This window comes from Lissotriton vulgaris, unplaced genomic scaffold (assembly GCF_964263255.1).
Source record: "Lissotriton vulgaris unplaced genomic scaffold, aLisVul1.2 SCAFFOLD_437, whole genome shotgun sequence".
Taxonomy (NCBI): Eukaryota; Metazoa; Chordata; class Amphibia; order Caudata; family Salamandridae; genus Lissotriton; species Lissotriton vulgaris.
Window position 1 is genome coordinate 873132 of NW_028242853.1, and position 288358 is coordinate 1161489.

At 45.2% G+C, this 288358-nt stretch overlaps 1 protein-coding gene across 1 annotated transcript; it reads left to right on the top strand.

Annotated features, from left to right (window-relative positions):
- Positions 1 to 8581: 8581 nt before the first annotated feature.
- On the top strand, positions 8582 to 241690 carry LOC147668822 (semaphorin-3B-like). The gene is made up of 18 exons (XM_086948429.1): positions 8582 to 8717; positions 95665 to 95850; positions 117060 to 117217; positions 122847 to 122909; positions 159143 to 159262; positions 180824 to 180917; positions 181020 to 181139; positions 195647 to 195789; positions 204908 to 205025; positions 205994 to 206063; positions 216782 to 216926; positions 221415 to 221634; positions 222644 to 222735; positions 224736 to 224777; positions 225695 to 225852; positions 229935 to 229990; positions 230881 to 231020; positions 240965 to 241690. Exons 2-18 carry the CDS (start codon positions 95751 to 95753, stop codon positions 241439 to 241441), a joined length of 2316 nt encoding a protein of 771 aa, XP_086804555.1. The 5' UTR covers positions 8582 to 8717; positions 95665 to 95750; the 3' UTR covers positions 241442 to 241690.
- Positions 241691 to 288358: the final 46668 nt, after the last annotated feature.

Genomic DNA, 288358 nt, shown 5'->3' on the forward strand with positions numbered 1-288358 from the left:
CGGGGGTGACAAGAAATGTTCGCACCGGGTACCACCTGACCTTACTACGCCACTGGGCGTGGGAGGTGTAAGGTGGACATAGGGGAAGTGACGCATATTTACAATTACTGGCGCATCCCTGCAAATTAGCAGGGATGCGCCAGTAATAGTGCGCCATGCCTCCGCCACCCATGATGCGCCGCATTTACAATGCGGCGCACCTTGGGCTAAAACGGCAGAGATGCGTCACGCATCTGTGCCGTAAAGGTGTCGCATTGTTGGAGTTGCGTCGCATGCGCGGCGCAGCTCCAGCAATGCTCTGGGGGGCCCATTCTACTAATGCTACGCCAAGCCTTACGCCTGCTTCAAGCCAGGCGCAAGGTTTTGACGTAGCATTGGCCTAAAAGTGACTGAGTGAAATCTTGTAGATTTCACTCAGCCACTTTTAGGAGGCGTTCCTGCGCAGGAACGCCCCCCCCCTGCGCCGGAACGCCTCCTTAAGGCCTAGGGCTTTACAGCTTGACGCATCTCCCTGATGCGTCACGTTGTAAATAGCCCGCACCATTGCGCATTTTTTGGGCCGACGCTGCATCACGAAAGTGATGCAACGGCGGCGCAAAAGAGGTGCAAGGTGCTTATAAATCTGCCCCATAGTGGTTAAGTTGTACCTGGAATAAATCCCGACTTTCCCACTTGACCAAACTGTGTGATCCTAGGCTACTGTTGTATTATTCTTTGCCTCCTTTTTCTTCATTTTCACATATAAGAAGACCTCGAAATACAGGACTTTAGGACGTGTGTCGAACAAAACCTTCTTGTGTTTGATTTAATAAACTATAATGTTGTTCATGTATAATGGCAACCCAGGACCGACAGAAGGTGCACATAATACTGGCATGCCTCTTGGTTCACAATTGGCATAGTTGTCAGTGTGACAGGAGGCAAGAATCTTTCTAAATTCATGTTTGAAAACTGCACTTTTTTTGTGTTACAGAGTTTTATATAGCGCGAACTTGACCCGAATCGTGTATCAGAGCGCTGTACATAGCACCAGGTACATTAAATGACACATTCATTTTTGTTAGGCACAGGGAGATTAAGTGATTTGCCCAGAATCAAAGGATGTTCAGCATCATTGCCGAGACTCTGACCCAGTTCCCCAGATTCAAGGTCGACTTTAAAAAGATTTACTGTAATGTGTCTGCATGTTAATGAAATAAACTATTTTGAAAGGATTTTTTACACTTTGTTGCAAGATGTCTCCAGAATTGAAGGTGTTCCTAAAGTTGAGTGGTGATGACACCTTCTGTTCATCTTTTTTTCACTTCATTTCAACTGTAAATACATGCTTGCTGTTTATTTTATATATTTATGAATATTAGTGCTTTGTAAACCAAACAGCAGCCTAGTGCTGCTGTTCAACAGGTTGCTTCATGTAAAGGTTAGGGTGTACTATGAGTATCGAAGGATTACATTGAGTGGGAAAATCATGCTGATGTTTCGCGCCACACGTGCCTTCTTAATTTCTTTCCCCACCCACTATCCCTGAAGTTAAGGAGTTTGTTAGGAATTAATTTTATTAGGCATTGTTGCTAGGGTCAATGTGGTCCGAATCTGGGCAGGTTGTCTTGAAACAAATGGCATTTGCTAATGGGGAATGTTGTGTGTGATTTATTTTTTCCTTTCACAGCAAAAATGTTAACATTAATTGACGTTTTTGTAAAGTATTTTATTGATTGTCGTATTTATGTCTGAGTATCCTTGGTCTGCGGTAAGGTCCTGATTAAATCGACTCATTTTACATCTCTTAGTAGGCATCCCATTGGTTAACGGGGACGCCTGGGGGGGACAGTGGTTCCTCACCACACTCCAGGGGGCGCTCGCTGCCGTTTGGCTGAAGGGTGCAGGGGGTAGGCAGTTCCGCTTCCAGTAGGCAACTTGGGCTTACCCCTGTGGAAGCGCATTGGGCGCCAACATGGCATAACATCAGCCCCTGAGGGGTTAGGTTGGAAGGGCGTAGGGGGTGCCCTCGAAAGAATCGGTTGGGCACAAAGGCCTCCTGCGCAAGGTCACTCTGGTAATTAGTGGGGAGCAATCAGGACCTTGCATGTCATGTAATGTAATTTGCATTTATAGAGCGCGTTATCACCGTCAGGTCTCTAAGCGCTGTCAGAAGAGAGAGGCACGTCCTGGCCTGGGGATGTAGTAGATTTAGGGAAGGTCCCAAGCTTCTGAAAAGAGAACTGTTTTTAACTTCTTCCTAAAAGGGAGAAGGGCATGCTCCTTGCGCAGTTTCTCCGGCATTTTGTTCCAGAGTGGGGGATAGAGGTAGAGAAAGCTCTTCCCCCTTTAGAGGTGAGGCTGAAACGAGGACATACCAACAGGCAGGCCTCTGAGGATCGTAGTACGCTGTTGAGGTATAAAGGTTTAAACGATCTTTAATGTAGGTGGGGGCTCGGCCATAAATGGCTTTGTGTGCAATACAGAGGCCCTTGAACTTAGTTCTCTGCTTGACTGGGAGCCAGTGCAGCTGACGTAGGAGAGGGGCGGCATGGGCCCTTCTAGACAGTCTGAAGATTAGTCGGGCAGCATCATTCATGATGACCTGAAGTCTAGCTAGTAGCTTTTCCGAGAGGCCGATGTACAGGGCGTTTCCGTAGACGATACGTGACACTATCATGACCGACACGGCCAGTTAGAGAGTGGCAAAAGTCAGGAGAGGGGCAAGCTTCCGTAGCTGTCTCATCAGGCCAACACATGTTCCCACTACTGCAGACACTTGCTGGGTCATAGGTAGTTTGGCATCAGCTTTGATGCCTAGGCTCTTTACAACCACGGCCGGTTCCGGGTCGGTGCCCAATTCCCGAGGTCAGAAAAGGTTGCTCCAGGGATTAGAGTTGGTGGTGATGGCCAGTACCTCAGTCTTATCGGGGTTGATTTTGAGGGAATTGGCCGTCATCCAGTTGGTGATAAATTTCAGGAAGTTTTGTATTCTTGTGTGGGAGGCTGGGGAGCTGTCGATCTGGATGATGAGTGGAGGCTCATACAGGACACGTAGAAAACGAACGTGCATGTTCCAGTTAGGTATGGTTATGTATTAGATTCATATTAAGGATAGCCATAAATCATGTCAAAATTTGCATGACAAATGTGAGTGAACATGTTGGTGTTTTCTTCTTAATTAATTTTTTAAAAATCATTTTGAATTATGTTTTTTATTAATTTTAATAAATACGGCCGGGGTTTCCTACCCCTGATCCAAAACATAATTGTGTTGGATGTTTTATGAGTGATCACATGAGGGCAGTCACTACTGACGGTATGTTACTGTTAGCACGCAACTTTTAGCACGAAGTACCGTTACCACGGATCCATTACCACGCAGGATCCATTACCACGGATACCTTTACAACGCATTATTGTACAACGCAGGTACTATTACAACGCATACCATTACAACGTAAGTTTAGGTAAGTTTATAGGTAAGTTTATCTTTTTTAAATAAAAATTTTTAGGGGTATTGGGTTTGGGTTTTGGGGTACAGGGGTATTTTTAGGTTTCAGGGCTGGGTTTGGGTTTTGGGGTACAGGGGTATTTTTAGGTTTCAGGGCTGGGTTTGGGTTTTGGGGTACAGGGGTATTTTTAGGTTTCAGGATTGGGTTTGGGTTTTTGGGGTACAGGGGTATTTTTAGGTTTCAGGGCTGGGTTTGGGTTTTGGGGTACAGGGGTATTTTTAGGTTTCAGGGTTGGGTTTGGGTTTTGGGGTACAGGGGTATTTTTAGGTTTCAGGGCTGGGTTTGGGTTTTGGGGTACAGGGGTATTTTTAGGTTTCAGGGCTGGGTTTGGGTTTTGGGGTACAGGGGTATTTTTAGGTTTCAGGGCTGGGTTTGGGGTTTGGGGTACAGGGGTATTTTTAGGTTTCAGGGTTGGGTTTGGGTTTGGGGGTACAGGGGTATTTTTAGGTTTCAGGGTTGGGTTTGGGTTTTGGGGTACAGGGGTATTTTTAGGTTTCAGGGTTGGGTTTGGGTTTTGGGGTACAGGGGTATTTTTAGGTTTCAGGGCTGGGTTTGGGTTTTGGGGTACAGGGGTATTTTTAGGTTTCAGGGTTGGGTTTGGGTTTTGGGGTACAGGGGTATTTTTAGGTTTCAGGGTTGGGTTTGGGTTTTGGGGTACAGGGGTATTTTTAGGTTTCAGGGTTGGGTTTGGGTTTTGGGGTACACGGGTATTTTTAGGTTTCAGGGTTGGGTTTGGGTTTTGGGGTACAGGGGTATTTTTAGGTTTCAGGGCTGGGTTTGGGTTTTGGGGTACAGGGGTATTTTTAGGTTTCAGGGTTGGGTTTGGGTTTTGGGGTACAGGGGTATTTTTAGGTTTCAGGGCTGGGTTTGGGTTTTGGGGTACAGGGGTATTTCATATATATATATATTTAAAAAATAATAAATAAAAATTAATATAATTAATTAAAATATTTAATAATAAAATAATTATTATTTCATTAAAATATTTAAATTATTATTAATTACATTATTTTAAAATATTATATACTTACGTTGTAATGGTATGCGTTGTAATAGTACCTGCGTTGTAGTGTAATGCGTTGTAAAGGTATCCGTGGTAATGGGTTCTGCGTTTTAAAAAATGCGTGGTAATGGTATGCGTGCTAAAAGTATGAGTGGTATCAACATACATCCCTACTGACCATTACTTTTTGAGGGGACTCTGCAATACCAGGCCATATGTAAGAAAGGGGTTTTGCAAACATGTGATTGCATGTGCAGTGACTTGTGTATGAAACTGGTGTTTTATTGACTCCAATGGTCGGCTGGCTCTGTCCAAATGACCAGAAATGTTAACACATAAATGCAGACTTAACATACAAAAAACAGTAAACAAGCGTAACCAAGCTAGAGTGGTAAAAGGAGACTTGACCACGATAACAGATGGAGCCATGTCAGTGCTTCATTTGTTAAAAAAAAAATGCCAGGGCACTTTTCAGGAGGCCACTGCAGCTTTTTCCACCCTTTGCCCCTGCCAGTAATGCAAATGACAGTACTAACTCATTATGTACTGGAAATTATAACGTTATCTATTTATTTATTGTAATATGTTTCCTTTCTTTGTACTTTTATGGTCTATTTTGATTGATCGAATAAAGTTTGTTATGATGATGATGATGACAGTACGAACCATCCCCCTCCTACAAGTGTGACACTTCAGACTATTCCAGGCCCCCAAAGCTTATAAGAGTGGGTTGGGGGTGGGTGGAGAAGGTATTAGTTATTTTGTATGTACATTGTATTAATAATAAACCATTATTGCGCTAATTTAGGAAGACACTGCCACCATGTGGCAGACTGCCATAAGTACCGGTGTTGACAATCAATTGCTGGTGCCGAGCTCCAGTAACCCCGGCTCAAATTAAGCACATGCATGGGGACAGTGTCGAATTGGGAAGGCGGGCAGTGGCCAATGGGCTGGCCCCGTAAGTGTAATCTGTGGGCCGTTTTTTATTACGCCGTGTGTCACCTGACCCACACAGCCTTGCAATCTTTGGCAGCCGCCCCAGCCAGGACGCTGTATTGTAAGGCAGGCTGACTATCAGGGCAGGGACTTGTGTCACTAGACCTCAGTTTAGCCCCTGGGGGCTGCACACACCCAGAAGCAGTGCTCCTTCTCCCCTGCAGAGGCGGGGAAGGAAGAGTAAAACAGCCTTGCAGGGGTTACATTGTCAGGTGATAACGGCCGACGGCCCCTCTTCACTTCAGCCCCCATTGCCCCCCACCTCCAAGCCTGGCCCAGAAGCTTTGTTCTTTGCTTCTTTCCACCTCTGCCAGGCCATTGCCTTGAGGCTATAGTGGGCTGGGGAGGATGCGAGCAGGGCCGGACTGGGAACCAGAACCGGCCCTGGCAAAGTGCTCGGCCGGCCCCCTTCCCCCCCTCCGGGAGGAGAGGGGAGGGGGAGAGGTGCGACCGCGCTCTGTGACAGGGCCGGTTTTGGCCGTTTTTGTTACAGGGCCGTTTTTGCAGCATAACGGCCCTGTAACAAAAACAGCCCCAGGGGCCCAAAACCGGCCCCCAACTATGCGGCCCACCGGGGAATTGCCCGGTGCCCTCAACGGCCAGTCCGGGCCTGGATGCGAGTGTGATGCGGCCAGAGGCCTCCCTGGGGGCCAGTTGTTCTTCTGGCTGTTTTTTTCAACTCACCCCCTTAGGTTCCACCCAGCCCAAAATCACTGTCTTTCCCCTGGCCCCTTCCCCACTGGGCCAACTCAAAACATTGAGTCCTTGATGGATGGGGAGGGAGAGAGTATTCAGGGGCTTTGCTGTGGGCCAGGTGTTGTCTTCTCCGCCCCAGTGTATTTCAGTGTGGATTGCAAGGTGTGTGTGTGTGCCTGTGTGTGAGTGGGGGGGGGGGGGGGGTTTGAGGGGGTGTTTGCATAATAATCAAAGACAAATCTTTATGTAGAATAAAAACCTTTTTTTAAATGGCTTTTCTGCTTTTGTTAATTTGGCGATCCGTCACAGATCATGAAGGCAGCATTCTTAGAAATCAATATAAAGTGCACTTGCCTTACGTTACATGTTTAAAATACATACTGATTAGGCTGAAAAATACCGGATTTTGGTGATTATTGTCATTTTCATACAGACCAGGATTTTAAAACTCAATTCAGAGCAGGTGTTGTGGCCATTGGACCATTATATTTCACCTGGCCAAAACTCAGTGCTCCTAGTTTTTACCCATTCTACTGGCTCTTTAAGCTATACAATGTTAAAATTACCAAACATTTCTATAAACATACGCCCAATGAGACTAATCAATTGGTGTTTAATGAAAAGGCACGTTACGGGAAAGTGGGCCACTTTTTTGGGAGTGCCCAGGCCGAATTGTGATCCCAATCCGACCCTGCATGGGGACCAGGACATAAATCAAGGAAGTGGTGGCAAAAAGACACGATCTTTGACTGAGGGAGACATGAATTATGGAGCCAATAGAAAAGCTTCCTTTTTATACTCGGGGTGAGTTATGGTATGTTATACAATGTCTTAAGTGCAACAAATACCTCGAGAGGTGTACCGGTGCTAAGCAGAACTCAGAATGACAGGAAAGGGACTTTGCTCTTAAAAAAGCCAGGTAGGTTTTCGAGGCTTTCCTGAAATGTAGCAATAAGGAAATCTAATGAAGAGCACAAAGAAACTCTTCTAAAGTTTGGCAGCCCTGGCAGAGAATAATTTACCGCCAAAGCGAGGCCGCCTGGTGGCACCTGCGATGTGAGGAGACAGAGGGCGGGGGTGTTGCATCATCCCGTGGCGACGCGGACAAGAAGCCTGAAGTAGGGGTCGCGAGGATCGAATGTGTGCGCGCGAGGGGCACACTTTGCCATTGCCATGTGAAGTGCACACATCAGCTGGAATCTTTCGATGTGACTATCCCTCTTTTCACGTCCACTTGTTTGAGACACAAGAGGGGGGGGGGGTTGGGTTGCTAGAGCGCGATGGGGGCGGGAGAGTGCAGTAGAAGATTGAAGACATAGATAATCGACGTGCAGAAGTAAATTTTGGCAGGGGCGATGCAGGGCAGTTATACGATGAGAGAGAGGGGCACGAGTTGAGGGTAGAAGCATTAGGAAATGCTTGGTTGGAAAGAAGGGTGCCAGTGAGAGATGGGGTGAGTAATGACGACACAGGAACGGGAAAAGAGACAAAGTTGAAAGAAAGCAGGAAAGGAGAAAGGACGGGAATGGTTGCAAGATCGTAGGACGAATAAAAGGAAAAAGCAAATATGGTGGAAGGTGGAGCAAGTGAAAAAAGTTAGTTGAGTCAGGGAGCGACATGGGTGAGAGAGAAAGTCAGGGAGGTAAAGATAGGCCAACTGGACGCGGGTCAGGGACAGAGAGAGAGCCTGGGAGGAAAATCAGTCTGATTGAAAGATAGATTAAATCTCCTGGCGGGGAAGCTATTCAGCTCCTGGAAAAAGAAAAAGCATTCCGGTCTCCTCCCCTCTCCTCCTGTGTGAAAGTAACTATTTCTCCTCCCTCCCTCCCCCTCCTCCGGTCCCCGGATGCCACTCAACCCCAGCCTCGTTCAGGAGCAGGCCCGCCGCTCACCTTGCACGCTGCCTTTATTTTTATTTCACTTTCTGCCCCTGCTCTCGCTTTTCTTGGGCGGGGGCGGGAGGTTTGCCCTCTCCGCCCTACACGTAGGCCCCGCCCCCGTGCACCTCCCTCCCCTGGGCTTTCACTTGCCATCTCTGTGGCTCGCTGTGCCCGGGCTGTGGCATCCACAGTGCTGAGGAGACGGTGGTCCGTGCTGTGCAGAGACTAAACTCCTTTCTGGGTGCCATGCTCCGGTGTCGCGCCCCACCTTCCGGAGAGACTGGACCCTGACACTAACAGGATTCACTTAACTTGTTCGGGATTTCTTTGCACGCCGCTGAGTGGCTTTGGTTTGATCTCGGGTGTACTTTTATTATTTATTCTTATTCTTCCATTTTTGTGCCTTGGAGGAGGGGCCGACGGGACAGGTGCAGCGCCCCCGCAGGGCTACAGCGCCTCGCGGCGCTCCCGTGGGCGCGGACCTTACAAGCGCCCATCACCTGCCCGGGGAAGAGGGCATCTCGGCGGAGAGAACAGGCGTGTGGCTGGATGAGCCGGGAGTGTGAGAGGGGTGCTGAGGAGACCCGGCGCAGCCTCTGAGCTGGGAAAGAGAGGCCCTCACGGAGGCAGGAGCGGCGGACTCAGGTGAGGCTTCCTCGGTATAGGGATGTGGCAAAGAGGCGCTGTCACCTCGATCCGCATAGCCAGATGATGCAGGACGTAGTTGAGGGCGGCGTAGTTGGGGACAGCTCCGCAGTCTCCAGCTTTATTAAACTTTCTCTTTTATCCCGATATCCTCTTTCTTCGTCTCACTCCATCTTCCCTCACACTTATACACATTTCTCCTCTTTTCTTCTCTTCATCTCTACGTTCTGTAGTCCATCTTCCTGACTCCTGTTTTCTTTCCTTGTTTCTCCCTCTCTCTCTGAATTGCATCTCTCTCTCCACCTTCTGTGTCCTCTTTCCTTCCAAATTCCACACCTCTCTTCTTTTCAGGTCTACTACTCTCTCGTCTCTGTACTCCACTCATCTCCAGATTTTTCTCTTCCTCCTTTTTTTCTTCTCTCCAACCCGCCTTCCTTTTAAAATCTCCCTTTTCCTCCCCATGCCTCACCTCCTCTTCTCTCTTTCAGTTACCCATAGCAACACTTTCCTCTCCCTCGTTTTACCCCCTCTGTATCTCCTTCCTACCCATATGTTCTCTATCGCCACCGTAGCCCCTTTCGCCTGCTCTGTGCATGCATCCACCACCCTTGACTTACTTCGGCATTTGTTATCCCGGGAGTAGAGGGTGTGGGTTACAGACAGAGCTGCCGACTTTGCAACTGGGAAAACCAGCTCCAAGTCCCGGCGTCGGCGCGGCATCCTTTGACTCTGGGCAAATGACTCAACATCCCCGTGTTTGATGTAACTAGTGCACCTGTAAAGTAAATCAATACGCCATATAAAACTGCGAAAAATAATAAATGCCTGTTCTCGTCTCTCCGTTCTTTTCTTAGGTCTCTCTCCCTTAAGTCTCTTTACTCCTTTCCCTATGTTTCTTGAGTTGATATAGTTTTTATGTCCCCTTCTGTCTGCACCTCTCCCATTTGCTTGCTTTTTTTAATTATATTTTTTCACCGTTTAAACAGCATTCGCTTTTTTTGTAGCAAGGTGGATCAGTAGTTTAAGCAGTGAGGGCTGATACCTGCTTGTGAACTATAGGACACAAGTTCGAATCTTGATAGGGCCACTTCAGTCTTTTATGCTTCCCAGGTCGACACTTTGAGGGCCATTACATTGGGTAATAATCCTAACAGTGTTTTATAGCACATTGAAACGACAAAACCTGTGGTACTGAGTTCCGTATAAAACAAGTTAATTTAGGATGGCATTTGATTTTATTTCTTGGCACTGCTTCTGTGTCCTCTCTGCACTGCTTTGCCCCGTTCTTCTCTCCCCTGTCTTGCACAATCTCACTTTTCAGTGACCAATCTTTCATTTTCACTTTCACTGTTCATCCCACTCACATTTCTTCACCACCCCGCTTTCTCCCGCCTTCAGACTGATCCGCTCCTCTCCCACTCATCGGACTCTGACCTGCGCGTTTCTTTTCTCCCTCTCCCCTCACGCACTCACCTCGCACTCTTAGCTGTGCTACATATTTCGTGGTATTGTGTGAAAAGAAACAGGGCTGTGTTGTATTGGAACATTTACATAGCGCTTACTACCCCATGTGGGGCGTCGAGGCGCTTATTACATGGGTAGCTGCACTCTGCACCATGTAGTTTGAATTTTGTTCTGTGCTGCCGTAGAAGAGCCAGTCAGTAACTCCTCATAACCGCCCCCTCAATTCTGAGCCACGCAACCCCGGCTCCAGTTAACCCTCTATAACAGACTGACTGCGTCTCTGCGAACCCCGAAGGGGCGGGCCCCAGGCTCCACCCTTTCATTGGAGAAGCTAATTACAGGGCACGAGTCACATTAAAAGCCCTGGAAGTGCTGTTTTCCCCACAAGGGGCGGTTTAGTTGAGTTGTGAGCCGCATACATAAGCACATCACTTTATTTCCAGAAGCGGTTCTTTTTTCTGACCTAGAACTTGCGGTGGGTCAGAGCGTCCTGGCTCAGGTGCCTAGAGACGTCCCCCCGCAGCGCTATCCTGACTACATCACACCTGAGTTCTTTTTGCCTCTCGCTCCCCTCTGTCCTTATCTTCCCAGTCCCAATTGAAGACAGTTACTTTCAGCTCAGTGCACGGACCCTGAAGTACTGTTTCTTAACCAAGGTTGTAGCACGCTCTCTGTTAAGTAGGAACCCACGGGCCTAACCATCTACTGTCAAGGCTTCCCCTCAGTGAAGGTGGCATTTTGGTGCCCTACCCCACATCACTTTCTAGTCCTGAAGAAGACCCCACAGTAAGATTCAACTCATCCTACAATAACCAGGGGTCGAAACGTCGACTTTCTTTCGCAAGACCTACCCACAAACAACAGATCATTGTCACTGTGTTTTATTATATGGGATAGGATTATACAAATGTTAAATATGTATGGGGTTATAACAAAATGCCCATGTGATGTCAATCAAAAAATGTTTTGTGTGACCGCATCTGACTTCTGAAACTACTTTACACAACCCAGATCCTCACAAATCACCGACCACTCCCCTTCCCCCAACCCTTTTTTTCGCCTCACTTAGGGCACAACGTTTATCTATATAGAGTATATGTATACATAAAATGTATATGAATGAGGATGTGAATAAATAACATCACTCATTAAAATCGTGTTACTAGTTATATGTACATGAGTTTCAAGTATTTTTGTATGCATTGAGAAACACATAGACTGGGACCCCTACCTATGCACCATTGAATACCCAGGTCCCAGTACCATTGCGTCAACCCTATTTTGTAATGTTATCCCGAATATGAGCATCGAATTTTGAACCACTCACTGAATACAAATTAACTTTCTTAACATTGAGAATGTACAAACTGTGATGCTTTAATCTGTGTAATTTGATTTTATATTTGTTTAAAGACTAAGGTCTAAATAAACATTGATTTGACAGTAGAGTCAGGTGTGGCGGGAATACCTCCTGGAATTCAATGTCTAATTCCATGTGGGTCGGTTTTTCAATTCCTTTCCCCATTATAGACTTTGCCCCTTCCCTCCTCCCCACCCCACCCCACCCCACCCCACCCAATCAAGAGGCACCAGGGTGAATTGCCATCTGTTCAGGGTTAATGGTAAATGTATGTTTAAACCCCACAGTGTGGTTTCATGACAAGAAAATTCAATCTCAAAGGGTAATTCCGCATGTCGTAAAATTAACCTGTAATTGCATGTTACTGGTTTGGATTTACCGACTGGTAACAGTAAAATCCCATGTGCTTTTACCGTGCCCCCCTGGAATCGTAACACCCAGAGTGAACGCCATGGTGTTCTGCATTGGTTGGTCAATGTCCTTGTCTACTATCGTCTATTTGTCTCAGGTTTCCCTGTATTGCCCAATGTTTGTAGTTGTTTGATATTGTCATCTGATCTCTGGTTGTCTCGTAAAGTCTGTTGCTTTGGTCTAATGTGTTGTTGTGTCTCTGGATGACTGGTATACTCATTTGGATCTGTTTGTCCCTAGTATTCATTAGTCTTAAAATGTCTGAAGCCATACCTTGGTCTCTAAATGTCTTGTAGTTTATCTTCTTGTATCCAAGAGTGTGCGCCAGGCTGGTTGGTGTCTCGTAGTGTCCATTGGTCTTTGGGTGTCTGATTGTGTCTGTTAGTATTTGACTTTATTGTAGTGCCAATAGGTCTCTACAGTCCGTTTCTTGAATTACCCGTTGGCCTCTTCTGATCTGTCTTGTAAAGTTTGTTGATCTCTGTTTGTTTGGCATTTTCTTTTGTCCTTCATTGTTTAGTGAAATCCTTTAGGTTTAGTCTGTTACTGTATGTTTGTTTGGTAGTGTCTTGTTTGGTCTCTGGATATTTGGTATAGTTGCTTATTTGCTAGCTGTCTAGTCTTTGCTTTTGGTCTTTCGTTGCCTGATAAAGTCCATTGGTCCCTTGTTCTTTTGCGGTGTCCGTGCTTTTTGGCATTATTCTTTGGTCTCTGGTTGTCTGTGAACACACATTTGGATCTCTGGGTTTTTCTTAAAGCCTATTTGTCTCTGATTGGCTGGTACTGGACATTAGTCTCAGGTGTCTAGTAGTTCCAGTTGTCGCAGTGTCTAAAATTATTGTTCTCCAGTTGTCAGGCATAGTCTGTTGCCTGTTTGTCTTGTTGTTGATATCTGGTCTTTGGCATGGTCCATTAGTCTCTGGTTATTTGATATTGTTGATTGGCCCCTGTGGACTGTCATTCTACATTGGTATCTTTCTGGTATTGCACACCTGTCTATGATTGTCTAGAAAAGTGTCTCCATCCCAAGTAATTTGAATCTCAGTTGATTTAGGATTTTATGGCATGACACAGAATTGTCCATTGGTTCTCTGGTGTTGTGCTTTACTGCAAGGGTTTTACTGCTCTTTGGTTGTGCCAGTGTCCATTGTTCTCTGCTTGTCTGGTAGCATCTGCCTGTATTTGGTTGTCTGATATTACCCATTTGTTGAAGTTCTCAGCTAGTGTGTGTGCTTGTTTCTGATTGTCTGGTATTATCCATTGGTCTCTGAATGTCTGTGGTCATATGTCTCTGGGTTTCTTATGCCATCTACAGGAGCATGGTTACCTAGAAGTACCTAAAATTTAATGTGGGTTAAAGTTTGCCCATGCTTGTCTGTATTTCCTTTTGTGGTGTCTGATAGCTCATTGCTCGTTTTGCCCGGTCTGGTAGCTTAGTGGACTAACGTGCCCACTTCAGGGGCCTGTGTTTGACCTCATGGTCACAGGTTCAAATCCTAGCAGGTCCACTCAGCCTTTCATCCTTCTGGGGTAGATAAAATGAGTACTGTTGTGTAACAATAAACATCTGTTATTCACCACCAAGATACCCACGGGTGAAAGTGTGCTTTACAAATACGTATGTTATTGTTCTCTTGGGTCAGTGAAAGTGTTCAGTGGTCTCCTTTTGAATGCTAGTGTCAATTGGCCTTTAGCTGTTTAAAAATGTCTGCTGGTCTTGTTGCTTCTATGTTGTAATAGCCACTGATTACCAACTAGTGCCATTTGGTTTTAATTTTCCTAATAGGGCTGCAGTGTCTGGTTTTCTAGTTGGGTTAATTAATCTCTGTTTGTCTGGTCGTACCTTACAGCCTGGTGCGTTTCTGCTAATTTCCTATTTAATGTGACATCTCATTTCAAGTTTCTGAATATCTGCTAGTGTTCATTGTTCTCTGGTTGTCAAGTAATGTTTAGTCATCAACACCTGGATGTCTTGTGGTATTAGAGTGTTGGTTGTTCTCTGTCACACTGGTAGTATCAGTGTCTGTAGTTCTAGGGTTTTGTTGATCTCTGGTTGTCAGAAAGGGCTTCTTGCTTCATATCTGATGATGTCTACTGATCTTAAGTATGCTGCTAATTTCCATTATTTCATGGCTGTCTGGTATTTCTCATTGGTCTTTGAACACCTGACAATGTAATTTACTCTAATTTTTTATAGTGTCCTTTACTCTCTGATCGTTTTGTAGTTCTAATCATATTTGTAAAAGGGCTTAGTGGTTTAAAGATGTTGTTTTCTGGTTTGCATCCTTCTGCTCTTAGTTTTCTGGATGCTTACAATATGATTATACATTGTGGTCTTTGACTGAAAACGTGTGTTTGGCTCATTGGTTATCTAATACCTCTAGCTAGTTTTTGGTTTATTGGTTGCTTTATTTGAGTGTCTGATTGTATAAGATGTTCATTGGATGGATGCCTGAGTTCTGAACTGTGTTGCTCCTTGAGTGTTTAGAAGTGCTGAAGTATTTCACTATCTGGTAGTTTTGAATGTCATTTTCTGAAATTGTCTGTGGTCTGTGAGTTTGTGATTGTGTCTGTTTTTTAACTGTCTTATAGCTTCTTTTGGTCTTTGAGTGAACGGTAGCAGGTTGATATTTGATGGTCAAAAAGCATCTGCTGATTTTTGAGTCTACGGTGATGTTAGAGAATTGTCTAATATTTAAAATGACCGTTGAGTGGTCTCATCTAAAGCTTTAACCTTTTAACGTGTTTACATTTCCAATATCTGATAGTATCTTTTGGCCTTTGAGTGTCTCATAGTTTGTTAGACATTTGATGTCTTTTTAAAAGTTGTTCTTGGAGCATTTCATTGTGTCTGGTGTTACTGTTTGATGGTGTATTGATTTAGAAGTGTACAACAGAGTTAGGGGGGTTTTATATCAGTATATTGTTATCGAACTATTGACCCACATAAATCTTACCCCCACAAGATCTACTTTGTCTATATAGACTTAGTATGTATACGGCGTTAAAAATAGATTTGCTACTCTTAACTCTACATCTACATACCGTAACAATATAGCGTCAGCTGATATTCTGGATGCAATGTTTTTGCAGGTGGATATTTCGACAATTATATAGCGGTATTACACTGTGTAGTGGCATGCCGCATATTCTACTTCTTTTTCAGCCGCCTTATTTTTTGTAATAGGAGATAACTCACTTATTTTGTATATATTTTATAACATGCTGCATCTATTTTGAATCTTCGTGCTTCTATATGATGTTGGCAATCCACTGAGGAAATTTCCCTAGATGCTCAGTTCAGGATACTTCATATTGGACCTGGGCATCAGGTCGTGGATCAGCACACATTTCTGAAAAGTCTAATCTTTCAGCTTTCTGTATGCACCTTCTCCAGGATGATGCAATCTCTGCCTGGAGATCTTTCCCCTTCATTAGTGCTTTTTTTGCACCCTTTGGCCATATAATTCCAATAGTCTGTCATGCTTGTCTAGCAGCGTAACAGTTCACTTTTTTACTATGGGTCTCTTGTTGTTTTTCTTGTTTCCCTTCCTCCAGCAGCACTGTTCCTATTGTTTCTCTTTCTTATTGTTTCTTTCTCTTACTTTCCACTACTTTGTTTCTCTACCTCTCTCAACCTCAACTCTCACCATGGTACTCAACCAACCTCTCATCCTTACTTCTCTTACATTATATGCTGTTTTGATTATTTTTTTCTTTCTGTCTACGTTTTTAAAGTTTTCCTTTCTTATTTCTGTCTGTAATGTTCTACTTACTTGGTTGTACATCCAAAGAGGGAGCGGAGGACTGCATTTTTGGCAAAGTTCAGAAACTAGATTTATGTCCTATCATTTTTGGGAGGATTCATTGCTCTTGGAAAGTGCCTTGGCCAGGGACCAGGACTTGTGTGTGCAGGTAATGAGCTGATTTATAGGACACCCTTTCACTCCAACCCTTCCCAGCTAGCCCCTCAAGACTGAAAGGACCCATAGGATTGGTCCTAGCACAGATACATGCAGCCCTTCGCTTGCAGGCTTTTATTTATTTAATGAGTTTTATATAGCGCTGGCTAGACCTGTAGGTATCAGAGCACATTTACATAAGGTTCCACAAAAAAACACAGTACATTAGATTCGGGTAACATCAGTTACTAGAAAAACATTTAAAGAGCATGGAAGCGAAGAAGGGTAAGGGGGCAGGGAAGTGGGGGTAGGGGATGTTAGGACACAGAGATGAAGGAATATCTGCCCGACGAACAGCTGGGTAGGGGGGGTTGGGGGGGGAGTCCAAAGCCCATCTCCTCTTTAGCTATCGGGTAGCTCCACCGAGCAATGGCCAGAACGCTAGGTCTCTGTGGGAAAACATTAAAAGAGGACGGGGTAAAAGGAGAGTAGAGGGGAAAGGGTAGGGTCAAGGGGTATGAGGGAGAGAACAACGGAGAGACGAGGGAAAGTCTGCCCAAAGTCCGGCTAGGTAGGAGAGGGCAGAGGGGAAGTCTGCGGCTCATCTCCTCTATAGCTATCATGTAGCTCCACCGGGCATCGGCCAAAAAGCAAGGTCTTCACAGTCGTTCGCAGGTTCAGTGACTAGATGGGTAGGCCAGATGGGGGCCATGATTCGAGTTCTGTTCGAAGTCCAGATTTAGTCCTCGAGTAGTAGTACAGGGCGGACGGGACCACTGAGGCAGCCATCTTGAGGTCAAGTAAAGGGTTATGTCCATGGTGTTACATACTGCCAGTCCCCACTTAATCATTTTCTAGGAGAGGGGAGTGCTTGTTGTGCAATGGGGCATTGGTGCTCTACTTTTCTTATTATCCTCTGCAAAAGTCACTTTATTTAGGGGCTTGCCTCAACCCGCTTACTGCAGGCATCACGTGTGGTGTGTGCAGGAATGCACTTGTGGCTGTATCGAAGGCGCTTTCTCCCCTGTGCCCCTCAACCGCTCGCTATACAAGACAATGTGCTCCCGGGTCACCTTGTTGCTGCCGGGGGCTGCTAGGAAGATGTCAATAGTCTAGCAAGATCAGACTTCCGTACCTGCAGCCGCCGCGTCCATAGTCGCTGCATATCGTATCGCAGAGGTATGCTCGAGCTGAGACTCCAGTCAAGGGCCGGTCTCATGAGACGCTGCGAGTCAGGCTCATGTGCCCCTCCCCCTGCAACCATAACTCAGAAGCAGCCGCGGGTGCAGGTTGCAATAAAAGTCCGGTCTCGTGGGACGCTGCAGGTCGGGCTCGTGTGCCCCGCCTCCTCCAGTCGCGACGGGTTCGGGCCCCGGTGGAAGTCCGGTCTTTTGGGATGCAGCAGGTCAGGTTCATGCGCCCCTCCCCCTCCAGCCGCACCCGTAACTCAGTGGCAGTGCGGGCAAACGAGTGGCACAATGCGCAGTAATCTCCCCGGGGGTCAGCCCGCAAGTCGGGATGTGGGCCGAGTATAGGGGGCGTTTCTAGATGGAAAGAGACTGAGGTCATAGGCATCCTGGAGCACTTCTTTCGGCCTCTGGAGCGTTCTTAAAGCTCCCCGAGCACCGGGCGCCATCTTTGCATCTTCATTGGCACGGAAAGTCACGGCTCATTTCTCAGCAAAGCCGGAACGGAGAAAGGCGATATTGATCTTCAAATGATGAGCCTGCAATCCGGTAGCTGAATCGTTGTTCCGGGAGGAATAACAGTGCGGCGGAATGCAGATCCGGAGGCTGGTAAGATGGTTCACCGAGGAGCATCAGCTTCAAGCAGCCATGATTGGCTTGGCATTAATATCTCAGATTCTAGAACCAGGGGTCAAAAGGCTTTCAGTTAAAGACGGTCTGGATTTACAGGATTAGAACAAAGGAACGAAGAACTTTCACCTAAAGGAATTTCCTGGCCCAGAGACCTGGTAAGGAGATAATACATCTGCATCTACAGGATCGTTTCGGAAACTTGGTACCTGTGATATACAGCTCTTCAACTGCAGAAAATAATGGGCCTTATGAACCCTTCGCCTGCATTAATATGTAAGTTCTAAGGCTAGGAACAGGGATTCAGCACACTTTGCCTAAAGGAAATTCTCGGTCCCAGGGATACGGATAAAGAGAACTTTGTCTATAAGAGGTAATGGGCTTAGATGTTTCCTTTAGGTACAGAGATGCAGAGCCTTTCATTTACTGAAATTGATGGGATCCAAGACTTGACACGGAGATCCAAAGATCTTCACCAGCTGGACTTTATGGACTCAAAGGCTTATCATAGCGGAATGGATACTTTTGCGTATAGAAATAAAAAACTGATGGACTCAGGTGCTTGGACTCTTATATATGAAGGGCAAGATGTACAGATAATTTCAGGTGTAAGTCCCCATCAAGGACAACTCATTGAAGTCTTACCACTATCGGATTAGCCTGAGATCCATTCTCATGTCCTCACATCAACCTCACGCTCGGCACCCTTGAGGAAGTGTTTCGAACCTTCTTCATAGATGTCTGTGGTTTAATGGGCAAGCTGTCCCAGGCCCTAGCTAAGGAACACAAGCATGGTGTGCTTGTGCACACACTGCAATGTACTTCAATGGCCACTGGTCCTAGCTCTATTGTGTTTGCCCCCTGGATGCCTTCCAACATCAGGAATCCCTTTCTGGTATTGCCGCCTCACCAGGTGAATCTATTGTTTTTGACCCTGCATCTCTTCCCTAGAATAGGTGGATGACTAATAATTCAAAAGCAGAGATGTATTGGTCTTGTAAGGTAGTCATGGTGTTAGTGTGATGTATCAGGCTTTCTGGAGTAGGTTGGTATTAGATTTCGTCTTTTCTGCCTTTGGCCATGGGGGAATAGTTGTTTGCAAGGGGGTGGGATTGCCTAGTTCTATGTAAAGAAGATTTTGGGGGATTTTACATTTTACAAATGATCACATAAAATATTTGCCTTCATCACCCACCGGGTAAGGGTCTCAGATTAAGTAGTCTAATGTTGGCATAGGTCATAGGTCACATGCTCTTGATCCTTCCTGTCAGCTCCCTTCAGGTCTATGGTGTGGGGGGGGGGGGTGGCAAGGTGCATACATAGTTTGCCTGGAACATTCCCCCATAGATAGCTTCATGAGGGCATTTTGGGCACTTGAACGCAATCTATTTTCCCAGAAGCCTGTGTAGAGTCAGCTCGGCGGTTTTGTCTGGTAGGACGTTGTTGTGTTTGATGCAAGTCCAATTCAGTGGTGATGCTGACTTCTAAGGTTCATGTTTGCTTTGTGTGTGTTTTTGTTGTGCTATTTAAACTCGGTTCGTGAATTTTGAGTAGCTGTGAGTGGTATGGCCTAATGTTTTCGTATAATGCTTTGTGGTCGAGTTCCTTTCAGGCAGGAAGTGGGTCCGTGTTCTTACCAGTTTTCCAGCTCTCTCAAAAAGAGCGTGCAAAACCTCCCTGGGTATATGCTCCAATTCCCCCTGCCCTGAAACCATTGTTAATGATCTCCACAGAGAGGCCAAGCAATGAAAGGGAATCACTTCACTGAAAGAGGAGGTGCCCCTGTTTGACACAGAGCTAGATGGCTGCTTGGAAAAATGGGCATGCCACTCTAGCTTCTGAAATTGGCAAAGGTTGGTTAGATCATTCGTTGGGCGGACTGGACTGTAAGGCATATCTCCGATTTAAATACGGTCCTGGGCGGCTCAGACCTTTATCCTATTTATAGCGTGCTGCTTTTACAGTATTTTATTGCATGAATGAATGAATGATTACATACTTATATAGCGCATGGCTACCCGGAGGCATCCCAGCGCTTTTAGACCAGAACAGGTAGCCACCACTCAACGAAACAGAAAGGTCTTCAATCGTTTCCTAAAGGCAAGATGGTTGGGTTCGAGCCGAATGTTCACGGGGAGTTAGTTCCAGAATTTAGCTGCATGAAGTGCGAAACGTCGGCCGCCCATGCGTGTCCGCTTGACCCTAGGGACTGTCAGCAGATTGTGGATGTTAGATCTTAATACTCTAGGAGCTTGGTAGTGGCGAAACAATGGACGAAGGATGGCCGGGCCATTGTCAGTTGTTGACTTGTGGACCATACACATGGCTTTAAACCAGACCCTTTCCTGCACCGGAAGCCAGTGAAGGGATCGCAGTGCAGCCTTCGCAGAACTATGTCTAGGCACATCCAGGAGCAGACGAGCTGCACAGTTCTGAACGGACTGTAATATTTTGATGGTGCCCAAGGGTGCGCCCAGATAGACCGCATTAACATAGTCCAGGCGGGATAGAATAAGAGACTGGACAAGGAGGCGTCTAGCTTCAAATGGTAGGAGGGCCAGAACCTTCCTTAAGAGCCTAAGCATGCCATAGCATGTCGAGGCAACCCTGCGCGCCTGCACGCGAACACCCAGGGTCGGATCAAGCCAGACCCCCAGACTCTTAATTTGATTCTTCGGAGTGGGGGTGGGGCCAAGACACTTAGGCCACCAAGGATCAAGATTGATAGGGGCCGTGTAGCCTAATAATATGATTTCGGTTTTTGAACCGTTAAGCTTTAGGAAAGAGGATTCCATCCAATCCAGAACCTTGGTAAGACAGGGGGACAGATTGTTATTGTTGCATGATAATTAGAGTGGGGAAACGCATATAAACATTTTTCTATACACATTGAACACTATTGAGTAAGATAGTGTGTGATTTCATATATGTTTATAAAGCATCTCATAATGTTGGCAAATTGCACACATTTGCCCAGCACAGCGGCATTGATCCAAGTGGTGGAAGGCGGTATTATGAGTCTCACTGTGCCAGAGTTCAAGATGAATCACTGCCGCGTGGGAGGGAGGGGGGGATTTATCTTTTTTTTTTTTGCTATGTTCCTGTTTTTCAACCTTCGGTTGCCTGGTTGTCGTTGAAGTCCTCGTCAATGATGGTCGTGTACCACCCACCCACTTTAGGGAAATATGTAAAGGTCGCATCAGGGTATAGGGCAATCTGGCAGTGCCCTGGTCTCTATCGAGCTCTGTTTTGTGCCCCGGCACAGGCTGTCCGTTTTTTCCGGACTGTAGTGTAGTGATGCGCGCGTGCTCACACTGCTCACTTCTCACTAGTGAAGAAGTTACGGCATGACGTCACGCCAGCTGAGTGTTGTAGGAGAAGGGAAATCCTTTAAAGAGTTATTTTCTCTCTGGGTGTCCTTTCTCTTTTTGAAACTCGGGGGCAGCAACATTGTCGTGCTGTCACCAGGGCTTTAAGTGGAAGCTTTTTTAATATTATACCCAGGCCACAGTTGCTGCTTATTTATCTTAAGGCAAAGCCAATAGTCTTGACGTGTTGTGGGTATGATGTATCAGATATCTGGACGCAATGACAGAAACAGCAAAATACAAGTGGGAGGCACACTATGCTAAGCACAGACTTTTAAGCATATGTGTTTTTAAGCCACGCCCTTCATTACATTGGCAACACCCTTTTGAGATGAGACCCCTCAGCTTTTTTCATTCCACGTAAAGCCCTGAGTATGGGAGACATTTTACCCACTACATCAGTGTACTGATTTCCAACCTCGAGAATATCCCCAACAGAGCTAATTTATGTTAAATAAGTTGCATTAAAATTCACGATTTTCACCTGAGAAACTCTGTACATTGCCTGAAGTTGCACCATCCCATTGACCTTTGCTCAAGATGAAATTAACGTTTCCCGCCCCTTCCGCTAAGTCACATTTCTCCTGGCGTTTGCGCAGATTGTAAAATACAGCATGATTACACCTGCCTGCGGCAATGAATGGTAGATTCCCAGAGTGCCGCCGCCTGCCGGAGGGAAGGGGCACTGACGTCATTTCGCATTCCATTCCATTCTTGAGCAGTGCGCGCTCAGACAGTCCTAAAGGTCAGCAGATGCGCGCGCTTATCTCGCCCCCTTACCTCAGAGTAACTTTTACTGCCGTGGGAAGCCGGGCGTTTACCTTCCTGTGGGGGCAGATATGCGAAGGATGAAGGGCACGTCCACGTGAGAGGGCCGGCCAACGCGAGCTTTCCAAAGAGCACCAAGCGGCGAACTGAGCACGTTGGTTACAGTAGCACGAGGGCTTTAAGTGGGCCGGGTCTGAGCACCGACAGTTTTTTAAGGGGGCCTCGAAACGGGTCTCTATACCGCTCTGTTTTGTGCCCTGGCACAGGCGGTCCTTTTTTTTCGGACTGCATTGACAGCAGGCACTGCATGTGCGTGTGTGGTGAGCCTTGTAGGGGATGGGAAATCATTTAAAGAGTCATTTTCTCTCTGGATTTCCCTTCTCTTTTTGAAACTCATGAGAAGCAACATTGTCGTGGTGTCACCAGGGCTTTAAGTGGTAGATTTTTTCAATATTATATACAAGCCATAGTTGCTGCTTATTTATCTTATGCAACTAGCAACCACTGACAAAGCCAATAGCTCTGACTTGTAGATATGATGTGACTTGTATCATATATCTGGACGCAATGACAGGAACAGCAAAATATAAGTCGGGCGGCACACTGTGCTTAACATAGATTTTTAGCTTTGGTGTTTTTAAGCCACACCCTTAATTATGACCACGCCCCTTTGAGATACCCCCAGTTTTTTCATCCCACTAAAAGACCTGAGTAGCACCCTGGCTAGCACAGTGCTGAGCCAGGGCAGGTGCGCGTCTGTCCACGTGGTAACACTAAAGTTCCTTACAAATAGCGCCAACCTACTCCTGTGTGAACAAGAGCTCTACCAATAGGCTTCTTATGTCATGGTAGCACAGACTATTTTCTGAGCCAGAGGTAGGGCCTACGTCCATGAGCGGCACAATCAATAGTGCATCAGGTGCAGTGGCACCAGTGCCCAGTGGTGAAAGGGTGCCTCTGCAACCTACTTGTCGCTGTTTTTTCTACACCATGGGGATGGGACCGATTTTTTTGTTTGCATTATGACCCATGGCACTCCTACTACACTGCTGCCCACTTTTCCTCTAGTGACCATTCTGTGCACTTACGTTCTTAAGTCACTGTCAGGTGTAACATACTGCATAAGATGATAGGTGCCTCTCTAACCATGGGTCCCACGCTGCAACTCTGGACAATAGCTTGCTTAATCTCCACAACGGCCCCCTCGCTGCTGGGGATGCCTGGCTTCACCTTGGGGATGCCCAATAGGGACCATCTCACAGGGAAAGCCAGGACGGGTTCCCCAGCGGTACACAGCGCCAGGAAACCCTGGGGTGAACGTGCGCTCTACAAATCCATACTAACATAACATAACATAGGTGAAGGTCGGGGCGCAACTAGAGCCAAAATTCGGGGGGGTGGGGGTGGGGGGCAGGTGTAATACTTCCAGCAATGTGTCCTTGTATAATGTAATTTGTACTCGTGCAAAAGTGCCTCACTACCTTCGGGTGGAGTTCGAGCTGTATAAAACTGCAAAAAAAGAAAGCCTTAGGCTACTTTTCAGGAAATGCATTCTTACACTGTGGCAGCAAAAGTAATTTGCAACTTTGAGGAATAGGCAGAGTGGAGATGCAGGGGCTCTAGGAAGGGGTGAAAAAACAAGGAAGCCTGGTTATCAAGTAAATGCTCTTTTAAAGACCTGTGAAATACCTGGGTGTGGCTGTGATAAGATGCCAGCCCACAGCAGCTCAAGAACTGTCTGTGTGTCTGTCCGGGAAGCTGTCTCAGCACACAGTCGGATGCAGGATCCGGCATGAGTTAATGAGCTGGATCCACTTTGCCCAGGAGCAGTTTCCCAACACAGGGACACATCCAGCAGCGCCAGTGCTTTAAATGGGCCGGTGCAGAGTATGGGCACTTTTTTATTTTGAGAGGGAGAATACTGGCCCTTCTCAAGAGTGACGTAATACTTTTAATGGGAGAGTACCTGCACTTCTCAGAAACAAGCATGTACTCTGGTACAGGGTACTTGCACTTCTATATCCCCATTTCAAGCACCGAGCAGCACCCATACTGTACTTAGAGTTGAGAGCAACAACCTGCGGGGGGGAAAGGGTGGGGGGAGATCTCTTACGTTTCAGATCCAGCTAAGACCAAATTAATGCCTCACTTAAAGGACCATCAACACTCCTTTTGTTTGCATCTAATCCTGGTGCTGAGCTCGTTGGAGCTTAACTTGATGCCAGTGCTATCTAGGGAAACAGACACACTCAGCTTGTCACGTCACACATGCTTAAGAGATAATCTATTGTTTGGGGCTTGTTGTTCATGTTTCCAAGCAGAGTATGCAAGAGATACGCATGCACTGTTAGAAAGTCAGATGTATCTGTTTTAATGAGCAACTTCAATAATAACAATTTATTTAGCAGTTGCCAATATTTATTACTTTTTAACACCATCGCTGCTGCAGCAATTCCCCTCCTGTGCTGCATGATGTCTATTCCCATTGTTCATGACGAGCTCAGCTCGTCATCAGCACAGCTCAACCGTGCCATGAGCATCCTGGATTAAGGGAAGACTGGAGAAAAAAAGGGCATGATTGTAAACTTAAACTCTTCAATTTTCTTACAGCTGCATGGTACCGCTTCATAACTCATTCGGCGACATTACCAGGAATGAACCTTGTGACCCACAAGGATCTTGTCAGCTCTGAGAGCCATGCATAACAAAAGGAGCAACCTCTTGAGTTTTCGAAATGACATTCAGATCCATTACCTCTAGGTGCTATCTGATGAGGAATCAGACCTGCAACAAGACAGTGTGCACACAGATCACTCCAGCAAGTGCATTAACCACTAGAGCTCTCTTACAGCTATAGTACCCTGGAACTAGAAAGGTACACAAAGATCTCGCATCCCATATAATCTTTCAACCAATGGTATGGGGAACAGCCATGACAACGCGGGGATTACCCCGCAATGCCATTACAACGCTGGGATTACAACGAAATTCGTTACAACGATTTTCGCTTGAGGGCGCTGTTGGATAGGGAATAGTTTAATTTTCTATCCAACACCTTCCCTACTGTCATCGTGGGCTGGAGTTGGAATAGAAAATTAAACTATTCCACTTTCCAGCGCCCTCCAGCGAAAGTCGTTGTAACGAATTTTGTTGTAATCCCCGCGTTGTAATGGCATGCGGGGTAAAAGCCGGCGTTGTAACGTCATACAACCAATGGTATTTTAAAACGCAGCCTTTTTTTGGCATCCAAGGAAGCCACACTAGATCTACAAACACATTTCCTTTTTGCCAATGTCTCTGGGGCTATGTTTTTACTAAATAAATGTATGAGTTGAATGTCAGACTCTGTTCTACATCTCCATGCGACTCCACTCCCCTTTATTACGACATCTTCCCTCCCATTTTTTATGGGATCCTAGTGTAATTTTCCATTTCCTGCACTGAGTGGCAGACATTTTTTGATTCTGATTGTCTGAGTCACTTCCAGCTTCGAAGTGGACTTGTGTTTATTTAAGCTGTGTTTAATCATGAGAAGCTGAACATCAAAGTTAAGATATGCAGCGCAGAATCTTGTCGCCTCCAAAAATCCACACCGTGATCACTCAATGATACTGTTAAATATTCTCTGCCGGTGTAGTTTAGTATAAGATACCGGTAACTCTGGGCTCTACCGACACTTATTTTTGGAAACTGAGGCCTTGTTTCAGTTGAATGCGGCGCTTAGGCATGTAAGACACTGTATGCATCCAATGCGAGAGGCTAAAAAGAGCTTCAGCCCCAGTGCAGACCCACCTGCACCATCCAAGCATCTCCCATTTGCTTTATTTGAGCTGGAATGGGGGGATTATGTCATGTCCAAATCAGACCAGCACATGCTCAGTCTTTCACTGGTAATGGTTCTTAGTGGGAAGACTGTATTTATAGTAACATTTATTCAGAGCTTACTACCCCACTTTGGGGTGCCGAAGCACTTACTGACATGGGTCGCACACTGCACTATGTAGAGTGTGTGCTTCTAGGGTGTTCTTGTTTTAACTAGGCACTGGAAGTGTTTACAGCGGTGTGTATGAGAAAGTGTAAGATATATGGTTGGCAGTACGGTGGCAGGTTTGATCCGCTCTGCAGGCCCCTGTACGGTATTTTTTGTGTTCACAGTTCACTATGCTGGTTACCACACAGGGTTGTCTATACTGAGATTTTATGGCCCTGAACACAATTGGGAGGGGGAGATGATCAGCAATTTGTCAGGGTGGACGCTGGTATTCCTCTGTGTGAGGAGGTGGGTGTATTATATGGTATGGATGTGCGGCCTTAGCGTGTGATACTCTTGCCAAAGCTGTCTTGGGTTCAATCAGGCTCATTTGTAAAACCTTAACCTCAACCGTGGGTATCTATCAGCCGCGATCGGTAGTGGGAGTACATGCCGGGCGGTGACGTGGGGAGTGGAGGGGCAGAGTGGGGGGTAGTAATCTATGGATTACGGAGCTTTACAGGTAAGTAAAAATATAAATAAATGAAACGACTTTCGTTGCGCGCGCTGCATCACATTTGGGGATGTCGTTCACGCAACAAAATTCGTTGTGTGCTCCCACTACCGACCGCAGCTGGTATCTATGGCTGCGAGCAGCAAGGCTTTAACAAAGAAACTAGTGTAAAGCATTTAACAGTACCAAACAAAGAAATAAGGAAGCCACCCGACACGAAAGAAAGCCAACACCAATTTATAAAAATTTATCATATTTTTATGAATGTTTAAGAGTCTCAGATTAGCAAAATCCACCACGTTCCGGAGATATAGGTTTTAAAATAAAACTTAAACCTCAATTCAACCACAAACAAGCATTGGTAGCCGTAAAGCTTGCAAACTTTTTTAGTTGTATAAAAGTTGGGTTTGTCTACTTCGACCCGGCTTGGGTGACCAAATCCACCAGGGAGAAGTTCTAGGGGGCAAAAATGTGTATTTTGACAGTTACCTGGCCACCAATGTGTTTTTCAGTCCAGTTCAAAACTATACAGCACGATCACCGTAGACTGCACTAGAGTGGCAGTGATGCTGCGGATTCATGAGATAGAAGACGCTCAAGGATGCTCTGGATGCTATGCGGTCGATGGGGGTAACTTTGGCTGTCGAGGATTGGTCCCTAGGAGTGCCTAACGTCCCTCAGTGGCGATTCTTGCCAAGTGACTACTAACTTGCTGAGTTTGTCTACTTCAACATTTTCTGGCCTTGGTGATGGTTCCAGCGGGGTCAACCGACTGACCTTTGGAGTCACTTCTTTGGTCTGGGGCTTGGAAACAACTTTCCCCAAGGCAGGAGCCACAGGCACAGTCCTCTCTTCACTAGCTCAACATGCAGCAGGTGCAGTCCAGCAGACTGTGTAGCCTCTCTTTGCAAAGTCCAGAGGTCAGCACGGCAATACTTCTTCAGTCCTCTTGACAGTTTTGGTGTGAATTCAGGGTCAAGGTGCAAGGGGTACCATATTTGTTCCCAGAAAGTGCCCTGGGGGATGATGCGTCATTAGGGAATGGGCTACCAGGTCCCCTCACTCTTAGTGATGACTTTCTGGCTATGTGTGACATCTAGCAATCCCAGACTGCACTATTCTGTCCACTCTTTGTTACCGCCACCAGCCTCTCTACCTGAACAAAGGGCAGCCCCTCAAGAGTGTGATAGCCATTTGCCCACCAAAGGAGGCTTTGCCTTATTAAGCTCACTTTTTGGGCTGACATCCTGAGTGTTTTCCCCTGAAGTGGTGGTAACATCTTGCCCTGTAGCTGACTACTTCGTTCCTAAGCCTGGGAGTTGTTCATACTACTCCCCAGGAGGGTGGACAGCTGTCTGTTGGCCAGTGACCATGTGAGGCCACTGGACAAACTTTGTCACAGAGCGGCGACTTTCTAAAAGATGCATTTTGGTAATAGTCACATTAAATTTGACTTGGGCATCAAGTCCGGTTTAATGCCCAATGATACCTTATAGCACTCACTCAGAAGTTATCCAGTAACTCTCTGTTATCCAATGGGGCTACTAAATCCACCACAGCAAAACGACAATTTGGGAAGTGTTGCTGTCAGGACATACATATAAAGAATGAAATGCATGCCCCACTTAATAATATACACATCCCTGCCTTAGGTTTTGCTGGGTCTCCCTTAGGGGGACTTACATAAATTGCTATGGGAAGTGGGTCTTTGCCATTGAATAAAATGGCAAAGTCAAACTGGCAGCGTTACCACTGCAGTAGCAGGCTGGGAGCCATTTTGTAGTCTGTCACACACAGGGTGGCACAATCGGTGCTGTAGCCCTGGGTGGACAGTCTGCCTTACATGCCCTGGGTACCATATCTCTACCAATTAGGGGTAGTAAATTCAACATAAAGTTTGTAAGGGGTTAGAACACTGGCAGGAAGGTCTGGTTAGCAGGCCTCAGTGCACTCAGAGTCAAAAAACCAGCAGCAACAGTCCAAAAATGTGGGGGTAAACACGCAAAAAGAGGCATTTGCTTACACTCTGTCTAACTGTAGGTGAGTTGATGAATGAGAGAGAGGGAGGATTTTACTATTAGGACAGAGAAATGCCTGATAACTAAACACCCTTAATATGACCTCCATGTCCGATTAGACATATCACTCGTACACTGACTTAATTTGAGGCAGCCATCCCTCTGGTATTCACTGTATGCCCACTGTCAGGTCACGTACAGTGACACTGTCCTACTAGTGAGGTCAGGCATCCTTCCGTCTGTCATATGTATACCTTCACCAGGCGTGCTATGCCCATAGGGCTCAAACGGCTTCAGCCCCCTCTCCCCGGTCGTGTGTGTCAGCCCGGCACACAGAGCTGAATGCCACGAAAGACAAAGTTTGGAGAAAGAACAACAACGTTGTGTGTCCTTCCACAAAACAGAGTACACTGCACTGTTGCTGTTCTGACAATGCACTTCTGGGTCCAATGGTTTGTAGGAGTTATTGTTCTCATTGGGTGTTTATTTACTGTATTTAATATTGCTTTTTTAAGATGAAAGTACTGCAGTATTATTTTTAAATCTTACGCAACAGGTATGTACCTCTAGATTTTGTCCAAATTTCTCCAGTTGAAAGATGCATGGATTTTTTGAGCTCCAGGAAAATCACACTTTGTTGTTTAGGTGCTCCCTTTCCCTTAGCAACAAAGGATTTTAAGAGCATTAGGTTAAAGGGGAAATGAGGTCAAAAACTGAGTTATTTAAGTCAATTTTTATCAAAATGAAACTATTATCGAACATGTTCTTGTGTAACTATACAATCATTCCATGAGGACAGTGTTGCACATGTACACATTCTGGCCATCAATGAATGATTTTTCCAAAATGAAAAAAAAAGTCTTTCCAAGATGCTGCCATGTGAACACATGCATGCATGATAGGTTTTTTTCAAATATTTTTTCCCATTCGGGAAAAAGCAAGGGTTTGCAAATACAATAGATATCACGGTCAAGACCTCTTGAAATTCCAATGCTTTTTTTTTATTACAGGGACCCTGGCATGAAAAAGCCAGATGTCCATAATTTTGAAGGTATTAGCTGCAGGAGCCGTATTTTAGGCCCTTCACCTACAGTTAGTGTGTTATACTTGTCTCTGCTAAGCCAAGGTTCCACCAGTTGGATGATCATGTGTGAATCCCAGTGAGAGACATTTTGCATCCATGTATCCATACATGGGCACAGCTGTCAGCAGTCTCTAACTGTGGACGGCGGCTAAAGTGGGCGAAGTTGGCACTTTCAGAGGAGAAAACTTCTGCCATTAGGCAGCTTCTTGCCTCAGCCCTAGTCAATCTTGACCCCCAAGAGGATGGGTTGCTGGAGGTGGCCTCTAGGTTCTGCATCATAACCCAGGCTATCAGTGACCTCTTTGCAGTTCCAGCTAATATGAATAGAAGGAAACCAAGTTCACGAGCGAGACAGGGCTGGTACAATCAGAAGTGCAGGGAGGCGAAGTCGCTTCTTATTGAAGCAGTCAAGTCCAAATTACCATCTAGGACTAGGGTGGCCAGGAGGCACTACGCACTCTGCCAAAAAAAAGCCAAGATGGAGTGGGAGGATAACTTCTGGCAGGACCTCCTGGCTGCCAGTCGTGGGAAAGACGCCAAAGGTTTTTGGGATTTGGTGGGCAATAGGAACCGTCCCGACGACACTCTGAGGACCTGTACCATCAATGCCCAGATATGGTTCTCCCACTTCCAAAAACTCTATTCTGCCGACTAAACGACCCCTTCAACCTCCCTCCCTATACCTTAGTTCAAGACCTGGAACTTTTTTCTGTTTTGGATGTCACAAAGCAGATTAAAACCTTGGTACCATTAAAAGCAGCTGGTCCGGATGGCCTACCAGGCGATATCCTCCGAGCCTATCCTGAAGAATGGGGGGTATTAATCTCTGCACTTCTTAATGCAATCGTTGAGGGAGGCCCTGTGCCAGATTCCTGGAGAGGTGCTGAGGTAGTCCCCATCTACAAAAAGGGCAGCCGGGATCTACCTGGGAACTATAGGCCCATAAGCCTAATAGACTCGAGCCAGAAATTGGCGGGGAAAGCCATTTTGGGGAGGATCTCACAATGGGTGGATGAAAACCACATCCTGTCCGATATGCAAGCCGGGTTCCGTTCAGGCACCGGAACTATCGAACAGGTCTTTAGGCTCCTGCTATTGCATTGGAAGGTGGTGGAGCTAGGCAAAGGCAGTCTTTACTTGGCCTTTATTGACCTAAAGACTGCCTTTGACCTGGTTCCTAGGGAGGAACTTTGGAGGGTGCTACACGGACTAGGGATGCCCCCGTATTTACTAAACCTCCTTATCAAACTGCATAACAACACCTATGCCCAGGTTAGATGGGGGTTGAATGGGGAAAAGACCGACAAGATCAGGGTCGAGAGGGGAGTAATGCAGGGTTGCGTCCTGGCCCCCACCCTATTCTCCCTCTATATCAATGGGGTGGTAGATCATCTACTCGGCGAACCAGCAGACGCTCCCACTCTGGGAGGCGTAAAAATTCCAACTTTGCTGTTCGCCGATGACACCCTCCTCATCTCTAAAACCCCCCAAGGTCTCCAGACACTACTGAATCGCTTCCAGGACTTTTGCACCACCAGGGGACTTGTCATCAACGTGGAAAAAACCAAGTACTTAGTTATGCACCCACCCCGCAAACTTGGCCGTCCTCCCATTTTGAACTCTATACCCCTTGAAAGAGTGGCAGAATTCGACTACTTGGGAATTCGACTTAACGATGCGATGAGCTGGACCGCCCACATCAATAAAATGACAATGGCTCACAAAAGGGTGGGGGGGGCCCTCCTCAACAAAACATTGTGTCGCCCCTTTATTAGATATATATAAAGCACGTGCGGTTTCTGCGTCACTTTATGGAGCTGAACTGTGGGGCCTAGGCAAAGTGGATTTACTGAGCAAGGCTGAAAACAAATTCATTAAAGGTCTCCTTGCCATTCCATCGAGTAGTCCGACTATCCCAGTCCTCATGGATGCTGGCTGTAAAGCAATAGGGGATCAGGCCCGTCTTCGACCCCTCTTGCTCTGGGCTCGCCTGTGGAGGGTACCGGAGCTAAAACCTTATGCTGATGGCCTAGCTGAGGTGATGCACTCCAACGGTTGGCACAGCATCAAATGGCTGAAGGATATTAAACATCTTCTAGGGGACCTTGGCCTGGACTCCTGCTGGCATAGCCACTCCGCTCCTCCGAAGGAGTCCTTAAAAAAACTTTTTTGGGAGTGGGTTCGTGTGAAGCGCATCAGTAATCAGCAGCACTGCAAAACCACCGCAGCCTTCCTGCTGATAAAAGATGTTGTCGCCTACGAGCCGTACATGGACATAATAACAATCGCCATGGACCGGTCCCTGTATATCAAATTCCGGTTAGGAACCCTACCCTTGGCCGACCTCTGTTCCAGGTGGAATAAATCCCAGCCCTCATCACGCTATTGTGCCCTTTGTCTTGATAAACCAGAGACGGTGCCACACTTTCTCTTCGAATGCCCGGACTATGGTCGCCCCAGATCACGTTGGCTTGGACCTATCTGCAGAGAATTGGGTACCCGCCAGTACTCTGTTGCCCTTCGGATTCTTTTAACCAATACAGCCCCTCCTATTGTCTGTGCCGTTGCCAAGTTTTTAAAATGGGCTTGGTTGATTAGACTTAGAAGACTGTCCATATCAATTTAATCCTTCTTTTAATTAATTTATGCTGACCAAATGTGTTTTACTCTTTTATCTAATGTTCAGTCACACTTTTTTCGACATGCTGTTTTTATCTTTTGTACTGCTTTTATGATATATGCATATCGAAATAAAGCAATCAACCAACCAGAATTTTCACAAGGCAGACACAGCTTGGCACACAAGGTAAGACCTTTATGTCCTGCACTGCACTTCCCCATAGTGGTGCCAGACCTGAATAGGGGAGTTAATGCCTGGCTATTTTCATGTTCACCGCTGCCCCTCCACCTCTAGCACCCATGTTGTCATCATATGTTTTTGTGCAAATTTAGTGATGGTAAATATAATCTAACAATAAGGAAGGGAAAGGTGGTGCCCAACTGAAAAAATATTATTTCGCCTGAAGGTCCGAAAATCTGTGCACTGGAGCTGGCCCAATGCCAGTAATGGGGATAGTAGGAAGAAATATCCTTTGAGCGGCCTAAATCAAACCCAAGTGCATTGTTCCAGCCATGCTCAGAAGCTCTGTTCAATAGCCTCCAGCAAAGGGTTTTCATAGTCGTTCCACAAACTGGCTTGGGATTAGGGTGACAAAGGTTATCCTATAGATACATGTCCCATGGTCCAATGGAAGAGGTCAGGGGTCAGATGGTGTGCCTGTTTGAAGTTTTTAGATGGATTTGATCAAGCGAGAGAGGTCCTATGCATGATGTGTACAGAAATGTTTGGGAAGAGTATCCAAGTATCATTCCCAACAAAAATAGGTAGTTTCAGACACTGATTTTTTTTTCATGAAAGCTCTACCACTGAACCTATTTGATTTTGCTTTATTGTACCTTGTACACAAGGTTCACACCAGCTACAGGCCCATCAAAAACATCAATAATTGCGAAGCGTAGGTTCAAGTTTTGTGTCCCAGTGTTGCATCAGCATATAACGCTGCCTGGGTGGGCTGCGGTGTCAAGGCGCGATCACAGGGTTATTTTCATACCATGTTTTTCTATTCACAATGTTGTACCTGTCATATCTTTCAGATTGTTTCACAATTATTCGGAGCAGCATGAGTTCCAACGCCCTTTAAATACACCAAGAATTGCAAAACACATCTCCGATGATAGGTCATTTTTTAGCAACGCCTGCCCCTGGCTCTTAAATTCTAATTTAAGCCGATGCTGTTTTTAGATTATGACTATTTCGACCTTTTAAGTAGATGCAGTGGTGCAAAATCGGTGTTTCAATGGAATTTATTCAGACAGATTCTGCTTGTTCCTTTACTTTACTAAGATATGAAATTGCTTAATAACAGGCTAGTGGATAGGGGTGTTATTGGCAATACTGTTTTCCACTGCACCCAATAGTGCATATTTATTTTTATAATATTCACATAATATGAAAATTACTAATGCACCACTTATGTTTTTTCTAGCCGCTACAAAATAAGATAAAACGTTGAACAGGAATTTAACATTTCTGTACAGGATAAAGATTATGTCTTCAATGGTCTGGAATTCGTTCTGTTTAGGAAATAAGACAGAGGGATAGATAGACACCAGTTTTAGACTTAAAGCCAACAATTGCATTTCAGAGTGGGTCAGTTGACAAGTAGATTAATTATAGGCTTCTCAAATCAGGCTGGAAGCATTAAACTAATCCTTCCTGTCCACAAAATCGGCTCTCCCTAAATCTGGTTACAGATATGGATGAGCTTGTGTCAATCACCCGCTGATAACACATCGAAAGAGAAACACCCTAGATGGTGTAATCGTGCAGAGCACCGATATACTCGGCCACCTTCTATATGCACATGGATGGCCAAGACAAAAATAAAATGGCTTCTTCTAATAAAGGAAGTCTGCACTGTGACCAGGGTCAAACATCTCTTCAGCACTGGTGAAAGTATGCTGCCAAGACCACTGAGAACACATCGGAAGAGAAACACCCTAGAAGGTGTAATCGTGCATAGCACCGATATATGCCGCCACCTCCTATATGCACGTTAATGGCCCAGACAAAAATAAAATGGCTTCTTCTAATAAAGGAAGTCTGCACTGTGACCAGGGTTAAACATCTCTACACTAGCGAAAGTATGCTACCATGAAAAGCAAGGTGACAAGATTATAAAACTTTGACTAAGGCGTTGTTGCCCATATCACGACATATGAATGTGGACTGTAGTGTGCTGGGAGCATAACAAGCAAGCTGGCCCAGAGAATGGGAGAAAATTATCCCTTGTTTCTTGCGTGTTGTTTGCAAATTATCCAGTTCTATAACTTTTCTTCGTATTTCACAATTCAATAGCTGAACCTCCCTGTCATTCTTAACCTTATAGTGATATTATTGCGTGATTGTAATCCAGTTCGTTCTGCGAGTTATGCAAAAAGATTTATACTTATTGATGGTGCTAAAGGTAGATGAGGTTTTATGCTGACAATACGAGTCAGGAGTAGAGTCCTGTGCTCTTTGCCTTCCCATACAGATTTAATAAAGCGAATGATGATAAATAAAATCCACTTAAGATAAACTGCAGTCTGAGGAGTTTCGCCCTACTGCTCACTGAGTGAGCAATTAACGACGGAAAAATAAAATTATAATAGCTTAACATTATTATAATTGTATTTAAGCGTACTGGCTCTGTCGTTTGGGGGCAGGGCTGTTTAGCGACTTGGAGAGGAGTGGGGGCACCCTCCTAAGTGCGCATGAATGAGAGCCGGTCAAACATTCATGCGCACTTTGCATGTTCTTCACCCAGGCCGCATTACAGCCTGGGTGGAGAATATGCCCAAGGTCCCATTCTCTGTTTGAGCGCCAAAATATGGCGCTCAAACCAATCACAATGCGGCATTGCAGCGTTGTGATTGGCTCAGAGGAGCCTGGGTTCTTTCTGTTCCTACAGAAGCCAGGAAGAGGGCTAGAGGGCGGAGGAAAGGCAGCGGCCATCCGCATTCAGGTAAGTGTTTTTTTTTAATTGATATTTTAATTCCCTCCCTCCGCCTACCTCCACCCCCCCTACGACCGTTTAATAGCAACCGCTGCTACTAAACTGTCTCTAGTATAGTGTATAGAAGTGTGGCTCAATGAGCGGAGAAGTGTGGCTCAATGATTAGAGCGGCAGACCCTGATGCAGAGGTCTAGCCCGGGACCAGGGTTCAATTCCCCGCCTCGGCGGGTCTTGGGCTCAAAATTCCACGGACCAGATAATTCTCGCCTCGGTGCCTATTCCAATCATGGAGTCCCACTCTGCAACTCTGGGAAATAGCTTGCTTAATCTCCACAACGGCCCCCACAACGCTAAGGATGCCTGGCCTCCACCTTGGGGGTGCCCAGGAGTGGACGCCCTACAGGGAAAGCCAGGATGGGTTTCACAGCAGTATTCGTACAAGCACCTTGAGACCCTTGCGGATGAGTAGTGAGCTATACAAGTATCAATTTACAGTGATATGCAGAGCATACATTGTAAACATAAATAAATATATAACGTGGCCCAATGTTATTGTTGAGAGCACATCGCTAAAACAGCTCTATGCCGGGGTTGCCCAACATTACTCTGCCTAGTTTTGATTGAACCTCATGCCTCTTGCCTCTTCCTTCCAGCACCATACACTTCTATAATCTTTATCTCACTCTTCCTAGTTCCTTTTCATCCCTGCTTTTTTTTCTGTGACACTTTTCCTATTTTTCCCTATCGCTGTCTTTCTTTCCTCCTTCTTACTGTCTTGGGTTGGGTCAGTCTGAAGATGAAGAATAACTCCCGGTGCCTGTCACCTGCAAATCGCAGGACACATTCACACCGGTTTAAGGCTCTGGAAGAAATACTTCTAAACCAGTAAAAATATAGCAGGGTCATGAGGTGAATAAAGAGAGGAAATGAAGATCAGGGAAGAAAAAAAGGGAGAAAATGGCAAGTACAAGAAATATGAGGTTAGGTAGCAGTGAAGGTAGAACTATTCAGGAGTCAGAAGACGGAAAATATGTTAAATATGCACTTGGACTAATTAAGAGTAGACGCTCAATTAAAGATAAAAACAGACTCTCCCTTTCTTTGTTGTTTGGGTGTGACACGGAAAGTGTTTATGATATCACATAAGTTTGGTGTGCCCAGTCATTGCTTCTGGGAAGCAAGAGGGCTTAATGACTTTAGTACTCTGCATGAAATATTTCAGTTGAAATCCCACCCGGTCCCAGAAGTGCAATATATATATATATATATGTACGTACACACACGTACACACACGTACACACACACACACACACCCACCCACACACACACACACACACACACACATACACACACACACACACACACACACACACACACACACACACACACACACACACACACACTCACACTCACACTCACACTCACACTCTCTCTTGGGTACAAGATGGACGCCTGAGCCCTGCTTCCAGCACATGGAAACTTTGTCTATATTCATCATTGGCAGCTTTGGGTCCAGCATGGGCACTGCACTTAGCAAGGCTATGGAGACCATATTCCAAGATCTAGCTTTGAATTCAAGACAAGCGCCATATGCGTGTATCCTAAGCAGCGTTCTTTGTTCTTGGATATTACATGGTGGCTGTATGAATATGCCCAGCCCCGGGTATGCATGGCAAGTTCCAAGACCGGCCTTGAGTGTTAGGACCCGATCAGTGTGCTGCAGGTTTGGACCCAAGTTGGGCACTATATGTCTGAATCTAAGATGGCCCTTTGTGTCTCAGTACAAAATAGAAACCGTATGTCTGTGTGCAGCATGGCCATTGCATATCTGGGCCTAGCATGGGTAATTCCAGATGTCCATGGGTGTCTTTGAGGTCTCTCATATAGAAATGAGTGACCATCCTTCCCAGAACACAGAAGCTTTGTCGCATAGGCCATACGTGACCATCAACCTCTAAGGTACCGTATAAGCTTGGCTCACACCATATAACAAACAGTCTGCAGGAGGCGACCACTTAAGTCTATCACAAAGGCCTCCCCACTGTAAGTGACGTGGTCTCCTCAGGTTTCCATGCCTCCTACCTCCAGGGGCAAGGACCCCGCTGTGACCCAGGGATCCTGAAACGGGATTTGATTACCTGGGGACCCCACTGCACGTGTCACCCGATCCGAGCAATAACTATTTACTATCAATACAGCTGCCAGTCCAGCCGGGGACATAAATCCCCCCTGGCGGCGGTGTTAATGCACAGTGACAGCAGTGGGATTTGTGCTACTGGCTGTTGGAATGACTTGAGGCCAGTGGTCCCTCAGTAACTGGCTGGGAGAGAACTTTGTAATTGGATATGGTGATGTGCTCCACAGGGTCTTGTCTTTTTTTAGGTCTATTTCTGATCTGTTTACCTATGCATGTCTTCTGTTACGTGGTGGTAATTTTCATTGCTCCCAGTTTAAAAAAAAGCATTTGCAATGCAATAGGTCTCCCATTTGCAAGAGTTTAAGACATCGGCATTTTAAATGACAATGCCTTTTATTTATCTGTTTTGCTAACCAACATGAATAAAAGGCATTGTCATTTACAATGCCAATAGCTCAAACTCTTGTAAATGCGAGACCTATTCAAAGAAGGGGCCGCCATTTTCCCGGGCTGCTCAGAAAGTGAAAGCACACATGGCGTGCTTAATGTTGCAGGAAAGCATTTAGTTCCTGCAGTTGGAGTGCTTACAGACTAAAAAAGAGGTACTGTGTAACAACTGAAGTAAAAGGCCAGTCCTCATCGAAGGTTACACATGAAGACAAGGAGGGACTAACAAGCCTATTAACGAATCAGAAGCCATCATTTATGAAAGATAATAACACAAGTCAATAACAAATATGGGCAGAGAGTATGGGGGGCTTTAATTCCATACTCCAATACAGCATGCCACAGAGCAGCTCAGCGCTGCTCAGGCGCGACCTAAGAAGCCCCACTTACTCCTTAATCCAAGCTGTGTTCACATGAAAATAAGCCTATGGGGTGCATATGTTTTTATATGCTACTATTTTTGGGAGACCTCCCACTTCTCTGATGTATCAGTGCCCCCTCCCAGCACCACATTCTATCATGTACCATGCCAAAGGTGTTTGTAAATATTGGAAGTCTGGGTGGGAGGGCTGTGATGAGGCAAGCCTCAATTATGCATGCCCCTGTTTTAACATCCCTGCACAAAACTTGTTTGTGCAGCGATCACTATTACAAGTGGTCAGAGTTTACCACTCCTGATAATTCTGCACTCGAACTGCGGCCTTAGATTCACACCATCAGCAAAAGGATCCTCAGTTTGTGCGTCTGATGAACAGCTCACTGATGGAAACTTGATTGGAGGAACTCTCTTCGCAATTCCATTTCCCTGATTTATTAAAACAAACAGCTTTCCCAAGGTGACAAATCCAACCTGGAGAATACCTTTCATTTCGAAAAACTCCACTACAGTTACTTTACTTCCAGGATCAGGAAGCTTCTTTGTTCACAGTTACTTGTACCACCCATCTTTTTTACGTCTCGCTAAGTCAGTGCATGTGCTGTCTCTTGTAAGATCTTTTGTTACCTTACAGTGGGCTTAGAGGCTGACATTTGCTTATCATTGGTTGGCCTAGTTGTCACTCTTAATGCTTGCTTCTTATTTGTCAGCTTCCGTCGACTTTCCTTCCTCTTCTTGTGTTTGCCCCTCCCCTGGAGCCTAGACGCATTACTGTGTTCCTCCGCTGCTCGCTTTTTCAGGCAGTTTTTTTTTCGTTTTGTTTTAGCACTCTACGAGAGTGTGTGTATTCCAGCTGTCTCCCTCATGTACTTCTCATCTATTAGTGTTCCTCTCCCATTACCATCCCCCTCCCTCCTTTGTCTGTGTGCTTGCCAACCCTCCCACCCACCCTCTATCTTCTGGCTATCTTAAGTCGGATGTTAGCCATGCCCTTTTAATTTTACTAAAATTATATTAAAATGCACTTACTAATATGGGCTTTCAGACAGCGCTTTTCTCCCACTCGCCTGTTATGTAATTCAGACTTTTCTTCCATCATCTAAATCATATGGCATGAAACAAGCAGTCCTTCCGCTTCCGCCATGGGCTAACTTGATTGCGAGTGATGCCATTCTGCTCTTTCAAAAGGAGCACATCTGCACACATAGTACTTCCCTTCACTGTCAGGGGCTACTATGGAAATGTGCACTATTGCAACTGCTGTTCGAGCAATGAAAGCAAGAGATAGCTTTTCAGATCTTCTGAGCTGTTGACTGAAATGAACTACATGTATCTGAATAAAGCCATTTATAGCAGTTTGTTCAGTATTTGGTGTGGCTGTAGCGCTTCACGCTAACCCAGGAATCTCTCTGCATGTTACAACATGGGCTATAGCTATTTTTGAGATTCACTTCCACTAAGCTGCATATAACAGATTTTGTAACATACTATAGCTGTATGTTGGTGCATTTAATTTCATACTACATGTATAGCAATCCTCATTCATATGAAGGGATCAAGGATGTACGCTTTCTGAAGGAAATGCAATAACATGACCATGGTCAGGAATAAAATACAATAAGGGATAAAATACCCTCTGCTGTTGTTAAAAACGAATTCAAGTCACTTAGGGATTCTATTTCTATAACAAAGAACTCAGCCATTGATGCTGTTCCTCAATATGGTCATGGAACTGGACTAGCACAATCCTTATGATGTAAGGCATAGGGTAGTTCATCCAAATATCTCAGTATAACCCCTTTTATAAGGTGCTATTTCTGTTTTGTGTGTCTTTTTCTCCGCCTAACTTGCATCAAGCTTTATATCTATTGCTACACCTACCATTTCCTCAATTGCATGTCTACCACCTCTACCTACTGACTGCACACAGTGTTCCCTACAGACTAAATTCTACCCCTCCCCGTAACCCGCCCTGCCACGTTAGACCAATCTATCTTCACTGTCCCCTGTCATTACAGTAATGCACTGTAACTGCAAAACCACGTGTATGTGGTTACTGACGCTATGCAATTGCATGTAATTTGCACCAGATATGTACCTTGCCTTGTGCTAATCCCGTTTTCTTCTCTGTAGTTAGCTATGTCTGTTTCTATCTCGTTTGCTTAAGTTTTGTCTCTGCGCCTTGTCTTAAAGTGAACTGTGTCTCTATGCACAGGTCTTTACATTGCTCTTGATCACTACTTATGATCTCAGAAAGCACAGGGGTCTCCAAACAGGTCCTGGAGGGCCGGATCCAAGCCAGATTTTTAAAATTACTACATGTATCTCAATGGGGATATCTAAAAAATCTGGCATGGATCCGGCCCTCCAGGACCGGTTTGGAGACCCTGGTGTAGAAGAACCTTTCATTTTTGTGCATTGACCTTCACTCAAGGCCAAGGGTGGCAGTGGCCACCAGTGGAGCAGGGGCAAGAGGCGAGCAGAGAGTTACAGCAAAAGACATATTCTCTTTCACTAGGGAGTCAAGCTGAAGATGTTGCAAACACCTCTGCAATGGAAAAAAGATGATGCCAGCTCACACAGTTCAATCGTGTGACACACACTATCTGCTCCCATCACACGGTCACCCAGTGAGGAGCCGATATCACACTGTGGCAAGGAAAACAAGCTGAAAACCACTGCAAACAGTGGATTTTCAGCTCCTTATCGGGGGCTTTGAACTGCCCACGTCCATTAAGGGGTGTGAAAAAGAAAACAGGACATCGGCACCAGCCTCAGCAAGCTTTTTTTAGGCTGTGGGGGCAAACGGGGGCAAAAGTGTCTCTTGGGTACTTCTCAGCGCAAGGACCCCACGCTCTCCATGGCACCACTCCCTTCTCACCTGGGCATTTTATTGTTTTAGTTGGCAGGTCTGCTTATGTAGGTCAAGGAGGCACTCATCCTGTGGGGATCCTGTGAGATCAGCAAAACCCACCCAGGCAGTAAAGTAAGCGGACAAATCCAGGTGGTGGCCTGAAAAGTGAGTGTTGGACAATGGACTATTCCAGGAGCCCTCTTCCATACCGCTCCTCAAGAGCTACAAAGCTTTCCTATCCCATCCCCTACCTTGCTTGCCGTGGATTGGGGAGACAGTTCTGACCTGGCGTACTCCATAGGGACACTCCATGTTTTTCTCTGCCAGATGTGTGACCGATCCAGATGGCCTGAGCAGCTTTGTGAGAAGTGCCGAAGTTCACAGCCAACTGCCTTACTGACAGGAGCAATGGAGAGATGCTTTAGAGATCCCGGCATGGCGGGAGGATTATATTTGAGGTAAACGACCCCCCGCTGAGGGAGCAGAGGCAGTAACCTCCTCTGACCAGGCTGTTCAGTGTTTTCTCAATTGCCAGTCTGCTGACATGGCCATTCTCTGCATTTCCAGTCTTTTATCTGAAAGTATTCTAAAAACAGAAATTGATATGAAAAACCCATTTTATGTTGGGACAGGAATATGTTGGGTGAGGAAGGAATTTAAGTTTCACACTCAATGGGTGGTGTAGCAGATTGAACCATTTTGTGGTGGGGGGTGGAATAGCCGGGTCACAGAATAAAAAATGGCTAAAGGCTGAGCTCAGAAAATATGTTGGGTGCTGGATAACTTGTCACGTCCCGAATTAGAGGGAAGTGCTATTCGCTGCAGATCGCGTGGTTTTGAGTAATTGGAGGTTTGGATTCCCTGACATGGAGTTGTAGAGCCCGCAGCCTGTTGGCACGTGCCGGCGCGAGCGGGCGCCAAACCTTCTTCCGGGAGTGACATCATGAAAGGGCCGCTTCATTCACAGGGCGAGATGAGGCTTTTGCCCAAAGAGCCCTGCAGTTCGAAGTGTGCCAGAGAAGTAATAGAAACACATCCGGCTGAGGAGTGTGCCAGGGGATGAAGTGAAAAGGTGTCTGATAATTCAAAAAGTGAATGATGCAAGGATTTTATTGGTTTTGGCTTCAGCTCACCTTTCTGCTTATTTGCATTATCCTTTCGGTAGACCACATCAAAGGGCCCACCATGGCTTAACACCACCTCACCTAATACATCTTTCCTATCCTAAAAAATAAACTTAATTAGTCATTATTCAGAGTTTATGGCATGTAATTTATTTAGCCTAGGAGACAGATCGCTGGAAGCGAAGGGTAACTCTCATGTTTAGTCATTCATATAATTAATATAATATTCCCACCATGTGTGTGCGTGTGTGTATGTTTATATATATATACATATATAAACCTACATGTGTAAGCATATACATATGTGAACATATACCGTATTTTCTGGCGTATGAGATAACTTTTTAACCCTTGAAAATCTTTTTAAAAGTAGGGGGTCGTCTTATACGCCGGGGTCATTTTACAAGCAAGCGAATATATCCCAAACCCTATATTTTAAAAGGAAAGTAGGGGGTCGTCTTATACGCCCAGTCGTCTTATACACCAGAAAATACGGTATATACAATCACACACCACATCTACACTAAATAGTATGACATGCCACATCTGATATTCCACTCACTTCCTTTTTTGCAACCCATTATATGGTGCTTCAGACTAAACATTCTCTGGAGTGACAGAGCATCAGCTACCCCTGAGGATGGGGCCAACACTGTTTATTCAATCTATGCAAGGATAGTTGTGATTCTCTCGGCGGCGATTTTCACGTAATTATAGATTTGCCGCATTTATCACATAATCCATATCTGCAGCTAAATCTGCAGATTTTAACAAAAATGTGTTTCAGTCACAAACCATTCAAAAGTTACTAAACACGCAGCAACACGTGTTGTGTGCAGTGGAAGGCCCTTTGCAAAGTTTGACTATATTTGCATGTTAAACTGGTACTAATGAGTTGCCTCAAATGCCCAGACTGTGTTAATAAGTTTAAAAATGACAAAATAACTATGTAATACTATCACGAAATTTGCTGCATTGCACCGCATACTTTGTCTTTTCTTGCCACACAATTTACTCAAACCTGCTTTATAATTTGGCCCTCCGCTGGTGCAAAATTCCAGTGGCCCTACTATTAGCTTAGTAAATCTACCCAGGCTGACATACCTGAACGCAGCGAATGAGGCAGAGCAGTACCTACGCATAGAGGGTGGGCATCTTCAAACAGTAGCCCAACCAGGACCATAAGGTATTGCGTACAATTTTGTTGTGGGCAGTCTCTCCCACAATCCTTCTAAGAGAACAGCCGTTGGGAACAGGCCTGGGAGTAGACTACAGAGTCTTGGGTGCTGTTTAAATGCTAGTGCCTTAAGGCAAACAGACCTCAGAATTATTCAAATTCTTCATCCGAAATTGTCTTTTGAAGCTCAGGTTGACATGGGTTTTGTAAGATTCATGTGTCCTGTGCAGGTTACATCCTGGGTAGTCATGGCAACCATGTTGAACTCCAGTCTAGTGAAATGCGTCATCTCAAGCCTTGGTAAAGCATCAGGTAGTGTTCCATGATGTAGAGTGACATTTAGAATGCACTTATTCACAGATGGAAATGCATCCACAGCAGCCCAGAAGCACCGAAAAGAACGCGGTAGGCTAGATCCATGGAGAGAAAAGTCACTCTCAAGCTGAACTTATACATTGTCTACAATTCAGAGATTTGAGACGGTGGGCATGGCGTCTGCTTCAAATCTTTAGGAGTGAAGCAGGCAGTGGCGGCTCTTCCGCAAAGGCGGAGGAGCGCCGCCCCACTGCTTTTTTGCGGTGACACAAAGGGAAAATAAAATGATAATAACTTGCATTATTATCATTTTGTTTTGTCCTACTTCCGCCTGCTTTGCGTTGGTGACGGGGGTAGGGGAGGAGTGGTAGCACCCTCCAAAAGTGCGCAGCTACTTCTTGGCCGGCCCTCTCGGGCCGCCCAAAAGAGTGTTGGATATATAAGCTAAATGTCCAGGTAGGAATCATTCAAAACAACCACTTTGCATTTATATATGTCACGTGAGTGATCACACAAATCAATAGGGTAACCAAAGGGCTTATATCAAAAATATATTTAATTTATTTTTGATTCTCAATTTTCGTTTTTTTAAATACATGAAAGAAATTTCAGAACTGGCAACAGACAGACTACCATAACATGTAAACTGATTGATAGTCTACATACACCTTCAGCATAACATGTGGCTACGATCTACGGACCACATAAAGTAAATATTTACACATAAAAATTCACAAATCAAATTATACAGTGAATTATACAGTGTATTGCATGTCAGGTGTTAAGCGTCGACGTTTCGGTCCATGCTGGTCAAGTCGATGCGTCGGACCATCTTCAGGACAGAGACGTTGCACAGCAATGTCTAATACAAACATAATAACAACAATAATAAACCCTGAGGCACACAGAGACCAATATCCAGCTCAACACAAAAAACCAACAAAGTGATACCAAAACTAGTGATCCAAAAAACCAATTCCAGTGTTAGTTAAAAAAGTTAACATGCCAATATGTAACTCTCACCACATGCAACCAAAGGTGAACATGCGGGGTCAAACTCGTAAGGTGGTGTATCTATATCGCATGCTCCAGAGAATATCAGCGCAAGAATAACTGGGTAATACTCACGATAACTCAAACGCCACACAGGTCGTTCTGCCTTTAAACCAAAACATAACATAAATTACAGGGGGACGTTCCTAAATCATGCCTAAGACTGCGTAACCTTACACCAATACACCCAATAGCCAAAGAAACCAACTTACAGTTAGGACTGTCGCCACGGGGTCTAAAAAAGTACAAAGTAAAGCATTAACGTAATCGCCTGCACAAACAGACGTGTTACAGTCTGAAAAACGGAACAAGCCCCAGAAACGGAGCGGGTGCATATGACTTACTGGAACAACAGCAATGCGCCGGCTCTAAAGAGTCCGTGCTCGATCCCCGGTGAATACTCGGGACGCCAAGAGATCTCCACCCATAGCGTGGTTAAGTAAACTAGAGTGATGACATCATCGCGGCCCGCGAGAGCGGCGGACATCTTAACCTAGTCAACTAATGTAGTGAGCGTGTACATAACTACAAATTAAAACTAATAACAAAAAATAAAAACGGTTAAATAAGTGCAAAGTTCACCACACATACTAGACGTACAACCACCATAGTGTCTGTATGGCAAATGTCGGAAACAACAACAGTAGCCAACTCAGGCTAATCATTCCTACATAGTATTCAAATAGTGAGGCGAACAAATAAGTAGTGTCAAGATAACCAATGTAATAACAATCATCTTCAAAAATCATCTTCAAACATGTATTTCAGGCGTGAAGCCAGTCATGTAAGAGTGGCTAGAGTATGCCATTCAATAAGGCTATTCAGCCCATTTTCAATTGTATCGCACAACCAAATCAGTTTGTTTTCCCTTTGTGTCAGTAATTTTTCGACATTGGGTCTTCTCCTTGTGCCTCTTACAGACTCAATTACATACCATTTCATATCAGACGGAGCATGAGACATGTTGTTATAATGCTCTACTAGTGGTGCAGTGTTGACTTTACATCTGATGCGGGATTGGTGTTGGGTAATACGTTTTCTTATTTCCTGCGTTGTTTTTCCAATGTAATAGAGGTCACATGGGCATTGGATACAATAGACCACATTTTTGGTCAGACAGTTTGAATGATGTTTAAAAGTCAATGTTTTTCCGTTGATACAGCATGTTTTGGTAGCTTGGGTGGTAGCGCACGCCGTGCAGCTACCGCAAGGAAAGTGTCCAACAATAGGAGCCAGACCCCAAATGTTTGGAAGGGTGTTAGGTTTAGGTTCAGTATAAGCCTTAACCAGGTGATCCCTTAAGTTTCTTCCCCTTTTAAACGCAAATCTTGGCATAGCCAATTGGGGTTCAACTTTTTTAATCAGATGCCAATTGCTTCTGATAATTTTGGTTATTGCTGTAGATTCTGTACCAAAGGTCAAAACACACGTAGTCTGCTCAGTGTTGGACTCAGAAACTCTCAACTGATTTTTCTGCAGTAAAGCTTGTCGGTCATAAAACCAGGCACGCTTCATTGCGTGTTTAACCAGCCGGTAGGGATATGCACGCATCACAAGTTTCTCTTGTAATATTTTGGCTTCCCGGAAATAATCCTCCCTTCTGGTGCAGTTCCTCCGGATGCGGAGAAACTGGCCAAAAGGGAGGTTATCTCGTAAACTGCGGGGGTGATGGCTGCTGTATTTTAAGAGCGTGTTTCGAGCCGTAGGTTTGGTGTATAAACAGACGGCCAGTGTCCCATCCACATGCATGATATTCAAATCAAGAAAACTGATGCTATTAGCGTTACTTTCCAAGGTAAACTGTAAGTTCATATCTTTTGTATTCAGCCACCGGTGAAAATCTTCCAATTTAGCTTGTGTGCCATCCCAAACTATACAGACATCATCGATGTACCTTAAATAGTTGGACAGGTGTATTTGGAAAGGATTGTTGTTAAAAACTACTTGCTCCTCAAAGTTTGCAACAAACAAATTCGCTATTGTGGGAGCAAAAACTGCCCCCATGGCCACGCCCTTCAATTGCACAAAAAAATCACTATTGAAAAGAAAATAATTTTCCTTTAATGCAATCCTTGCACACTCGGTAATGAACCAGGTGGGTACTTGGTGGGGCCGTGTGCGAGTCTCTAAGATGTTATGAATCATTTCTACTGCTTCAGCCTGATGTATATTAGTGTATAGACTTTCGATGTCCATTGTAGCCAGGATGTTATGTACTGGGCTATAATGGACACCTTCAAGTTTAACAATAACGTCCCTACTGTCTTGAGTGAATGACCTAGTTTTTGGGACAAAGGGCTTCAGAAAATGATCAACATATTCTGCCAGCGGTTGCAACACCGACTGGCAGCCAGCCACTATAGGTCTTCCAGGCGGCTGTTGGCTATTCTTATGGATCTTAGGAAGAGTATAAAACGCTGGAATACTAAAATCATCTTTGTTGAAGTATTCGAATTCTTTTTTACTGATCCATAATCCCTCGTAGCCTTTGGTGGTCAGGGTCAAGATAAGTTTTCTGATTCTGGTAGTGGGGTCACAAGGGAGCTTTTTATAGTGGTCAGGATTGGCAAGTTGTCTCAAAGCCTCTTGATCATATGAAGTTTTATCCTGTAAGATGATCCCACCGCCTTTATCGGCCGGCTTGACCACTAGGTCTTCCCGCTCGGCCAATGTTTTAATGGTAGACATATCATCCTTGGACAGATTGAACCTAACAAACTTTCTGTTTTGGAAGAGCTGTTCAATTTCAGTCAAAACCACATTCTCGAAAGTGATCATTTCTTTTGGAACCAAATTGTTGGCTGGAAAGAATGTTGAAGGACACTTCAGACCACTGATATTAGCGGGCGTGTTGCTAATTGTTTTGTGAAAAAAGTGTTTTAATCTTAAGGTTCTGAAAAATCTATGTGTCTCAACCAAAATAGAAAAGAGATCATTACGATTCGTAGGTACAAATGAAAGACCATGGCTCAACACTTCAACTTCCCTAGTACTTAATTGGTACGAGGACAGATTAAAGATGGGTACAACCTCCATATTCGAGTGGTTAGTGATGATGGTGTTTGTCCTTTCACTAGGTGCCGTGCTTACCACTCGTAATAGTTGTTGCGGGTCTGTCTGAACCCCGGAGTATACTGGTTCCGAAACCAGCCTCGTCTGGGGTTCCGAGCTCGTCCCCTGTGTGGCGCCTGACCTCTTCCTAAAAAAGGAGTAGAATTATTACCTCTATTCGATCTGAATGAGGAAGTAGATCTATTCAAATTATCCTCAGAATTAGAGGAGCCTGAATCCGAAAAAGTGGTGTGCTTGGGTCCTTGGTACCCTTGATTGTTTGTTTGCTGGAAAAAGTCTTTTTTTAAGTACGGATAAGTACGTTCACGGCTATAATTTCTCAGATCTTTTTGTAGTTTTTCTGTTTTCTTAAGGATATTAATCCGTTGAAACTCAGCTATAGTAAGATCAAGTTTACTTAAGAAATCATTCGCATCAGTAATCGCTGGATCTTCACGTATTTGTTTCTCTAAGTCAGCGATTTCAGTCTTAAGTTTATCAATAAGCCGTGTAGCTGTCTCTATACTTAGCACCATCCAACTTATGGAACATTTGTTAGAAACAAAACTGAATCCGGTCTTATATTCCTCGTCTTCTACAAAGATATAAGGTATATTTCTAACTTGAAAGCCTATGGGGATAATGTTATTCGCAAGGCAGTCTCTTAGAAATTTTGCGTGTAATTCAGTACGAATTAATTTTTTGTGCAATCTTTCTAAATTATTGCGTAGTGTACTCTGTGGTGGTGTTGCAACCGCTGGCAGAATATGTTGATCATTTTCTGAAGCCCTTTGTCCCAAAAACTAGGTCATTCACTCAAGACAGTAGGGATGTTATTGTTAAACTTGAAGGTGTCCATTATAGCCCAGTACATAACATCCTGGCTACAATGGACATCGAAAGTCTATACACTAATATACATCAGGCTGAAGCAGTAGAAATGATTCATAACATCTTAGAGACTCGCACACGGCCCCACCAAGTACCCACCTGGTTCATTACCGAGTGTGCAAGGATTGCATTAAAGGAAAATTATTTTCTTTTCAATAGTGATTTTTTTGTGCAATTGAAGGGCGTGGCCATGGGGGCAGTTTTTGCCCCCACAATAGCGAATTTGTGTGTTGCAAACTTTGAGGAGCAAGTAGTTTTTAACAACAATCCTTTCCAAATACACCTGTCCAACTATTTAAGGTACATCGATGATGTCTGTATAGTTTGGGATGGCACACAAGCTAAATTGGAAGATTTTCACCGGTGGCTGAATACAAAAGATATGAACTTACAGTTTACCTTGGAAAGTAACGCTAATAGCATCAGTTTTCTTGATTTGAATATCATGCATGTGGATGGGACACTGGCCGTCTGTTTATACACCAAACCTACGGCTCGAAACACGCTCTTAAAATACAGCAGCCATCACCCCCGCAGTTTACGAGATAACCTCCCTTTTGGCCAGTTTCTCCGCATCCGGAGGAACTGTACCAGAAGGGAGGATTATTTCCGGGAAGCCAAAATATTACAAGAGAAACTTGTGATGCGTGCATATCCCTACCGGCTGGTTAAACACGCAATGAAGCGTGCCTGGTTTTATGACCGACAAGCTTTACTGCAGAAAAATCAGTTGAGAGTTTCTGAGTCCAACACTGAGCAGACTACGTGTGTTTTGACCTTTGGTACAGAATCTACAGCAATAACCAAAATTATCAGAAGCAATTGGCATCTGATTAAAAAAGTTGAACCCCAATTGGCTATGCCAAGATTTGCGTTTAAAAGGGGAAGAAACTTAAGGGATCACCTGGTTAAGGCTTATACTGAACCTAAACCTAACACCCTTCCAAACATTTGGGGTCTGGCTCCTATTGTTGGACACTTTCCTTGCGGTAGCTGCACGGCGTGCGCTACCACCCAAGCTACCAAAACATGCTGTATCAACGGAAAAACATTGACTTTTAAACATCATTCAAACTGTCTGACCAAAAATGTGGTCTATTGTATCCAATGCCCATGTGACCTCTATTACATTGGAAAAACAACGCAGGAAATAAGAAAACGTATTACCCAACACCAATCCCGCATCAGATGTAAAGTCAACACTGCACCACTAGTAGAGCATTATAACAACATGTCTCATGCTCCGTCTGATATGAAATGGTATGTAATTGAGTCTGTAAGAGGCACAAGGAGAAGACCCAATGTCGAAAAATTACTGACACAAAGGGAAAACAAACTGATTTGGTTGTGTCATACAGTTGAAAATGGGCTGAATAGCCTTATTGAATGGCATACTCTAGCCACTCTTACATGACTCGCTTCACGCCTGAAATACATGTTTGAAGATGATTTTTGAAGATGATTGTTATTACATTGGTTATCTTGACACTACTTGTTTGTTCGCCTCACTATTTGAATACTATGTAGGAATGATTAGCCTGAGTTGGCTACTGTTGTTGTTTCCGACATTTGCCATACAGACACTATGGTGGTTGTACGTCTAGTATGTGTGGTGAACTTTGCACTTATTTAACCGTTTTTATTTTTTGTTATTAGTTTTAATTTGTAGTTATGTACACGCTCACTACATTAGTTGACTAGGTTAAGATGTCCGCCGCTCTCGCGGGCCGCGATGATGTCATCACTCTAGTTTACTTAACCACGCTATGGGTGGAGATCTCTTGGCATCCCGAGTATTCACCGGGGATCGAGCACGGACTCTTTAGAGCCGGCGCATTGCTGTTGTTCCAGTAAGTCATATGCACCCGCTCCGTTTCTGGGGCTTGTTCCGTTTTTCAGACTGTAACACGTCTGTTTGTGCAGGCGATTACGTTAATGCTTTACTTTGTACTTTTTTAGACCCCGTGGCGACAGTCCTAACTGTAAGTTGGTTTCTTTGGCTATTGGGTGTATTGGTGTAAGGTTACGCAGTCTTAGGCATGATTTAGGAACGTCCCCCTGTAATTTATGTTATGTTTTGGTTTAAAGGCAGAACGACCTGTGTGGCGTTTGAGTTATCGTAAGTATTACCCAGTTATTCTTGCGCTGATATTCTCTGGAGCATGCGATATAGATACACCACCTTACGAGTTTGACCCCGCATGTTCACCTTTGGTTGCATGTGGTGAGAGTTACATATTGGCATGTTAACTTTTTTAACTAACACTGGAATTGGTTTTTTGGATCACTAGTTTTGGTATCACTTTGTTGGTTTTTTGTGTTGAGCTGGATATTGGTCTCCGTGTGCCTCAGGGTTTATTATTGTTGTTATTATGTTTGTATTAGACATTGCTGTGCAACGTCTCTGTCCTGAAGATGGTCCGACGGATCGACTTGACCAGCATGGACCGAAACGTCGACGCTTAACACCTGACATGCAATACACTGTATAATTCACTGTATAATTTGATTTGTGAATTTTTATGTGTAAATATTTACTTTATGTGGTCCGTAGATCGTAGCCACATGTTATGCTGAAGGTGTATGTAGACTATCAATCAGTTTACATGTTATGGTAGTCTGTCTGTTGCCAGTTCTGAAATTTCTTTCATGTATTTAAAAAAACGAAAATTGAGAATCAAAAATAAATTTAATATATTTTTGATATAAGCCCTTTGGTTACCCTATTGATTTGTGTGATCACTCACGTGACATATATAAATGCAAAGTGGTTGTTTTGAATGATTCCTACCTGGACATTTAGCTTATATATCTGATATTACCCAGTCCCGGTGGGATTATTGGGTGGCTCTATTCTAAAACTGTTACAAAAGAGTGTTGAGCACTTCACATGTTTTCATGCAGGCTGTGGAGAGCATGCCAAGGCCTCCGGTCAGCATCTGAGCGCTGAAACACAGCGCTCAGACCAATCATATCGCTGCAAAGGCAGCATTGTGATTGGCTGACTGGTATGTTTTTTTTTTTAATTCCCGCTTGCCCCACGCCTCTACCTCCCGCGTCCTTCCCCCCCTCCCCCTCTCCGGCTCACCTAAATCCGCTCAGTGCCAGCCGCTGCTGGAAGCAGGAGGACAGTCACTTTTGGCCAGGGGCCGGCTCTCTTTCAGAGACCCCACAATGCAAATGTTCGGTGAAAGTGGAGGAGCTTTAGGGGCTGTATAAGTCGACACAAATTAGTCTGTGAATGAATATAAGACCCCCTTAAGGTCATAAAGAAGAGGATTGCAGCAGGTAAAGCAAAATTAGCATGTTTGCCTCTGAGTGCCTACCGCTAGCGTGCTCTTGGAGCAAAAGATTCCTCTTCAGCAATGGTGCAGCGAATACAGTGGTACCAAGGCCCAGGGGCGTGTGGGGTCCTTTGCACCGAAAATATAGCTCCCTTTTACTACACAACCAGGTGCGGGGGTCAATTTTCCTTACTTGCATGAGGGCCCATAATACCATTGCTACAGCACTGTGAACGCCTATAATACTTACATTATGACTTGCCACTGTGTGCTTGTATTGTGGATACTGACAACATGTGCCTAAATGGTGCTTTGGTAAAAACTGGCAATGTGTATTTATTGAGAAGTTAAAAAAAAAATTCAATGCCCATATGTGTATTCATCAGACATTTCTGATACTGACAGCATGTGCTGACTTGTTTTAAATGTCAATATGTAAATGTTACGACATTTGTGGAAATAAGGCAATGCCTATGCTATCCAGCCAATGTCGAAAAGTGTTTTGTGTATAACTGATGATACTTTTGGAAATGGGCACTGTATTTTGCTGTATTGTGATTCTTGTTTTTTGGAGTCCTGATGAAATTGAAATTGTGGTTCTTTGAGCGTTGTGGGGAATAGGACCGTTACAACGCAAACATTTACAACGTATGCTTTTACAACACAGTTTTTTACATCACAACACCCATTGCATTGCATGATTTTACAAAGCATGCCATCATAACTCATTTTTAGAAACTACATTTACAACGCATAATACTTTTAGGTCAACAGTAGGGTAAGTGTTGGATAGTGTAGGGGTAAAAATTACTATTCCCCATCCAGTGAGTGCAACAGTAGGGTAAGTGTTGGATAGTGTAGGGGTAAAAATTACTATTCCCATGTACCCAAAAAACCCATACCCACCCGAAAACTTAAAAAATCCTCATTACTTACCTTATAATGCATTGTTGTGACTTGCGTTGTAATGGCATACATCGTAGTAACATGCGTTGTAATGACTGCGTTGTAATGGCATGCAATGTAAAGGCTGCTGCATTGTAACAGCTGCGTTCTAAAGATAGTGCGTTGTAATGACTGCGTTGTAATGGATGTTTCCCGTTGTGGGTAGTGGAGGCGTCTGTTTATTAGAACTTTAAGCCTCAAATGTATATTTATGGGGGCGTTGTAGAAATTGGTGAAGTGTGTTGTGAGCCAATATGCAGTCCTGGCAACACTATGCTGATTTAGGAATTTTGTTTAAAAAAAATAGATATATAATTGTTATTGATTTTCACACGTATTGTACAGTACATCAGCATCTGATGCATTTTGACATACATACATGTGCAGGATCAGATTGAAATTGTACATATATATGTAGAAACTTCCCAGCTGTTCCTCCCCCCAAAGCTACTCACTTGAGGATGCAATAAACATTCTTACCACTTCAAGTCACTATATCAATAAGTATGTTGTACATTTGTCTCTCCCACATTGGAATTCCACACCTGCAACTTCAGTGTTCTTACTTATTAATTGACTGTGGACTGACATTTGTACTAGAACCCAACAGCATTTCTTCCTTACTGCTTTGATGATTCATCCTACACACCCCATGTGTTTATCTCTATGGCTCACTACCAGTTCAATTTTCAGCTGCCACATCACCTTGAAGATCTACCAACTTCTGCCTACATGCTGCCAAACCTACATGCTGCAAAATCTTCGTCCAATCGATCGCTTATTGTGTCTCACTTGTTTCATTCTGACTTCCTCCGCTGCTGCCCGCTTGAACATATCACACAACCATTCAGTATATCTGAGGGGGGTGTGCTCCCATCCATTTGAAGGCGATCTGTTGTTTCTACTAAGCCCAACATCAAAAACTTGCAGCTCAGCTTATTTTTCAAAGGGGCCGGGATCATCCCCAGTATTAACGCCTGTGGGTCATATGGAATTTACCATCCAGTTTCTCCATTTAAACATCGCAAGACGTCTCCCCAGTAAGACACTATTAGGGGGAAAATCCACACCATATGCTCGAAACACGCAGCAGGATCTCCGCAGCGCAAACATCAGTCAGACCACGAAGGGTAGATGTCTTGTAGGGTCTTGGGTGAGGGATATGCTCGATAAGTGTAGTTATATTGTATAACCTCATAGCATGCATTAGAACTCACAGTGCGCACCCCCATATGGACTTTTTCTCAGTCTCGTGTAGTGAGGACCTCACCCAATATCTCTTCCCATTTTTCATGCATCTTAGGCACTATTTTGGCCTGATCTTCTCAGAGTGCATGGTATAAATGCGTGAACCAGGAACTTTAGATAGGGATTGTATGCTTTTTTTAAGGGCATACATAGGATTAATCGCTTTGGGGGAACGGTGTGTTGCTGTTGGATTTGTTATATTGCTGATAAGGTGCGAAAAATATTAATAGCCTTAAGGACAATATTCCATTGAAGCACATGATAGCCTCAAAGCTGCACTCTGCCCCATCAACACATTATAATGTGTAATGTTATAATGTGTAATGTAAATGCATAATGTGCTATCACCCCAACAGTACCACACAAATACCTGAAGATAATATGAGGTGTTGGGCTAATATATGCAACAATTGAGTCTATGGGATGATTTAGCCAATTGTGATGAGTGTATAAACAGCTTACAAAGATAGCCGACTCACCAACCTGAAACCATGGTAAACCCCCAAAAAAGCCCATAGGACCTGGAGATTCCCCGTCTGGACCACTCCCTTCCCAAACGGAAAAGAATCAATGACGAGGGAACTGGGTCATGTTCATTACAGTGAAGGCAAAAACACACAACACAATGAAGTGTCAAGCAAAATGTAAACATCACATCAATACATTATATCAAAACATTCAAATATAAAGTGCTAGAGAAGGTGTAGTTTGACCATCTACCTACTCTTCTGTGCTCACAAAATTCTATTTTACTTCTTTGATCCTACTTCTAGAAACAAGCTTTTGTTCACAAACATGTGACAGGTGTCAGGCTTTGGGTTGTTATTCCCGAAAAGACTGTATTAATATCATCGACACCTTTCCATCTGTAATCACCAATGTCATGTCAGCATGTTACAGAATTCCTCTAATAAAATAATAGAATAAGTATTATGTACTAACGAGGAACATTGCATTGCAGACCAATAATTTTGGTCATGGAGCAGTGGCGTACGGGGTGGGGCGTAACGAGTTTTGAAGGCCGCCCCCTTGCTCTTACTTGCGGGCAGCAAGGGTAGGAATCGGCAGCAGCACCCCCTCCCCGCCTCTTACATGCACCCATGGGCGCAAGCTCAGAAACCGCCAGGGGCGGCAATAGGTCTTGGTACGCCACTGTCATGGAGGAGAGTCTTGGTACCGATTATGGACATTGCTGGTTTATTTGACGTTCACTGACCAACTGCAGGGACTTGAGGTGTCTATGACTCCACTGAATGAGACACCACAGAATTGGATGGAAAGGGAACTCCGATTCCTTTAATGTTGTAAGACCACTGTGTACGTTCACAATTCTAATAACTTAACATTAATTGCAGTTATTGGTCAATATGGGGATTTGGAGGACATATTGATGATTACCTTTGGTACTAACACTGGTTAAAACTCATTGAAAGTGCTGGCACCTTTGTGTCCCTGAATAGCAATAATGAAAAATAAATATTAATAACAAACACCCACAACAATTAATATTAATAAATATTATTTGACTTTCAAATGTAAATGTGGTAGTACTTGTATAGCGCACAAATCGACCCATGAGGGTATCTCGGCGCTTGTACGCATACCGTTGTGGAACCCTTCCTGGCTTTTCCCTGTGAAATGTCCACTCCTGGGCACCCCCAAAGTGAAGCCAGGCATCCTAACGTTGTTGGGGCTGTTGTGGAGATTAAGCAAGCTATTGCCCAGAGTTGCAGAGTGGACCCATGATTAGAATAGGCACTGAGGCGAGATTTATCAGGTCCAAGGAAATTGAGCCCAAGACCCACTGAGGCGGGAATTGAAACTTGGTCCCGGGCCAGACCTCTGCATCAGGGTCTGCCGCTCTAACCATTGAGCCACACTTCTCCTCAAGCTCAAGGCATGTGTAGAACTACCTTAGAATTCCATCCAGTTGTTGATGGTTTTTGTCAAATGCATTTCAAAACTCAGTTTTTGCTACTAATATATCCTTACTTTCTTTAGGGACAAACCCAATATACCATCTTTAAATCTTTCCAATTTTCCACTAATGTAACAGGCCCAATTCACAGATGTCGACTCATTGCTGCAGAATTCTCAACCTTTCTGTGGCATATTCTTTAAATCTGGTTATTTGTTACCAATATAATGAACCCAAGATGCTTTAAAATGCACCACTTGTCACTGCTTCCCCAACATCTCAATGAGGGAGAGTTCCATGCGCCTCTCTCACTTAAGTTATCTTTAAATCCAGCTCATTTTTACTTATGTTCTGAATCGAGTGTTGTTTCAGAGGTACAATTTGTCACTTTTTCGCCAGGAAAAGGTTGTCTTTAAGTCCAATGTTACAGGCTTACTGTGTTTTAAAATTTCCGATTTGCCTCAAATGTTCCCTAAGATTCCTTAAAGAGATCCATAAGAACTCTCTGAAAAGTAATCCTTAAATCTTCCCTCGTTTTAACCAATACACCCAATAAGCTGTAAAATGTCCCATTTGGCCCTATTTTCCTAATGTACCTTTACTTCCAAGAAATGACTTTTAGAACGTAGAGAGGTAATCTTGCTGACGAAGTAGAACTACATTTCCCAGAATGCATTATGCTAGAGTTTGACATTGCAGACTAGCACTCCTTGTTATCGCTCGGACCAAGAGTAAATTCTCAATGTGATTGGTAGTTTCCTCAGTGCCTGTGGGAACCCACAGACAAAAAGTCATTCAGAGAGAATCGTTATTTGTGTTTGGAATGAAACAAGTGATTTAAGGAATGCGGCGGTGGCCTGTGAGAGCATGGAAAGCCAATGCTGGTGCATTGTGTGATACTGTACACTGCGAGGGGGTGGGAGACAAGAGGGCTCTTTGTATTCCTGTCACAAAGCTGAAAAGGGTGCGCAGCCCCTCGGGCCCCTCGCACGTTGCCTGATCCCTCGGGAATGTTCATCCGCCAGAGCTGCAGTGATTATGGCGGGTTCTTAGGCCAGTGAAACGTCACTTGGAGGCACTTTGGGTCGTGCTTGCACTAATTCCCCTGAGACCCACTGAAACTTCCCCCAAGCATGCAGTCCTGCTAAACAGGCTAAAACCGGTCACAGTGTAGCCTGCAGGAAGTTGGATGGATGGGTTGGATGGATGGATGGATGGATGGATGGGTGGATGGATGGGTGGGTGGATGGATAGGTGGGTGGCCGGGTGTGTGGGTAGATAGATGGATGACTGGATGGGTGGATGGATGGATGGCTGGGTGGACGGGTGTGTGAGTGGATGGATGACTGGATGGCTGGATGGATGGCTGGATGGATGCATGAATGGATGGCTTATGTCACATGAAGAATTTATCAAATTATGATTGTGTGAGGACCCACTGCTAGAATAGAGGCTTAACACATCTAGCTGGGGTCCCAGAACCCTGTGATCCAGCTACTTGCAAACAGAGGCACGCAAAGTATTCGCTAAAGTGCTGTTGTTTGGTCACTTTTCCTGTCTCCAAACCCAACCCTGCAAGAGCTGCCATGGTACGCAGAAAACCAGAAGGGTAAAACAGTTCAAGTATAAAGAGCTTAACGTCCAGAGTCAGGCAGATCTAAATACTTCAGATGTATTAACTAAATGCCGCTGCCCTTAATAGATGCTTAATTTAAGCTCGGTGTTACTCACTATAGAGGGGTGGTTGTTGGAAAATATCAGCCGGGCTTCCAGGCACATTGGAAAGTCCTAAAACAAGAGATTCACTCCTCAGGCAGAACCTGTTGCTCACTTCCGGAGGTTGGGATGATTTCAACAGGTGGGCTATCAGGAATACAGCATTACCTCCTGAAATCAGCACTCTGTTTATAGTGATATGGGACTCGGTGGTGTTGTATGGTGCCTTTGGGGGGTGCACTTTGAAGTGCAGTTGCATGCTCTGATGTGATGCTGTTGTATAATGTGATATGGTGTTATACTATGTTGATTGGAGAGATATTCTGCGGTGTGGTTTTATATAGCGTGTTCCATGGTTGGGCGATGTTTTGTGGTATAGTATGCGGCTATATGTTGCATTATGGTGTTTTGTGGTGTTTTGCCGTTCTTGTCTCCTGCCCAGTGTAGTGAGCCATTGAAGACTGTGGAGAAGTGTGGCTCAATTGGTTGGAGCGGCAGACCCTGATGCAGAGGTCTGGCCCGGACCAGGGTTCAATTCCCCGCCTTGGCGGGTCTTGGGCTCAAATTTCCCCCGGACCTGACAATTCTCGCCTTGGTGCCTATTCCAATCATGGAGTCCCACTCTGTAACTCTGGGCAATAGCTTGCTTAGTCTCCACGATGGCCCCTTGCAGCGGGATGCCTGGCTTTCACCTTGTGGAGGCCCAGTAATGGGTTATCTCACAGGGGAATACCAGGACCGGTTCCCTAAGCAAGCGCTTAGAAACCGGTTGGTGATACAGCGCTATATAAATCAACTACATTTACAAGACTGCTTCTTCCTGCGTCTTTATGTGGGGGTGGAGGACGGGGGTTGGGAGAGCACAGTGATTTGGTATTGCATGGTTTGATGTGATGCTTTTGTATAGGGTATTATGGTGTTATATTAATGTATCATGCGTGGTGTGGTATGTTGCAGGGTCGTGTTATATGGTATCTATCACTCAGGGTTGGGTTGTGTGTTGTGTTAACGTATGCCGTTATATGTTGAAGTGTAGTGTTTGGTAGTGTTGGGATGTTTTTGTCTACTGTCAATTCAGTGACAAATAGGACAAGCACAGGCCCAGTTTAAGGATCCCTACAGCACTTGCCCACTTGTTGTTGGTTCAGGCATCATTACCTAAAAACTGCAATGAACATGTTTTTGTGAATTACTAAAACCTTTGTGCAAAACCATGAATAAACAGTGAGGGTGTGAGGTCAGACTTAGCAGCAGTTGTAGTTACAACTTTTTTAACCAATTTTCCTCACTACCGCGTTTTTTTGGATCATAACTGAGGCTCCCGGTTTTCTGTTTTTACTGATTTTTACAGGTAAATACAGACCGAAAACAATGCGTTTCCTGTATGTATTTACTTTTGAAAGCGGAAAAAATACTGAAAATTGTGCTTTATGTGAAAGACTCTCCATGCTGTCTTTCATGAATTCCATGCAACAGCTGAGCAGATAGACAGCATGGAGTGTTAAAAAACAAGATGAGATTTCCTTAAATGCAGGCATATGTTAATATTTTTTTGTAGTTTAACACTAATATGTACCTGTGTGTGTATTGCTTTGTTCTATGTTGCTACTTAATCTGCTAAAACATGACAGGCATCCATGTATGAGACACATCGAAGAGTTTAATAAATGTGGAAATATACCATTTTACAACTCCATTTATTCTCGAAACACAAAATAAATATAGATAAATACCAACAACATGGCCCAAAAATAAATATTGATAAATACAGATGGAAATGTTAAGAAAATAAATACCATAAAACCGGAAGCCCTAATCATAATTTACCTATCGATTTATTTCTGCTTATTCAACAGTAATTACCTTTTGGTCCTTTACCCGAGTAGGACGATAACACAGCAATAGGGGGCCTTGTTTCCCTGCCGATTCACCATGGTGTAAGGGAATGGATCAATATACGGAAGCTGGAAGTGTGATGTACAAAGTGAGGAGATGCACCCAGAACTTTTGGAAAATCTGTGTGTCTTGGCAGAAATACTATGGATGGTTGAACCTGCTGTATGAGACTTATCTAGACTTTGGTGGTGCAGGGCACACTGAGAGTTTTTGACCACATGCCCCTTATAACATAGGGGGATATTTTCAAAGAAGTGGCGTTGAGAGGCGTTAGCCTCCTTAGATTAACGCCTCTCACCGCCACTTTGTAAACGCCAGTCTGGACCCTATTCACAAGAATGTGGTGCAGACTGAAAACAGGCACCCTTGCACCAGAGCGCAAGGGTGTCTGCGAGCAGGGGGGTTTGTTAATGCACAGGAAAGTGTCCCTTCCTGTAAATTAACAAACCGAAAATGCCAGTTTGCTTTTTCCATGTGTGCTGCTACATGCAGGACATGGAAAAAGCAAAAACGAGGAGAAATAAAGGTTTTCTCCTCGTTTAGCCACCTTAGGATGGGAAATTTACCGGTCTTAAGTTTGGCGCTACCTCATATTATTGCCGCCCTTGACAATAGGCAGTAGTGTCAAACTCAATGGTTATTTCGTTGGTACGCCCACTGAAACACCCACTGCACGCCCCCTTTTACGCAAAGTTTAGCGTTAAAGGGGCCCTATTCTCAAGGCAGCGTTAAGCCACTTAACATGGCTTTTAGCCACGTTAGGTGGGTTAACGCTGCCTTGAGAATAGGGCTCTGGCCCTATCGCCACGGGAACGTCAATAAAAGTGACGTTCCCATGGCAATATCACCTTGAGAATATGCCCCATAGCATTTAACACCTTCATGGTCTCGATCCGCAGACCCCTCGAAATGTAAAAGGTTGCAAAGATGACAGGAAACTGGACCAAAAAGCCTCTGTCCTTTATTACACGTCTCCTCTCTCCACCATCACCTCTTCTCTCACTCTCTTCACAGGTTAGAACCTTTGATCATTTAACATTCTTAGGCAGACAACATTTCTAGCTGTGGGAATGCACAAACAGGAAACATAGGAAAGGGGGAACATAATATGGCACCAGGAATGTGCTACGCTAATGATAACAGGGGATGAATAAATCCTAGTGATAGGAATAACATTATAAAGAAAACCCATTTCCCAAAGACACCACTGATAGAACTTGTGATGATATTGTAGTTTCATGTACTGGAAAAACATTTTAAAAGATTTCACTGACCTTTTGTAGCTTCTTTACTGAGGTAGTATATGCTCTGTAGGTGTATCTGGGGTTGTATGGATTGCACTTCCATACTCATGTCGTGGTGACCCTGTTGTCCATGGTTTCAAAGGTTTGGAAAGCAGCTATAGGAACAGAAAGCAGTGAGTTGAGTATACTTCCTGTAGGAACCTCAGATGCCTTTATCCTAGCCCTAACCAGCAGCAGAAGTTAAGCAACAGGAGCTAAAGGGTTAACGATGGATAAGGGATCAAATGCCATCGAGGTAAAAGTCCACGTGGTGTCACTTTTACTAGCCCTGGTATTTTGTTGACTTGGTGTTGATGGCGCCATTTTACATCGTTTTAGAGAGAGAAAGGCATAACAGATTATTTGATATGAAAGAGAATTGTACTGACTGAACACAACAGAAACCCCTCAATAGATGGTTCAAATTAGTAGAATAGAAGTTCACAGCCCTGAGTGCTTGGTCACTGCGTTATACGTCTTCTTCACTGCCATAAGAACACGCTGGTGGATACTAAATTTGGAACAGAAGAATGCCTACCTTGTCAGAATGAGATTATGAAAGTCAAGAAATGATGCCAGGAGCATCAGAGGAGCCAAAAAACCGCCAAGTAATAAAAAAGCGGAAATACAGCAACAAAGCACTGGAAATATTCCAACATGTTGGCATTAAACACTGGAAGGAAAGTAAACAAGCGACTGAGGGAAGGCGAGAGAAGGCAAAGGCAAGCTTCGGGAGCACACCTGAGGACCTGTTCATCAGTTGAGGAAACCATTCCCTTAGGAGAGCCTCAGAATGGGGTGCTCAGCATAGAGAGTGAGAACACCTGACCTTGCATGTGTAGGAACCAGGCCGCGGATCAGTATAGCATGGGAGGAATGGCGGACATGGGCAAAAAAATGTAGAATGGCGATCACAGGCAGCGAGAAAATTCCTTGCATGGCGGAGTCATTTATTGCCTGCTGTGCGAACCTTTGCTGCTGTAAAGGGAGTTGCCGCCACAGTGGCTCCCTTAATGACACACAGACTTCGCCAGGCATCAGGGGAGTTCTAAATAGGTGGAAGGTTCTCCAGCGGGGTAACTCCGCCCCTTTACAGATGTCCGCCATAGTTGATTTGAGACCCTTTGGATTTTGGATTTCATGCACTTTTTAGATTTTGTCAGTGAGGTCTCAATGTGTCACCATCCTGGGTCAAATATTTCCAGTACTTCATAGAGTTGGATGCTCAGAGGACATACGACATACCATTTGGCCATCTGCAATTTTTTTATTTTGAAATTCCAACTTCCCAAGCCTGCAGTGAAAATTTCAAACTCAAACCCATGTAGTCTCCTCCACTGGAATTTTTCATTTGAGTCCACATTTGAGGAGGTCAAATTGTGCATATTGCCTGAAAATACTCATCACAGGTTTATGTTAGCTCTTCCAAGCTTTTTTGAGTCGTGTACTCTTCCCAGTGCTTCTCAACTGGGCACAAAGTCTGCCACCACCACATCACCCCCTCCATGCCCCCTTGATCGGCTCCTGCGTCTGCAGCTTGGCATGTGCTACGGTATCCTCTGGGTCCCTCATCCACTAAAACCAACTTTGATCCTAGCTCTCTAAAGACCTAAATATGATACGTGTTTTGAGCTAATGACAGGCCTCGGGCTTTCTTTGGCAGACACTAATTTACGGAAAATATTCCAAGCCACTTCACAGAGACGGGCACATCCGAACAAGAAGTGCTTGCCTTGCATCTACTCTTCGGGTGTATATATACCCTCTTTGTGAAGTGGTTTGGCATTTTTTACGAGGACAACCGAGGACGTTTTCATAAATCAGTGTGAAACCAAGCACGCTATTAGTGCAGTTAACAAGAAAAGTGGAGGATGATATTACATCACAGGGGACATGAGGGAGTTGAGGAACAGTTGAAGCCGGCAGCATGTGCGCGGGAGCTTCTCCAAAGGGCTGAACGTTGACTTCATGGATTCAGGGAGCTATGAACCTCCTTAAGGGTGGCCCTAGACTAGCCACCAGCAACTTGAGCCCTAGGCATTAATGCAGTTGGCATCTCACATTTTTTTTTCATTTTCTTTTTCTACGTTTTTATTTAATCTTTGTGGTTCTCACTTATCATGGCATGCAGGGCAACCGTCTAGTAAACTAACATGCTTCGGGCAAACACAGGGGAGAGGATGTGGTCTGTCGGCTAGACTGCCGACTTTGGTGCTGGAAACCAGGATTTGAGCCTCTGGGTCGCGTCCACATCCTGTGATTCTGGGCAAATCAGTTAATCTCCCCGTGCCTGAATGTGTAATGTAAATATGGTGCACATGTAAAGCTCTCCAATACCTTCGGGTCGAGTTCGCCCTATATAAATAGGCAATAAATAAATAAATAAATAAAACCAAGATAACAACATTTAGCAGAGGGATCGATCAGCTAACAAAGGGTTTACTGTGACCTAACCTTAACCCCTTCGGAGCTGATGACGAGCTGGGCTCGTCATCGCGTAGCCCGCTCGCACGCTGATGCCGAGCCCAGCTCGTCACGCAAAGTGCGATTTTCGAATTCTCAGCGCGCGAGCGGAATTCCGCTAGCGCGCATGAGGTTAACATATGCTTTATCTTCCAATTGCTTGGGAGTATGGGTACACATTTCAGAGTCCCTTCCTTCCATCTTTCCACATTGAAAACAAGCATTTGCAATGCGATGAGTTTAAGCTACTGGCATTGTAAATTACAATGCCTTTTATTTACCTGTTTTGATAATTAACACATAAATAAAAGGCGTTGTCATTTACAATGCCAATAGCTCAAACTCTTATAAATATGAGACCTATTGCACTTCAAAGAAGTAGCCGCAATTGTACCAGGCTCCTTGGAAAGTGAAAGCGTGCATAGCACGCTGAATGTTGTAGGAAAGCATGCCATGCCTGAGGTAGGAGAAACTCATTAAAGAAAATAGTGCTTAAAGACTAAATAAGACATATCGTGTAACAACAGAAGTAAAAGGGCCAGTCCTCCTGGGAGGTTACAAATGGAGACAAGGCGGTACTAAGGAAGAACTAACAAGCCTATTAACACATCAGAAGCCAGCATTACAAAGGACAATGACACAAGACAATGACAAATATGGGCGGGGAGTGGGCAGGGCTTCAATTCCATACTCGAATACAGCATGCCTCGCAGAGTAGAGCATGCGCTGCCCAGGCTCAACCTAAAATGAGGAACATCCTTAACATTTGCATTGGGCAGAATATATGAAAGTTAAAAGTCCATCAATAGATCAAATACTGAACGTAGCTGAGTCTAAATTATTTCCTTCTCTAGTTTATGGTCAAGAGGCTTTACCAGCCTTGATGCAATTGGCTGCCAGATTCATGAAATCCGAAATCTGTGAATTCTAAATTGCGATTAATACCGAATCGCAATTTAGAATTTGCATAATGGGAATCATGTAAAACTGCGAGAAAATATAGCGAATCGCATCCGGCCGCAAAAGCCGATAGCGATTGTCCGAAATCGCAGTAAAATCGCAAAATCCGTCCATTTGCGTGTTGGAATTGCGATCTCGCAATCAGCGAGATCGCAAATTGCGATCTCGCTAATAGCGAGATCGCAAAAACGGGAAGGCGCATTTCGAGCACAGTGATGACATCACAACCAGGAAGCAGGCAGTTCCCTCCCCCATTGAGAACAATGAGGCAGACATTGAAGCAGCACCACTCAGAGCTCCTCTCAAACCACCTCCAGTCTTGGAATTTTGGATACTGCAGACTGCAGCTATGGCACAGGAAGCAGCAGCAGGACCCAGTGACACCGGGCGAAAGCGCAAGATCAAGTTCTCAGAGCAGGAGCTGGAGCATCTAATCGATGGAGTCTGCAAAGACCACGATAAACTTTTCGGCTAGGACTCCAGGAGGGTGCCTGAGGCCGAGAAACAGCGACTGTGGCTGCACATCCGCGCCAGAGTGAACGCAGTAGGAGTCACACAGAGGTCCATAGACGACCTCAAAAAGAGGTGGTACAACCTCCGAGGTCGTGCCACGGAGAGGGTGTCTGAGAGGCTGGGTGAGCGCCTTGCAACTGGAGGGGGAGAGCCTACAGTCCCTCCCAACACCCCCTTGGAGGATCGTGTGGAGGACACACTGCAGCCTGAGGCATGTGTTGGGGTTATCCATCTTGACTCATCCCGACCCACCCAAGACAGCCAAGGTAAGTGCCATGCGACTGCGACCCTGTCCCCTAACAATGGCCATGACCCTATAGCCTCCCCAGTCATGCAGCCCATGCACATCAGAACATACCTATTGCATTGTGGGACATGTAATCTGACCACAATGTACAAAAACTCCCATGCAGCCAGACATGTCCCAATGTACGCAATGCAACAGCCAGTCAGGAAATGGTAGCCAGCATGCATGTAGCAACTGCACATGTCAAAGATACATGTATTTAATCTACATCCACTTTCCATCACAGGTGGCGCAGATAACACCAGCAGTGACAGCGAGAGGCTGCAGATAGGTGACGCGCCAGAGAAGCCTGAAGGTGAGGAAGAGGGAACATCCACACAACCAGCTCCATCTGGCCAAGCACCAGTGCCACCATGCGTACCACCACCTGCAACGCCAGCTACATCAGGCACACCACCATTGCCAGCTGCAAGACCCATTCCAGTGGCACCATCAACATCCGGTGCTGCTAGACCTGCGACACAGCGCACATCCACTGTGCCCAGCCAGCACAGCAGGCATGTCAGGGAGCGGCGGCAGAGTACACCACGCACCGGCAGGAGGGGGATGGCTGTGTGTGTGCCAGAGCTCACTATGGAGCGCTGCATGCTGCGCGGGCACCAATTGCAGGCACGACACCTAGGTGCTATACACCTGCAGCTGCACAACACAGGCAGGAATGTCGCTAATCTGTCTGATCGCATTGACCGGATGTCCACTGCCATGGAGGCAAACACTGCAGCCATGATCAGCCAGCGCAACCTCACCCGCCGCCGCCACTGCCAGCTACTCACACGCCTCTCGGCGTACACGCGTTCAAATTACGTGATAGGAAATGCCACCTCCCAGCTGTCCCGTAGGTCTCTGGCAATGCAGCTGCAGATGGTACAATGCTGTGAGGACGTGGCACGTGCACTCGAGCAGGTGACCACTGCTGTCCAGGCTCTACAACCAACTGGCCAAGCCAATGCTGGAGGGGATGACACAAGCGAGGGGACATCAAGTATCAGCAGACTGTCTGCGACACAGGTCGGTGTCCTACGCCGCAGCAGCAGGCCCAGTGCGGGATCACGTGCCCTGCCGGAGGAGGAGCCTGAGAGGCGACTGGGAGCCGCGCGCCGGAGGCGCCAATGACATTTCAGTACATGGGCAGGGACATGCTGCTGACATAAGCATGTCCAGTTTGAAATATTGAGCAGTATGGCGCAATACTCCTCATATGTAACTGATACAAAGTATTCCTTATTATTGTGCAACCAACAATAATATTTATTCAAGAATTGAACATCGGACTCATGTAATTATTTCCATTGTCATGCATGAGTGAAGTGTTGGGTGAGGGGAGTGGGTGCACTAGAAACAGTTCATTGTGATGTGGTTGCGCCGTCTGTGTCCTTCAGCAGGATTTTCCCTGCGTGCATGACGCGCATGTGCAGGTGGCCGGTGGTCCCCTTCCGACTCACTGCCAGATATCTCTACAGGTATCCGGCGCTTGGTAGCAATGTTGTGTAGTATTGCACACACAGCCACAATGCGGCAGCAGACATCAGGATCGTATTTCATGGCCCCACCAGTCTTGTGAAGTATGCGGAATCTGCTCTTCAGAAGCCCAAATGTCCTCTCAATGCATTCCTTGTGCGTATGTGTGCTACATTGTAACGCCGTTGCTGTGGTGTTGCAGGGTTGATGTATGGGGTGAGGAGTTACTCACGGAGAGCGTAGCCACTGTCACCTGAATGAGAGGCAATTGCAAAACAACAAGTGATGGACCGAATGTGGATCAATGTCACACATTCCCCCAGTCAAAAGATCTGGGCCCAAATCCATCGTTTTTTTGCACTCCACACCACCCTGGGTTAGACAATGGTGATATGCAAATCAGCTCTGATCCTGTTGCCCCATGGGAACAGTCCAGTCCGAACTACAAAAGCCATGTCCTTCCCAGAACGGAATCAAGCATCCGAGGACCGGACCGGTTTCGAGGTAACACCTCTCATCAGCCCGGCTAGCTTGACTCCAAGTGGTGTGGAGTGCCTGGGACCCACGTCTGGGCATCCCCAGCGCACTTAGGGCGGCAATTGCAAAACAACAAGTGATGGACCGAATGTGGATCAATGTCACACATTCCCCCAGTCAAAAGATCTGGGCCCAAATCCATCGTTTTTTTGCACTCCACACCACCCTGGGTTAGACAATGGCGATATGCAAATCGGCTCTGATCCTGTTGCCCCATGGGAACAGTCCAGTCCGAACTACAAAAGCCATGTCCTTCCCAGAACGGAATCAAGCATCCGAGGACCGGACCGGTTTCGAGGTAACACCTCTCATCAGCCCGGCTAGCTTGACTCCAAGTGGTGTGGAGTGCCTGGGACCCACGTCTGGGCATCCCCAGCGCACTTAGGGCGGCAATTGCAAAACAACAAGTGATGGACCGAATGTGGATCAATGTCACACATTCCCCCAGTCAAAAGATCTGGGCCCAAATCCATCGTTTTTTTGCACTCCACACCACCCTGGGTTAGACAATGGCGATATGCAAATCAGCTCTGATCCTGTTGCCCCATGGGAACAGTCCAGTCCGAACTACAAAAGCCATGTCCTTCCCAGAACGGAATCAAGCATCCGAGGACCGGACCGGTTTCGAGGTAACACCTCTCATCAGCCCGGCTAGCTTGACTCCAAGTGGTGTGGAGTGCCTGGGACCCACGTCTGGGCATCCCCAGCGCACTTAGGGCGGAAATTGCAAAACAACAAGTGATGGACCGAATGTGGATCAATGTCACACATTCCCCCAGTCAAAAGATCTGGGCCCAAATCCATCGTTTTTTTGCACTCCACACCACCCTGGGTTAGACAATGGCGATATGCAAATCAGCTCTGATCCTGTTGCCCCATGGGAACAGTCCAGTCCGAACTACAAAAGCCATGTCCTTCCCAGAACGGAATCAAGCATCCGAGGACCGGACCGGTTTCGAGGTAACACCTCTCATCAGCCCGGCTAGCTTGACTCCAAGTGGTGTGGAGTGCCTGGGACCCACGTCTGGGCATCCCCAGCGCACTTAGGGCGGCAATTGCAAAACAACAAGTGATGGACCGAATGTGGATCAATGTCACACATTCCCCCAGTCAAAAGATCTGGGCCCAAATCCATCGTTTTTTTGCACTCCACACCACCCTGGGTTAGACAATGGGCCCAGATCTTTTGACTGGGGGAGTGTGTGACATTGATCCACATTCAGTCCATCACTTGTTGTTTTTGCAATTGCCGCCCTAAGTGCGCTGGGGATGCCCAGACGTGGGTCCCAGGCACTCCACACCACTGGAGTCAAGCTAGCCGGGCTGATGAGAGGTGTTACCTCGAAACCGGTCCGGTCCTCGGATGCTTGATTCCGTTCTGGGAAGGACATGGCTTTTGTAGTTCGGACTGGACTGTTCCCATGGGGCAACAGGGTCAGAGCTGATTTGCATATCGCCATTGTCTAACCCAGGGTGGTGTGGAGTGCAAAAAAACGATGGATTTGGGCCCAGATCTTTTGACTGGGGGAGTGTGTGACATTGATCCACATTCAGTCCATCACTTGTTGTTTTTGCAATTGCCGCCCTAAGTGCGCTGGGGATGCCCAGACGTGGGTCCCAGGCACTCCACACCACTGGAGTCAAGCTAGCCGGGCTGATGAGAGGTGTTACCTCGAAACCGGTCCGGTCCTCGGATGCTTGATTCCGTTCTGGGAAGGACATGGCTTTTGTAGTTCGGACTGGACTGTTCCCATGGGGCAACAGGGTCAGAGCTGATTTGCATATCGCCATTGTCTAACCCAGGGTGGTGTGGAGTGCAAAAAAACGATGGATTTGGGCCCCAGATCTTTTGACTGGGGGAGTGTGTGACATTGATCCACATTCAGTCCATCACTTGTTGTTTTTGCAATTGCCGCCCTAAGTGCGCTGGGGATGCCCAGACGTGGGTCCCAGGCACTCCACACCACTGGAGTCAAGCTAGCCGGGCTGATGAGAGGTGTTACCTCGAAACCGGTCCGGTCCTCGGATGCTTGATTCCGTTCTGGGAAGGACATGGCTTTTGTAGTTCGGACTGGACTGTTCCCATGGGGCAACAGGGTCAGAGCTGATTTGCATATCGCCATTGTCTAACCCAGGGTGGTGTGGAGTGCAAAAAAACGATGGATTTGGGCCCAGATCTTTTGACTGGGGGAGTGTGTGACATTGATCCACATTCAGTCCATCACTTGTTGTTTTTGCAATTGCCGCCCTAAGTGCGCTGGGGATGCCCAGACGTGGGTCCCAGGCACTCCACACCACTGGAGTCAAGCTAGCCGGGCTGATGAGAGGTGTTACCTCGAAACCGGTCCGGTCCTCGGATGCTTGATTCCGTTCTGGGAAGGACATGGCTTTTGTAGTTCGGACTGGACTGTTCCCATGGGGCAACAGGGTCAGAGCTGATTTGCATATCGCCATTGTCTAACCCAGGGTGGTGTGGAGTGCAAAAAAACGATGGATTTGGGCCCAGATCTTTTGACTGGGGGAGTGTGTGACATTGATCCACATTCAGTCCATCACTTGTTGTTTTTGCAATTGCCGCCCTAAGTGCGCTGGGGATGCCCAGACGTGGGTCCCAGGCACTCCACACCACTGGAGTCAAGCTAGCCGGGCTGATGAGAGGTGTTACCTCGAAACCGGTCCGGTCCTCGGATGCTTGATTCCGTTCTGGGAAGGACATGGCTTTTGTAGTTCGGACTGGACTGTTCCCATGGGGCAACAGGGTCAGAGCTGATTTGCATATCGCCATTGTCTAACCCAGGGTGGTGTGGAGTGCAAAAAAACGATGGATTTGGGCCCCAGATCTTTTGACTGGGGGAGTGTGTGACATTGATCCACATTCAGTCCATCACTTGTTGTTTTTGCAATTGCCGCCCTAAGTGCGCTGGGGATGCCCAGACGTGGGTCCCAGGCACTCCACACCACTGGAGTCAAGCTAGCCGGGCTGATGAGAGGTGTTACCTCGAAACCGGTCCGGTCCTCGGATGCTTGATTCCGTTCTGGGAAGGACATGGCTTTTGTAGTTCGGACTGGACTGTTCCCATGGGGCAACAGGGTCAGAGCTGATTTGCATATCGCCATTGTCTAACCCAGGGTGGTGTGGAGTGCAAAAAAACGATGGATTTGGGCCCAGATCTTTTGACTGGGGGAGTGTGTGACATTGATCCACATTCAGTCCATCACTTGTTGTTTTTGCAATTGCCGCCCTAAGTGCGCTGGGGATGCCCAGACGTGGGTCCCAGGCACTCCACACCACTGGAGTCAAGCTAGCCGGGCTGATGAGAGGTGTTACCTCGAAACCGGTCCGGTCCTCGGATGCTTGATTCCGTTCTGGGAAGGACATGGCTTTTGTAGTTCGGACTGGACTGTTCCCATGGGGCAACAGGGTCAGAGCTGATTTGCATATCGCCATTGTCTAACCCAGGGTGGTGTGGAGTGCAAAAAAACGATGGATTTGGGCCCAGATCTTTTGACTGGGGGAGTGTGTGACATTGATCCACATTCAGTCCATCACTTGTTGTTTTTGCAATTGCCGCCCTAAGTGCGCTGGGGATGCCCAGACGTGGGTCCCAGGCACTCCACACCACTGGAGTCAAGCTAGCCGGGCTGATGAGAGGTGTTACCTCGAAACCGGTCCGGTCCTCGGATGCTTGATTCCGTTCTGGGAAGGACATGGCTTTTGTAGTTCGGACTGGACTGTTCCCATGGGGCAACAGGGTCAGAGCTGATTTGCATATCGCCATTGTCTAACCCAGGGTGGTGTGGAGTGCAAAAAAACGATGGATTTGGGCCCAGATCTTTTGACTGGGGGAGTGTGTGACATTGATCCACATTCAGTCCATCACTTGTTGTTTTTGCACCTGAATGAGAGGAGCAGAGGGTGAGTGCCTGTGCTGCGCAGCTACATCATCACAGTGTAACATTGTGGGGCAAGTGTACTTACCGATTAGGTGTCCTTCACCAAAGTCTCCCCTGGCCAGTCGTGTGTGGAGGCCGCTGTGCCGGAATATGAAGGAGTCATGTGTGCTCCCCAGGTACTGTGCCACTATGTCCGTGATGTATGTCTTAGCATTGCACACCATCTGGATGTTGAGGGAGTGGTAGGACTTGCGGTTGCGGTACATGTATTCCGTTTGTGCTGGTGGGCAGATGTGGATGTGGGTACAGTCAATGCATCCTATCACATGTGGAAATTGCGCAACATTGTAAAATTGATGCTGGTCTCATCCAAGTCCTGTTGGCTGGTGGGGAATGAGATGTGGTGGTGTAGCTGGGTCAGCATTGCATCTAGGAAACTCCTTAGGCAGCGGGACATGGTGGGCTGGGATATCCCTCCAGCAACGGCAACTATCCCCTGGAAGCTTCCGGAGGCCAGAAGGTGCAGGCTGCACAATACCTGGACATGTGTGGACACGGCATTGGTCCGCCTTGTTGAGTGCTGCATCAGGGGGTCCAGGTCCTGGATAAGCTTGGTGATCATTGGCCCATTCAGGCGGTACTTAGCGTATATTTGCTCTCTGTGTTGGCCCAGCAGGGTGACCCGCTGGCGGAATATCCTCTCCTGGATCCTACGTCTGTTCCGTGCTGCTCGCTGTAGCCTTCGCCGCCTGACCACCATGTAGAGTCCTGGCATTGTGAGTGTCCTAATGCTGCAGCTGCATCTCCTTAAGTGTGTTTGGTCAGGCCAGCACTTGTTGCTGATTAGGAAACGGTTTAAAAAAAAAAAATGTCATTACTGGTTACCACCTGGTTTGGGTTCTCCTTAAATTTCACCTCGCAAAAAGCGATTTTCGGGTTATTCGCAAATTGCGATATTTCTTGAATAGTGATTGGGATTTATTTGCGATATCGCTGATTTATTCGCAGAATCCGTAATTTTGTCACATTTACAGAATCGCTAATGGGCTACTACCAGGATTCTGCGAATTCAATTGCGATATCGCAAATCTATGTTAGCGAACTCGCAATTTTGGTTCTTGAATACCTTTTCATCAAATTGTGATCGCAATTGCTTTTTTGCAGCTATTGCGATCGCAATTTGCCTTCATGAATCTGGCTGTTTCAGTTCTCTGCGTTTAGAAAGAGCTTTAATTTGCAGAAAATCTCCAATCAGAAAGTGATCCAGCTAGAATTCGGTTTCATTTGGCAGGATCTGACTTGTGAGACTTCTTTGATGAAGTTAAGCTTGTGGGAATGATGAGCAATGTTCACTGAAATGATCTATATGGGAATTTTGTTAGATGGAAGAAGGTACCAATTAGATATCTTTGGTGCAGTGGTTAATCAACCTTACCTAGGACATGCAAAAACAGATGAACAGGCAGAACCTTATGAAAATGCATTTGATCAAACTCATATTATAGATAATGTGATTAAAAGAATGAGCCTTTTCGGGCGATTATCTGTTGTGCTAAACAAGAGGAACCCATTTATACAGCCAGAGAGTGTCCTAAGAACTCCCACAAAATATGGGGAAAATGGTGGGGATACTACTGACTGTTCAACTAACTGTGCCATGAACGTAGAGTTGTGATGGGTCTGCACACAGAGGATTGCGAAGTGGGGGGCAGGATGGATGCAATGTTATTTTGTTGAGTTATGTTTGATGTATACGCTTACAAGAAAACAAATAAAATTTGACTAGAAAAAGAATAAGCCTTTAACACATATTCTTTGCTTCCGTAAAAGCCTTCTTGCCGGAAGAGATTGCTTTGAAATAATTTTTATAAAAGGTGGGGTAAGGCAATGTGGCAAGGCAGTCTGATTTATGTAGTGAGGCAGTCCGATTTTGCTTCAACAGTTGAAACATCCCAACACTTTCCCATGCTGGCAGTTTCCTTTATTTAGCACTAGCAGCCCGTCCCGACCTTGTCCGGGAGCAACAGGCTTCCCCGACCCCCGCCCGCCCTGACATTGTCCAGCAGCCCGGGCCGCCGCCCGGCCCGTCCCCCGCCTGCCCCGACCTCCGCCTGCCCCGACCCCCGCCTGCATTCTCTTTTCTCCTGCAGCCCGGGCCCCCGCCCAGCCCGTCCCCCGGCTGCCCCGACATGGGTCCTCTTACCTCAGCCGCCGCTCCTCCCGCCTGTCCGCTGCTCGCACCGCCGCTGGCCTGTCCACTGCTCCTCACTTCACCGCTCCTCCCCCGCACCATGTCCGCCGCTCCTCCTCGCGCTCCTGGACCCCGCTCCTCCCCGCGCTCCTGACGTGAGCACGCACGTCGCGGCCGGCGCTACTTCGGAGGGACTACTTTTTTTTACTGTAAATTTTTTAAATAACGTTTTGTTTTTTACATTTATATAGCCTATAACCATCTACACACCCTGACGATTCCAACGGTGTATCGGGTGTGTGGATTGGCGCTGTGGTTCCCGAGTTTACCCGCCTCAAAGGCTGAAAGTTCTTCCTTTATTATAGTAGTATAGATAAAAGAAATTAATTAAGGAAAAGTAATCAAAGCGCTACATGCCTGGTTGAGTAAGGTACAAGGAACTATACAGGCAAAATGTGGTTTTTGTGTTTATTATTTTGCTGTTGTGTTGCTTGTGTGTGTTTCTTCGCATAGCTTTAACGAAATTAGAGCATGAAAGTAGATAGTATCCAAAGTGCAATATGTGTTGTGAGTTGCAAAAAGAAAGCATACACCCTTAATATATTGTTTGGTCATGTTATGTTTTATGGCCCTTTGATTTATATCTGAAGTATTGTTTTCAGTCCGTGAAATTACTGTCTAGCCTGATGTGACTAACTCTTTTTTAGGTTGAGCCTGGACAGCACATGTGCTGCTCTGCGAGACATGCTGTATTCGGAATATGGAGGTGACGCTCCGCCCATATTGTTCATTGCCTTGTGTCATTGTCCTTGGCAAATGCTAGCTTCTGATTCGTTAATAGGCTTGGTAGTCCCTCCTTGGTACTGCCTTGTCTTCATTTGTTACCTCACATGGCGACACCCTCTGTTACCTGTGTTATTACTCGGTAGGCTTTAGTTACAGCCTCCGAGCACTATTTTGTTTAATGCTTTTCCCTGCATGTTTGTGGGACATGTTCTTTCATTGGGCTGCATTTATGTATTCCAAAGCACATCACGCCCAGTGACGGCCTCGCATTTGGTTTATTTGCGTCCCAGCCGCATGTTTTTTCAATTATTTTACTTTTCTGTGGCAAAGCGAACCATTTGACGCTTTCACTTTAATGGCGGCCATGCCCCTTTTTTTAGACAAGCCGCGTCTAAGGAAAGGGACACGGCAGCCATTAAAGTGAAAGCGTTGCATGGCGCCCTTTTGCAAACAACCATTTGCAAGGCAATAGTTCTCGCATTTTCGAGAGTTTAGTAAATGCGAGACCTATTGCATTGCAAATGCTTGTTTTCTTCTGTATACAAGGCTCTCAGGTTTTTAGGCATGAGATGAGAAGGATGTGAGGTAGTGGCTATCTCTTGTGGAGGCAGAGGGGTGGTGGTGGGCTTTTGAGGACCAGGTTACAGAGCGAATGTGAGCACAAGTAGAATAGCTTGTCGAGAGATGTTTTCCAAGAAATCTTGATATTTATGGCTGCTTGACAAAGAGCTGAATGTGGTTGGCAGGGAACTGTAGGCTTGGGAGCAAATGTAGTGCATTCTTCTGTATTTTTTCTTTACTAGTGCTGCAACAATGTTTTTTTGAATATCTGGCAATAAAGCCATGGAAAAGAACAGAGGAGCAGAGTTCCACTCCCAGAAAATATCCTCTAATACTGTTGTTTAATTCACTGTTATTATTACTGTTCTCGCTCTTATTCTCAGATGCGTATGCTATGAAAAATGGCTAAAGAAAGAAATCTTGCTGCAGGCCCACACCAGGTCCACTTCCTGAAATATGTTGTTTCTTGAGGGAGCCATATGACAGGGATTGTGTAAAAGAGACTAATAGATGTGGGTGTTTTGATCAGAAATTGGCCTGTTCATTTGATCATTCGATTTGTCGATTTCCTTTATTAGGTCTTTCCTGCAGATAGTGTTCCCTGTCTGTGGGTAGAGCTATTGTTTTCAAAATGTAACATATAGTTAGAGAAGGTTTTGGGTCAGCTTCTTGCTCATGATTGGAAGGCTTTCTTGTCTATCACAGTTGTCTCCTCTTGATTCAATGGTTTTCCTTCCTACTATTGTGTTTAACCCGCCCAGGAAAATATCTGTCTGAGTGTGCTTCAGACACACTTCCTGTTCATTCCATTTTTTTACATTTTAATTAACATTTCTCATATGGCCATCTGCCATGTTAGAATGGTAAACTAAAATGCCCCTAAGCCTTACCAGACATACGAGCGAGACTGGCATGAGGCATGTATGAGTATGCCTTATGATAAATGTATGTGCATAGGTGGCCATTCCGGGATCACAAACCTTATATGCATATGTATCTTGACACATGCGTATACATGTGCTCATCAAAATGCATTGCCAATGCCAATAGCGTGGTGTTTTAGAGCTCAGATCTATTGTCTTTGTCAATGCTTGCTTTGAAAGATAATCCCACAGCATTTGAAAATTGAAGAACTAAAATAGAATTCCCTTAAGGAATTTGACTCCAGTAACTAAAATAATAACTTTTACCATCGAGTTGGGAGTCATGCTAGGTAGGGATGTTGTATTAAAAGCAAACATTCTAAGGAAGAATTTTGAAGTACATGCAATATGGGCAACAAGGGGTTACATGCAATATCATGGCCTGGATGGTGGTCTGGGAGCTGACTAGCACAACATGGGCTCTTTGAATCTTGCTGAGTCCCGGGATGGGGGGCCACTGGGCCTGTGTCTCCGACCCTGGGGGAGGTCCAGTGGGGGGAGGGGGGGAGAAGATTACCAAAACTGAAACTTGCGGGGGGCGGGTATCGTTCTGGTTCATAGTATAAAGAAGGTGATGTGGATTGGGGGCGGGGTTGCTTGGGCACGAGGATGACTACTTGTGACATGCTAGTTGTTTTGTACTGGTTGAAAATGCAAATAAAAATATTTATTAAAAAAACAATGGGTTACAAGCAGTGATAACAATGTGACAAAATGATGACCAAATGAGGTGTCAGATTAGACCACATTATGCGGCAAGATAAGATAAATTATACAGCATTATGTGCCACTTTCTGGAGCAGTATATTTTCACTTCTGTGTCATTTTAAAACATATTAATCCTATGTATACAAGCGACTCACCTCATTAGTACCCGAGTAATATGTAAATACAACAATTGTTAAGTGATCAGTTTACTTTTTTCAAGGGCAAGGCAAGCCACACGGGTGGCGGAGGGGGAGGGGGAGGGGGATCATGAGTGGCATTTTTTTAGCAAGTTTTGATCTCTTGAGCAGAAAACCCATTTTTTGTTGAACTTTGCAAGTCATGCAGCAAATGGTGGACTTTGTGACAAGTGCAGTAAATCCCTAACTATGCGGGAAATGTCGCGGGTGCATATATTCAGGGGCCCTGTTTGCATGTCACATGTGAAATGAAAAGGGCCTTGACCAAGTGGGCCATAACTCCATATTTATGAATCTTTCTACCATGGGTTTCTAAATCTTTGCTTTGGGTGCTAAAATGTGTTGCACGCTTAAAACGAAGTGAAACACTTGAGGTTTCTGTATATTTTCTATATGCATTTTAAACCGCAAAGCAGGTAGAAGGTTGGCAGCAGTTCAGCTATTAAACAGTTATGCCACCCATTGAGTCAAAGAAATAGGTAATTAACTGATAAGTGGATACTGAATAGACAATTCGTTTTCTTATAAGTTCTCTGTGTTATCCCAAAACTGTCTTTAGTTCAGTTATTGTAATACAAATCTTATAGTACTTTTTTCAAAAGTCATTTAAATAGTAACATTACCCAGACACTACTCGTGTTTATAATACTGGACATTCCTTCCATTCTGTTCACACCGAGTGACAGGTGGTTTGTACTATTGGAGTAGTGGCTACTCATGGCACTCTGCCTCCAACATCCACATATGCTGCTTTCCCCCTAGAGCACTTAAGTGTTTAAATTAAGTAGCACCACCTTGTATTATGTTTAAAGTTCGCATAAAGTTAAAACAAAGGGAATCCCCTGCACCAGGGAACGTTAAAAATCCTACAGACAGTGCAAAACTGTGGTGCACGAATGTTGATGGACATTCCCAAGAGGAGTTCGGCCAGGACAGCGCTACGTCAGTTGCACTGGCTGCCAGTACTGCAAAGGATTTGGTTCAAGGCTACGACTATCACGCATAAGTCTATTGCGGATTTGGGACCAGCCTTGATCCAACAACCCCTGTTCCAACTCCATCACATCCCGCGGACATTAAGATCTAATAACAAGAAAGTTCTGACTGTTCCTAGGATTAAATGTACACGTATGGGTGGCAGACGTTTCTCCCTACATGCTGCAAAACTTTGGAACCAGCTTCCCGATGCGATCCGATTGGAACCTAACCATTTGAGGTTCAGGAAGCTGTTAAAGACCTACCTTTATCCATGAACTGTGGAGGAATGACTGAGTTGTTAATGCGCTGGGATGCCTTCGGGTAGCCATGCGCTATATAAATGCGTAATCATTCATTCATTCATTCACCCACAATCTTACCCCCTATCATTGCGCATATGCTCTTTAGTTCCCTGCCCCAATATTTGGCCTTGCACAACATCTGTCATATCGATTCGAGTACATTTTATCTCTGTGTTTGAGACAAACTATGAATGTATTACCGGTGTTTGTAGCTGCAGGCTCGATGAAGGCTGTGCAGGTCTGCAAGGGGCCTGTGGGCCGGAAGACTCATCCTGTCTGAGTTTTTTCTTTCTCGGTATGTCCAAGAGGGAGAAACTGTACAAAATTCAAAGACGAAGAGACCAACTCCAGCAGATTAGATTATTCAGCGAACAATCAGTCGCCAGCAGAGTGAGAAAGGAACTTTAGGAGAGCTTGCATTTGCAATAATGTTATGTCTCAAGTCTCAGCACGCCTCCATAAGTTGCTCAAATAATCAGAGTAGTCCAACATAGGTCCAATACGTCAGGGTCATGCTAGATTTCTATTTATTTAGGGTAAGTTTACATACAATGCCTCCAAATGGAAGCCATTTACAAACTCAATGGTTATGTTGAAACTATGACATGTTTAAGGCCTTCCTGCACATGTGCTGGGCATCCCTGGGAGAGACTAAACAGGCAGATTAGTCACAGGCACAAGAAGGGACACCGAGACTGGCAGACATATAGCACATCTTGGTCTATATTTTCTGTAAATAGTTAAGACATTTTAATATAAATAAATTAGAGAGGTTTTAGCTATGCATGCACACAAGTGAAATAAATGTCTACTGTACTTGTTATCTATGTTGTGAACATTTCCTGCTGCAAAGCGCTCTGACTCAGAAGCTCTGTATAGACTTGTTACCTTTGATGTGAACGTTTACTGCTGTGGAGCGCTCCGATGCCTTTCGGGTCTAGCTAGCGCTACATAAAACTCTCACATAAATAATAATTACATAAATAATAATAACCACTTAATGCTGTGTTGTTCAACTATGACTATTATGAATCCCCTCATGTACCTCTTGTAAACATTATCAAATAACATATAAAGCGCTCCGATATCTTCGGTTCTAGCTAGCGCTATATAAAACTCAAAATAGGAATACATTTGGTCAATCCACTAATCTCAATCCTGGTAAACACAGGTGTGTAAGCAGCGAGGATGCTACATGTATTAAAACTTGGAAACAGCTTCCATGCCTGTTAAGACACAATTACTGGGTATCGTTGGAATGGAAATCTTTGCCTACTCTAATGTTTCATTGTTTTGAGGATGATAGAAAAAAGAGTGACACAATATTGACAAAGGCACGTAGATCAGCACAAGACACCAAAAGACTTGGAATTTTTAGTAAACATGTTTTTTAACTCCTATTCTTGCACGGAAGGATGATGGACCGCTCATGGTCCTGGTCCTTTGGCTACGCAAGCGGTCTCAACATGGTGGCACGTCTTGGATGATCTACGGGAGCTGTTGCAAATCTTAGAACTAGTTTATAGCTTATTTTTCACTTTCAGGACAGTATATTCAACCTATACATTTATTATCAGAGGACCATCTAAGCTCCTGTGAATCCCAAATGCTGGGATTATCTCTTTCCCTACTGTACAGACAAGACTTTAAGATATACATTGAATGTTTTTTTATGTACCTAATACCCATGTAGCTATGTTAGGATGTTTATACTATCATTGACCAGCATTGAACCTATGTTATTTTCTTTGTATGTATGTAACTATGACACCTACCCTGTAAAGCGCTCTGATACCTGCAAGAGTCTGGTCCGCGCTATATAAAACTTTCAAATAAATAAATGACTCCCAAATCTACATTAAAATTAAACATTCCACCTGCCTGGATATGATACAGTCCTGAGCGGCGAGCAATTTGGTATCTCTGGAAGTGCTAAGACAAAGTCCATGATTATTTATTCAGGCAACAGAGAATGCTATGCGACTATTATTGCATATGTATCTGTGCCATGCACAGCGATTCCATAAATGTAAAAAATTTAGGTATTTGACTAAATGAAATCAAGCAAACTCCTCTATTTGAGACGGAGACACTGCCCCTCTAGATAATAACCAATGGCAAAGACTTTCGCTCTGGCGTTGACGGACATTTGGCTTTGCCAATGCCCAATGCATGGGAATGGTTTTTGTAAAATTGTACAAAGGAACTACTTTTTGTTTGCAAGTGCGCATTCCGCAAGAGGAAAATGCCGACACTCTTAGGTATGCCAATGGTTGAAGTGGGCTGACCCTCTGCCCCATGCTGTATTCTGTGATGGCTGGAACACTATTGTGAATGGCACAATGACTATTCAATAGATGGAGAGAGCTGGCTAAAATCCTCTACAAGTACGTTCATTATAAATATAGATTTATTAAAATTAAACGATCTTTGCTAACAGCAGACCTAATTTCAATCTAAGGTGTTTCCGTAATTCTTTGCAAATCAGTGGAAAAATAAACTCTAGTTGTTTGGCATGCATGTACAATTTCTGATGTGGTGGAAGAGCACACTATGCACCTTCAAGAGCCTAAAAAAAATCTGTTGCTTTTTCTAAAATCACTGTTAAGGAACCTCTTAACAGGCATTGGCAAAGGTAATGGAAAGCTGCGTGATGGCTAAATAATTTATTGCAAGCACAGGAATCGAAAAAAGACAAGTGCAAGATCGTTAATTGATTAGCAGAAGTACACCATGCATACTATCAAGGGAACAAAAAAAGATTAAATGCTGGCACTGTTGACATACAGTAATAAGTTCGAAGAAGCAAACTGAGTTTGCGCTGCAAATGCAAGTTGCTCTTTTTTTGCAGTCTTTCTAAACTTGAAAAACATTGCAATACAACGTACCAAAACCTGGTGAATTTACATTTTTGGACCTGTTTCATATTGTGTGTAAGGTTTCTTTGAAGACTGTTTCTGGGAAGGGCACTCCTGGACTCCTTTGACAGGTGGGATAACACCATTGGATGCCTGGCCAGGGTGGCATAAGGGTACCCTGGTGTCCGCTCATCTTCCACACATGAGAACATTCCTCATGTCTATAAGTAGTCTATAAGAATTCTTGTTCTTTCCCCAGAATTGACGTCCAAACATCTTCCAATACTAGTTTCATATCAGAACCATCTGCCGCATCCAGTCTCACATCAGCCCCTATCCCCAATCCTCAGTCAGGCGGTCCATCACTTTCACTGGCAGCCATCCATTTGCAGAGAGCTCAGCTTAATTGACATCATCTCACAGCCTTGAGCTTTGATGTGGGCAAAGTGGTGACCACAGACTTCAACAACAGTTTCCACAAAGTCGTCATTCTCCATCTCTTCTGTGCACAAAAAATATTCCGCCAACATTGTCATGGCTTCTCCGCTCTATTTATAAAATTGTATGTTACCATCAAAAATAGAAAATGTTTTACTGGGAAATAAAACAACAGCATATCATAAATGAAATAAAGGTGGCGAAGATAAACAGTCCAGGTCTGAGATTTGCCTTTCTGCAGGAAAGGAGGTGGCTTGCAATAGACCTAAGAATTTACTTGTTGTAAAAACCAGTAATAGATATATTCCATCCGGGACATATCCAATGCCTTTTTCAGTTGTTGTCACGCTGCACCCATACAAAGATGAAATGGGAGTCGGAGCTGTGCGGGTAACTACTGCTTTATTCCCTGCCAGCACTTAACTGGCTTACAAACTAGAAAACCCATTTCCTGTTCCTGTTTCCTCTCAGGTTGCCTGTCCTGTCTGAATACAGGCTCAGGCACTACGACACTACAGTTGTCATGTGCCCTTTCATATGAAGAATCTGCCAATGGGAGAAGGGTTTGTGTCGAACTTAAAAGTGTTATGTAACCGGAATCAACGGAGTCACACACATGACCTGACACCCTTATTGACACTTCTGTTTTTTTTTTTATTATTATTTACTTTTCATTGAGTTTAATTGGCAGCAAGTAGTTATACACAAAAAAGATTACAAAGACAAAAGCTAAACAGAAATATATCCAGCAAAGAGATAATTATGAAGAGCAGTAAATTATTGTAAAACAAAACGTAAGCACAGTGATATAAACAATAGAAAACATATTAAATCCAGTTAGAAGTAGGCACCCATATTGACACTTCTGTGAGATTACAGGAAGAAACATCACACAGCCTTCTCTGAACCCAGTGACAAGCAATGCGTACTATTGAAGAACTTTTCATTGATAACACAAAGCAACAGCATGTTGGCAAATAGTGAGGGTTAACTGACTCAAACCACCAGCTATGAAACTTGCTAAAAGCTAAAGACAGTGAGAATCTAGTTAATCCATTCATGCGCATCACTAATTAGATGGTGAGGCATTTGACTATTCTTGTACCACCTCACGATGGCTCCTGCTGGGTGATTATTGCTGCCCATCAGCGTCAAATCAGTCTTGCTGCCAACAACACAATGATTGTTACGGAATACAACTATGCTTAAAGTTATCCTAACAGGAACATGAATAACATATCGGATAGAGACAGTACACCCTCCAGTACCTCTCTAACAATATAAATTGGCAATGTCTTGCCTCACTTCTAGATCATCGGCTACAAATGTCCTGTGCAAAGTAATGTATAATTAACATATGATTAACAAGCATTGATATGATCTGTACTAATTATAAGTAAGCAATTACAATAAATATATGTCATGGGACCCTCACAAGGGAGTAGCGCGCTTTATAAAACCCATGATTGATTGATTGATACATTTTATTACTTCATCTAAATTTACACAAAAAACTATTGTAATAATAAATCTAAGAGTTAAGTATTAACTATTTTCAATAGTATGATTCAACTCCTAACATTGTTACTATAACAGAATGTAAGTGTCAAACAAATAAATACTCTTAGAATAGAATAATAATTGAGAAGAAAAATGTGTTAACAATGCAGTGTACATTAGAGTGTTGAGCTAATCAATTAGTTGTCTATGAATACTAGACACATTTTTAAAAAAGTCCAATAAAGTAGTCAGGCAGAAATTCTTCTTGAACGGGAAAGACATTTGTAGTCCAAGATCAGCTAGAGCAATGGCATTACATTGAGGCCAAATACCTTGACACCCCACCATGAAACCATGACATTTTACAGTGGAACAGTTTGAGTGATTTTTAATTACTTGTGATAAACACTGGCAGTAGTTTTACTTTACTTTGAAATGCTTGTTCAAGAGAATTTTGTGAATTTTCATATCGGATTGAGACATCTATTACCACAGCAGTACCATCTGTGACGAACACTACATTAAGGTTTCCTTAATTCACACTGATTATTTTTGATATGCGGTTCCCTATATGTCCTCCAACCACATCTTTTCGATCTATTAATGAGAAGTTCCAGAATTTTATTGTGTCCTTTTATTTTTATGTCCTTTGTTTTAGGGCATGTACCTGATAAATAAGCAGTTTTGCATACATCTTCACAGTATCTGCAATTAGAGAATGTTCAATCTCTTCCCATGGAAATGGTTTCTCTAGTGTATAAGACTTTCACTCTCAGCATCTGCACAGCTATATATTTCTTGCTCTTACTAATCCAGAAATTTGAAGTTGGATTGTTTTCTAGATATTTAATGCCATCTCTTTGTATAGGGAGATTTTTCTATTCTTCAAATTCTTCTTTTCACCAATCATATGATGCTAACAATTGCAGATCATAGCTTAGTAATCTAATGTCTAATATGTTTAGTTCATGGATTTTGATGATATTATATCAATGATACCATTTATTAGATCCCTGCATACATACATGAGGGAACAATGTACAGACCTGGAGTTTCTCTTAGATATAATAGATTGTTGATTTTGTTGATATTTGCTGTTGTACACAGAATTGGTATATGTAGGCCCCGATATGATCTTTTCAAGAAGAGGAGACCATCACAGGTGTATGTCGATAGGTGGAGAAGTGTTTGACATATTTCTTAATTGTCTGGTCTAACTCGATGAGAGTCTTTGCTTCTTTGCATGCCATTTCTAGCTTACATGACGGCTTTGGAACAAGGTATTGACATTATATTTCAATCTTTTGCGTGGGCTTGAGTGGTAAACTGTCAAGAATATGAGCCCACCCTGTTAGTACCCCATTTTTTTGCTGTTTTGTGTACGACCTTTGTGAGGATCAAAGTTCAATCCTAGGTATCCTTCACTCTCACCTGGATGCATGTTTTCAATTGCCATGGTTTGTAGCTATTCGCCAGGATTTTGACTTCATGATGATCAATGAAAAAATATGTATGCCTTTTTCACATTTATTTATTTTATTTATTTACGGGTTTATACCGCGCTAGGATCACCTCCCGAAGGAGTATCTCCGCGCCTTGAACACCTTTACAGCTTGTGGCAGTAAGTACACAGATATCACTAGTTGGAAAATAGGAAGGTTTTTAACAGTTTTCTGAACGGGAGGTAGTCCTGGCATAGTCTCAAAGAGAGAGGGAGGCTGTTCCACAACCTTGGTCCGGCTATGGATAGCGCCCTTCCACCTTGCCTGGTCTTTCTAGCTCTTGGGACCTGTAGTAAGGCTTGGTCACTAGATCTCAGGGAGCGTACAGGTTTATAGAGGGAGAATCTGCTGTTTAGATACTCAGGCCCTCTGTTCTGGAGGCTCTTATGTATAGTACATCCAATCTTGTACTACATTGGGTTTTAGGCCTGTTTTTTTGCTGAATTTTTAAAATGATCTTCAAATTAGAACCCATTCCTTCCCATGTGCTACTGGGTGCTGCTAGTTCGTCAGCAAAGACTAGATCTGTGATTTGCTCAATAAGTCCATCTGATCCAAATGTGAAGCCCTTGCCGTTTTTCTGAAGATAACATTAGAAGAGCCATGGCAATGTTAAACGACAGTAGGGATAGTGAGTCACGCTTTTTGACTCCATATTTCATTGTTATTTCTGGTGTAGATTCATTGTTTTTACTCTTGAAGAACGTTGATGAATCTGTGTAGACGTCTTTTATTATATCTTGAATGTGTGACGGAGCTCATTGTCTCTCGAGATCGGTATATTACCAGGTCTGACATAGTCAACTGCTTTTGAAATGTCTATGAACACCACTGCAAGAGAGTGTTTAATTTTTTGGGCCCTTTTTGATGTTCTAAAGTAGTGTCAGGTTTTCAAGACATCCTCTCACTTCTATGAAGCCTTGTTGTCTTGTATTCATATTAATGAAGGGGGTGAGTCTTTTGGTCAGTATTTCTGTAAATTGCTTCATGAATGATGTACCAATTGTAATTGATTCCCAATTGCTTTTTTTAGCTCATTGTTTGGTATATTCTTTGGAATTAGAATCGTACAGTTCTTTCTTTTTTATGCATTGTGGGACTCAGCTCATTATTAACCAAGTGGATAATACTTTGGGCAGCATCCTTGGTTCTTTTATTATGAACAATGCATAGATCTTTTAAGAAGTGTAATTTCTTTCCATAGACGTTTGAAATCCCATTTTTCTTGTATTCTGTCAATAGAGATGAATTTCAATTTGTTTCTTATTTTCTTTTTCATTAATGTCTTTATAATATTGAAAGATATCAATGGAACTTTTCTGGCAAGTGGCATCTTCTGCACCGTTGGTGATTATTTTGACAATTTTCGTTTTGTCTTTCCTGAACTTTGCCTGATATTCCTTATAGCTGTCCTTTAATATTGCATAGCTTTTCTTATGTGATTTATTAAGTCTTTCATTTTTCTTTTTTGATATGTTAATTTGGACTGAGTAATTGCGATTCTCATATTGAGCAGTGCTCATAAGCTCTTTACTGATTTTATTTGGATGTTCATTGCGATTGACTGTATAGTACTTGAATTTTCTGATATATAAATCAGAATTTCTTCTATCATGTCCATAGCAGCTTTGTGACGTTGCAGGTTTTTTGAGTATTTTTGAGCTTCTGATATTATGTCATTTATATCATGAAAGTTAGTGATTTTATGCACTGCCTTTCTGCTGATAAAGTCTTTACACCTTTATTTTGTTATTTCCACTGATATTTCAGTTTCATCATTGGAATCACTTTCAATATTGCAGGATATTTGCTGCACATCAGTTTCAGGTGTTTTGCTTTTTTCTCTTTTATCTCTTCATTTTGCTGCAATTTGTTTTCTGTTTTTACTGTCAAAATTGAGAACCATGAGCGCATTTATTTCTTTCTTTTGTTTTCATACACTTTTTCCAATTCAGCAAGCAGCAATATTTCTTCTTTTGACCATAGTTTTGATGGTTTGCTGCTTGCTGGAGCAGGGAGGCTAGCAACATTTTTTGCTTTTGGGTGTGCATGTATTGCATGTCACAACATTCCAATTTTTGTTCGGAACATGAGGTCACAGAAGCTACAAAGAAATCCTAGCTCTCCTCTTTTTTATTCACCAGCTGCATTTTTCATAGTGGCATGCAATATTGTGGAATTTTTATCCCTTCATTTCGCTGCAATTTGTTTTCTGTTTTTACTGTCAAAATTGAGAACCATGAGCGCATTTCTTTCTTTCTTTTGTTTTCATACACTTTTTCCAATTCAGCAAGCAGCAATATTTCTTCTTTTGACCATAGATTTGATGGTTTGCTGCTTGCTGGAGCAGGGAGGCTAGCAAAAGTTTTTGCTTTTGGGTGTGCATGTATTGCATGTCGCAACATTCCGATTTTTGTTCGGAACATGAGGTCACAGAAGCTACAAAGGAATCCTAGCTCTCCTCTTTTTTATTCACCAGCTGCATTTTTCATAGTGGCATGCAATATTGTGGAATTCATCTTTCTGGTCACATTTCAAGCAATTTGTTTTCTAAGCTCTATGAATGTTCTCATTATGTCTCCACACATATCACAGTTGTATTTTTCCTTGGGATTTTTCCAGTTTGTGATTTATTTAATAAAATCACTTTGTTTGTCATTAGGCTTATCATTAACCTCGTACACACCTGGCAGTTTTTCAAATCTTAATGCAATTGTGTCACTCTTGGCTGATGAGGCTGCAATTTGAATATTTTTAGTGAGGTCTAAGGTTTCCTCATTGTCTATTAATATGGAGGGTGAGCAGGGAGATACAGTGTGATTTGATTCATTGTTATTCACTGTTTTTAGATCTGGTTGTGGAGTTGACAAAATCGGTAAGGAGGTTAATGATTTGTGGAAAAGTCAGCATCTCAGGTCGCCATCTTAGCAGGGCTTTCAATATCCTGGAACGACACCATCTGGAAATGGGATTGCTAGCTTTGCCATTTCTCGCTAAAATGCTCTCTGCTGTGATAGGCCCTTCTTTGGCCCATCTCTATAGACTTCTCCTCAAAGAGTATAGTGGTATATATTTACCAGCGGGCCACTTGGAGGTAAAGACAAGGGGGTGGTGATGGACAGAGTTTCTGAATTAAGCATTACAGCCGTCATTATTTTATTTTTTTTTATTTTATGGAATTTGTAAAGCGCGCAGCTACCCCCGAAGGGGTGTCCCGGCCCGGCTTGCTTGAATCCTGATGGTGCAATGAGCAAGGGACTCACATCTGAGTATACCCTTCCACGCTTATGGTGGACAAAACGATTCAGAAAAGGGGGTGGTGATGGACAGCTTTCCTTTTCCTTTCCAGTAAAAGAATTGGCTTGGTAGTTTGGTCTGCCCTGTTCCCATGATGCACTGGGCCAGGGACAGACTAATTTGCATGTAGTCAGGTTCTGAGCTGGGATGGTGCAGTGAGCTAAAAAACGGTGATGGATCAAGCCCTGATCTGTTGACTGGTTAGGAGTATTCTGCTTAATTCAGAAACTCTGTCCATCACCACCCCCTTTTCTGAATTGTTTTGTCCACCATAAGCGTGGAAGGGTATACTCAGACATGAGTCCCTTGCTCACTGCACCATCAGGATTCAAGCAAGCCGGGCCGAAGACGGCTGTAATGCCAGAAACCGGTCCCCGGAAGCTTGTTTCCTTTCCAGTAAAATAATTGGCTTGGTAGTTTGGTCTGCCCTGTTACTATGATGCACTGGGCCAGGGACAGACTAATTTGCATGTAGCCAGGTTCTGAGCTGGGATGGTGCAGTGAGCTAAAAAACGGTGATGGATCAAGCCCTGATCTGTTGACTGGGTAGGAGTATTCTGCTTAATTCAGAAACTCTGTCCATCACCACCCCCTTTTCTGACTTGGAGGTAAAGGCTACTACAACTGAGAAGAAGGTTAAAAGAGTGATAGCTACTCCCACCACTTTCCTGCCCTTAATTGAATTTCTTTACTCTGACATTCAGAGCACTAGGCAGAAATAGCATTGCATCAATATCCGCCTTAGAGTGGTATTAAGTTTGCTAGCTTCATCCTCAAGGTTTGAAGATTCCTTCACAACCAGGATCTGTGAGTTGGTGTAAGTAGCAGGCATAGTAGGAATATTTGTTGCTGAAAGATGGGTGAATTGTAAGTGTTCGTGCATAGCTGGAAACTGATGAGAGCTCCTGTTAGTTCTGTCTGTGATCTCTCGGAATCTACATCAGAACACTTTGTATTTCTATTTATGTTAGCTATTCATTTGTCCACTCAATCCACTATTCACTGACTGCATACTTTGCTCATCCTACCTCTCCTTCGCCCCCTTCCTGCAATCTCTGTGGTTGGGAAGCCTATGGCTCGATGATTTCAATTATTGGTGAACAAACACTTAACAACACTAATATCAACAACACACTGCATGAGAACAATGCCGAGTCAAGTGGTCAAGGGGTACAAATCTCGGTACACAGACAAAATATCGAGTTTTAAATATCGATATACAATAATATCGAAGTTTAAATATTGATGGGACAAAATATCGAAGGTAAGTAATATCGACAGTCTTAATATCGATATTAGTATGATATCAGTAATATCGAAGTTTTAAATATCGATGTTAATAATATCGAAATAAATAACTTCGATGTTACTAATATCAATTTTTAAATAAATTTTGTGTATATTATATTGTATTTATTATGTTTTATTATTTATTTTTAATGTAATTTAATTAAATATTGTCTTTTACTACTGTAGCGGGTTGTGAGTTTATAGGGGAATAGGGTGGGAAGTAATTTAATTATGTTAAATTCATTATTAATTAGTAGGAATTATTAGTTAATTAATTGAGAAATAATTTTTAATTAATTTTAATTAATTGATTAATTGATAAATATGTTCTGTAGCGGGTTATGGGTTTATAGGGGAATAGGGTGGGAAGTAATTTAATAATAATTAATTAATTAATATATGTTTGTACATATTTTAATTAATAATTATTTGGTAATTAATTTATATTAATTAGTTAAATAATTAATATAATTTTGTACATATTTTTAAGTATTAATTAGCTGGTAATTAATTAATATTAATTAGTTAATTACATTAATTATAGTAATTTGTTTATATATAATTTTTTGTTATTCTTAATTAATTAATTGGGAAAATAATATTAATTATTAAATTAATTACAGCTAATGTGCTAATATATTTACTTTATTGTTATTGTTAATTAATAATTAATTGGTAATTAAATAATATTAATTAATTTTGGGTAAAGGAGTATTTTTAGGGTTCAGGGTCAGTTTTCAGTTTTTGGGTAAAGGGGTATTTTTAGGGTTCAGGGTCAGTTTTCAGTTTTTGGGTAAAGGGGTATGTTTAGGGTTCAGGGTCAGTTTTCAGTTCTTGGGTAAAGGGGTATTTTTAGGGTTCAGGGTCAGTTTTCAGTTTTTGGGTAAAGGGTATTTTTAGGGTTCAGGGTCAGTTTTCAGTTTTTTGGTAAAGGGGTATTTTTAGGGATAAGGGTCAGTTTTGGGTTTTTGGGGTACAGGGATATTTTTAGGGTTCAGGGTCAGTTTTGGGTTTTTGGGGTACAGGTGTACAGGGTAAAAACAAAAAAATATTACATTAAATCAATTAAATAACATTAAAAAAAAATTACATTAAATTATTAAGTGTTTTATTTATTTTAAATGTATATGTATTAGTTTTAATTTTGTTTTAATATTTTTATTTAATATTTGTAAAATTATATGTATTTTAAAATTATTTTTACATTATTTTTAATACATTTAAAAAAACAATATTTTTAATTCCGATATTTTTGTACTACGATATTTTTTTTCGATATTTTTGTACTTACCTTTATGAAGATAGGATTCCGATATTTTTGATGTCGATATTTTTGTTCCGATATTTTTGTAGTTCGATATTCTGTCTGTCGATATTATGTCAGACATTCACAAACCTCGGTATCCACAAATAATAATCCGAAGCCTATCAGGCATATTCTACTTAATACCAGATCTATGGTGAAACATAAATGCTATTTAGAATGGCTTATTCAAGTCGAGGATCCGGATATTGTTTTTTTAACTGAAACGTGGGAAAATGAAAATAGTGATCCTGACTGGCATTTTGTGATACCTAATGGATATGTAGTTGCCAATATTGATAGAACAGGGGCAAAGGGCGGACGAATTGCGATAATTTATCGATCTCTCTACACAGTTATTATTTCTCCTCAGTCTATAGTTGCTGCTGAAGCAATGTCTTTTGTGTTAAAATTTAACAATATAGAAACGTTTTCAGGCCTATTAATCTACAGACCCCTGGCCCTAGATCCCCTTTCTCGGTCTCCCTTCAGACATACTTGGAGTCTTGCCTAGACTCTGACTTTTTCACCATATTAGGAGATTTTAATTTTCGTTGGAAAGACAACAATAATTCTGATACTACCTGTTTACTAGACAAACTTGCTAGTTTTGAATTAAATCAAATTGTCTGTGAGCCTACACATATAGCAGGACACACACTCAATGGCATTTGCACCAATAACCCTAGGATAAAGGTAAAAAAAAGTCTGTCCTCTCACCTGGTCCGATCATTCTGCGGTGCATTTCACCGTTGCATTAGTAACGGCAGCCAATGGACGGAGAATCAGAACTCTGACTGGCAAACACCGTGCATTGAAGTCAGTAAAAAAAAAATGATTTTGTGTCTGCACTTAATGACAGGCCTGTGATTTCAACTGATGCAAATCAAGCTGCTATGGAATTTCATAACTGGCTATGTAGAGCCGCTAACATGGTAGTACCAGAAAGAATTGTACGATTACGACAGAAAAAGGCTTCAACCCCGTGGTATTCTGCAGATCTCAAACTAGCTAAAATCAAATGCATACAAAAAGAGCGTGATTGGAGGTCACAATATGATGTTGCACAAAAGAAAGATTACTATGCGGCGCTTCAAGAATATATGAATGCAATTCTTCAGGCTAAAACTGCCTATTTTACCACCAAAGGCCTGAACTCTCCAAAAGAACTGTTTCAAATAGTCTCCCCATTACTGAAGTGCCCACGGATGCGATTTTCACACTAGATCAAAAGTTCACAGACAAATTATCCAGTTTCTTTCAAAGTAAGGTTCAGTTTGTGTATAACGGCCTTTCAAGAGCAGCAAAGGAAACAGTTGGAAATGCTTCTGCGCAGTCTGATGTCAGGGTCACGCACTGCGGTTTATCGCAATTTCCATCACTGGCAGAGGAGAAAGTGGCGGATCTGCTGTTAAAAATTAAATTGGGCTCTCCCTTGGACCATTGCCCGCCGTATATATTACATGTGGCCCCAGAGGAGATAAGCTCCTCATTATCTCCTGCAATAAATCAAGTTCTGACTTCAGGAGTTTATCCAACATTGTGGAAAAAAGCCTGTATTCGTCCCCTTTATAAAAAAACCTAAGCTGGACCCACTAGACGAGAAAAACTATCGTCCCATCTCTTGTTTACCTATGCCTGCCAAAATTTTGGAGAAGGCCATGAACTCTGAATTAACATCTTATCTAGAGATCAATAACATTCTCGATAACACACAACATGGCTTCCGTGCAAAACACTCTACGGAGACAGCATTGATTATGGCAGCAGAGGAAATATGCAAGGTTATGGATGAGGGAGGAAGGGCTATACTAGTCCTGCTTGATCTAACAGCAGCCTTTGATACCGTGAGTCATGCGGTATTAATACAAAGGTTACAGGATGTAGGTATTAGTGGTACAGCTCTTGAGCTCTTTACCTCCTTCTTATCGTCTAGGAAACAAGTCATTTTTTGGGAGGGATATCAGTCGGAGGAATTTTTGCTCCCTGGTGGAATTCCTCAGGTCTCCGCCTGATCTCCTCCACTATTTAATATTTATGTTGCCCCTTTGGCAAAATTAATAAAAAGCCATGGCTTCACTCAGGTGTCATATGCTGATGACACTCAGCTTATAGTGTCTGTAACCCAATCGGTGGATGTCATGGCAGCTGAATTCTCCAAGTGCACCTCTGCCCTGATGACCTGGATGAATTCTAACTTTTTAAAGCTGAATACTGACAAAACTGAAGTCTTAGAGTTTGATCAGAAAGTCTCGATTTGGAATCAGCTTTGGTGGCCAACTACAGCCGATGCGTGTCCCATGCCAGCGAACAAAGCTAGGAACCTTGGCTTTACGTTTGATAAAGATCTGACCTGGGCCGCTCATATTAACCAAGTGTCATTGGCCTGCTTTTTTATGTTAAACGGCCTGAGGAAGATCCTCCCGTTCATTACCCTCTTCCTGAGGAATACAGTCATAATTGCTATGATTCTTTCTAAAATTGTTTACGGTAATGCTCTCTATCTAGGAGCTGGTGCTGCCCAATTTGCTAAACTTCAATCAATTCAGAACGCGGCAGCCAGAGTGCTGCTTAGACTACCTAAACACCACCCCACATCAAATGGTATCAAACAACTTCACTGGCTTCCAGTCCAACGACGTGTCGATTTTAAGACACTTTGGGGCACATTATGATTGCGGACGGACCTGAGTACGTCCACCACCATAGAGTAGGAGGGGACTTCCGCATGGGCTGCGGAGTTCCCTCCTGTGCAATTAGGATGTGACCGCCACCCTGGCGGTCACATCCTCTATTTTTAACATTGCGGCGGGTGCGGCTTCAAGCTACACCCGCAGCAATGTTAAAAATGCACACATTGCATTTGTATGTAGAAAGTGGCAGGCACCGCGCGGTGCATGCCGCTTTCTGCATACAAATGCAGGGGGGTACCATAGGTACCCCCCCATGTGCACCCCCCCTTCGCCTAGGGGGCCCGCAACGGGCCCCCGCAGTGATGTTACACATGCTTTTCCACGGCGGAAAAGCCGCCGCGGAAAAGCATGTTTCAGAGTCCATCCTAATCTGGCTGACAGTGTCTGAGAGACACCATCACCATATTAGTGCTTTTCCGCCGCGGTTGTAAGCCAACCGCGGCAGAAAAGCTGCGGACGGAAACCAGGACCCACCAGCCATCCTAATGTGGTGGTGGGTCTTTGGTGGGTCCGCAGAGGATTTTCCGCATCCTCCGGGCCGGCGGTGGCTTCCGCCGGCCCGGAGGAAGCGGAAAATCCTCCATCCTAATGAGGCCCAGAGTCTGGTACACAAAGCCTTATTTGATGGTGGGGCTGAGGATGTACAATCCTTGTTTTCCCGCTATCTGCCAACACGTTCCTTAAGGTCAGCCACTTTTGGCTTGGTCAAACTCCCCAAGATAAAAAGAGCAAGGTGTGGAGGAAAACGTTTTTCCTTCCTGGCATCTAAGCTTTGGAACTCAATCCCTGTACATTTGAGAATGATACCAAATCAACTGGTTTTCAGGAAGGAAATTAAAACATGGCTCTTTTCTCAGCTTTAAACTAGTCAGCGCTATGCTCAACTACTTTACTCAGCGCCATGACGCCTCAGCAGTAGTGCGCTCTACAAATACCCTCAGTCAGTCAGTCAGTCATCATCTCTCTCATTCCAGCCATTCACTAATCACTTCATGCGCAAAGTTTTTTTCAGACTTTTGATAAGTTTACTGATGCATTTACTGTCTCACCTATTACATCTATTTACTCAATCATTCACTTTTTACTTTACATCAAACCAGTGGTTTATTGATTCATTCATCCTGTGTCGCCCAGTGCACTAGTTCATTCATTCTTCTGCTATCCATCTGAATCATTCACATTGTATGGGTTATGCTTCCTGTTCATGAATATTGGTAGTGCCTCGTTACAGGGGTTCTGTTACTTTATAGACGTTCAGCACCATGAATAGCACTGGAACTGTCCTCTGTGCTGAAAGCATAAAACACCAAGGTCTATGGCCAACAAGGGGGCTGAAAGACACAGTAGGAGTGAAGGAGCAGAGAGTGGGAGTACTTCAAGGTCTCCTATGAGTTTTTAAATCCATTTCTGAGTGTTGTGCAGTTAGCCAAAGACTGACAGGTGAATATATGCCAATATGTAGACTATTTACTGGAACTGATCCAGGTACTGGGTTGTCCTGGAAACCCTGGAGCCTTGGCTTAGGTTTAAGGAATCCCCGACCTTCCATTTATTTCCAGGAATATTCTCAACAACAGCTCAGACCCTTTTGTGTCTGCATCTGGGATTAGAAGGGTCTGCATCTGTGATTAGATGTTAGGACTGGATTTTGTGGGGGGACATTGGGAAGTGCTGGGACACGGACAGGAGCTGGGGCACATTGACCGCAGGTTGCTGGTTATTGCTCAGCCTTGCAAGAATTGATGCCGGCATCCAATGCGTGGTTCAGAACAATCTTGCAGCAAACCACTGGGGCTGGACCAGCATGAACACAGCTTCACAGGTGGTGGATGAAAAATGTATACTTGAAGTTTAAATGCAAAGTTTTTGGTAAGGATGCAAGGTAAATGAACCAGTCATCAGGGTATTTACTCCCAGACTTCCCACGTGCACAGTCAGCTTGGGAACATGTAGCAGGTAGGGGCAATGTTCAGGCCTCTCGAGCTGTTGCTCCACAAAGTACTATCCGAGAGACTGCCCGGGGTTGTTAGTGTAGCTCAGGGGTCTCCAAACCGGTCCTGGAGGGCCGGATCCATGCCAGATTTTTTAGATATCCCCATTGAGATACATGTAGTTATTTTAAAAATCTGGCATGGATCCGGCCCTCCAGGACCGGTTTGGAGACCCCTGGTGTAGCTAAACCTTCGGCATGGATTAGCGGTTAACTGAACACTGAGCAGGATATGCCATAAAAGTTGTATTTCGAGTAGGGGGTGGATTATCACAAGTATTTGTCTTCCCCTTCACAGGGGTTGGCAATCCTCCCAATATTAACTATGGACAGTCTGTTAAGGGTTTCCAAAAGGGTCTTATAGTAGGTGAGCTGCACATACTGGATCCACACTATTGGGGCAAGGCATTATGAACCAAAAATATATTCAATTCATGTTAAATAATGAGAACAAGTGTGCCCAGTTTCAGTGGGAAGTAGATTATATTGTGATGCATTCCACAAAACTTGTGTAAACTTATCATCAGTGCTTACTGTGACCATTGTTTTTCATTTTGACGAAAGTGACCTTGGCAACTGCCATCTGCCAACTTATTTTGTTGTTTGGTTTTGCTGTGCCTTTGATTCATTGCGGGTTGATCTTGTTGTTACTATTTTATTGTAATGTTTATAATAACTGTAATCAAAATAAGCAAATAAAGCATTAGTATAATTTTTACTGGGTTGAGGGTACCAGTTCTTTTGCAGGTCAGGTGGAGCTAGGCAGGCATTTAGTGATTCATTCCATGTGCTTGTGGTTCCAGTCCCTTTAGGTTGCCACATTTACCTAAACCTGGACTATCAGCAGAGGGGTGGGGGCTGTGGCTAGTGGACTGGAGGTGTGTGTCATTAGTGGAGGCACCTCAGTTATAGTGAGAGGTTTGAGTCGGGTACATTGCACTGAAGCCTTAGCAACAAATCCCTGTAGGTTACTCTGGTGCTCATGTAAATTGCTATAATGCCCTCTGGCCAAGTTCATGCTACATAATATTGCAAAACAAAAAGTATGAGTTTGTAATAGATAAACTGCCCTGGAAGTAGTTGGTCAGAATTAGTGCGTAGAGCACTGCCGATGTGATAAAAGGTATGAGCTAGTAGTCATGGTTCAGGGGTTATAGTATGGGATATCTATGGGTTATCAGTTACAAGTTACGGCTCTAGGTTTGATTTACCTGACATTTTGCCGCAGTATGCTGTGCTTAGATACAGATTGCCTCAAGTGTGATAAGCTATTAAAATGCAGCAGAATCTGCTTGTTTGATCTTTGTGACCGCCTGACATCTAACTCCATTCTCCTTCCTTTATTCTAGTCCCCGAAGGGTGGAGACCACAGCGAGACCAGTTTGCATGTACTCTTGAACCGAGAGGAGCCGACAGTGGAATAGGCAAGTTGGCAATGGCTCTTCTATGGAATGTCCTATGCTGGTTCAGCCTCGCGGGCGTGGGCTACACTGGCAGTGGTACCATCATCCCCCGACTGAAGCTGTCCTTCCAAGGTAGGTTTAACCACTTATGGTCAGGCTTCCTGTGGCCTGAACACTTTTGCTTGCTACTCTCTTGTTCTTCCCAGGCTTTGGTAGAATGATGCTCCAACGGAAGGAGGATTAACCTTATAAATAACAACGTCCTCAAAGAAAAGGTGTACGTCAACTAAGTACCTGCACTTATCCAAGCTTGAAAAAAACACAAATGTTGAGCTCCTTGGCATTCTTCATCTCAAGAGCCTGAAAGATCAGAGCCAGACAGAAGCTTAAGAGAAGAACTGCAGCGGAAACTAATGGAGCTAGCCAATCAAGTGGTGGCCCACTGCTATTGGTTCCTCACCAGGAAGTGAGCCACGCAGCTCAGGATTCCTAGCACAAGACCACCTTGAGATTCCAATCCAATCCAATCCAAAAATTCTTTATTTCGGTCATTTAGACCATAAAAGATACAGTACAGATATATACAATAAAAAGACTTGGCTATTATAAAAACACAATTCACACAATTCATACAATTACTTCCCATAATAATCCAGGCATAAAAGGGGTTTAAAAACAGTTCATCGCATTGTCCGCACATTAGAGGATTTTTTTTCTTATCTGCCACATAGCCATTAAGAATTTAGCAACTGCAAACACAATATGGGACAGAGTACTGGTTTTCAGTATTCTATATGCATGCAGATGGCTCCTAAATCCCAGATTTCTACAAAGCGGCACCAGACAGTATTTTCTGGGTCTATTATAAGCAGGGCAGAAGAACATAAGGTGAATTTCATCTTCCTCAGATATGTTACAGCATGGACAAGTTTTGTCATTACCCTTTAGCCATCTACAGGTGAAGGTTTTGATGGGCAAAGTGCCTAACCTCCATTGTATAAATAATTTTCTCGCTAAGATGGGAAAAATAAAATCCATAAAACTTTCAAATACATAGGCATTTTTGGATTCCAGGAAATGGTCAGTTAGAGTGCCGCTGTTTCGTGCAGACATCAACAATGCTAATCTTTTTTCCTTATGGGTTTGTGCCAGTCTTTTGCAGGAAACCCTTCGGCAGCCTTGTTCAGGATCCTCCCATAACTCAGACAGATTCATGGAGTACAGTTCTTTTTTTACAAAAGCAAGCCAGGGGATTCTATCACGTTGGTTCAGGTTCATGACATGAATAAGGTCTTGCCTGTAGTGAACAAGTTCACTGGTAGACCAAAGCCTATGCCAGAACCTCAATGGCTTTGACTCGAGCTCCTCAGCAATAGAAGGGAGACCCAGGTCTAATCTTAAGGGCAGCAGCGGTGTGCCTCGAGGGAGGGCCAGAAGGCGTCTGAGGAAATTATTTTCAACTCTTGCAAGTTCTTGCCCTGCTTTGTACCCCCATAGTTCGCTCCCATAGGTTGCAGCAGCCTTGGCTTGGGTTTTATACGTTTCGACTGCCGGGCTAATGGGCTTAAAGGTTGAGGTGTTTACAACCTTCAAGATTGCGCCCGACAGTTGGGACAACTTAAGCTGGGATCTTACTATCTGGGGGTCCCAAGACAAATTTTCAAGTAGTGTTACCCCCAAATACAGAAAAGTTGTTACCCTCTCAAGGCTGGCTAAGCCCAATGTCGGGTTAGGTCGGGTTTTAGTGGGTGGGTTAAATATCATGAACTTGGTCTTTTCTGTATTGATCTCTAGACCATGTTGTCTACAAAAAAGACCAAATCCATCTAAAATCCGTTGAATCCCCATCGGAGATTTGGAAAGCAGGAGGGTGTCGTCGGCAAACATGCCTGCCAAACATGGGGCATCATTGTCCCTAACATTGTCAAGATGGAATATGACACTGTTGACAAAAAGGCAAAACAGGGTCGGCGCCAGGACGCAATCCTGCCTCACCTCCCTGTGAACAGGGAACCTTGATGATAGGGCACCATCCAGCCCGCACCTGACCTGCGCATAATTATTGTCATGGATCCTGATAATAGCATTTAGTAATTGGGCGGGTACCCCCAACTTCTTCAGGACCTCCCACAGTTTCTTACGTGGGACCAGGTCGAAGGCTGACCTCAGGTCCACGAACACCATGTACAGCCTCCCCCCCACAATCCTCACCGTTTTCCAGTACAGCAGGACGAGGCGGAAGATCTGGTCCATGGTGGACGTGTTTTTCCTGAAGCCAGCCTGGAGGGGACTCAGAATTTCGTTGGCCTCTATCCAATCTAAAAGGTGGTCCAGGAGAAGGCGAGAGAATAACTTTTGGGGGACATCTATAAGACTGATCGGCCTGTAGTTGGCTGGGAGCAGAGGAGAACCCTTCTTATAAATGGGCACAATCTCCGCCCCCAGCCAAGTACAGGGGATCTCCATACCTCCTATGATGGCATTGAAGAGAATGAGGAGGTACGGTCCCCAGATCTCAGGGTGATGCCTGAAGAGATCACCGGGTAGTCTGTCTAGACCCGGGGCCTTCCCCATTGCCAATCTCTCTATTGCACTGACCACCTTGCTAAGGGTAAATTCCAGGCCGGCTACAGGGGTCGGTGAGGCCTCAAGGGCCGCATCGTTGGCTGATAAGGCAGTATATTGATACAGTTTGCCGAAGTGGGCCTCCCAGACAGAGGAGGAAATATTGGGCTCCACTGCCGCTTTGGCTTCTCCTGTACCAGTGTTTACCAGGGACCAAAATTGTCTGGAGTCTTTTACTTCTAATGCATTAGAGAGATTGTGCCATCGGTTCCAGTCCCACTCCGACTTTGCCGATACCATGGCCGCCTTGTAGTCCCGCCTAAGTCCAGCAACCTTAACCTTGTTTGAACCTGCCTTAATTGTGGCAATTAGCTCGGTCTTAATCTTCTTACAAGAGGAGTTGTACCAGGATGGGGTTCGAGTCTTTTTTCTGCGTGTTACTACCACTGGATAAAAGACCTCAGTAAGACCTCCCACTAATTCAGCATGGATTTGAGCTAGTTTCTTGTTATAGTCTGGGGGTCTATGCTGTTCGATTAGTTCATCCACTTCTTTAAACCTGGGGAGTGCTATTTCATAGATTTTGTTTATACTACCTTCTGCATTTAACAGCTTCCCCCATTTGACTCTACGTCTATTTGAGGTGAGAACCAGGTTCCCTGGGTCATCACTAGAGTTGGAGACTGGTGGCCCGGCGACAGGTGCCGGGTGTTGCCTCTCCAATAGGAGCGCATTGTGGTCACTATCTGTTCTAGCTACCACCCTGAAGTCCTGGACTTTAGACCACAGGCCAATATCTATAAAAATATAATCCAGCCTCGACTCATGGTCCTTCCTATTGAAGGTACACAATGAGGGGCTGTCGGACGGAGTGCGTCCATTACAGGCCCTTATGGCGAAGTTTAAAGTTAGGGGCATGATTTGCACTGCGAGCGGGGACCAGGATTTAGGGTGGGGGGATGAGCATGGTGGGACACCCCAAAAGTCATCCTCAGCAGTGAGGGCGCCCTCCTTTAATCCTTCTAGGGGTTCAAAGTGGCAGTTAAAATCTCCACCCATCACTATCTTATAGTCACCTGACAGTTGGCCCAAAGAGGATGATAGGTCTTCCAAAGTGGATGATTCCATGGCCACACTGACTGGGCGAGAATAAACATTAATAATTGCCAGGGTTGATGGACCGGGCCACTTGAGCAGCACACACTGGATGTCCTGCGAAAACGTAGGTATATTTTCCGCATTGCATCCAATGTGACTAGCTACCCAAATCGCCAAACCACCCGAAGGCCTCCCCCCACGTCTCCTGAAAGAGGCAAACCTCACAGCTCCCTACTAGGAGATCCCAGTCAGTTGTATGTATCTTATTTACAATCCCCGCCACGTTCCAGGAGAGAACCTTCAAGCATTGAATGCGGGCCCTTGATCCTGCCCCATCAGATGTTTCTAATGCACTGTCCATGGATGGATCAACAGTTTCCAGGACAGTTGGGGCAGCTAATGTTGGAATAGGAGCACGCACGGCTACAGATGTTAAATTTGTACCCGGTGTACTCTGGGGTAAAGTAGCTACTTGGCCCCTATGGCTAGTCGGAGTTGGACTACTCTATATAGGGGGTTCCAGTTTTCGGGTGGTGATCTCATAAGCACCTCTCGTCCTCCCCTGTCTTACACATTCACTATCAATGTTTTGGTGTACCTGTGGGGAAGCACCCTTTTGTAGTCAATCGACGTAATCGAGACAAGAAAATCTATTTGGATGCATATAGTTAACATAAGCAGGGAAAACATTATGCTTGGGCCTATATCGTGACCCATCCACTGCGAAGCCCACTCTAGTCCAGCCATCATCCCTTCTCAGGGTTGAATTACGTACATTTGGGTAAAAGTAAGAGAGAGTGACCAATTCGATGGAGGTATTGCCTGAACTGCCAAGCCAGTTACAAATGTAGGGGGCAGCCTGTGGGCTCTTGAAGCTAACAATTATACAGTCCCCGCACATTTCTTACAGGTGAACCCAACCCAAGGGACCCTTCTGACCATAAGAACATCTCCTTTTAAGTTAGGTGGGAGTGGCCTATGGATATTTAGCCAACTAATAACCTTATTACGTAAGGAATCCTGCGATTCCAAAACGCCACCGGAGAGCTCTGGTACCCCCATTAGGATCACGGTGTAGGCTGCCGCCTCAGGGGGCAAGTTCACTGTCTTGCGCCTGGTGTTAGGGCTAATCGGCTGGTTAGGACCATTAGATGCCCCATTGGTTGATCTCTCCTGACTAGGTAAATTTGGCGGAGCAGGTTGTTTTGACCTCCTGGGGGCTGGTACAGGGGGCCGCATCATTTGGGATGCTACTGGTGCAGGTTGGGGGACAGGTACTGTGCTATTGTTGGTAAGTTCCCCTGACTGGGCTAGTGGTGGATTTGGAGCCAGAGTGGTTAAGGCATTAGATGAATGGGTAATCCCGACACTAGATCCATGAGCTCCTTGTGGATTTACTCCTGACCCAGATTCAACACCATTATTAATACTCAATTTTTCTAAGGCTATCAGTCTGGCCTCTATTAAGTCCAGTTTAATGGAAAGGGGATTCAAAAGACTTTTAAGAATATCTGTGAGTGAGCTAATGAGGAGCTCTGCGGTGTTAGAGGGAACCCCACCAAAGATGAAAGGCCCGTTATGCACAGGTAAGCAAGAGACGGATGGGGTGCTTAATGTTTCCATCTCATTTCTCGTAGGTGATACACCAGGAACGCCCACATTGTCTACATTTTCTGCATGAGTGGGCATTATGGGATCAACTTTAGCCCTTTTGGCGCCTTTGGGCTTCCTTGACCTCTTCCTTTTCGATGCAAGACCCCCTCTACTACTCTTAAGATCTGTTATTACTACTACGGGACCATCCCCCTGAGCCTCAGACTGTACCAACTCAGCGTCGGGAGAGAGCTCTCCATCACCGGACAAGCGAGTTGAGTCTCTGTCCCTGTGCGATGTTAATGGTGTCCTTAGTTGTTGAAGGACTGACTCTATGGTCTGGTCGATGCTATCCATAAGTGACAGATGGGTAGCGTCAAGCAGTAGAGGTGTGCTGGCATTAATTGATAAACCCGGAGAAGCCATGGACAGGTTATCTACACCCTCCTCAGTTTGTTTTTCTAGTACAGTAAGACCATTATTGACCAGAGAATTTGCCTTAGAGAGAAATTTGTCCATAGTACCTAAGACCACATGAGCAGCCTTACTTCTAGATTCTCTACTGGCCATTATATGCACCACCTTCAGGACAGCAACCAAACAGTACTAGATGACGGGAGTGGCGAGGCGTCAGAGGGGTGGCCCGGTCCGGTCTCTTCCGTCCTCTAACGGCCTAAAACGGCCCGCCCTTTGCCCGGGCTTAGCCCGGCGACCGCCCGCCCGTGTCCCGCGATGCGCGTCTAAGGGTGTAGTTCTATAGCCGCTGACCTTGGGGGGCGTGGCCAGCCGGGAAGAGTCTCCAGGTGCGGCGTGTCAGCAGCCGCTTCGAATCCTGGGACTCGCAGTCCCGCTGCTGCGCCGGTGGTGGTATCTCCGCCCTTCAGACCCCACAGCCTCCTTCCACAAATGGGGGACAATTCAGCAAAGTTCTCCCTCCACGCAACTACGAGCGGCACCCTTGAGATTCGGAATATAATGTCATGCCCTGGGTGGGCTCTTTGAAAAATGTATAAGCACCTACTGTGCCAAAATCGGTGACACGTTTTTGTACAAGCTCCGCCCTCACGCAATCAATGTGCTGGGTGCGCCTGTTGGTTTGTTAAAAGGCAATTAGTATTCTCCCTACCAAAACTACTGATACATGACTAGAACACATTTTAAAATGTTTTCTTCTTATATTTACTGTTTCATATGTACTCCTAAGGGTGTAAATTCTAGCTTTAAGTGATTTTGCTAAATTTTGTACTGGCTGGACTTAAAAATGCTGGTCATGCCGGTATAAAACTGGCAATGATGTGCCTTATGACCTGGACAATTGGTAGTAATAACTCTTGCCAGCATAAATCCCTGTTGGCCCTACCTCCGCATTCAGGCTCACCCACCTTTCTTTTCATCGCCCCTTCCGTACTGGTTCCGTGGCTCTCAAGAGCTCTCCTCCGACATAACTGGCCTCTCTCGGGGCTACTGTGAGGCTTCTGCACACAGTGCCTCGGAAAGGTTAATGCATTAATTGCATTCCTTTAACCTCTAGCTTAGTACCCGGTTTTCCAACGGGAAGCTAAAAGCTAATTAAAAAAAAAGAAAACAGCTTACTCAAGTGCTGCCCCCTGCACCAGGTCCAGGCGTCTGGTTGCCGGGCTGCGGCATGAGAAGTCACGCGAGCTCTCAACTCCCACGGTCAAGTCCTTCAGCGCCCTTTGCGTCACGCACCAGAGTGGCCACCCAGGCGGGGCACGTGACGTGCAGAGAAGGGAGGGGGAGAGGGGGTGGACGGCTGTAGGTGAGGAGGAGAGACGTAGAGAGAACGAAGGTGAGGAGAGGCGAACCCAGGGAGTGAGAGAAAGAGAGCGGTATGAGAAGGATTGAGAACAGGGTCGTAGCAACCATTGATGCAGCAGGTGCAGTGGCACCGGAGCTCATTGAATTCTGACAGTATTTTACTACCCCAACAAAAGCCCATGGGCCATTTTCCTTCATTGCACCAGGGTTCATGGCACCTTCCTGTGCTACAGGTTAAGAAAATGCTGATTTGGGGGCCACCCCGTTTAAAACATTGAAGCATCAACCAGTGGCTCAATGCTTAGACAATAGAGAGGCATGTCTGGTCTCCGAAGGTTCCAGAAATCGATGCACTGACCCTGGAGAGAGAGAGAGCGCGAGCTACTGAAAGGCGAAAGTGAAAGCCAAGGACATTTGACAAGGGCGTCCCTTGCTGCGAATGTTTCAGCTCTTCCAGGAAAAAGCAGACTTGTTGAACCAAAACGTTACTGTAATGTTCCCAATAGAAAAAAAGTGCCCACGGATGAGTAGCACAAGAACTAATGGAGGGAGTAGGTGGGTGTTAGCCCTTTCTTTAAAAAAAAGCCCTGACGAAAATTGGATGAAATGCCCGAATGAATCGAAGCCCTTCCAGTCCATTTTGGATAGAAACCAGCCATATGTAAATCAGTAGTGGCCGCACCCTAGAACAGATGCTCGTCCCCTGTGAGTAAGAACACAAACAAACTTTATCAGGCCTCATCACAATTGCTGTGAGACCAGTAGAAAAAAACCGTTGCATTCAGTTAGGCTTTTTTTTTTTTTTAAATAGAGTTTTATATAGCGCGAACTAGACCCGAAGATATCGGGTATCAGAGCGCTTTACATAGCACCAGTTTCGTTACATGAGGACACATTCATTTTTGTTAGGCACAGGGAGATTACGTGATTTGCCCAGAATCACAGGATATTGAGCGTTGTTGCAGAGACTCAAACCCGGTTCCCTCGCTTCAACAGCAACCGCTGACGGTTTGGCCTGCCGTCTCAGGCCGGCCAAACCGTCATACGCATTGATGCTCTCTCCAACCCAGCTGCATTGTTGGATTGGAGACAGCAAAGCACAGGCCCCCAGTCTCTCTGGGAGCACAAATAATCGGCGCTCAGGCCAATCCTGAAGCTCCTGTCATGTGTGAGAGCAGCTTCAGGATTGGCCGAAGGATATTCTGGGAGTCTCTGCCTGCAGTGGAGCCTCGACAGGAGCAGAACAAGGCGGTGCAGAAGGCTGCAGATAATTGCATTTTAAAAATCTTTATTCCCGTTGTTCGTCTTAGTGGTCTTAGTGGTCTTGTGTGCTCTACAGTCTAGGAGTCTGCCTTCGTATGTGTGGGTTTTCACATTGTTTGTAGAATTTTTATTGCCATATTTTGCAATGCAGTTTAATCAAATCTTTTATATTTTTTGATCATCACTTGGATGTATGTTGCATGCAGGTTACCACAAGGTTTTACCCTAGAACACTTAGATCAGGCATTATTTTTTATCTTCATTGCCAGCACACTTAATTCTAGCCTCAAGAAATTGCCAGACATACACCACAAGAAGCCTCTGACCTATGTCACTGACCAGGCATTTCGAAGGATAGTGGCATGTTGAAGGTACCCACTGGTGCAAAAAAATATAAGTAGGCTACAACGATATCCTATTTACAATCACCTGTTCCAATTTTTCACCTGTAATCAGAGGGTGCCAGGTATTGGCCCTGATGTCCTACTGCGATCCTTTGACCTCAACTTCAAGGCACCAGGGAAACCTATTACTCCATTGTAGCACCAAAACCAAACCAGTAGAGGTTAGGATAACTGGTTTGCATCCAATTTTGATTAATATGACCTCATTCAGATTGGATTTAATTTCACACAAAAAAAACAGATAAGGATTTGTTGCTGTTTGAAGACGCTCAGTATGGATTGACTCTGTGATACCTGTTGACTTAAAAACCCTTGTCTTACTCTTCGCTCATCCTTCAGAGCTGTCTAAGGTGCTGAATTGTCATGAACTAATGTAGACCAGTTGTGCCTTATGATAGGCATTCTGTGAACCAGACCATTGGCTGCACTCTGACCCAATCCACAATCCGTGAAACCGGGCCCTATCGTATAAGCTTACTCATACATTACCTTTTGATCAGGGAGGGCTAGCGAACACAACCAGTCTTTTTTCATTTTGCTGTACTTTAATGTAGCTATTTTTGTCAAAATGTTATTTCTTCTCTATTATAACCCCTTGGGGCATTGATAATTGTTGTAGCTTTAATTGTGTTACACTGGATCTGGCGCAATCTCCATGCTGCCTCCCATAATATAGGCCTTGTGTGCTCGATCAAGTGACCGGGGAGGGTTGGGAAGACTTTGTGAGCCCAACTTCCATTCGCAGTGCAATATCAGGCATCTTAGGTAGCAGAGAGCACAGCCTCGGCTTTGATACAGGTTAGTTGGTCCCTGCTCCTTCGGTGATCTGAGAAACATTGTCACAGCTGAGACAAACTGAGCGGGGGACACTCTGTAGCCTGGCAGAACTAGCCTTGCTCTACCATTTATTACTCATGGAGTGCATTTATAAGGGCAGAGTGGAGCATGCATTTAAAGGGCTTTCATGTGCTCCGGTGAGGGTTAAAGGGTTCCTTCTGAAGGGAGGGCCAGACTTTCACACAATTAATTGATAAACGTTGTCCCTGGTGTATATTTATACTTTACCTTCACAAATTATAGATCACGGCCTTTAGTTATAGAGTGACTCGGTCCACTCAAGTGCATTACTAAGGTTCTCTATAGGGCCCTTGCCTGAGCGTCAGTCTATGTCTCAGCTGACAGGTACTGGAGTCTGTGTCTGAGGGGTGTCTTGGCTTAGGGCCATCAAGACACAGCAAAGCAAATAGGAGAACAGTCAGGTAAAAACACTGGGATCGTACCTTCAGTACATAGAACTGGACAGAGGTGTAACACAGGTCCCCTGGACCCATGCGGTGCCCCTTCCGAGTCCCCCATTCAGTCCCCCATGCAATAGCTTGCTTAATCTCCACTACGGCCCCACCGCGATGGGATGCCTGGCTTTCACCTTGGAGATGCCCAGTAGGGGTTATCTTGCAGGGAAAAGCCAGGACGGGTTCCCAAAGCAAGCGCCTTGAGACCTTACGGTGAAAGGCGCTATATAAGAACTTATGATTTACGATTCAGTCTATAGACAATGAATATCTGTGAGATATCAGTGTCATGGGCCCGTCCTTATATTCTTTCTTGGGTTCATCCTTTTGTGTTACACCCGTGGAACTATAGCCCTTTCTCATAACAAGTGCCCCGAGCTTCTCCCTCAATATCTGCTCTAACACTTTGTGAAAATGTGGACTAATTATGCACACCTAAGGTTTTAACTGATGATCTATTTTTGATTCCTTAGAGATGCTCAAGTTTTGTTGGGGATACTACTTGAGTAATAGGGCGGCAGATAAAAGTAGTCAGTGAATTTAATGCTGTACGGTGACAACACTGGGGGCTGTTGGGTGGGGGCTGGGGAGGAGGACGGGACCGGAAAGATGGAGTGATGCAAAGGTTTAATGGATACCACGGCAACAACAAGATGGACATTGTGATGCTGGGTCGACAGTTTAACAAAGCTTATGATTGTAATGTCATCTGTTACGCCATCACACACACAACTTGGCACTCTATTGACTTATTTTCTCCTTTTACTGATATTGAAGACATGTTTACTGTTGTACTGCTGTGCACTTAACGTATTTGATAAAATAATAAATAAAGTGTTCAAAAAAAAGTTGTGTTGGGGATTCCTTGGATACAATAACGAATCTAAAAACTCAATGACACAAGCTAGTGCTGCTCACCAGTGCTGATCTCTGCTCGATGTAAAGATAAAAAATACTTTATTTGATTTGGTTTAAATCATACAAAGAGCGGGTTAACCGCTAAAAACACGTAAACACTTGTGACTTAAAATTCATGTATAAATACTAGTTAGTTAGTAAACTTTCCATTTAAAACATTTTGATCATTAAAACAAAGGAAAACAGTACAGTTAGTGTCTTTTAGTCTTATGGAGTTGTTCTAGCTTGAGGAATCTGATTCTTGTACTTATATTTGCTTCGAAGTAAATGTCTAAGCATTTTCTGAATCGAGTTCCGTGTCTTTCTTTTCTAGCGCTTTTGCAGCTAGACTTAAAAGCTTTAATGATTTACATGCCAATTGCACTGTAGGCCCTCCTAAATATTTTATAACTGCGGATCTGCATGTCCTTATCTGCTCTTTTTTCAATATCGGCCGCAGCAGTTTTTTCCGTTCGGATAATAGTGCCGGACAAATACAAAGTAGGTGGAGCACTGATTCGTCACCTTGTCCGCAAAGGCGACAGTCGATGTGATGGTGCACACTGCAGGCTGTGTTGCACCGTCCTTAGCATGGGCGTCCACAAAAAGGGGGGGGGGACGCTTGCCTGCCCCCTGTATTTTTCACTTGCCCTTTAATGACAATGCCCCTGCCCTTTGACACTGTCAAAAAGGCTCAGTTTTTATGATGCGCACTGCTGCCACTGTTGATATGCATTGCTGGGTGTAGTGCCGCTCACTGTGGTGTTCGGTGATGCATCTTGCTCACTTTAGTGGTGTGTACTTCTAAGTGCGGTGCTATGCACTTCCCATGGTGGTGCTGTGCTCTGCTCAGTTGGGTGTTGTGCTGTGCTCCGCGTGTTGATGTGCAAGGCTGGCTGTGGGGTTTTGCTATGCTCAGTATGTGCCCACCTTACTGTGATGCCTTACGCTGCTGCTTTGTGGTTTGCCTTGCTCGGTGTCTTTGGAGTGCATTGCTGGCGGTGGTCATTTGAACTACTCACTGGTCTGCTGCGCCTTTCTCGGTGTGCAGTGTGCACTGACTGAAATGCTTTGCAATGCTCACTGTGGTGCTGTGTCAGCGTTGGATTGGTAAAGAGGGCACTTGGGCAATGCCCGAGGGGGCCGGTGTCCAAGCTCCAGCTGTGGGCTGCTTTTTTGAGCAGCCCGGGGGCCGAATGGGCGGTTTCTGAGTTGTTCCATGCCACCAGCGGCCCAGTGGGTGTCTGAGTGGCCTTTCTGGAGGTAGATGGGCGTCCATTACCTCCCTTTTACCAAGGGGCAGAGGTGTCACTCCTTTTGTTTTGCTGGGCCAGCTCATTATTGTATGCATATTGAGCGGGGGCAGGGGGCCTGAACAAAAGTAGCCTCACTTGTCTTCAGTTGTGTTTCACCACTGTAAACTAATCCCTGCATTTTTTTTTTTACTTTCACCCCACCCCGCAACTTTTTAATAAAATTTCGCTGAAGCAGTGTTTTGCTGCAACGCAAATGCAAATGTGGGCCACTTTCTTTTGCGTGCCCGGGCCGTTTTTCAATCCCAATCCAACCATGTGCTGTGTCATACTCCGTTTGGGGATGTGCACTGCTGTCTGAGTTTGTGCACGGCTGGGTGTGATGTGTGCACTGGTGAGTATGGTGCTGCACACCTCATATTGTGGTTCTGCACCTTGCTAAATGTAGTGCTGTGCACTACTAGATGTGGTGATGTGTTCTCCTCACTGCAACAGTTCCTTGCTAAGTGTGGTGTGGTGCTGCACATTGTGTGTTGGTGTTCACAGTCGGTGGTGGTATGCTCTGTGTGGTGCTGCTGCCCTGCTGACTTCAGAGCTGCCCTGCTCAGTGGTGGTCTGTGCTGTTGGCTGCTTGCTGTGCTCTGCTCATCTGTACAGTGCCACGTGCACTCAGATGGCCTGCGTTGCTGCCTGTGGTGCTATGCGTGCTCGATGATGCGGCCAGAGACCCCTCTGCCCCGGAACTGCCCCGGGATTCCCCAACAATGGCGCATTCATTATTTTTTTTTACTCTTCGCCTCCCCAATGGCCAGTTCATTAGGCCGTGGGTCTGATAATTGCCCCTATAATGGGGCTTTATTGGGCTGCGCCCCCTGCTGTACTGCTGAGAGATTAATGCCCCACTGTTGTCTTTGGCTGTATTGTGCTCGTGAAATTATGGGTGGGGGGCGCTTTGTGTCTCAGAGGGGGCTGCAAAGGAATGGGCGGTGGTCGAAGCCGTTGACCTAAAAAGACAAAGGAGGTCAAAAGGAAAGTAATTATCAAAGAGTGGGGAGGTCACAAGAAGGTGGAGGGGGCCAAGAGTGGGGTGCAAGGAAAAGGGCACATAGTGGCAGGCAGAAGGGGATTTAAGAAACCGGAAGCAAGAACAGAAAGTCCTCTGTTACAAGACTGTCTGCAAATCAAGGGAACAGAAAACAAGGCCCGGATTTACAAACATTTTGTTATTTTTCTAACTAACCCGACGCAAAGTGTTCGGTGGGGTTTACAATCCAACGCAATCGCAATATGTGTTGGATTGTAACCCAAAGCGATGCAAAGCTGAGAAACGTGCTGCCGTGCATTACTTTGCATCAAGGGAGACTCCATTGATGGCGCTTGGGCGTTCCCATGCAATCACCCATGGGTTTTGACGCAAATCCCTATCTACAAAGAAGCCCCTTCTTGAGACAGGTATTACAAGGAGAAAGGGTTTCATTTCTCCTTTATGCCCACTCTGGACCTGTGCTGGATTGTACAGCACGCACGCAAAGTGGGAACCCATGAAATCATAGCTTTTGAACTGGAAGGGATCTCTTCCAGTACAAAGTTTGCCACAATGCGGACAGCCCAGCGCTAGGGCACAAGGGTGTCTGCTTTGGCGCATGGCTGCCAAAAGTGCATCAGAGCAGGGGGAGAGCGTAACAGCACCATATGTCTTTAGGGATGGTGCACAGGGGGAGAGCGAAACAGCACCATATCTCTTTAGGGATGGTGCACAGGGGGAGAGCGAAACAGCACCGTATCTCTTCAGGGATGGTGCACAGGGGGAGAGCGAAACAGCACCGTATCTCTTCAGGGATGGTGCACAGGGGGAGAGCGAGACAGCACTGTATCTCTTCAGGGATGGTGCGCAGGGGGAGAGCGAAACATCACCATATCTCTTTAGGGATGGTGCGTAGGGGGAGAGCGAAACATCACCGTATCTCTTCAGGGATGGTGCACAGGGGGAGAGCGAAACATCACCGTATCTCTTCAGGGATGGTGCACAGGGGGAGAGCGAAACAGCAAAACAGCACCATATCTCTTTAGGGATGGTGCGTAGGGGGAGAGCGAAACATCACCGTGTCTCTTCAGAGATGGTGCGTAGGGGGAGAGCGAAACAGCAAAACAGCACCATATCTCTTTAGGGATGGTGCGTAGGGGGAGAGCGAAACATCACCGTATCTCTTCAGGGATGGTGCGCAGGGGGAGAGCGAAACATCACCGTATCTCTTCAGGGATGGTGCGTAGGGGGAGAGCGAAACAGCAAAACAGCACCATATCTCTTTAGGGATGGTGCGTAGGGGGAGAGCGAAACAGCACCGTATCTCTTCAGGGACGGTGCTGTTCTTCTCTCTCCCATTCTCGCAGCACAGCTACTTGACTTGTTGCCCTACATTGAGTAACTTCCCTTTAAATCTGGGACCAGGACTTTAAGTGGGATGAGAAAGTTGGGGGTCCCTTACAGGGGTGCGGTAAAAATAAGAGACTATATGACTCCTTTCCAAGATTAAGGACCTATGAAATTAAGGGCGTGACATAAAACATGTAAACGAAACACATGTCCTACTTATAGTGTGCCACTTGACCTGTCTTTGGATGCCTCTCTGAGAATTTAATGAACGTGTGCCTAAAAAAAAGCTTGTTGGCCTTGTGAATGCTTGTTGTATTCATGTATTGTATTGTATTGTGTTCATGTATTCTGAACACCTGTATGACCCATCGACAGTCACTGTGAGAAACATGTGCTGCCTTCAGCCTCAGTGACAGATCTCTGAATCTTAGCCTATGGCAAGCAGTACTCAAAGTCTTAACTGTCCTAGACACAGAGGTGCAACACAGTTCTGTTTGCACTATACGAGAATAGTATGTTGAATGAAAAACACTACAGAAACACAACATCCTGGAAAAATAGCGAATACTCTTGAGGAATGCAGGGTTATTTAAAGTTTGTGAAATGTAAACAGGAACCAATGGACTGAGGTGGTTTACTTTTATGCTTTTTACAGTTATTATCCAGAAATTGATCAGTGTTTTTACCTTTAAATGCATTAATATAGGGTCCCGGAGGGACCGTTTCAAAGTAAATTTGTAATTGCTGCAGCTCTGAGACCTGGATGGACCCACCCCACTTAAAGTCCTGTGTAACATGATGGAGATGATGATGGGTGCCAGGAGAAAAATATATATGGTGTGGAGAGATCATAGGGCAATGCAGGGCAGGGGTGCCGAGTTACTGGAGGGCATTTTTGTAGCAGTGCAGCAGTTTTGAAAGCACATGATGTAAAGTTCCTTGTATATCTAGTAGTTTTCAGACAACAATAAAAGTATCAAGATAACTCTGGTGATTAATGTACCTGCTGGAGATAGATTGAATTTTGTCTAGTGGCAGTTTTGACTCCTGTAAGGTAGCACAGAGGGTTAATATGCCTGCTGCTACGGGCGTGTACCATGCTGATCACAGAACAGTATTTTATGTGCATTGCTTAGTGGGTTACTGCTTTTGCCACAGAGACTCTTTTGTCACTGTGCAGTTCAGAAGTTACAATCATAATCTAGCACAGTGAGCTGTGAAGTGTCATCAAAGAGCTACATGTAAACTACATGGTACATGTTAGAAAATCATTTTTTCTTTGAGTCTTTTATTATCCTAATGTTGGGTAGAAAGAAATTCTTATTAGTAATGCCGACCCTAACCACTGTTACATTCTGAATCCTGAGTGTGTGCTTCTCCACACCAGGCATTCTTAAAAAATGCCTACCAGTATGGGTGACATGTGAATCTTACACCTTATATTCCCCTTTGTCTTTCTATACACTGATTTAAACGCATAATATTCATTGTGTCTGTATTTGTGTTTTATATAAAGTGCTCTGCCACACTACACTGGTATGAGAGGTGCTATAAAACAAATCAATCAATCAATCAATCATGACATTTGCATAGCGCGCTACTCACCCGGAAGGGTCTCAAGGCGCTAGGGGAGAGGGGTACGTTACTGCTCGAAAAGCCAGGTCTTGAGTTGCTTCCTGAAGGAGAGGTGGTCCTGGGTTAGCCGAAGGTGGGTGGGGAGGGAGTTCCATGTCTTGGCTGCCAGGTAGGAGAAGGATCTTCCTCCGGCGGTGGCTCTGCGGATGCGTGGGACGGCGGCGAGGGCGAGGCTGGTCGACCGTAGCTGGTGGGTGGGCGTGTAAAAGGTCAGGCGGTTGTTGAGGTACTTGGGGCCCAAGTCGTGGAGAGCCTTGTGTGCTTGGGTGAGGAGTCTGAACGTGATCCTCTTGCTGACGGGGAGCCAGTGCAGGTCTCTCAGGTGTCCGGAGATGTGTTTGTGGCGGGGGATGTCCAGGACGAGTCGTGCAGAGGCAAATGAAATACGTGTGAGGGAGGGGCTATGGAGAGATGAGAGGCTGTTGGAAGGTGATAGTGAGGGAATCATTGAAGAGACCCAGCAAAGATTAATGCATCCCGGTGCACCCAGAGGTCACCATTTACTGTGCTTTAAAAGCGAATACAATTCAATATATAATGAAAAATGTGTTATACAATGCACCATTTCCCCCAAATTTTCTGGTGGGGAGAACCCCCTTCCCCAAACCCTCCTTGCAGTGGCCTGGATTTCTTTGCAGTGTGCAGGGGCTGGTCTGACAAAATGTGCCAGGGCTGCTTTGGGTTTCCAGGCCGGCCCTGCTGATACCTGGTCTCGGTTCACGAAAGCAGCATCGGGAGCAGAAAGTAAGCAGGATTCGTAGAAACCATTTCCAGTTGTGTTGTCACTGTGTCGTGGGCCCTAGTGTCGGCCCTAGTGCAAGGAATGGAATGAGCCCCATGGCTGCTTTTTGAGTTATAAAATGAGGCAATAATTAGTTTCCAGGGTACCTCTCAGGTACCCTGGACGCTGATCAGGATACCTGCTGTCTCATAGAAGCTAGGCCTCTTCCCCCTTCGGTTTCTGTGATCTCCACACCTTTCCCTTCCACCAATCTTTCAGCAGCGGCAGCAGGTCGAGGTTAATGGGAAGCCATTGGTGGGACAAGGGGCTGAACTCTGTGACGTGACAGGCGCGTCAAAGACTTCTGTGATGTCACTTCCGCTACCCCTCTCATTTTGGTTAATTGGCATCCGTGACTAAGGGCCATATGTATCAAGGCTAAATGGGTTCGCAAACGCCAAAATTCACAGAATTCCGGCGTTTGCGAACCCATTTTCGCTAAATGGTATGTATGAAACATATTTGATGCAAAATAAGGAATCGCTAAATTTGCCATTCCTTATTTTGTGATTGCATTTAAGGAATTGCAAATTTAGCGATTCCTTAAATGCAATGTATCAAGGAAAAAAACATTCCAAAATGCCATTAAAGAATCGCAAATTACCACCAACTTCTAGTTGGTGGTAAGTTGCGAATTCTTTTAAGAACGCATTTTTTTAAAACTCAAAAGGTGCCATGTGACGCTCATACATGCCCTTAGGGCATGTATGTGCGCCATATGCGCAGACATGTCATTTTCAGGGGTGCAGCAGGGTGTTCTTGAGACAGCCCTGCACCCTTGAAAATATTCACAATTTGCGATTAGCAAACTGCGATTCGCAATTTCCCCTTCATTCCTATGGGCCTCATGGCCCATAGAAATGAATAGGAAATTATTCCTTAATTGCGATTAGCAACTTGCTAATCGCAATTATGGAATTTTAAGGAATCTCTAAAAAGAAGCGATTTTCTACATACATACCATTTTGCGGTTTCTAAATAGCGATTCCTTAAAAATCGCTATTTAGGAATCGCAAAACGGAATGTTGATTCATATGGCCCTTAGTAAGATAGCGTTGGAGCAAAAGAAGTGACAGAGTAAAAAAAAACAAGCATTGGGGAGTGAGTGGGCATTAGACCGAGAGAAAGGGATGGAGTGACAAAAAGGGGGAGAGGAACGAAGATGAAGAGATTGGAGGGGGTGGAGTGAGAAGAGGATGCTTGGGAGCAGTGTTGCAGGTAGACGAAATGGAAATGAAGATAAGCCGATAATAATTGTTTTTCAAAGCTTTGGACCCGAGCCAGGCCTGATGCAGCGTCGGAGGAGTGTACAGGTCTGTGGGAGAAAAAGCTGCAGCCCTTAGGTACAAGGCACGTAAGCAGCGCTGATTGCGAGGTTCATGCCCGTACTTATAGATTAAAACACGTATGTCCTGGCTCTCAGAGATAACAGTCAGTACACGCGGGTCGGATGTTTTGAGTTCTTTGTGAATTGACAAGGGAACGGCCTGACTCGGAGTCACCATCAAACACTAGAAACTGTTTTACTTGCCGTCTAGAGACGAGAGGACAAGCGATGAACTGGGTAATTTGATAGAATCAAAAGTGTGAAGAGAAAGTCCTTGCCTTGCAGACGCGGTTGTTCATGTTACTGGAAGAGTTTTTTTGTGGGTATCCTTGAATTGGACAAACATCATTGGATGTGGATGACGAGGCTTCCCTTAAAGAGTAACCAAGATGTTTGAGGCCCATTTAAAAATTCTACTTTTAAAATATCTGCCTTTTGCGTGCCCATTCTTAACTTTTTTTTAAAACGTCCTAAATATTTTTTCTAGTAACTCAATCCACACCTTTTTGTGCATTTTAAAAAAAATAAAAAAACATGGAAACATTTTAAAAAAAAATAAAAAAACATGGAAACATTGAATATTCTCATCATGATGTTTGGCTAAATTATTTTGCCACTTAAAAATAACGAGTAGCATGTTTTTCTGTTTTTGGTTGAAAGCTGTCTGATGCTTTGGCAGTTGGGTTATGTAAGCAAAGCCAGACGTCTGATGAAATGTTTTACATCTTTTACATATTTCATGATTGTGAGTATCATTTGGGCCCTTATTGTGAGTGGCCACTTAATTTAGATGCAACAGGAGTTGCCGACACCATCAGAATCACAACATCCATGGTAACTCCAATGATCCATGGTATTTCACTCAGAGACTCCACTTCCTGAAAGCAGGGGGTGTGTCTGAGTGAAACACCAATGCAAAATAAGGAATAACCTAGGAATCAGGAGAAAAATTACCAGTAGTCCAGTAATTCCTCATTTCAGACTACCCCCTCAGGATTCAACATGCAATCCCCAGTTACTCCAAAACACTGATGACCCCAGAATTGGTAACTTTTTGAACCAGTGGGGAGGGGGCTGGCTTGATGCTGAAAGTTGCCAGTTATAAATCGGAAAAATAATCAGCAGCTGCCGGTGCATGTAAGTGCGGCGGGGTGGGGAGCGATGTCGACAGATGACGGAATAGGGAAAATTAAATTAAAAAAACCATTCCGTCGTCTGTCGACATCCCCCTCCAACTAGGCCTCACCGCACTTACCTGCACCAGCCGCTCCTGACAACGATGCCCCTCATGCACACATGCAGACTTACAGTGATATCTCTCGAGATCCCATGCAAATTTATTGGGATCCCCCCCCCATGGTCTAATGCTGGCTATCAGTCCTCACCCTCTCGTATCTTTATGCAGATGATATTGCTGTACTTATGCACCCTACGCAGGTTTACAGTGATGTCCCTCGTGTATGCCAGACAGATTTACAGTGATGTCTCATGTCCCGCATGCAGACTAATTGTATTGTATTGTAATTTCATTTAAATAGCGCTTTCTATCCCTGATGAGACATAGCAGCGCTTTATCGGCGAGTAGCATGCTACTCCGGAACCCATAAAGGATTAGTGGTGAATTAGAATAGTGAAATATGAAAGTCATTTGAGTGGTGGATATGCTAGTCAGTTATTTGGATTGAGAAGGATAGTGGAGGGATTGAAGAAGGAAAACGGTTTGCATTTATATAGCACTTGCTACCCCTGATGGGATGGTGATGCGCTTTTTCGGCGAGTAGCACGCTACTCTGGAACCCATAAAGGATTAGTGGTGAATTTGTATAGTGAAATATGAAAGTAATTTGAGTGGTGGATATGTTAGTCAGTTATTTGGATTGAGAAGGAAGCGGGAAGAGTCTAGAAATGTTTTTTTTTTAAGTTTATAGCCGTAGGAGGGGTTTAGGCTGAGTAAAAGGAAGGTGGAGGGGAGTTAGTGTAGAGAAATATCAAATTAAATTCAGTGGTGGACATGTTATTCTTTTTATTTTTGGATTGAAAAGGAATAGTGGAGGATTAGAAGAGAGAAGGAGGGATAGAAGAGGGAAGGGTCTCAAATCTTTATTTTATTTTTTAGTTCATAGTCTCTAAAGTACCCCATGCAAAATGTCTGCTCATAATTATGCGTAGACATATGTGATGTCCCTCCTGCACACTTTCATACCCCCAGTGATGTCTCTCAAGTACCGTAGCAGACTTCCAGTAATTTCCCTCATGTATCCTTGCAGACTTACATTCATGTCCTTGAAGTACACATGCCGACTTACAGTGATGTCCCTCATGTACCCAGCAGGCTTGTATTGAACTCCCTCCATTACTCATACAGAGCTACAGTGATGTCCCTCATGTATCCTGCAGACTTCCAATAATATCACTCACGTACTCTTGCTGACTCATAGAAATGTCCTTCTTGCATCTTATCCAGATTTACAAGGATGCCCCATGTGTGCTCCCTGTATCCTCACAGTGACGTCCCCCATGCATCCATGTATATTTCCAGTAATGTCCCTCGTGTACACTTGCAGACTTACATTGATGTCCTTCAAGTACCCATCCATTTACAGAGATGTCCCTCAAGTACCCATCCATCTACATTGATATCCCTCAACAACCCATCCACACACAGTGATGTCCCTCAAGTACCCATCCATCTACATTGATGTCCCTCAAGTACCCATCCATCTACATTGATGTCCCTCAAGTACCCATCCATTTACAGTGATGTTCCTCATGTACCCATACAGATGTCCTGTGATGTCTCTCCACTAACATGAAGAGATACAGTGATGTCCCTCATGTCTCCTGCAGACCTCTAGATATGTCTTTCTTGTATCACATCTTGATTTACAACAATGCCCCCTGTACGCTCCATCTAGACTCGCAGTGATGTCGCTCACGTACCCATCCTTATTTAAAATAATGTTCCTCAAGTACTCTACACAAGCTTATACTGTTGTTGTGCTATGTAGATTGAAAGTGACAATCGTCTTATGTATACATATCGGGACTTACATTTATGTCTCTCTTGTATCACTATGCAGACTTGCAGTCCTTCCCGGGGCTGAGGACGTATGAGTTGGAGCGGTCTTGCTGCTACGATGCTCTGCTACTGGATGAGGAGCGTGGACGGCTCTTTGTGGGTGCGAAAAACTACCTGGCCTCCCTGAGCCTGGAGAACATTAGCAAGCAGGACCAGAAGGTGAGATGCCCCCTGCATCCCCTTAATGATCCCTGCACCACACAAATGGATCTTTTAGGGTCTGTCCCTGGGTGCCGTCATAATTAAGGCTCCCTGGCTTCCGTTTTTACTGTTTTTTTACAAATAAATACAGACAGAAAGCCTTTTATTTTCCTGTCTGTATTTATTTGTATATGTTGAGAAAAACTGAAATTAGGTTGTTTTTGAGTGATTCTAAATGCTCTCATGTCACGACTGCCGGGTCAATAGACGTGTGGATTGTCAAGTAAGGGAGGTAAAAAGAAATACATTTTAGTAATGAGGTTTAAACAGCAGTCGATATGCACAAAGTTGTTACTAAACTGCATGTTTTCATATAAATACTTCGACTTGTCATCTGTAGGTGTTCATACCACTGGAACCTGTTAGGCATTCAAGTAAGAGTGTATATTTATTGGGTCAGTAAAAGTGGAAATGTACCAGATTCAGCTTTATTTTTTAGAAAACCCCAAAATATATGTGGCTAAACACAAATAAAATTACCAAAAAAATAAATATAGATAAATACAGACGGAAATGTCAAAAAATAAATACCATAAAACCGTGAGCCCTAATCATAATGTGTACTATCTCCAAGCCAGGTGACTCAGGATTCAACACCTACACACAGGATTTGCTATGCTGTCTCCATGCTGGGAAATTTCAGGGTTCTACTTCAAGTCTCTGGATTTGGTGTACTATTTAAAGGCCGTGGAAGACTGGCGGTCTGCCCCCTAGTCTCATTAGTTTATCTATAGCCCTCAAATCTCTGGTCCTGGCCCTTGCCTAGTCATTTGCTGTAGTATGTGACCTCTAGTCCCTTGATTTCCTGTACTAGAGACGTAACCGGACAAGAACTGCTGGTAATCTTGACCATGTTCTGCTAGCACCAGGACGTACAGGATTCTGCCATAGGGGATGTGGTCTGGAGAGCGATGTGTGGAGCCTAGATGACTCTAGCTCTCCCCACGCTTCACACAATGCGCACATTCCACCTGTCATGTATGAAAAGCCCCGGCATCTCTCGCCATGGGAAACAGCAGGATGGGGTCGAGGGGCGGCCGGGAGGCTTTGTTCTGCCCCGCATGGACCTCTGAGCATCTCAGATCCTTCTATCAGCCTCTCCAATCCCTAACCCCCCACGCCACACCCGCGACCTACCATGAAATTACATTTAATGAAACATACGCCCACCTGGGGAACCATTAATAAGAGAATGGTTTGAATCTATTTGTAGTTAGAGAGGTTGGATTTTACTACTGGGGAAATACTCCTGTGGTTGTATGTGGGCACGCGTTTCTAATGGTTTGAGAGACACACCGGTGCATGTAAGTGGGGACGGAGTGTTTTTTTTTACAAACTGTGTTACCTTTTTTCACCTGTGTAGCCCACCTGGGCCGATATAGGTGGGCCTCTGCTTAGTGATTAAATATCCACCTCCTATCTGTGCAGACTTTCTTTTGGATGTTGCGCACAAGGCCCACAATGCCATCTGACTCTGGTCTCCCCAGACAAAAAATGCTGAAAGATTAAGTAAGCATTGCCTACTTAGATCAGCACAGTATACCTTACCCATACCAGGGCCACTGGAATTATATGAACTTGTGGCCGCAGTATTCTCCACATAATTATAGATTTGCTGCATTTGCCACATAATCCATCTTCTGCTGCACAAACTCAGATTTCAACAAAAATAAGTTTTGTTTCCAGCTCAAACAGATCAAAAGTTTCAAAAAGCGCAGCCCCTCAGGTGGCCACGCAGTGAAACCCCCTTCGCAAAGATAGACTGGTCACCTTTCTGTTGGTTATTTCTAAATGTCGGTGTCAAAGAAGTACCTATGATGCAAAACCTTTGCCTGGAAAGTGTTAACATATTACAAAGCCAAAATAATTAATATCAACACAAAATGTGCCACATTACGATGCATAATTGCCCTTTTCTTGATGCACAATGTAGTCAACCCTACTGCATAATTTGTTCCTCCTTTGTCACATAATTCAAGTGGCTCTGCCCTTATCTTGATTAGCTGTTTGTGCGTATCTTGGTTAGATGTTTGCGCACTGGACTTTAGATTAATTGGGGCAGTCTATTTTCAGAGCTATATGGGTGAGAACCTTCATAGAAATAAAAGGGTGAGTGTTGGTGGTCAAGTTTGGACTTCTTTGGGGGAGTTGGTATCTTTAAGCCCAAGCGGGCTCACTGGTGTTGCTGGACATGATATGGTGGCATTGGCAGAGCTGAATGCTTGGGAGGAACTTAGTCATGGCACACAGGCGGTGGTTTGGATGGACTTAGTCATGGCACACAGTTGGTGGTGCTCATGAGGAATGAGTTCCATTTGAAGAGCTGTGTGGGGAATAGCTAATGGGCTAGCATGCGACTATGGGTATGGTTTCCATAGGACGTGTTTTTTGTGTGAGTTAGTGTGGTTAGAGTGTGTGTGTGTGTGTGTGTGTGTGTGTGTGCGTGTGCATACGTGTGTGTGTGCATGCACACATATGTGCTTTTATGGAGGACATAAGGGCAGTCGTGAAGTAGAGGGGACTGCTGATTAGTATTAAGTTGCATTAACTTAGCAGTGTTGGGTCCCAGAGGTAAAGCAGCATGGGTTGAATCAGAGCCCTATAGAGGTGTGTGTGGCATGTGGTGCTCTGTGATAGGGAGTATACTGAAAGAAGGAACTGCGTAGACGGGGCATGTAATGGATCACATGTGGTGCTGCAGTTGAGGATCGCAGTATATTGACAGAGGTGTGTGCTCGCTGTGTTTGTATGCTGTGTGCTTGTAAAAAGTTGTTGCGGTCAGTGATGAGAAGGAGAGGCCTGATGATCAGATTTAAGTTGCTTTAATAGAGCAGCGTTGGACTCCGCTGCTAGAAAAGCATTGGTTGAATCTGATCCCGGGGTGTGTGTGTGTGTGCTTTCATTTGACTGCTTGTGTGTGTCATGTGGTTGGACAGTGATGGACAAGCAGAGGATGACATATCAGGTTTAAATGTGTTAACAGAGCAGCGTTGACCCCAGTGCTTTTAGAGAATGGCTTGGGTCTGATACTCATAAACATGCCTTGGGCGCAGAGCATGTGGTGCTCTGTGATGGAGAGCACACTGAAAGAAGAACATTCATGTCTGTGGCAAGTAGTGCTGCAGGTGAGGGTCACGGTGCATTTACAGAGGTGTGCATGTGCTGGCGTGCCTGTATCTGTATCTGAAAAACTGAGGGCAATCATATCTGCAAGGCAGCTGCTGATCAGGATTAAGTTGTACGAACAGCATTGTGTGCATGTGTGTGCCAGCATTTGGCGACATGTGTGTGTTATTTGGCCGGACAGTGACGAACTGTTGATCAGGATTAAACTGCGTTAGAGTATTGTGCGCATGTGTGTGCCTGCATTAAACTGCATGTGTGTGTCATGCGACCTGACTGTGACAGGCTGTTAATCAAGATTAAATTCCATTAACAGAGCATCGTGTGCATGAGTGTGCCTGCATTAAACTGCATGTGTTTGTTATGTGGCTGGACCGTGACGGACTGTTGATCAGGATTACATTGCATTAACAGAGCATTGTGTGCATGTGTGTGCTTGCATTTAGCTACATGTGTGTTTTATGTGACCTGACAGTGGTGGACTGTTAATCAGGATTAAACTACACTAACAGAGAATCGTGTGCATGTGTGTGCCTGCATTAAACTGCATGTGTGCGTTATGTGGCCGGACAGTGACGGACTGTTGATCAGGATTAAACTGCATTAACAGAAAATTGTGTGCATATGTGTGCCTGCATTAAACTGCATGTGTGTGTTATGTGGCCGGATAGTGACGGACTGTTGATCAGGATTAAACTGCATTAACAGAGCATCGTGTGCATGTGTGTGCCTGCATTAAACTGCATGTGTGTGTTATGTGAGCGGACAGTGACGGACTGTTGATCAGGATTAAACTGCATTAACAGAAAATTGTGTGCATATGTGTGCCTGCATTAAACTGCATGTGTGTGTTATGTGGCCGGATAGTGACGGACTGTTGATCAGGATTAAACTGCATTAACAGAGCATCGTGTGCATGTGTGTGCCTGCATTAAACTGCATGTGTGTGTTATGTGAGCGGACAGTGACGGACTGTTGATCAGGATTAAACTGCATTAACAGAGCATCGTGTGCATGTGTGTGCCTGCATTAAACTGCATGTGTGTATTATGTGAGCGGACAGTGACGGACTGTTGATCAGGATTAAACTGCATTAACAGAAAATTGTGTGCATGTGTGTGCCTGCATTAAACTGCATGTGTGTGTTATGTGGCCGGATAGTGACGGACTGTTGATCAGGATTAAACTGCATTAACAGAGCATCGTGTGCATGTGTGTGCCTGCATTAAACTGCATGTGTGTGTTATGTGAGCGGACAGTGACGGACTGTTGATCAGGATTAAACTGCATTAACAGAAAATTGTGTGCATGTGTGTGCCTGCATTAAACTGCATGTGTGTGTTTTGTGGCCGGATAGTGACGGACTGTTGATCAGGATTAAACTGCATTAACAGAGCATCGTGTGCATGTGTGTGCCTGCATTAAACTGCATGTGTGTGTTATGTGAGCGGACAGTGAAAGACTGTTAATCAGGATTAAACTGCATTAACAGAGAATCATGTGTGTGCCTGCATTAACCTGCATGTGTGTGTTATGTGGGGTGACAGTGATGGATTCTTGATCAGGATTAAACTGCATTAACAGAGCATCACCATCAAGTGCATGTGTGTGCCTGTATTAAACTGCATGTGTGTGTCTGTATTTGGCTGCATGTGTGCGTTATGTGGCTGGGCAGTGATGTACTGTTGACCAGGATTAAAATGCATTAACAGAGCACTGTGTGCCTGCATTAAACTGCATGTGTGTGTTATGTGGCCGGACAGTGACGGACTGCATTAACAGAGCATTGTTTGCATGTGTGTGCATGCATTAGGCTGCATGTGTGCGTTATGTGAGCAGACAATGACATACTGTTAATCAGGATTAAACCGCATTAACAGAGCATCATGTGCATCTGTGTGTCTGCATTAAACTGCATGTGTGTGTTATGTGGCCGGACAGTGACGGACTGCATTAACAGAGCATTGTTTGCATGTGTGTGCATGCATTAGGCTGCATGTGTGCGTTATGTGAGCAGACAATGACATACTGTTAATCCGGATTAAACCGCATTAACAGAGCATCATGTGCATCTGTGTGTCTGCATTAAACTGCGTGTGTGTGTTATGTGGCCGGACAGTGACGGACTGTTGATCAAGATTACATTGCATTTACAGAGCCTCGTGTGCATGTGCTTGCTTGCAATTGGTTGTGTCCATGTGTTATGTGACTGGACAGTGATGTGCTGTTCACCGGGATTAAACTGCATTAACAGAGCTATGTCGGGCCCCAGTGCTAGAAAAGCATGGGCTGGGTGAGACCCTCATAGAGGTGTAGTGGGCGCGCGGCATGTGGTGCTCTGTGTTTGCTTTATGAGCCTTCAGCATCGCTAACAATGGACGCAAATAGTTTCGAAGAAAAGTTGAGCCCAGCTGCTTTGTCATCTGCCCTCATGGGCTCTCTCTGTCTCTCTGTCTCCTTGCAGGTTCATTGGCCAGCTCCGGTGGAGTGGAGAGAAGAATGCAACTGGGCCGGGAAAGACATCAATGTGCGTGAGCTCCCGATTTCTGCGCAGTCAGCTGTGTCCGGGGGGCTGTCTGGTTGCCACGGAGCGAGTGATTGAAATGTCGGCTGCTTTGTACCTGAGCAAAGCCTGTGATAACGGATGAGTTTTCATTCTCTGGCAACTCCCGCAAGTATTTCCATTAATATTACTTCCCCGGGGCGAATGCAAGGGCATCTTCCAGGCCAAGGTAGCTGGGCGGGGCCCTGTGGCCTTTTCTGGCCACACCTTCATCTCTGAGAGGTCGTGGCATAATCAGAGAGGTCATGGCCGGATCTGTGAGAGCCCATGGGAGAAGCAGGATGATGTGGAAAACTCTCTGAGAAACTGTGGCAGAATCAGAGATGCCATGGAAGAATCTCTGAGAGGCCATGGCAGAATCAGAGATGCCATGGAAGAATCTCTGTGAGGCCATGGCGGAATCAGAGATGCCATGGAAGAATCTCTGAGAGGCCATGGCAGAATCAGAGATGCCATGGAAGAATCTCTGTGAGGCCATGGCGGAATCAGAGATGCCATGGAAGAATCTCTGTGAGGCCATGGCGGAATCAGAGATGCCATGGAAGAATCTCTGTGAGGCCATGGCGGAATCAGAGATGCCATGGAAGAATCTCTGTGAGGCCATGGCAGAATCAGAGATGCCCTGGAAGAATCTCTGTGAGGCCATGGCAGAATCAGAGATGCCCTGGAAGAATCTCTGTGAGGCCATGGCAGGATCAGAGATGCCATGGAAGAATCTCTGTGAGGCCATGGCGGAATCAGAGATGCCATGGAAGAATCTCTGTGAGGCCATGGCGGAATCAGAGATGCCCTGGAAGAATCTCTGTGAGGCCATGGCAGAATCAGAGATGCCCTGGAAGAATCTCTGTGAGGCCATGGCAGAATCAGAGATGCCCTGGAAGAATCTCTGTGAGGCCATGGCAGAATCAGAGATGCCCTGGAAGAATCTCTGTGAGGCCATGGCAGAATCAGAGATGCCATGGAAAAATCTCTGAGAGGCCATGGCAGAATCAGAGATGCCATGGAAAAATCTCTGAAAGACTGGCAGAATCTGTCATGTCCAAGAGACCCTGGCAGAATCTGAGATACTGAGGACGAATATCTAAGAGACCCTTGCAGAATCTGAGATGCTGAGGACGAATCTCTAAGAGACCCTGGCAGAATCTGAGATGCTGAGGACGAATCTCTAAGAGACCCTGGCAGAATCTGAGATGCTGCGGACGAATCTCTAAGAGACCATGGCAGAATCTAAGATGCTGCTGACGAATCTCTAAGAGACCCTGGCAGAATCTGAGATGCTGCCGACGAATCTCTAAGAGACCATGGCAGAATCTGAGATGCTGCGGACGAATCTCTAAGAGACCCTGGCAGAATCTGAGATGCTGCGGACAAATCTCTAAGAGACCATGGCAGAATCTGAGATGCTGCGGATGAATCTCTAAGAGACCCTGGCAGAATCTAAGATGCTGCGGACGAATCTCTAAGAGACCCTGGCAGAATCTGAGATGCTGCCGACGAATCTCTAAGAGACCATGGCAGAATCTGAGATGCTGCGGATGAATCTCTAAGAGACCCTGGTGGAATCTGAGATGCTGCAGACGAATCTCTAAGAGACCCTGGCAGAATCTAAGATGCTGCGGACGAATCTCTAAGAGACCCTGGCAGAATCTAAGATGCTGCGGACGTATCTCTAAGAGACCCTGGCAGAATCTAAGATGCTGCGGACGTATCTCTAAGAGACCCTGGTAGAATCTGAGATGCTGCGGACGAATCTCTAAGAGACCCTGGCAGAATCTAAGATGCTGCGGACGAATCTCTAAGAGACCCTGGTAGAATCTGAGATGCTGCGGACGTATCTCCAAGAGACCCTGGCAGAATCTAAGATGCTGCGGACGTATCTCTAAGAGACCCTGGTAGAATCTGAGATGCTGCGGACGTATCTCCAAGAGACCCTGGCAGAATCTAAGATGCTGCGGACGTATCTCTAAGAGACCCTGGCAGAATCTAAGATGCTGGGGACGAATCTCTAAGAGACCCTGGCAGAATCTAAGATGCTGCGGACGTATCTCTAAGAGACCCTGGCAGAATCTAAGATGCTGCGGACGTATCTCTAAGAGACCCTGGTAGAATCTGAGATGCTGCGGACAAATCTCTAAGAGACCCTGGCAGAATCTAAGATGCTGCGGACGAATCTCTAAGAGACCCTGGCAGAATCTAAGATGCTGCTGATGAATCTCCAAGAGACCCTGGCAGAATCTAAGATGCTGCGGACGAATCTCTAAGAGACCATGGCAGAATCTAAGATGCTGCTGACGAATCTCTAAGAGACCCTGGCAGAATCTGAGATGCTGCCGACGAATCTCTAAGAGACCATGGCAGAATCTGAGATGCTGCGGACGTATCTCTAAGAGACCCTGGCAGAATCTAAGATGCTGCGGACGTATCTCTAAGAGACCCTGGTAGAATCTGAGATGCTGCGGACGAATCTCTAAGAGACCCTGGCAGAATCTAAGATGCTGCGGACGAATCTCTAAGAGACCCTGGTAGAATCTGAGATGCTGCGGACGTATCTCCAAGAGACCCTGGCAGAATCTAAGATGCTGCGGACGTATCTCTAAGAGACCCTGGTAGAATCTGAGATGCTGCGGACGTATCTCCAAGAGACCCTGGCAGAATCTAAGATGCTGCGGACGTATCTCTAAGAGACCCTGGCAGAATCTAAGATGCTGGGGACGAATCTCTAAGAGACCCTGGCAGAATCTAAGATGCTGCGGACGTATCTCTAAGAGACCCTGGCAGAATCTAAGATGCTGCGGACGTATCTCTAAGAGACCCTGGTAGAATCTGAGATGCTGCGGACAAATCTCTAAGAGACCCTGGCAGAATCTAAGATGCTGCGGACAAATCTCTAAGAGACCCTGGCAGAATCTAAGATGCTGCTGATGAATCTCCAAGAGACCCTGGCAGAATCTAAGATGCTGCTGATGAATCTCCAAGAGACCCTGGCAGAATCTATGATGCTGCAGAAGATTCTCTGATTCTGCCGTGGTCTCTTGGAGATTCTTCCCTGACGTCTCTGATTCTGCCATGGTCTCTAAGACGTGGCACCTGATACTGCCATGGTCTCTCTGAGACTCTGCAATGGACTCTCAGAAATTCTTTCATGACATCTCTGATTCTGCCATGTCCTTTCAAAGATGGTGCCATGACTTCTCAGATTCTGCTTTTGTCTCTCTGAGGTTCTTCCATGGAAGATCATGGTAGAATGTAGATATCATGGAAGGATCTCTGATAGACAGTGGCGGAATCAGAGATGTCCGGGAAGAATTTCCAAGAGACCACGGCGGAATCTGAGATGACATGGAGCTGTATGTAAAAGACCATGGCAGAAACAGAGATGCCGTGGACGAATCTCAGAATCTGCCATGGTCTCTTGGAGAGACTTCCCTGACATCTCTGATTCTGCCATGTTCACTCAGGATTGTACCATGACTTCTCAAATTCTACTGTGGCCTCTCAGAGATTCTTCCATGGAATACCTTGGTAGAATGTGAGATGTCATGAAAGTATCTCTGATAGACAGTAGCAGAATCAGAGATGTCAGGGAAGAAACTCCGTGAGATAATGGCAAAAACAGGAATGTCTGGGAGACCGTCACAGAATCTTTAGAGACCAAGGCAGAATCAGAGATGTCAGGGAAGAATCTCTAAAAGACCGCAGCGGTATCTGGGATGTTATGGAACAAGCTCTAAAAGACCATGGCAGAAACAGAGATGCCCTGGAAGAATCTCTGAGAGACCACAGCAGAAACTGAGAAGTCATGGTAGATTCTCTGAGCGACCATGTCAGAATCAAATATATCATGGACGAATCTCTGAGAGTCCATGGCAGAATCAGATGTCATGTCATAGAGACCATGACAGAAGCAGAGATGTCAGGGAATAATCTCCTAGAGACAACAGCAGAATGCGAGATGTCATGGAAGAATCTCTGGGAAGCTGTTGCAGAAACTAAGAAAGGTCATGCATTCTTGTTGCACATCAACGTAGCATTAATATACAGTGAGTTGTGCCAAAATCTCGGTGACATCCTGTCAGAATCTGCCACGCTGTAGTAACTCTTTAAGAGATTGTAGAAGGTCTGCCTGGGCCATTGCAGCACATCGGACTAGGTTAGACTGAATGTTGCATATTTATTATGGAACTCCTCTATGATCGCTGATTGCTAGAATGTTTGTAGCAAAAGCTCCATGGGGTTGTAGTAGAAACTCTGAGAGGTCCTGGAAATATAAGAGTTTGTAGTATGGCCACACCAGCCTGGTAAAAGTTGTAGCAGAAGATGTTAGATCGTAGCAACATCTCTTAAGTGGTTTTAAATGAATCTCTGAGAATGCGTAGTAGAGTCTCTAAAGGGTGTATCAGGGATATGTATGGGCTACTGTAGAATCTCTGAGCGGTTGTATCAGGATACCTGTCGCTTTGCAGCAGAGTCTGCGAGGTTATAGCCAAATCTCTGAGCATTTGTTGCAGAATACTGTAACTAACCGAGTGCAGTAGCATAAACACTAAGGGGTTGTAGCAGAAACTTGTATCAGTTGCAGTAGAAAAGTAAATATGTTGTAGTAAAATCTCTGAAAAGGAGACTTATCGGCATCAAGTCTTAAGAAATTGTAGATGGGTGTCTGAAATACTAGGACAGAGTACGTAAGATTTCTCAAGAGAAAGTTTACGAAGTCTTGGCAAAGAGCCTGAAAGACAACAGCACAATGTCTGAGAGACCAGACTTCTTACTGACAGAAGAAAGTGCAAGAGGGCAGCACTTTATCTACATGGGTATGAGTCCAGAGGAAACCCTTGAAATGCTCAAGACACCTTGATGTGGCCAGAAATACTAAAGGCATCTTAGGTGTGGGGAATAGCTTATGATAGTGGTGTGCCTTTCCCGAATGAATGTGTGAGTTGCTGTGCTTCTAGGAATCTATGAGGTCCATTACCTCCCTAGCGCCTACAGCTGTGTAGTGCGGGAATCACACAAGTCACAAAACTAACTCAGAGCTTAACTCATGCATGCAATGCTTGTTTTTCATGAGCATGGAAAGTATTTGGAGTAAAAAAAAAGAACATTCCATTGCGGGTGAAAAGCTGGTTACTTAAGGCGGTTCTTTCTCTTGACTAGTTAATAGCTCCTGCGACGTCATATCCCTGTGCTATTATGGTTGGCTCTGGGGCACATTGTTCACCCGCCCAAACACTTGCAGAACTATTCAAAAACACCTGCACATTTTTGTGAATTGCCTTCTGGCTTTGGTTAGACCACGCCAAGATTCAGGATCATTTTTGCAAAGTTGTACATTTTTATGTACGCTCATTGCCTTAATCACTTGAGGATTGTACTTGGTAAACTTGTAGATTTTCATACTTTGAGAACTTCCGCATTGTGCAAAGGTATTCCTGCTTTTGACTCAGTAAATGCACTCAAGCCCCCACATGCATCAAACTCCCGTTTTGCGATGCCAAATTTGCGATTTTTACTGAATCGCAAATATGGAATCGCAAAACGGGATGCATCATTGAAAGAGGATAATATTTGCGATTCGGTAAAAATCGCAATTTTTACCGAATCGCAAATATTATGCGAATTCAAATGTGCGATTTCGCATTTCCCATTGATTCCTATGGGCCAAAAGGCCCATAGGAATCAATGGGAATTGCGAATTCGCAAATTGGAATTCGCAAAATGTTGATGCATTTCATGGGTGCAGGGGGGGCTCCAAAGGACCCCCCTTTGCACCCCTGAAATGTTTTTTCAAATGGATGTTTCACACACACATGTCCTAAGGACATGTGTGTCTGTAACATGAAAGTGTTTAAAATGCAAATTTGAGCATTTTAAACATTTTTCGCAAATTACCACGAGGTTCCCCCTCGTGGTAATTTGCACTTGCAATCTTCAAGATCGCAATTTTTTCAATAAATGATGCATTGCATTTAAGGAATCGCAAAATTGCGATTCCTTAAATGGTTTGAATATCTTTATTCGGCAAATTGATCACCATAAAAGAATACATATACATATACATTTCCAAATTACCAGTAAAAAGATTATTAAAAATACAATAAAAAGCATGGGCACCTCATTCATTAGTTTACTAACAGTAAATTCATCATCAGCCTGTAGGACCCCCCGGGTGCAGTTTCAGTAAGCGGGAGCGTGTCAACCACGCACTTCCCAAAAATTTAGCCACCCCACAAATCATAATGGCAGATGAAGAATCTGTAGAGAGGACGCGTAGTGCCTGGCTATGGCACCTCAACCCTAATTCCCTACAGACGGGTTTCAACCAGAATTTCCGCGCCCCTTTGTAGGCTGGGCAGGCGAAAAACAAGTGAGCCACCGATTCCTTTGGAGCCGCACAGCCAGGGCATGCACGCAAGAGGGCATCTGAATTCGACCATCTCACCGTAAAGTCATGCACCGGGAGCGTCCCATATCGCAATTTTAGGTACAGCGCTCGATCCAACGGTTTAGTTATCAAGTCGAGAAAGGGTTCCAATTTTCTCACACACTTAATTGACAAAAATTGATCAGTAAGTGAGCCCACATTCGTAACCCTCGTAGCGTTACTCTGTACCTGCTCCCTGGTTCTCCGAACAGCTCCGGCTTCGGAGACAGGAAGTAAGAAGGCAGGAACGCTTATGGCACTCTAGCTGGGCCCCTAAGGATAGAGAAGCCCATAGGGTCCTGCTAAAAAATTACAAACTGGAAGTTATTAAGACCAAGCAGGAATATTTCACGGCACTCACTTCCTCATTGTCATCTCCTAGAGAACTCTTCAGGATTGTTGATTCCCTTACGGCCCTTCAGACACCGGATCCTGTGGTTGCCTCTCAGGACCTGTGTAACAAGATAGCTGCCTTCTTTCAGTCAAAGATCGCCGACATCTATGCTGCTCTGGAGGTCCAAAAATCCTTGACCGCCGTTCCTTTGCTGCCTGCTCTTCCTGAGCCCGGTGTTGTTGAATCCTCTCAACATCAGGATTTGATTTCCTTTCCTCCCCTTTCCCGTCAGGATCTTGAAATCCTGCTTGACAAAACCAAATCTGGCTCTCCGTTGGATGTCTGCCCGCTAAAGATCCTCAAGCAGTGCAGAGAATCTCTCCTTCCTCCTCTGGTTGACATCATGAACAGAGCGATGAAGGAAGGCATTTTTCCCCAGCAGTGGAAGAATGCTGTAGTAAAACCTTTGCTTAAAAAGCCTTCTCTGGACCCCGGGGTGTTAAAGAACTTTCGCCCCATCTCACTGCTCCCGGCTCCCGCAAAGATGCTCGAAGCCCATCTGAATAAACATCTGGCTGCATTTGTGGAGAGCTCGGGCTGTTTGGATCTCTCCCAGCATGGTTTCAGGAGGGAGCATAGCACCGAGTCTGCCCTCACCATAGTGCTGGATACCATCCGCACTAGAGTTGATGAGGGTCAGACCTCCCTCCTGATCCTTCTAGATCTCACAGCGGCCTTCGATACCCTGTCTCCTGTGGTGTTAACATCTCGCCTGAGGGAGATTGGGGTCCGCGGGCCTGCTCTGGGACTCCTTTCCTCTTTTCTCGACCATAGAGAACAAAGGATAATGCTGGGATCGTTTCTATCTCCATCCCTGTCTGTGCAATGTGGGGTCCCTCAAGGGTCAGCGCTCAGTCCTACCCTTTTTAATATCTATGTGACCCCCCTTGCCAGACTCATTAGATCTTTTGGGATGGAGGTAGTTTCCTACGCGGACGACACTCAGATCCTAGTCTCTCCCTCCCAGCCAGCTACGTCAACTGCCGCCAATTTTAGATCTTGCATGGAGGCAGTTGGCCAGTGGATGATCCACAATTCACTAAAACTGAATGGGGAGAAGACGGAGGTGATGGTCTTTGGAGGAAAGGAAACGATCTGGTCGGCGGAGTGGTGGCCGAACTCGCTGGGCGTATGTCCCGAGCCCACCTCATCAGCAAAAAAACCTGGGAGTTATGATCGACCCCAACCTTAGTATGTGCCAACAGGTCAACAGGACTGTTTCGACCTGCTGGGGGATCATCCACATTCTAAGGAAAATCAGGCACTTTTTGTCACCCCAGGCAAGAAAGCAACTTGCTGTCGCTCTCTTGGGTTCGCGACTGGATTACTGCAACGCGCTGTATGCAGGACTGAACAAGAGTCATCTACAACGCTTGCAGGTGACCTACCGAAACGTGCCTCTGCCACCGAAGCCCGAAAACAACTTCACTGGCTCCCCGTTGAGTACCGGATCCTTTTCAAATCCATGTGCCTGGTGTATAAAGCCTTAGCTAAATCCAGCCCTACAAGCATGATATCCATTCTTTCTCAGCATAACCCCAGTAGGAATCTTCGCTCCAGTCACAAACTTCTCCTTTCTGTACCCCGTGTCAGAAAAGCAAGATGGGGAGGTAAGGCCTTTTCCTTCCTGGCGCCTAAATGGTGGAATGCCCTCCCTTTGGAAGTAAGATCCAGTCCCTCTCTGCAAACTTTTAGATCCGCGCTAAAGACTCACCTTTTTACACGTGCATACCCGTAGTGGTGCTCTGCAAATTTTCTTGATTTATTTTGATAGGCGCCTTGATACCTTCGGGTTTAGTCTGCGCGTTATAAGTTGCATAATAAATAAATAAATAAATAAATACCCAGTCCCAGTATAGTTTTTTAATAACATCTTTGGGTGGCGGTGATTGCGACTCCCATGCCTCTCTTAGACCCAAATTGAAAGCCAGTTCTTTCAGTTTGTTTAGCCATCCTATTTTTTTACATGTGTCCAGTAAGAGTAGATCGTCCAACCCTTCTGCATACTTTGCGAGCTCCTCAGTTCTTCTTAGACGGGACCAGAAGAGCAACGGGCGTAGCCTCACCAAGTCCTTTAATGTTCTTCTGAACAGAGAAGGGGGTTCCCCGTGGGTGTCTAAGTGATGTAGGCAGGTAATGAGGGGGAAGAAACCAATTATAGAAAAGGAGAGAACCCTGCCTCAGGATATATAGGCCCTAGCTATGGGGTCCTGACTGATACATATGGAGGGGTGATTAACCAAGGGGTTGACGGCACATAGCAAAATCACATGGTCGAATCAAGGGGACTAGACAGTTTCATTTTATGAAAATATATTTTTTTTATTTTTATTTTTATTTCATGATACAAAAAATACTTTTTTTGGGGAGCAATATAGATTTTGTTAGGATATATCACAGGTGCATATAAAAACAAATAGATTTGAAGACAGAAATGTCACAACAATTCATCCTACCCAGTAACAGCCTCAATTCACACGCACATACTCATTCATTACAACCCTACTTACACTCTCTCTCCTAGTTACATACACCAATCGCTCTCTCATTCATTCTACTTTCCCTTGCAATTATAGCACATAGGTGGTCAAGTCAGGATGTTCATCCGGGTAGTTGGTTTTAGCTACGGGTCCTGGTGTTATGAGGGCAATAGCTGTATTCCAGGGGACATACGCCGACGCGCGTTTCGGTGACCGGCCAATGAGGCCGCACCTTCGTCAGGGCAAGGGGCAGTATACTGGGGCGGGCACAAAGGTATAAAACTCTGTAATAGAGAGCAGAACAAAATATATTTTTACTATTCTGTTTAGTTATGTACATATTCAGAAAACTGATCTCTCTCTTTTTTTAAAAAAACAACAACAATAATGAGTTTTCATCCACAATGATTATAAAAATTTTCAAGTATTTAAGCAGACATGATTCTAATGTTTCCATCAATTACTTTTTTCATTTTAAACAGTTTTGCAGCAAAAACTCCTGCATTCGGCCAGTGATTGCCACGCCACGTCAACCCTCTTAAGGCACTCCCTAATGCAGATTCCCTAGTAAGTGAAATCTGGAAGGCATCATGATGGCCTTAACTGTATGGACCATGGAGCACATTTTAGCACAGAACGGGACATCTTCACTTACATACAGCTGTATTTTTATTTTTTTCACACACATTCACTTGTATTTAGGTTTATTTCCGTCTTCACCTCGGGTACACGCATGACAAGGATACCCCTATAGTTAACTCGCCCTAGTTAGTTAGAGACGGTCCTAAAGGAGCATGTCTAGATATTTATAATCAAGAGTACGATTGTTATATACTTCCTCCGCCATATAACGTTGGTAATTTCAATATTTTACCTGGTTCTTTATTCAGTTCTGCTGTTCAAAGAAAGCAGGCTTCAGAGGACCTCATCCGGTACATGGGCGTTTACGCTGTAATAGTTTCGTGGGACTGAATGTTTACACATATTATTACACATGTTATCATAGTTCGGGTGCTTAACTAGAACCTTAATCTTTTCTAAGCTTAATGCCATGTAGAATTTATATGAAAGACCCTCATATAAATTCTACATGGCATTAAGCTTAGAAAAGATTAAGGTTCTAGTTAAGCACCCGAACTATGATCAAGTCTAGAAATAAAATAGGTTCTCCATCTGTTTCTTACAGGAACCTAACTGTAAACATTCAGTCCCACGAAACTATTACAGCGTAAACGCCCATGTACCAGATGAGGTCCTCTGAAGCCTGCTTTCTTTGAACAGCAGAACTGAATAAAGAACCAGGTAAAATATTGAAATTACCAACGCTATATGGCGGAGGAAGTATATAACAATCGTACTCTTGATTATAAATATCTAGACATGCTCCTTTAGGACCGTCTCTAACTAACTAGGGCGAGTTAACTATAGGGGTATCCTTGTCATGCGTGTACCCGAGGTGAAGACGGAAATAAACCTAAATACAAGTGAATATGTGTGAAAAAAATAAAAATACAGCTGTATGTAAGTGAAGATGTCCCGTTCTGTGCTAAAATGTGCTCCATGGTCCATACAGTTAAGGCCATCATGATGCCTTCCAGATTTCACTTACTAGGGAATCTGCATTAGGGAGTGCCTTAAGAGGGTTGACGTGGCGTGGCAATCACTGGCCGAATGCAGGAGTTTTTGCTGCAAAACTGTTTAAAATGAAAAAAGTAATTGATGGAAACATTAGAATCATGTCTGCTTAAATACTTGAAAATTGTTATAATCATTGTGGATAAAAACTCATTATTGTTGTTGTTTTTTTAAAAAAAGAGAGAGATCAGTTTTCTGAATATGTACATAACTAAACAGAATAGTAAAAATATATTTTGTTCTGCTCTCTATTACAGAGTTTTATACCTTTGTGCCCGCCCCAGTATACTGCCCCTTGCCCTGACGAAGGTGCGGCCTCATTGGCCGGTCACCGAAACGCGCGTCGGCGTATGTCCCCTGGAATACAGCTATTGCCCTCATAACACCAGGACCCGTAGCTAAAACCAACTACCCGGATGAACATCCCGACTTGACCACCTATGTGCTATAATTGCAAGGGAAAGTAGAATGAATGAGAGAGCGATTGGTGTATGTAACTAGGAGAGAGAGTGTAAGTAGGGTTGTAATGAATGAGTATGTGCGTGTGAATTGAGGCTGTTACTGGGTAGGATGAATTGTTGTGACATTTCTGTCTTCAAATCTATTTGTTTTTATATGCACCTGTGATATATCCTAACAAAATCTATATTGCTCCCCAAAAAAAGTATTTTTTGTATCATGAAATAAAAATAAAAATAAAAAAAATATATTTTCATAAAATGAAACTGTCTAGTCCCCTTGATTCGACCATGTGATTTTGCTATGTGCCGTCAACCCCTTGGTTAATCACCCCTCCATATGTATCAGTCAGGACCCCATAGCTAGGGCCTATATATCCTGAGGCAGGGTTCTCTCCTTTTCTATAATTGCTTTAATGTTCTTCTGCCCAGATCTAATCTTAGTGGGATCATTGGGGTGGAAGCGGGAAGAGCTACCACTTTCCTAAAGAAATTATTTTCCGCTATCATCAGATCTGAAACCCCTTCAAACCCCCAAAGTTCGGAGCCATAAAGTGCTGCAGGAAGAATCTGTCCCTCATAGATGGCCATAGCTGGGGAGACCGGTTTACTACTTGATTCACGGAGCTCCTTCAGCGTCACCCCGGATACTCTTCGGTGACTGAGTAACATTTTGGAAAGATGGTCCTTCCAGGTCATGCGGCTGTTTATCCGGACACCAAGATAGTCAAAAGATTCGACCAGCTCGAGGGGAGCACTATTGAGCACAAAATTATTTTTAAATCTTTTTGAGGGGGCAAAAGCCATCAATTTGGTTTTCGATGTATTGATGGTTAAGCCTCGGGTGGTGCAGAAGGAGCTAAACCGATTCAAGAGTTTTTGTGTCCTTAAATGCAATCGCATTTTCCAAAATCGCAAAATTAGCGATTTTGGACAAAAAGCAATGATGCATCCCAAAAAGCATTTTTGGAATCGCAAACGGCCGATTTTAAGGAATCGCACCGTTTGCGATTCCAAAAATGCTTGATGCATGTGGGCATAAGTTCATAATTATTTGATATCTTAAGAAAATGGTCTTTAAGACATTTGTCAAGAATTGGCTTCAGGCATGGTGTCCTGTGTCTGGGTAAATTTTTTGTGAAGGGATCATTTTACCTAGGGGAACCCTGTTTCTTGTCCTTGGTTTTCCTTTTACAAACTACAGTTATCAGGTCCTTGAGTTGAATGGGTTTGAAGTGATCCAAGAGTGCAAGCCCAGAATGCATTAGATTGTTGATTGAAAACCCATAATATAAACATTGTTGTGTCCTGTGACCAGGGCGTATTTGATTTCTCTGAAGATAGTCCCTAACAACAAAAGGGTGATAGTACTGTGCAACTTGATATTTAGACTTTAAATGGACACATGTTCTTGGCCTTAAGATATAGGTTCCAGCACAGTGAGGTTCAAAATTCCAACTCATATCTCCGTCGTTAGATTAACACTTTAGCCGCGGCCGTTATTTCGCGGCAGCGGGGCGGTTCCGCAGAGTGGGCTGGGTCGCGTCGACGGCCAACGGCCGACGGCAGCAGTTAAAGGGTTAAGCGATGTGGCCTCCATATCTAATGCCCTCATTGTCCCTGTCATACTGCCCACAGCCTTGTCACTGTTGAACTACTTTGAATTCAGCTAAAATGAAGGCTGCCTGATCCAGATCTGAATCTGTCTGTATTTCAGGCACCATTGTGTACAGGGCTTCACACTCCTCTTCCATGACTGCATTGCCCCACTCATTATCTTGGGAGCTGGGACAGACCTCCAGTCTGTGATCAGTGTGGTTCTCTTTTTAGGTCTGGCTCGGTAGCAGAGATGTGGCTAGACAATGTGAACAACTTAAAAAAGAGTTTTCATTAGTTTTGCAGAGAGGGGCTTTGGCTCCACCCACATGTTGGTAGCCAACTGTACGTTTTGATTGGGCAGAAATTGTGTGCTTCCACAGAAAAAGTGATTCCTCTCCAAAGAATGGTGAATATTTATCCAGCTACCTGAGCCAGCAGCAGTATGGCTGCCTGACTTTGAATGTTCAGGGGCACACACATGACATTGTAGTGCTGGTAAAGTGTATTAGATAACTAGATAATTTACAGTATTGATTTTTCCTCTGGCAGCAGCACAGATGTGAGAAGGGCAGTTATATGGGATTTATTGCAGGCCCAGCATCCTCTACTTCCATATTTAACTGTAAATTTCAGAGTGCAGATTTGTAATTGAGAGCAGGATGCGAGGCCCAGAGCTACTAATCTACTTTGATTGGTAGGTCTGGCTTGACAGTGCAACTGTCTCCCAACCTTATGTTATTAACAAAACAGTTTTCAGTGTCCAACTGAGAAAGTATCTTAAGCTCCGTCCACATGTAGGTGCCCCTGAGTACAGGATTTGATTGGGCCAAATTTGTGTGATTCCACTAAAACAATTGTTTATATTGCACTTTTTGGCCTATGGCAAATGTTATAATCCATGCAGCAGAACAATTAGTTATGGTGACAAGCCAATGGTCATGGCTATAGGCCTGATCTTTTGTGGATTGTTATTACTCCATATTAAAGACCACAGGTAGGTATTTTGTTATATGACATCTCACAGATTACCGTGGTAAACAGTAATTTTGGTGTTGGTTTAACACTTTGACAAACTGTGAATATAGAAAGTTTACTCTGAGAATCCTTATTAAGTCGTCTTATGTCAGATAGAATTTTGTCTAGCCAACTATAACTTTTCATATCTTTCTAATTTATTGACTGTGTGTCTGTTGCCTTGTGAAAAACGCACGCTCAAACCTGTGGCCTGATTTATGGCGACAAGCCATAGGCCTGATTGGTGCACTGGGAAACATTATTGCTGATGCCTGTTTTGAAACATTATGACAGAAGCATATTACATAGCATATTAATTGTAAAAAAGCATTTGTTAAAGCCAGTAAGCCTTTAACAATTGGTTATTATCACATTGCTTTATAGGCTATAGACTGATTTTCTCACTCGTAATCTCACAGATTACTGTAGTAGGCAAAGATTTTGGTATTGGCCTGCCACCCACTCTGACAAACCCGAAGGGTTTTTTCACTATGATGATTTTTGTGAGGTCCCGTTGCAAGGGTTTGTATATCGTTTTGCAAGCTGTATTCCTACTTTTTAAAACAATTTTATAACTATGCATGATGGTTGCCAGTTTATGTGCACTTGAATAGGCTGGTATTGGATAAAGTGTAAAACAAATGGTAAGGGATAAAGGCTTTATCGATTCATTTGAAAGTGTAATGCCAGATTTCATAGGTTTGACCTATTTATTATGAAACGTTATGACTAAGTCAATAGTCCTGACCTTATTGTGAAAACCAAGTGTTAAAGCTTTTAAGGATGGATTGTTATTCCACTATGCTAAAGCATGTAGGCAGGTATTTTGCTACATGGAATTTCACAGATTACCGTAGTAGGCAAGGGTTTTGATATTAGTGATCCGCCAGAACAAAGAGTATGGATAGAAGATGGGCACTACAATGTTCCTTGTTTGGCCCCCTTAGTAGAGATATTATTTTGCTTTGCCAACTGTAATTTTGTGTACATTTATACCTTTATGACTGTATGCCCGATTTTTTTTTGTGAAAAGTTTACACTCAGCACGGTAGGCTTGAGTTGGTTATAGCGAGAGGCCAATGATAAAGGTTATATGCCTAATTGTGTGTTATGAAAGCTTACAACAAAGGCTGTAGATCTGAAATATTGATTGTGAAAAGCATATGTTAAAGTAAATAGTCATTTACGGGTAGAATGCTATTAGTATGTATTCAAGCCTATAGAGGTATTTTGCTATCTAGAATCCACATAATATGAAAGTGTTTTTGTTCTGGTTACGCCCCCTCTGACAAAAAGTTGGTATAGAAGGTGTCCACTGTCCAAATTCTTGTTAGGCCCTCTTAGAAGAGATACTATTTTGCTTTGCCAACTGTGATTTTGTATACGTTTTGATGTTGTGACTAATGTTTGTCTTGTGGGAACACTTAAGCTCGGTACTTTAGCCCTTACTTGGTTACGGTGATAAGCCAATGATAGCAACTAGAGGCCTGATTGGTTAACTAGGAAAAAATATTTTGCATGTCATAGACCTGATCTTGTTATTATGAAGTGTTATGATAAACAAGGTATGACTGATATATTGATTGTGAAAAGCATATGCTAAAGTCAACAGGCATTTAATGGCTGATTGTTATTTCTCTGCATTAAAGCTTATGCATAGGTATACTGTTACATGAAATGTCACAGATTTCCTTTTCAGGGAAGGATGCTGGTGTTGGTTACTGCTTTTGAAAACCTTAAGTGGTGAAGTACTACACAGTAATAAATTCTCTTCTTTGCCGTCCGCCTAGATCTTGTAATACATTTTTTTTAAATCACCCATCCATATATAAAAATATATATACATATAAATGTATAGCTGTCCTTTGAGTCAGCTCTGTTCTGCTTTTGTTCTATCCCAGTGTTATTTACACTCTGCTTCCTTCCATGACAGCGTACTGCATGGGATAATAGTCTAGACCACATCACTCATAGGTTATTTTGCCCTGTGAATGATAGCATTTTCTGAACACATGTGTACATCCACTTACAAAGGAGTGCACCTCACTGTCAGGGCTAATTGATCAGTTCTTAAGTTTTCAATGTTCTCCTTTTATAGTTCCACCTCCATTCCTTTTCTTGTCTTAATCTTTCTTAACAGAATACCACAGCTCTCCAGGTAGTGCTAATGGGTCGCTTACTTGCCACTCTTTCAATCTGCATAGGCGCCGCATCCCATGTGGCCACGTCCCCGAAACCAGAGGACCATTATGGAATGCTGTTGTCCATTAGATACTATTCTTTTACCATTCTAAGATGGCCAACATATTGGTTCTGAATGTGGAGGCCATGCCGGAACTTTAAAGCAATAATGTATTATTTACAATACCTTTGCAAGACAGACACGATGTTTAGTTTTGATATTGTGAGAATATGGCAGCTGTGTTTATACTGCAATATGTTTTTCTTTTTTACTTGCATTCTTTTAATTAACCCCTTGCGTGCTGATGACGGCCGGGAGCCGTCATGGCACACAGTGCTCGTGTGCTGATGACGGCTCCCGGCCGTCATGACCGCACCCGCGTTCGGAATCTGTCGCACAGGCGCAGAATTCCGGCCGCGGGCAAGGGGTTAATCTTGCATGTTGTTGAGTTTATGTGTATTTTATTTCGGTTTTGTTAGAGGTTGAATCCAGTAATGAGTCAATGGTTGGAGGATTGCAAAGATGAATGACAGAATGCATGTATGATAGCTTACTGAGTGCATAAACTCATCAATGACACAGAAGGACTTCCATTCATAAACCAAACCTTTTGGCATTGGCATTGTTACATTAATTTATTGTTACGTTCGTGTTTGACTACTACCTCTGACCTCTTCTGTGAATATTGTTAATCTCTTCTCATTGTCTCTGCCACTACTAGTTCCTGGGATTATCTCTGATTTTAGTATCACTTGCCGTAAGTATTATGGCATAAGCATCCCTTCCTTACCCCCCACAGAGACAACACCAGGTGCAATGATGTATTTTGCCTCCTGCTGTATCTGTCAAATATGACTTCAGTGTACTGAGAGTTGAGCATCATAAGAAGTACAGAGCATGTAAAAATGAATTTATCATGTTAGCTTTCTTCGCATTTGTTGTTTACTCTTTAGAGTTCTCATACTAGAGTTTATACAAAATGTGCAGCAATTAAAGTACGTGAGGATATATCCATTTGATTGAATTATCTAGTGCCAAGAGAATCACAAGGTGTGGGTTATGCCCTAATTGAAAACCTGACTGAAAAGTGTCCAAAGGGCTGTTGTGAGTACCCACATTACACCATCATGATAGTTAGTAATGCAGCAGGTCTGTTCATTGCCTAATGCAAGAAAGGAAAATTGAACATCTACCCTCAATTAAGGTAGTGAGTCAGCCATAATTGGGGTACAGTGGGCCCTCCACTGCCCACGGCAACCAGGTGCCACTGCACTGGCTGCACAAATTGCAGCTTTTTTCCTGTGAGTTCTCCTGTGGGAGAAAGCTTGTGCTAGAGAGGCTAGACGGTTGAGTGTAAATATGAGCAACTGCTATTAACCCGTTGGCTGCTGCCGTCGGCCAACGGCCATCGCGAGCACTACCTTGGTAGTGCTGCGCACGTCCGTTGGCCGACGCTGCCCCACCCGTTTTTCGAACGTTTAGCACTGGAGCAGAACGTTCGAAGCAGCCAACGGGTTAATAATCCTGTACCATGAACAATGTATGGTTCCTCCTTCATCTGAGAGTTTTTTATTGGCTTCCTTTTTCAGCACTACATGCTTGCTTTGTTCAAGGTGTGCTTGTGAAACTCAAGGGTGAAAACTGTTTTTCATGTTAATGTCGCCTGGCCAGCCCATTTGGCTTTGAGTTTTAATCAGATGCAAAGTAGCAGAAGAAAAGGCATATTGCCCCATTCGTAACTTAATTAGAGGCGACTTGTTAAGCAGTATGTCTATTTTTATGATGGGAAGAGAGTTGTAGGAAGAACCTGCCTCCCACGCATTCTTTGTTGGAGAAGCCAAAAGGAGGAAAACTAGGTGGCCTGCCAACCCAGCTCCTTCTCTGTCCAGAGGGATGGTGAGTGCCAGGAATGGCAGGAGATTGTTATTGGCCTGTACTTATGTATTTTGGTGCTGTCTGATCTTCTTACGTGACTACACCATCTTCTATCTGATGTGAGGGCATCCATTGGGTCAATTTGAATGGTTTGATAGCTCCATGTTCCACCATATAGCCTTTGGTTGAATGTGAACTTCGAGCTTCCCTAGAATATAGTGTTTTAACTTAAAAGGAGAATGAAATTACACACCATTAGTACCATCTGTCCCACAATGTTTTTTTTTTATTTCCTTTGCAAGATCCTTATATTTGTGTCTTGTCCAGGATGCCCATAATCTCAGTGACCACCCAAACTATACAGCTGACTCCCACAGATTTCTTTAGGAAGGTAGTCCCCCGAAGGGCCCACCTACCAATTGTACTAGAAGGGATCTCACACCCACTGAGAGTTAAAGGATATCTATCCTGTACTAGGGCCATTTTCCACCTTGGCACAAATTCAGAAACACAGTCAGCTCAAATATACCAGCTGAGCCAGAAATCACCGTGAAGGACTTAAGTGACTTGTTACCAAACACAGACAAGAGCTGCAGCAACAGCAGCAAAGTGCATTCAACTGAATTCCTGGAGCAGAAACTCTGCCTGGCAAACTAACGTCCCTACATCACCATTGCTGCCAAGTTTCCCAAGTACATACGTAATAAACTGCCCCAGTCTAGGTTTTTCTCTTTGAATGTTGGTACTTGTAGTCCTAGCTTTTATAGTCGACCAAACAATGCTATAAGTCCCAGAATTCAAAGAAAAACCTGGACTGGGGCAGCTAGACACTCAGGGAGCTGGGAAACTTGACAGGTCTCCATCACTGAAAGGCTTGTTTCTGGAAAAGGTAACCACTGTACCATCTATCCTTTGCTGGGTACTGAATAAACTCTGCACCCTCTGTTGGGCACTTCATGACCACAGGCAGGGCTTTAAATGGGCCATGTCACACCGGGTCAGAGCACCGGCAGTTTTTTTAAAGGGGGCCTCGAAACGGGTCTCTATCGGGCTCTGTTTTGTGACCTGGCACAGGCGGTCCGTTTTTTTCAAGACTTCAGTGACAGCAGGCACGTCGATGTGCGCTGCTCCCACTGCTCACTTCTCACTAGTGGAGAAGTTACGGCATGACGTCATGCCAGGTGAGCGTTCTAGGTGAAGGCAAATCCTTTAAAGAGAGTCATTTTCTCTCTGGATTTCTCTTCTCTTTTTGAAACTTAGTAGCAGCAACATTGTTGTGGTGTCACCAGGGCTTTACGTGGAAGCTTTTTCAAAATTATATACAATCCATAGTTTCTGCTTATTTAACTTTTATAAATAACACCCATTGACAAAGCCAATAGTCCTGACTTCTTGTAGGTATGATGTTACTTGTATCATACATCTGGAAGCAATGACAGGAACAGCAAAATACAAGTCGGGCAGCACACTATGCTGGGCACAGATTTTTAGCGTACGTGTTTTTAAGCCTATGAGAGACCCCACCCCCAGTTTTTTCATCCCAATTAAACCCCTGCGCAGGCCCCCACCTGCTGTGGCGCAGCGGGAAACCCTTCTTGGGTGCGCCTTATAAATGTAATAAATAAATAACAGAAGAGTGACACAGGGTCACATTGGTGTCCCTCCTGCAAACTGATGTCCTCCTATCCCTGATTGGGAGCTTGTGAACCCAGACATTCACATTCATTGTATGACTTTGTATGACTCTGTGGCCCATGCAGGCTGGAATTACAAACTGTTGTTTGAGGCTGGAGCCAGTCTGACTCCCCCACTCTCCACTGGAATTCCTCTGAAACCTATGACCACGGTCTTCCTGTGGCAAGGACTTTTCAGTCAGATCTGCACACCCCTAAAGTCCAGTGTCAGCGCCCCCCTTTGCAACACTAATCTATTGGCATGTTTCCGTTTATATAATTGAGTCTGCCTCTAAAGAAAAGGTGTTTTGCCCTCATCCTGCTACCAAAACAGGATTACGGCTTTCTTTTATTCCCATCTTTGTGAGGGATTACTTCAGCTAGATTTGTCTCACGACACCAAACCCACATTAACCCCCCATTCAGCCTCGCAGTCTCTTCAAGGGTGACTTGTTCAGTCAAAGGCACAAAGGCAAAAATCTCTCAAAGTTCTTTAACAATAACGGATGCCCTTTGCCCCCTTGGAGATGTTCAGTTGGGTGGACTTGATAGGTTTTAAGCATCATGAAAATCGAGAATTTACATCGTTGTCACCAGCGCTGAACAAATCTATATATATAAAAGCGAAAGTATGTCTGTTCGTCCTTTATGCATTACTACACCATTCATCCGATCGCCATGAAACTTTGGGAAGTTGTTGAGTACATTCCCGTGAAGGTTTATCGCAAAAAGAAAAAAAAAACATTTGTTAAAAGTTGTTGAGTATACTCCCGCGAAGGTTTCTGGCAAAAAAAGAAAAATGTGTTAAATATCGGCCCCCCAGGGCCCTCATAATCTTTCCAATAATTAATTTTTACAGTTACCGGTGCGACTCACTTTAGCAATGACCATCAACAAAGCAGAAGGACATTCACTGCAAGTATGTGGACTAGATTTGGAGAATCCGTGCTTCTCACATGGACGGTATGTGGCCAGCTCACGCGTCGGAAAACCTTCTGATTTATTAGTGTACGCACCAGACGGAAAAAAAAAATACCATGTATCCACAAGTACTCGAATAAATAAACAGAATTAAAACAACACTTTAAAATGTTTTCCATATTAAAATGAATACGTTTCAATAAAAATGACACAATGTAAATTGAACGTTATCATAAGAAGTTTCCTTAAATTTCCTTTCTTCTGAGATCGCAGCAACGCGCGACGGGTAAGCTAGTACATTATATAAAGAATCCGTACACGGGCCAAATGATTTCAACGTAACGTCAACCACGTAATGACAACGTACAGCAGAAATTGGGTGATCAAGGTCCCAGCTCACCATGACAGTAGTCTGTGCCTCGTGTTTTTGTTACCCCTTTGTTTAAGGGACCTGAACTATCATTAGTGCAGCAGGTGCGAGGGTAACGGGCCCCAGATGTACGAGGGGCCACTCCAGCCAAATTGTTTTTTAACTACCCAACTGGGGTCAGTAGGACTTTGTTTTGCTTTTATTGGGCCACTTTCCTTTTCTACGCTGCGAATATTTGTTAAACGTGCATCTATTTGCACAGTCCATTATTACCCATGGTTAGCCATAAGGATGTATATAATAACCTTTGAGTGAATGAATAATCCCTCCGGGCCCGCTTCCAGGCACATTGTGGCAGTCACAGGTGTTGCGAGGCTTGTAATGCAAGCAGTCAGTCTGATCCCACCCGGGGCAGGCGGGGCCCCGCGTCTGACAGGAAGCAGGTTTTTTTTTTTATTGCTTTATCTGAAGTGGGAGCAGGTGGCGTCTTTTGTGTCAAGGTGCAAATACCTCCGATAGGCCCAAAACCGCTTGTATTAATCCCTCTGCACACAAATTACAGCAGTCAAGCCCCTTCGCCCTCCCGGAGCAACCGTCAGGAATCCCCCGCCCCCCACCGCGCTTCCCCTCCGTGACCTTCGACTCTTAAATCCCCGCGAGGGCACCGGCTGTGCACAGAGTACGGCGAGGCACTGAAAACCAATCTCAGAGTCTTTACTGTCACTTTTTGATGGAGACTCTAAAGTGTTGGTTTAACCGCCTGGATTGTTCTCTTTTTTTCCCTCTTGGACCTTTTTTGCTGCTCCTAGCTTCACCCACACCCCTCCCAACCGTTGGCCTCTTTACATAGTGTAGACTTTTTACTGCTGCAAAAGCGGATATGCCAGGACTCATTTACATTCTCTTCGTTGTATGCACGGTTTCGAGAATTATGTGACATTGGCGAAAAAAATATTATGTGGCAAAGTTAGAAATCAAGTCGTGGGGCACACTAAGCGATTAAAGAAATTATGCCGCATATTCTGCGGCCTTCTACTATTTTGACATTTTAATTCGTAAACTCTTTAAACTCATCATACCGAAGGGGTCTCAAAGCTCTAGAAAAGACGGAGCTTTCTAAAGAAAGAACGGTATACACATGCAGGAAATCTTATTCCTCGCCTATAATACATTTATCTTGCACGGAAGTAGAGGGACGCCATTAAGAAAGTGCCCTTCGCACCTCCCAGGATACATTGTGGGTGTGAAACGTGTACAGATTTGCACTCAGCAGAAAACAAGAATTCCTATGCACACATCGTTTAATAAAAGTGCCCATCTATTATTCGCTGCGTTTGGTTATCATGTATCTATTTCTTTGGTAGTTTTATTGAGCACTGCACATCGCCTTGCTTCGGGGTCGAGGGTGGGGGTCTGGGGATGCTGGAGTTTGCTCGGGTTTTGTTTGGATCAATGTTTGCAGCCGCTGTGCTGCACCTGCCTGGAAGTCAATTAGTAAAATCTGAAAAGTTTCGTTCCGGGTTCTTCCTAAAAGGCATATAATTCAGTTCTGCCCTAAGGGGTTAAGCACATTCCTCAGTCTGGGTCCACCGGCATTCAGGGATCCGCCCCTATGTTTCAAGCACCTGAAGGTATGCCACCGCAGTGCTTAATTTGTAAAATAATAAATGCCAGGGCCCACAGTTTAGCTCAGAAGCCCCCAACAGGCACTATTGAATGTCAAAAGTGGCATTTACCAAGGCTGTGTAGTCTTGATTCCACCTCATGCCTCTGAGGCAAAATAAACCATCTGGTGAGCTGAAGAGAGTCCTATTAGTGCATGACTAAACTATTACAAAAGTATCTAACAAAGCTCCCAAAGGACTCATTTATGGGTTGTAGGGATTAAAAAACTAATTTGCTCGACTCTATAAAGCGTGACCATATAAAACTAGTATTAAAAACACTTCATTGCTCTGGTTTGGCACAAGAATCGTGTGCGAGTTTACCTACACAGTGCACGAAGATTACTGCGACAAAAGACCGCAATATTTGTAGAACATGGCCTCACCTAGGTGCAGGGCTCGAGTCGGGGTACCACGCGGGTGGACGGCGTCCCCCCACTTATTTGACCGGGAACTGGAGCAAATGGAGCCACATATTCACTCTTTGGCCTCTCTGGGGCGAGATTGGAGTCCATTCAGAACGCTGCTCACTCGCTGGCTTCTCTGATGCAATTGCATCTAAGGGGTGAGCGAAGGAGGCAATGAGTCTGATGGTGCAAGCCACCTTTCGTGACGTCACTTCCTGTCGTGACGTCAGCGTCCCCCCACTTCTTTTTTTAGGACTTGTGCCCTGCCTAGGTGGCAAGCAGGATCATGTGCTCACAGATACCTAGTCAGTGCTTAATTTGTGCCAGTGGTAGCAGATGGAGCGCCCGGGCACACGTTTTTGGGGACCAGCACTTATTTTTTGTCATTAGGATTTGACCCAGAGCAAGAGACAGAAAACACAAAGGGGGGAAGAAAGAGGAAGAGGCACAGTGACAAAGAAAGAAAGGAGGGATGGAAAAGGACATGTAAGACAGCAATAATTAGCACAGGATAGCAGTGAAAAAGTGCGCAGAGACACTAAACCAGCAAAACAAAGTCCAACATACAATCAAACACAGGAGGTCAGAAAGCAAAAAGACAGGGGAAACACGCCAAAAGATGCCATGTTTAACAAGTATGATCAGTGTAGTTGTACCATATAAGCCATATTGACAGATTATTGGGGACAGATGTGCATTGAGTTGTGATCCAGTTGGAGAAAACAACTTCGAAAGAATGAACAATGTTGACTTCAACCCGGACTGCAGTTACCACAGATTCAGTACCTTTTCTGTGTGAGAAGCCTGCCTCCCTGTGGTAATTAGGGAAGGTGCATTAAAAGAAAGCCTTGTTTATGCACAGATGGCTTAACCCGTTGGCCGCAGAGCTAATTCCCCTGCTGTGCTGGGGGGCGGGCGCGCACAGCGCCCCGGTGCCGTGTGCTCATGACGAGCTGAGCTCGTCACGGCCACACCCGTTTTCATAGAACGATCAGCACAGCTGGGGAATTAACCCCGCGTGTGAGCGTTTGGACCGTTATGACGAGCTCAGCTCGTCATGAGCACACGAGCACCGTGGCTCATGACCAGGGCCGGACTGGCCATGGCGGGCACCGGGCAATCCCCCGGTGCGCCGCACGGGTGGGGGCCGGTTTTGGGCCCCTGGTGGCCGTTTTTGTTACAGGGCCCCCTGTAACAAAATCGGCCGAAAACCGGCCCCGGCAAAGAGCTCGGTGGCACCCTCAACGGGCCGGCAGAGCACTTTGCCAGGGCCGGTTGTTGTTCCCAGTCCGGTCCTGCTCATGACGAGCTGAGCTCGTCAAAATGTTAATCACCACAAGAAGTGGAAGTCATGCAAAAGTAACCTCCTCACTCATGAACGTCCAAAAAGGGACAAGAGCTGCAGTTCATCACCACAGGTTAATGGTGGCCTTCCAGGAGGTGCACATAGACATTTTTATGAAGCAGTAGCTAGAGATAAAGGGTCGTAGGTGACATAATACCAACTCATTGGAGAAATATATGCCGAAAGAGAAGCAAGTCTGTTATTGTTTATTATAAGTCCCAAAACTTCATATACTCTAAAAATAAAAAAAACGAATCTCATAAATTCTTGTTGGTAAGGAGATTCAGTAATTTTGAACTCTTCCAAAGGTGAGCAGTTTTAATAGACATATTTGTCAGACAGCCCAGCCCTCCGACCCCAGAGACTGCACAGAAAGGGACAAAGGTGAGGTCACTGTGAAGGCCCCACCTGCGTGAGAGCACAGTGAGTGCACAATGGCTGTAGACCTTGCCTGAGCCCTGACAGTGACCCCGGGCCCCTTTGCTCTTTGTTGAGCTCGGCTGGAAGAATGCATTCACCTGCCCTGCCCGGAGGCAGGTAGGGAGCCTGGCAAGCCTTCTGTCAGCAGCGCTGACCTCTGACCCCACCATCGCTCAGTGATTAGCGCGCGCATCCCTTGACGTGAGTAATGACCTGCGAGGAATCCGGGCAGTTCGGCTGCAGAAAAAAGTCGAGAAGACAAGATTCCTGGCTGCCGGGGGAGTGTTTGGAAAACAGCCCGTGCCCTGACCTTTACAAGGGATCGGGTTACTAATGGAGAGCCGGGGAGGGTGGTGGCATCTTCCGTCACAGTCATTGCTGACCTCTGCATCTGTGAACACTTCTGAAGCCATCAACGAGAATAAATATATACAAATTGTACATGTGAGTTCAGTTTATAAAATACTGTGGAAATGAAGTATAAAGAAAATAGTACCTGCGAGCATGGGCATGGATTCACTAAAATGCATGGGTAGCGGAAGTGACATCACACACCCTTTAAACTGAATGACGTCACAGGAAGTAGCGTCAGGTGAACCCTACTTTTTGCAGAAAGTCATGTCACCTGACCGTAATCCCGAGGACATCACAATACCTGCAGTTTCTGAAGCTCCATTATCTCTAATGTGCAGGGCTCGAGTCGGGGTACCACGCAGGTGGACGGCATCCCCCCACTTATTTTAACGCAAGATCGATAACTGGAGCAAATGGAGCCACACTCATTAACTCTTTTGCCTCTTTGGGGCTAGATCGGAGCTCATTCAGAATGCTGCTCACGCGCTGGCTTCTCTGATGCAATCGCATCTAAGGGGTGAGCGAGGGGAGGCAATGAGCCCGATGGTGCAAGCCACCTTTCATGACGTCACTTCCTGTCGTGACATCAGGGTCCCCCCCGCTTCTTTTTTTGGGACTTGTGCTCTGTTAATGTGCCATTATTTTGTCATAAGTGTCTGTCATGCTAAGAATTGCTCTAAGCAACTGTATTTTACCACTTGCTAGCATAACACCACATTGCCAGTCACACTCACTTACAATCAATAACTCACACTCACTCATTTATTCAATCTCACTCACACTCTCTAACACTCCCTAACACTGACTCATATTCATTTCCACTCAGTCACTTGTAGTGACTCATTTCACTCATGATTCACTCAGAATTGCTGACACTCAATCTTGTGTGCACAACATACATTTAAAACCATTTTGTACTTACATTGATTCATAGTTGAATCTCCACATTTTTTTCGGAGATCTTGCATTGGTACCCGTGAGATGCAAGGCGATAGCCGAGTGTGTGTTAACAAACTGGGGGTGTCGCTTTAGCTCAATGCATATCATTTGTTTCTAGGTAATTGTTAAAGTCAATAGAAGTAGCCTTGTATGAATGCATTTGTCTTTGGAAACCAATCTTTTTATATTCATGATCAGTGTCTTTTTTTCCATGGTTTCCATGGTCAAACATCGGCAACCATGGTTTAGTAGTGGTCATGGTCGTACGCCTGAATGGGCAGACTCTTCTCTGAAAAGAAAGCCACCCTTCCAAAACCCCACCCTACCAAGGCCAATCTTCGACTAGCTGCCTTGAGCAAAACTGCTGAAACACGTTGAAATCAGGCAGATTGGAAGCCTGGTCCTACTAGATCTATCAGCAGCCTTCAACAACGCCATGAGCCACGTGCCTATTGACTCACTGGAGTGGGCTACTCAATCCTAACAGAGAGTTCACAGGTCATGGCCATGCCATCATTCCAGTACTCAGCTAAAAGATCACGAGAGAGACTCCTCGTCTTTTAATGTTTACAGGTATAAATGATGAGATAGGCTTTTACAAGGCAAATTCCTTTGATACTGATAAAACTTAACATCTGCTCAAACCCACCCATGCCGCATTGACGGCAAGACAAATATTTTGTCCTGTTTGATAGAAATAAACAATTAGATGGTACAAATTCATCTAAAAATGAGCCTAGCTAAAACAAAGATTTGGACAGATCCCAAGCTCAATTCTAAATACCCTACACTGGGTTCAAAGACTTTGGGACAATCCCAATCATGGAGACCTGCTTTTTTGTGTAATTTAGCAAAAACCTAGCCTAATGGCAATAGATCACTTCATATGAGCACCAGATTTTATTGCACACAAAGTCAGATTCCATTTTTAAACACAGAGACATTTATTTTCCCACAATCTCAGTATATTTAGCCAATGCCAGACGAGAACCTAGTTGGCAGATCTGGCTCTTAAACCACATCTCCTACATGCAAAGACACGCCAAATCAGTAACATGGTGAAGACCGGGTCTGTATTCTATGAACAATGGTGAGATTTTTCCCATTGCTGAGATTCCTCATGGAGCAAATATTTAGGTCTATGTCAGTACCTGGTGCTTGTACTGCAGCAGTTATAAAATGAGGTGGCAACAATCATATGCCATCTCAAACAAGTTTAGCACCGGATTAGCAAGCCATGCAAAACATGCATTTGACGCTCATTCACGAGATGACAGCCTTTCACTCCATGTATATAGTTCATCAATCGACAATTACACTGTCTTGTTCAGACACTACAAACCTACCAAATCTCAACTCTTTCGCCAACTGAAAAATTGTGGTACTGGCGGCCCTTACTGGACATGCCTTTCTGCCCTCTCCCAGTGAATATTCTACCTGCTGGAGGGCCTGTAGGCCATCCTTGCAGATCAATTATATACTTTATAAAATAGCTCTTACAAAAATAAATCCTATTCAGGAACTAATATTGACTTAAGAATGGATGCTGTGAATTCAACCCAAGGGAGAGCTTTGTCACCAGTCAACCAAACACAAGACCAGTGAGTCTCTCCCTCCATCCAGCCATGCCCCGATTTCAGCAACTCACAAAAATGACAAAGTATTGTACTTGACAGCTCATCCTTGTAAACACCCATGTTTTTTTTTTATAGAACACAGGTTTAAAAGTTATTATAGACTCTTTTGTGATCACAGGCCCGGATTAGTGGAATGCTGCCAGAATTGAATGTCAAAAACCTCATTGTAGCCTGAGAGACGGTGCAAGACTTTCCAGCTTTATGGCTGACTGGCACACAAAGGTAGACTGCATAAACCCAGTCCTAAAAATCTTGACATGGTTACCAAGTACACTATTATCAGGATCAAAGCTGTCTTCCCACTGTTTATGAGGCGGGAGAAAAAACACGCAAGCCCTCTGACAGTGCAGTTCTGTTAGTCTACAAATGGTCTTTGAATCCAAAACGTTTCCTTCCGACCTCCCACCTTTGGTAGAGTACACTTCGTGAAATGCCGACCAAGTCCACAGTGACAACCATGGAAGTCGAGAGACAGCCCAGGCCTGGGGAAGTAACAGCCTTGTCGTTCACTTCTAAAATGGACCTTCCCAAAGCCCTACTTTAGGAACTGGGGACCTCTTGGTCAGGGAATTCGCAAGTCCAGAGCTTCAGGACAGGGGCCATCCTTGTCTTCTCACCTGCCCCTTCCGCCATCTTTAGTACAGTTTGAAAATATTTCTCTTCAAGCAGGCCCTCCACATCGGAGTCCAACCATCTTACTTTTTCTTCCCGCCTCCATAGTGTTCGGTGGAGACGGCTTCTATGCTGAGTTGAGGACACACTGGTTGTCTCAGCTACGAAATGACACTCCTGCTAGCACGTTGCCCAAGACCCCTCTTGCACCTCCCTTACAAACCCTCTACTAATCCCTACCCATTGCACCCCTCACACACACACCCCTGGACTACACCACCCACGCAAGATGCCAGGGGCAGGGGATATGCTACGGTCGTCTCCCCCATGGTCATACCAGTGTCAGAGAAAAGGTATGTCAGGGCAAGCTTTGTTTCTTATAGCTTATTATGGAAAAATTCCAATCACACGATGGTTCATTTTGTAGTTTTAATAAGGTGTTACTATATAACAGCCAATAAGGGATTGGAACCTTTCACCCCTCATTTTCACTATTTAAGATCAGACTCGGCATGGAGCGATAGGGGGGCATAGCTGTTCCTCTGTCCCATATTCCATGTCCTCCCCCTAAAGCATCGGCACCCCAATCTAAGGTACCCTGGAAGGAAGGACCACTTTATACCCTACTGCGCTTTGGAATACCCGTGCCCGAGCCTGGACTAGGCCACCACACCGATAATTTGGGGGCGTCCCAGATCTCTTATTGCACTGCTCCTTCTTGTTCACCAGGGCAAAAGTCTTAAATAAAGAAGTGGGGGGCCGCTGATGTCACAACAGGAAGTGACGTCACGAAAGGTGGCTTGCACCATCAGACTCATTGCCGCCCCTCGCTCACCCCTTAGATGCGATTGCATCAGAGAAGCCAGCGCATGAGCAGCATTCTGAATGAGCTCCGATCTCGCCCCAGAGAGGCCAAAGAGTGAATGTGTGCCTCCATTTGCTCCAGTTATCAAGCTCCCGGTAAAATAAGTGGGGGGACGCCGTCCCCCCGCGTGGTACCCCGACTCGAGCACTGATGTTCACCCACTCCCGAACCCTCACAGCTAGACCCCTTTACAGTGGCTGCAGATGGAAGTGCCCTGCAAGGGCGTTGACCTCTGCAGCCTGCTCTTTCACCCTGAGCCTGAGGCCTCTGACTCCAGATCGTGACCAGCCAGGTCAAAAGGTCAGCACAACAAACAGGGACGTAAAGCGCTTATCTCTCTGCAGGGCCATGGGTGAAACAGAAGCCTGTCGACAGGAGTGCGGTAGCACGAGACGGGGAAGCCGCCGCGAGGTGTGCTGCAGACCGGAGGGGAGGGCCACTCGACCCCTGCTGCGTCGAGTATGAGAGAAACTGAAGAGGGACACCTGCCCCGTGGAGCTCCCGTTTCTCTATGTATGTGGGGAGAATAGGGCTTCACTCTGATTCAAACCCTGTTTCTGTCTTTGTCCCCACTCCCGCCCCGCCACCTGCAGCCGCAGGGCTGGCCCTCCACCTGTGAAAAGGAGGGAGCTCGGGCGTCAGGTGCTAAAGAGGCCCAACTTTGGGGAACATAGAGCAAAGACCCACCAGCACATCTTCGAATTGTAAACATGTTCCTTTAACAGTGACGTGCCATGGGACTCCCAAGTTGCATCCTCACCCCCCCCACCCCACCTCCCCGTCACTAAATACACTCTAAGCAACAAAGCACTAGAGACTTTATTCTAACCCCTTCTTCTAGCAATTCTACTTGCATGAGGCCTACTTTGTTCTGAAGCCCCCTGCTCGGTCCCCTGACTCATTTTTGCAGGCCCTGGGCTTTTCCTCCTTCTCTGTGGTTCCTGGGCCTCTGGGGGAAAAAGTTAAAGTCCATTGTCCCTGGACAGACTAATTCATTCTTAGCTCCCACGCATTTTAGAAATGTGTAATTGTCCTTTTCTGCGACCTCTTGCAGTGACGTCATTTCTGCCTCTCTACCCAATTGGCTCCATATCCTCTCTCTAAAGTCACTTTTTTGGTCTTAATGTTTAATCGTTTTCCATAAACTCCCTTACGATTTATAAGGGAGTTTATGGAAAAATCACCTGCCCTGCTGCCCTCTTTTACCCCTTTTAACAACAAAAGACAGACTGGCTTATTTTGGTGTATCCCGGAGAGGTCTTTTGAAAGGCCAAAACCTTATATTCCACTGGCGCCTCCGCAGTCCCACAGGCCTATAATATGCAAAGGTCTTTTTTTCAAATTCCAGATATCCCTACAGGCAGGACTATTCTCAGCACAAAGGCCAGGTGGGTATCTGTGCCGGCTCAACCAGGAGGCGCATCTATCACTTGAGACTGGTTCTTTGTCCTCTGAGTCCACAAACACATGGTTCACTGATCAGATGTCTGTGGACATTGGCCTAAAGACACCACCTGCTCTTAGGGTAAAATTACCAGGTTATCAATAACAGGTCTTCGGCGTGTTCTTGGGGGGAAAAAAACCTCCACGTGAGGAGGAAGGTGATCAGAAAGAAGAAATAGAGGGCTTTATTCGCGAAGATTTCTCTAGGAGTGGCTGTGTTTTATTCTGGTCTTAGTTGTACATTGGACCTAAACAACGAGGCCTGATTCACAAAGCATTAACTCTCAGGTACAAGTGTGATCTACACCCGAATTTCAAATGGTGAGCCCTGTATGCTCACAGGCCTTTTTCAAACACTTTTCTAGCAAGTTTTAGATACTGGTCTAGAGATGGACAAAAAGTAGCCTTGCTGCAATAAGATGAACCCTCTCCTGTCCAGGCTGGTTGCTTTGTTCCTTCCACTTAGAGGTGCAGCCTCATAGGGCAGGGAATAGGTGGTAAATGCTGCAGCAGACTAGGGCAGTGTAGATTCAGTTTTAGCTGATACAAGTAAGGGATCCCTTGACATTAGTTTAGTATTTTTTTTAAGTTCAGAAATGTTTTTATTGAAACAATAGAGGTGTTATCATACAATACAAAATATTAAATTTCTGTCAGTACACTACAAGTCCATCTCAAAAAGATTATACAGATCGGACCGATTAGTAGACAAAGAAAAGGTAAAACAATATACATTAGTTTAGTATTGTAACTTTTGTAGTCTATAATTTACTACCTGCTTTTGAAGGGAACTGTTTCAAGGATCACACAGAATGTGTAGAACCTTATGCTGTCCATGAACAGCCAGATATGTAAAGTATTCATCCACTTTGGGGGTATTTTGGTAATAGTGACAGATAATAAATACTTGTATATTGTCACCTAATTACACTGTATTCATTTTATGACTCATGAAAGGGGGAAGAATGTGTGGCCCTTGCTGACCCCGTGACCTTGGACTCACACTGATTTCTGTAGTTGATGCAGGTGGCCACTGAAGTCATCAGACACCTGGCCACATCCAACTGTGGATGCTCATGGACAACCCTTTAAACCATACTAAAGGCCGCCCAATCCTCCTGTCACCTTTCACGCCCATGGCTGATTGGTGCAACATAAGGATGACCAATGGTGACCCAGCGAGATGAGCAGTTCAAGGGAGAGACTCTAGGACCCTTGTCTGAAAGGGGACAGATTGTGGAAGCTGCCTCCCAGTATGCCCTCTGACCTTCACTGGTGAGCAGAGAGCAAATCCCCCAGTAGCCTGCAGCCTTGGCGCAGGATTTCTCCCAAGACACTATCTCATTTCTGGCAGCTGGCCTGTGACCGACCCATGCCACTGTCTTCACGCTTGGGTTTCACTTTTCACAGAGCCAAAACACAGATTCAGGTGTGGGGGCCCTGCGGGTAGGCTCTAATGGGAGCCCATGATGGGGCTAGTGAAGCCTGTGGTTGAGAGGGGACAGGACGGCGGTGGACCCAGAAATGTGGGTCCTGGTGCACAAAAATTCTTTGCATTTGCAAGTCAAGCGAACGCAGAACAATCTCCAATGCACAAAAGTGCCTAATTGCATGTCAGTAGTGCAGTGCGTGTTGTAGTAGAGCAGGCGGTGGCCATCTGCAATGTGGAAGTTTAGCTGTCAAGTTGACAGCTCACATTCTGCCTGCGCGAGCTGCAGGCGTCAGCAGGAGCAGGCAGCGGCCTCATTGTCTCTTCTACTGAATGCTTTCCCCAGGGTACAGTTCACAATGAGGCTCTTTTGTGGCATCGAGACCCTTGTAAAAGATTTTTGCCTGCGCATCGCACTTAAACACAGAACCCGCGCGCAACCTTTTGTCCATCAGGGCCACCGTTGGGCGGGAAAGGGAACTTTCAATGCATGTGTAACACGAAGTCTCGCGGTGCATTCAAGGGATAGTAAGTAACCTGTACAACGTCTACTGAGTAACAAAGTCGCGTAGCAAAGGTGTCGTGGGCACACGCTGCAAGAAAGGAAACTGCTCCGTTGACTGCTGCTGTTGTAGTCAACAGACAGTATCAGGGTTCAACGGGCCCTTTATGGCTCTCGGCCCGGGTGCCACCGCACCTGCTGCACCAATGGTAGCAACGCCCATGTGAGCAATCCGTCTATAAATTGGCCTGAAGTCTGAAGATATAAGGGTCTGTGTACCTTGTAACTGTCTGTAAAGTGTCTCGAAGACAGAGACGCAGTATACACAGTTCAACCAGCCTGTAAAGAGCTTTGAAGTCTAAGAACAAAGTGCGCATGTCTGTAAAACACTGAGATCTGAGGACAGTAAGTTCGGTTTGAGGTATGATGTGGCCGGAAGCGCTAAGAAGGCTGATGTATTGGTTAATATGTTTGCAAAGCACCGTCAAGTACGAGGTTAGACAGTGGCGTCCTCTGTGTAAGCGGTCTGCAAAGCCTTCTGAGGACAGAGGCGCTATAGAGTGTTCAACCTGTCTATAAAGCGCATTGAGGTTTGAGGGCAAACGGTGCTGTATGTGGAGCATGTCTGTAAAGCGCTGCGAGGACTGATGTGCTTAATATGTTTATAATTATAAAGCACCGTGAGGTACGAGGTTAGACTGCTGTACTCTGCTAGCGGTCTCTAAAGTGTTCCGAGGACAGAGGCGCTATATAGTGCGCTATATAGTGTCTGTAAAGCGCTTTGGGTACAAACGGTGCTGTATATTGTGTAGCTTGTCTTCAGAAGCACTGTGAGGTCTTAAGACTGAAAGTGCTGCATGACGTAAGTCCTCGTTCTGTAAGTCATGTGAGGACAGCGGCGCTATATAATCTTCAAAGCGCTGTGAAGTCTGTAATTCCATATAATAAAACAGTGTTCTCGTCACTGTAAGACGACGAGCCAAGCGCGGAAGCTGACACTGTTAAATGCCTCTCTTTAGGGGAATAAACCGAGGCTTTGTTTCAGAAGGGAGTTTGTCGGGGGCGGGTCGGGGGGAGGGAGGCAGCGCATTCCTGCGCTGTGCCGTCTTGCTGTCGCTTGCTCTGGACACCCCTGGTGTAATATTTACTGTCCATTAATCACAGGCAGCTGGCGCAGGGAGGCTTCTTTTCTGTCGAGTTATTCCAGACATCTCAGATATGACACCGCTGCGAGGGGTCTGGAGAAGGTTCCAGACTGCGGCCTCCTGGGCGCCCAGCTGGGTCTCTGTGGGCTGAGTGGGTGGGGAGCTTGAATGTCTGTGGTGGGTTGCCGCAAACAGACAAGGCTGGTACCTGCAGGGTATTGGGTGCTCCTGGGGGGCTGGGAGTAAGGCCTTGGGGGGGAGGGGGGGGGGGGGGGTAGGGGTTGTGTACAGACCTGCAGCCAACTCCTTGCCACACGTGGCCTGCAGGGCTTGGCCTTATGCATGGTAATAAAATATTACTTTATGTTAAGCATACCCTAAAAATTCACTGAAAAAACACAAAAGTTAAAGTGACATTCAAATTCAAATCAGTCTTTATTTCGATTTTTTCCAATCATTAAAGGCACAATACAACCATTGAGTGCTACATTTTTGGTTACCATAAAGCCGCACTATATTACAGATAAAATAAGTTAATTAACCAATTTTAAAAATATTGAGTTGAAAATATTTAGGGTATATCGGTATTGCGCATATGGTCCCTGACATAGATTTTTTTGCGGCATTAAAAATACAGATTTCATAATCACAACTACTAGCGGACACCGACATAATATAAAAAAAATAAAAGGCAGTTTGATACAGCTCCAAGACTCCCTTACTAAAAATCTGTATAAACACATACAATTATTACGAAACAAGGTTGGCATTCATAGTACTTAATTTCTTCATATTATTCCTTCGGATGTCCCACACCCAGCTTAGGAACTTAGCCATTTCTATTACAATATCTTCCTGTAAGTTTGTTTTCAAGATACGAAATGCAATTTTACTATAGGTATGGTAAGAATATCTTACTTTGCATTAAAAAAAAACTCAGAAATTTACTGGAAAAAACAAAGGTCAAGGCTCTGGCCAAAAAGAGCATTGTGCTGATAACAGTGCTTTGTTTAAGCTGGAAAAGATGAGTGGTGGTAAAGCTCTGCAATGGGCCATCATTTACATGTTTTATTATTTATATCCTAGCTAGGAGTATATGTCAAAAGGGAAGGGACTCCAAATATTCTTCAAAACCCCTACTTCTCATAATCACACTTTGGATATTTCTACGTGTTAGTAAGGCCTGCCTGACCAGAATAGTATGTTTGGCAATCATGTATTTGATGGCATTTTAAAAACGGTAACTAACATGAATGCAATGTTTAAATAGGTCTAGACATGTTTAAACATTGGCAATTTAATAAAATAATTATGAAATATTCTGAGGGGGCCCCAATGATTTTTTTTTTAACTGGGGGGCGCGGCATTAAAAGTTTGAAGACCACTGCATTACGCCATATTTTTCATACAGCAAAGATAACCAAATTATTTCAAAATAGCTTGGATAGGCACAGGGGAATGATTACTCAGTGTAAAGTTGGAGAGGTAGTATGGATTTTTATTAATACATTTGTATTTTTAAAAAGCAGAATATGGGCATGGGAAGTGGGACTGGTGGTCCCCGTGTGTCATCACATTGTGTGTGTGGTAAAAATAGTGTGCGAGGATGTGAGGGATTCCACTTTTAAAAATTAGAATTGTGAATGTTTGATTCTGTGAAGTTTGCATTAAAGGGTATCTGTAATCAGGAATCGACAGCCTTTCTGAATTTTTCTCTGAGCACAGAGATACAGCTCTGTAACTGATGTTTCCTGTACTCTGTATCCACAAGTAATCCCCACATACCCAGTCTTCCTTCACTCTCTTCACTCTTTATTCCCCATTGTGTTCTCTCTTAGTGCCTTGAAGCAGTTTTAGGGGCATCATTGGAGAAACAGCCATGGGATAACATCATGCTTCCTCCTTCCCTCTCCCCTACTCTCTCATTCCCTGCTTCTTGGTTCCTACTTGCCTCTCATGTCCCTTTCTCCTTTCCACCTCAGTGTTTCACGCAGGACCTTGAGTAGTCTAAGCACTACGTACACAAGTGTTCCATCATTACACTTCATCGATTCACCAACTCATTTACTCACCAATCAACCACTCACTTTCTACCGCACTTACTTATTAAGCCACTAACTTGCCTGCTAAACCACCCTGAAGGCAGTGATCCAGTCATGTACCTATTCACTCGCACACACTCAACCAACTAATGGCGCACACTTAGTCTCACCTACTTATTTATTAATCAACCAACTTGCCTACTAAACCACCCGCTCATCTGTCGTCTCTGTTCTGATGCAGTCATGTGTCTACTCACTCGCACAAACTCACCCATCTACCATCACATACGCCGACTCACCTTCTTACACACATTCACTCACACACTCTTAGAAGCGGTTATATTGAGCTCTCTGTTGCCTTCTTCTTCCAGAGTGACTGCATGAACTTCGTCAAAATTCTGCACTCCTACAATCGAACCCACCTCTATGCCTGTGGAACCGGCGCCTTCCACCCCACATGTGCCTTCGTGGAGGTGGGACAGAGGTCTGAGGTAAGCATCGGTGACTGGTGTGTGTATGAGTCAATTTACAGAGATCCTGTTAGCTATTAAGGACCATCTACCAGTTCCATATCTGTTATCCATGCCTTCTCCTACTCGAATGAAAATCAAGGTTAGCCAGGACTCTTTACAGTGACTCCCAGGGGTAGCAGTGTCCAAGCAACCACTGCCTTAACTCAATAAGAGCTGGTCAGAGTATTGTTAATAGAACAGTGCTAGTGTTACGCACTTATTACCAAAGCCAACATATGTGGATTTTCAGTCAAAGGCAAAATTTCTTTTAAGCCGAAACAAAATTAATATACAGCTAAAACCAGGCATTGATAAGGAATCAGTCAGCCTCAAACCCTACTTGTTATTAAGTGTGGCACCCCACCCAGTAACGGAAAAGCATCATGTATAACAATGGCCCAACAGAATCCCATGTGCTCAATGTTAGTCAGTGTGGTACTGTTATTGTGTGGTGGTTGAACACGTGGCCAGTGAACTCTTCGTCCTGGGTTGGGAAGTCTTTCTTCAGTGTCACTGTTTGGTTAGACTCATGGTCAAGGAAATGCAACTTCTGGAGGGTTTCGTAGGAAGTAACCTAGAATAGTCCGCAGCACGTTACGGAGGCAATTCATAATAATGGAGTGATGCAAACTGAGATGAAATTGTGAGTATTGGTTTTGAAAGTTGTTAGGCAGCACTTTTTTTTGAAGAAGTCGGTTTTCTGCCTTTTTCTAAATCCCCAGGGGTGTTCACTAGCAGCTATGAGCGATGACGTCGTTGCTGTACATGCTGTACTGCCAGAACCAGTTTGCTTGTATCCAGGGATTGCTGGTAGAATTGCTGAGGTTTTCTTTGTGGGTTGGTTTTTGCTGCAAAGAATGTGCTTGCTAGCTGGATAAGTGAGGCTTTTCATCCAAAAGGCTTCGTGGGGATACACAGGTATTTAAAGTGTGGGGAGGGAGGCAGGGAGAGAGCATGGACCCAGTGTTTGAAAATGGTTGAGTCGTGTTACTGCACTAATTCATAGTGGCAGTGTTTGCAAATCAGCTTTTGTTTTGCCCAGCCCGCTTGAAGCGAGTTGGTTTAATCAAGTTGGGAGAACAAAAGGGCTTGTTTGGCTATCAGAATGTGCTTTGGGGTTAGGAGCCATTTTTTTAGAAAATGCTTTACAACCTGGACAAGGTGGATTGTTGTACATGTGTTTCCTTTCATCTGTGTCCCCTTCAGATTTCGCTTGGGATGTTCTTCCTGTAGTGTTTGAGAACAAGGCTCAGTTCTTGATTTTGTTCAAGCTGGGCTTTGTAAGTCTGAATTGGGTCTTAGAGCCATTGAAACAATGCCACATCTTGGTCATCCTTGATTTGATATAGGGAAGGTAGGGCTCCAATAAGCATATGTTAGGTTCTGATCCTAACATACAGCTGTAAGTCATCAATATAAAGCATATCAAATGGACTTTAGGCCCTTTTTTATTTCTCCCATTTGAGAGACAGTGGTAGAGGCTAGTAGCCAGACCATTCCTGAGGGTATGCAACACATTTGTCAAACTGGCTTTCACACTAGTATCGAAAGCAGGTGAGATGTCTTACAAGAACAATGCTTCCATCCTAACAGCATCACAAAGGGACAGATATTCATAAGACTATCTCAGTGACATTAACGTGCCTGAAACCGGCTTGTCAGCTGCTAAAGGGGTTCTTTTATCATTTTACCAACTTGGGAAGTCATTTGCGGAGTGTATATTCTCTACCTGTGGCGGGCTGCTGATTGTGGAGGCCTGATCAGGCAGGGCCTACCTGTACTGCCTTTGACCCAGTGCTTAATTTGCACCAGTGGTTGCCGGTGGGGTCCACCAGCACTTATTTTTGGGGACCGGCACTTATTTTTTCTTATCCAACATTTTCCGAGAACAAGAGAGGGAAAAATACACAAAGGGGAAAGAAGGTGGAAGAAAAATACTGAAAAACTGTCACAGGGGGAGAAAGCAGGAACCTGCCGGAGTGAAATAAAGGGACAGAATGTGTCTGGTAGTGGATTAAAGTAGCATGAGGTGGATTCAGAACAGCGCCGCTTTGGTATTCGCCACTCAGACATTTAACAGAGCTTCCGAGCAGAGCTTTGGGTACCGGCACTCTTTCTTTTACAAATTAACTATTGCTTTGACCAGTATCACCTGCTTCAAGCCAGGTCACACTTACAATAGGAATGACTAATTGTCCTTGATGAGAAGCATTTAAAGCCTCTGTTGATATTATGTTTTTAGGGACAGGGTACCCCTTTCTAGTAATGTGGCAACAAATGATAAGTTTGAGACTGGGTCAAAGTTACTGCAGTCCATAGGACAGAGGATAGCGTTCCTATTACTGAGTTTGCTATGGCCTGTTTTGGGGGTTCACCATTTCATGAGATGTAGTGCTTGAGCAGATTTGAGCGCAGGGGCACCAATTGTAAATTTGACTGGTGGCATGGACAGTGGACTGTGGTCAGTGGCGTATAATGAGGAGTGTTTATGGTTCTGCCTGTAAGTGCAGCTACATACCTTGTAGTATCTGCCTGCGCTGCCATTACAGAGGAGTCAAGTTAGTAACCAAATCCTCTCTGGCCCACAAATCCAGAAAAACCTTACTCATGGTTAGGAGTTTGCCAAATTTTTTCTTAACACCCCCGTATTTCGTGCAAATCTCCCAAAAAACTGCAAAGGCCGCACTGTTCTTTCTACCTGAGAGGAACTGCAATTTGAAACTCTTGACTTTCATGAGCATTTGGTAAGCAAACTTAACTTAGCGTTCCACTTCCTCTTGAATGTTGAGTTGAGTCACACATGAGGAAAAGGTAATCGAAATATGCACTCATTTACAAAATGTTCATGAGTTATCTTACAACCTTCTGTTTTTGTAATGTCTTCCCTGCACTTCTCAGCCTAGCTTATGTGGTCAAACAATGTAGGTTAATGACTGTGTGGCTGGGGTGGCAGTGACACAGACTGGGCCAAGCCCAGAGGATGCTTCTCCTGGTAAGGCAATTTACTACACAAACTGGAATCTACCATCTTCAATAAACCTGTAGGCTGTTTACTTATGTCTGTAATTATCAGGAAAGAGGGAAGAAGAAGCTTTGATCCAATCAGCTTCCTGAGGTTACAACAATAATCAAAAGAGAATGGATCACTTGTCCTGTCAAGTCAAGTCAAAACAAGCTTTATTCTATTACATTTAAAATCATAAAAGCGACAAAACAGCATATATTTAAAAGTTAATTACAATTTGATAAGATTCATGAAAGTTACAAAAGCAAAACAATTTAGTAAAATTCATGGAAGTTAAAAAAGCAAGCAATCAGGGGTTCAAATCTGTCAAGGTGTCCACTGTACATACATATGAGGGTTCATGTCAGTATAAAACATACACAGTGCAAAAAGTTAAAAATGGTTAAAAGATCAATTGCAGGAAAACAGGGTGATAAAATCACCCTTCCAATTGTCTCGGGGATAGCATCCTGGTCCTTGTACGCATGGCAGCGACCAGGAAGCTAGCAACCCCGAGAATTGTCCTGGTACTACCTAATAACTGAAGATAAAGTAAAGCAGGCCGTACCTGGACGAAACCTGCATCTCGTAAAATGGGTGCCAAGAACCTCGATCTACTCACTTTGTAGTGGCTACAAAACATAACGAAATGCATGAGGGTTTGCTCAGAGAAGTTATCACAGCTACACGGGGTAGACTCATCAGGAACGCCCCACACAGGAAAATCACCCAGGGAGTATTGGATTAAATTGAACCTAAATCTGATAAGCAGGTGACGATGGAATGGTCTGCTCACGATTTTTAGATAAGGTTCAATTTGGGGCGAAGTCAGGAGTAGAAAGTTAGCTCTGACTCTTGGTTTAATTAATTCTTTCTCCTCCCGTGTTTGGACTGCCCTCCTCATAAAGTTTTCTTTAATCCATTTCAAGTCTCCCTTGAGTATAGTGTTTGGGTGGCTGAACAGATTTGGTCTGCCGAGTCTGCCCATCTCCCCCTTTATGTATTCCAGCCACGGGATTTTTGAGGCGTTATCCAAGGTCATGCAGTCCCTGAGAATTTTGTGGTTCAGAGTGATGTCCTTGTTCAGCCAAGTTTTGGTCCAACACACGAGGGGCGCTAGTTGGAGCGAATCAGTGAGATATCCCAGCCCTAATTCAGTGTGTATTGAAAGGACTGGTGTGGATTGTGGAACGCCCAATAAGGACCTAAGAAAGTGATTTTCTGCTGTTTGTAGTTTGCCACAGTTTGAGTGGCCCCACAGTGGGGCTCCGTAGGAGGCTATAGATAAACATTTGGTTTTGTAAACCTTCAATAATGCCTCCATCGGTCGAGACCCAAGACGCTTGGCAAAACTCAAAAGTGCAGAGGTGGATCTGGTGACAGCTAAAGATTTCGCATCCACCTGTGGGGTCCAAGAGCCCTTCTCTTCGAATATCACACCCAGGTAAGTAAACACTTGTACCCTCTCCACAGCAACTAAAGCATTTCAACTTTTTTGGTCTTGGTCGCTTCCCTGCCAGCATAATATGTGATTTTTTGTTATTGACCAAAAGGTCTAGCGAGGACATAAAGTGACCAAATGCGTTAAGGAGCCTCTGTAACCCCACCCCTGTGCGGGCTAAAAGCACTGCATCGTCCGCATAGAGGAGTACGGGAACTGCGGACCCCCCCACATGAGGGATATCGGGTGTAGACCCCTCCAGGGCTTTATCTAGGGAGTTGATATAGATGGTAAACAGAAGTGGGGCTAAGATACAGCCCTGCCTAACACCTCTTCTGGAACTAAATGGTCTGGTGGTTTTGCCATCACGGTTAGTTCTAATAGTAGCTGATAGGTCTGCGTGGAGTGCGGCCAGGAAATCTACTAGAGGGGGATCAATCCCAATACCAGCCAGTATGGCCCATAGCTTGGCCCTATTGACCAAGTCAAAGGCCGAGGAGAGGTCCATAAAGGCCAAGTATAAGTGACCCTCCTTTGCCATGGTATATTTACTGATCAGCATGTGGAGGTTCAAACACTGCTCTATTGTACCTCTTTTCTCCCTGAAACCGTATTGCAGGTCAGAGAGCACCCCCTTCTCCTTAATAATGTCGCCTAATCTGTGTAGAATGACTCTGCCAAGAATCTTTACGGCAGAGTCGATTAGCGAAATCGGCCTGTAACAGGCCGGGTCCGATCTAGAGCCCTTCTTAAATATAGGGATGATGGTTGAGGTGGACCAGGTTTTTGGAAACCCCACAATGACAGTTGAATTAAAAACATTAGTAAGGATTTTGGCCCAGAATAGTGACTGCGAGCTATATAGGTCTGCAGGGACTCCGTCTGGGCCCGGTGCCTTATGTTTGGTCATTTCTTCGGTTGCCCTGATAACCTCAAATTCGGAAAAGGACAAAAGAGGAGGTTCAATAGGAGGCTGATGGGGATGGGGTGTGGCTGGAAGATCTGCACTGTTATAAATTTTGCTGAAATGGTTCACCCAGTCATCCTCTGGTATCACGCAGTCCAAAACAGTGTTGTTAGAGGAGGCAAAGTAAGGGTGATTTAAGATCATCCAAAATTGGGAACTGTCTCTCAGTACACTGACCGATGTTAAACTGTCCCAGGCCTCACTTTTTATTGTTTTTTTGCGTGTCTCTGTAGCCTGCTGTTAGAACTGGGGGTCTCTAGTTGGCAGAGGTAAGTACCTTAGACCAAGTAGGGACCCTTGCTTCTAGTCAGGGTGAAGGAATGCACACAGTAGATAACCTCCGCTCTCCCTCTAGGTAGCTTGGCGCGAGCAGGCAGGCTTATCCCCAAGGCAATGTGTATAATAATTGCACTTAACACAACAATAATCCCCAATCCACCACAAACTGAGACCACACAGGTAAGTATATTTTTATAAAAAATATATAACTTTATCTAGTTTCAGCAATGTAAATAAGGCAGTTGCACGATAATCACTTGGTTATAAAAATGATGCGCTTAATCTTAAGGGTGGTATGTAGTTTCAGGAAGGTCTCATCAAGTCAATGTCTCAAGTCTCTTTAATCAGTATGTAAGAAAATATGGCCACTGATTTATAATTAGAACGCTCTCAAAACGAGCAAATTGACTCTAGGACCGCTCTGGCGCTAGTGCCCTTCAATGCTCCTCTCAGGCTGTCTTACCCGCTCTGGACAGCGAGTTCCCGGTCTCTCCTGCGCTCTCAGCGCTTCCCGTCACCTTCCCCGTTCTCCTCGTTATGTACCACAACAGTCGGGGATCTCTGGTGACGAGTTAGCCACACGCGGGGTAGGCAGCAGACACGCGAGGGCCCAGGGGCTGGCAGAAGGACTTCCCAGGGAGCAGCGCCTCTTCTCGAGGGGCACAGGCGCTCGTCCAATCCGTGCGCGGCTCTCGGGACGAGCCCCTGATGACGTCGCACGCCTCTCCGGTCCCGGCCAATAGGAGCGCGGCTCCTTCGTGTAGACCCTGGCGGGGGACCAATGGCAGCGCGTCCTTCTCGGGCGAGCCTCCCTGAGCGAGCCAATCCCAGCGCGGCCGCTCTGAGGCTGCTCACGGGTCCCGGGCCGCTGGCGGTGTGTTTTCTCATCGGTTCTGAGTCCCGGGTCGCTGCGGGGATGCGCGGATCTGGCGCTTCGGGGCACAACAGTCCCCACCACAGGCACACGAAGTAGGGAGGCCGCCCTCAATACTTTCAGCATACGCCACCAGCAGCTCACGGGGGAAGCAAAGCAGTCCCACAGCCAGCGTCGGTTGTGTGTCGATAAACACACCGATTCTCTCCCACGGCTGGCGGATGATTTGCAGAGCGCAGGCTGGAAATAAAGACGATCTCCCAGCGTCCAAGAGTCACTTTAGGAACCTTTTAACCCTGGGTTCCAGGAACAGGAGGCCAGCTCTTCTCAGGCCCTTGGAGATTCAGTAAAGACACCGCACACAGCAAAGTCTTGGCAGTTTCAAGCAGGCAGGGTCACAGCACACAGCAAAGTCCCTTTCTTCTCCTCTCCTTCAGTTGGATAGCAGGATAGGTCAGCCCTTAAAGCACACAGCAAGGCAATCTTCCATCAGCTCCTTCAGCCGTCCTTCTTCCAGCAGAGGTTCCTTCTTGATTGTAGAATTTTAGAATCTAATCTTCTGTAGTAAGGGGTCCTTCCCTTATACCCCTGAACGCCTTTGAAGTCCTTTGTGCAAAGGGGTCCTTGGCTCTGGAATGTTTCTGGTGTTCTTCTTCCTGACAGCTTCAGGGCCAGAGGTGACAGTGGGCCGGCAGGGGAGTTAGCCAGCACGGTGGTCAGGCAGGCACAGCCCAGCACTATCAGGCGCTTCTCTCTCCCCTTCCCCGGGCAACAGATGTCGCCTTTCACCCCTGGGCTGACTCCAACCCCCTCCGGGGCCCTGCAGCTCCTGTCACGCAGGCATTCCACACACACAGGCCCAAGCACACAGAAAGGTTTATACAAAAGAACAGCCACTTTCTAAAAGTGCTATTCTCAACCCCAGGATCCAAAAACAACCTTCACTAAAAGATGTGTCATTTAATTCTGAGTTCAGGGATATCTTTCATTGATGTTCCATCTTGTTCCTATAGGGAGATAGGCTGGGGTCCAATGGGACCAGCCTCCCCATGTTACCCTAGGGAGCCTTACAGCCCTACAGCAGTGAGCACACAAAGTGTCTGCTGCTCTCCACCAGAGCATGTTACCTGCACTAGTACATGCTCTACCCTATCCATACACTGCACCCTGCCCAGGGGGGTACCTGGAGCCTTCCATAGGGGTGGCTGATGTGCACAGACAGGGAAGGGTTAAGCCCAGCCAGCGGGGACACTGGCCAGGCGGACATGGCAGTCCACTGACTGCACACAGGCCCTGCGCTGGCAGGCCTGAGACACCATTTTAGAGCTACTCATGTGGGTGGCGCAATCTGCGCTGCAGGCCCACTAGTAGCATCTGTCATCACCAGCCCTGGCACACACAGTGCACTTTACTAGGGACTTCATGGTGATACAGATATGCCAATCAGGTATACCCAATCAATATGACAATTTACAGAGGGAGCACTTACCCTCTGACACTGATCAGCAGTGGCAGAGGGTCCAAAGCATCTAAACCAGCAAAAACGAAATCCAGCACAGCATAAAAAATACATGAGTCAGAGGCAAAAAGATGGGGAAAAAAACCACGCCAAGGATGTCAGGTCTAACACGTGTCCCCTCCAGCTGAAAGTGGGGAGAACTACCCAACCTCTTGGGAGTCCTCATCACTAAGGCGGAAGAATCTGGACAGACCGTCAGCATTGGCGTGTTCTGTACCAGGGCGGTGCTCCACCGTGAAGTCCATCCCCTGTAGGGAAATGGACCACCTCAACAGTTTTGGATTCTCGCCCCTCATATGCATTAACCATCTGAGGGGCCTGTGGTCGGTCTGAACACGGAAGTGAGTCCCAAACAGGTAGGGCCTCAGCTTCTTCAGAGCCCAGACCACAGCGACAGCTTCCCTTTTGATTGCACTCCATCTCTGTTCCCTGGGGAGTAGCCTCCTACTAATGAAAGCCACTGGTTGGTCTTCGCCCTCCTCATTGATCTGTGCGAGTACTGCTCCCACGCCTTGCTCTGAAGCGTCAGTTTGCACAATGAACTCGCTGGAAAAGTCAGGTGCCTTAAGCACCGGTGCTGTGCACATGGCAGTTTTGAGGGTGTCAAAAGCAGTTTGACAGGCCTCAGTCCAATTCACTTTCCTGGGCTGATTTCTAGAGGTCAGCTCTGTCAAAGGGGCTACAATGGTGCCATAACCTTTGACAAACTGTCTGTAATACCCGGTGAGACCTAAAAAGGCTCTCACCTCAGTCTGGGTCTTGGGGGGTTCCCAAGCCAGAATGGTCTCAATCTTCGCCTGTAGGGTCGCCACCTGGCCGCTCCCCACCTGGTGTCCCAAGCACACCACAGATCCCTGCCCTATCTGGCACTTACTGGCCTTGATAGTGAGGCCTGCCTTCTGCAGGGCCTTCAACACTGCGCAGAGGTGTTGCAAGTGTTCCTCCCAAGTGGAGCTGAACACAGCAATGTCATCCAGGTATGCTGCGCTGAATTCCTCCAGCCCTGCTAATACCTGGTTGACCAGTCTCTGGAATGTGGCCGGGGCATTTTTCATCCCAAAGGGCATGACACGAAACTGGAAGTGCCCCTCGGGTGTTGAAAATGCTGATCTTTCCTTGGCCCCCTCAGTTAAGGCAATCTGCCAGTAACCTGAAGTCAAATCAAAAGTGCTCAGGTACCGGGCAGCTCCCAACCGATCCACCAGCTCATCAGCTCGGGGGATGGGGTGCGCGTCAGTCTTGGTGACCGCATTGAGCCCGCGGTAGTCCACACAGAACTGGAGTTCTGGGGGGCCACCAGGCGTAGCAGCTTTCTTAGGCACTAAGACCACTGGGCTAGCCCAGGGGCTGCTGGAGGGCTCAATTACCCCTAGCGCTAACATCTTAGAAACCTCTTCTTTGATGCTAGCCCTGACCTTGTCAGCCACTCTGTAAAACTTCTGTTTCACAGGCAGGTTGTCACCGGTGTCCACATCGTGGACGCACCACTTGGTGACACCTGGGGTCAGGGAGAACAGGGGGGCGAACTGACCCAAGACTTGGCGACAGTCCTTCTGCTGCTCTGGGGTCAGGGTGGGGGAGAGAACCACACCATCCACCGACCCATCCTGCTCCTTGACTGCCAGGAGGTCAGGGAGAGGATCACTATCCTCCTCCCCTCCAGCATCTGTAGCCATGAGCATAGTCACTTCAGTCCTCTCAAAGTGAGGTTTGAGGCGGTTCACATGTAGCACTCTCAGGGGTTGCCTGGGAGTCTTCAGGTTAACCAAATAGGTAACCTCGCTCTTGCGCTCCACCACCTCGTATGGCCCAGACCACTTGTCACGGAGCGCACAGGGCTCCACTGGCGCCATCACCCACACTTTCTGCCCAGGTTGGAACTCCACAAGAGAGGTGTTCTGGTCATACCACCTCTTCATTTCCTCCTGGCTAGCCTCCAGGTTCTCTTGAGCGAGCTTCCTGAAGCGCTTGGTCTGGTTGCGAATGGCCAGCACATAGCTGAACACATCCTGAGGGGTTTTCCCACGGGATTTCTCCCACCCCTCCTTCACCAGAGTAAGAGGCCCTCTGACAGGGTGGCCAGACAGCAACTCAAAGGGACTGAACCCTAAGGATTTCTGAGGCACCTCCCTGTAGGCAAACAACAGGCATGGCAACAAGACGTCCCATTTCCGCCTCATGGGCTCCTCTAGGCCCATAATCATGCCCTTCAAGGTGCGGTTGAATCTCTCAACCAACCCATTTCCTTGAGGGTGGTAAGGAGTGGTGAATTTGTATGTCACCCCACACTCCGCCCACAGGGACTTCATATACCTAGAAATGAAGTTTGTCCCCCTGTCCGAGACCACCTCCCTGGGAAATCCCGCCCGGGAAAAGATCCCCATCAGGGCACGGCCCACCACTGGGGCTGTGACTGTCCTGAGCGGGATGGCTTCCGGATACCGAGTGGCATGGTCCACCAAGACCAGGATGAACCTTTTGCCTAGGGCTGTCTTGGGATCCAGGGGCCCCACGATGTCAATGCCCACCCGCTCAAAAGGGGTGCTCACCACGGGAAAGGGTTGGAGGGGTGCCACGCACTTCCCTCCGCTCTTGCCACTGGCCTGACAAGTCTGACAAGACTTACAAAAGGCAGCGACGTGCTTCTTCATCTGGGGCCAGTAGAAATGGGTGACAAGCCTGTGATAGGTCTTGTCTTGCCCCAGATGTCCTGCGAGAGGTACGTCATGAGCCAGACCCAGTAGGAAGTTCCTGAAGCGCTCGGGCACTACCAGCACTCGGGCTGCACCGGGCTCAGCGAACTTAGGCTCACTATAAAGTAAGTCATCCTCCCAGTAGATCAAATGCTCCTTGGACCCCAGGCCTGCGGCCTGGTCTGCAGCCTGCTGCCGCACACCAACGAGAGAAGTGCACTCCTTCTGAGCCTGGCAGAATTCCTCCCTGGAGGGACCACCATCCTGCTGCCACTGGGACAGCTCAGGCAATTCCCCTAGTTCGGCCACCTGTTCCCCTGTAGGTTCCAGGGCATCCCCCTCTGGGTCTGCCTCCTCCTGGACCGTGGGAACAGTGGGGGCCGGTTTCCCGCGCCCTCTACCCCTTCTTCTCTTGGCAGGTTCCTGGGCCATTGTTCCAGGCTCCAGCTCTGCTAGACCGCCCTCTCTGGCTGTCATTGCACGGGTGGACACACAGATCCACGCAGGCAAACCCACCATCTCCAAGTGAGTCCTGTGCTCTACATCTTTCCATGGAGAGCTCTCCAGGTCATTACCTAATAGACAATCTACAGGCAAGGCATCACTTACAACAACTTCCAATGTACCGGAGACTCCTCCCCACTCAAATGGAACACGTGCCAACTTGCAGTAGCGCCCTGAACTGTCAGCTGCCACCACAGGACGGAGTACATTGGGAATGAACTGCTCTTCAGACACCCATTGACACCTGACAGATGTCACACTGGCCCCTGTGTCTCTCAGAGCTTCTATCTCCTTTCCATTGATGGTCACCTTCTGCCCATATTTCTTAGTGTTTAAGGGCAGCAAGGCTTCCTGGGCCATCTCTTGGTCTCCTAAAGAGACAAGGGTCATCACTGCTAACCCCTCCTCCCCACTAGAAATCAAATCCCCTCCCAAGGCTACACTGGCCAACGCCGGTGCTGGAGCACCAGAGGGTGCTGGAGGTTTCTTTGGACATTTGGGGGAAATGTGCCCCACCTCCCTACAGGCATAGCAAGTAGGTGGGGACCTGTTGTCCTGCTTGCCCTTATGGGGCCAGGACTTCTTGGACTTGGGGGTGTAGACACCTTCTCCTGGGAACCAGTTTGGGGCCCTTTAGAAGACTCCTTTTGATTACCCGTGTCCCCCCCACTCTTCTGCTGGGGACCCTGTCCACCCTTGGCTGGGGTACTTACCACCCCCTTGTGGACCCTGGTGCTAGTCCACCGGTCCGCCTCTTTAGCAAGCTCACTGGGATCAGTTAACTTGCTATCCAAAAGATGCTGGCGCAGCTCGGGGACACATAAACTACTTAAGTGCTCCCTACTAATCAAGTGGCACAACCCCACATAATCAGTAACTTTGCTGCCCTTTATCCAACCTTCCAGTGCACGCGTGTACATACTCACACACTCCACCCAAGTACTTGAATCAAGCTTCTTGAAGTTCCTAAACTTCTGGCGGTACTGTTCTGCAGTGAGCCCATACCTGAGGCATAAAGCCTCCTTCATGGCGGGGTAGGATAAAGTACCTGCTACCTCTAAGGGTGCCAAGACATCCCTCCCAGAGGCCTCAAAATGCTTCCACAATCCTGCTCCCCAATTCTTCTCAGGCACTTCATTCATCTTTAAGGCAAGTTCATACGCTCTGAACCACGCATAAATATCCTCACCCCTCTGATAATTCTGTACCAGATCCTTTGGTATGTATACCTTACCCGCCTGTACTGGTTGTGCGCTGCCACCATTAGAACTGGACACCCTCTCTTTATATTTGATGGCCAACTCCTTCATGCCCCTCTCATGAGCCAATTCGAGCTTCTTCTCCTCCAAAGCGAGAGCATGCCTTCTCTCCTGCGCCGCTCTCTCCTGCGCCTCTCTCTCAACTTCCAGGCGCAGTTTCTTCTCATCGGCGTCCGCTCTGAGTTTCAAAAGCTCAATCTCATGGGCCCTAGCTCTCTGATTCTCCTCCACTTCCTCTGGAGAAATATTCCTACTGGAGTGGTTGCTGCCAGCCTTAGATGCGGACCACACTGGCAAATCACTGAGCAAAACAACATTCTCCTGTGTGCCGTCCACTTCAGTAGCTTCCGGTAGATCACCATGTTTGGCCTCCCACCAGGCCCTCAGAGCTTTCTGTAGCTCTTCCTTGTTTGCGCTGCCCTTCGCTGGGCATCCAAGCTGTTTGCAGAATGCTTTCAGTTGCTCCTTGTTATAGATGAACAACTCCTGGATTTCAAATTCCCCTACCACTTCTACAGTCACGCTTGGCGCTTTCCGAGACATGATGCTTCCTTCCCTTTTCAACAAAAGGTTTCACCAAAAAGAAAAAAAAAATCTTGCGCAACCTGTGCTGCTAAACTAGACTAGTGATGTACAAGAAATCACTGCAGTTCAAGTGCAATTATTAGTTCAAAATCCCACCGCTGCCACCAATGTTAGAACTGGGGGTCTCTAGTTGGCAGAGGTAAGTACCTTAGACCAAGTAGGGACCCTTGCTTCTAGTCAGGGTGAAGGAATGCACACAGTAGATAACCTCTGCTCTCCCTCTAGGTAGCTTGGCGCGAGCAGGCAGGCTTATCCCCAAGGCAATGTGTATAATAATTGCACTTAACACAACAATAATCCCCAATCCACCACAAACTGAGACCACACAGGTAAGTATATTTTTATAAAAAATATATAACTTTATCTAGTTTCAGCAATGTAAATAAGGCAGTTGCACGATGATCACTTGGTTATAAAAATGATGCGCTTAATCTTAAGGGTGGTATGTAGTTTCAGGAAGGTCTCATCAAGTCAATGTCTCAAGTCTCTTTAATCAGTATGTAAGAAAATATGGCCACTGATTTATAATTAGAACGCTCTCAAAACGAGCAAATTGACTCTAGGACCGCTCTGGCGCTAGTGCCCTTCAATGCTCCTCTCAGGCTGTCTTACCCGCTCTGGACAGCGAGTTCCCGGTCTCTCCTGCGCTCTCAGCGCTTCCCGTCACCTTCCCCGTTCTCCTCGTTATGTACCACAACAGTCGGGGATCTCTGGTGACGAGTTAGCCACACGCGGGGTAGGCAGCAGACACGCGAGGGCCCAGGGGCTGGCAGAAGGACTTCCCAGGGAGCAGCGCCTCTTCTCGAGGGGCACAGGCGCTCGTCCAATCCGTGCGCGGCTCTCGGGACGAGCCCCTGATGACGTCGCACGCCTCTCCGGTCCCGGCCAATAGGAGCGCGGCTCCTTCGTGTAGACCCTGGCGGGGGACCAATGGCAGCGCGTCCTTCTCGGGCGAGCCTCCCTGAGCGAGCCAATCCCAGCGCGGCCGCTCTGAGGCTGCTCACGGGTCCCGGGCCGCTGGCGGTGTGTTTTCTCAGCGGTTCTGAGTCCCGGGTCGCTGCGGGGATGCGCGGATCTGGCGCTTCGGGGCACAACAGTCCCCATCACAGGCACACGAAGTAGGGAGGCCGCCCTCAATACTTTCAGCATACGCCACCAGCAGCTCACGGGGGAAGCAAAGCAGTCCCACAACCAGCGTCGGTTGTGTGTCGATAAACACACCGATTCTCTCCCACGGCTGGTGGATGATTTGCAGAGCGCAGGCTGGAAATAAAGACGATCTCCCAGCGTCCAAGAGTCACTTTAGGAACCTTTTAACCCTGGGTTCCAGGAACAGGAGGCCAGCTCTTCTCAGGCCCTTGGAGATTCAGTAAAGACACCGCACACAGCAAAGTCTTGGCAGTTTCAAGCAGGCAGGGTCACAGCACACAGCAAAGTCCCTTTCTTCTCCTCTCCTTCAGTTGGATAGCAGGATAGGTCAGCCCTTAAAGCACACAGCAAGGCAATCTTCCATCAGCTCCTTCAGCCGTCCTTCTTCCAGCAGAGGTTCCTTCTTGATTGTAGAATTTTAGAATCTAATCTTCTGTAGTAAGGGGTCCTTCCCTTATACCCCTGAACGCCTTTGAAGTCCTTTGTGCAAGGGGGTCCTTGGCTCTGGAATGTTTCTGGTGTTCTTCTTCCTGACAGCTTCAGGGCCAGAGGTGACAGTGGGCCGGCAGGGGAGTTAGCCAGCACGGTGGTCAGGCAGGCACAGCCCAGCACTATCAGGCGCTTCTCTCTCCCCTTCCCCGGGCAACAGATGTCGCCTTTCACCCCTGGGCTGACTCCAACCCCCTCCGGGGCCCTGCAGCTCCTGTCACGCAGGCATTCCACACACACAGGCCCAAGCACACAGAAAGGTTTATACAAAAGAACAGCCACTTTCTAAAAGTGCTATTCTCAACCCCAGGATCCAAAAACAACCTTCACTAAAAGATGTGTCATTTAATTCTGAGTTCAGGGATATCTTTCATTGATGTTCCATCTTGTTCCTATAGGGAGATAGGCTGGGGTCCAATGGGACCAGCCTCCCCATGTTACCCTAGGGAGCCTTACAGCCCTACAGCAGTGATCACACAAAGTGGCTGCTGCTCTCCACCAGAGCATGTTACCTGCACTAGTACATGCTCTACCCTATCCATACACTGCACCCTGCCCAGGGGGGTACCTGGAGCCTTCCATAGGGGTGGCTGATGTGCACAGACAGGGGAGGGTTAAGCCCAGCCAGCGGGGACACTGGCCAGCGGACATGGCAGTCCACTGACTGCACACAGGCCCTGCGCTGGCAGGCCTGAGACACCATTTTCGAGCTACTCATGTGGGTGGCGCAATCTGCGCTGCAGGCCCACTAGTAGCATCTGTCATCACCAGCTCTGGCACACACAGTGCACTTTACTAGGGACTTCATGGTGATACAGATATGCCAATCAGGTATACCCAATCAATATGACAATTTACAGAGGGAGCACTTACCCTCTGACACTGATCAGCAGTGGCCGAGGGTCCAAAGCATCTAAACCAGCAAAAACGAAATCCAGCACAGCATAAAAAATACATGAGTCAGAGGCAAAAAGATGGGGAAAAAAACCACGCCAAGGATGTCAGGTCTAACACCTGCCTATATTCTTTTCTGAGCCGACCCACCAACTCCCTATCTCTGGGCTGATGTTTAAGGGACTGGAGCAGAGCATTGTGTTTTTTTGAGCACTCCCTGTCGAACCATCTAGGGCTAGATGAAACCGCTTGATTCTTTGTGGTCGTCAGGTCATGATTAATTTGTGTGCATATGGAGGTGAAGGAAGTAATGATGGCTGTTCCCTCACTTGTACTATCCGTGCAGGTTTTAATGTCAGCTTGTCTGTTCTGTAGAAGGTTGTCCATGAAGTTCTCCGGGACAACCTTTGCCCAATTTAATCTGCGGCCCTGCTCCCTAGGGACGAGGGCGTCTCCACCGTCCCCCAGACGCTCAACCTGGGTGGCAGTGTTGTCGCCCATGTCCAGGGTCAGGACTACAGGATTGTGGTCGCTAAAAGGGGAAGTACAAACTTCATAGACTACCGCCATGTTGGTTAGGCCGGGAGTAGTAAAAATATAATCGATGATTGTACTGGCGTCCCTGCCTACAAAAGTCGGTGCCCTCACTTCACCCCAGGACCCTTCAGCCTCATATAAATTTAAATTGGCAAGTAGGTTTTCTAGGTCCGCCCCATGCGCGGTGTGCTCAAAGTGAGTACTAACAGCTCCCGGAGGGCCCAATACCTCCATGGCCAAACAACCCCAGCCACATGGGTGAACGTTAAAATCTCCCAATAACAGGATATCGAATGCAGCGTGTTGCTTTGACTTGTATGATAATAAAAACAAAGATAGGGACTTCAGATGTGAACAGTTACTATCCCTTGTGGGGGCATTATAGAAATTAATTATCAGGATTAGCGGGGAGTTTGGCCTGACCCACTCAATGCAAAGGATGTTATCAGAAGTGCAATAATCTTCGTGGTGACCCCCGTCAGTTTTAAAGAGAAGAGAATGTGCAGCCCTCCTTTGTGCCTTCCGCCCTCCCCTGGGATTGCCTTGACTGAAAAGCTCCGGAACCCGTCCAGGAAAAAATTGTCACTGGCGTCCCACGTTTCTTGGAAACCCAAAATCTCATATTGGGACACGAAATTTAGCCATCTAGCATCCGTGGCTTTCTTCCCTAGCCCTGCGATGTTCCAGCTTACTACTGATATGTGGCAATTCCTACGGGCAGTGGTAGCCTCCGTAAAAGGGGGCACATTAGATGGTTGTCAATCGTTGGAATCCAGAGGGGAGTCAGTAGAAAGGGGGGAGAACCTATTAGTGAGTAAAATCCCTGCCCCCTGGCTGCCAATGTGGTGTACTTGGGTGGGTGGTGCTACTACGGGATTAGGACTCACCCGCAGTAAGGCCTGTTGAGTTTGGTATGATATATGTGGCGGGGCCCTTATCCATCCGGCTTTACCTAGGTGTGGGATAGGTGGGTGGGAAGATCTTGTCTCGGGATGTGTGGGAGGGGGATAAAAATACCCTAGTGGGAGTGGTCTGATACCGTCACCAGTTAGCTCAGAACCATCCCATAGAAGAGTGTCTGCTATGTTACCTCTGTCAAAATTAACAATAACACAATCCCCAGGAATACATTTCGCCCTCCTACCCACCCAATCCACCCTCCTGGCAGCTATGATGTGTCTGCCCACATCCACACTCCCGCTGCTGAACTGTGAGCACCAGTTTCTAGTTCTGTTTAAGAGCTCGTGTTCAGTTTCACTCTGTTGTGGTTTGAGGCGCGGGATCCCGGTCAAAATAACAAATAAACGGGCAGCGTCCGGTGGGAGATGCACTGCCCGGGTCAGTCTTTTACGAGGGTCATTGAGTTTGTGCCCCTGTCCTGAAGAAATCAATGCCACACTTGCTGCCCCATCCCCCGCACTGGCCGCTGTTTGTGCCCCCCTCAGTGAAGCAATCTTATCGTCATCTGCTGTGACCGTAGCGGCACAGTTGGTGCTAGATGTTTGCATGTGCGAGCTAACTTGCACATTGGCAGTGTCGTTAGTTGTTAGAGGTGTCCTCCCTTGTTGCTCAGGTATTGGATTATTTTTAAAGTGCGAATCACAGTGTACATTGCGCTCATGTAAGAGTTTATCGATCTTGTCGCATTTACTCATGATGTTATTCACGCATGTTTTAAGGGTGTCCACAATATCTTTCGCTATGTTTACCAGCAAAGGTTCCACCCGGGATTCAAATAAGCCCTCAATTACTTTGACCAGATGGGCGTGGGCATCCTCAGAGATCAGTTTATCCGCACTACCTGAGTCACCCTTGCGGATTGTCCTGCCTCGTTTGTGTTTGGCTTTAGCTGGTATGTTATTAGCCAGTTCATGGTATACAGTTTCACTACTGGATTGAGGAGGAGGGGTAGTGGTCCTGGTTGCGGGAGGAATATTAGGAGCCCTTACAACAACACTGGGTTCTAATGGAATATGGGAGGCGGACTCGGGAACAACTATATTGTTTAGGTCCCCCGGCTCTGTAGTAGGCTGATCAAGACCCAGTTCTTTTTCCGCGTTTGCTATTTCATCATTCAGAGCCCCCACCGCAGATGTGAGGTAAGATATAATAGACTCTGCTTTCCTGGGTACCTTGGCCTTCTTACCTTCGCCCATATTCACAGTCAGCTTGCGTTTCCCCATTGTGAGGGGCAGAGTCACTGGCCCTGCCCTGCCTCCTCCTGCCAACGACTGCCAAAGACTGTCCCGGGCTTCCCGCGCGCTCCCGCGTCGCGGGGGTGGTGCTGCAGTATATGCGCCGCCTGGCGCCAACTCGCGGTGTGCGACTTCCGGCCGCTCGGGATGCTGGGGGTTGGAGTCCTTGCTTCCCCGATCCCCGGTCTCCGGTCTCTTGGTCTGCGGCGGCGCTCGAAGGCAGAGAGCGCCGCAGCTGCAGTCAGGCTGATGCCGATGCGAAGCGGGACCCCTGGTGAGTTGTTGTGTCCCCCGCTCTGCCGGGGGAGGTGCTGCAGTATATGCGCCGCCTGGCGCCAACTCGCGGTGTGCGGCTTCCGGCCGCTCGGGATGCTGGGGGTTGGAGTCCTTGCTTCCCCGATCCCCGGTCTCCGGTCTCTTGGTCTGCGGCGGCGCTCGAAGGCAGAGAGCGCCGCAGCTGCAGTCAGGCTGATGCCGATGCGAAGCGGGACCCCTGGTGAGTTGTTGTGTCCCCCGCTCTGCCGGGGGAGGTGCTGCAGTATATGCGCCGCCTGGCGCCAACTCGCGGTGTGCGGCTTCCGGCCGCTCGGGATGCTGGGGGTTGGAGTCCTTGCTTCCCCGATCCCCGGTCTCCGGTCTCTTGGTCTGCGGCGGCGCTCGAAGGCAGAGAGCGCCGCAGCTGCAGTCAGGCTGATGCCGGTGCGAAGCGGGACCCCTGGTGAGTTGTTGTGTCCCCCGCTCTGCCGGGGGAGGTGCTGCAGTATATGCGCCGCCTGGCGCCAACTCGCGGTGTGCGGCTTCCGGCCGCTCGGGATGCTGGGGGTTGGAGTCCTTGCTTACCCGATCCCCGGTCTCCGGTCTCTTGGTCTGCAACGGCGCTCGAAGGCAGAGAGCGCCGCAGCTGCAGTCAGGCTGATGCCGATGCGAAGCGGGACCCCTGGTGAGTTGTTGTGTCCCCCGCTCTGCCGGGGGAGGTGCTGCAGTATATGCGCCGCCTGGCGCCAACTCGCGGTGTGCGGCTTCCGGCCGCTCGGGATGCTGGGGGTTGGAGTCCTTGCTTCCCCGATCCCCGGTCTCCGGTCTCTTGGTCTGCGGCGGCGCTCGAAGGCAGAGAGCGCCGCAGCTGCAGTCAGGCTGATGCCGATGCGAAGCGGGACCCCTGGTGAGTTGTTGTGTCCCCCGCTCTGCCGGGGGAGGTGCTGCAGTATATGCGCCGCCTGGCGCCAACTCGCGGTGTGCGGCTTCCGGCCGCTCGGGATGCTGGGGGTTGGAGTCCTTGCTTCCCCGATCCCCGGTCTCCGGTCTCTTGGTCTGCGGCGGCGCTCGAAGGCAGAGAGCGCCGCAGCTGCAGTCAGGCTGATGCCGGTGCGAAGCGGGACCCCTGGTGAGTTGTTGTGTCCCCCGCTCTGCCGGGGGAGGTGCTGCAGTATATGCGCCGCCTGGCGCCAATTCGCGGTGTGCGGCTTCCGGCCGCTCGGGATGCTGGGGGTTGGAGTCCTTGCATACCCGATCCCCGGTCTCCGGTCTCTTGGTCTGCGGCGGCGCTCGAAGGCAGAGAGCGCCGCAGCTGCAGTCAGGCTGATGCCGATGCGAAGCGGGACCCCTGGTGAGTTGTTGTGTCCCCCGCTCTGCCGGGGGAGGTGCTGCAGTATATGCGCCGCCTGGCACCAACTCGCGGTGTGCGGCTTCCGGCCGCTCGGGATGCTGGGGGTTGGAGTCCTTGCTTCCCCGATCCCCGGTCTCCGGTCTCTTGGTCTGCGGCGGCGCTCGAAGGCAGAGAGCGCCGCAGCTGCAGTCAGGCTGATGCCGATGCGAAGCGGGACCCCTGGTGAGTTGTTGTGTCCTGTCAAATTAGGGTCTTTATTGAGATCATATAAAAACCCTCATCAAACGTACACAGGCCGTTGGCGGTATATCTTGATTCTCCACCTAGGTGTAGCGTTTCAGCATCATCGTAGGGGTTTTGATTTGGTAATATGTTGTCCTCCACCTGGAGGTAGACCGACTGATTTACAGTAGTGTCCAGAGATTAAAACAGTGAAAAAGTGCAAGTGCTCATGTGTAGATTGGTTAAAATTCTCTACTTCACTCTAAAGCGCCAATATATTATTCCAAGAAAAGTGAGGTGAGAAAGTAAAAAACAAATTTGGTGCGATTGTAACCCCAGTTACCAGCCTACCGCACTATTAGGTCGACATGTTTCAGCCTTCTTATAATTCTCAAGGCTTTCTTCAGGACCAAATTAATAGGGTAGCTTGTTGCAGCCCGTTGACGGGACGCCGTGCAGAGCCAGAACAAGTCTTAGACTTATCGGATCGGACAAGGCCCGTACCGCTCTGTGGCATCCAGGAAGAAATATGCCAAACGCTCAGATACTACAGATCTGAGTTTACAAAGTGAGTGGTAAGTTAACCACTGGGATAGGGGGCTGCAACAAACTACCCTAGTAATTTGGTAACCAGGTATCAGAGCACTTTACATGAGCACCAGTTTAGTTACAGATGGACACATTCATTTTTTGGTAGGCACGGGGAGATTAAGTGATTTGCCCTGAATCACAGGATGTTGAGCGTCGTTGCCGAGACTCGAACCCGGTTTCCAAGCTTCAAGGTCGACCGCTCTAGCCGTAAGGCTCCATCCTCTCCCCGCTTGCATAATAAAACCTTTGCCTTCCCCTAGTCGTGGCACATAGAGCATGCAATAAAGAAACTAAAAGAAGCCTGGTTCATAATATATCCTGAACCTTAAACGAGTGGCCCCAACTATTGCCTACTTGTGCCCAGGTTAACCTCCACCAAGACACATACCTAACCTTCAACTTTTAGACTCTATGTGTACAATATTTTTACACATTACCATTTTGGAGAAGAAGTGTTTGCCTGAAGTGATATCTATGTTGTTGACATAATATCATTTAAAGATTTTCTGATGCAAAACGCAAAAATTTAACTGAAAATGATAACATTTAATTTGTTCTTTGTAAGTAACCAGATCTCGTTATCAAGGGACTTTAAAAAAAATTACAACCATCTATTATAACAGAAAATGCAGCTAGAGGATTGGCAGACTCCTTTCCTGACACATTCCATGGCCCCTTTGACTAGCACATTGTATATGTCATTGCCTGTCTTGTCCTTGTCCTCCATCTCAGGAACCCGTCTTCAGGCTGGACCTCAACAGGTTGGAGGATGGGAAAGGAAGAAGCCCGTATGATCCCAAGCACACTGCTGCTTCGGTACTTGTAGGTAAGATTGCTTATGTCCCTGAGTAGGGGGTGGGCTCCCAATTGTGCGACAATTGTTTTTTTCGCTCTTAAATGCTCTCTCTTTCTTTCTTCCACCCATTAGGCGAGGAATTGTATTCCGGTGTGGCCACAGATCTGATGGGGCGAGACTTCACCATTTTTCGCAGCCTCGGCAGGCGCCCCTCCATTAGGACTGAGCAGCATGACTCGCGGTGGCTTAACGGTAAGGGTATTTCAGATTAGATGATAAAATGGCGGGTGCAGGGCAAGGTCATTCAAAAACATCGTTTCCTGTGACACACACATTATGGTGAGAGGTTGTGACTTAACAGAGAGTACTGAAATGCACCATCCAGGCATCATTGACACATACCTGAGGATACTGTCATCATGCACCTTCCATAATTTAAAAAATATACGCAGTTAGCAACCCTTACAGAATGCATATGTCAACCAACATCTCAACTTTAGAAAGATTTTTTCTACTTGTCATGCCAATAAAGTGCATTTGAAAGTGGTATTGTTAGTGCCACTCATGGATTTAGGATATAGGAAGAGACGTGGAATTATGGCCAACACTTAAGAGCAATATTCTTCCTTAATATCAAAATACCTGAAACATTTCACTTTCTGAGGTATGAAATGAAATACAATAATTTGTAAAGCGCACAGCTACCTCCGAAGAGGAGTCCTGGCACTGGGGGACCTCTGGAAGATTAAATGAGCTATTGTCGAGAGTCACATGGTGCTGGGCTAACCTGCCACCAGCACCGGGGATCGAACCATGAACTCCGTGGTCCGGAATCAGGTACAGTGGCCACTGTGCCACACCTCTTCCACTAACTTTCAGGTATGACCAGGTTGGGGTGTTAAAGTTCATGTGGAATGGACTCTGCGGGTTGAAATCGGGGCTTTTGAGAGAGGTTTCCACTCCAGTTTGTCGTGACATGTGGTGGAGTTGGAGGATAAGCGGTTCAGAATCAGTCTAGCCAACTAGCGTTGCTCTAGTCTTTTCTGCTTCCTACCCAGCTCACGTATCACCCGATTTTAAGTCTTGGAAAGGTTGAGCGCAGGCCCAAGACATTATGTGGCCTGTGGCATCCTGGCAATCACAGAGCTGAGCAGAAGTTGCCAAATTATACCTCACACACTCACCCTCATGCACAAACACATGCAACCATGTTGGGGCACATTATCAATAAAGTTCTTTAACACGTACAGAGAATGGTAGGTGGTATGGAGGGTGTGTGGGCAATGAATATGACCCACTGTAACCCTTTCACAAATACACAGGACATGGAATGCGGAGGGAAACTAAGGGAAACCACACTGACAGCCTCATGGCACTGTGGCTGTGGGCCAGAGAAGATGAAACAAAGCCACAGAAGCCCTCATCCTCCACCCAGGGGCAGGAAGTGCATCAGAGGGAGTCCATACCTTACTGTCCTTATCGGAAGAGAAGAAGAAGCTCATCCAAGGTGGTTCTAATCCTCCTGTACTTTGGAGGCAGGAAGAAGGTGTCCGTAAGGGAGTCCTCCTTCTCCATCCACCGGGCAGGCGAGAAGATGAGCCTCCAATTGAGACTACTCCTTTTACACCTGTAGGGCAAATAGCTCTTGGAGGGTTAGCGAGTATGGCATATTCTTAATGCTACCCCCTTTACTTATGTCTATCAGTTGGTAGGACCTGTTCTACAGACGGGAAAACTAGGGGTGCTACTGAGCATGCTACAAGTGCAGGGTTCCCGATTGTTCCAACAAACACCCGATAAAGCACGTCGCTGGTGCATCTGAAAACCAAAATGTCAAATTGCCTACGACAAAAAAAGTCTACCCACCACCCTGTCTGTTTTATTCAGCATTGTGGTCCCTGAAAGTGAAAAGGTGTGTTCCTACCTAATTTCAGCGTTCCTTCTCCCTCATTGTCACAGTGAAGGAGATTAAACTGTCTTTCCTGACGAGGAGCCTAATGTCTCACTTCATCACATTCTTCCAAAACAGTAGGGCCATATGCATCAACACATTTTCCCATAGACACAGAATGGGCAAAACCCTTTGATGCATCTGGCCCTAGGTGTTTTGCATGTGTGCACAAAATACCTTCCTTTCTTCTGTGCCTACCAGCTTCAGTGCTTAATTTGAGCCGGTGGTTAGAGGTGGGGCCCGCTGGCGCTCATTTTTGGGAACTGGCACTTACTTTTCCCCAACAAACTTTTATCCAGAGCAAGAGAGAGAAAAACACAAAAGAGGGAAGGAAGGAGGAAGAGAGATGTGGAAAAAGACTATGACAAAGGGATAAAGCATGGAAAAAAATCAATCAACCTCCAAGCGTGAAATAAAGAGGCGGGGTGTCTAATGGTGGATTAATGAGGCATGAGGTGGAATCAAGACTACACTGCATTCAGCACCCTGACGTTCAATGGTTTCGGCCGCGGGCTTCCGAACAAAACTTTGAACCTGGCACTTATTGCTTTACAAATTAGGCAAGGCACCTCTTCTCTGTTTCCCGCACGGAACAAGGAGAAGCCGCTGGCGGTTCGGGTCAGTAAAGAGTGGTGTCTTTATTAGGCTGGAAACATTTACTTCCAACTTTGTAAGTAACAGACATGTCCCAGCGACCGCAAGCTCTGCAGCGTCTCCAGGATGAAGCGCGGTAGGGTGGGGGGAGGGATAGAGGGGGTGGGGTGAACCGCTAAGAGCCCAGGGCTGCATTCTTTCACTTGCAACGTTGGTTTTCTCTGTCCTTCGTGATGTTTGAATGTGTCGCTGAGGCAGATTTTCAATTACAATCGCCCTGTATCCGGCAGCTCAACATTCCAAAGTTAGGGACATCCTAGTTCTAATGGGAGGGGCAGGCTGGCCATAACGTTTACTGGCTGATGCCCAATACGCCTGCTGCTTCAAAAGGGGCCATCTAGTGAATGATGCAAACGAAACAATTGATGGACGGAATGCTGAACAATGCAAACTTTCACCTCCAGTCACAAGGATCTTGGTTTAATCCATCATTCTTTTTCTCACCACACCACCCCAGTTTGGACGCAGCCATCTGCAAATCAGTCTTGACCCTGTTCCCTATGGGAACAGCCCAGCCTGAACTGCCAAGCCAGGTCCTCCCTGGACTGGAAACAAGCATCCTGGGACCGGTTTCAGGGCATCACCCTTCATCAGCCAGGTTAACTTGAATCCAGTGGTGTAGTGAGCACGGGACCTAGGCACGGCCCGTGCAGGGCGTTATACCGGGGCGGTGACGTAAGGCAGGGGAGGGTCAGGGTGGGGGGTTGTAAAATGTGGGATATGGACCATTACAGGTAAGTACAGAAAAAAAAAACAATTTCGTTGCCCACGCTGCATCGCCAAATGTGATACTTACCTGTAATGGTCCATATCCCACATTTTACAACCCCCCACCCTGACCCTCCCCTGCCTTACGTCACCGCCCGGGTATAACGCCCTGCACGGGCCGTGCCTGACGGGACCCACGCCTGGGCATACCTTTCCCACTTAGGGCGACATATGCAAAAGAAACATTTGATGGACGAAATGCTGAAAAATGCAAACATTCACCCCCAGTCAAGAGATCTAGGTTTAATCCATCATTCTTTTGCTCACCACACCACCCCAGTTTGGACCCAGCCATATGCAAATCAGTCTTGACCCTATTCCCTCTGGGAACATCTCAGCCCGAACTGCCAAGCCACAGTACATCTCAAAATCCCCGATGACATTTTCAAACAAACATACATTCTAGAATGCTTATTGTTAGAGATGCAGGACTGGGTAATGAGAACTGTTTGTTCTATACATTGGATGGTTTAATTTAGATCTTTCAGACCGGGCTCCTGATGGTTCAAATCTGCTTTGGTGCAGGTGCTTGAATTGCTCCTGCTTGGCATCACTGTAGAGGGTGGTGTTTTTAAAGCTTTGTTGTGCTTACTCCTTCGATGCTGCAGCTCTCGCTGAGGGATCCCTAATATGCTCAGTTTCTGACATATTCAAATACAACAGCTGTATTTGCAGAGCACAGGTTCACTATGTGATGTTCTCATGGCACTACTCTCATATGGTCCTATCATATGAATTAAAGTTAACGCAAGGAAGTGTTAAAGTTCTTCATCTACAGGTTATTCTCAACCACTAGAGACCACCAGAGTCTGTGCCATGCACTGCATCAAGGGCTGCAGAGGTTGCATTTTCTTGGTGACCAGAATAATGTTTACACTTCTTGTCTTCTTCTCTGGCTTTCAAAGGATTATGTGAAACCTACATCGTTGAGAACAATGTCCCCAGATGTGATACTGTGGGATCACAAGTGCATTATTTCACTGCTAGAAGGCCAATTCATTCCACATTTAGTTCAAAAATCTCAGTTGCCATGGAGTGGTGCTCAAGCTGCTAAGTTAACATCTCTCTTGGTTCGATCATGTATTAGGCAAGTCAAGGCAAGATGACCATGCTCTTATCAAAACATGATGCAGAAAGGCCAATGGTTGTTCCGTTGTGTCACTTTTTGCCAAGATCGAAAAGCTACTGTGTCTTATCCCTCAAAAGGGGTCCTGAATTCGCTTGGTCACATTACCACAGGCCCACATGACCATTCATTCTTCCGGTGACTTATCATTTATTTCTGCTGGAGTTTACGTCTGAGCAGGTGCCGTCTCCTCCACATTTATCCGACGAATTGAATGCCCATCCCTCAGGAAGGTTCATCATACTCCAGCGCAATCCCGTTTTAGCTGGTCTCCACGTTGCCTTCCGGTATCAATGGACCATCCCTATCAATGGACCTATCAATGGACCATCCCTATCTGTGGACCATCCCTATCTGTGGACCATCCGTTATCAGTGCACCATCCATATCAGTGCACCATCCGTATCAATGGACCCTCATGACACCAGGTAAACACCAGGGGTAGGTCTCCAGAACTCCCTACTATCAGATGTTGCAGAAGTTGATCTTGCTCTGTAAACAAATCTGTTACTTCGCAGAAAGAGCTAGAAGATGAAAGGACTTAACAAAATTGGCCTAATTTTTAGAATCATTAAAAAACCTGATGCTACCTATGGTACCAAACTGTGGCTGCCAAGATCAATGCTGGTTGCATCATTTATGATGAATGTGCGTGGAAATAGGGTGTGGTTCCTGAATGTTCTAAGATTTCATCTTTCAGGTGTTATATCTTAAATATTATTTACATTGGAATTTTTAGAAAATGTACATTCTATGCAATGCTTCTTTTGAACATTATTGTTTTTGTCAGACAATATATTTTCTAACGATATTCTAACAAAACAACTAAAATTGGGTTCACGGCCTACCCTCATGATGGAATCTACTACCGATATCTGCAGTACAACAGGTTGGCCATTTCTCTGCTAGCGCCTGAGGGACCATTAAGGAGAAACATGGAAGGATTCCTTTCTAGGCACACAGGCTCTCATTACGAGTTGGTCAGAATTCCTGTTCCAGCCGAAAGGAATTACAAGTTCAGTGATCTTGCTGGCCATCACACAACATGTGGTCTGAAAACTGCCTGGAAATTGGGCAGTGCCTAATTTGAGCCAGTGGTATCCGGTACTGGGCACCGACACTTAATTGTGGGAACCTGCACTTCAGACAGCTGCCACGGGGTGGCGCTGCTCGTGTAATTTAAAGATGAACAGTTGTTTGTTAATTAAATATACAATAAAAACAACTATTACCTGCCACCCAAGCCTTTCTTAAAGCTTCGGTGGCCTTAAACAGTCGCACTTATAGCAGTGCGATGATGGTTAGTTGTTGTGTAAGTATAGTGACAATGTGTGGTGCCAGAGGCGCAACTAGAGCCAAATTTCGGGGGGGGGCTAAGAAAAAATTTCGGGGGGGCTGAACCTTTCCTTAGTAGGCAGCGTGGGGCTGCAGGGGCTCTTAGAAGGGGTGAAACAACTGCAAGGCCTAATTAACATTTAAATAGTCTTGTAACGACCTGTGAAACGTTCGGGTGCGGCTCTGTGTGTACCCGGGATCTGTCTCATCCCGGGCTGCCACACACGACGGGGGGGGCTGAAGCCCGGTGAGTTCAATGGGTGTTGCGCGCCTGTGTGGTGCAAACTTCAGGGTCCTCCTAACGAGAGCCCCAGGACCTTTGTTCTACAAATTAAGCACTACATTTATGGGGGGAGAGGCCGAGATTGGTTCAGCTACAGACAGTGAAAGCTTCAAACACCACAGACAGCTGGAGTGCAGACTTCCACCACAGAGTATGACATCTCTTGCTTCTCCCCTGGGTAGCCCCCCTCCCCTTCCTTGTGAGAATGAGATGTGTGAACTGTTCAACCTCTGGCCTCGTTCATCGCCGCCACCCCACAGTGGCTGCATTTGGAGCACGCATGCCTGCGTCAATAGAACGCGCGTGGGGAGCGTGCGGGGAAACATTGCTACTTCAGGGAAGGTGCTTCCAGCAGCAGTTACTTACACAGGGAGGAACCCTTTGGGACCGTAGAAAGATTACGCTATCAGGAGAACGTTGCTATAACAGGAATGACTTCAGCGGCGCACTGGAACTAAGGGGAGGGAGGCGTCCTTATCAGAGGAATGTTTAGATGAATAGAGCATCGCAGCAAGTGGATTTCTGCTGCCATCTTGTGGCATGTTTGTAAAACAACCACTTGCTGATCTGTTAAACTCAAATAAAATAGCCTGAACCCCTCAAGTAGAACAAATAGTAAAAGTGCATGCTAGTCCAGATATTTTCAAATGTTATTAGTGTTCCAAAAACAGTGTTAAGTGTATTGACCATAAACTCATGTGTGAAAAACAGCATATGTTTCTGTCGATATACATTATAACGAGTAAGCGGAACAAAGAAAAAAACACAGGGGCATATTTGCAACAAATAGCGATATTTATCGCTAAATGAGCTTAGCGCATTTTTTTTTTATCGCCGCGCATCGCCGAATATTATTGCTGATATAACGTGCTATAGCAACGTTTATCTCAAAAGCGATAAAATGTCCGGCGATAGCGGCTCAGTGCGTGAATATCGCTAGAAATCCAGCGATATTCAGGCATTAACGCTAATAGGGACTTAACCTGAATCTCCACCTCCCATTGGATATACAGGTTAAGAAGTGGTCTGAGCAGGCATTAGGTTTTGGCGATATTCGCGCTTAGCGTGAATTTTACTATTGCTTCGCCTGCCTTGCTAATAGGCGATGGTTGTGTTAGCGACTGCTTTCAGTCGCTAACAGGTTGGGAACGCCCACTTTGCATGTCATTAGCGATAAATATCGCTGACATGCAAAGCTGGCCCCAAACCGGTCACTATCGCCTAAAAGCTGTCGCTAACTGTTGTTAGCGACAGCTTGCTAATAGGGCGATAAAATTATTGATGCTTTAGCGGGAAAAAGTCCTGCTAAAGTGGCGATAATGCCCTTGCTAATATGCCCCACAGTTCGCTAATGTTTTCATAATTGTAATTCAGTGAACATAGACTGTGGAGTAAAGTAATGTAATTCACCTGTTATATATCATATGAAAATAACTTACATTTGCTGCCTCAGAGTAATTGAAAGATCAAATACAAAGATTAAAACCTATCCCAGAAAACCAGGACTGGCACTAGGGCGGTGCGACCGGTGCCATCGCACCGGGGGTTTGACTTCAGATGGCACCAAGTTTGCTTTGGTTTTTAAAAGCAGCTGCTGCCGCGTTTCTTGCCTCTAGCAATTTCCAAGCGAGAATAAAAATGTCAAGATAACTCCGGTGATTAATGTTCTTCCTGGAGAGAGATCGGAGTTTTGTCTAGTTTTGGTTTTGACCCAAATTAGTGAGGGGGTTAATATGCCTAATGTAAAGAATGTGTACCATGCAGATCACAAACTGCATATAATGTAAATGGGCCAGTGGGTTAATTGTTTTGTAAGAGGCATACTTTTGTTACTTGCAAGTTATAAGTTAAAATCCTAATAATGAACAGTGAGCTATTGCCATCAAAGAACTGCATCCACACTGCAAAGTATAGATTAGAGCATAGATTAATGTTGAGAAATGGGTTCATTTGGGTAGAAATCAATTATTATTATTAAAGAGAACCTCCAACTATGGTGTTTCGTTTTAAATTCTGAGTTTGTGCTTCTTCAGACCAAGCACTCTTAAACTATACTGCCTACCGGTATGGATGACGTCACTCCAATACCTTCTGGTCCTCTGTCTTATGTAACATTTCCTATACACTGATTTACACAGGTATGATTGATTGTCTCTGTGTAATGTGTGTGTGATGCGAATGCTCTGGCACCCTACACTGGCATGAGTGCCGCTATTTCACTAATTAAATGCATCTGAGAGAGAGTGGTTAGGGAGACTTGAGGGGCACTGTTAAAAGGTGTTGGTCAGAGAATCCATGACGGAGGTGGTCACTGGGGGCACCAACAAACATTGTCGCACCGGGAGCCACCACCGTTAAAGCCGGCCCTGCAGGAAACACGTTACCAATTTGTGTAAATATCCAGATATATAAACATAAATAATTTGAAAATGTGTAAATATAGTAATTCCAAGTTCATTCAAGGATAATAAGCATGGTTATATATCATCATCTGTGCCTTATGCAGTGCTGCATTGCTGCCTATTTATTACATTTTATGCTAGTCGCCTGGATGTACCGTGCCAGAGCGTTAACTCTGCAACCTGAATGATGGACACATCACATGCCCGTAACGGTAGTCTCAAAATGTGTCTAGTCTCAAAATGTGTCACTCACAATTCAGAAAGTGCGGGCAGATTAGAAGGACATAGGCCACTGTTTCTAAAGGCCAGATTCATCAAAGTAAAATCGGCTCGCAAAGGGGCAGATTCTGAGAATCCGGCCCTTTGCGAGCGCTATTTTTGCATTTGGGATTCATCATCCCAAATGCAAAAATCGCAATTACAGAACTCGCTAAATTGCGAAGAATCGCATTTAAGGAATCTCAATTAGAGATTCCTTAAATGCTAATCATGAACCTTTTAAAAATTGCGAATTCGCAATATGGGGCCGCTATTTACCGTGAAGTGTAACTTCGTGGTAAATAACGAAAACTTAGAAAAATGCACTTTAGTGCATTTTTCTAAGTTGTATGTTACACACACACATTGTGCGCAACACCTGTGTACCTTTGCATTTCAGGGGTGCTACAGGGTGTCCTTTGGACACCCTGGCACCCTTGAAATTGCATCCTTATTTGCGATTCGCTAATTGCTAATCGCAAATAAGGATTGACTCCCCATTCATTCCTATGGGCCTTTAGGCCCATAGGAATGAATGGAAAATCGCATCCTTATTTGCGATTAGCAATTTTCAAATCGCAAATAAGGAAGCAGTAGAAATCGCAATAAATATTGCGATTTCTACATGCATCCCGTTTTGCGAGTCTGTAATAGCGATTCCTTAATAATCGCTAATACAGACTCGCAAAAGGGGACTTTGATTTATTATTTATTTATTTAGAAGTTTTCTATAGCGCTAACAAGACCCGAAGGTAGCAGAGCGCTTTACAGTAAAGGCATGAGAAGGTGGACAAAAAGACAAGTAACAAACAAAGGTGATCACAAATGACAGTTCGTACAGTAGGACTTCTTGGCAATAGGATACAGAGTTCTCACATAGTTCTGGGGATGGATGATGAATCTATATGTAAGATCCTGCCTGATATTCAAACGTAATCTTCACACCTGCACCAAACCCCAGGTGCCTACTTCTGCATTTTAATTGACTGATTTTAAACTGATGAAGTCTTGCTTTCAACACCTCGTGTTGATGCACAGCAGCTGACAAGCTTGCCAGATGTTTCCCAGTCCTCAATGCGTTTTCAAGGGGCAAGGGATTTACATAGCTGGGCCACAATCCTGCACCCCCTCCTTACATCTTAAGATCTTTGGAGGAATTTAAAAGTAACTAGTTACAAATGGATTTTACTCGCTGCATCTCCAGCACAAGGGTCTTTTGGCCACTCAACTATGTAAGCAAAGTTAAAAACACAAAGGAAACAAAATTACCAGATGAAAACAACACATATTAGATAACAGTAACCAGTTTACACATAATTAGATTCAGCGGCAATTTTCTCCATGTTGGAACAAAGATGCCCACATACAAGTATGCCATCAACTGGGTGGAGAATAAACGAATCGTAAGTGGTCAGATGGGGTTTCCTCAAGTTGCATTTGCCTCCTTTATTGCAATTGAAGTGATAGTTTTAGCCAGCTTTTATATTAATACTGAGTGAATATCGTAATTCCTTAACTCAAGCTTGAATTAGCTGGGGTTGAGTTGAGACTTTGTGTGGGCAACGTCTAATGCAGGGGTGTCCAACATAAGTTCGGAGGGACCGAATCCCGGGCAGATTTTCAGATTGCTCAAATACAACACTTTGGTATACTATTAAATGGTACTCATTTACTTGGTCAGAGGTTCTCCTGAAAATATGGCATGGATCTTGACCTTATGGACATTGCTCACCTGTTGTAAATTGCTCACCTAGAAATAGTCACTTATACTGTGACATAAAGGTACTAAGTATTTGATATTCACATATACCAGCCATTCGTTGGGATCAAACCTACTGCAGTTCCAATAACTTCCAAAGTGTTGACTTTAGCCGCTCTAACACTTATTCTCACTGGCCTTCGATCAGTGTGTTCTATCATCACTATATAAAGAACTTTAGGTAATATAGTACTTACGTCCACTAATCAGAGTATCTAAATATGAATCGGCCTTAAACAAAACCACACTTGTCTGCTTCTCCGAGTTTAGAGAACAAACAAAGTGACCCTTTAAATTGTGGGGCCATTTTCAAGAGCTGTCATCTACTTAGGTGTTCAAATCCTCTATGAGCGCTAATTAAATATGTAAATTATAGAATCAGAATCCATGGACAGTGGTGCTTGTAGGTCTTTTGCAAAAAGATCAAATGATGAACAGAATGCTGAACAATTCAACCATTCACCCCAGTCACAATTATTTGGGTTCAATTAATTGTTTTTTTGCTCACCACGCCACCCCAGTTTGAACCCAGCCATATGCAACTCAGACCTGACCCTGCTCCTCGTGGGAACAGTCCAGCCTAAATTGCCTAGCCAGGTACTCCCTGGACCGGAAACAGGCATCATCGGACCGGTTTCGTTGTATCACCACTCATCAGCCAGGCTAGCTTGAATCCAGTGGCGCAATGAGCCCGGGACCCACGTCTAGGCATTCCCTTCCCACTTAGGGCTATGAAAGCAAAAAGAACAAATGATGCACAAAATGCTGAACAATGCAAACATTCACCCCAGTCACAAAGATCTGGGCTTAATCAATCGTTTTTTTTTGTGCATCACGCCACCACATTTAGGTCTTTTGACCATGGTTTATATCTCAGTCTGCAGGATTTCTTGCAGTCGTAGGTATAGTCCTGGGATGTTGATGTTACCAGGGAAGGAAAGCGTCTGGCTAGTAGAAAGGTGGTACTCAAACTCTTTGTTAAAATCCACCATTGCTATTTTTGACACATTTTGAGGGATGTATGTCGTTACAACGCATACTTTTACAACGCATACCTTTACAACACATTTTTTACACCGCAACATCCATTACAACGCATGCCATTACAACAAATTCTTTGAAACTACCTTTACAACGCATTCCACTACAACGCATACTACATTTACAACGCATGCCATTACAACGCATACCATTACATTGCATGTATGGTAAGTATTGGATAGTGTAGGGGTAAAATTTACTATTCTAACTCCAGGGGGTGCAACAGTAGGATAAGTGTTGTATAGTGTAGGGGTAAAAATTACTATTCTAACTCCAGGGGGTGCAACAGTAGGGTAAGTGTTGGATAGTGTAGGGGTAAAAATTACTATTCTAACTCCAGGGGGTGCAACAGTAGGGTAAGTGTTGGATAGTGTAGGTATGCGTTGTAATGGTATGCGTTGTAATGACTGCGTTGTAATGACATGCGTTGTAGTGGTATGCATTGTAGAGACATTCGTTGTAATGGTTGCGTTGTAATGGCATGCGTTGTAATGGATGTTGAGTTGTAAAAGTTTTGTTGTAAAGGTAGAGCGTTGTAAAAGTTGCGTTGTAAGTGTTGTTTCCCCATTTTGAGTGTCCTACAGCTCCCATTTGCCACCGGGCAGCTCTGCTTTCACAAATGCATGCTGTGCATATTCGCTCATGTTTGGGTTGCGTCATCATGTTTTTGTTTCCATTTTTTGCCGATGCTGAACAGCATCCGAAAAAAAAATGCGTAAAAAGCATTTTGCTTTTTGACAATGCTTTCAAAAAGCATTTTCTTTTTGTCGATGCTGCACAGCATTGGCAGAGCTAATAGGCCACTTGGCAGTGCTGGTTTGAATGAGAATGTAAACCTCAGACTAGTTAAGTTACTCCTTTTTCTGTGACTCATACCATACAAAATCAAGGTCGGCCAGTGTTTATATGACAGAGGGAGGACATGACTAAAAGTGACGATTGCAGAGTTGTGGCAGGTGATCTGTAAATAAAAAACAGTATTTATCCAGCTAAATGGTTAACTGTGCTGGCTTATTCTTGTCTGCTATAAAAGTATCAGCTCACATCCATCCACAAGGCAGCCACATGATCAGTCAGACATGAACTCTGAGAGGAATAGATGGTCTACAGGAGAAACTGAGGAGGACAATTGTTGAAAGATTAGTCAGGATGATGGTCAGCCCCAGCCGCGGCCCGTACAGATAAGAGCGCTGGGGCAGTGAGGCCGGGTGGGGTGGGATTTCGACAGACAATCACGTGGAAAAATTAAATAAATAATGAATTTTCCTATGTCTGTCGAAATCCCCCCACCTGGCCCTATCGCTCTTATAGTGGAATGTCTATGTGAAAAAATCTCTCATGGGGATAGGATTTATAGGTTGGGTAGTTTGCCACCCAGAAACTGGCAATGGTGAGAATGGGTTGAAACACTCAGAAAATTGATGGTGTTGTAAGAGATGGAAATTCACTTCGTCTGAGAAGCAGTTTCCTAGCGGAGAAACAAAAATGGTACAAAACGCAAATGTACACTTGTATATATTGTTTTATGTCAATGGAGACACAAGTGAGCGCTTCTAGGAACGTTTGAAGCCACTATTTCCCAGTGCTCTTTCAATTCTTTAATCCCTTCGCTGAGGGGCCGATTCCCCCGCTGTGCTGGGGGGGCGCGCACATCGCCCCCATGCTCATGACGAGGTCAGCTCGTCATGAGCCACGGTTCTCGTGTGCTCATGGCCAGCTGAGCTCGTCATGACCACGCCCGTTCCTTAGAACGCCCAGCACAGCAGGGGAATTAGCCCCACGTGTGAGTGTTCTAACGGTCATGGCGAGCTCAGCTCGTCATGAGCACACGAGAACCGTCGTTCATGACGAGCTGAGCTCGTCATGAGCGTGGGAGGGGGTTAAGAAATCCAGAAATGTTATAAATGTTCTCAGTGCTTGGGTGTAAATGCCCGTGTGAATACTGTGACTTTCAAAGTCATCGTTTGAGAACTGGGCACAGAATATTTTAATTCTGCTATCTGTTCTCCCTTTATTGGATTCAACCTTGACATCATTTTCTGGATGGAGGCCATCATAGAAGCAAGATATCTGTTTGCTGTTCTCATACCAGAAGCAAAGTTCTGTTAACGTGGCCTGATGACTGGCACACGGATCCTAGCAGGCCTGTGTCATTAATCAATTTATTTTTAGTACATTTTATCATGCAACATTTTACAGTCTTTAATTGTAATTGTGTAAATGATCAAACCGCTTTATTGTGCTGCTGAGATGCAGGGGATGCTCCTCCGCTATAGGGTAGGAATCTTGCCCCCCCTGCGCTAAGAGCAGAGCAAAGTAAAAATGAAATGATAATAACAGAAGGTTATTATCATTGTATTTTAAGTCTGCCTTTACGCTCCATGTTAGGGCAGTGCGGGGCTGGGCTCGCGTGACGCCTGCAGGGGGAGGAGTGGTGGCTGCATCATAAGTGCACATGATGGTTTGGCCTGCCGTCTTGGGCCGGCAAAACTGTGGTGCATGTTCTCCACCGGCTGTATTGTACAGCCTGGGTGGAGAACATGCACAGGCTCTCAGCCCCTCCCTGAGCGTCTTACCACGGTGCTCAGACCAATCACAAGGCTGCTGTATGGCAGCGTCATGATTGGCTAGGGCAGTCTGGGAGCCTGAGTGTTTCCGGGAGGCAGGATACAGTGCGTACGGAGGAGAGTTGGCGGCTGGGGACCCACAGGTAAGTATTTTTATTTTTTTCTGCTCCCTGCCACCATCCCCCACTGAAAAATGCAAAGAAATTCAAGTACAACACCCATGAAAAACAATCTCAGCGGACACTGACTTTTGTGAGCAGCGTTATTTCACAACAGTACTGTGCTAACAAACATGCAAATAATTCCAAGGAGTACACCATTAATGCATAGCAAATCCTCTTAATATACCGATTTCTGTGAAAAGTCTTTTAAGAATAATTAAGAAACAACTCAGAAATCAACTAAATGTGGTACTTTTCAAACTGGTTCCCATAAAAATTCTGCAAACAAAAGTACATTTTTACAGATTTTATTCTCCCAAATATGATAACTGTTTTAACAGTTTCAGAAAATGCTGGCATTTTAAGCACGTTGCATGAACCAAATGGAGACACATTTGCTCTGTTTTGCCCACCTCTGGTTCTAATTGAGTTTTTTGTTGTTTGTTTTCGACAGAGCCTCGATTTGTAAATGTGTTCTGGATCCCAGAGAGTGAAAACCCAGATGATGACAAAATCTACTTTTTCTTCCGGGAGACAGCGGTGGAGGGGCAGGGAACGGGGAAGCCTTCTTACTCCCGCATCGGCCAGGTCTGCAGGGTAAGAAGGGGATTTTATGCTTTCACTCCTGAAGCACTGTGCTGGTAACTCAGGTATGTAATGTGGCAGTGTACCTCAAGCCTCATCTGCGACACCACTAACTGTGCTGGTAGTGGGCACCTACACACCTTCTGTGAATCGCAGCAAAATCCCAAACTGCAACCTACCCAATGTGCCAGTACTGAACCTCTACACAGCTTTCCTAAAATACCTGAAGCTTTCAGCCAGATTCATCAAACCAGAATCGGCTCGCAAAGGGCCAGATTCTGAGAATCTGGCCTTTTGCGAGCGCTATTTTTGCATTTGGGATGCATCATCTCAAATGCAAAAATCATAAATGTAGAAATCGCTAAATTGCGATTAATTACATTTAAGGAATCTCAATTTGAGATTCCTTAAATGCAATTCATGAACCATTTTAAAATTGCGAAATCGCAATCTGGGGCCGCTATTTACCGTGAAGTCTAACTACGTGGTAGATAGCAAAAACTTAGAAAAATGCACTTCAGTGCATTTTTCTACGTTGTATGTTACACACACACATGTCTTTGGGACATGTGTGTGCGCAACACCAGTGGACATTACCATTTCAGGGGTGCAACAGGGTGTCCTTTGGGCACACTGGCACCCTTGGAATTGCTTCCTTGTTTGCGATTCGCTAATTGCTAATCGCAAATAAGGAATGGCTTTCCCATTCATTCCTATGGGCCTTACCCATAGGAATGAATGGGAAAGCCATTCCTTATTGCGATTAGTAATTAGCGAATCGCAAATAAGGAAGCTGTAGAAATCGCTAAAATTATTGCGATTTCTACATGCATCCCGTTTTGCGAGTCTTTAATAGCGAATCCTTAAAATTCGCTATTAAGGACTCGCAAAACAGGACTTTGATGAATCTGGGGGATAGTCTTTAGCACCACAATCTGTGCTGGTTCTGGCTAGCTGCACAATTCTGGGAATGCCTGTCGGTCCTTGCCTCGCGTACCTCACGCTCTACCAGTACTAAATTCGTGACAGCTCTGAAAATAAACCCCCATTTTGTTCAACAAGAGTTGCAAAACAAACCACCTTATAGAGTAAGCCTTCACTATTTGACTGCAGCCTTTGGAGAGTTTGAGCACTCTAAAAGAGTTTTAGTTAACCACAGGCAGTCGATGGTTAGTGTCCGTTCTCTACTGAGTAGCAGAAGTTTACCTCTGGTGTCACAGTGCATTGAGTACAATTGCACAGCTAACTAGTCCTCTTTTATACTTAACTCCCCTAAAGGTACAGTGGTCACCCAGTCAAGGCTAATATTAGGCGTTAAACATTGTACAACAGAAGTAACAACATAATAAAATCACTGTTCGAAGAGAAGTGTTCTTTTAATTGTAACTTCTTATTTATTATTTACAATACCATAGTCATAGTCAGTTGTATTGTATGGTTAATAAAAACGTTTACAAGCAGTAAAAAAAAGCATGAAGATATATGACTTTCTAAATAAAACCATATAGTCAAGGCAAAGCTAAATACCAGCAGAGAAGATTCAGCTGAGTCTTATTTCGCTAAATGAATAGGAAACAAACAGAGCACGTAGCAAAGCAAGCCTTTGTGCATAGGGTTGGAGCAGTGTGCACGATACGCAAAACACGGACCTGTTGCAGGACAGGTCTGCAGACAGCGTGCTGGGAATGTTCAGCTGAACCATATTTAAAAAGGGTTTAAAACAACAGTCAGTGCATAAAACGAATCCGGCTTTAACACAAAGATTTGCAAACCATGTGCAAATTGCGCAAAATACAGGCCAGTTGTGGAGCCACAGATGACAATCTGTACACTGGTAGATTTTTATTTGTTGATTAGTTAAAATCATTACAAATAAGAAAAGAAAAAACACAAATAAGCATATATATACAAAACTATTAACATCCTAGGAAGATCCACCAATTATGTGTAGATACATTACATCTTTTTACAGAATATTAAAAACTTTGTAAAAACAATGAATAATGCATTAAGCTTACTAAAGTGCCTTATGCTAGCAGCAAATAACATTATAGCAGCATCTAATGAAAATGACATGTGTTAGCAGAAACGAATATAATTGCAAATATTTTGCATTTATCCATTCATAGATGACAATAAAGTGCATTATTTGTAATAAGATCACTGGAACATTGATTAAAACTCATACAAGCAACTTAAAATTACTCTAACAATTCCTTATTATAACATCCACTTATCTGGGGCAATACTAAATATCTTAAAAAAATAATAATAATAATAATAATATGATCTCCTTTTTTAAAAAAACTGCCTAGGAATTCATTTGCTTTGACCATCAATTATATGAATTTTTTTTCGGCAATATTGATGATGGCAATCGAGGCTAAACAAAAACAGGTCACAAACTTGTCTTGCTCAGGTTGTCCTTATGCAGTCCAAGCAGTACATTTTAGAGCAGATCAGTGCAGAGTAGTGATAAAATATTCTAAAAACACGGGTCAATGCCCGACCCTAGAGAGTAGAGTAGCGGATATGATCATTTTCAAACTGTTGTGAGCAGCATTGGGAGTGCTAAAGTGCAGATTTACCAAGTGCCATCTTACCCTCTGCTCAGCTCAACACAAAAGGGGAGGCAATACATGACCACTGGGATGTGGATCGGCCCTGCCTATTTCAAGCATCCTGAGCAGGGGGTAAGCTAGCACTAGGTAAATCTGGAAGCAATCATTTAGGTTGCTCACCTAAATGTAGATTGCATCCAGAACTGCACAGTTATAGTGTCTGTGAGGCACAGACTTGTGCGCTGCTCCAATGAGAGCGAAACTGAATGGCTCTAATTTTGTCTAGGGAACATCCAGTTTGTGTTGAATGCAAAGTGTCCCTTGCAGAGGACACAATTAATAGGATGCAAGATTTCCATGCACTCCACATTTAAGCACAATCACATAAACTAAGTTCATGATGAAATGAGAGATTATAGTTATGGAATCCAAAGCCCCACTCATCTCTGGTAAACCTATTTCCGACATGTATTACCCATTCCCTCTTCCTAAATGCTCTAAATCTGCCTTTGTAGCATGGTTGTGGACAGGCCATGTAGGAAAGTGCCCTTTTTTGCATGGTTGCCCCCCTCTTTTTGCCTGATGTTGATGCTCTTTGGCAAAGTGTGCCCTGGGTTCCTGCCAACCAAATACCCAGGGCCTATGTTCTTTCCCTAAATATGTTCTGTTGCACACCCAAATTGGCAACTCTCTGTTTACATGTAAGTCCCTTGTAAAGGTACCATAGGCACTGTGGCACAGGAAGGCCTTTAAGGGCTGGAGCCCTTATTGTGCCACCCTTAGAGGCCCTGTACCCTGACACACACACACACTGCCATTGCAGGCGGTGTGTTTTGGTGAAGAACAAAGTGAAGATTCAACGTGGCACACATCCCTGTTTGATATGCCTACATCCTACTATGGCCTCGGGCAGCCACCCCTATAGCTGGGTGCACTATGCCACTGGTGCGGTTGGCATAATAGGGGTGTATCCACCCCAAGGACTGGACCCATTGGTCCCAACCTTTATCTACCTGAAATCCCCCTAAATTTAGTATTTAGGGGCATCCCTGAACCGTGCCTCCTCAGACAAGAAGATACAAAAAGAAGAAGGACTGAAGAGCCATGCTGAAAGAAGAAGAGGAGGGCACCAACTGACTTGGCCCCAGCCCTACCGGCCTCTCCCGACCTCGACCTGCTCCAGCGAAAACCATATGTGCCCTGCAGCCAGCAGCCCCCCAGAACCCGGAGGACCAGCCCTGCCTTCCCTAACCAGGTTTTGTCTCCCGTGAGCAACAGATTTGCTCACCAACAGACTCTGGCTCTGGCCAAATCCGCAAGTCTGCCCCACTCTGCACCCCACTGCCAGAGTTCGAGGGGCCCAACACCACAAGGAGGTCTTCTCGGCAAACCTGACCTGGAATCTGGTGATTCCTGACCTGTCTCAAGTCTCCCAACGACCCCTGCAGCCCCTTTCTGGAGGATCCCCCCGCGACCAGAGCCGGTAAGATGAATCTGACACCAAAAGACCCTAACCCTATCCCACGCTCCAACACAACGCAGACCTGCCTGAACACCAGCCCTCCCCCTCGCCTGCACACGAGCTCCCTGGCCAGCCAATCACCCCTGACTGCCACCCTCACCCCCACCACCTACCTTACGATGGAACTCATCATGGCCACCCTCACTCAGATCAAAGAAGACATCCAGGACATCAAAGAACGACTCTCCACATGTCCTACACACCACCCAGCCACCTCCACCCCCCATCCCAGCCTACCTCCTTCCCCCCCGGCGGTCCCCCACCCTCACCACGCCCCACACCAGGCTTCAAACCCTGCTCATAGGCGCAGCAATTCCCGTAGTCCTCAGCATCGCCCCTGCAACGCCTCACACGTCCACACCTCCCCGCCAAATGTGTCCCCCACCTCTCAGGCCAACTCTCGCACTCAGCTATGCCCCAAGCTGACATCAATCCCAGCTCTTAATCGCAACAATCGCCCTCGCCGCACCCACAACTCTTCTTCTGACCTCGACACACTCACCCTTCTCCGCTCCTATGAACCAGCCCCCCAAACTCACACAAGCACCCCACACCGCAACATTCCCACGATACACCCAAATCCCCTTAGACCACCCACATCAAACAGCAGAGCCTCCATCCCCACTAACCTTAGAGAAGTCCCTCTCTCGCTAGAACAATCTAACACCCTCTACACACCCCGCATCAAATGCGCGCTTCTCAACTGCAGATCGGCGACGAAACACTCAGCAGCCATTGCTGAACTCCTCCTATCGCAGGACCTAGACCTAATCATCTTGACTGAAACGTGGCTAACTGAATCCTCGACACCCATAATGGACATTCTGGTTCCTCCCAACTTCCACATTATTAGGCACGACAGAACAGGCCAAATAGGTGGCGGAATCGCATGCATATACAAAAACAACCTCTCTGTTCAGAAAGTCAATTCCACATCCTTGCCATCCCCAACATCCTGTGAATACATCTGCCTCAACATCATCAGTGAGGGCAAACCGATATGCACTCTGCACAGCATATACCACCCACCCAGGGACAACCTCACCTTCTCCCAACAAATCATGGATATGATCTCAACCAATTCCGGTCGCCAGCTCACCCAAATATACCTTGGTGACTTCAACCTCCACTGGAATGACAGCAGCGACGCAGTGGTAAACAGTCTAAAAAATTTCCTCGACGCCCTGAACCTCACCCAAATATGCAACAGTCCGACCCATGAGAAAGGCTCCATCATCGACCTGATCATCTCCACGGAGCAATCTATCCAACTTGAATCCATCCAACCTTGTGACTGGTCGGATCACCACATTATCACATTCTTTATCAACGAAAAAATCAAAGTCAACCCGGTGCAGCTCTCCAAGCCCAAGGTCTGGAAAAGAAACACGAAAAAGCTCATCCCTGGCTCTCTGCCCCCTAACAGCTGCAATCTCCTACTCCCTCCTGCAGGCGCCTCGGACGTCCAAACCTTGACTGACCACTATCTCAACACTATGACTTCGATAATCAATGAGGCTGCACCTATGCAACTAAAAAGAGTCGCCACTAAAATCTCCAAACCATGGTACGACGGGAGTCTCAACGAAGATAGAAGAGACATGCGAATGGCAGAACGGGCCTGGAGATCAGCCCCCTCTGCAGTGCACCTAAAAGAGTTGAAGAAGAAGAGAAACGCCTACTTCAGGAAAATAAAACGCTCAAAATCGGACTTCTTCCGCCTCCAACTTAACCAAGCAAAGAACCGCCCGAGAAAACTGTTTGAGCTAATCAAATCACAATCCAAAGAGCCACCACAACCACTCAACACTGGGAGTGTGGTACCCTCATGTGAAGACTTCGCTGCCTTCTTTACCCAAAAAACCGACAAAATAAAAAGCGATCTCCTCACTGACGCAAGCCTCTACTCCAAACCCAAATGCCCAGCACCCGTTGAACCAAAAAACAATGCGACATGGTCAACCTTTGACACATATTCGGAAGAAGAAATTGGCAAATTACTTAGCACCCTGAAACCTTCCAATCACCTCACGGACCCCCTCCCTGCCTTCGCAGTAAAAGACTTTACCCCACTGATTCTCCCTCTCTGGACTAAAATCATCAACAGCTCTCTCCAACAAGGAAGCATACCTGACTCCCTCAAAGTTGGTCAGGTCACACCTCTACTAAAGAAACCAACAGCCGACCCCGCGGATCTCAACAACTACCGTCCCATCACCAATATCCCCACTCTCGCCAAACTGCTGGAAAAATGTGCACAACTACAATTGACTAAACACATTGAACAATTCGATCTCCTCAACCCTCACCAATCAGGTTTCCGAGCAGGACACAGCACAGAAACGGCTATGACTCACATAATTGACGACGCACTTCAAATGCTAGACCAAAATGATACCTGCCTCCTCATCCTTCTCGATCTCTCCTCCGCATTCGACACCGTTAAACATGAGAATCTAACAGAACTACTAAACAAAAGAATGGGCTTATCTGGAACTGTCCTCAAATGGTTCACTTCCTTTCTCCGCAACAGGACGCAGAAATTCAAGAGCAACAACCTGATGTCCACGCCAGTACCTGTAACGCTAGGCGTCCCCCAAGGATCTTCTCTATCCCCAACCTTGTTCAACCTAGTCATGGAACCGCTCACCACTCTGCTACAAGAATCCAATGTACACTTTCACATGTATGCCGATGACACCCAACTCTACCTCAAACTGCAATCTCCCAATGACATCCTGCTCCTGAACTCAACGATCAGATGCACCCAATCCTGGCTTGCCGACAATCACCTCAAACTCAATGCCCTGAAAACAGAGTTCCTTCTGATCGCACCTCCATCGAAGATAACCACCACTCAACATTGGCTTAAACTCCTAACCGCACTCAATGTCCAACCCACCATCGTGGAATCAGCAAAATCTTTAGGCATAACACTCGACACCAATCTCAACATGCAGCAACATGTCAGCAAAGCTACTAAGGGAGCGAACTTCCAGATCAATACTTTGAGGAAACTTAAACCCTACCTCCCAGCCAAAGACTTCCAAACAGCGGTGCAAACACTAGTCATCCCACGAATTGAATACGGCATCACCTCCCTCTGCGGACTCCCACTAACTACAACTGCACCACTAAAAGCATCTCTAAATGCTGCAGCGAGACTTATCACGGGGTCAAAAAAGCACTCCCACATCACCCCTGACTTGAAATCCTTGAATTGGTTGCCGTTTGAAGCCAGAATACATTTGAAAATAGCCTGCATGACACACAAGGCTGTACACCTAAACTCACCCGGCTACCTTGCTCAGAAATTGACAATCTCTGGGGGAACCAGAAACACGAGAGGCGCAAACAATCTTCTGTTGAAACCTCGAAGATTCCGGAAGGAGAAAACATACAAGCGCTCTTTCTCAGGAATGGCGCCTAGGATTTGGAACTCACTCCCTCCCGAAACCAGGCTTCTCTCTTCCACTACACTCTTCAAAAAAGAAGTAAAAGCTATCCTCATGGCTAAATTCACCTGTACTACTATCTCGAACCCTATCAACACCCTGCGATGATCTTTATTACTTGCTTGACCACTTATCTATTTGTACGAGCTGTCTTATCACCCACTTGACTGCTTTGCAGCCACCCAATTGTATTATTTGTATTGTATGATCTACTGATTTACGTATTTGACTTTGTTCCCTCATGTTCCCTTCTGTACTCTGTGAACTATCGACCTACCTATTTGACTGTGTTCCCTCATGTGCTCTTCTATGTAAAGCGCTCTGATATCTGCAAAGATCTTGTTCGCGCTATATAAAACTCTGAAAATAAATAAATAAATAAAAAATAAAATAAATAAAAGACACCCCTGCACCCGACGCCCCACGTCCTTGGGTGGCCTAACCGACAGTGTCCCGGCATCCCACGACATCCCAACTTACCTCTCCAGCCGGTGGTTGCCTTCAGAAGTTCTTTGTGCTCTAGCATCCGGTGTTTGCTCAAACCAGAGAATCCCCATTGAAAACAACAGAGCACCCAACTCCAAAACAGCACCCAGCTGCCCTAGGTGTACCTTGGGTGCAAACTTGAAACCCCCCCCCCTTGCCCTGAGCTTAAGTCCAGGAGCTTTGCTCCGTCAACCTTGTGGCCTGCTTATGAGCAGCCACTAACCGGAGGATCCCTATCCCCCGTTGGCTAACATTGGGCCTCAGCACTCTGCACCTAGTGCCACTGAGGGTGCTTTGAGAGTGCATCCTTGACCATGGGGGAACCCTTGTTCTAACCCCAGAAACACACCCCTCAAGACCATTTATTACCTGCAAAATGATAATCCTATTTTCCTCCTTAGGATTGCATTGACTGTTTTTCTCTGAAAAACGTCAGTGTGCAGGGTGTTTTTTATGGGAACCTAAGAAATTGTGTTTTGAGAAAAACTGTTTTACTCACCTTTCATCTAAGAAATGTCCCAGTGTGATACCTAGGCATATCGCACTGAGTAAGAAAAGTAATCTAAAAAGTAATCATACAGTACCTGCAAAGTAACTGAAAAGGAATCTCATCTGTTTCTAAATAATTGACCTACCTGTATGCAAAGCAAGTGCATACAATGCATTCAACTGTATTGTTTTTGCAAAATATTATTTCACATACCTGCATCAGGCCTGGCTTGGTTCTAGAAATAAAATACAACTAAATAATAGTTTAATACAAACGAATTAGCCTAAGTTCAATCTTTGAGTATGTGACATAATTCTTTCCTGAGTGTGTACAATAAATGCTTAACACTATTCTCTGATAAGGCCTTACTGCTCGCCCACACTACCACAAATAGAGAGTAAGGTATTATCTACTTTTACCTCTGCCTACCTTTGGGGATCCACTCTACTCTGTGCACACTATACCTTACGTTGGTATAGTATATACAGAGCCTGCTTCCTACAGGTCAAAATTGCCAATATAGTAGGGTCAATTATATGATCATTTATATTATTGTTTTTTTGTTGCGCTGTAGTATGCCTGGAACTGATTGTTCTTTGAATCTGATCCTCTGCAGAATGATCTGGGCGGGCAGAGAAGCTTGGTGAACAAATGGACAACTTTTCTCAAGGCTCGACTGGTGTGCTCTGTGCCTGGAAGTGATGGGGGTGGAGAAACCTTCTTTGACGATCTACGTAAGTGGGTAGCTAGGCCTCCAATAGCAGGTACATCAGATTAAATGCATTGGTGGCTCGCAGCTTTGCGGGGTCTGTGTATGTACAGAGACTCCTCATTGAAAGGATTTATAACAGAAGCAGATTTAATTGTGGTTTTGCATGCATCTTTGAGTATTTTCTTTATTTCAGTATCTTGTGATGCTTGTATCTGTAATGCTTTTGCTATATGCTGCTTAAACATTTATGTAGCACTCGGATGCCCACTGGTGACAGGTTCAGGCTTTAAAAAACTCACAAAATAGATAACTGAATCAGTCTATAAATAACTAAGATTGAATAATCAATTGGCACACAGTACTACCAGAAGGCTGTGCGTAGTTTGAGAGCCCTTGGTCTGCTAAACAACACAAGAAGGTGGCCTGGCTCTCTCCATCTGGAAGAACTTAAGTCCTCTAATGTTGGCTGCATGTGAACGTCACAAGCCAAACCGTGTTGTCAGATTGCAAAAATGTTCTGGTCTTTCTTCAGTGCAAACACATGTTGCTCAGTATTCAGTGCAGAGCTGTATTATGGGGTGTTCAGTACACAGAAGTGCTGTTTATGTCTCCTTAAAAGCTGTCATGATCAGTGCATGAACAAACCTGCATTATTCTGTGCTCCCTATGAGGTTGATCTCCAGTGTTCAGTATAAAGCTGTGTCACGCAGGGCTCAGTACACATTTGGTTTGCTCAATGCTTAGTTTAATGCTGTGCTATTCAGTGCTCAGTATAAAACTGTGCTACTCAATACTCAGCACAAGCTCCAAATTGTCTTGTGTAAAGCCCAGTTCAGATTATTACTCTCCACTCTTTAATATAAATCTGGTTTATTGAGTGGGTCAATAGAAAGTTGTGTTGTTCAGTACTCAGTACCAAGGTGGATTGCGCAGTGCCTAATATAATGTATAGAAGTATGATCTCTCATTGGGTGACTTATTTCTCTTCAGGTGACGTTTTTCTCCTGCAGACAAGAGACCGACGTAACCCTCTGGTCTACGCAGTTTTCTCAACATCCAGGTGAGATGCCATTGAATGGAAATCACATTTCTTTCTTCTACGTTATCTCTGAGAATATGCTTTCTAAACAAAACCTGCTCAACTTGGACAGACCAGTACTTCATTTGAGCCAGTGGTTTTCGGTGCTCAGCACCAGCACTTAATCATCAACACCGGTGCTTTTCATGAGCACCAGTTAAGGACAAATTCATTTATGGTAGGCAGGGGGAGATTGAGTGATTTGTAGAGACTCACAGCATGTTGAGCTGAGACTCAAACCTGGTTCCCCAGCTCGGAAGTCGGCAGCTTTGGCCACTACACCACATCCTCCCCCCACTTTCATGGCCAGTAGTTGGTTCTGTTTTAGGCAGCGCAGCAGGAGAAATGGGCTGGATCAAGCTCTCTTCTGACGAGAGCCCCGACACTTATATTTTTTGACAAATTAACCACTTGGACAGACTTTGGATAAGCATGTGTCGGGATTGGCAGCAGCGCAAGAATAGATAAACGCCACTAACCTTGTTCTTGTGACCAGCAGAGACGATGTTTGAAGATAAGCCCCTCCAGTCCCGCCTAGACACGATCCCAACAGAAGAAATACTAACCCTCTGCGTGAATTTGTGCCAAGGGGGGAAAAAGGGAAGTGGATAAAATAATAAACAGGCTGTGGTGGTCTTCTGTGGGTCCCTCAAAGGTTTGGGCAAAAGGACTGCGCGATACCAGGAGGAATGTCCACACTGCAAGGGGGGGGGGACAAAACAGAAGGATTAACACCAATCCTCTTGTGAGCTATAATAAAGTCAAGAAGCCTTCTCCCTTTACTCACCAGAAGGTCGCACAACCAACCCATGAAATTCCGGCTCTTTGCATAACTGCAGACAAGACAAACAGGGGAAGCGTCGTTCAACCCGAAGGAGAATAGCTGGATTGTAACTTCACCCTAGAGGACAGTCTAAATATGCTGCCAGAGAACAGAATGACGGGAGGGCACTAGAAACGAAGGTCACCAAAGAATAAGGTCTTTGTTGTTGATGACACAACACGAGTTCAAGAAAATGTCTATCAGTAATGCTCCTCGAAACAGCATCCATCCAGATAAAGCTTCCCCAAACACAAGAAAACGCAATACAGAGTTTACTGGCAAACTTGACACCAAAACGTGACCCCAGCTACAGCTGAAGGGTATTTCAGAGAGCGCGTCTTGGAAATCAGACGCGTTCTCTAATAATGACCTTTCTTTACTCGCCAATGCCATGTAAACGCAAACCTCGCGTTTAAAAGACACTGCGGCTTTTCCATTGACTCAGTAAACAAGGAATAGAAATAAACGCGGAGGAGGCGAGCCCGCGCTCCTTCCGCTACTGTACTTAGCGCAATCCACGAACTGCACTAGAAATCCAAGAAACAAGGTCCAAAACGCTGTCCAGAAACAGCAGGCTTCTATCTTCAAGCTGAGATCCGGCGGGGATACTCCACACTATTCAGGTTGTTTGGCAAGCACCTTCCCCTTGTGAGGGAGGTGCTTTTGTAGGATCTGCCCTGTGCCTCCGTGCGCCTGCCCCTTAGCATGCTGGTAGTCGTAGTGCTTCCGGCCGGTGTTTCTCTCACCATGTTGGACACACAAACAATGGGGTACTCTAGGATGTTTTGGCATGCGCCCCCTTGACCACGAGATCGCTACAGCATGTGATTTCATTGTCGATAACAACACACAATACCCATAGGGGTCTATTCACACATAACACTTCGAACACGTTCTCACACATACTACAAAACACACTGACACCTCCACCTTTGTGCCCCCTATATTTTCTATGCCGAGATCTCCGCCCGAGTGCAGAGCTTTCAATACACATATAGCCCATGTTTTAATAGAAAATGTGGGCAGGCCGGGGGGTGACCTGGAGAATGGGGAATACTTACTACAAAATGCGAGGGGTTTACAATGGGACAAGCAACCACACACAAAAGAGTAGGTAGCTCATTGCAATTCACAGACTGCTCTACTAAAGTTACTAGGACCTAAAACCGTTATTAGTGTACTGCTGCTCATACTTGGAGTAAGTCCAAAACCACACATGGCCACTCACAGGTACTGCACAGAAAATAATGGAGGCAGGAACTTAAAATTAGGCCCCACAGGGAATAATGCTAAAATAAGTTAACTTGTTTGGATTTGTATATATTTGTGTGTGTGTGTATATATGTATGTATATATATATATATACATATATATATATATATGTATCATGCTCCTTTACGCCAAAAGCGGGCCACTTGTGGGCGGGTACCGTGTTTGCGGTGGCGTACCGCAACAAATATTCAGCTCCCAATTCCTCCGTACTTATCTCCGTGTATGAGGAAAAAAACAGCACTCTCTGGGCTTCGTTTCTTATGGCAGCAGTTTTATTTCAAACAGACGCGTTTCGGATAATGTCTCCTTCGTCAGTGTTGTTACATTTACTTTCGAGGTTGCCATTTTAAAGGAAGCATACTCCACTATGAAAATCAACAAGGGACTTGCGCACCGTAATTCACACAGGCGCCATCTTTAAGAGGAACATATAGTTTTTACATATATCAGCATCTGCGGTGAATATCAGATAACATTCTGACAATCTACACAAGTATTTGACATGATGCGAATAATGTCTGGGATCTTACAGTGGATTGGCGATTGCCACCATTTTTGAGCAGGTTGCTAAGCTTGTTCCCTTATTTTCATAAAAATAGAGCCGTATTTCGGCATTCAATCCTTGCTTCCAATAAACCAGTTACAAAAGAAAAAGAATTTACAATTAGAAATAACAAATTAGTTTCTCATACACATAATTCATGGTGATTAATATTTCATAATTAATTACCAAGATGAACTGTCAACTCCTCCCCACTATTCAGACCATTAGGAGATTTGGTACCCATATCTATAATGTACCGGGATTCTAGCCTCCTTAATTTTAGGACTCTGTCTCCACCTCTCGCATGTGGGGGTACACAATCAATACTAAAATACCGTAGCAGGTCCCTGTTACTATTGTGTTTCACAGCAAAATGTCGCGCAACCGGATAACTGAAATCTTTTTTAGTGATTGCGCCCATATGTTCCAGCACTCTTAGTTTTACCATATGGATGCTGCTACCTATGTAATTTAATCCACAGGGGCACGTTAGGCAATATACTGCGTGAGTAGTCACGCATGTGATACATTTATTGACCTTTTTATCCTCCTTTAAGCCTTTGATCTTGTATGACAATAGACTTTTACTTGAGGCGCACGCCTTACATTTTCCACATGGAAAAAATTCCTTCATATCTTTTAAGGTTCCTAGCTTAGGCGTCGGGTTTTCTAAATGGCTGTGTACCATACTATCTTTGAAAGAATGGACCTTTCTATAGGTGATTAATGGGCTTGCTGGAATATCAGTTGCAATTACTGAATCTGTTTTTAGTATATGCCAATTCTTTCTCATACTTAAAATTAAGCCCCACAGGGAATAATGCTAAAATAAGTTAACTTGTTTGGATTTATATATATTAGTGTGTGTATATGTATATATATATATATATATATATATATATATATATATATATATATATATATATATATATATACTAGCAGCCCGTCCCGACGTTGTCCGGGTATGAATTGTTGCCGGCCAGTAGTATATTGTTTTGTAGGATTTCGTTTTGATAGCATTTCTTATCTGTGCAGGGCCGTTTATAGGTGTTTGGCCACCCTAGGCGAAAATTGAAAAATGCCGCCTCCTTCCTTTTACTACGAACTCTATCGCCCTCGTCATCCAGGCTAGAGGAATTATTCCATGTACCTGGAGAATACTGAATAGTCAACAGACGCTACTACATACATTTCCTCTCTCAGCATCATTGTAGACGAACCAGCCAGAGCGAACCCTTCCCAGCTCTGGTAGAAGGTCGAATCATGTGAGATCTCCAGGGACACAGTTCTGCCCACCCTTTGCACCAATCACTGCTCTCTGAGCCCTATTGGTTCAATGTCTCCATGTCTACCTTATTTTATTTATTAGGCCTGGCTAAACGCAGCAGCTTCGGAAAGACCTATTGTAGCCAAGTCTACAAAATATCCACAGAGTAGCCCGGAGGAGAATTTCCCTCTCCCACCTCTTGCTACTGGATGTTTAATGTACCACTCCTGCTTTCATTGCAATGCAGGACGGATTATTGTACATCTCAAAAGCACAGGGAATTCTTGCACATTATGTTCTTCATTTTATGTGTGCATTGCATACAGAAAGAAAATCGTTATTTTTTTCTGTGCATCAGGCTTCTTTGCTCTTTTTGTCAGGAAATGTGCATGAGTCATACACACACATATTTTCAAAAACTTCTATCCAAACAGCCCCGGAATCTAAAATATAATAGCATTGGCTAAACGAATAGGTCTGGCATTGCACGAAGCACAGCCACTCACACATACAGTTTAAATATTTTGCACACATACAGTTTAAATAATTTGCACATTAACATCAGTTCTATTGGCTTTGCCAAAGCTTGTGGATCAGAGGCTCGCTATCTTCTTTTTATTTTTTTCGGATGCCTCCACGCACGTCTTTAGTGCTAGCTAGGAGCAGCTTCGCCTTATTGCCTCCATGTTTCCATTCCTGACTTTTGTTTTAAAAAGTATAAGCAGGGTTAGGGCCTGCTGCTGCAACAAACAAATGAAACCCACGCCAACATCCATATCCCTCACAGTTGTGCGCCCGTCTCTGGGGCCGTGAGGACCGAGATGAGTTCATAGACTCACTCACAGGCCTCTTTTAAAATTACAAGTAAGGACTCATTACAAAGGTTTGCAGTCACACGCAGCAGGCCTGAATGATGATGTTCTAACTACTTACTCACCTGTGGTCACATCCACACGCAAGTCCGCTCTAGCAGAACAGACCCTGGAATCGGATGTACAGTTTGCAGGCTCCGAGGCTCGTGATGCACTGCTGGCTCGTGGTGCTGCTGCTGCCTGCATGTTTTTTGCCGCCCCCCACCTTTTTCCGCCCTAGGCGGCTGCCTAGTCCTGCCTAATGGCAGAAACGGCCCTGTATCTGTGACAGGCCTGTGAAATGCTCTGATTCGCAGTGCACTGCTGATGCACTTAAGAGTGCGCGTTCAGTAGTGTGTGATCTCGAGTTTCCCTACTTTATTTTCCTTGCAATATTATATAGCGCGAACTCGACAACATGGCATGAGCACAATTTACATTACAGAAGAACACATTCATTTCTGGTAGGCACGGGGAGATAAATTGATTTGCCTGGAATCACAGGCTGTTGAGCTGATGCCGAGATTCGAACGTAGCTCCCCAGCTCTAAAGTTCGCAATTCTAGAACTTGTGGCAGGAGGTGTGTCTAAAAGTGTATTTCGGTGCTGGCCATCAATGAGAGAAACCTGTGCATTTTTCAAATGGGTGGTGAAAAAATATGAGTATGTTGCTGGAGATGTGGGCCGCCGTGCCACCAATGTACTTACCGGGGGAGGGTAAAAACCCATTATTCCGCAAATTTCTTTCCGCATACCATCACTCTGCATACTTTCATTACGAAAGAACCATGACCCCGCAATGCCATTATAACGAATGGCATTACATTTTATATGCTTTTACCACGCATACATTTACAACAAAATTCGTTGTAAATGCATGAATGGTAAAAGCATGTTTTTTTCTAATCTTTGGATAAGGTAAGTATGGGTATAGGGGTATATGTTTTGGGGTACTGAGGTATATGTTTTGGGGTGTTTGGGTATTTTATGGGTTCAGATATAGTTTTGGGTTATGGGGTACAGGGGTAGTTTTAGCGTTTAGGGATAGGTATGGGTTTTGGGGTACAGGGGTATTTTTAGGGTTCAGGGCTAGGTCTGGATTTTGGGATATAGGGGTATTTTTAGGGTTCAGGGGTAGGTTTGGGTTTTGGGGTACAGGGGTATTTTAAGGTTTCAGGGCTAGGTTTGGGGTACAGGGGTATTTTTAGGGTTCAGGGCTAGGTTTGGGTTTTGGGGTACAGGGGTATTTTAGGGTTCAGGGGTAGGTTTGGGTTTTGGGGTACATGGTTATTAGGGTTCAGGGCTAGGTTTGGGTTTTGGGGTACAGGGGTATTTTTAGGATTCAGGGGTAGGTTTGGGTTTTGGGGTACAGGGGTATTTTAAGAGTTCAGGGCTAGGTTTTAGTTTTGGGGTACAGGGGTATTTTAGGGCTCAGGGGTAAGTTTGGGTTTTGGGGTACAGTGGTGTCTTTAGGGTTCAGGGCTAGTTTTGGGTTTTGGGGTACAGGGTATATTTATAGGGTTAAGATGGGTTAGTGTTTTAGGGTGTAGGGTATTTCAAGGAGTAAGGGTGGGTTATGATTATGGGGTGCAGGGGTATTTAAAGGGAGCAGGGTGGGATTAGCACATGATATGAGACATGGCAAGAATGGCGGAATGTACCACACGCCCCCAGCGTTTGTCACACCCCCAGCACTCGCCCACAGCACAATGCAGACACGCCCACAAGGGACTACTTTGCTGGCATGGTTTTTTTATCTTTTAAATGTATATGGTGGGCCGCTGCATAGCCTATGTCCTTCTGTTGCAACTGTCCTTTCCAACGCTGTATTGGGTGTTGTGATTGGTGCTGTGGTTTCTGAGATTACCCGCCTCAAAGGTTTGGGTTCTCTCTTTATTATATTAGTATGGATATATATATATATATATATATATATCTCCCATGTAAGCGCAGCAGCCGCTGCACACCGCTATGGCCCCTCCTCTTACAACAGCGGTCCGTACCGGGCAGCGAGCCCAATCAATTCAAACAATCACACTCACGTCTTTGGTGGAAGCGGCAGTGCGAAGTACGGACACCAATTGCGTGTTCCACAGTTTCTTTAATCAGCCATGACAGAAACAGAAACAATGTCTCTCCGACGCGTTTCGGGGCTCCTCCTCTTGGTCACCAGTGGTTATAAAGGTGAACGGTGCATACAATTATAGATTCAATCACATGGTGTGCCATAACAAAATAAACATAAAGAAAATACTATCGCGCTCACAGACGCGAAAATAACAACGTGGGACGGCAAAATTATTCTGCTACATTAACAGTGATCATGGAGAGCCAAATGCTTAGTGAGTAATTTTTGTAGAATGCAATTAATATCATTTACATCATGGTATTATTTGTACATGTAAACTAATTTAAGGTCATAAACATAAATGACAGACTTCAATTCTATATACGTGAGGGAATGTTCCGAACACCCATGATAGCAATTTCATAGTAGTTCATATTTGTGATAACAGTTCTTGCCCAAGTGCGCAAAGTTCTTAAATGCTGACACACTGACATTCAATATCCGAAATTAAGGGTGTAAAGGTCTCTGAAATTAATCAAAGAACATTCCCTCACGTATATAGAATTGAAGTCTGTCATTTATGTTTATGACCTTAAATTAGTTTACATGTACAAATAATACCATGATGTAAATGATATTAATTGCATTCTACAAAAATTACTCACTAAGCATTTGGCTCTCCATGATCACTGTTAATGTAGCAGAATAATTTTGCCGCCCCACGTTGTTATTTTCGCGTCTGTGAGCGCGATAGTATTTTCTTTATGTTTATTTTGTTATGGCACACCATGTGATTGAATCTATAATTGTATGCACCATTCACCTTTCCAACCACTCGTGACCAAGGGGAGGAGCCCCGAAACGCGTCGGAGAGACATTGTTTCTGTCATGGCTGATTAAAGAAACTGTGTAACACGCAATTGGTGTCCGTACTTCGCACTGCCGTTTCCACCAAAGACGTGAGTGTGATTGTTTGAATATATATATATATATATATATATATATATATATATATATATATATATATATATATATATATATATATATATATATATATATATATATATATTCCGATACACAAAGGGTCCTGCTGAGATCCTCTCCCAAGTCAGGTGGCGCACAACAACGGCGAACCCAAATGCCGTTCCTAATTAATTCAATTTTCCTCAAGCGCTCGTAAGCAATGCGCACTCAGAAGCAGATTGCTCAAGGATTTTCTTTATTCCCAAACACGCTAGGCGTTTCGACACTAGATTGTGTCTTGATCACGGACCGTGTGATCAAGACACAATCTAGTGTCGAAACGTGTAGCGTGTTTGGGAATAAAGAAAATCCTTGAGCAACCTGCTTCTGAGTGCGCATTGCTTACGAGCGCTTGAGGAAAATTGAATATATATATATATATATATACACACACACAAACTAATCCCCTCAGTATAGAGATAATGGACCGCCATGAACAAGGCGAAAGCTGAGAGGAGGCATCGTTGTGCGAATAAATAATCCAAGCATTCCGGAGTTTCCTAGTAATCTCTATACTGACGGGAATGGTTGGTGTATTATTAAGGCTGCTGGAGCCTGACCAGGACTGCCGCAACATTGAGCCCCGGGTCTCCGGATCTCGTTGATGTGGAGATATACTAATAGATAGATAGATAAATAGATAGATAGATAGATAGATTCCATAAACCAGTCCGAGACAAATCAAACTCCACGCACTGGGATCGGGGTTCGCTTGCAGGAACCTCGTATCCTTTATTATACCACACAACTTTCCTTTCCCAGCTGGTCCGGAAATAGCGGGCTGCGCTAGAGTGCTCCGCTTCGATAATTTTTATTGCAGGTAAGAATTCATGATGCGTTTCCACCCTTATGGGTCTTGATCACATAATGTCTTGTTTCCAGTAAAGTGCTTACATAGTTTCCTAACACCTCCGGTGACCAGTTGTTTCCAGGTAGATCATCACCTCAGCAATACATAACGATGTGAATAATGCAACGTGCACCTCAATTGTTATAAAACATTTACTCCGTTTCCAGTCTTAACATTGCAATCAATTATCATCCTTCATAGAATAGGTTTCAACAAAAACAAAAACGCCATTATTGTGTGTATATATATATGTTTGACACAGTCAGGGCAGTTTACATCAATATCAATACTGCTCCATAAATCCAGCTGTACTCACATAGTAGCTCGAAACCACATTGAATTAGAGGAGTCTAACTGTGTAAGTAAAGAATATATACACAATTACGACGTTTTTGTTATTTTGAGCTTTTGACTGTGGCAAACATATATACATAACAGTGAAGGTGTTGTTGTTATGATTGAAGCAACATGTAGGACTTGACATTCTGAGTCCTGCTTTTGTATTCATGACAGATATAAGGCATGGTTTATGGAATTGTTATTGAACGTGGCAGATTATATTTTGTTACTTAAACCTTTGTTTCTTGTTTGTGTTAAAACATATTACGTAAAGCAGAATAATTAATTGCAGTGTTAAGACTGGAAAAGGGAGTAAATGTTTTTTAAAATTCAGTTTCACGTTGCACTATTAATATCGTTATGCATTGTTTAGGTGATTCTCTTCCCGGAAGCAATTGGTCTTCTGAAGTGTTGGGATCCATGAAACTACTTTAGAGGAAGCAAAACGTTACACATACAAGACTCTCAGGGTCGAAGCGCGTCATGTCTTATTGTCTGCAACAAAAATTATCAAAGCAGCGTGCTCTGGCATGGCTTGCTCTTTGTGAACTGGTGGAGAAAGAAATTGTATGGGGTAAAAAAATAAATATATATATATATATATATATTTATATATATATATATATATATCAAAAGTTTGTCACAACAAAAGTCCTTATCACTTCCTCCACTTGACTGAAGCGATGGTTGTGCATAGTCAGGCTTGAGGAGTTTGTTGCGAAAATCCAAACAAAAGGTGTCAGCAAACAATAATACATGCATTATTGGAATAAGTAATTCTTCCATTTATATTGCATATTTAGCCTTCATTATTCCCAAGATAAGTTATAGCATTCTGTGTTCTGCTACACTACCAACACTATGTACAGCATATTTACCCTACTATATTACCAAGATGTATTAGAGCATTCTTCGGCCTACTATTGAACTCTATATTATACTACTATACCAAGCCTTCTTATCCCGCTCTACAGTGTGCTTTATTACAAAGGCATCAGCAGCGCACACTCCTGTTTGTCATGTAAGGGTTACCCCTTGCATAGGTACCCGGTGCGCACATGTGTTTTTTCCCACTACGCCCAGATGACTGGCTTAACCCTGCCAACAAGTCTCCTCCTGCCCTCTCCCTGTCTCACTGGGCACCTTCATGTGCTCCCCTTCCTCACATCATGTACTCTTTTCCTGTGTCCCACCCTGCGCACCATCCAGGACGCCTGCCAGTCCCAGCATCTTTGTGGTCCTTTACTAGACTATGGGCTCTTTTACTCCCTCCTGCAGATGGCCTGTCAAGGCCTTTCAGATTCATCATGTGCCCTTCCCAGCTATCATCTGCTAACAGTGAGAGCACCAACACCGGGTACATGGACCGAAGCAGACCCTAAGTACAACATGCCCAACTAATGAACATTGAAAATGCTTTGTCTAAGTTTTGAAACATAGAGCTTGGTAGGCAAAAGCCATTAACCCATTTCAGAACTTTGCTCTGTTATATTGAGACCACCCACAGCATGATGTGTAACATGAAGAAATCATGTCAGTAGCATTTAGAAACCCCCCCATGGTGTTCAGACCTTCTGTATGATGTCCTGGTCTCCTCCTGTATTGTGGCCCTAATTTCCTGCAATTATTGAATTACATGTCGGTGCTCTTCTAATCTCTTCCAGCTCTGTTTTCAAAGGCTCAGCTGTCTGCCTTTACACTATGAATGACATCAGAAGAGCCTTCCTGGGTCCATTTGCACACAAGGAGGGACCCAACTACCAGTGGGTGTCCTACCAGGGGCGAGTGCCATATCCACGGCCAGGGATGGTAAGAGCTTGCCTCACTGTGAGCCAGTGTGGTCTGTTTGAAAACACATTGTGTGAAATGGATAAACTGTAAAGAAATTTCAGATTCTAAATACACCTCACTGAGATGGAAACATCCCCCTGTCATACATTTCATCTAAAGTTCCTTGACAGCTTTCCTCTTAATGCCACTTAATGAGAGTCAAGTAAAAAAACATTATAAATAGGTTATGGATCCAGGCAATTGCCAGCAGACGGTACTACACAGTTCTCCCAAAAAGCATATAGCAGAGGCATGTACCCCAAGAGACAGACAGGCACATGCATCAAAGGATTTTGCGATCGCAAACGGTGCGAATCGCAAAAATCGGCCGTTTGCGATCGAAAAATCTGCTTTTGGAATGCATGAAGGGTGAAGGCCCTCGCAATTTGAGAATTCGCAAATATTTGCGAATTCTCAAATTGTGATTGCATTTAAGGAATCACATTTTGCGATTCCTTAAATGCAATGCATGAAACTTAAAAAAATTGTGATTTCGCAATTAGGGGGAGCAAATTACCATGAGGTTATTTAGCGATTTCTTGATGCATTGCATTTTGCAATTCCTTAATTGCGATTCCTTATTTTTCGCAATTAAGGAATCGCAAAAAGCAATATTGATGCATGTGCCTGAGAGATCTTAAAGACACAAAGACCACTGCAACTCAATCCCCCCCCCCCCCCCCCCCCCATTAAAAACCGGTGACACGCACTTCCACAACCTGGTACTTATTAATTCCCACTTACTATGTAAACAAGCACTGAATATCTTCCAGCTTCTTCACAATGGTGATATTATATGTGTTGTTTGGCGTAGATCAGGTGCAGGATGATAGCATCCTCTTAATTTCTGTGTCTGTCCCAATTATTCAAGCATTAGTATATCATTAGTAAACCCCAATCAGAACGAATTGAAAAAGGACTTGAGGTTATTTACAGAAACAGTCCTACTTTTTAAATGTGCCCTTGAACAGACTTCCTCTTTTGAGGGCGTATCAGTGACTTGTTTTCCCTCACTAAATCAAACTTTAACTTTGGCGTGATAAACAGACATCCTAGATATAATAAAAGTTATGGATATAAAAACATTTTCCGACCCCTCTGTGTCTCTAGGCCTCTTAACTTGTAGCTGTTTGATATTTAACACATTGGTTTAGCTTTATGACATTGTAGGTTCCTAAACATTGATGAATTCATTGTCTGTTTTAAATGTAATTCAACTAGTGTCCTGTGTTACACACACATGTAGAAATGCGATCTAATTAATATTTGCTTATCTGACTGTGTTTCCAACCACTTACAGTTTAAAGTTTTTCCGGTCAGAGGATTTCCTAGTTCCCATGCCCATTCATGTGTTCTTTCCCACTTACAAACATTTTAAAACAGAATTCAGGGGTTAAGAGTCTATGAAGTAATGTTAATAAAAGTGCTTTGACCACCAGATTAGAGGTATTTTATCCTGACATTAGTGTACTTGGCTCCATTTACTTCTGGAAAAGTAATAAATGTTTCATTCAAGAATTAATAATAGTAATGTTAACACACATAACCACGAACTTTGTTGGCAGAGTGAATGTCCTCAAACTATCCCCACCACCTGTCTTACTGTGAAAAGGAAATACAATGTGCTTTTTTCCCTGGTGGAAAATACGTTGTCTCATGTTAGGTCAGGTATCACACTCTTCCAAATACTTTTTCCAATTTTTCCAAAACACACCAGAACCAGTGGCTGGTTTGATAACCTCATAAATTCTCTGTTACTCATTGACCTCTTTTTTCTCTGGCAAAACTTTGGAAATTGATCAAAAAAAAGATCTGTGTTTTTGTCCTATTGGCACAGCACCTGTTTTATCTAATCCAATTTATTGAGTAAAATCCTCAGAATTAAACTATCAAGTGACTGATTTGCAATTGTTTTCATTGGAGGATACCATAGCTTTCATTTGGAGACCCAAACATCAGTGTCAACTAAGGATAGGTTCCCCAATGTATAATGGAACATATGGAAGACAACATTTAATTTGTCAGCTCAGGGAACATTACATCCAATATTTTAAAACATGCAACTTTCCCATCTTTGCAAAACCTTCTGAGTGTTGCTGAGACTCAAGTAACTTCGAATCCATTTCTCAACTGTTTTATCCTGTTAAAATTCTTGTAAGGGTCCTAACTATACAATTTCAATATATATTTTGTTGAGACCAATTAGCTTTATGACCCATTGCAGGCAAATTATAGACCTTGGATGAAAAGTGACTCCACTGCAACATCTATAATTGATAGTCTAATGAACCAATGAGAATTTTGCACTGTCGTCCTATTCAGTCTCTGCAACAGTTGATTACACGATCAGCTTGTGAACTTAGTTGGGCAAAGAGCACAGTGCTCTGCTGGGTAACCTCATGTTTGTAGAACTGCCAACAGACTGCTGTTTTGTCTCTATTTTTCTATGGTTTGCATGGCCTTACATGTGGCATTCCTAGCACTCCTTTCTTAGTCCAGTTTTATTTAATATTTGTGTATGTCCACTGGCCAAAGTGTCCGCAAGTTATGGCCTTAGTGTTACTGGTGCAAATGATGCATACGTTCGCAAAGAACTGGTCAATTCCACTGCTAGGCCAGCCACTCTTTGGAAAAGTCAATTTTCTTTGCAAGGTTGGATGCAGGCTATCTACTTCAACTTAACAGCTGCATGAATGAGGTTTGAACCTTCTGTGAAGATCAGGATCACTTGTGATACTTACACCTTTGGCAGAAGGCTATTGGCCTATTTTTAGCTCAGGCCAGAACTGTTTATAATTTGTAAATGTCAATTGTAATCCAATTGAGCCATGTGCACCCTAATGTTTAGACCATTTCCGCATTTGATATCTCCAATTGAGGTTAAAGAGGGTGCTCCCTGTGCTTCCTTCAAAGTTCTGGAGCATGGCTGCTGCTTCATTGATCTCTGGACTTTGGCAGCCAGAGACTTTATGTAAGTTACATATTAAAAAAAGAAATATAACTGTTGTTGTATTTTTTTTGGTTCTGTTTTTCTGACCTGATTCGTTTTTTAATATATTAGCTTTTGCATCTGAATTTATATCTGTTCAGTGCAAAGAAAATCTCTTGGTGGACAAGTGCTAGGCTAAAATGCTAGAGTATAACATTGCAAAACCTAAAATAACAGCCGCAGATCATGAAGGCTCACACCAAAACAACTGCATTACTTCTCACATTTACTAATCAGATTTTGCAGAGTCACACCAGGCAGCACAACTATCTCGTAGACATACATAACTTACATGCTTAGAACCCCAGAGAGCAGAGCTACGCTTTTGAGTTAAAACTCTTGCAAAGTCAAATTCCAAACAGAAGAGCTATCCCTCATGTTCACAGGTTTTTTTTAGATCAGACAGCAGAGCTTCCGCTCAGGTTTACACATTCTGCAAGGATTTGCACTTGGACTCAATCGGATAGCAGAATGTAATGGATGGAAATGCTTGAATCAATATTAGCATTTTACTTCCTACGAGAACAATTCCATTTTAATATTTTTCAGCGTCTATGATTTTACAGACATTGACCAACCATTTGTAAATGTATTCTTGCCCTGCCCAAGCTGCTTGTCTAATTTTACTTTGAAGAGGAAAACAAGGACCTCATTGGAGAGGTCCAGCTTAAGGTCCAGAAAAACAGCCAGGTCAGGATCCAACTCTAGGCATAAACATGCCCCTTATAGTGAATCAAGGAGATAGCAAAAAATGCCTCAGTCACTCTAACAGATATGGGAATATCCAGCTATCCCTAGTGCACAGTGCTATAGGAGCTAAAGCAGCATCTGACCATCATGGACGATATTCAAAACAGTAGACCTATTCCTCAGGTTTACAGATCTTGCAGGATCAGTCTCTAGACAGTCAAATTATTCCTCATGGTAAAAATTCTTACAAGCGTTGATTGACCCCCAGACATGAGATTTATCATTTGGACTTACCAGTCTTGAAGAGGTAGATGAAAGAAGTAAAGCTATGCCTCAGCCATACAGATTTTCTGGTTCAGACCCCATTCATGAGTGCTATCCCCGAGCCTTGTACATTGCGGAAGTTCAGACAGGATAACTACCCTTCAGATTCACTGTTCTCACAGGACCAAAAAACAAGTATTCAATAGATTCCTCAGCTTTAAAGATATAGCAGATTCAGATCGTAGACAGCAGAACACTCTATCTTAAGTAGGTGCTATCTTAAAACAATCTCTTAAGAAGGTGAGAGCACACCCTTCTCACCATTTCTTGTTTATGTACCTTTTCTCTCAGATCAAATTCAATTTATTTTGAATTTTTGCCAATGTACATGACATTTGTCACAGTAATTTGATTGCTGATGGCTTGATCTTGATTTCTTTCTGTAGCTGCATTGAGGCAGCTGATTAATGTAATGTGTTCATTATTGTGAATGTCAATGAAACATCTCACTTTCTTTTATGCAGTGCCCCAGCAAAACCTTTGGCAGCTTTGAGTCTACTAAAAACTTTCCAGATGAGGTCATCCAGTTTGCTCGTAACCACCCACTCATGTACAACCCTGTGGTGTCCTCTAACCACCGCCCCATCTTCCTAAAGACTAACGTCAATTACACCTTCACGCAGATTGTAGTAGATAGAGTGACCGCCGCGGATGGGCAGTACGACGTCCTCTTCATAGGCACTGGTAAGAAGGGTGTAGGCCACAGACACCCTGAAGGATGTTCATTAATTTGATGTTATAATTTGTCACATCTCTGGTCTCACCGTTCACCTCTTCACTTGTTCTATCTTTACCAACTTGTTTCAACATTCCCAGCATCACTGTGTCCAGATCCTATATAATTAAACTCCTCATTCCTGACATTGTCATTAACATGATCTCACAATTCTGGGAACACAATTCCTCCACCACTTGGCCCATCATTACCAACATATTTTGTCTCAATATTTCCTGCATTTGTGATCACTTAACACACCTGACTGTATATCCATTCTTCATCTTGTTGATTGCATATACTCCACATCACTGTTTCCACCGTCCCACATGTCACTGGTCTAGCATTCCCCAAAAATCTGTCTCACTGTTTCCCACATTGCCAACGTCATGCCCTACATAATATCTCTTTCTACCCCATAATTATGATTTTGCCGTGTCCACACGCTTGTCCCATCATTCCCTATATCTCTTTTCTCATTATTCTCCACACACACCAAGTAGACAGTTTGGCTTACTCATGGAACGCTAGTGCCAAGACGCCTCGGCATTTGTGCGCTTTACAAGACTTTTACTTACTTACCTACCTAATATTTCCCTTAATCACTGGTCACATTTCCCACAATACTGGTGTTGTCTTGCTCCACCTCCACTTCACTGATTTTGTATTCTTCAGCGGCATCTCATTGCATCCTGACAACACAGATGTCAATGGTGTCTCACTCCATTACCACATTACTCAATGGCAGCCTCACACATTAAACCTCACTCATTAGGAAGTTTCTATCCTCTTAAACTCAATGGATCCTCATTGGTCAGCACAGATCAAGTCTCCTACACCTCAGTAAAAACCCACCCAATACTATCTGACCAAGTGGTGGTTGTGAAGCTCTGATGCCCTTTTAACATAATTCTGCCCTAAGTTCCAAAGTGCCCCTACCCATACTGACATGCGGGTTCTATTTTTCTCTTAACACAGACATTGGGACAGTGCTCAAGGTGATATCGGTGCCCAAAGAAAGCTGGCAGAACATGGAGGAGCTTCTTCTGGAGGAGCTGCAGGTCTTAAAGGTGAGTTTTCCACCATACGACTGTGGAGGATGATGCAACATATCTCGCCGGATAAATTAAGTTACTCATAAAACCATTCCTGTTGAACTCTTTCGGGCACCGTGTGAACTTCTGTAAGGATTCCTGCTGTCGACATCCGCCCCTCCTGAATATTTGCAAACACAATCTCTTCAGTCACTCATGTACTAATCGCACCAAACCTAGCTGTGCAGTACGCCAGTGGTTCTTAAACTGTGATCCCGAGAACCCAGAGGAAAATTAAATAAAATGAACAGAAAAATAAACTGTATGTAAATGAAGAAGCCAAATGTACATTGAAAATTTGAAAATGTTCTGTAAATGCGAAAGAATCTGAAATTGGAGGCAACAAATTAAGTCAATTCAATTCAAAAGTGCTTTATTCGGTATGTATAAATACAACCATATAGCAACAATTCAAAATAAAATGCATATACATCATAGAATTACATCAGTCTCTGATTTAACAAGTACCAACAATACTGTATAAAGTAATCATTTTCCGGCGCATGTGCAAATTAGCAATATAAAGGTGCGTATTAGTGCATTCGTCTAATAATACATGTGCAAACTAGCAGTAATAAAGGGCATATGGTATATACTATTATATAATGCTGTATAAAATACTCATTTTTCAGCACGTGCAAATTAAGTCAATATCCTCAGATTGGTTTGTGGGAGCAGTGCAAGTGCAAACGCAATGTAGTATGGACGATGAGGGGCGTCAATTGAATTAAGAAAAGCTCCAAACTTAAATTTTGAAATGTTTTCTGTTTGTTAGTGAATTAAGTAAAATATTTAATAATTTGTGTGATGAATGTTTGTTTCTGTATATTTTGTGTACTGTTATTTGGTTCAGATCATCAAAAATGATTAGGCCAGGGTCCCCAGCTGCCAGTAATGAGTCAGTGGGGGTCCCTGGGTTCCAGTAATGATTAAGTCAAAAGGTTAAGAACCACTAAAGAATGCATTTAGTGTTACTGATATAAGGAAACTGATCTAGCAGGTAAGACCATTTCATTGCGGGTAGCAGGTCAGAATAGGGATTCAATTTGTTTTGGAAAAACTCTGTGCAGTCCCAGTTTCTTGGAAGGGAACTATTCTGATATCCTTATTTAAAAATATGGTTTGACAGACTACTACATAGGTGCCCCGACTAACTCTTAGGGAAAGTATTTCATTAGCTTCTTTTAAATAATTGGGCAGGACCGCATTAGGTGTTGCATGAAAGTTTGTTCAAATTTATAAAACGCCCTTAATTTGAAATACGTGTGAAATATGGTTATAATCAAGAAGGGACCCTCTAAACGTGGTGTGCAATCAGGAATGGGGTTAAGAAAAGTGCTTGTGTCACTCCTGTATTACCTGTATATTGTGCACTTGTTTCATTTTCTGCCTCAGCTGAGCCAGAACCATTGTGTAACCCTCTGCCTCAGAAGAGACACATGACCAAATTGAGTGAGCTGTGTTTCTTTTGCTCAGGGGAATATATATCATATGACAAGTAAATATCCTTCTTTTTTGCATCTTTCATCCTTGTCGATTCTCTAAAGACAGGATCCTGTGCTTACACCCACCATTATGTAGCATCGAATTGTTATAAGAAGGGGTAGGAAGAAATGATTTATCCAGTCATTTATGTTGTTATTTTGTGATTTGTATGATATACGTTGTTCAAAAAGACAATGAAGTAAAAAAGATAATGAAGTTAAGAAATGATATAAGAAAATTGTCTAAGTTGGATTTAGAGGTGGTATTTAAAAAATATTCTTTTATTAATTTCTGGGACTTTATACCGAGAAGTAGGCACTAATTCAAGTTTTACCTACTGAAAGTGTATTATTGATTCCTCAACCTCACCCCTAACTTTCCTGATACACCCACCATTAGGACACTCTAATGACAGACAGTGACTGAATGTGCCAGTTACACTGAAAATTGCAGTACAGATGTTCCATTTCTTTTTTTCTTTCTTTCTTCAGGACTCGTCTTCCATCACCAACTTGCAGCTGTCTTCAAAGCGAGTAAGTAGCTTCCTGATTGGTCAAGTACAGGGAAGTGCATGATGGAGTACTACTCTGACAGAGTGAGGATAAATCTTCCACATCCACCATGCTATTCATTTTATGATGTACCACCTGAGACTGTTTCTACATGTAAACTATTGATGCTTCAAGTGAATGAATGAAGCGCATCTGGTTAAAATGAATCAGGCCAAGACAAAATGTATTACCTGTGGGGAGCCAATACCTTTGTCCAGGTACTCTTGAACCTGAAGTCAATAACATGGTGTGTTAGTCTAGTTTTCTCTGTTGTGGTTTTCTTAGTGAACCTCATCAGCTTTATGCTGTCCTACAGGGATTCTTGAGGCCAGATAGGAATCTTGATTTGATGGGTTAGTTTACAACCCACTTTCAACATTTATTTTTTTTAGGAAAATGTGTAGTTTGGGGCAATACACATTTTCTTTTCCACAGGATATCTTTATAGGTAGATATGAGGACTATGAAATCTTCTTTTGGTGAGTTGGTGGGGAGATAAATGTTTGCATACAACTCATGCAACTTTGCATACAATATTGTGCCTTCTTTCGTAGCCTTGTCCCTGGTGATAAAGAGTGGAGCCCCCACCAAAATACCACTTCTAAAAGAAATTAAAGCCTTTCCATATTCGCTCCATGTCCACAGTTGGGTAGAAAAGCAATATTGTATATGTATACATTGACTCCAGGCTTATCGAAGGTTAATTATGTTCAGCTGCTTATTTTTAGAACATCTGGGAACCTGAGATGCTTTACCAAAACTTTGCAGAAAAGTTCAAGTAGCCAGTGCTACTTTGAGGTTTACTGTAGGGATGCATTACACGGCTACTTCAGGCTGTAGTTAATGAATGTGTTAAGACTGCTGGTAGTAGTCATTTGACGTTATGTTTTTTCCCACAGCAACAACTGTACATTGGATCCAAGACATCAATTGCACAGATACCCCTGCACCGGTGCAGTGTCTATGGCAGAGCCTGTGCCGAATGCTGCTTAGCAAGAGATCCCTACTGCGCTTGGGATGGCAACACCTGCACCCGTTATCTTCCCAACACTAAAAGGTTTGTGTCAGTGGAAGTTGTTATTTAAAGGGACACTGTTCCAGCCTGTGAGCTTGTATGGCAGGATGGGAAACTTAAAGGCAGCTCAAATTAATTAACTGGTACCTTGAATAACAATCTCAACTTTTCTATGCATGTACCAGAATATATATTAAAGAGGCAGTGACACCTTTGGTATTCACCTTTAAAATAACCCAATGCAGAACAGTTGGTTGCATGTCTATGGGCAAGCCAATCTCTATATGCCAACTGACAGAGAAGACTGGAGAATGTAGCAAATCCTGGAAAGCCTCAGTTCCTAAGCCAGTTGACAACTTTTCTGTCTGTTCTCCACCACAAGCAAATCAAGGACTGCGAAATTGCCATTCCTCATGCCTCTGAGCCTTTGTTCTCTAATAACTAAGCCAGGGCAGAGAAATCCCTCAGGGAAAAGGGGAACAGGAAACAGCAGCCAGTTACTGGTAGCACTGGTCAGCAAGTCAGAGACCTGAATGATAAAAATGAAAGAACAACCATTACAATATAAATAAATAAATAAATAAATAAAATATGTCTACAGAAGGAAAACCATATACTAGATTGTCTCAGGAGCTCTTGTTACCGTCTACTTGGACCATTTACTTTGCAAGTTTCTGGAAATCAACAGATTAAGGACTCACAAGACACACATGAACTTAGTATGAGCACAGGGCAGAACATCTGAAAGAGAAATTAAACTTAGCCTATAGGTATAATGACTCCAGCTTTTAAGAAGGGAGAAATCTCCAAACTTTTAGGTATAATGAGATATTGGAGGAGGTCATCAGAGCTTAGAGGTCTGAGAACAGGCCACTGACCTTCCGAGTCTGAAACAGCTGCCAATTTAGGATGTATCTGGCCGAGGAACTTGAGGTTCTTGTAGTGAAAATTAGATCACTAGTAAAAGTTTACTGGCCCTGTGCTGGAGGAGGGAGGGGTTCAAAGAGTCCTGTGACTGCCTTGAGTCAGAACACTAGAGACAACAAGGCAGTGTCACACAAGTGCAGGTGAGGCATGTAGCTGTTGAGCCTGATTCCCCCGGTGGTGCTAGAACATCATACTCCATCTCAGCTGTGTGTTCAGTAAAATATTCTGTACTGCTCCGCCCCAACCACGATGAGTTGTTCCACACAGTTGAAATAACCTCATAGAATCAGCATAAGGCATGGTCTAGTTAGTCCCCATCCACCGGCTTCAATACAAGTATGTCACTCTCCACCAGTCCTGTCATTTTGGGTGTGCTAAAATCCTAATATCCAAAATATGTAAAGAAGAAGAGGTGTGGTGGCAGCCAGCCATGCCTAAAACGACTCTCAGTGTTCGCTCTCTTCAGGGCCTTTTAGCGAAGCTTGCCAGAGTCAGACTCGCCACAGAGGCTCAGATGAGGGAACCAATCCGGAGATAACTCTGTGCATGTCCTGATGGAACTGGAAGAACCAGCACATTTCAGAAATGAGAGAACATGGAGCCACACTGCCTGCTTACCAGCAGAGGCTCTTGGATGCCTTGCCATTTAGAAAATATGTTTTCTCTCTCAAGGCTGATATCTTCAGCCTTACATAAAGAGGTCTCTACAATCTTTCTTAAGGGACCTGCATAAGTCCACCCTAGTGGAAGGATGGACAGGTTATCCCTTTGCTCGCAAAAACCATTGGTGGATCCCAGTTCCTTCAATATTTTCAAGCCTATCTTTCTTTTGCCCTTGCCAACTAAAGTTTAAGTGAAAGCAGTAAATAAATAGGTTTCACGTTTTGGGGAAACCAATGGCCTCTTTGAGATTGCTCCGTCCTGCTTCTGGGAGACATGCAGTACAGACGCCGCCTTACTCTCTGTCAAGGATGATCTTAGGATGCTGTTTGATACTGAAACTCTGCAACCTTTGTTCTATTGGGTCTTTCCACCATATTCAATACAGTCTCTTATACCACTCTGATTCTGAGTCGTTTCAACGTAGGCATATATAAGAAGCCAGTTAAATTGCTCTCTGCTCCCGCATGCTGTATGTAAGGGCCCTTCCTCAAGCCCTATATTATTCAGCAGTTGTGCTAAGCCTTGGTTCCCTATTGTTCACTTCTTTGGTTTGGACGGTATGTCCTACGCAGCCCAACCATAGATGTAGATTTCCATTTCATTGTTAAAATACTCATCAGCTGGTTTCCCTATTGGTAGTCCCAAGAACTGGACCTCTTCCATCTTCCATTGGAGTTTGTAAAAAAAATATCTCAGCTCCTTCATTAACCATCACCTCCTCTTTTCTAAACAGATCGATCAGGATTCAGCCACCTGTTTTTGTTTGCTCAAAATGCCTAGGAATGTTCTCCCTCTGCTAACAGAAGCATCCTGTAGCATAGTTGTGAATGCCCTATTCTCTTCAAGGTATCTCTTTTTGGTGCTCCTGAATATTTCATCTGCCAGCTCTAGGTGGTGCAAAATTCAACAGCCAGATTAGTTCTAAATCTCCCCCATCTGCTTCCATCACCAATAAGCTTAAAAACCTTCACTGGGTACCCATCAGAAAAGGAACCATCTTCAAATCTTTATGCCTAGTCCATAAAGTGATTCATAAAAGTGGGCCTCTGCATTTACAAGCTAAATGTTGCACCTACATTCCTAGGCGCACTTTCTGGTCGGCTTTCAGCGATCTATTGTCTATTCCTTTAGAGTACTGTTAATTACTCAAACCATTCTTATCATTTTTTCACCCTCTATGTGCAAATTGTATTGCCTCATCCAGGTTAAATGTTGTTAAATTGTTACAGCTGGTCACCCCTGCCCACACTACCTTGTAGAATTATTTACTTTCCGAGACGTGCTAGATTGAGTCATACCCCTGATTTCTTGAACACCTGAATCATAAGTCTTTGTAGATTCTCCCCACTGCTTATCTACACTTTTTGCAAGCTATATGAAGGTGCTGCTGTTCTGCTGTTCTGTGAATATCAATGGCTGCTAAGTGGCTGTATTGTCAGATATAACACCAACACAAAATTATTATCCCCAGACTGCAAAGTGCTGTTGCTGTAGAAGCAACAACTGGGTGAATGTATCACACATTCCATTGGGCTATTTGGAAGCTATTGATATTGGCATTAGCTTGGAATACGTGGAAAGTTTTGTATCATACTTTCACCCCACACAAAGAGATATTTATCAGCACACCATGAAAGAGTAACCCATTTGATGTTTGCAATTGACCATTATAAACACTGACTTGAGGCAATATTAGTTCATAGTTGAAACCATGTTTGTAACCCCTGTATCTCTGTGGCACTTCAAATAAGAATGTGACAAATGAAAGGAACACAAAACAGAATGTATTAATGGCAACAGACTAATGTGGACAATTCTTCCTTGCTGTTGTCTTGAACACCCAAGCCACATTGTGAAGAGCCCTTCAGTTAATAATCAAAAATGTCAAATCCTCTATCACACTTTTATTTTACTGATATTTTAGTGTAGCATCCCTTCCTGTGGGCTTCAGTCACAAAACATTTTATGTAAGCAGTTGTGTCTTACTCTTTGCTTAGATGTCATTTATTCCAGCAGTAAGATACTCTTACTGAAGAAAAAATAAGATTTTCTCCATGCTTCAAATGCCGAATACATGACAGTGGTACAGAGGGAAATCTGTGGTGTTTATCAGTGTTTATCGGTTTAAATAGATAAGCTTTCATCCCATTTTGCCGATTAAGACTTAAAATTAGAGACAGGGAAACTGTATTTTCTCTCCCTGTTCTTGGATAGTCATACTTTAAATAGATAATCATATGAACCTGAAATTTGGCCTGTAGGCTGCAGTGTGCAGTATACTGACTGTACTGTGGTAATTACATGTACAACTCTTGATAAATTAAAAAAACTGACATAGAAGAGAAGAGGGTAGATTTTAGAGAATGGCATGACTAACCCCTGTATCACTGCCTCCTGCTGCTGATTTCAGGGTGGAAGGGGGGCGGACACAGAAACATCACCCTGATTTTGGGAACTGTGGGTTAGGTAGTACAAGCAATGTGGAAACTGTGCGGAGAAGTGTTAAGCATGGCTTCTACGCTCTGTTTTGGCAGGAGGTTTCGGCGGCAGGATGTACGGAATGGAGACCCGAACACACTGTGCTCTGGAGGTGAGTGCTTGATATGCAAAATGGTAATTTGCAGGTGCTGTATGGAACATTCTAGAACACCTATTGCTCATGATTGTTAGTGACGCAGGACTAGGTAAACCAAAATGTTTTTTTCCTTTACACTGGATGGCTCCTTTACCTCTCTTCAAATCAACTCAGAAATGTAGTCTAAGAATTAATTACATGTGCAAGGAGGAGCTAACTTAATTTTATGCATTGCAAATTATGATTACACAAGAAATTGTAGTTTAAGACAGTCACAAACATTTATGAAATATATTTGGTACAAGAGATAAGTACTGTTATAAGTATTACAAACATCTATCTAGATCAGTGCTTCCCAAACTTTTTAGAACCACAATGCACTTTTTAGAACTACCCACAGTTTAGGAAACACTGATCTAGATCGAACTGTCTGTCTGTCTATCTATCTGTCTATCTCTCTAGCTATTCGTCTATCTAGATATCTATCTAGCTATCTATCCATCACGTTGCCTATTAGATAAGCTGCCTCCCTACTGATCTCTCTGCCTGCATGCCTGTTCTTCTGTATACATATGTAGATATGCATCTTTAGGCTGGCATTATTCTACTAATATATTGTTCTATGCATCTTTGTCAGTCTATATTTTTAAAACTTTGTGGCTTGTCCAAAGTTCCAAACATATCTGCAGAATTCGTAGAGAACCAAACACATTTCTGAGGAGTCTGCTATACAATGGTTAAGACAAGCCAAAGTTCGTGACTGTCAAAAATTGCTTACAAGACAAGATCACAATTGTAATCCTAATTAGGAGGTGCTATTTCTCACTCAACAGTATATAATTATATGAATGGATTTGTCATTTTGTCTTTTGGCATTGACCCATAATGACTCTTGCTCCATGCAGATCACCACCGTATCAGTGTGCAGGAAAAAAAGCTGTATGGTGTAGAGGGGAGCAGTGCCTTTCTGGAGTGTCTACCCAAATCCCTACAAGCTCAGGTGACGTGGACTCACCAAAAGACGCGAGACAGCATTAGGAAGGAGGTAAGAGGCTTTTTTCTTCTTTTCACTTTATTGGAACCCAAAGAAATGGTAGTAGGGCTGCGTAAATTACTTTAACAGCAATTGACACCATGTAATGTAATTTTCTATACCGCTGGACATTTAATATTTCTATTAAATGGCATTTAGATCAATTAATTGATTTTGCCTCTTTCCCATGTTGTGTGATACCTAGTGTGTCATAGTTATCTATGTTGTTGAATTCCATAGCCACATGGCCAATTTATGTCCAAATTCTGAAAATTGACCCGAAAACCCACTAAAGTTTAAGTTTAGAAAAGCAAATCAGAAGTTACAACGGCTGTTTATCCAATACCATGGGTATCACAAAGAAAGCTCTACCAAATACCAGTGGTTATCAGGAATGATGGTATATTTATAAAGAAGGTGGTTATCATACAGGATTTCTAGTCCCCTGTTTTCTGTGTTTATTTTTTGATAATTACAATGGCTAATTTCCAGTGTTTTCACAAAAATCAGTGTTTATCACTATTTATACACTTCAGCATCGCAATCGTTTGCCAGAGACAGTTCTTTTCCAGTGTTTAAAAAGTAGATTCACCACTGGAACAACTCTAGAATTAGGTGATGTACATAGCAGTTAATAATAGAATATTTTTTGTGAGGTATATCTTTGCTGTAGCATTTATTTTTTATAACATACCTCCGTGAGTTAATACTTTTCATCTACTCCTGCCTGGCTGCCTAGCTTAGGCAGTGGGCCTGCCGGGATGCCAAGCCTAGCACGCATGGCCCCCAAAGGGTTGGGGAGCAAAGTACTAGATTTCCCTCACCTCGATCATAACAGATAGACCTGCTGGGGCACCAAACCCATTAGGCATGGCCACCCCAACTCCATACAAAATGGAAAGCTTGCCAGGGTGCCAAGCTCAGCAGCCATTGCATCCCCATATAAAACTGAAGGCCTGGCAGGGCGCCAAGCCTCGAATACATCGTCACCACACACAAAAAAAACAGAAGGCCTACCTGGGCACCAAGCCCATCAGATATGGCCCCTGTGGAGGTGAGCTTGCTCCTAGCTCCATCGTAGCAAAAAGGCCTGCCGGGGCACCAATGCCGGCAGGCAAGGCAACCCACACCCGCACAAAATGGAAGGTCTGACAGGGCACCAAGTTGGCAGGCATAGCCCCCATGAGGGTGGAGATCAAAGCGCCAATTTGCCCTCACCCCCTATAACAGTAATGCCAACCGGAGCCCTAAGCCCGATAGGAACGTCCACCCCACACATAATGGGAGACCAACAGGGGCTCCAAGCCTCTTACACATGGAATTAGTCAAGCCCCTCCCTCATGTAGCCTAACTCACCAGGCCGCCTACTCCTGTGGGAGGAGGTGGTGAACCAACCAACAACCCACCTCTCTTCCTAGTAACTGCACAGCCCCTTCCATAATACTGCCACTGACTATGATGGTCCGTCACAGTACGCACATGCAGGCAAATCTTGGAATCTTGGAACCGAAAATGCGAAGTTTTATTCCAGCATATAATTGTCAGGCATTTTTTGTTTAAACAAGAAAGCATAAGGATCTCCTACCCATACAATACAGATTCACCTCCCTGTCACTGTGCTGGCCAGGAGACATATAATAACTCACTGGTTACAGACACCTAGCCACTTATTTAAGCTATGGAAACGGTTGATTGTAGAAGAGTTTCATAGGTGTGATGGTAAAACTGATGGTAAGATAGCAGAAGATCTGCATGATGACTAGTGCCCTATTAGATGAAGAAGATAGCTTGTGCCTGCATAGTGAAAGACTATAAATGGTTTTTAGTTGACTCTTCAATAGATATGAAAATCAGATGATATCAGATATGTATGAAGGTTTAATTGTTCATAATCTGGTACATCGTTTGGATCTGAGTTTCCGACTAATGATACTGCAACAAAATGGCACTGCTATCTTTTCCGCTATGGTTTGTAAATTCTGCAGTGTTTTATTTACAAATATCAAAAATCATTAAAAAGAAAGATCTCGGGGGGCGTGGCCAAGATGGCGGGCTGAGAGGTCGCACTTGCCGAGAGCTCCCGTGCCCCTGAAACCCTGCACCGCTCGTAACCGCTGATTCCCCCCCGGATCAAGCGGTGACTGCGCCTGGTGTCCCCGGTGGTGGTGTGGAGTGGCCGGTGAGCCTTGACTTCCCCGCCGGAGGTGCGATTCTGTCCGAGATAGCCCGGGGCGGAGCCCGCTGGGCGGCTGGTGTGCGATCCGGAGGCCGTGAGGCTTCCAGGCTTGGGGTCTCGACGGTGTGCTCTGCTGCCTGTGGTGTCCCGTTGGAGTGTTTGAGCCGCAGTGGCCGAGTGGGTGCCGGCGGAGGCTTCGCCGGCGGAGCGGAGCCGAACGGAGGAAATTGGAGAGAGCGGAGCCGAGCAGAGGAGATCGACGGAGGCGGAGCCGGCCCCCGGCCGCTACGCAAGACCGGGGTTTGGAGAGTCCTCGCCTCGTACGGCTGTTCCGGCCAGGCCCTGGTTGTGGACGAGTGGTGTTGCGCCCCCGGAGCTGTTCTTCGACTAGGAGTGCCGACCCCGATTGCCTACGCCCTGAGAGCCTGCCCTCCGGCGGGGTTTTTTTCCGCTACTGGACTCGCGACAGGGGTAGGCCTCACTCCCTGGGCGTTGGCCCATTGACTGTAACGGGCAGCCATTTTGTGAACCCCGGCCTTGCTTGGGACCTCCGGGTGACGGTGCTTTCTGGCCGGAGTATAGCTGCCTTGGCACTGGTCACCTCTTCGGCGAGCGACGGCCATCGTTGACTCCCGTACCGCCAGGATGTCGAACGCTAGGGGCCAAAGGAGGGGTGATCGGACTCTGCCGGACATGTTGGGACGCGGAGCCCTACGCAGCGGAGGGGCCCAAACCGCCACGACCTCCCCGGCCCCTTCCAGGGGCGCTGAGGGCGGTGAACCCCCGGTGACGCGGTCATTCCTCGAGTCGCTGTTTAGCTCCTTGCGGGAGGACTTTCAGACTTTGAAGCAGGAGGTGGCCGGGGAGGTCCGCGAGATCCGGCGAGAGGTGGACTCCCTGGGAGAACGAGTCAACACCGTGGAGGAAGCTGGTCACTCCAGAGACGAGGAGATCACCCACCTGCAGCAAGAGGTCCTGCGGCTGGGGGAGCAACAGATCGAGCTGCAGGCCCACGCCGAGGATCTCGAAAACCGGTCCAGGCGGAACAACATCAGGGTCCGGGGCGTTCCGTCCAGCGAGGAGGGAGAGGACGTGACCGCATACCTGGAGGCCCTCTTCCGTTCCATACTAGGGGAGTCAGAAGATTTTCAGGTTCGTATTGACAGGGCGCACCAGGTGGGCCGCCCCCGCAGGGCCACGGCGCCCCCCCCGGACATCTTGGCCTTCCTGCCGGACTTTCCCCTGAAGGAACGGATCCTCCGCGAGGCGCGGCGGCAGCAGCCTTTCCGTTTCCGAGACCACCCGGTGGCCCTCTATCAGGATTTATCTACGGTCACACTGCAGAAAAGAAAATCCTTTAAAATCGCCACGGACTTCCTCCGGGAACAGGGGACACAGTACTCTTGGGGACACCCTTTCCGCCTGATTTTTCGGTGGAACGGAATATTGCACCAGCTCCGGTCCCTTCAGGATGTCTGTGCAGTATTGGGCATAACAGCATCGGATACAGACACCCCGGCGCCGCGCCGCAGACGCAGCACTCGGGACGGTTGGCAGCAGGCTGGTGAGAGGCGCTCCCCGCCACCGGAGCGTCCGGACTCGCCCACGATTTGGGCGGACATGTCGGCCGCCATCCAGGAGGCCTCCAGAGCGACGGCGACCGGTGAAGTGGCCCTGACGGCCTGAACTTACTCCGGGGGGAGTCTGCATTAGCCTTTTCTTATTGCAGGTGCGGGGGTTCTGGGGGTGGGTGGTGCGGGATGGCGAGTGCAGGTGTTGGTGGCTGGACGTCCACTAAATTGACTTTCCACGGCCTTGTCCGTAAAGGACCGGACTGGGACAATGACTTTTTTCTTTGGTTTGAGAAGCGGGGAACGGGAATGGGAATTGCAGGGGGGTGTTCTGAGTTTGGGGGTCGGCGAGGGGGCTGAGAGTTGGGAGTGGTGTGGGGTTGGGTTTGTGATGTTCCAAGGGAAGGGGGGATTCCTTCAGTTGTGGGGTTGTGGGGTTCAGGGACTGTACTGTGCCGTAGGGATATCTATGCTTGCTGCGCGCTGGGGTTTCGTGAAGTGGCTTCTACGCTTGCTTGCTGGGCCTCGTCCACCTAGGTGCGTTTCAATGATTCCCCTCCTTGATGGCTCTTAAAGTTGTCACTCTGAATGTGAAAGGGCTGAATAATCCGGTTAAAAGGCGAGCGGTTCTGTCTCTGCTAGAGAACTCCCGGGCTGATGTCTGCCTAATGCAAGAGACCCATCTGCTGGCCAAAGACTGTCCCAGAATGCGTACCCCTAGGTTCCCCACGCAGTTTTTCTCCTCCAGCGCTTCCAAAACGGCAGGGGTGGCACTTCTGTTCTCCAGGGGATTCCGGGGGGAGATCTTACACAAAGTGGCGGAGCAGAAAGGGAGACTCTTGGCGTACAGGATTAGGGTGGGAGGCTTGGTGCTGACTGTAGGCTCTATCTACGGCCCCAATGACCGCCAGGAACAATTCTTGCACAGGGCACTGGAAGACGTGGCGTCCACCTCTGATAGGCACATAGTGTTGGGGGGGGATCTGAATCTGGTTTTTGATGCGGCCCTGGACAGGTCTGTGCAACGGCGCCACCAGTTGGGAGAGCTTTCGGGCTTGGTTCGCACCCGACTTGAGGAGCTGGACTTGCATGACATGTGGCGCCATCTCCACCCCACCACCCGCGCGTACTCTTACTTCTCACACGCACACAAGTCCTATGCACGACTAGACCATTTACTTGTGTCGGGACCGATGCTTGTTTTAGCCTCGAATGCTGACATGGGGGTCCTCTCTCTTTCCGATCATGCGCCGGTAGAGGGCACCTTCAATCTGCCCCCGGTAGCCCGGCCGAGAGGGGTCTGGCGACTCCGGGACACATTATTGCACATGCGGTCGACGGTGGAACAGATTCGTGCGGCCATTGCGGAATTTCAGCGCGTAAATGATAATGACGACACCTCCCGCGCGACGCAATGGGCAGCCCTGAAGGCTGTGCTTCGGGGCGAGTTTATCGCTCTCTCCTCGGCGGAGAACAAGGACCGACAGCTCAAAAGGGACGAGCTTACCCGGCAGGTGCGGGAGCTGGAGCAGGTTCATCACAGAACCGGAGCCCCCAGGATCTGGAGGCAGCTGAAAGCCGCCAGAAAACTCTTGTCTGCCCTGGACACGGACCGGGCGGAATACGCGATGCTTCGGCTGAAGCACAAGTATTATACAGGTGGCGACCGCTGCGGACGGCTCCTAGCCAACAAGCTCAGGGTGCAACACCAACAGCACCGAGTGAAGGAGTTGGTTACCCCGGCCGGACGCTCGGTCACGGAGGACGAGCAAATAGCGGATGTTTTCCGTAATTTTTACGCAGATCTCTACACAGGTGAGGCCCCTTCTGCCCAGATGGAAACGGACTATCTGGAGTCGGTGCAGCTCCCTTCGTTGACGCCGGATCAGGCCCAGTACCTGGAACGGGAGATCCGTATCGAGGAGGTGGTCACGGCGATCTCCCGGCTCAAGCCGGGCAAGGCCCCGGGCCCGGATGGCTTCATCCCTCTGTTTTATAAAACTTTTTGTCAGGAGCTAGCACCCCTGTTGACTCGCCTTTTCAACACGTTCGCAGAGCCGGGCGCCATTCCCCCTGAGTTTCTGCAAGCCACGGTCTCCGCGATCCCAAAACCGGGCAAGGACAGGACTGCCTGTGGGTCCTATCGTCCTATCTCGTTGCTGAATACGGACCTGAAAGTGTACACCAGCATATTGGCAGCACGCCTGGCACTTCATCTCCCGGGCATGGTCGACCCGGATCAGGCGGGCTTTGTACCTGGCAGACAGACAGTGGACAACACAAAGAGGGTGACTCATATTCTTGAGAAGGCCTCCAGGATCCCCGGGGAAAGAATGCTTCTTTCCATAGATGCGGAGAAGGCGTTTGACAGGGTGCACTGGCCCTACCTGGAGAAGGTCTTGGGCAAGTTCGGGATAGGCGAGAAGTTCCGGCACTTGATCTTCAACTGCTACCGGTTCCCATCCGCGGTGGTCCGAGTGAACGGGGGCAGTTCCCGTGCACTGGCCCTACCTGGAGAAGGTCTTGGGCAAGTTCGGGATAGGCGAGAAGTTCCGGCACTTGATCTTCAACTGCTACCGGTTCCCATCCGCGGTGGTCCGAGTGAACAGGGGCAGTTCCCGGCCCTTCCCCATAGAGCGGGGCACGCGACAGGGATGCCCTCTGTCCCCTTTGCTCTTTGCTCTTTATATGGAGCCGTTTGCTCAAAGGGTTCGGCAGAACCCCGACATTGCCGGGGTCAAGATGGGCGAATTTCCCCACGCGATCAGTCTGTATGCAGATGACGTCATTTTGACGCTCGATGACCCGCGGAGGTCGCTGCCGGCTTGCATTGCTGAATTGGACCTCTTCGCCGCGGTGGCGGGCTTTAAGGTGAACCTTGGGAAATCAGCTGCCCTCGACATCTCGCTCACCGGCGCCTCCAGGGCGGAACTGCAGAGACTTTATCCTCTGAGCTGGTCCGGGGACCGGATTCCGTATTTAGGGATCCTGTTGGCGCCCTCCCTCCCGACGATGGTCACGGCCAATTATGCAGCTTTGAGCTCAAAAATCAGAGAGGAATTGGGCCGGTGGGATAAGGGCACGTTGTCGCTGCTCGGTAGGGTGGCCGCAGTAAAGATGACCCTCCTGCCTCAGGTGCTATACCTGTTTAGGGCGTTGCCGCTTCAGCCCCCCACAGGGTGGCTTGCAGAGACTCAATCGGCCATTGCGCGGTTTGTGTGGCAGGGCCGTCGACCGCGGATTAAGAGGACCATTGCTACGCTGGCGCCCGAATCTGGGGGGCTAGGGATACCAGATTTACGGAAATACTTCCAGGCCGCCCAACTTCGCTATCTGGTGGAATGGAGCCGGTGGGAGTCGGACAAACACTGGCTGTTCCAGGACCAGGCGGTAGCGGGCAGAACGCTACAGGAGGTGCCGTTCTTGAGGCAGTCACACCGGCCCCCTAACCTCTACGCATCTTTTGTGACACGTGTACCACTCCGGGTGTGGGACTCGGTGGCCACTAAGCATGAATTTACTACCTTTCCCTCTCCCTTCACGCCGCTAATTGGCAATCCTGACTTCGGTCCGGGACTGGAGCCTGGTGCCTACGATCGCTGGCGGGCGGCCCGCTGTTGCACTTTGTATCACCTATATGGCCCCGAGGGTGTCATCCCCTTTCGGGACTTACAGCGGGACTACGGCTTCCCTGAGACGGAGCGCATGAGGTATATGCAGGCGCGCCACTGGGCACTACAACCCCAAGTGCGCGAATCGGCGGATCGGGAGATCACGGTGTACGAGCGCTGGTTAATCACTCGCACGTTGGACGCTAAACTTATCTCCGATTTGTACAAGATGCTGCAGCCCCCTCCCTTTTACATTCACAACCCCGGTAGGGAGCGCTGGGAACGGGAGCTCGGACGGGGGTTGAGCCACACAGAATGGGACCACATCTCCTACCGCTCACGCCACTCGGCCTATCACACGGGGCTCACGGAGACCTTCACTAAAATTTCGACATACTGGTACCGCACTCCTGAGAAATTACATGAGATGGATAGATCACTGCCGGGGACGTGCTGGCGTAACTGTGGCCACACTGGCACGCTTACACACATACTGTGGGATTGTCCCCTCTTGGCTTCTTATTGGGAGGAGGTTCTTGGTGAGGTGGACAAATGTTTTGAGATAGAGCTGCCACGGTTCCCTGCCTATGTCCTACTGGGGTTGCCGAATGGGTTGATGTACCCCCTCAGGTCTAGAAGGGGCAGACAGATTGCGATAGCCTTAGGGTCAGCGGTGCAAAACATTCTCATACACTGGCGCTCCACCACACTTCCCACTGTTGTCGGCTGGCTGCATAGATTGTGGCATGTCCTTGGCATGGAAAAGATGTCCTTGGTGGCACTGGGGGATACAGATGCTTTTGAGGAGCTGTGGGCGCCTTTCCATAGCTTGTTGTGTTCTGAGTTCAGGGAGATCACCTGCCCCAGGTATCTTAGGTTGCTACGACTGACACCGCCGCCAGATCCGCCTGTCTGACTGGTCGGAGTTGGCGTTGAGTAGCGGAGTCGACCGGAGAGTCGCTATGAGGGGAGAGCCGGAGGTCATTGGCACAGTACAGGGGGTGGGTTGGGGTGTGGTAGTTGGGGGTTTTGTAGGTTGGGTAGGTTGTGGAGCAGGGTTGTTTCCCCACCCCTTTTCCCTCCCCCCCCCTCTTTTCCCCCTCCATTCCCCCCTTCCCTCCTCTTCTTCCCCCCTCTTCCCCTCCCCCCCTCCCCCCGTCCTTAACCACAGGCGCACAAGCTGTGTATCCATGCCGGAAGGAGCCTATTGCCGGGACTGAACTGCTCTGATGTATCTCATATACTGTATGCATTTATTGTGGGGCACCTGTGGTTTTTCTTTTCTTGCCCTGTTGTTTCCTTCTTTACCCTGCTTCAATAAAATACTTTAAACCTAAAAAGAAAGATCTCTTAATTATTGTTCATCACAAAAGAATGTCTACTTACTTAAGTAGTTGTTACATAAGAACGCCTACTAAACACAACAGCTATCACAATGGGTCACCTACCAAACACATAGGTTACCAAAAAGAAACTGCAACTATTCACAGTGGGCCTTACAAATAAACTCCTACCAATGCAATGGTGATCACAAAACGACTCATAGCAAACACAGCCTTAAGCAATGGGAACTTTAGCAAACATACAGGTTATGAAAAGAAACTGCTACTGAACACAGCAGTTATCTTTAAGAAGCTCCTGTCGAGCACCGTGCGGACGATTCACAAAGGTAGATTTACACGTGGGTACGTCTACATATGTAAATGTAGTCTTACAATTTCTAGTTACTTTACTAATTTTGGCTATTCACCATTTAAGAGTGTAAATTTACTACAAAGTGTATGCCTACAAGTTTCCACCTTCGTAAACATGATGTGGAGACAAATTTACAAGTCCAAGGCAGCAAGTGGCTCCTCCTTGGAGACATTTTTAAGTAGCCTTTTTAGGGCAAGGGATATCACCTTTGTGTATCAATGAGGAGCCATGATATAGCATTTTGAGAACCCCACTCTTTGTAACTCATAGTTTGGAAAGCCAGCAGACAAAGCCTTTGGTTAGTCTAGTGTTGGATTAACCAGCTGATTTACAGCTTCTTTATGCCAGTGTTTGGGTATATAGGGAAGGACATGTTGCATTTGATATACACATCAGAGGTCATGTAGCTAAAAAGAGCAAGGAACACCGACCCCCGAGAAAGTGGGTTCAGCAGATGTCAGATTCCAAAGAGGAATATCTCTATTTTGCACCGTCTTGTCCCTTCTACCTGGCTGCTGAATTGTGGGTTTGGGGTGTCATGAAAGCCCCCTCCAGAAGTCAAAGACACATATTAAATGTACTTGTCGGGAGGCGGGGGGTTTGTTTAGGATGAAATGGTAGATGAATGGTCTATACAAGTTTTCAAACAGTATTAAGGAAAAAGATTGATTTACAAAAGTAATGTCTGCATTATGTCTTCTAATTTGATCTATGTCTTCCTCAGTTAAACTCATTCACTACCTCTCAGAGCACAGGGGCCTTTGTTACACTAAATATCTATCTTCTCTAATTTAGTTGTGTAAGACTTATCCATATTGGGATGGGTTGGGATGCTTGGGATTAAGAAAATAAAATATGACCACCTGAGTGAGTTTACTTTTCTTGCAATCCTTGTATTCTTAGGTTCATCTAGATGAGCGAGTTTTGAAGACTGAACGGGGAATCCTTCTTCGCAGCATCCTGCGCAAAGATGGGGGCATCTACCAGTGCCATGCTACTGAGCATGGCTTTACACAAAGCCTCATGCGCATAACCCTGGAGGTTATTGGGGCCCAACAAGCCGACTCATTCTCTCAGGAAGAAGGTCCCACAGGTGGCCAATCTTCACCGGGTTCCCGCAAAGTGTGGTACCAAGATTTCCTTCAGCTGGTCGACCATTCCACCCTCAACACAGTGGACCAAGTATGTGAACAACTGTGGAGCCGAAAGAGTCATCCACCCAAAAAGAAGCCTTTGCCACCTCCAGCACTTCCACCTCTTAATGTACGGGCCAAAGCCCACAAGTGGAAGCACCTGGAGGAGAAGCGAAAAGCCAGGAACCGACGGACTCATGAAACATCAAGAGCTGACCGAGGGCCTCGAAGTGCAACCATATGGTGACAAGCACTTCATCTCTGCCCCTGGTACCTTTTCAGTCAGGTTTCCATAGATGAAAAACTTTGTGTTGACAAAATACACAGAACTCTGAACAGAAGTGTATGCCAAAACCTTAATGCCTGGAGGACTGTGGCACCAGATGAGCTTCCCCCCTTAAAAACACTAACAGCTATTTAATATTAACGTTTACACATGTAGTTCGTAGGGGAGAGTCACTTTAGTGATAGCAAAGCACCCCTCTTACCAGGATGCAAACAAGTAAAATTAAGACAGGCAAAAAAAATCCAGAGGACTATCGCATAGCCTCCTCAAGGCCAGTTGGATGCTCTGCCGAACTTCCAGAATCTCTGGACACCAAGCAACCAAAGATGGAGCCCAAGTATGGGATTGTAGCAGGTCTTGGTGTTGGACTTGGGCGCCAACAGGTTATGGTGGTCCTCTATCACTCTGCTTGCTCAACCTGTGTGCCAGCACGAAGGACATGTTTTGTGGGGGAGAAACATTGTGGTAAAGTCAGATGGCCAAATGTTGATATCAAGCCTTTGGTGATGGCAAGTTGCTTGGTCACATTTGTGGTGCTCCTTTTCTCTCGCCCTGCCTCCACACTCCAAAGGGACGATTTAGTTTTATTTCTGATGCTCATGTTGGGTTTTATTTGAGTTTTGCTTTTACAAAAGGTGTTGACTGTTCAGCTCTGCCTTGGGCACCATGGTTGTCATATATCCAGACCTGGTCATTCCGTGAGGAATGCATCAATCCCATTCTGAGCTGAAGACTGAATTTTCAGTTTCACTGAGTAACAAATGATGTATTTAATGTGTGTTATTGTAGTTATATGAACATCATAGGTGGAAGTCTGACAAGTGTATTGAATGTCCTCTGATTTCATCAGCATGGCTGTAATCATCACAGGTGCGTTTCAATCACCCTTATTCCCCATAATTAAGCCACACCCTCAGTTGAAACTTTAGTGACTCAAACACGTGTTTCACTCTGGGAATGAACGCACATGTTAAGCCTGAAGGTTGGAGAGTGGCGTCATAGGCAACATTTCTCTCTATATCTGTGGGAATCGCTTACGTTTTTATCAGATGTGCTAGGTTTATACAAAATCTTCCAGCTACAAATCCATTCCATCATTGCCTACTGATGGAAAATTTACCAAATCACCCTCATTTTCCCTACAGTCTTAAGGTATGATTGTCAAATGGTCACTAGTATTTGGCAAAAAACAGCACACTTAGAATAGCAAAAGTAGAGTCAAAACCTTCTAGGGTTGTTATGTATTTGTAAAACACACTATCATCCGCAAGAATATCCTGGAGCTGAAAGTCTTCAGCTTCTTGCGAAATTCAAGAAGAGGAGGCCCTGATGTGGAGTGGGAGGTCGTTCCAGGCTTCAGGAGCAATGTAATAGATTGCCCATCCTCCTGATCTGGTTTTGCATATGCGTAGGATGTGTTCGAGTAGGAGTCCTGCGGAGTGGAGGTGTCTGGGTAATTGTAGTTTGAAATGAGCATGTTTGTTTATCGGGAGCCAGTGGAGCTCCCTAAGGGGGTCGGGGTGGGGGGGATTTGTACAAAACTAGTACCACATAAGTGCCAGAATGCACAGAGCTTTAATGACATGCTTGCCAGCACTGTGTCAAATTTATCAATCACACATTAAAATATATGTCAATATTACAATGATAATCCACTCGACATAAAAAAAGTTAAAAGCATTTCATTTGAACTAAATACATTTTCTGTCAAGCTCTGTGCATTCTGACACTAATGTGGTACTAGTTTTGTTTGCTGAGGTTGTTAGGAGGGTTGTCAGCCTGGTGTATGTTTGAGGAAGGTTTTGTGGATTATTTGTGTGTGGACTATTGACATCCCAAGGGGAGTTTCTATTTTACTGTTTAAAATGGTGCTCCGTCCCCGTGGTCTGTGGGGCCCCTAACTCTCTACTTTTATTGATTTCATTCAGTTAGCAACTTCATCATACCAGTGGTGTACTGGTTTCTTGTGTTTGTGGAGGGGGTCTTGTCAGAGAGAGAGTGAGGGAGAGTATGAGTTGTGTGTTGTGTGAATAGGCGAGGATGTTGATGTGTGCACAGATGGGATCATGTATGTGTTGAAGAGGGTGGGCCTGAGTGAAGAACCTAGAGGCACTCGACAGGTGAGTTTTCAATCTTCTGAGGAGTAAGGTGCCAGGCTAATAGCTTAGATTCTATCTGTTAAGAAGCAGATCCTGTGAAAAGGGGATCCCTTTGATGCAAGACTGTGACAAATGCTGCAGAGAAGACCAGGATAATGAGGATTCTTGTGTGTTACACACAATTTAGCTACAAGAGTAATCTAATTAGTTACATTACGTTTCAGTTTGCCCTAGAAGCACTACCAGATAGGAGTGCTGGGCATATCGAAAAATTTAAAGGGCTGTCCTCACACACCACCAGGTGCCATCCTTCATCACAGTATGGCCCTCGCTCTCTAGAAACCAGGTTTGTTAGAGAGCGGGCCTACACCTGAAGACAGAGAGGCACGTCTAATTTTTAGTGGGGGGCCTGCGTGAGTAGTGAGTTTAAAAGCCAATGTAGTGTCCCAGATTACATGTATTCATAGGACACTACTAAATAAAATGAAAAATGTGGGCATTAGGGGAACTATCACTCCATCACCGCTGTTACCGTCATTGACATGTTTCCGTCTATGGCTGTACTGAGTCTGTGGCTTTCTTCAGGACAAACAAACAGGCTCCTAATGAGGCTACGTTCTAAGGGTTGCCTTGTTAGGGTGACCTATGTCTACCTCTAGCCTAATGCTTGTTTCATAGATACCCCAATATAGTGTCTTCAATACCTCATGGAAGAGGATTTTAGGGACCCCTGTAGTCACACTTGCTTCAAGGTGCATCCCTCGCCATGCACCCACCTCCCGAAGGCCTCTAGTTCCCTCCACTGGATAAAAAAACGGGAGTTATGTGTTGACGATTCCTGTGTGTTCTCTGTTAAGGATCATGAGGATGTTGTCTGTTGGGGGATTTCTCTACTGTGGTTGGACCTGAATCCAGACTGCGGGGCATCAAGGAGTTGGTGGGTGGTCGGTAAGGCCTTGTTTGATTAATTTCCCTAAGCTGGTGGCCGGATATGGTAGGAGAGAGATAGGTCTGTAGTTGGAGAGCATTGCATGATCAGCCAATGTTTTCTTGAGCCAGAAGCATGGCAGTGGTATGTTTCCAGTTGTCCAGAATAGTGACTGAGTTGAAGGAGGCATTTCGGTTGGGTGTTAGTGCTTCACTGATCGGTTGCGCCAAGAGACCCCTGTGTATACCTGCACTTTAAAAATGTATTAACATAACATAGGAGTCCTTTGGTGAAGGGGTACTGTGGGGCAAGGGTCAGATGGATGGTCTTCATGATAGCAGCAGTTTCAATGATGGTGTCACTAGAACACGAGGTCAGGGTTTGTTCTTCAGTTGTGATGGGAATATGAGTTGTGATGGTCGCAGGGACCAGTTGAGGGTCGAAGTTTCGGTATAGGGAGGTTGAGAGGTTGTTGCAAATGTCTAGTGAGAGGGTGTGGATGTAGTTTAATGAATTAGAACTAGCCAAAGGAAGCAGAGTCTGAAAATAGAGGACGACTGGCTAAAGTATGTTTACATGAGGTGTTGCAGTAGTTCACATGCTGTGTGCACTCCTGCCATCTAGTGTTGGACATACAGAGGTTTTTCATTGCTTTAGAACCAAAACGGGGGCAAGAGGCACAGGACTCCAACCAGAAAAAGTTGAGATGTAGCTAAAACAAATGCAGAGACCCAGAAATGAGAAGAAAATCAAAGTAATAACTATGACAATTCACCAAGCAACTGGAAAACAACATGACGAACAGGGAAATTGAACGAAGAACAAGATTATCCAACCAGGGCCACAAGAGACAGAAGGTGTGATTGAGTATTCAGAGGAGGTGAGAGAAAATAACTATGAACCGTGGAATTGAGGTTCTAAATAGAAAGGAGAAGCTGGAATAAGAATAATGGAAAGAAGACAAAATAGGAAAGCCAGGGATAGTATCACCAGGAGAAGGACTAAAAGCAGGAAGCGGGCAGAAGAGCCAGGGAGATGATGCATGCCAAACAGACCCATGTAACTGAAAAGAGTCACATCAACCATAAGAACAGGACTTAGGCTGGCCACAAATCACACTTGCACCCGAATCAACGCTTAACTTACCAAGAAGGAGGAGATTAAAAAAAGCTAATCGAGTAAAGAGGCGAACTAGAAAAAAAAGAGACAAAATGGTGCCATCTGCATTGGCGACCCGGGTGTGACCTTCATGTTGGTTACGATTCCTTAAGGACTGACATAACGTTTCATCCTTTACCGTTCATTAAATGAGTACCATTAAGTTAGGAACTATCTACCACCAAATATTAAAGCACATGAACACAACTCATTGTGGTGACCCTCTATGTAATGATTGAAAATATAATGTAAATGATAACACGAGAAGTGCAGGACACTGTTAGGGGATATATGTATAAGAAGGGAAGCGAGTGGACAGGGACTGGAAGAGCTAACAAATTCTATAATAACAGGATAAAAATAAAACCTTGTGCCATGGGCAGCGCCGCTCAAAAGATCAAGGCAACAGACAAACAACCAGAAGACCGGATGGCCAACAACAAAGCAAACAGGGGGAGAAATAAATTCAATACACATGTAGGAGAAATAAACTAAAACTAAAGTTGGCCCAACCCATTAGGCAATACAGGCAACTGTCTCGAGCACCAGGACAGGAAATACTTTACAGGAAGCAGAATTCTTGTGAGCTAGGAATGGGTGAAGAAACAAACAGAAGCAATGAATGTCTAACAAAGGAAGGGTTAACTAGAAATATGATCAACATGCAGCACAGGACTCCAGTAAAAGTCAGATGAATCATGAATGAAGCCACCACAGAGAGGGAAAAAGACAGGATATTATCATACATCGCGAACACATCTTTCTAGAGAGGATTACAGGGGGCACCCGTAGAAGAACACCTTAAATAAGACTGAGGGCAAAATATTCAAGATACAAACTGGAGATCAAGAAAAAAAGATTGCGGGAGAATACAGAGTAGGCACAAGCAGAGGAACAAGGGAGAATATCAACAATGCGTGTAACTTGCAAAGGTGACCTGAAAAATGGGCTGTAGTATGGGGCATGTGAAATTCCAGAGGAGTAAAGGGGGTTACGCTGGTCATTTGTGATGTATTTTATCTTTGTTTAAAGAAAATTGTTTCACAGTGTCATATAAGGTCCTAAAAATGAATGTGGTCTTGAATCACATCACCTGCCATCTGGTCACTTTGACTAGGCCACAACATTTTGCCAGATAGCCCAAGCCTGACCACGTAATCTTAGTACAAACCACACATCATTTTTTCATCTCAAAATGCGTCTCCCATATATGATCAATTTTAACCATTTGGGCGCAAACAAAAAATATTTATCTGCTTTAGGGATTTATGGTGTATGTGTGTACATTCATCAAATTTCTATTTTGGGTGGCCTTATTACCTGCAGGCATATTTTGATAAAATTGAATGCAATTCTGGTATAATTGGGGTGAATTTCACATCATCATTGAGATCAAAACATTCGCCAGCGAGCCTGTGGCGACCTTCGGTAGATAGACATGGGGGTGTGACTTTACTCAGTGGAGGGCGCATTTTAGATTCCTCTTTTCTTTTTCTTAATCTTTTCATCAGTTAAGGTACTGGATGGTGGTGGGTGTTCAATCTTTAATGTGCATTTCCTGGTTAGAGGATTACCAAAAAGCATATCATTTCGGTGGTCATCAATGTGCCCATCTTTTCTTGAAATGTATGTGCAAGTCAGAGAGATACTACCAAACTAGAGGAAAAAGTGGACTTGTGTAGAGTCTATCAGCCACATGCATCAAGCTAAAAACTGGTCACAAACGGGCAGATTCTCAGAATCTGCCTCTTTGCGACCAATATTTTTGCATTTGGGATGCATTATCCCAAATGCAAAAATCGCAATTTAAGGAATCTCTAAATTGAGATTCCTTAAATTGCGATTGCATTTAAGGAATCCCAAATTGAAATTCCTTAAATGCAATGCATCAAAGTAAAAAAAATTGCGATTTCGCTAATAGGAGTAGCAAATTACCATGAAGTTGAACTTAATGGTAATTTGCAAAAACTTTGAAAAATGTACTTTTGTGCTTTTTCAAAGTTTCATGTTGCACACACACATGCACTTAGGGCATGTGTGTGCGCAACATATGTGCACAGATCAATTTCAGGGGTGCAACAGGGTGTCATTTTGACACCCTGGCACCCTTGAAATTGCATTCTCAATTTGCGATTCTCTAATTGAGATTCGCAAATTGAGAATGTCTTCCCATTCATTCCTATGGGCCTCAGGGCCCATAGGAATGAATGTGGTGGTGTGCCTTAATTGCGATTCGCAAATTGCGAGTCGCAATTAAGGAATGTTTAGAAATCGCTATTTTTTAAGCAATTTCTACATGCAAGGGTTTTGTGATTCCTTATTTGCGATTCCTTAGTTTTTGCAAATAAGGAATCGCAAAAACAAATGTTGATGCATGTGCCCCTATGTGCTGATTGATTCATCCCATCCACTGGGACAGTTAAAATGATATTAGCAAGAGTTTGCCTTTTTCCCAGAATGTTCCTGTTTGTCTATTGGGAGATTAACAGTTCACTCTAAATTGAATTGTGTATTTCCAGTGGTGCTATGACACATAAAGCGAGTAAGAAGTCATTGTTGAAGTCATCCATAAGATCAATATTTCTGCTCCCACAAACCCGCCCCCAAAAAAGCCGAAAGGGGATGTGAGTCCGATAGATACAAGACACTAGATACACAGAAACTCATATTTCTAGCAGTAGAATATTTGTTAGGTTTAATTTTGTGTGTGTTTGTATATATGGCTTTTCACGTAGAAGGAGAGACGGAAGTGAAATAGGACAGGCCAAAGAGGTGAACGTTGGACATGGAATGTGATGTCACTACAAACAAGGTCAAAGTTCAAATTATGTACAGAGGTACGATCATTTTTGAGAAAATAATGTGAGGATTAATATGTAAAAAATAACCTTAAAAGACAAATTGTATTAAGTTAACATAATAAATGCAGTTGATTATATTTATTTGTTCCTACTTTCTTGGAATAAGAAAGAGAAATACATACATTTTCTGCTGGTGTCTGAGGTTCAAAGGTTACTGGCCAAGAAGCTGAATGCATAGCACCAACCAGCAACGGGAGCCCGATCCAGCCACCAGGTGACAATGAGGTCTCAAAGAAGGCCCATCCAGGTATCCATTCTTATACAGGGCCTTATCGAAAATATCACCTCCTAACAGGGCAAGACAAATGCTTCTCATCGTAATGGGTATCGGGACGGGTCCAAAACCTCAGCTTCCTAGAGAAGGCCCAAACATGAGTGGGCTACAAAGCTCTCTGAGGGCCACAGTCATCAAAATTAGCCTGCATCATACCATCATATAATATTTTTAGTATCACTGCATTGCAGCATGTTGTTTGTATTGTCTTACATCATTGCACAGTTGCTTGCAGTGCCCTGGCTGTGGCCTTTCATTATGCTGTTGTGTGAAACAAGTACATGTCTTAGAAAGGCTATGCTCCTAAGGAAGCACCTCAAAAGTCTTGTATTTGAGGTATGGTTGTCCTTTTGCTTGTGTTTGTTCACTTCTCTTTAATGCACTTACAAGTTGTGTGGGTATGAGGTGCTGTGGTTGAAGAACTGAATTTCCAATTTAGTCCTAAAGGTACTGAGTATGCCAGGGAGCAGTCATTTTGTTGATGAGGTTATGACACTGAGATGTTAATGCCAATCTTGGGGAAGCATATCAGCTAACGTATATACAACCAATCACATTATCTCTTCAATAGCAGCATTGCTTGAAGTTCTTAGAGAGACTCAAAAAAACATGGTGCATCTCCAGGAGTATGTAGGACATGTAGTTAATTGGAAAATCGAGACCATTGCTGAAATTGTCCTTGATAATATAAAGAGGAACACAGTATTTTTGACCATACACCAAACATATGTTGTTACTCGTCAAGACCAAAGTAAAGCAGAAAAATAAACTCCACTTTTTTTACTTTGCTTGGAGGATTTTCTAGATTTTCTCTATCTGCATCTGTCATGCATCTGAAGAAAAAATGAATAGCACTCTCCCGCTTCCTTAATGAGGGAGGATGGGTGTCACCATGGTTTGGTGTGCATTTGGCGCCAAGCCGCTAGGTTAGGGGGTACACTGCTGGAGCAAGTGGAGGCTCTACTGATGTAAAACTGACCATCCCTCAATAAAAATTTAAGCAAGAGTACTGAAACTGTTGAAAGGGTAGGGTGATCAGCATTTACAGTGGTCCCACTCCACTAAACTCAAAATCAGGCCAAAAGTTTGAAAATGATGACAATTCACAAGAAAAGTAACAGATCAACCGAAGTCCAAAGATTATGGTTCTAATCCCCAGGGTGGATTTCTTAAAAGAAACATCAGTATTATCAGACATAGAAAGAGCCGGGCTGTGATCTCAGTGACATTTGAAATAATAGAGCCCTGGGAGGTATCAATGCTCTGACAAATGTTAAATGCACTCACTGTGGGGTTGTGGTGATAGGAGAGCAGATCTAAATAAAAGCACCCATTCTTCAAAGGGACCCAAAAAGAGACAAGCACGTCAGCAGGGTGAAGATGACAAAATGACAAAAAAACTGATCAGAACAGAAACAGCACTTCCAAAGGTAGAAGGTGGCTGCTACAAAGAGACAGAATGCTTCACAAAAAGGGGGTTCTCCAGATGGCCAGTCTGTGGGTGATGACTATCTGAGACAGTGCCGTGGACATCGCAATAGTCCACGTGCATCTCGAGCATCTCCAAAAAACGTTCATCAAGTCGAAACTCCAGATGGGTATTTAAGTAAATTGGACTTAATTTCACAAGTCAAATTCAAATTAATGGGGCAATTGAGCAGAAAATATCAATGATATTTAGGGATATTGAGTGGAAAATATCAATGATATTTAGTAATATTGAGTGGAATATATCAATGATATTTAGTAATATTGAGTGGAATATATCAATGATATTTAGGGATATTGAGTGGAAAATATCAATGATATTTAGGGATATTGAGTGGAAAATATAAATGATATTTAGTAATATTGAGTGGAATATATCAATGATATTTTTGGCTCATTTAACAGATTCTTATGGTATGCTAATTGAGAAAGTCTGGCCCACTCAAGTTGTAATTGATATCCATATCGGGTAGCAGTTTAAAAGACTGCTGCCTCCTCAATCGTGACCCATTCCCTTAGGGACCAATATGTCATTAAAGGGCACTACAGTTGGTCACTGCCCTTTATAAAAGTCAGGCTTGGGGTGAGGAATAGTTCTACATATTATTTCCTTCATTGATGTCCTCTGAAGCCAGCGGCTAAGAGGGATTTCAAAGCAATTCTAGATGAGGTGCAACATCGGTGACTAATTTCTTTTTGCCCATTCATAATAAATTTGCTCATGTTCTCATTTTTAAAACATGATTGGCCCTGGAGATTAGTTTTCGAGTATCTACACCCGAATCATCGATGTGAAAATTATGCAGTTTAAATTTTCATAATGAGGCTTAAAGACACGTGTAAAAGTATGTTTGAAGTAGGGAATGGTATCTTCACCCAAAGTGTAGTGTCGGAGTCACAGTATTTACCAGCTTTCATATATGGAGGGAGATAATAAGAGTACACATTTTGCATCCTCATATGTCAACTAGCCGGGCCTGCATTAAATCCAAGGCCACAACTTTTGGATGTAGGATACACCCAAGCCCACTTTGTCTAGACAAGTCTTTCTGGAGAACAAGGCCCTGAGTATTGTGCCAATGAGGTCATAATCATCAGATATTGTACCAAAAACAGTCAAAGAGATTGGTCTGAGGTTAGCTACTCTTCTCATGGCAACCATGTATTAGAATTTCTTGTGTTAAAGGTATGTATTGTATGGATATTTTTAACATCCCTCATTCAATCATTTAAGCGTGGAGGATGATCCTTTATACAAAGGAGATGCCCAGCACTATCAAATAGACGAATAGTTGGCATCAACATACTTCTTGAGGAGATAAGAAAATATTGCCAAACAGCAGCTTACCTTAATTTCCTATTACATCTCAGACATTTTACCACTGAATGTATCCCAGCATGTCTAGATAGCTGGAAAGGGCCTTAAATAATGTACTTCAAGTTGACACAATGAACCTATGGAGTAATTATTGGCAAGTAGCAGATGTCCCTGATTACATCAAATATCAGTTAATATGGGACTCGCCAGCCACTTCCGAATGTCTATGTGCCAACTTGACATGTCAGCTTGGGAAGAACTATTTGAGCATATTTTTTAGTCGGTGGAAAGATCTGAGACACAAAACAGTAAGTATATTTTTGAGATACAAATATATACACTTATGGGCACAGACTTCGTCAGTGAAGCGGGAAGAGTATAAAGATTGTTGCTCAGACTTAGAAGATTTAGTTACCACACCATACAAGTACTTGAAGGAAACTTCAAATGGTACAACTTACATGGTGAAATAGCAGAGTCAATTATGATGCACCCGTCGAAGCTCTGGGAATGATGCTTACCAGTGCTGGACATAGAGGACTTTTGGCAAGAATGTAAACATTTAAAGTTTTTTGTCCATTCAAAATGTAAACAACTGAAAGTAAATGATGCATTCACACATTAAATGCAGGGTTATATAAATAGTCCTGGGACCTTTTCAACATGTAACAATGATTTAAATATCACACACTGTTCTAAATGGATGGCTTGCTGTTGCTGACAGAAGGCATGAAACAATGCAGCTTAGCTGCTTGTGCAGTGGTTGAGGAAGTACTTGAGTATAAAGTTCATACTCAAACACATTCATGAGAAACCTTCAGGATTATCGACAATGCTACTAGCCTTACAGAAAGCAGACCCTACAGTTCCAGTACAGATAGTTTCTGATGCATCATTCTGAGTGCAATGTTACATTAGATTTAACGCATTGGGTGTACAATCATTACAAAGACTCATAAGTGAAAATAGTAACTGTTCAGCAGCTTTAGTTAGAAACATCTGTCTACAAGAGTCAGCTTCTTCCACTAGTGAAAGTACAGCACATGCTAGCACACCAGATGTAGGTAATACACTCCAGACCAGGTTTCCTTTATTCGGCATTTTACAGGGACACCATAAAAGTACAGTTTAAAATAACAATAATATACATTTTAAAAAGAACACAAAGACTAGTCCAATCCCCTCATGCTACTCATGATTTCGGCGGAGCTTCCTTCAACAGATCCCTCTTGTCACTCTTAATTTGACTGCTAACCTTAAAAAACTCGTTATAGAAAGTAGGGTCAAGGGGTTTTGAGCCATTTGTAAATATAAAAGGGCCACCTTAGAAATTTTGCTGCTGACCAAGCCCGAAATTTCCAGTTCAGGCATGCAAAATAACTGCAATAACTCTGTCGTAAGCTAGAATCAATGCAGAGATAACTTCAACACAATAGTAAATCCTCACCTGCTGGCTTCCCAGTGAAAATGTTTACTTTATGGGATCAGATTGGCACCCTACAGTCACAATATCAGGGGTGGGTGACCGTGATATACCAAAGAAATTGCCCAACTTGACTTCATCGAGGCAGCTGTCTGAGCTTCAGCCACTTTGCACTCATTACCTGACCGTTATTGGTAGCCATAATGCCAAAAGCAACCAGACAACATATGCTACAATGCAAAGTTTACGAAACCTGCAGTAATGCAGCTCCCACTTGTACGTATCACAAAAGCTGTTTAAAATAGTCCATGTTAATCCCATAGGTCCACTCCCACCAGTACATCAATGTAAATATTGTCTGGTAGCTGTAGGGGAATGCTGTCTCTTCATAAGTGTATGGCTAGAGGGCTGAGCCAGGGCGCATGCAGTCACAAAAATGTGTTTAGTAGCAATAGGTGGGGTATATACCTTTCACTCCACCCAAACGTCTGCTTTTGCTTCTAAAGCATTAGCAGAGGTGCTTACCAAAGTTGGACTACTGTTCCAATTCTCTAACCCATTCTAGCTTCTATAGAACAAAGTTCTGGAAAGGTTGACTAGTACACTTTGAGGGTCAAAGGTAATGGTTTATTGATTAATATAACATGTAGAGCACCCAAAGAGGAGCAATATACAACTTGCTGAGACATATATTGCAAATATTTACACCTGATGAGATCCTGTTTGGGGTCAGAGTGTATATGCCTGACTTCACAGATAACAACACTCCTTATGATCAATCAAGGTTAGACCTTTTACAAAATTTGTGAGAACCAAACAGTGCTGTTTGGAGCATAAAGCTACTAATTCTGCACCTTCAATGCGTGCTGCTGTTGCTCGCTGGTTACCAAAGGCTGGTGACATTGTTGTAGAGCTGCTTCTTAGAAATGAAGTGTTTGGACCCATCTATTAATAGCCTGTACCAGTTACTGATGCCAAAGGCACAAGAGCTGTTCTACTGCCACCATTGCCAGGTTAGATGAAAGCGACAGGTATTGGTTGATTCGCTCAAGCCGTACCATAGGATCAAACCCTCACAGGTGTCTAGTGATGCTATTGTAAAAGCTGCTGCAGATTCCACCACAGCCAGCAAATATTCTCCATGATCTGCAACCCAGTGCAATCTTAATGGAAATTTTTGGGCCCAGGGCAATAATTATTTTGGGACTCACTGATTTAAACAATTTTAAATGTGTTGCCGACTTTAACTAATTCAAGGCCTCTTGATCCCAAACTATACAGATTTTTTTTTCTGTGTTGAAATTTTTTATTGAATTATACAATAAAAATACATAGTAAGTGTCAAGTTGATAAAATAACATAGCAATAAAAGTACAGAAAAAAATAAACCTTAAATGAAGTAAAAAGAAGGAGTAGCAAAATACAGTCCTAGCAAAAGAGAAAAAAGAAAAATGTAACGGAACACATTCTATGACCTAATATGAGATAACAATAGAAAAAGATACGGACTTAGCTGAGTATGAACAATTAGAATGGGTGAAAAGAGAAGAAAAAATAAAATAAAAGCTAAAAGAGGAAAGAATGAAAATAAGAAAGAAAGAAAGAAAATAAGAAAGTACCAGAGTATCACAGAAGGGGGGAAGGGGGAGGAATAGGGAAAGAAGAAATGGAAAAGATAACCAGAGTGAAATAATATAGGGAAAGAAAATGAAGGAATTAAGTTAAGTAGATGTTGCATGTGTAGAAGGAGAGGGCGTAGATGCAGAGTTGCCATCTATCGTAGTTTCCAAAAATGGGGATCAGGTTTGAAGGAAAATGGCAGCTTGATCCTGAAGATTGTAAATTGTGCGTTCATGAAGTGCCGTTTGCATCATTGCCACCAACCATTCTTCCTGAGAAGGGACCAAAGGAGATTTCCAGTGACGTAAAATGCAGATCTTGGCAGTGGCCAAAGCAGTATGCAGAAGGCGAATTTGTGGCTAAGAAAGTTTTGGGAAACCACGAAAATCGTGTAGAATAATAGTGGCAGGTGCAAGAGGCAAGGTTAATGACATTGTAGAGTTCAATGTCTTCCCCACAAAGAGCCAGAAGGTTCTGATACATGAACATTCGCAAATGATGTGTTATGTCGCAACCAGGAGTAGAACATCTCCAGCAAGAAGAATGCAATACTAACTTAGCTTGATGTAACTTAACAGGAGACCAATGCCATTCATGAAGAATTTTAAAAATACAAAATTTAAGACGAGCTTCTCTAACACCTTTATGTAAGTCCTCTAAAACTATACAGATTTAAAGCTCTTGTTTCGCAGTATGCACCAGCCGAATTGTACCAAAATGAAAGCTTGTACAAGCATTGAGCAAAGCATTTTTTTTTGTGCTTGGATAGAGATTTTTGTCTTGCAATAACCAAATGTAAATGAAAGTCGGGCCTAATTTGCCTGTCTCTCCTAATGTAGAAAATACATGATAGAGTGACCTTGGTAGATGTTTGGTGCATAGTGCTCAATACTAAAATAAGATAGATGCACATAGCCCTTGAAATTGTACCTTTAATTGCAAGATATTCATGATTACAAATAAAATCCCCTTCACAACTGGGATCTTCACTGAAACGGGGGGGGGGGGCCAGAGACTGGTGTAAGACTGAGATGTAAAGCTAGATGGATGAAGTCGCTGGAGTAGGGAATGTTGTGACAGAAATTATGTAGAGAGATAGATATCTTTCAGAGGGGAACGTTAAAGAGAGAAATGAGAGGTAGCCATGAAGAAAGAAACATGGATGTAGAAAGAGGACATTACAGAGCGAGAGGGGTAGAGAAGTAGGTAAGATTTAGTGTAAGGTGAAGTAAGAGAGATATAGGGAAGGCAATATAGGGAAAGGACAGGGGTACAACTAGGGGCGAGGTATAGATCAGGGTGAGGTAGAAATAGAGATGAGTTACAGAGGCGGATAGGCAGAAAGAGGTAGAAGTAGACAGGTATAGACGTGCAAGTCGGATACAAATAGTAAGTGGTGAGGCAGAAGGAAAAGTAGTGATAGGTTGAAATGTAGAGTGAGAGCTGGAGAAGACGAAGAAAAGAGCTGACGTATAGAAAGACAGGTGAGGTAGAAAAAGAGGTGAGGTAATGTAATGTGAGTATACTTAGTATAAAAAAATGAAAGGAGATGGAGAGGTAAGGTAGGTAACAAACAAATGGTAAGGTAAATTGAGAAAGATGATGTAGTGCGAGAGATGTGAGGTAGTGAGAAAAAGGTAGAGAGGTAAGATAGAAAATAATGAGGTAAAGAGGGAGTGAGAACGACCAAGATATAGAGAGAGGTAGAAGGAAATAGAGAGGTGATGAACTTAAATAAGGTTATGGGAGAGGTGAAATAGATGGCGGAGAGGTACCGAAAGGAGCGATGGAAACAGCAGTGTAGTGCAGAGGGAGGGGGAGGCAGGGAGAAGTGATATAGAGAGAGAGGGTAGCAAGGAGAATATGTAGAAAATAGGAGAAACTGACAGAGGGTCAGTAGCACGCATTCGCCAAGTATTTCAAGCGATTTTAGACTGTATGCGGAGACGCTTTATAATCTTGCACTGAATTGTTTTAAAAGTTAATTTGAATTTAATGTTTCTATTTTAATACTCACTGGGTCCTTGGGGGTAGTCGACCTGAACCCATGCAAAGCAGCTTAATGGCTGGCCTGGCAGGGCAGGAGAGGGAATACCATAGAGAGGATTTGCCCATGTGTAGATAGAGGGTACAGGTCAGCGCTCTAGTTGTTTTCCTGTAATGCTCACTTATGGCTCCCATAGCACGGACGCGTCGAGAAGAAACAGACCGAGGGTCAGTGGCATGGCGTTAGTCAAGTATTTTAAGTCATTTTAGGCTGTATGCGGAGACGCTTTATAATCTTGCACTGAATTGTTTTAAAAGTGAATTTGAATTTGATGTTTCTATTTTAATACTCACTGCGTCCTTGGGAGTAGTCGACCTGAACCCACGCCGAGCAGCTGAATGGCTGGCAGTGCGGGGCATGAGAGGGAATACCATAGAGAGGACTTACCCTTGTGTTAATAGAGGCTACAGGTCAGCGCTCTAGTTGTTTTCCTGTAACGCCTACTTATGGCGCACGCAGCACTGACACACAGAAAACGCGCCGCTGGCATGCTGAAGTTGCGCCAAAGGCAAGCCCGTCCGGACACGGCCAAGGGCCAGGAACCCTGTCCATTTGTCTCCAGAAGCCCCCGGCACATTAAATATAACGCTAAAGAGCTATTACTTTGGAGGCATACAGATGCTCCCCAGTGTGTTCATGTATTCTCGCCAGTTGGTCTAATTGGCAAGGAGACCTACTGTCCTTACTGCCAGATCACGGTAAACACTGGGAACACCGACAAAAATGCACCAGAGGATAGGCCTGTAAAGCAGCCACAGTGGAAAATGGGACTTATTAATAGTCAATCTCTACCAGCACACTTGACAGAAACTAGGCTACTAGTTGAGGATGAGGGGCTTGACATACTTACTATTCATACAGAGGCCTGGCTGAAAGCTTGCTCCACACCTGACATATGACCAGAAGACAAGATAGGATGGAAAAGGTAGGAGGGGGTGTGGCAGTCATATAAAAAAACGAATACTACTGTATGACAACACCCCTGACCATCACCAATTGTGAAACAACACAATTCAGTATTAAACTATCCCCCAATGTTACCTTCTCAGGCACACTCCTCTATAGACCCCCTGGTTCCTGTAACACCTTCCTAGAGGATTTCCCTGAAATGTTAGCAACAACTATAGCCAGTAAAGGATCTGCAACCATACTTGGGGATTTTAATCTACATTTAGATGAACTTGATAACATCTCCTCGAATAGATTTACTCAAGATATGGAAGCCATGCAACTTAGACATCTTGTAAGTTCTGGCACGTATGAAAAAAGGCACTTACTAGATGCAATCTTCTCCAATGAACCCAATCTAAAATTAGGGACTCCCTTGCCAGTTCCATGGTCAAATCGCTATTTTATACCATTCACCCTAGACAACCCCCATTCACCACCCACATGCAGAAAACCCTTCAAGGCTGGTAGTAAATGGCCAAGAATTATACCTACTGGCATGGCCAGAGCCCTGGAAGCCCAGGCCCGAGCCTGACAGATAACCCAGAGGAGGCAGATTAGATGTGGGCCGGCTGGATCAACCAAGTAGCAGAACAGTGCACTCAGAAAGTCAGGCCAAGAATTCACCCAGCCGGGAAAAAGGCAGCTTGGTTTATCGCAAACCTAATCTTGATTAAATAAAATGTAAAAAAAATCGAAAGACAATGGAGGAAAAACTATGACCCCACCATCAAGTGTCAATATCAACTGCCCATCAGGCAATACCACAATGAGATTATACAAGCCCAAGCTCAGTATTTCGAGGACAAAAACAATTCAGCCCACAACTCCTCCAGGGAACTATTTAAAGTTGTGTGCTCTCTAACCTCCACTGATCAGCCTGTTGGACTTGGCCTTTTGCCCCCAAAATTTTTCGCTTTTTGCCCCCCTAATTTGAGATGTATCCCCCATTGTAAGGGCCACTGAATAGGCCATGTGTGGTGTGAGACGCCATGTTAATGTTAAATGCAATGCAATGGTGTGTACACTTATTTTCCCCCATTGTAAACATGTACCCTGGTGAAATGCTGCATTTGTGTTTTGCATTTGAAATGGATGCCAAGACTGTGCGTTGTGCCACCTGACTGCAGGAGGTTAGCAGTCCAATTGTTAGGCACTCAGCCACCCCTTGCTTTTGGAGGGAAGCCTGGCACCCAGGGTGCTTTACTCCTCCCCCTGAGCCAGTTTAGACCAGTTTGCCACAGAATTCTAGAAGGCTCTGGCACTGTCTGGGAGGAGGGTATAAGTAAGGGGGATGTGCCACCATGTGGGGTGAGTGAGAGACAGATCTGGGACAGGAATGTGAGGGGACCTGCTGCCAGGGAATACCGCCACTTGGGCCTGTGTGCTGGACCCTGCACCATCCAGAACCCCCCTACTGTCCCCAGGGCTTGTGAAGCCCACTTCAGGAGTTCAGGCTGCCGTGTAGGAGGGCCACGATGCAATGGGGATAGTGAAAGCCTACCACCCTGTTTTGATGATGCCCCCACTAACTGCTGACCTGGACCAGTAGTGCCTACTGCTGTGTCCCCCCCGGGCTCCTGAGGAAGGAGGGCCCCCCTAGGTCCCTGGAGCTGCCGGGACCCTGCGCCACGCAAGCGTAGCGCAAGGAAGCGCCTAGAAGGGAAGGAGCCTCGTGGACTGGACCCCCCAGGAGATGAGAAGAGTTACCCTCGGACCCCTGGCTTGCTGCTGGGACTGTCCGCCCCCCCTGCGCTGTGCTGCAGAAGTGCTGCCTGGCCTGAAGGAACTGATTGCCTGCTAAGCGCTATAGTCTGGGAGCGCTATACCTGTTAAGCTAAGCGCTGTTGCCCCTGTTGAAGCGCTGTGCCCTGTGACGGCTGGAGCCCCCGAGGCGCTATAATTGATCAGCGCCGGTCCGGTCGCGTTATGAATAATTAATAAGAGCCTACCGCTCATTGCTGCCGATCTCACCGCCGCGGCCCGGGGAATGTTGGCGCTGCCTCGCGCTGGCTGAAAGCTGCCATTATCACCGCTGCGGCCCGGCGCTACGTCGAGGAGTTCCCCGCTGCCGTGGATATCGTTGCGGCGGCCCCCGGTGCAGGGAGAGGGCCTCCAGAATCTGGAGTAGGCTGCCCCAGGCCTAGGAACCCGGGAAGGGCGGCATCACGTTGCTGGGGCACCGGTGACGCCACTGGCCGTGCCCCCCAGCCCGCCGCGCACCGATTGGTTGGTGCCCCCGGGCCCATCAGAAGCCGCGCCCTGATTGGCGGCTGACGCCGTGCCCCCGGGACGGGCCGAGACAAGTCCCGGAAGCAGGGAGAGGCCTCGCGGAGGCCGCTTTTGAAGTCCCGGGTCCCCGTGAGGAAGAGGGGCCCGGGTGAAGTCGAGGGAGGCGTGGTTGGCGGCAGGGCTCCCAGTGAGAGGAGGAGAGCCCTGCCCGAGTAGAGGATCCCCCCGAGCCCTCCCGGAAAGGCCGGAGGGGCGCCTCTGTCTGCGGGGCTCTCAGGAGTGAAGGAGAGTCCTGGGTGATGGAACTCGCAGCCGGGAGTCCGGATCCGGCCCCAAGTTCCTGGTGAGTGGGGTGTGTGGCGGAGTTAGGTTGGGGTTATTACAAAAAACAGTGGACTCTAGTAGTTTGGGGGATCAGGGTAAGAATAGACACAAACTGGAACAGTGTTTATGTCCTTTGTCCTGCCGGACAGGAATTTATTTGGCGATGCAAACACTTTGTGGAAAAGGCACACAATGAAAGAGACTTGACTTGGACAATTATTACACAGATCAAACCACCACCACGAGGTGCGGATGTGTCACAACTACTTAACAAGGAGGAGCTCCATTGGATACTAAGGACCAACAGTATCCGTATGGGCCTCAACCGCCTTGCGGATTGGACAACCCTCCTCTAACTGAAGGCGCAAACATCCCCACGATATGCCTGGTTAGAAATTACTGTGTCAAAGAAAAATTACTGTGTCAAAGAAATGTTCTGTCTCCGTCCTTGGATAGAAAATATTCTCTCAAATGTGATCATCTGTCTCCCCTTTTGATATTTTGAATGTACATTGTTTTAAAGTCTTGATTTTCACTTATGTCACCACCACTATCACTTCACAACCTTTCACTCTCCACTCCAAGATGGCCACCCCGTCCTAGTTAACCTTTGAACCGCTTAGTTAAGCGAGAGTCGCTCCTTTATTGTTAATTTTAACCACATGCCCCATGCTATCTAATTCTCCACTCCAAGATGGCTATCCCGTACTAATTGCAGGACTGCCATTCCAATATGACCACCACACAGTCAGCGTTAGTCCCTCCTTTATTTTTCAAGACCACATGCCCGAGCTATCTCATTCTCCACTCCAAGATGGCTACCGCGTACTAATTGCATGACTGCCATTCCAATATGGCCACCACACAGTCAGCGCTAGTCCCTCCTTTATTTTTCCAGACCACATCCTTTTTAGCCAGCTCCCATAGAATAGCCCAACAGCAATCCCCGCCAGAGATGCCGTGTCCTGCAATTATGCAACAGGCACAACTGTAAGTACACCCACCCTAACCCGCTAAACCTTACTCCAGCCCCACTGTCACACATTTTTGACTGAGCCCGTGCTTCCTTTCCCCAGCGAGCCGTGATCTGGACGGTCTAATTGACTCAAAAGCGGGATATCCTGAAATCCACGCTATCATTGGTAACTATACTCTGCCTTTTTTCTTACGCCCAATCTGCCATGACTGCACAATACTTATCAAGGCCACCTTCTCCATAGGTCCTAATGGAACCACTCCTCTTGACCTGTACTACCTCCCTGCCTAAGGATCTGCCTTGGTAATACCCTTTTCCTCTAAATATCATTGCACCATTTACACAAAATTGCTCACTGTAGAGATAATTGTCCCCGCCTTAAGGATTAGCCTTGATATTAACTTTCTCCCCGAATGCCACCGCGCCGTTTACACAAAACTACTTACTGTATAGACAATCGTATACCTGGTTAGGATCTGCCGTGATAATACCTTCATATGTCACCATGCCGGTTACACAAAACTGCTTACTGTATAGTCAACCTTGTATCCAACACTGTGTAGTCATCGATTGTGCACTAGTCACTCTGGACCGTCTCACTTCTATTCTGGATACTGTCTCGCACTGCTCCATATGTAAGGTTTTGGTTTTCAACCGCCCTTCCTCTGAACTGGTTCCCAATTTGAACTCGGGCTTTTAATTCCAACACCATTTCGCACTGCGCCGTCACCTCTCCTTCCATTTTCGCCGCCTGCGCCGAGAAGACTTCACTATCCAAAATCACTGCACCGATGTTTAAGTGCACAGTATTACATCGTTGCTCCAGCACTAAGCATGCCAGCAAAGCACGGTCCTTGAGGTGCGAACAGTAAAATGCACCACCATGTGTTTTTTGTTTTAAACCTGCCTGGCCACGTATTCACATTGTTTTTTTTTCCTTCTCTCCCCCATTTTTTTCCCACTTATGTCAATTGTATGTAGCATGAAAGGCAATTGTTTATAATTCCAAGACAAACATGATTTATATATTTGTCCTGAAGATAATGCCATTTTTTCAGCATCGAAACGTCGTTGACACAATAGGATCATATGTACTGAATATGCTTGTAAATGCTATGTACAATGGTCACTCAAACTACAATCAAGTCTGTTCACTGATTATAAGTATACAGACCAATTTGCTCGCTCTTGCCTATACTTATTGTTTTGTCTTGTTCACTGTAGGTCACGGGCTGTGCCCCCTTGACATTACTTTCTGATTGTGTGCATCGCCAAATAAATTCCTGTCCGGCTGGACAAAGGACATAAGGAGTAGTTTCTGTCCTGAAACTCCAGTTCTGTAGTAGGGGTATCTCTGTTATAGTCATAATCTAGTGAATAGTCCCGCCCATGTGCGTGGACCCCGGCAATCAATAATGATCTCTTAAGTTGTCAAATCATGCAGAACTGCTAAGACACTTAAGAGAGAACTTAAAGACAAATAATGCAGCATATATCCACAGGCTACACTGTCCAGTACTTCAACTAGAAATTCCACCAAACAAAACCACACACAACACAGCCTGCCCAGTTTCTTCCATAGAGAATCTTGCCTCTACCAGTAAAAGACTCTGGAATGATAGAGAGGAAGGCATGGACAGACAAGCCCCATAGGCTGCCATTATGTGGCTTAAATAGGATACTGTGCCGTTAAGAGAACTTTCAAGAACTTCTCCCAGTATCCCAGAATGCACAGCAGGTCCCTTTTACTTTCAGTTCTTTTTGAAGGCGTAGCACGCTAGACCTGTAGCATTCCTTACATGGATATCTTTCTCCACCGGGGAGGAGGGCGGGCGCTTATGACTATAACGGAGATACCCCTACTACAGAACTGGAGTTACAGGACAAAAATCTACTCCTTCTGTAGTAGGGGATCTCTGTGTATAGTCATAATCTAGTGAATAGAATGGCAAGCCCATCCCCACACTAAAGCGGCGGTGGAGAGAAGAAAATTAACACCACTATTGTGCGAACGAATTCCGCAGCGAAGCCTGCCCAACCTAAGCATCTGCCCTGGCATCAGTGTCTAGACAGTAATGCTTAGCAAAGGTATGAACCGACTTCCAAGTGGCCGCCTTGCAGATCTCTGCAATCGGAACATTACGGAGCAAAGCTGTCGTGGCAGCTTTTCCCTTGGTGGAATGAGCCTTAGGTTTACCCCCTAAGGCAGAGGTCTTCAAACTTTTTGATGCTGAGACCCCCCTTTCAAAAGATTTTAAGCGTAAGGACCCCTCCTGAAACAAATTTCTGGAAACTGGTACTCCTCATCCTCGACAACCATAAACGTCCCTAGTTCCCATGGCAAATCATTTTTATGGTGGTGAAACAATATTAAACTGTACAGGCCGCCATGCGCATAAATGTAACCTGCACGGGTGCTGCACTTAATGTAGTAGTAGCAAAGTGCCCAGTTATTTTAATATGCAGGTATACCACGCTTGATAATGTAGTCGGCGCCCACTACCATCATTATTTATTTATTTAAATTATGCAACCTGGCCCTCTTAGTGCTTCATTTAAACATGGCACCTGCTTAATTAAATACGTATAGGCTCGGCACTTCCTGTTGTAAGACGGCGCCCGTGGTATGCAGCCCAGCTTCGGAGCTGCAGCTAGTTGCCCAGAGAGCAGGGTGAAAGTGAAATGCTCTGCCTCAGGATGCTGGAGGATGTCCCGAGGATCAACGGACAGGAGGCAAGTTTTCTGCAGGTAAAGTTCCACTGGTTGACAAAAATGAGAGTTGGACTCAGTACTTAAGTAAGCAGTAAGCAAACTTAGCACTCTTCTACAGCAACACATGTTAAAGAGCAGTGCATGCTGGTTCCCATCAAGTCACTGTGCGGAAACAGCTTCTTTAATATGATGCATTGTTATCTTTACTCATTAACTGTAGTGATTTGGCAATAGCAGCTGCATTGCATCCTGGTAGTTAATTTTCCCAATGCTTGCACGCATGTACTGCAATGCATCAAAATCGTATTTTGACATTTTTAAGATATGGGCTTTTCATGAGAATATGTGAAATACATAGCTAAAACTAGCAATGGGATAATTACAGGCCCAACGGAACTGCCCATTAATAGCACATGCCTGTATTGCAGTCTCTGTTGGTATTTCGTTGGAAGTAGCTCAAGTGGCTGTTAGTATTTCTAAGATGGCCGCTGCACCTTGTGAGAGATCAGCCTACTCCTGCCCCTGACAAAAGGAATGTTTAGTGAAGTAGAGGGAAGAGAAAGTGTCTGTTGAGGCCCCATTGGACATCAGCTTGGTTAGTATGAGTCTCTCCCATGGGCTGCATCCATAATAACACCTGTGAGGTCATTGCAGTCTCATACTGTCGGAGGTACTTGGCTGTTAGCAGTTGAGCCAGACTGGCTTAGTGTGCATGTTTAGGGTCAGTCCTCTCTAAACTCCGAATTCCTGGTGATGTCTAAACAACTGCACTATGGGAACAAAGACAAGCTAAGCTATTCCATACGCACAGAAATACTATATTTTGCTTGCCACCGTTACAACTTTGGAGCAGTTGAGGACTTGTGACAGGATCACACAGAAATGTGAGTAAGGTTAAATGCCAACTCCTAAGCAGAATGAGAAATAAAAGCTCATAATGTGCTATTGCGGGCACTTTTTCCTTACATAATTACTCCAAAATATAAATAAAAATATAATTTATAATACCTATAGCTTTTATTTTTATAAGTGCGCGACATATTGTATTGTAAATGCTTGTTCTTGCTACTTACTGAAATTCAACACCTCCTTCCCGATAGTAGGCGCTATGTAAATATATTTGCAATTAGAAGCACACACTTCACAGCTCGTCACTAAGCTTCCAGGGATTGATTCAATCAATGAAAGTCCGTACCAAGCATTCTTTACATCTACAAATTGCCCTTTACACTTTCAAATTAACCCGTAGCGCGCACATTTCCAGTCCTTTCAGGCAAGCAGGCAAACCTTGCCTAGCTGTCTGGTCAGCTCCGGTTTCACAGCACATGAGAACACTTCCTGAATTGCAATGAAGCTCGAAGTATTTTAATTTCAAAATGAACAGCCCAGGGACGGTTTACTTTTCCAAGAGGTCAGGCGGAAGTGAGCCCAGGGAATGCGCGACCCCCTTCCCAGGACTCCACGACCCCCCTGGGGGTCGCGCCCCACAGATTGAAGACCTCTGCCCTAAGGTCTTATTAGCTTTTTGGTAACACAACTGTACGCAGGACACAATCCACCTAGAGATGGACTGCTTAGAGGTAGCAAGACCCGTCCTGACCGATCCATAATTGACAAATAATTGGTCTGGCATACGAATATCTTTGGTTTTATCCAGATAAAATGTCAACACCCTCCTAACATCCAGGGAATGCAGAGACCTTTCCGCTGGAGATGAAGGATTCTGAAAAAACGTAGGCAACGTTATGGTCTGGTTGACATGAAAATCAGAAATAACCTTGGGAAGAAATTTAGGGTGAGTACGCATAACAACCTTAGCAGCATGAAATACAGTATAACGTTCTTGGCAACACAACGCCTGAATTTCACTCACCCTGCGGGCCGATGTAATGGCCACGAGGAACGCCGCCTTCCAGGAAAGGTGCTGCAACGAAGCCTTATGAATAGGTTCAAAAGGCTCCTTCATCAATCTGGACAGCACCACATTCAATTCCCATGAAGGCGAAGGAAGCCTGACAGGAGGGAACACTTTCTTCAAGCCTTCCAAAAAATCTTTGATCACAGGAATCTAGAAGAAGGAAGTCTGTGAAGGGCATTTCCTGTAGGCAGTCAATGCAGCCAGATGAACCTTAATGGAAAGAACATTAAGTCCAGACTGCACCAAATGTAGAAGGTAAGGAAGGATGACGTCTTCCTTGCACGTCGTCGGGGCATAGTTCTTGGACTTGCACCAGATACAGAACCTCTTCCACTTGTAAGCATAGGAGGTCCGAGTGGAAGGTCTCTTAGACTCCTTCAGTATGTCCATACAATCTTCGGGCAGATTGAAATGGCCATATTGCACTATCTCAGGAGCCATGCCGCCAAACTCAAAGACGAGAGGTTGGGGTGCAACATCTGCCCCCCCGAACTTCGTGAGAAGGTCCGGCCTGCACGGCAGCCGTATGTGAGGAAGGAGAGACCGGTGAAGCAGGTCCGTGAACCACCACTGTCTGGGCTATTAAGGGGCAATGAGTATCATCCGAGCCCTGGAATGGCCCAGCTTGATGAGTACCGCCGGAATCAGGAGAATGGGTGGAAAAGCGTACAGAAAGCTGTTCGACCAGTTGATCCATAACGCATTCCCCAGCGTCCCCTGCTGGTAGTACCTGGAGGCGAAGTCTCGGCATTTGCTGTTTTCCGCGGTGGCGAACAGATCTACGTCTGGAGTCCCCCACCTTGCGAAGACTTCTCCTAGTACTTCGTAATTTATGACCCATTCGTGGTTTTCCTGAATCAGTCTGCTCAGTGCGGCCGCCTGAACATTCTGCACAATTGGCAGATGGGTAGCCGTTATCGTCAGTCCCCTGGCCAGGAGCCAGTGCCAGATCGCCTGCGCCTCCTGTGACAGAGTGCGTGGTCTCGAACCCCCCTGCTTGTTGAGGTAATACATCGTGGTCGTATTGCCCGCCTGTACAAGCAGAGAGTTGGTCTGAAAGGACGGAAGAAAGGCCTTCAGTGCCAAGTGAATAGCTCTGAGTTCTAGGAAATTGATGTGATACGTGGCCTCCATCGGGGACCACGTTCCTTGAATCTGTAAGTCCCCGGAGTGCGCCCCCAACCGTGGAGAGAAGCATCCGTCACGACAGTCTGCGTGGGAATGTCCTTGTGGAAGGGAACCCCTCGGAGGAGATTCTCCGCTGAACACCACCACTTCAGCGACTGAAGAGCATGCAGAGACAGTCGTATCTTGTCGTCCCAAGATCCTTTCCTCTGATCCCACTGGTCCTCCAAGCACTCTTGCAACGGTCTCATGTGCAGTTGTGCGTGTGGCGTCAGGAAGATACAAGAGGCCATCGATCCCAGTAGAGAAGACACCGTCCTCACTGTTGTAGATGGAGTGGTCATAAGAGCCTGAGCCTTCCGAAGGAGTGATATTCGTCGCTCCTCTGAAGGAGACACGCTTGCTGACAGCGTATTGATGGAGGCTCCCAAGTACTGTATGCATTGGACCGGAGTCGGGACAGACTTGGACATGTTGATGTGCAACCCCAGCTTGTTCCAGACAACGCACGTCTTCTGGAAGTGTGCTTGAGCTTCCGAGAAGGAGGAGCCCTTGATCAACCAATCGTCCAGGTACGGGTAGACAAACACCTTGTTCTTCCTCAGGTGTGCTGCTACCACCGCCATGCACTTCGAGAATGTTCTCGGCGCAGACTTTAGTCCGAATGGGAGTACTGTGTATTGATAATGATTGGTGCCGACTAAGCATGGGCGGAAAATCCGTTTCGCTCGCGGATTTTGCGGATTTTCGGGAAATCCGCAATCCGCGAGATTTGCGAATCTCCCGCAAAATCCGCAAATCCGCGAGCAGCGGATTTTGCTCGCACTGCTCGCACTGTTCGCGTGAGTTCGCGTGAGTTCGCGCCCCGCGAATAAGTGCAAAATTGCAGAAATACGATCTTAGCAAAACTGAAAGTAACTACTTACCAGGTTCAAAAGTTCAGGCTCATCATTAGTAGCCATTTCCTGTAGTGCTTCCTGAGGGGCCCCTCCAGAGTTCAGTTGCCAGTTGAAACTATTATGTGACCCTGCTCTGAACCTCAGAATAGTTACACATATGCCACAAAGGTCCTGAATTACAGCTAAGGGAGACAAGCAGGAGCCAGGCTGGAAGTTAAAATCCATTAATCAGCCCCTAATTCATTATTGTCAGTTGGGGCAGGGCAGGTGTTGTAACTAATTTTGCAACAATGAAAGCACTTAGCAAGTGCAAAAGATCACTAATCAGGGCGCACTAAGGAAGCAGGTGCCAGCTAAAAAAATATTCTGTGACACATTAATCAGCCCCAAATTAATTCAGGTCACTTGAGGCAGGGAAGGTGTGCTTTGCTTTGCCGAAAATAATGTACACTGGACAACCAGAGGGTGTGGTGATGAAACAGAGGGTGGCATGGGTGGGCCAGAGGGTGGCATGAGTAGTCAGAGAGTGGCAGTGGTGACAGAGAGTGGCAGTGATGAAGAAGTGTCCCAAACAGGCTGGACACGTAGAAACAACAAGTTCGCGAAACTTGCGACCCGACAGGTAAGTTCGCAATTTGCGAAAGTGTACAAAACCCTCGCGAACTGGCAGAAACACGGGCGAACACAAAAAAAAAATCCGCAAATTCGCGGGAATTCGCGGATTTTGCGGATTGCGAATCCGCAAATCCGCAAAATTCGCGAACGCGAGATCCGCAAAATTCGCTCATGCTTAGTGCCGACTTGGAATCGCAGGAACTTCCTGTGTTTGTGTGCAATGGGCACATGGAAGTACGCATCCTGTAGGTCTATAGCACATAGCCAGTCTCCCTGTAGCAACTGAGGATAAATCTGATGCAACGACAGCATGCGAAACTTCTCTCTGTGAATCCACTTGTTTGCTTGTCGCAAGTCCAGAATGGGCCTGAACTCGTTCTTGTCCTTCTTGCGAACCAGAAAGAACCAGGAGTACAGACCTCTTCCTCTCTGAGACAGAGGTACGTCTTCTATCGCCCTTTTCTTTAACAGGATATCGGCCTCCGCCTGAAGCTCGCGCAGCTGAAACTGCGAGCTGACCGGTGGAATTGCTGGAGGCGGGCTGGTGAACCGAAGACTGTATCCATTGCAAACAATATTCAGCACCCACTTGTCCTGAGTAATTTTTCTCCACTGTGCCAGAAAAAATTGAATGCTTCCCCCCACCGGAGTGGGTAACGTATGCGGGGGAAGTAAGCGCTCAGGGCCTAGACCCGGCCAGGCCTTTGGTCGCTGGTGCCTTCGGGCGCTTCTGGAACGGCCTTCGGAACTGCTGCTGTTGTTGCTGTTGCTGTCCCGAAGCTTGGCCACGCCCTCTGCCCTGTCCACCGAACCGTCTCTGGAACGGGCGGTACGATTTCTTTGTCTCTTTGGGCTTTTCCAGACCCACAGCCGTGAGTGTTTCAGCCTCCGCCTTCATGCGGGCCATTTCGTCATCCACATGTTTCCCAAATAGGTTTTCACCAGAGAATGGAAGATTGGCAACCCTTTGCTGTGCGTCAGGTTTAAGTGACGTAAAACGGAGCCAGGCGTGCCGTCGCTGGTTAATCCCATGGCAGAAGCCATGTGCCGCCAAGAGGGACGAATCGGCTGCAGCGCTGATGATCTGATTCCCCACCAGCATCCCCTCATTTAACACCTCCTGGAAATCTTCCCTCTTGTCACAAGGCAGGTGTTCCACAAACTGCTGGAGGGAGTCCCAGAGGGCACGGTCATAGCGTCCCAACAAGGCTGTGGCACTCGCAGCCTTCATGGAGGTCGCCGACGTTCCACACACCTTCCTCCCAGCCGAATCCATCCATCTACACTTTTTATCTGGGGGGACTGTGGATGACGGGGTGGTAGCATGCTGTTTGCGAGCCGCCGTCACTATCACAGAATCTGGAGGAGGTTCCACTCTTAGAAAAGCCGGATCAGAATCGGGAGCCCGGTATTTTTTCTGTAGTCTCGAGGGGGCCGCCTTAGTCACTGCCGGGGTGAGAAAAAAGGTCCATGGCTGGTTCCTCCAGGCCCGGCACCAGTGGCAATAATGGACGAGACAGATGTTTCTGGTTCAGCGTCTCGAAAATTACCGATGTCTTGGGCGTGGGCACCGTCAACGAGATGCCCAATGTTGCTGCACCTCTTAACAGGACATCGTGAAAGGCCACCAGATCATCAACCGGCGACACCCTTGTCTCCGGTGACCCCGACAAAGTCGGAGAGTAGTCCCTGGTCCCTGAGGACCTGGTATGGGAGCGAGACGTGTGCCTCCTGTGGCGGCGTCTTGATCGCGTGGATGACCTGTTGCGCGATCGTTCCCTCCTCCTGGAATCAGAGCGCGACCTCCCAGTTCGTGGGCGCTCTGCAGGTTTCCGTGGAGGCGCCTTCCGTGGCCTATCCTGGGGTTTTGGTCTAGGCGTCTCCTTAGGCGGTGTAGGAAGAGGAGGCAGTGACTCCAACCTTGGCGGAGGAACAGGAGGTATCTCCGACCGAGGGGCGGGCCCATGCGGCGGAAGCGGTGGTGGTCCTGAGGGAGGAAGTGGTGGAAGCGGGGGGTTGACAGGAGGATCCTCCTTAGGTACAGGGGGAGGGGGAGCCTTCGGCCGAGGTGGTGTATATACCACCGAGTACACCGAGCCCGGTGACTTCTTCGGGGGAGGGGACTGCGAACCAGCCCCTCCCGTAGGTGATCGCCGTCTCCAGCGCCCCCCACCAGACCCAGCATGACTTCTGGCGCCAGAACTCCTTCTGCGCCGCTTAGGAGAGTTGGAACAACTCCGAGACACCGATCTCTTCCTTCTCGATGCTGAGCGACCCTTTTCCGGCGTCGAATGTCGCCTCCGCGACTCTGGCATTGAACGCCGTCTCCGCGACGTCGATCTCTTCTTCCTCGAAGCCGAACGCCGCCTCCGCTAGCCCCAATGTTCACAAGGGAGATGTACATTATTTCTCAAACCGCGCTCTGCGTGGGAGATGACCTCACCTCGCCCGGCAACCTCTCTCGGATGACAGAGAGAGGTACCGACGGACAGAGCGGGGCCTCATATTTCCCGAGCGGTTGCCGGGCGAGGTGAGGTCATCTCCCACGCAGAGCGCGGTTTGAGAAATAATGTACATCTCCCTTGTGAACATTGGGGCTCCAGGTTCTTGGTAGATATATGTACATTTATTATTTAAATATATTGTTATTTTTTCTTGCACTCACGTTTATAAAGTTGCAGTAGCTTACCATTTAGGTCCTGATGAAAGCCGGATAGTATCTAGCTTGGCTGAAACATGTTGACCTCCTGCACAGCGCCATAGTGTAGTTATAAATTCACTACCAGGCGTGTTTTTATGTTTAACACTTAGACACTTTCCATTAAATATATTTTCTGTCTAAGTCATTAATTTTAACTTTTCACCACAGCACTGCACCACACACCCAGAGGACTATTCTTGAGTAACAGCTTGGCTAATGATTTCGATCCCACATCCATATCCGCACCATCTTTTGATGGGTTGGGTGACCAGTTGGATGTACTAACAAACATCCCATATGATGAAACTCCGCCGGAAGGGTGGTCTGATGGGAATATCTCAGTCAGCTGTAATACTCTTCACTATTCACATACTACTAGGCATCCCCAGACCAAACTCAGCGAAAGCCGCGCTGAAAATACTGCACTGGCTACTGATCCAAGCCAGGATCAAATTGAAATCACTGAACACAGAGCCATGAACGACAAAGGCCCGGCCTTATGTTCCGGGTAAATCTCTAGGATCTCATCAGATCTGTTCAAGAAAAGGACAAGAATAAAGAGATCAAGATGGTGAGGAAGATCTTTTTCACATCTGGTTCCTAGGGCCCGATGTAGGTGGCCAATACCGGTCGGAAACGGCCGAATTCGGCCGTTTCCGACCGGTATTTGGCCTTTTGAGATGTAGGGGACCTTTTTTTCTCCGATTCGGTATTTTACTGATTCGGTAAAATTACCGAATCGGAAAAATACCGAATCGGTAAGTTTACCGATTTTAAAAAATCGGGATGTAGGTGGGACTACTTTCAGTCCCACAGGCCCTTCAGATTCGGTATTTTAACACCCAATCCAATTGGGTGTTAAAATACCGAATCCAGGTGTGCATGCACATGTGTGCATGCACACCTATGCCATGTGACAGACAGACATGCCCTTAGGGCATGTCTGTGTGCCACATGGCACACAAGCCAGTATTGGGGGTGCTAGAGGGTGTCAAAGTGACACCCCCTGCACCCTTGCAGAAATCGGTAATTACCGAATCGGTATTTACCGATTCGGTAATGCACATTGATTCCTATGGGCTTCAAGGCCCATAGGAATCAATGGGGGATACCGATTCGGTATTTACAGAATCGGTAAATACCGAATCTTACAGATTCTGTATTTACCGATTCTGAAATACCCACATCTCCCCCCCTCCAATTTACCACTTCTTAAATACCGAATCGGTATGATTCGGTATTTAAGAAGTGGTAAATTGGAGTTTACCTACATCGGGCCCCTAGTCTTTGGAACTCCCTACCTAAAGAAATGTGATTGCTAACAGATGAAGTGGTATTCAGGAAAAAACTCAAAACATGGCTCTTTAAATGATAACCTCTTCGCCCTGACTACACCTTTTCCTCATTGCTGGGAAGCCTTCGGGCAGCCATGCGCTTCATAAATCCATAAACATGTAGAGGTAGGCACATCGAGTAGAGATGAGGCGAGATAGGAGTGAGGTACTTAGAGACAAATAGGTGAGGTGGGGTAGATCAGAGGTTGGATACAGAAAGAAGTAGAGTTAGAGAGGTATGGGGTAAGTACATAAAGATGAAGAGATAGAGAGGTAAAGAGAAAAATTTGAGGCAAGGCGAGAGACAGGCAGAAAGATAGATATGGGAGAGAAAGAGGGTTCGAGGGCGGTAGAGAGAATTCAGAAAGAGAGGCAGGTAGGAAAGTGAATTAGAGCAAAGGCCAGGGATTTAGTCTTTGGTGAGGTAGGGAGAGATGAGATACAAGGCAGAGAGGAAGAGAGAAGAAATAGAAAATGGAAAGGTGAGATAGAGGAGAGGTATAGAGAGAGAGAGACAAGCTAAACTGAGGTACTCAAGAGTAAGTTAGAGGGCGTTAGAGCAAGAGAGGGGTAAGAAGGGTGAACAGGGCAGGGACAGAAGAAGAGATAACAGAAAGAGATAGATGAGCAATCGTGGCTGGCAGAACTCGCAGGTGGGGGCGGTGGGGTCACACGAGGATGGGGTCGCGCGGGGGTTTAATAAAAAGAAAGAGTTAGCCTACCTTCGCCAGTCTGGTGTCGTCTCTGCTTCTCTGCTCCTCACAGGAAGCTGGCTGCCTCCCTCCCCTCCCCTAAGCCAATCACAATGCTGCAATGGCAGCGTTGTGATTGGTTGGGACACTGACCACACAGGAGTCTATGGGGAGGACATTTTCTCCATGTAGGCTGCAATCCGCCAACATGGAGAAAAGGCAGAGTGCGTATGACTGGTTTGGTCACCCTGGGGCCAACCAAACAGTCAGAGGATCATAGTGTTGTGATCAACCATGTGAAAGGCTGCACTAAGATCAAGAATTAGGATTGCAAGCCACTCCTCCCCTGCCCTAGAGCAAGAACGCCCGCCCCCAACCAAACCCTTCTGGTTTCTCGCTGTGCGAGAAGCAGAAACATAAAATGATACTTATAATACCAGTTTATGTTTCTGCTTCTCGTGCTGCGAGAAGGCAGTGGGGCGATGCTCCTCCGCCCACATGGAGGAGCCGCCCTGTAGGTGAGGCAGAGAAAGAGAGGTAGATGGAAAGGTGGAGCTTGATGAGGGAGGGTCAGGCAGAGGTGGACAGTGTTGGAGGCAGTTGTAGACAGAGGGAGGTTGAGATAGAGAAAGGTAGGGATTGTCTTATGGCTGTCCTGATCCCTCCAGCAGGGAACTCTTTGATGGTGGGGGCCCTAGGCAATTGCCCACTTTGCCCATGACATATAACAGCCCTCCCTGGAAAAAGAGGTAGCATAATGTGGATCCTTTAATTGTTGTTCCAACTACAACACTAGCTTCACCTACATTTGTTGTGCCATAACTGACAATGAATTTGAGCTGAATCTCCATTATTCCAGAATCAGACCAGATTTAAACTCTGAACCACTACAATGTGAAACGTCCTTTGCAGTGCAGCTTGACGAGCAGGAGACAAAACAAAAATCAGATAATGGCAAGACAAGTGGTCTGTGCCTAGGCATGCTTTAAAGGTATACACGGCCCATTCAGGCATGTCTGTGTATAATTCTGACTATCATAACATTTGCTGAATGGATGTCAATGTCATATTTCATTGGTGCAATCACATTATTTATCTGACTTTATGTAACCTGGGACCATTGATGTACAACTGGACAAGAGAGCTTCCTCTCATCCCACTCCTCATACTGCATGGAGTGAGTCAAACTGACAGCTATACCACAGTGGGATGGTGTCTTCTGTGTAAAACATGATACCAGATCCTGGAACCAACAGAGTCAAAGCAAATGCCTCCTACTTTTCCCATATTTTAAAACAGCATATAGTTTAAATTCAGTCTATACCAATATTCCCTCTAAATATTGTTCGTTGTATGCGGCAGCACACTATATATGTGCAAGCTTTTTTGAGCTGTGTGTGCAAATGGAACTCACCAGGAATCACAATGTGACTATGTTTGTGCTACTTTTTCTAGGGGTCATTGAAGCGCAACATCTCCATTTCACTTTAGAAAAACATGGGCTAAAAAGTAAATATTTTAAAATAATTAGTCCAGTTACGTTGCCTAAAAGCCTTAGGGGCATATCATCAAGGGGAATATCGCCGCTTTAGAGGCACTTTTTGCAGCTAAAGCAGCGATAATCTTAACGCCCTATCAGCAAGGTCACGCTATTGCATGAATCCTTACCTTAGCGCCCTTTCCCTCAACGCCCAGGTTTGCATCTCTATTGAGATGCAAAGTGGGCGTACCTTCCCAAAATAACTGGAGAAATGTCGCTAACCGACATCTCTCCAATTATCAAGCTGCACGCTAACATGCATAGAGATAAGAAAGTTAGCGCTAACCGCGATTATCGCTACTTTCCTTACGTCTGACTTAGCCATGATATCCAATGGAAGGTGGATATCATGGCTGAGTCTGCCCTGCCCTATCATCAAGCTATCGCCATAATTTGTGCGAATATTGCTGGATTTCCAGCGATAATCGCACATATGGCAGCTTGCGCATGGAATTTTAAGGCTGTTGAGATAAGCGTTGCTGATAGCACGCTATCTCAGCGATAAAATGCAGCATTAGCTGGCGATAATTATACTCGCACTAAGTGCGCTGAGCGATAATTATCGCCGCCCTTGCTGATAAGCCCCCAAGATTTTAGAAAAAGATCTGAACGGGCAGGTGGAGTTTCTGAAATAAATTCAATATTTCATGAAACATCACTACACCTAGAAGTATTATTGCTATGAGATAAAAACAAAAATCCCTGATGTACCTCATTGTTATTTATTTGTATGGTGCCAAGTGCAATTATCTCCAGTGTGCCACATAGATGAATATTTGGCCGTGTTACTCCACCTGTTCAAAAATATTGATGCTTATGATCTCACTATTACATCCCTCATGACATGGTTAGTGGCATCACTGATGACATCTCAAATGACATCACTGATGGCATCATCCAGTGAATGTAAGTGGTTTTAAAACGTTTATGAGTGTTAAATGTATATATACCAAGGTGTATTGATGAATCAGTGTGTGTATGAGTGCCGGTGTGGATGATTCAGTGGATGCACGACTGACTATAAGTGAGTGATTAGGTTGTGTGAAAGTCTGTATCAGTCTGTCAATTGGTGGCTAAGTGGCTGTATGAATTGGTGAGTGGGTATGTGAGTAGCTTTATGGGTGGTTGACTGGTTGCCTGAGAACCTGTATGGGTGTATGAGTGTCTGTCTGCATGGATGAGTGTGTAGGTGAGTCAGTGATTGTATGGGTTGTGAATTCATCTATGAGGGGCTGTATGGGTTACTGAGTATGTGTATGGATGTGTCGTTGAGTGAATGGATATGTCAGTGGTATATGGGTGAGTAACTGTATATGTGAAAGGCAGCAGAGGTGAGTGTTGGAGTATATGAGTGACTATCTGGTGAGTAAAAGATTGTAAGAGTGGCTGTATGGGTGAGTGTGTGCTTGTGTCAGTGACTGTATAGGTGAGTAAGTATGTGTTCGTAACGGCATGAATAAGTCAGTGGATGTGTGTATAACTGTATAGGTGAGTAAGTGGCTATGTGATTGCCTCTATGGGTGAGTGAGTAGGTGTGTGAGTAGCTTGATGGGTGAATGACAGTGTGTGAGTGACTGTACTGATATATGAGTGGATACTAATACACCTCCCAGTAGCTGTATAAGTGAGTGGGTTGGTGTATGAGTCAGTGGCTGTATGGCGACTGAGTGGATGTGAGTGTGTGTAGACCCATGAATCAGTGAGTGAGTGTGTAAGTACTGATATGTGTGTGTTAATGGTTTTGAGAATGGTAGTGTGTAAGTTGGAGTGGGTGTATGAAAGGTTATATTGGGGTGTGAGTGATTGTGTCAGAGATTCTGTGGAGGATGCCATCTGTGATGTAATTTGAGATGTCACCAATGATGTAATGAGTGATGTCACAGACCATGTCATGAGTGATGTAATATCTGAGGTCATAAGCAGTGCATTTCGTGGCCGCGAGTTATAGTTAGCTCAGCTAACTATAACATCTCTGTAACCTTTGTTTTTTCAGTGAATTTCTATGTTTTTTTAAATTCCATTTCCTAACTATAACATCCCTGTAACCTTTGATTTTTTCAGTGAATTTGTAAGGTTTTTTAAATGCTAATTCCTAACTATAACGGCCATGTGAGCTTCGAGTTTTCAGCGAATTTCTATTTTTTTAAACTAGTAGTTGTGTTTGAGGAGTGGTAGAGAAAGGGTGCTGGGCCTCCGACCAGCTTTTAGGGATCCCACGGTGTAGGAATACTAAGAGGGCTTCCTGGCCCCCAAGGACCCTCAGGTGTAAAGTGGACTTCATTCCCCAACCAGTAGGGCACCTCGATCGGCGTTTGCAGAGTGGTGGGGAAAGGGGGCGTGGGGCGAAGGCCTCTTAGCAATCCTGCTGTGTGGGATTTATTGGAGATAACAGGAGGGGTAGTTGGCCCCCAAGGATTGCTGAGACCTTAGAGCTGGCTATGCCCCCTTGCTCCACTACCCTGCAAACGCGCCTCCTTGCACTCTACTAGTAGGGGGGTGAAGTCACCTTGGCTACTGAGGGTCCTTGGCGGGCCAACTACACCTCTTGTTACCTCCAGAAAGTCCCACACAGTGGGTTTCCTAAGAAGTTTTTGGTGGCCATGCCCCCATTCTCCACCACTGTGCAAACGCACCTCCCAGTGCACTACTAGTTGATGGATGAAGTCCCCTTGGCTCTTGAGTGTCCTTTGGGGGGCAACTAGCTCACCTGTGACCTCCAGTAAGACATATACGGATAGATTGCTGAGATGTCGTCAGATGCCACACCACCTTTCTCCAGCACTCTGCAAACGTGCCTCCTGGTGCACGACTCATTGGGTAAGAAGTTCACTTTAGTCCATAGGCTTTCAGGAGGCAAGGGACCCTCATCCCCCACCAGCAGTGCACTAAGAGGCATGTTTGCAGCATGGTGGAGAAAGGGCCCATGGGCTCTGACCACCTCTCAGCAATGAATAGAAGCAGGACTTGCCCAGCGTGGTGAATCCAAAAGTTAATGTTTGTTGATGGTCTGTGGCGAGCTACCAGGGATAACGCTGTCTGTGCCAATCAGCGTAGGCGATAAAGACTAATACACAGCTCCCTCCACTTGGAGGAAGACTCTCCGGTGCTCTGCATTCAAATGACAATAAAGTCTAATAGTTCCAACAGTTCATGAAAAAGTTAAATCCACAAGTTAGAAAGGTTGCTCCAGTTTTTTAATCTGTATTCATTATTTTCATGAGCGGTTAAAGATTGCTTGAAAAACAGATTCAATGAACATAATCCGTGAAAAGTATCATCCAGCGTTAACACTCCCAATCCCAATGAATTTCAGGCTACTACATAGCCCTTCCTCAGGGGAATGCTCTACAAACATAAAGGAAAACAACATGCCGTCACTAATAGGTTCATGCACATAAGTAGACTACTAGACAATCACTGACAATATACCATGCGGTGCACTAATATTAACAAAAAGTATAGTGATACTCCAAAACTTTCCCCCATGCGAAAAACCAAGAAGTGATGTCTTATTTAGGCAAAGTAAAAGTGAATCTGTGACGTGCCAAGCTGCGCTTGATCAAAATACACTACAACGTGAATGCGAGACTCGCTAAAACCAATGTGTTCAAAGAAAACATGACAAACGTAAAAATGCGCAAAGTAAAAGAACGTACCCAAACACCAAGTAAACAAAGAGCGGTAACTCGCAACACTTACGACAATAATTATATCGAAGTGCCAGATTCATACACCAACAGTGGACCCGGAATCGTGTAAACGACCCACTCGGTCATAATGTGAAAACGCGAGCGCGTTAGCAAAGGTCCTCAGTAGAGGTACTTACATAGAAAGGTGCACGGGAACCTTCTGTCTGCGACCTATTCAGAGTCTGTAACCCCGCAGGTCTAAAAGTAATGATGGAACGCGCGGCAAGTGAAGTGAAAATAAATGAAGGACTGTGAACTGTGAGGGACGCGAGCGCCATGTTAAAAGGGTGAAATAAAAACAGAGCGTGATACACACACGAACAATGAGAAAAACAAAGAAACAAAGCTCCCTAATATGTCACCACTTTGAACAATGTGTGTAATCAAAAACGAGTGGTTATAGCGAAAATATGACAGAGCAACAAAAATGTGTGCATATACAAAATATAACAATTCATATGATTGGTGTCAAAAAACGATGTGTGATATGAGATTCACAGCAAATGACCAGTGTTACAAAGTCTATAAGTAGCATAGGAATTCCATCCTGTCATTTAATCCGTGTGGCTGCATCGTCGCCATGAAGCGGATCCAAAATTTCGCTCTCTTCAATAACGTGTTTTTATTGTTATGTGTAGGTGTCACTTGCTCCAATATGAGATATTATAATTGGGCTACTGTATGTTTTTGTTCCAGAAAATGTGCCGCTACTGTGGATTTTATATTCTCAGTTCTTATGTTGCTTTTATGTTCCAACAGTCTCACTCTTATTTTTCTTTCTGTGTGACCGATGTAACACTTCCTTCATGAACTGTTTGAACTATTAGACTTTATTGTCATTTGAATGCAGAGCACCGGAGAGTCTTCCTCCAAGTGGAGGGAGCTGTGTATTAGTCTTTATCACCTCTCAGCAATCCCACTGTGTGGGACTTACTGGAGGTAACAGGAGGTCTTGTTGGCCCCTAAGGACTCTCAGCAGCCAAGGGGACTTAATTCCCCAACCAGGAGCGTGACGAGGAGCATTTGCAGAGTCGTGGAGAAAGGGAGCAGGGCCTCCGGCGAGTAGCTGCCTTTTTTTCCCTAACGGGGGCTGCCTGGCCCCTCCTTCCCTAGACCATCCCAGGAGCCTGACCCTTTAAAAAAAAATTTAATAAAAAAAATGGGATGAGTGCTCCGCGACCACCCTCTCTGGACGATTTTGACCCTGGGGACCCCATCACCCGGGGCCTGCCCTGTTTCTTTTTTTTTTTAATATAATTCATAGGAAAGGGAGCCGAACTGCCCCTTTCCCGAGACCAATTTTGACCCCCGGTACTCTATCCCCTGGGGCAAGGCCTTTATATATATGTTTTTAAAGGGGAGGGGCCATGCTGCCCCCTCCCCAGGCCGATGTTGGCCCTGGGACCCCATCCTCCAAGGCCAGGCCTTAATATTTATATTTTTTAATGGGGCGGGGGGGCCTGCGCACCCCCGTTCCCGGGCCCATATCGCCCCGGGAACCCTATCCCCCGGGGCCTCGCCACTTCTCAGGAGGACCGGGTGTGCGAGCCTGAAGGCCCTTGTAGTCCCTCCCGGCTCCCCACCTCGGCATTGCTTTGAGACCCAGGGAGCTGCTGAATATGCAGCTCCCTGGATCCCAAAACAATGTCTGTTTCCATGCTCGCTTGACAGTAGGGAGGAAAACAGATACGCTCTTGTTAGCTGCAATGTCCCAGGGGTCAGCACCCCGGGACATTGCTGGAGCTGGCCTTTATTCAAATTAGTCCCCACCAGGGGTCCGCAACGGAACCCCTTAATTATTGTATTTGTGCACCGGGTATGGGGAGGTCCCCGGGGCAGTCCCCGGGGCAGTGTGGGAGGCCCTACGGCCTACCTCACATTACTTTTTTTTAAACTATGTGCTCCGGGGAAGTAGCGCTCCTCGGGGCAGGGGCAGGGGTGGATCTGCGAGCCCCCCACATAATTGGAATTAGCCCTGGGGAGGTGGCATTCCCTGGGTCTGCAGGCAGGCCCAGTGGGCTCAGCTGCATTCATAATTAGAAATACCCAGGGGAGGTGGCAGTCCCTGGGACTTTGAAAAGCCCTAGGAGGGGGACATGTGCATCCCCCCTTCTTTATTTACCATATGGTCCCTGGACCTGGCTCACTCAGGGGTTATTCTAAAGCAAATGTGGGAGCCCGTACTTGCTTTTTTTTTTTAAATGGTGTGAATTTGTGGATCCACCCACCAGTCCGCGTCAATTTTCTTTTTAAAGAATGCTTTTTACCCCCGGTGGGGTCCCTGATGGACCCCTCTCCATATCTGGGGGTTCTGGGTATTCCTACCCTTCCTCCTTTTCTTTATTTTCAACTTTTTTCTGGGACTCAGCTTCAAGCTGAGTCCCAAGATGGCTGTCAACACTTCCTGGTTGAAGTGTTTGCAGCCAATCAAATTTTAGTAGGATCCGTGAGTCCAATGCAAGGACTTGCGTCCCCAGATATCTGAGGGCAATATTATCAAGAACGGCATTAAAATTATCGCCGCTTTCGCTACAGGAAACTGCAGCTAAAGTAGCGATAAGGGGCTTGATAATATGCCCTTGTGATTTCCCATAGAAGCCCATGTTCTGGTGTGAACCTGGGCTTCTATGGGAATTTACAAGGGCATATTACCAAGCCCATTATCGCCACTTTAGCGGCAGTTTCCTGCTGCTAAAGCGCGATTATTTTAACGCCGTTCTTGATCATATGCCCCTATATTTTTATAAGTTAGATATCTCAAAAACGACTGAACGGATTTACACCAAATTACAAGTACGCTTTCTGGATCGACATCTAGCTTTCTGCCGAATTTGGTTTAATTCCGTTCCCCAGTTTGGGCTGTAGTCGTGTTCAAAAAAAGAAAAATCCCTGTAGAAGTAACATGGAGAAAACGTGTTTTGGGACCCCCTTTTTTCTCAGCCTCTGCTTGACTGATCACCCCGAAACTTTCAACGCAGCAGCTGAACCACAAAGGGGAGGTTTCATGAACATTTCATGGAGATTTGTCAAGCGGCGCCAAGGTTATTGGCAAAATGAAAAAAATGCTTTTTTTATGGAAACTTTGTAGTCCCTCCCGGCTCCCCACCTCGGCATTGCTTTGAGACCCAGGGAGCTGCTGAATATGCAGCTCCCTGGATCCCAAAACAATGTCTGTTTCCATGCTCGCTTGACAGTAGGGAGGAAAACAGATACGCTCTTGTTAGCTGCAATGTCCCAGGGGTCAGCACCCCGGGACATTGCTGGAGCTGGCCTTTATTCAAATTAGTCCCCACCAGGGGTCCGCAACGGAACCCCTTAATTATTGTATTTGTGCACCGGGTATGGGGAGGTCCCCGGGGCAGTCCCCGGGGCAGTGTGGGAGGCCCTACGGCCTACCTCACATTACTTTTTTTTAAACTATGTGCTCCGGGGAAGTAGCGCTCCTCGGGGCAGGGGCAGGGGAGGATCTGCGAGCCCCCCACATAATTGGAATTAGCCCTGGGGAGGTGGCCTTCCCTGGGTCTGCAGGCAGGCCCAGTGGGCTCAGCTGCATTCATAATTAGAAATACCCCGGGGAGGTGGCAGTCCCTGGACTTTGAAAAGCCCTAGGAGGGGGACATGTGCATCCCCCCTTCTTTATTTACCATATGGTCCCTGGACCTGGCTCACTCAGGGGTTATTCTAAAGCAAATGTGGGAGCCCGTACTTGCTTTTTTTTTTTAAATGGTGTGAATTTGTGGATCCACCCACCAGTCCGCGTCAATTTTCTTTTTAAAGAATGCTTTTTACCCCCGGTGGGGTCCCTGATGGACCCCTCTCCATATCTGGGGGTTCTGGGTATTCCTACCCTTCCTCCTTTTCTTTATTTTCAACTTTTTTCTGGGACTCAGCTTCAAGCTGAGTCCCAAGATGGCTGTCAACACTTCCTGGTTGAAGTGTTTGCAGCCAATCAAATTTTAGTAGGATCCGTGAGTCCAATGCAAGGACTTGCGTCCCCAGATATCTGAGGGCAATATTATCAAGAACGGCATTAAAATTATCGCCGCTTTCGCTACAGGAAACTGCAGCTAAAGTAGCGATAAGGGGCTTGATAATATGCCCTTGTGATTTCCCATAGAAGCCCATGTTCTGGTGTGAACCTGGGCTTCTATGGGAATTTACAAGGGCATATTACCAAGCCCATTATCGCCACTTTAGCGGCAGTTTCCTGCTGCTAAAGCGCGATTATTTTAACGCCGTTCTTGATCATATGCCCCTATATTTTTATAAGTTAGATATCTCAAAAACGACTGAACGGATTTACACCAAATTACAAGTACGCTTTCTGGATCGACATCTAGCTTTCTGCCGAATTTGGTTTAATTCCGTTCCCCAGTTTGGGCTGTAGTCGTGTTCAAAAAAAGAAAAATCCCTGTAGAAGTAACATGGAGAAAACGTGTTTTGGGACCCCCTTTTTTCTCAGCCTCTGCTTGACTGATCACCCCGAAACTTTCAACGCAGCAGCTGAACCACAAAGGGGAGGTTTCATGAACATTTCATGGAGATTTGTCAAGCGGCGCCAAGGTTATTGGCAAAATGAAAAAAATGCTTTTTTTATGGAAACTTTGGTCCTAACTATAACTAACTTTATGTATATGTGTATATATATATATATATATATATATATATATATATATATATATATATATATATATGTGTGTGTGTGTGTGTGTATATATGTAGCTATATAAATGTGTATATATTACCTACTGGCGGTCGCCAGTAGGTAGTTATAGTTAGGATTTTTTTCAATGCAAAATCTCAAAATTCTATTTGGAATAACTTTGGCGCCGGTTGACGAATCTGCCTGAAAATTTCCTCAAATTTGCCTCGCGGAGCTCCGGTCCTTCCTTGAAAGTTTCGGGGAGATTCATCAAGCGGGGGCCAAGATAAAAGGGGGGTCCCAAAACGTGTTTTCCCCATGTTAATTTCCCTAGGGCGGTCGAACTCACTTTTAGCCCGAACGGCTGAATGGATTTGCACCAAACTTGGCAAAATTGTAGGGACTGGTAGCCCGATGTGCCTTTGCTATGTCTCAAGATATGTGCTCCAGTGGTTTTTGAGTAATTTAGGTTAAAAAAAATATATATATCTATGGCAGCGCCCCGGTATGCGCACCGGGGAGCGCTCTGGGCGCGCCACGCGACTTGCGCACAGAAAGCTGATTGGCTTTCGGGTGTCTGTAAACATTTGAAACAGTCCGAAGCGTCCGCCATCTTGTGTCTCGGTAGGATCGAGACACAAGAGGTGGCCAAAACAAAGGGGGAAATGACCATAAGGGGGCAGGGTAGACCCACCCTGACCCCCTAGGTTTGATGTGGGGGCTATAAAAGGGCCCCACGGGGCAAAAAAATGTTTTTTTTTCCGATTTTCGCGGAGGGAGCGCCCGGTACGCGCACCGGGGAGCGCACCGGGAAGCGCACAAAAAAGAAAAAAGAATGCCAGAGTTTAAAATTTTTAGCAATATTTTATAAATGGGAGGTAGTTCTGAAAATAACTTTTTTTTATTCTTTTTGTTGTTTTATATTTTTTTTATTATTTTTCTGAACTTTTTTTTGGAACAATTTTATATTTGTTTGTGTTTTTTAAGGGAACAAACAAAAAACAGGGAATTGGAAATGGCTCAACAGGAGCAAAAAAAAAGAAAATAATTACTACTTCCTTTTCTTGCTGCATTGGTGGTTGTCCACAGCATTATTTATTAAGGTGACACTAAGTTCACCATAACATAATGTTTTGCCACAGAAAATGCAAACAATTTTGATGGTGCCAAATTTTTGTTGAATATTTGGCACCATTTGGCATCCTTCAGGACCAGAAAGTGAGTGTTCAGTAGAGGAGGTGCTGGCCACAGAGGGTGGGTTGTTTCGAAGTTCCTGTACTTCAGCCTGGGCTAAGTTATTGGGATGCCACCTCTCCATGTGGCGGATCATGGTAAAATTACCAAAAGAATATTTCTTTTTGGGATTGCTCCTGGAAAGGGCTTTGCCACAAATAAGACAGGTGACTTTGGGGGTGTTCACCTTTTTCTGGTCTTCAGGAAAAGAAAGGAATTGCCAAATAAAGTGCACTTTAACGTGCCTTTGCCTTGGTTTTTCAGGCAGGAAGCGCCTTGGTTGTTCCTCCTCCTCCTCTTCTTCCTCCTCTTCTTCTTGTCCTCCAAGAAACTGTGGTGGTGGACCTTCTTTTCTTGGTGTTGGTGGTGGTGGTGGGGGTGCACCAGCTGCTGCTACAAGTGATGCCATTGTTTGCTCAAAAATAGCTCTTGCTCTCTCAATGAAGAAAGTTAGAATGAGGAAAAAAGGAGGGGTCTTTCATTATTTGGAGAAAAAAAATGATGAGAACCAATGAAAAGTGTTATTTTCAAGTCACATGACCCGATGCGCTTACGTTACGCGCTCCGGCGCGCTTACGTTTCGCGCACCGGGCCGCGCCGCGGAGCGCTTCCGGGTGCTTTTACGCAGCGCGTCATAAGACACATCGCGCGTCTACGCGATACGTCACGCTTACGCGACGCGTCACAATGTTGTTTTCGATCGCGACATTGGTGCTAATGGGACGCTTCCCGGTTCGCGCACCGGGGCGCTTCAAAATACTACGCTTTCGGGGGCGCTCACCGAGGCAAGCACCGGGAGCGCTCCAGGGCAAAAATTTTTTTTTTTTAAAAACAATATACAAAAGAAAAAAATTGGGAAAAATTGTAGGGACTGGTAGCCCGATGTGCCTTTGATATGTCTCAAGATATATGCTCCAGTGGTTTTTAAGAAAATTAACTTTGAAAAAATATATATTGGGCTACATTGGGCTATATATATGTTAGAGCCCAAATGTAGCCCAAATGTAGCCCAATGTAGCCCAATGTAGCCCAAAGATGGCCACCAGAGACAAAAAAATACAAATGTAGCCCAAATATCAGCCAGATGTAGCGCAACTATAGCCCAATGACAGAATGTACCAGAGTGTTCTAAAGAACAACTAGAGCGCTAACAGTCTTACTTATAAAGTGAGACTTATAGTTAGGAATTAGCATTAAAAAAAACTTTGAAATTCACTGAAAAAAACATAGGTTTCACACCAGTTATAGTTAACTGGAAATTTTACTGTCATAAACCCATTGAAATTCCATGTTATAGTTAGTTGGACTCACTATAACTTGCGCGTGCAATGCACTGCTGATGACGTCACATATTACATCACTCATGACATGGTCAGTGACATCACTCATATATAGAAAAAGAACATATTTGCAAAACATTGTGTGTCGTTTTGATGCACACATTAGTGTTAGAGAATGTATTTGAAAACAGAAATTTCTGATACTACAGTAAGAAGTCGAAAAACATCAGCAAACTTCATTTACTTGAAGTAGCAATCCTGAAGCCAGACATACAGCTGAAAATACGCAGAAATTCCTCACATTAACTTCAATTAGAAACACAAAGTCCAGACCTGCCACATGGGACACAGATCACCTCACTCCTAAGAAAGGGCTTTCACATTAATAGCCTTACCTTTTGTTTTCTTTTCATGTATGCATTTGCCATTTAAAGGCCGCTGTTCTTCCTCAGCAAAATGGGCCGTTGTTATGTGCGCTTCTGGATATTAATGACTGAACGTGCAGCCGTCTTACAGGGAACTGTGGTCTAGACTCATATTTTTATAAGCAAAAATATGAAAATCTGACTCCTGTGCTTCTCGTTAGGTTTGAAATGATATACACAGCTACATTTCTAAATGCCCTTATGGAAAGTGCTTTTGGAATATGAATTCCTATAGATTCAGGGACATGGTGCATTCAAGTTTCCAGTTCTCTTTTTCCTACATGTTTTACTCAAAACATGTGTTTCTGAATGGCATGATACATCAAACAATGTATTTTTGTTTTGCTAAACTTGATGTTCTTACCACACTCTTTGCACCATGCCTACATTACTCTACTTTTTCAGATTATAAATGGGAGAGACAATTTACAGCATCTAAGATAGATGTGTTGCTTAGTAATGCTACATTTACACTGTTTTCTGAGACTTCGTAAAGGTAAATATGAGTAACTTACATGGAAATTAATGTCACCAACGTTTTATCTAAGGGATTCAAGGTCTATTGATTTCCTATCATGCCAGTAAAATTTGGTCCAGAAATGCTGGAATGGTACTCTGGACATTGCTGAGATTGTATTAGAGAGAAGCTCTGGAGATGGTATGAATTCTTCATTTGTACAGGAAAAAGTATCTGCCTTGCGAATTCAGGGGCATATTATCAAGCACAGCGTTAACATTATCGCCGTTTAACGGCAGAAAACTGCCGCTAAAGCGGCGATAATGGGCTTGATAATACGCCGTAGATAATTCCCATAGAAGCCCATGTTTATACCAGAACATGGGCTTCTATGGATATTCACAAGGGCGTATTATCAAGCCAATTATTGCCGCTTTGGCAGCAGTTTTCTGCCGCTAAAGCGGCGATAATGTTAATGCTGTTTCTTGATAATATGCCCCTCAGTTCCTTCGATAATAGGTGAGATCATAATGGGCCCATGGAAGAATAAGCCCATCTTGCATGGTGTCCTTTGGTCCACTTTGTTGAATTTAATTACAAAACCTTTTAATGGGCAGTTTTGAAAGAAGTGCTCCATCTTGGTATTGTCTACAGTTGGTGCAACAACCTGTCAATGTATATAATGTAGTTTCGCTTTGGTCCTGTCGGGATTTTTAAAAAGTTGTTCACAGAGTACAGGGCATCAGCCTCTGGATCTCTCAGTGACAGAGATTAATAGCAGTACATATTACATATTATTGTTTATTGTTAGAAGTTCATAAAAACCGTCACAATATTTTATAGCAGTAGAAGAAGCCTCTGTTGGATCAATTAAAGCTGACTGCATGTCAGGATGTCTGAGGCTAGGCAAAGTGGTGAAATGCCTCATTCAGTCCCCCACTGACCTGCTTCTCACTTCTTTGGCAACTTCATTATGGAGCTGGTAATGGAGAAGAATCAAATTCTGATATTAATTTGAGAAGGTGGCTCTCTTCACTGAGGTATGTGGTGACAAATACAGTAGCTTGGATCTTGTACATGTCTGTACAGATCTGAACTAAACTACTGGGCTACAGGAAAGAGGTAATTGCACTCAATTCCAAGTAGAAATTACAAGAACAGGCCTTTCTGTTGGGCTTTGGAATAAAAAAGACTGAAGCGCCAATGAAAAAGTGGAATGCTGAATAAGTCAGGATTCCCCTGGTGATATTGTTGTAAGGCTTCCTCTCCTTGTAGTGTGAATAGATAGACACATACGTTATGTTATGTTATGTTAAGTCCTTTTGTAACACGCAATAGCTACTCCAAGGAGTGTCCCAGTGCGGGGCCAAGAGGAGTCTCTAACATCGTGGCCAGCAAATTACGGGAACAGATAGGTTTTTAATAATTTCCTAAATGCTAGCGAGTACTGAGTGTTGCGAAGAAAAAATGGGAGGGCATTCCAAGCCAGGGAGGCCTTCACAACCAGAGACCAGCCACCCCTATTTGTGGAGGGAGAAACGGGACACTCTAGCCAACAGAAGGGCAGAAGATCGCAATTGTCTTGACGGGACATAGAAAGAGAACCGTTTCTGTAAATAGGAGGGCCCAAGAGCCTAAAGTGCACGGTGCGCAATCACCAGGGATTTAAATTTGACCCTCTTCGCCACGGGCAACCAGTGAAGGGTGCGGAGATAAGCATGCATGCTACTCCTCCTAGCGATTTCCAGAAGCATCCTAGTGGCTGCATTCTGAATCACCTGAAGTTTATTCATGGAGTATCCAGGGGTGACGCCGAGTAAACTGCCCAGAAGTATCCAGGTCCTGTAATTTGAGTGAGAGCCTACCTTGCCTCCAGCGCTCCCCGTGGACCCCGGTGCCTGCCTGTTTCCTTCCCCCTCC

Bases quoted from the DNA above. Each gene is read 5' to 3' on its own strand.
- LOC147668822 (XM_086948429.1), top strand. From the start codon at position 95,751: ATGGCTCTTCTATGGAATGTCCTATGCTGGTTCAGCCTCGCGGGCGTG. The intron at 159,263-180,823 runs GTAAGCATCGGT...CCTCCATCTCAG, and splicing joins AGGTGGGACAGAGGTCTGAG to GAACCCGTCTTCAGGCTGGA. The intron at 229,991-230,880 runs GTGAGTGCTTGA...TGCTCCATGCAG, and splicing joins GAACACACTGTGCTCTGGAG to ATCACCACCGTATCAGTGTG.